General features: G+C 33.2%; 1 protein-coding gene and 1 pseudogene across 8 annotated transcripts; one reads left to right on the plus strand and one right to left on the minus strand.

Annotated features, from left to right (window-relative positions):
* Positions 1-257: 257 nt before the first annotated feature.
* Positions 258-64360, plus strand: LOC143223793 (popeye domain-containing protein 3-like). Of its 7 annotated transcripts, none has more exons than XM_076452222.1 (8): positions 266-948; positions 1526-7849; positions 43603-43784; positions 47635-47765; positions 50572-50680; positions 51828-51980; positions 61242-61425; positions 62391-64360. In XM_076452222.1, exons 2-8 carry the CDS (start codon positions 7660-7662, stop codon positions 62426-62428), a joined length of 987 nt encoding a protein of 328 aa, XP_076308337.1. In that variant the 5' UTR covers positions 266-948; positions 1526-7659; the 3' UTR covers positions 62429-64360. The 7 variants fall into 7 exon arrangements, with proteins under 7 accessions (XP_076308341.1, XP_076308342.1, XP_076308344.1 ...); XM_076452225.1 differs by having other exon boundaries at positions 61242-61397; XM_076452224.1 differs by having other exon boundaries at positions 267-948; positions 7680-7849.
* A 15624-nt stretch (positions 64361-79984) lies between these two features.
* LOC143223792 (glutamate receptor ionotropic, kainate 2-like) lies at positions 79985-240437 on the minus strand (annotated as a pseudogene). The gene is made up of 15 exons (XR_013013075.1): positions 239834-240437; positions 189101-189256; positions 148440-148691; positions 146656-146834; positions 144811-144864; positions 131099-131263; positions 129508-129660; positions 110466-110570; positions 105901-106017; positions 101347-101550; positions 100086-100447; positions 99152-99350; positions 91961-92185; positions 91073-91341; positions 79985-81889 (listed from the first exon to the last, which is right to left on the minus strand). The product of XR_013013075.1 is annotated as a glutamate receptor ionotropic, kainate 2-like (transcript).
* Positions 240438-288358: the final 47921 nt, after the last annotated feature.

Here is a 288358-nt window from a genome sequence, read left to right on the forward strand (position 1 = left end):
ACTAGTGGCGATGAATGTACTGATATTATACGTGATGTTGAACTATAATATCACTAATATTATAAATGGTTGCAGACAGTGGTCGTGTTGGTGGGGTTGGGGGCGCTGGTTTGCATTTCAAATCTTCGATCTCATTAATTAAGTACTTATTCTCAATCGATTACATTTCTTTTTATGGTGTTTTTCCATGTGCCATCTGGTGAACAACTGGAGAGAGTGTCGCTGGCTCTATATGGGTTCTACAGCCAAGACTTTACCCATTGTAGTTTTCTTCACTTGCTACAGTTTTATTTTTGTTAAATGTTTGTATTACTTGTACATTGATATGAACTCACGTATTATCTAAATATGTGGGAAAGAACGTGAATTTGAACGAACAGAAATCAATAGACATACTTTGTCAATATCAGATGTATGTTTCCATAGAGAAAAAAAGATTGCTAGTTACAGACGAGTCCATTTGATGAACCACAGGTAGGTAGGTGACTTTAGTTGCTCGATAGTGTAGCCGTGAAGTGAGATAACATTATCGATGAATTAACGATGTTGTTAGTGCTCGTACAGGTAAAACCAGACTTTGTGTTACTGGAACTTTCTTTGTGTAACTGTAACAAGCATTCTGTGCGTGTGTTTCCTGTGTGAAAGTCAAATCCGAACAAAACAGGAAAACTATTAAGTGAATATTTAATAAGCAAAAGTGATTGGACCTGAACTGGACTCGCCATCTAGTGGTATTCTGTGATTCAAAATTTCCGCTCGAACTCACTTCATTCCACTTTTCTTCTTCAATGGTGACTAATATTGTGCTGCAAACAATCCAATACATAACAGGTTAATTCTCATGCTTGTCTTGGACAATATGAGACACGTCCTGTGCGAGAAGTTACGAAGACTGAACTAAACAAAAAACGTGTATCTGGTAAAGTTGATGATGTTGTAAGGCGTCAGGTAAGCTGGTAAATTGTTAATACTTCGGATGATGAGAAATCCACTTGAAGTAAAAATGTCTTCTCAAGGTGACTGGTATGGCTATTAAAAATTGAATTAAAATAAGTACAGAACAATGTTTTGACCATCTGAAGCTGACCTAAGAAAGTCGAAACGTTGTTCTTTAATTTATTTTAATTAAAGTTTTTAATACCCATACCAGCCGTCTTTAGAATACAAATTGTTGATAAAAATTATTTATAATGAAACTAAAAAAACAATGCGCAATGATGCACGAGTACCTTTGTGTAGAAACTGATATTTGTATTTAAAACACAACATAACATTAATAATAGTAAAGTAAGATAAGACATAGGTAATGTTAACAGTAAAATAAGATAAGACATAGGTAGTGTTAATAACAGTAAAATAAGATAAGATATAGGTAATGTTCATAATAGTAAAATAAGATACGATATGGGTCCTAAATTCATTTGAATGAAAGCAAATTCAGTTACCCTGACAAACTATTAATTATAAAAGTGAACCCGTCGCTAGGTAGTGGCACACGAGGCTACAATCCCGTTCTATTTCACAGTGTTCCGAATCCCCAGCTGGTGTCTTGAAAAATCATGATAGAAAACTACGATGAGTATCACATGAAAGCACCGAACCCTGAATCTTTAAGTAACTATCGACGCCTCTGATGTAAATAAATGATTAAAACTATATAAGGAATCTGTAGTCCAAACTCATTAAATTCTATTACTTTACGGATTTGCACAGAATGTTTTATAACATATAAAATTTTATTGAAATATTTTATAAAACGATCGTACATTAATTGTATTCCACTTCATTAGATGTTAAATTGCCTAACAGAGGTTGACTTTGTCAACTAGCAATAAGAGATATTCTGTAAAAATGTATCAACAACACGTAATACAAGCTATATATGTATTGACCTGTAAAAATGTATTAGCAACACGAAATACAAACTGTGTACGTGGTAAATTATAAGATTGTGTGAACAAAAGGAAATACATGCTCTGTATGTTGTAACTTATAAAACTGTATCAGCAAAAGGAGACACAACCTTTATATGTGGTAACATATAAAACTGTGTAAACAACACGAAATACAAGCTGTGTATCTGTTAACTTATAAAAATGTATGAACAACACGAAACACAACCTATGTATGTGAGAACCTATAAAATACGAACTGCCAGAGTATTAACATTAACTTAACAACTTATATATCTATCGAAAATATAGCAAAAAATATAGAGAAATCATGAAAAGGTTTAACTAAATTGTTTAAATGAAAGCTACAAATCCTCAATGGATCAAGTTTCTGGACTTTCAATGCTAAAATCTGGGGTTCAATTCCTCGCGATGGAGGGACAATAGGTAGCTTATCGTAAATATTTATGATGAACAAATGAACTATTTCTATCTCTCAGTCCGATCGATGGTCAATTTATGAACTTACAGGGCTCAAGTCCGGGATTCTGTCCACAAAGGAGAATAGAACAAAACTACATGTTGTGTAGTTTTGTGCTAAAATAAACAAACAGGAGCTAGAAGCGATATGTGCCAAATAATGTTTATCGGTGATAATTACTTTAAGTGTATTACAATGATATAACCTATTGATCTTTAGTTAGTGTTTTTATTAGCATGTATTAGTCAATATCATGCTAAATGTACAAAACGAATTACGACGCAAGAAATAAATATCTAAGACTAACCGTATCAGTTATTGAAGCCTTTAATAGGAAACATCTAGCAGTAGGAATATTTCTTGACGTCAGACGGGCCTTTGATTCTGTCTGGCATACCGCGTTACTTTTCAAATTATACGAATCAAACTAGCCAAACAATATAATTCGCTGGATAGCTAGTTTCTTATCAAATACAATTCATTTCAAAAGTTAAAATAATCAATGAAATATCCGACTTTTTCTTACCATAAGCAGGTGTTCCTAGGGTTCGTTCATTAACCCTCTCTTGTGTATTATATTCATTCATTTCAAAAGTAAAAATAATAAATGAAATATCCGACTTTTTCATATGACATGCAGGTGTTCCTAGGGTTCGTTCATTAACCCTCTCTTGTATATTATATTCATAAACGATTTATCGGTCCCTTAGTTACCCACAACCAAACGTTCCAGTATGTTGATAACTTCTGTATCCCATCCACCTGACTGCAGCTCGTAAAGTTCAAATGACATAACATAAGATACAATAAGAGGTCTGTCATTGTAATTCTCAAAACCAACAAACCAACAAAAAACTACATAGACCATAATCTTTTCGAGGTGGATCAAAGATAGTGTTATCTTAAGAAGATCGGAGGGTGGGGTCACCCTAAAGAATGCAACCGAGAAACTATTGTACGTATATTTAAATCCTATATCAGACCCTCAGCTGAATATGGAGTGTGATCATGTTAGATACCGTAGTGAAGAAACTACAAACACAACAGAATAGCATACACTACAAATACATCTCAACATATTAATAAAATACCATCCAAAAAAGATAGAATATTCAAGTTGCTTAACGATTTTTATAACAAAGAAATAAACCGGAACCCATTAACTAAAGAATTTTCATATCTATCTATTACCCCAGAAACATAGTTCACCCAAACTTCTACCTCGAATCTAGTTAAAACGATGTAATATGTTGTGTTTACTAATCCACATACATTTTAACTCCACAAATTAGACACTATCCGGATATACTATTCGGCGTCTTGGGAGTGAGAGCTGGTATTCCCGATTTCCTTCCACCACAAAATTAAGGGTAGTTGGGTCTATTGATCCCAACCCATAGTTGTGCTTACTTCTTACAAATCCTGTTTAACCTAAAAGTGCCGTCTTGTGGTTTCGCTCATTTCTTTTCCAGTATTATTTCCATTGTCGAGCTGACATATGATTACTAAGTGACTTTCACTCTATTAAATACAATCAGTACCACTAGTTAACCACGTTATCACTAGATCTTAAGTGAGGTGAAGAAAAACGTAACTTTCTTGACACCTGATTACATTTGACTCTCGGCTTTTAAATTTAGGGTCAAATGGTTTAAAATAGAAATACATGCCAAGGTAAATTAATATTGATGGAGAAACATCAAGTGACAGATAAATTAAAAGCATGTAAACTACAGCTATACATAGAAGTGAAAATCATAATAAAGACTAGTGCATTTTTAGTCAAAATTAAAAAGGGAGTATTAACATTTAATGGTGAGAAACTGGCAAAAATAACTTCCAATAAAAAACGATGCTTTTATAACTTGTTTGTTTGTATTTATCGCTGTGCTACTGAGGGGCGCACTTGTAACCAACAGTATAAAAATAATCGATCATGACAAAGCTACATGTTTTTTTATTACCTAGTTACGACCTGTTTATAGACCTAGTTATCAGCCTAGATATAGATTTAGTTATAGGCCTAGTCATAAACGTAGCCATAGGCCTACATATAGACGTAACTATAGGCCTAGTTATAAACCTAGCCGTAGGTCTACATATAGACTTACCCTTAAGCCTAATTATAAACCTAGAAAATTCTCCTCTACAAAAAATACTTTACCACTCTCCGATTTATTTTTAAAATCTTAGTTATTTTCCATTTCTGGAGAAAATGAGCTTGCTCGCTCTTTTTTTTTTTCTGTCGGGACGGAAAAACAACCTTATCTCTTCACAATATCCTCTATTTCATTTTGACATAAGATTTGGTTAGAAAAACCTGGAAACCTGGCTGTAGTCTAACGTGTTTCTTGGTGGGGGAGTGAGTTGAAATCTAAATCGTCTTCTGTTAAATCTTCAATACTTTATTATACAACACCAGGTTAAAATATGATGTTGACATGATAACAAAAAGGCTTACAGGTTGTATGAAGTTTTTATGTCGATAGTCCATTTAAAATTTTATTTTAAACGACGATTTAATAAAATTTGTGAAAATATATTTTACCCCATCTCTGAGATAAGTAAAGGAAATGTGTGGAGTTGTAACATTATATATTATGTGATTCTTAAGTTCACGTGTAACATTTTTAGATTTTATAAATTAGTGTCAGTAAAAATAAAAAGTTACAAACTAATACATAACCAAGAAGAACTAATACATAATTTACTGAAGTTGTTTTCAAATATCAGTGACTAAGCTGTAACAAGCCAATCAGACACACCTCGTGTCTATTATTTATGCTTCTATCATTAGTCATTATTTCATAAAAAAAAATTTTCAAGACTGAAAGGAGTGCATTGGAAACCCCTAAGCCAGTTCTGTGGACCACCGAGCCTATGTAAGTATCAGTTTGTAGTATAATTCACATACAAACAAAACAATTTTTCGTGAAAAACTACAGGGGTGTACATAAATTTAAGGTTCTCTACTCATACTGTAGAATATAATGTTGTTTGTGAAAAAATATTAGTGACAATAATCGCGCTAGTTTTGTTTTATCACTTAGTGTTCTACGAATATCAAATTAGAATTGTATATAAAAATCTATTATATCTTGTCTGCGTTTAGTTATTGAAGACGAAACATTTGTTCAATTTTGTTTTCTTTTGGTCAAATCCAAAACTTCTCAGGTAGACAGTGAGTTGAGTTATGCAAAATATATATATCAAGTGCTATTGCTAAACAAAAAGAACGTTTTGCATTAATTATTAGGTTTGAAGCTAAATAATAACGCAAGACCTATTAAAACGATATAACTCCAGGACCATATTCAGGAAACAAACTCGAAATACCTCAGTTGATACAGATGAAGAATAGATAGTGAAAACGTATTAGTTTAATAGACACTATTATATATGTTTGTGGTCAACAATTCATTAGAAAAACAATGTACAATTGACCTAAATCTAAATGAAAGTATGTAGCCTGTCGAGGAACGAACGAGCTGTTTCTCGAGAAATATTCTATAAGAAGAAATTATTCAATAGGAAGACGTGGTTCATCCAGAAATAGAATTACAGGAGATTGCCGACGCTCAGATCAGTGTCACTTATTCATACTTTGCTCTGAAAAATATTACCATGAAGACCCCAATAGAACATCACCATATCAAACCAACTGATACTGCTCATGTGTAAAACCCAATAGAAGATCACCGTATCGATACATGTAATCGTCGAACTTCGTACTCATTGGGAAGGTCCTTCATGAGGACCTATGTCTACAGAACAATGAGAAAAGATAGTGTTGCTGTTATAAACATTGAATGAGCTTATGGTAATGGGACTTTGGAAAATTATAGGGACAATCTTATTGACATCTTCGTTAGAAGAAAGGACCAAGATACTTTTCCTGACTCTTTGTCATTGAATTTAATACTTGTATTTAGTAACACGTACGCTTTACTATTCCATTATTCCATCATTCTCACATATTGGGGCCTGGTATGGCCAGGTGGTTAAGGCACTTGACTCGCAACCTGAGGGTTGCGGGCTCGAATCCCCGTCGCACCAAACATGTCATAACATGGGGGCGTCATAATGTGACAATCAATCCCACTACTCGTTGGTAAAAGAGTATCTCAAGAGTTTGGGTGGGTGGTAGTGACTAGCTGCATTCTCTCTAGTCTTACATTGCTAAATTAGGGACGGCTAGCGCAGATAGCCCTCGTGTAGTTTTACGCGAAATTCAAAACAGCCCAAACCAAAAACAAACAAACATTTCAGGATTGCTTATTTACAGAAAAAACAACAACTATGGTTTTGTGATGTTTCCGTTATGACTGGAGATGGAACAACACAATCATGTCGAAAAACCTGAATTAAGTATTTAATACAGCAGTTTAAATTTTCTGAGGACATGTTACATATCTTAAAGATGACAGCGCCTCAGCTACTAATACACACAACAATTTTCACTCCTGAAGTGTGTTTCTATATGACCTGTACATTGTCAAAATGCTACAACAAGAATGTATTTTAACAATTTTCACTCCTGAAGTGTGTTTTGATATGGCCTGTACATTGTCAAAATGCAACAACATGAATGTATTTCTTTGTTAATTTCCACTTCACAGTTTCCAGTTGTTATTCGTGAAGTGACTGCTCTTGTTTGGCGAAGGAAACATAATTTTATTAAACTGAGAGACACTAAGGCGGCAGACAGACGATTTGTCACGCAAATAGGATATTTCATCGTACTAAACGAATTCGTCTGCTAACTGTGTAAAATTTCACCTCTCGTTTTATGTTTTACCCTAGTCTGGAATATTACTATTGTTTACCATGTTGAAAACAAAATATAAAAAAATACTGTTATGCGATTTGTATCGAAAGAACCCAGAAAACTGTGACGTATAGACTGAAGTATAAAAATATCGATCAATTGTAACTAGCTTCTTTTGTCTGTGTTTAAAGTAATTTTATAATTCAACGTATACACTGCAGGAGCCGCGACGTCTGGCAGGGAAGAGGCTAAGGGTAGATTTAGAAGTAAATATAAATAGAACAGATGGTATGTTTTGTTAGCTAAGGCTTTGTAAGATCGTAGTTGAATAGACTTATTTCTTAGCGAATAGTTGAACTGATACTTTAAATAGAAGTTTTTAAAGTAAAAATTAAAGTTAAACATAGCTTATATAAAACAAATTATACAAACATGAAACCTCATATAGAGGTGTTTAAAAGGAGTTTGACCTCAGAAATTTTCAATTCATTAACTGATTAAAAGACACAACTATATTAATGATTAAACTATACGAAAGGTCACAGGTAACTATGAGAAATGTCAAGGAAGACCAAACCTTAACGTGTAGCTCATGGCAACAGACACAGCACGTGATGTTTCAACTGGCCAACTTGTGTTTCTGTCTCTCGTACTTGGCTCCAAACACTCGCCGTGGGATACTGATAATGCACGTGCTACTGATATTTGGTAAGATATTCTATCATTACGGGCAAGTGTCAGTTGGTGGAAAACGTTTCTTTTTAAATATTTCTATTAAGTTAATAATGGCACTCTGTAACTGACAAAAGCTCTCAATTAGTTTGTGGTTTAAAACATACTAGCACAGTTGTATTTTTTTACGTGTGAGTGTCTAGCTACTTGATTCGGTATGGTTTGAAGGGTATGTCCTAATCTACATATCATAGCTCTCTACCAAAAGCCCATCTACACCTTGTAAAGGTCAAAGAGTATGTTTTCGTGATCGCTGTATTTTATGTTCTTAGCACTCTTGGGATGTAAGGGGAGCCATATCTAAAACTGTGTTCACATTCATCCTTTAAAAGTAGCGATACCAAACATGAGGCAGATTCCAGGCCTTGATGTCTTAATGGGGTATGTTTTCAGACATATACCTGTCTGAGTGTAGCTATAGATGTAATTGGGATAAAGGAGAACTCTGATCGATAAATTGTTTTTCATTTTGTTTTTGATTAAATTCATGTTGAATTTTCATATTTTCGGTAACTAGAAAAAACTCTAACAAAGAAACGTTTCTGCATCATAAAAACTCAAAACGGAATGTTCATTGAAGACAGCAGTAAAGACATGAAATACTTGAGTTCATTGAAGACATCAGTAAAGACATGAAACACTTGAGTTTATTGAAGACAGCAGAAAAGACATGACATACTTGACTTCATTGAAGACAGTAATAGAGACATGAAATACTCGAGTTTATTGAAGACAGCAGTAAAGACATGAAACACTTGAGTTCATTGAAGACAGCAGTAAAGACATGAAACACTAGAGTTCATTGAAGACAGCAGTAAAGACATGCAATACTAGAGTTCATTGAAGACAGCAGTAAAGACATGCAATACTTGAGTTCATTGAAAACAGCAGTAAAGACATGAAATACTTGAAATGGCTTAGATTTTTCGCAACACTTCTTCCAAAAGATATTTGTCAAAACTCAGCTTGTCGTCTTGTGGAAAGGTTACATTTGTCTTGCAGAAAGGTTACAGTTGTCTTGTAGAAAGGTCACATATTACTCGTAGGCTTAAACAATTTCTATTCCTCTTATTGCTTGAATTTTATTATGTAGTAATTAATAACTCAAAAACTGTGAAATGGTGAGCTTTGAAGACGTTCGTTAATTTTTTGCGTTTAGAAACGTGTAGTCCTTAAATTTCCAGTTACTTATCTAAGAAATCAAAATGAAATACAAAAGTTACGATTGTGTTAACAGATTTCTTTCCTTTAGAGTAGATAACACACTACTAGTACAATGTCAATTATGCAAGAATGACCCCTGTGACATACTGAAATTATTTGGACGTTTTTACACGCTTATGTATATTATTCATGTCACTAGCTTTTCTATTCTTACACTTCTAGCACAACAATCCGAACTGAAATTATGACATAACCACTTTTTATATCAAACATTACTTAACTGATTTTGCTTATGGATAAGCCGAAAGGCTCTAAGTCTTCATCATTTATAACAATGTTTTGTCTGAAAGTCAAGTGTAATGATGGCGTTAGACAAAATTTTAGACCGTGACATTATGGTGTTACTTTCGTTTGACCCAAATATGGTGACCTCTACTAAGTATCTGGTATGACATGCTAGTCGACGCTTTTCTGGCGAGGTTGACGAAGTTCATTCTCTTTAAGCCTCTCATCAATATGAACGTTAATGTTAAACATCTTCTCTTTACTCTTCCTTCTGATGGTTTACTGTTAATGTTGAACATCTTCTCTTTACTCTTCCTTCTGGTGGTTTACTGTTAATGTTGAACATTTTCTCTTTACTCTTCCTTCTGGTGGTTTACTGTTAATGTTGAACATCTTCTCTTTACTCTTCCTTCTGATGGTTTACTGTTAATGTTGAACATTTTCTCTTTACTCTTCCTTCTGGTGGTTTACTGTTAATGTTGAACATTTTCTCTTTACTCTTCCTTCTGGTGGTTTACTGTTAATGTTGAACATTTTCTCTTTACTCTTCCTTCTGGTGGTTTACTGTTAATGTTGAACATTTTCTCTTTACTCTTCCTTCTGGTGGTTTACCGTTAATGTTGAACATTTTCTCTTTACTCTTCCTTCTGGTGGTTTACTGTTAATGTTGAACATTTTCTCTTTACTCTTCCTTCTGGTGGTTTACTGTTAATGTTGAACATTTTCTCTTTACTCTTCCTTCTGGTGGTTTACTGTTAATGTTGAACATTTTCTCTTTACTCTTCCTTCTGGTGGTTTACCGTTAATGTTGAACATTTTCTCTTTACTCTTCCTTCTGGTGGTTTACCGTTAATGTTGAACATTTTCTCTTTACTCTTCCTTCTAGTAATTTACCGTTAATGTTGAACATTTTCTCTTTACTCTTCCTTCTGGTGGTTTACCGTTAATGTTGAACATTTTCTCTTTACTCTTCCTTCTAGTAATTTACCGTTAATGTTGAACATTTTCTCTTTAGCTTCCTTCTAGTAATTTACCGTTAATGTTGAACATTTTCTCTTTACTCTTCCTTCTAGTGGTTTACCGTTAATGTTGAACATTTTCTCTTTACTCTTCCTTCTGGTGGTTTACCGTTAATGTTGAACCGTTAATGTTGAACATTTTCTCTTTACTCTTCCTTCTGGTGGTTTACCGTTAATGTTGAACATTTTCTCTTTACTCTTCCTTCTGGTAATTTACCGTTAATGTTGAACATTTTCTCTTTACTCTTCCTTCTGGTTGAACATTTTCTCTTTACCTTCCTTCTGGTAATTTACCGTGTTACCGTTAATGTTGAACATTTTCTTTTACTCTTCCTTCTGGTAATTTACCGTTAATGTTGAACATTTTCTTCTTTAATGTTGAACATTTTCTTCTTTCTGGTAATTTACCGTTAATGTTGAACATTTTCTCTTTACTCTTCCTTCTGGTGGTTTACCGTTAATGTTGAACATTTTCTCTTTCCTTCTGGTGGTTTACCGTTACTCTTCCTTCTGGTGGTTTACCGTTAATGTTGAACATTTTCTCTTTACTCTTCCTTCTGGTGGTTTACCGTTAATGTTGAACATTTTCTCTTTACTCTTCCTTCTGGTGGTTTACCGTTAATGTTGAACATTTTCTCTTTAAGCTTCCTTCTGGTGGTTTACCGTTAATGTTGAACATTTTCTCTTTACTCTTCCTTCTGGTGGTTTACCGTTAATGTTGAACATTTTCTCTTTACTCTTCCTTCTTCTGTTGGTTTTTTCTCTTTACTTCCTTCTGGTAATTTACCGTTAATGTTGAACATTTTCTCTTTTCCTTCTGGTGGTTTACCGTTAATGTTGAACTTCCTTCTGGTGGTTTACCGTTAATGTTGAACATTTTCTCTTTACTCTTCCTTCTGGTGGTTTACCGTTAATGTTGAACATTTTCTCTTTACTCTTCCTTCTGGTGGTTTACCGTTAATGTTGAACATTTTCTCTTTACTCTTCCTTCTGGTGGTTTACCGTTAATGTTGAACATTTTCTCTTTACTCTTCCTTCTTCTGGTAATTTACCGTTAATGTTGAACATTTTCTCTTTACTCTTCCTTCTGGTAATTTACCGTTAATGTTGAACATTTTCTCTTTACTCTTCCTTCTGGTAATTTACCGTTAATGTTGAACATTTTCTCTTTACTCTTCCTTCTGGTAATTTACCGTTAATGTTGAACATTTTCTCTTTACTCTTCCTTCTGGTGGTTTACCGTTAATGTTGAACATTTTCTCTTTACTTTCCTTCTCCGTTAATGTTGAACATTTTCTCTTTACTCTTCCTTCTGGTGGTTTACCGTTAATGTTGAACATTTTCTCTTTACTCTTCCTTCTGGTGGTTTACCGTTAATGTTGAACATTTTCTCTTTACTCTTCCTTCTGGTAATTTACCGTTAATGTTGAACATTTTCTCTTTACTCTTCCTTCTGGTGGTTTACCGTTAATGTTGAACATTTTCTCTTTACTCTTCCTTCTGGTGGTTTACCGTTAATGTTGAACATTTTCTCTTTACTCTTCCTTCTGGTGGTTTACCGTTAATGTTGAACATTTTCTCTTTACTCTTCCTTCTGGTGGTTTACCGTTAATGTTGAACATTTTCTCTTTACTTTTCCTTCTTTGTTTACCGTTAATGTTGAACATTTTCTCTTTACTCTTCCTTCTGGTGGTTTACCGTTAATGTTGAACATTTTCTCTTTACTCTTCCTTCTGGTGGTTTACCGTTAATGTTGAACATTTTCTCTTTACTCTTCCTTCTGGTGGTTTACCGTTAATGTTGAACATTTTCTCTTTACTCTTCCTTCTGGTAATTTACCGTTAATGTTGAACATTTTCTCTTTACTCTTCCTTCTGGTAATTTACCGTTAATGTTGAACATTTTCTCTTTACTCTTCCTTCTGGTGGTTTACCGTTAATTGTTGAACATTTTCTCTTAATAACTCTTCCTTCTTCCTTCTGGTGGTTTACCGTTAATGTTGAACATTTTCTCTTTACTCTTCCTTCTTCTGGTAATTTACCGTTAATGTTGAACATTTTCTCTTTACTCTTCCTTCTGGTGGTTTACCGTTAATGTTGAACATTTTCTCTTTACTCTTCCTTCTGGTGGTTTACCGTTAATGTTGAACATTTTCTCTTTACTCTTCCTTCTGTTTTACCGTTAATGTTGAACATTTTCTCTTTACTCTTCCTTCTGGTGGTTTACCGTTAATGTTGAACATTTTCTCTTTACTCTTCCTTCTGGTGGTTTACCGTTAATGTTGAACATTTTCTCTTTACTCTTCCTTCTGGTGGTTTACCGTTAATGTTGAACATTTTCTCTTTACTCTTCCTTCTGGTGGTTTACCGTTAATGTTGAACATTTTCTCTTTACTCTTCCTTCTGGTAATTTACCGTTAATGTTGAACATTTTCTCTTTACTCTTCCTTCTGGTGGTTTACCGTTAATGTTGAACATTTTCTCTTTACTCTTCCTTCTGGTAATTTACCGTTAATGTTGAACATTTTCTCTTTACTCTTCCTTCTGGTGGTTTACCGTTAATGTTGAACATTTTCTCTTTACTCTTCCTTCTGGTGGTTTACCGTTAATGTTGAACATTTTCTCTTTACCGTCTTCCTTCTGGTGGTTTACCGTTAATGTTGAACATTTTCTCTTTACTCTTCCTTCTGGTGGTTTACCGTTAATGTAACATTTTCTCTTCTTCTTCTGGTGGTTTACCGTTAATGTTGAACATTTTCTCTTTACTCTTCCTTCTGGTGGTTTACCGTTAATGTTGAACATTTTCTCTTTACTCTTCCTTCTGGTAATTTACCGTTAATGTTGAACATTTTCTCTTTACTCTTCCTTCTGGTGGTTTACCGTTAATGTTGAACATTTTCTCTTTACTCTTCCTTCTGGTAATTTGAACATTTTCTCTTTACCGTTAATGTTGAACATTTTCTCTTTACTCTTCCTTCTGGTGGTTTACCGTTAATGTTGAACATTTTCTCTTTACTCTTCCTTCTGGTGGTTTACCGTTAATGTTGAACATTTTCTCTTTACTCTTCCTTCTGGTTATTTACCGTTAATGTTGAACATTTTTTCTTTACTCTTCTTTCTGGTGGTTTACCGTTAATGTTGAACATTTTCTCTTTACTCTTCCTTCTGGTTTTACTTTTTCTCCTTCTTCTGGTGGTTTACCGTTAATGTTGAACATTTTCTCTTTACTCTTCCTTCTGGTGGTTTACCGTTAATGTTGAACATTTTCTCTTTACTCTTCCTTCTGGTAATTTACCGTTAATGTTGAACATTTTCTCTTTACTCTTCCTTCTGGTGGTTTACCGTTAATGTTGAACATTTTCTCTTTACTTCTTCCTTCTGGTGGTTTACCGTTAATGTTGAACATTTTCTCTTTACTCTTCCTTCTGGTGGTTTACCGTTAATGTTGAACATTTTCTCTTTACTCTTCCTTCTGGTGGTTTACCGTTAATGTTGAACATTTTCTCTTTACTCTTCCTTCTGGTGGTTTACCGTTAATGTTGAACATTTTCTCTTTACTCTTCCTTCTGGTGGTTTACCGTTAATGTTGAACATTTTCTCTTTACTCTTCCTTCTGGTGGTTTACCGTTAATGTTGAACATTTTCTCTTTACTCTTCCTTCTGGTAATTTACCGTTAATGTTGAACATTTTCTCTTTACTCTTCCTTCTGGTGGTTTACCGTTAATGTTGAACATTTTCTCTTTACTCTTCCTTCTGGTGGTTTACCGTTAATGTTGAACATTTTCTCTTTACTCTTCCTTCTGGTGGTTTACCGTTAATGTTGAACATTTTCTCTTTACTCTTCCTTCTGGTGGTTTACCGTTAATGTTGAACATTTTCTCTTTACTCTTCCTTCTGGTGGTTTACCGTTAATGTTGAACATTTTCTCTTTACTCTTCCTTCTGGTGGTTTACCGTTAATGTTGAACATTTTCTCTTTACTCTTCCTTCTGGTGGTTTACCGTTAATGTTGAACATTTTCTCTTTACTCTTCCTTCTGGTGTTGAACATTTACCGTTAATGTTGAACATTTTCTCTTTACTCTTCCTTCTGGTAATTTACCGTTAATGTTGAACATTTTCTCTTTACTCTTCCTTCTGGTGGTTTACCGTTAATGTTGAACATTTTCTCTTTACTCTTCCTTCTGGTAATTTACCGTTAATGTTGAACATTTTCTCTTTACTTTCCTTCTGGTGGTTTACCGTTAATGTTGAACATTTTCTCTTTACTCTTCCTTCTGGTGGTTTACCGTTAATGTTGAACATTTTCTCTTTACTCTTCCTTCTGGTGGTTTACCGTTAATGTTGAACATTTTCTCTTTACTCTTCCTTCTGGTGGTTTACCGTTAATGTTGAACATTTTCTCTTTACTCTTCCTTCTGGTGGTTTACCGTTAATGTTGAACATTTTCTCTTTACTCTTCCTTCTGGTGGTTTACCGTTAATGTTGAACATTTTCTCTTTACTCTTCCTTCTGGTGGTTTACCGTTAATGTTGAACATTTTCTCTTTACTCTTCCTTCTGGTGGTTTACCGTTAATGTTGAACATTTTCTCTTTACTCTTCCTTCTGGTGGTTTACCGTTAATGTTGAACATTTTCTCTTTACTCTTCCTTCTGGTGGTTTACCGTTAATGTTGAACATTTTCTCTTTACTCTTCCTTCTGGTAATTTACCGTTAATGTTGAACATTTTCTCTTTACTCTTCCTTCTGGTGGTTTACCGTTAATGTTGAACATTTTCTTTACTCTTCCTTCTGGTGGTTTACCGTTAATGTTGAACTTTTCCTTTACTCTTCCTCTGGTGGTTTACCGTTAATGTTGAACATTTTCTCTTTACTCTTCCTTCTGGTGGTTTACCGTTAATGTTGAACATTTTCTCTTTACTCTTCCTTCTGGTGGTTTACCGTTAATGTTGAACATTTTCTCTTTACTCTTCCTTCTGGTGGTTTACCGTTAATGTTGAACATTTTCTCTTTACTCTTCCTTCTGGTGGTTTACCGTTAATGTTGAACATTTTCTCTTTACTCTTCCTTCTGGTAATTTACCGTTAATGTTGAACATTTTCTCTTTACTCTTCCTTCTGGTGGTTTACCGTTAATGTTGAACATTTTCTCTTTACTCTTCCTTCTGGTGGTTTACCGTTAATGTTGAACATTTTCTCTTTACTCTTCCTTCTGGTGGTTTACCGTTAATGTTGAACATTTTCTTTACTCTTTACTTAATGTTGAACTTCCTTCTGGTGGTTTACCGTTAATGTTGAACATTTTCTCTTTACTCTTCCTTCTGGTGGTTTACCGTTAATGTTGAACATTTTCTCTTTACTCTTCCTTCTGGTGGTTTACCGTTAATGTTGAACATTTTCTCTTTACTCTTCCTTCTGGTGGTTTACCGTTAATGTTGAACATTTTCTCTTTACTCTTCCTTCTGGTGGTTTACCGTTAATGTTGAACATTTTCTCTTTACTCTTCCTTCTGGTGGTTTACCGTTAATGTTGAACATTTTCTCTTTACTCTTCCTTCTGGTGGTTTACCGTTAATGTTGAACATTTTCTCTTTACTCTTCCTTCTGGTGGTTTACCGTTAATGTTGAACATTTTCTCTTTACTCTTCCTTTTCTGGTTTACCGTTAATGTTGAACATTTTCTCTTTACTCTTCCTTCTGGTGGTTTACCGTTAATGTTGAACATTTTCTCTTTACTCTTCCTTCTGGTGGTTTACCGTTAATGTTGAACATTTTCTCTTTACTCTTCCTTCTGGTGGTTTACCGTTAATGTTGAACATTTTCTCTTTACTCTTCCTTCTGGTAATTTACCGTTAATGTTGAACATTTTCTTTACTCTTTACTCTTCCTTCTGGTGGTTTACCGTTAATGTTGAACATTTTCTCTTTACTCTTCCTTCTGGTGGTTTACCGTTAATGTTGAACATTTTCTCTTTACTCTTCCTTCTGGTGGTTTACCGTTAATGTTGAACATTTTCTCTTTACTCTTCCTTCTGGTGGTTTACCGTTAATGTTGAACATTTTCTCTTTACTCTTCCTTCTGGTGGTTTACCGTTAATGTTGAACATTTTCTCTTTACTCTTCCTTCTGGTGGTTTACCGTTAATGTTGAACATTTTCTCTTTACTCTTCCTTCTGGTGGTTTACCGTTAATGTTGAACATTTTCTCTTTACTCTTCCTTCTGGTGGTTTACCGTTAATGTTGAACATTTTCTCTTTACTCTTCCTTCTGGTGGTTTACCGTTAATGTTGAACATTTTCTCTTTACTCTTCCTTCTGGTGGTTTACCGTTAATGTTGAACATTTTCTCTTTACTCTTCCTTCTGGTGGTTTACCGTTAATGTTGAACATTTTCTCTTTACTCTTCCTTCTGGTGGTTTACCGTTAATGTTGAACATTTTCTCTTTACTCTTCCTTCTGGTGGTTTACCGTTAATGTTGAACATTTTCTCTTTACTCTTCCTTCTGGTGGTTTACCGTTAATGTTGAACATTTTCTCTTTACTCTTCCTTCTGGTGGTTTACCGTTAATGTTGAACATTTTCTCTTTACTCTTCCTTCTGGTGGTTTACCTTAAATGTTAACATTTTCTCTTTACTCTTCCTTCTGGTAATTTACCGTTAATGTTGAACATTTTCTCTTTACTCTTCCTTCTGGTGGTTTACCGTTAATGTTGAACATTTTCTCTTTACTCTTCCTTCTGGTGGTTTACCGTTAATGTTGAACATTTTCTCTTTACTCTTCCTTCTGGTGGTTTACCTTCTCTTTTTTCTCTTTACTCATTTCCTTTACTTCCTTCTGGTGGTTTACCGTTAATGTTGAACATTTTCTCTTTACTCTTCCTTCTGGTGGTTTACCGTTAATGTTGAACATTTTCTCTTTACTCGTTAATGTTGAATTTTTCTCTTTACTCTTCCTTCTGGTGGTTTACCGTTAATGTTGAACATTTTCTCTTTACTCTTCCTTCTGGTGGTTTACCGTTAATGTTGAACATTTTCTCTTTACTCTTCCTTCTGGTGGTTTACCGTTAATGTTGAACATTTTCTCTTTACTCTTCCTTCTGGTTATTTACCGTTAATGTTGAACATTTTCTCTTTACTCTTCCTTCTGGTGGTTTACCGTTAATGTTGAACATTTTCTCTTTACTCTTCCTTCTGGTCCGTTAATGTTGAACATTTTCTCTTTACTCTTCCTTCTGGTTTTACCGTTAATGTTGAACATTTTCTCTTTACTCTTCCTTCTGGTGGTTTACCGTTAATGTTGAACATTTTCTCTTTTCTGGTGGTTTACTTTTTCTTTTACTGGTTCTGGTTTTACCGTTAATGTTGAACATTTTCTCTTTACCGTTTTACCGTTAATGTTGAACATTTTCTCTTTACTCTTCCTTCTAGTGGTTTACCGTTAATGTTGAACATTTTCTCTTTACTCTTCATTCTGGTGGTTTACCGTTAATGTTGAACATTTTCTCTTTACTTTCCTTCTGGTGGTTTACCGTTAATGTTGAACATTTTCTCTTTACTCTTCCTTCTGGTGGTTTACCGTTTACCGTTAATGTTGAACATTTTTGAACATCTTTACTTTTCCTTCCTTCTGGTGGTTTACCGTTAATGTTGAACATTTTCTCTTTACTCTTCCTTCTGGTGGTTTACCGTTAATGTTGAACATTTTCTCTTTACTCTTCCTTCTGGTGGTTTACCGTTAATGTTGAACATTTTCTCTTTACTCTTCCTTCTGGTGGTTTACCGTTAATGTTGAACATTTTCTCTTTACTCTTCCTTCTGGTGGTTTACCGTTAATGTTGAACATTTTCTCTTTACTCTTCCTTCTGGTGGTTTACCGTTAATGTTGAACATTTTCTCTTTACTCTTCCTTCTGGTGGTTTACCGTTAATGTTGAACATTTTCTCTTTACTCTTCCTTCTGGTAATTTACCGTTAATGTTGAACATTTTCTCTTTATTCTCTTTTTCTGGTGGTTTACCGTTAATGTTGAACATTTTCTCTTTACTCTTCCTTCTGGTGGTTTACCGTTAATGTTGAACATTTTCTCTTTACTCTTCCTTCTGGTGGTTTACCGTTAATGTTGAACATTTTCTCTTTACTCTTCCTTCTGGTGGTTTACCGTTAATGTTGAACATTTTCTCTTTACTCTTCCTTCTGGTGGTTTACCGTTAATGTTGAACATTTTCTCTTTACTCTTCCTTCTGGTGGTTTACCGTTAATGTTGAACATTTTCTCTTTACTCTTCCTTCTGGTGGTTTACCGTTAATGTTGAACATTTTCTCTTTACTCTTCCTTCTGGTGGTTTACCGTTAATGTTGAACATTTTCTCTTTACTCTTCCTTCTGGTGGTTTACCGTTAATGTTGAACATTTTCTCTTTACTCTTCCTTCTGGTGGTTTACCGTTAATGTTGAACATTTTCTCTTTACTCTTCCTTCTGGTGGTTTACCGTTAATGTTGAACATTTTCTCTTTACTCTTCCTTCTGGTGGTTTACCGTTAATGTTGAACATTTTCTCTTTACTCTTCCTTCTGGTGGTTTTACCGTTAATGTTGAACATTTTCTCTTTACTCTTCCTTCTGGTGGTTTACCGTTAATGTTGAACATTTTCTCTTTACTCTTCCTTCTGGTGGTTTACCGTTAATGTTGAACATTTTCTCTTTACTCTTCCTTCTGGTGGTTTACCGTTAATGTTGAACATTTTCTCTTTACTCTTCCTTCTGGTGGTTTACCGTTAATGTTGAACATTTTCTCTTTACTCTTCCTTCTGGTGGTTTACCGTTAATGTTGAACATTTTCTCTTTACTCTTCCTTCTGGTGGTTTACCGTTAATGTTGAACATTTTCTCTTTACTCTTCCTTCTGGTGGTTTACCGTTAATGTTGAACATTTTCTCTTTACTCTTCCTTCTGGTGGTTTACCGTTAATGTTGAACATTTTCTCTTTACTCTTCCTTCTGGTGGTTTACCGTTAATGTTGAACATTTTCTCTTTACTTTTCCTTCTGGTGGTTTACCGTTAATGTTGAACATTTTCTCTTTACTCTTCCTTCTGGTGGTTTACCGTTAATGTTGAACATTTTCTCTTTACTCTTCCTTCTGGTTTTACCGTTAATGTTGAACATTTTCTCTTTACTCTTCCTTCTGTAATTTTACCGTTAATGTTGAACATTTTCTCTTTACTCTTCCTTCTGGTGGTTTACCGTTAATGTTGAACATTTTCTCTTTACTCTTCCTTCTGGTGGTTTACCGTTAATGTTGAACATTTTCTCTTTACTCTTCCTTCTTCCCGTTAATGTTGAACATTTTCTCTTTACTCTTCCTTCTGGTAATTTACCGTTAATGTTGAACATTTTCTCTTTACTCTTCCTTCTGGTAATTTACCGTTAATGTTGAACATTTTCTCTTTACTCTTCCTTCTGGTGGTTTACCGTTAATGTTGAACATTTTCTCTTTACTCTTCCTTCTGGTGGTTTACCGTTAATGTTGAACATTTTCTCTTTACTCTTCCTTCTGGTGGTTTACCGTTAATGTTGAACATTTTCTCTTTACTCTTCCTTCTGGTGGTTTACCGTTAATGTTGAACATTTTCTCTTTACTCTTCCTTCTGGTGGTTTACCGTTAATGTTGAACATTTTCTCTTTACTCTTCCTTCTGGTGGTTTACCGTTAATGTTGAACATTTTCTCTTTACTCTTCCTTCTGGTGGTTTACCGTTAATGTTGAACATTTTCTCTTTACTCTTCCTTCTGGTGGTTTACCGTTAATGTTGAACATTTTCTCTTTACTCTTCCTTCTGGTGGTTTACCGTTAATGTTGAACATTTTCTCTTTCCTTCTGGTACTCTTCCTTCTGGTGGTTTTACCGTTAATGTTGAACATTTTCTCTTTACTCTTCCTTCTGGTGGTTTACCGTTAATGTTGAACATTTTCTCTTTACTCTTCCTTCTGGTGGTTTACCGTTAATGTTGAACATTTTCTCTTTACTCTTCCTTCTGGTGGTTTACCGTTAATGTTGAACATTTTCTCTTTACTCTTCCTTCTGGTGGTTTACCGTTAATGTTGAACATTTTCTCTTTACTCTTCCTTCTGGTGGTTTACCGTTAATGTTGAACATTTTCTCTTTACTCTTCCTTCTGGTGGTTTACCGTTAATGTTGAACATTTTCTCTTTACTCTTCCTTCTGGTGGTTTACCGTTAATGTTGAACATTTTCTCTTTACTCTTCCTTCTGGTGGTTTACCGTTAATGTTGAACATTTTCTCTTTACTCTTCCTTCTGGTGGTTTACCGTTAATGTTGAACATTTTCTCTTTACTCTTCCTTCTGGTGGTTTACCGTTAATGTTGAACATTTTCTCTTTACTCTTCCTTCTGGTGGTTTACCGTTAATGTTGAACATTTTCTCTTTACTCTTCCTTCTGGTGGTTTACCGTTAATGTTGAACATTTTCTCTTTACTCTTCCTTCTGGTTTTACCGTTAATGTTGAACATTTTCTCTTTACTCTTCCTTCTGGTGGTTTACCGTTAATGTTGAACATTTTCTCTTTACTCTTCCTTCTGGTGGTTTACCGTTAATGTTGAACATTTTCTCTTTACTCTTCCTTCTGGTGGTTTACCGTTAATGTTGAACATTTTCTCTTTACTCTTCCTTCTGGTGGTTTACCGTTAATGTTGAACATTTTCTCTTTACTCTTCCTTCTGGTGGTTTACCGTTAATGTTGAACATTTTCTCTTTACTCTTCCTTCTGGTGGTTTACCGTTAATGTTGAACATTTTCTCTTTACTCTTCCTTCTGGTGGTTTACCGTTAATGTTGAACATTTTCTCTTTACTCTTCCTTCTGGTGGTTTACCGTTAATGTTGAACATTTTCTCTTTACTCTTCCTTCTGGTGGTTTACCGTTAATGTTGAACATTTTCTCTTTACTCTTCCTTCTGGTAATTTACCGTTAATGTTGAACATTTTCTCTTTACTCTTCCTTCTGGTAATTTACCGTTAATGTTGAACATTTTCTCTTTACTCTTCCTTCTGGTGGTTTACCGTTAATGTTGAACATTTTCTCTTTCTGGTGGTTTACCGTCTTCCTTCTTCTGGTGGTTTACCGTTAATGTTGAACATTTTCTCTTTACTCTTCCTTCTGGTGGTTTACCGTTAATGTTGAACATTTTCTCTTTACTCTTCCTTCTGGTGGTTTACCGTTAATGTTGAACATTTTCTCTTTACTCTTCCTTCTGGTGGTTTACCGTTAATGTTGAACATTTTCTCTTTACTCTTCCTTCTGGTGGTTTACCGTTAATGTTGAACATTTTCTCTTTACTCTTCCTTCTGGTGGTTTTTACCCTTAATGTTGAATATTTTTTCTTTACTCTTCCTTCTGGTGGTTTTCCGTTATTGTTGAACATTTTCTCTTTAAGCTTCCTTCTAGTGGTTTACCGTTAATGTTGAATATTTTCTCTCTACCCTTCCTTCTGGTGGTTTACCGTTAATGTTGAACATTTTCTCTTCCTTTCCTTCTGGTGGTTTTACCGTTAATGTTGAACATTTTCTCTTTACTCTTCCTTCTGGTGGTTTACCGTTAATGTTGAACATTTTCTCTTTACTCTTCCTTCTGGTGGTTTACCGTTAATGTTGAACATTTTCTCTTTACTCTTCCTTCTGGTGGTTTACCGTTAATGTTGAACATTTTCTCTTTACTCTTCCTTCTGGTGGTTTACCGTTAATGTTGAACATTTTCTCTTTACTCTTCCTTCTGGTGGTTTACCGTTAATGTTGAACATTTTCTCTTTACTCTTTTCTGGTGGTTTTAATAACTTTTTCCTTTTACTCTTCCTTCTGGTAATTTACCGTTAATGTTGAACATTTTCTCTTTACTCTTCCTTCTGGTAATTTACCGTTAATGTTGAACATTTTCTCTTTAGTCTTCCTTCTGGTGGTTTAATGTTGAACATTTAATGTTGAACATTTTCTCTTTACTCTTCCTTCTTCTGGTGGTTTACCGTTAATGTTGAACATTTTCTCTTTACTCTTCCTTCTGGTGGTTTACCGTTAATGTTGAACATTTTCTCTTTACTCTTCCTTCTGGTGGTTTACCGTTAATGTTGAACATTTTCTCTTTACTCTTCCTTCTGGTGGTTTACCGTTAATGTTGAACATTTTCTCTTTACTCTTCCTTCTGGTGGTTTACCGTTAATGTTGAACATTTTCTCTTTACTCTTCCTTCTGGTGGTTTACCGTTAATGTTGAACATTTTCTCTTTACTCTTCCTTCTGGTGGTTTACCGTTAATGTTGAACATTTTCTCTTTACTCTTCCTTCTGGTGGTTTACCGTTAATGTTGAACATTTTCTCTTTACTCTTCCTTCTGGTGGTTTACCGTTAATGTTGAACATTTTCTCTTTACTCTTCCTTCTGGTGGTTTACCGTTAATGTTGAACATTTTCTCTTTACTCTTCCTTCTGGTGGTTTACCGTTAATGTTGAACATTTTCTCTTTACTCTTCCTTCTGGTGGTTTACCGTTAATGTTGAACATTTTCTCTTTACTCTTCCTTCTGGTAATTTACCGTTAATGTTGAACATTTTCTCTTTACTCTTCCTTCTGGTTGAACATTTACCGTTAATGTTGAACATTTTCTCTTTACTCTTCCTTCTGGTGGTTTACCGTTAATGTTGAACATTTTCTCTTTACTCTTCCTTCTGGTGGTTTACCGTTAATGTTGAACATTTTCTCTTTACTCTTCCTTCTGGTGGTTTACCGTTAATGTTGAACATTTTCTCTTTACTCTTCCTTCTGGTGGTTTACCGTTAATGTTGAACATTTTCTCTTTACTCTTCCTTCTGGTGGTTTACCGTTAATGTTGAACATTTTCTCTTTACTCTTCCTTCTGGTGGTTTACCGTTAATGTTGAACATTTTCTCTTTACTCTTCCTTCTGGTGGTTTACCGTTAATGTTGAACATTTTCTCTTTACTCTTCCTTCTGGTGGTTTACCGTTAATGTTGAACATTTTCTCTTTACTCTTCCTTCTGGTGGTTTACCGTTAATGTTGAACATTTTCTCTTTACTCTTCCTTCTGGTGGTTTACCGTTAATGTTGAACATTTTCTCTTTACTCTTCCTTCTGGTGGTTTACCGTTAATGTTGAACATTTTCTCTTTACTCTTCCTTCTGGTTTTACCGTTAATGTTGAACATTTTCTCTTTACCGTTAATGTTGAACATTTTCTCTTTACTCTTCCTTCTGGTGGTTTACCGTTAATGTTGAACATTTTCTCTTTACTCTTCCTTCTGGTGGTTTACCGTTAATGTTGAACATTTTCTCTTTACTCTTCCTTCTGGTGGTTTACCGTTAATGTTGAACATTTTCTCTTTACTCTTCCTTCTGGTGGTTTACTTAATGTTGAACTTCCTTCCTTCTGGTGGTTTACCGTTAATGTTGAACATTTTCTCTTTACTCTTCCTTCTGGTGGTTTACCGTTAATGTTGAACATTTTCTCTTTACTCTTCCTTCTGGTGGTTTACCGTTAATGTTGAACATTTTCTCTTTACTCTTCCTTCTGGTGGTTTACCGTTAATGTTGAACATTTTCTCTTTTCTGGTGGTTTACTCTTCTTTCTGGTGGTTTACCGTTAATGTTGAACATTTTCTCTTTACTCTTCCTTCTGGTGGTTTACCGTTAATGTTGAACATTTTCTCTTTACTCTTCCTTCTGGTGGTTTACCGTTAATGTTGAACATTTTCTCTTTACTCTTCCTTCTGGTGGTTTACCGTTAATGTTGAACATTTTCTCTTTACTCTTCCTTCTGGTGGTTTACCGTTAATGTTGAACATTTTCTCTTTACTCTTCCTTCTGGTGGTTTACCGTTAATGTTGAACATTTTCTCTTTACTCTTCCTTCTGGTAATTTACCGTTAATGTTGAACATTTTCTCTTTACTCTTCCTTCTGTTTTACCGTTAATGTTGAACATTTTCTCTTTACTCTTCCTTCTGGTGGTTTACCGTTAATGTTGAACATTTTCTCTTTACTCTTCCTTCTGGTGGTTTACCGTTAATGTTGAACATTTTCTCTTTACTCTTCCTTCTGGTGGTTTACCGTTAATGTTGAACATTTTCTCTTTACTCTTCCTTCTGGTGGTTTACCGTTAATGTTGAACATTTTCTCTTTACTCTTCCTTCTGGTGGTTTACCGTTAATGTTGAACATTTTCTCTTTACTCTTCCTTCTGGTGGTTTACCGTTAATGTTGAACATTTTCTCTTTACTCTTCCTTCTGGTGGTTTACCGTTAATGTTGAACATTTTCTCTTTACTCTTCCTTCTGGTGGTTTACCGTTAATGTTGAACATTTTCTCTTTACTCTTCCTTCTGGTGGTTTACCGTTAATGTTGAACATTTTCTCTTTACTCTTCCTTCTGGTGGTTTACCGTTAATGTTGAACATTTTCTTTTTACTCTTCCTTCTGGTAATTTACCGTTAATGTTGAACATTTTCTCTTTACTCTTCCTTCTGGTGGTTTACCGTTAATGTTGAACATTTTCTCTTTACTCTTCCTTCTGGTGGTTTACCGTTAATGTTGAACATTTTCTCTTTACTCTTCCTTCTGGTGGTTTACCGTTAATGTTGAACATTTTCTCTTTACTCTTCCTTCTGGTGGTTTACCGTTAATGTTGAACATTTTCTCTTTACTCTTCCTTCTGGTGGTTTACCGTTAATGTTGAACATTTTCTCTTTACTCTTCCTTCTGGTGGTTTACCGTTAATGTTGAACATTTTCTCTTTACTCTTCCTTCTGGTGGTTTACCGTTAATGTTGAACATTTTCTCTTTTTCTCTCTTCCTTCTGGTGGTTTACCGTTAATGTTGAACATTTTCTCTTTACTCTTCCTTCTGGTGGTTTACCGTTAATGTTGAACATTTTCTCTTTACTCTTCCTTCTGGTGGTTTACCGTTAATGTTGAACATTTTCTCTTTCCTCTTCCTTCTGGTAATTTACCGTTAATGTTGAACATTTTCTCTTTACTCTTCCTTCTGGTGGTTTACCGTTAATGTTGAACATTTTCTCTTTACTCTTCCTTCTGGTGGTTTTACCGTTAATGTTGAACATTTTCTCTTTACTCTTCCTTCTGGTGGTTTACCGTTAATGTTGAACATTTTCTCTTTACTCTTCCTTCTGGTGGTTTACCGTTAATGTTGAACATTTTCTCTTTACTCTTCCTTCTGGTGGTTTACCGTTAATGTTGAACATTTTCTCTTTACTCTTCCTTCTGGTGGTTTACCGTTAATGTTGAACATTTTCTCTTTACTCTTCCTTCTGGTGGTTTACCGTTAATGTTGAACATTTTCTCTTTACTCTTCCTTCTGGTGGTTTACCGTTAATGTTGAACATTTTCTCTTTACTCTTCCTTCTGGTGGTTTACCGTTAATGTTGAACATTTTCTCTTTACTCTTCCTTCTGGTGGTTTACCGTTAATGTTGAACATTTTCTCTTTACTCTTCCTTCTGGTGGTTTACCGTTAATGTTGAACATTTTCTCTTTACTCTTCCTTCTGGTGGTTTACCGTTAATGTTGAACATTTTCTCTTTACTCTTCCTTCTGGTAATTTACCGTTAATGTTGAACATTTTCTCTTTACTCTTCCTTCTGGTAATTTACCGTTAATGTTGAACATTTTCTCTTTACTCTTCCTTCTGGTGGTTTACCGTTAATGTTGAACATTTTCTCTTTACTCTTCCTTCTGGTGGTTTACCGTTAATGTTGAACATTTTCTCTTTACTCTTCCTTCTGGTGGTTTACCGTTAATGTTGAACATTTTCTCTTTACTCTTCCTTCTGTTGAACATTTTCTCTTTACTCTTCCTTCTGGTGGTTTACCGTTAATGTTGAACATTTTCTCTTTACTCTTCCTTCTGGTGGTTTACCGTTAATGTTGAACATTTTCTCTTTACTCTTCCTTCTGGTGGTTTACCGTTAATGTTGAACATTTTCTCTTTACTCTTCCTTCTGGTGGTTTACCGTTAATGTTGAACATTTTCTCTTTACTCTTCCTTCTGGTGGTTTACCGTTAATGTTGAACATTTTCTCTTTTCTCTTCCCGTTAATGTTGAACATTTTCTCTTTACTCTTCCTTCTGGTGGTTTACCGTTAATGTTGAACATTTTCTCTTTACTCTTCCTTCTGGTGGTTTACCGTTAATGTTGAACATTTTCTCTTTACTCTTCCTTCTGGTGGTTTACCGTTAATGTTGAACATTTTCTCTTTACTCTTCCTTCTGGTGGTTTACCGTTAATGTTGAACATTTTCTCTTTACTCTTCCTTCTGGTGGTTTACCGTTAATGTTGAACATTTTCTCTTTACTCTTCCTTCTGGTGGTTTACCGTTAATGTTGAACATTTTCTCTTTACTCTTCCTTCTGGTGGTTTACCGTTAATGTTGAACATTTTCTCTTTACTCTTCCTTCTGGTGGTTTACCGTTAATGTTGAACATTTTCTCTTTACTCTTCCTTCTGGTGGTTTACCGTTAATGTTGAACATTTTCTCTTTACTCTTCCTTCTGGTGGTTTACCGTTAATGTTGAACATTTTCTCTTTACTCTTCCTTCTGGTGGTTTACCGTTAATGTTGAACATTTTCTCTTTACTCTTCCTTCTGGTGGTTTACCGTTAATGTTGAACATTTTCTCTTTACTCTTCCTTCTGGTAATTTACCGTTAATGTTGAACATTTTCTCTTTACTCTTCCTTCTGGTGGTTTACCGTTAATGTTGAACATTTTCTCTTTCTGGTGGTTTACCGTTAATGTTGAACTCTTCCTTCCTTCTGGTGGTTTACCGTTAATGTTGAACATTTTCTCTTTACTCTTCCTTCTGGTGGTTTACCGTTAATGTTGAACATTTTCTCTTTACTCTTCCTTCTGGTGGTTTACCGTTAATGTTGAACATTTTCTCTTTACTCTTCCTTCTGGTGGTTTACCGTTAATGTTGAACATTTTCTCTTTACTCTTCCTTCTGGTGGTTTACCGTTAATGTTGAACATTTTCTCTTTACTCTTCCTTCTGGTGGTTTACCGTTAATGTTGAACATTTTCTCTTTACTCTTCCTTCTGGTGGTTTACCGTTAATGTTGAACATTTTCTCTTTACTCTTCCTTCTGGTGGTTTACCGTTAATGTTGAACATTTTCTCTTTACTCTTCCTTCTGGTGGTTTACCGTTAATGTTGAACATTTTCTCTTTACTCTTCCTTCTGGTGGTTTACCGTTAATGTTGAACATTTTCTCTTTACTCTTCCTTCTGGTGGTTTACCGTTAATGTTGAACATTTTTTTTTACACTTCCTTCTGGTGGTTTACCGTTAATGTTGAACATTTTCTCTTTACTCTTCCTTCTGGTGGTTTACCGTTAATGTTGAACATTTTCTCTTTACTCTTCCTTCTGGTGGTTTACCGTTAATGTTGAACATTTTCTCTTTACTCTTCCTTCTGGTTTTACCGTTAATGTTGAACATTTTCTCTTTACTCTTCCTTCTGGTGGTTTACCGTTAATGTTGAACATTTTCTCTTTACTCTTCCTTCTGGTGGTTTACCGTTAATGTTGAACATTTTCTCTTTACTCTTCCTTCTGGTGGTTTACCGTTAATGTTGAACATTTTCTCTTTACTCTTCCTTCTGGTGGTTTACCGTTAATGTTGAACATTTTCTCTTTACTCTTCCTTCTGGTGGTTTACCGTTAATGTTGAACATTTTCTCTTTACTCTTCCTTCTGGTGGTTTACCGTTAATGTTGAACATTTTCTCTTTACTCTTCCTTCTGGTGGTTTACCGTTAATGTTGAACATTTTCTCTTTACTCTTCCTTCTGGTGGTTTACCGTTAATGTTGAACATTTTCTCTTTACTCTTCCTTCTGGTGGTTTACCGTTAATGTTGAACATTTTCTCTTTACTCTTCCTTCTGGTGGTTTACCGTTAATGTTGAACATTTTCTCTTTACTCTTCCTTCTGGTGGTTTACCGTTAATGTTGAACATTTTCTCTTTACTCTTCCTTCTGGTGGTTTACCGTTAATGTTGAACATTTTCTCTTTACTCTTCCTTCTGGTGGTTTACCGTTAATGTTGAACATTTTCTCTTTACTCTTCCTTCTGGTTAATGTTGAACATTTACCGTTAATGTTGAACATTTTCTCTTTACTCTTCCTTCTGGTGGTTTACCGTTAATGTTGAACATTTTCTCTTTACTCTTCCTTCTGGTGGTTTACCGTTAATGTTGAACATTTTCTCTTTACTCTTCCTTCTGGTGGTTTACCGTTAATGTTGAACATTTTCTCTTTACTCTTCCTTCTGGTGGTTTACCGTTAATGTTGAACATTTTCTCTTTACTCTTCCTTCTGGTGGTTTACCGTTAATGTTGAACATTTTCTCTTTACTCTTCCTTCTGGTGGTTTACCGTTAATGTTGAACATTTTCTCTTTACTCTTCCTTCTGGTGGTTTACCGTTAATGTTGAACATTTTCTCTTTACTCTTCCTTCTGGTGGTTTACCGTTAATGTTGAACATTTTCTCTTTACTCTTCCTTCTGGTGGTTTACCGTTAATGTTGAACATTTTCTCTTTACTCTTCCTTCTGGTGGTTTACCGTTAATGTTGAACATTTTCTCTTTACTCTTCCTTCTGGTGGTTTACCGTTAATGTTGAACATTTTCTCTTTACTCTTCCTTCTGGTAATTTACCGTTAATGTTGAACATTTTCTCTTTACTCTTCCTTTTGTAGTTTACCGTTAATGTTGAACATTTTCTCTTTACTCTTCCTTCTGGTGGTTTACCGTTAATGTTGAACATTTTCTCTTTACTCTTCCTTCTGGTGGTTTACCGTTAATGTTGAACATTTTCTCTTTACTCTTCCTTCTGGTGGTTTACCGTTAATGTTGAACATTTTCTCTTTACTCTTCCTTCTGGTGGTTTACCGTTAATGTTGAACATTTTCTCTTTACTCTTCCTTCTGGTGGTTTACCGTTAATGTTGAACATTTTCTCTTTACTCTTCCTTCTGGTGGTTTACCGTTAATGTTGAACATTTTCTCTTTACTCTTCCTTCTGGTGGTTTACCGTTAATGTTGAACATTTTCTCTTTACTCTTCCTTCTGGTGGTTTACCGTTAATGTTGAACATTTTCTCTTTACTCTTCCTTCTGGTGGTTTACCGTTAATGTTGAACATTTTCTCTTTACTCTTTTCTGTTTTACCGTTAATGTTGAACATTTTCTTTTACTCTTCCTTCTGGTGGTTTACCGTTAATGTTGAACATTTTCTCTTTACTCTTCCTTCTGGTGGTTTACCGTTAATGTTGAACATTTTCTCTTTACTCTTCCTTCTGGTTTTACCGTTAATGTTGAACATTTTCTCTTTTTCTCTTCCTTCTTCTGTGGTTTACCGTTAATGTTGAACATTTTCTCTTTACTCTTCCTTCTGGTGGTTTACCGTTAATGTTGAACATTTTCTCTTTACTCTTCCTTCTGGTGGTTTACCGTTAATGTTGAACATTTTCTCTTTACTCTTCCTTCTGGTGGTTTACCGTTAATGTTGAACATTTTCTCTTTACTCTTCCTTCTGGTGGTTTACCGTTAATGTTGAACATTTTCTCTTTTTTCTTCCTTCTGGTGGTTTACCGTTAATGTTGAACATTTTCTCTTTACTCTTCCTTCTGGTGGTTTACCGTTAATGTTGAACATTTTCTCTTTACTCTTCCTTCTGGTGGTTTACCGTTAATGTTGAACATTTTCTCTTTACTCTTCCTTCTGGTGGTTTACCGTTAATGTTGAACATTTTCTCTTTACTCTTCCTTCTGGTGGTTTACCGTTAATGTTGAACATTTTCTCTTTACTCTTCCTTCTGGTAATTTACCGTTAATGTTGAACATTTTCTCTTTACTCTTCCTTCTGGTGGTTTACCGTTAATGTTGAACATTTTCTCTTTACTCTTCTTTCTTCTCTTCCTTCTGGTGGTTTACCGTTAATGTTGAACATTTTCTCTTTACTCTTCCTTCTGGTGGTTTACCGTTAATGTTGAACATTTTCTCTTTACTCTTCCTTCTGGTGGTTTACCGTTAATGTTGAACATTTTCTCTTTACTCTTCCTTCTGGTGGTTTACCGTTAATGTTGAACATTTTCTCTTTACTCTTCCTTCTGGTGGTTTACCGTTAATGTTGAACATTTTCTCTTTACTCTTCCTTCTGGTGGTTTACCGTTAATGTTGAACATTTTCTCTTTACTCTTCCTTCTGGTGGTTTACCGTTAATGTTGAACATTTTCTCTTTACTCTTCCTTCTGGTGGTTTACCGTTAATGTTGAACATTTTCTCTTTACTCTTCCTTCTGGTGGTTTACCGTTAATGTTGAACATTTTCTCTTTACTCTTCCTTCTGGTAATTTACCGTTAATGTTGAACATTTTCTCTTTACTTTCCTTCTGGTAATTTACCGTTAATGTTGAACATTTTCTCTTTACTCTTCTTTCTGGTGGTTTACCGTTAATGTTGAACATTTTCTCTTTACTCTTCCTTCTGGTGGTTTACCGTTAATGTTGAACATTTTCTCTTTACTCTTCCTTCTGGTGGTTTACCGTTAATGTTGAACATTTTCTCTTTACTCTTCCTTCTGTTGAACATTTACCGTTAATGTTGAACATTTTCTCTTTACTCTTCCTTCTGGTGGTTTACCGTTAATGTTGAACATTTTCTCTTTACTCTTCCTTCTGGTGGTTTACCGTTAATGTTGAACATTTTCTCTTTACTCTTCCTTCTGGTGGTTTACCGTTAATGTTGAACATTTTCTCTTTACTCTTCCTTCTGGTGGTTTACCGTTAATGTTGAACATTTTCTCTTTACTCTTCCTTCTGGTGGTTTTACCGTTAATGTTGAACATTTTCTCTTTACTCTTCCTTCTGGTGGTTTACCGTTAATGTTGAACATTTTCTCTTTTCACTTAATCTGTTGTTTACCGTTAATGTTGAACATTTTCTCTTTACTCTTCCTTCTGGTGGTTTACCGTTAATGTTGAACATTTTCTCTTTACTCTTCCTTCTGGTGGTTTACCGTTAATGTTGAACATTTTCTCTTTACTCTGGTTGAACATTTACCGTTAATGTTGAACATTTTCTCTTTACTCTTCCTTCTGGTGGTTTACCGTTAATGTTGAACATTTTCTCTTTACTCTTCCTTCTGGTGGTTTACCGTTAATGTTGAACATTTTCTCTTTTTACCGTTAATGTTGAACTTTTCTCTTCCTTCTGGTGGTTTACCGTTTATGTTGAACATTTTCTCTTTACTCTTCCTTCTGGTGGTTTACCGTTAATGTTGAACATTTTCTCTTTACTCTTCCTTCTGGTGGTTTTACCGTTAATGTTGAACATTTTCTCTTTACTCTTCCTTCTGGTGGTTTGTTGAACATTTTCTCTTTACTCTTCCTTCTGGTTTTACCGTTATGTTGAACATTTTCTCTTTACTCTTCCTTCTGGTGGTTTACCGTTAATGTTGAACATTTTCTCTTTACTCTTCCTTCTGGTGGTTTACCGTTAATGTTGAACATTTTCTCTTTACTCTTCCTTCTGGTGGTTTACCGTTAATGTTGAACATTTTCTCTTTACTCTTCCTTCTGGTGGTTTACCGTTAATGTTGAACATTTTCTCTTTACTCTTCCTTCTGGTGGTTTACCGTTAATGTTGAACATTTTCTCTTTACTCTTCCTTCTGGTGGTTTACCGTTAATGTTGAACATTTTCTCTTTACTCTTCCTTCTGGTGGTTTACCGTTAATGTTGAACATTTTCTCTTTACTCTTCTCTTTCTGGTGGTTTACCGTTAATGTTGAACATTTTCTCTTTACTTCCTTCTGGTGGTTTACTTCCTTCTGGTGGTTTACCGTTAATGTTGAACATTTTCTCTTTACTCTTCCTTCTGGTGGTTTACCGTTAATGTTGAACATTTTCTCTTTACTCTTCCTTCTGGTGGTTTACCGTTAATGTTGAACATTTTCTTTTTACTCTTCCTTCTGGTAATTTACCGTTAATGTTGAACATTTTCTCTTTACTCTTCCTTCTGGTGGTTTACCGTTAATGTTGAACATTTTCTTTACTTTACTCTTCCTTCTGGTGGTTTACCGTTAATGTTGAACATTTTCTCTTTACTCTTCCTTCTGGTGGTTTACCGTTAATGTTGAACATTTTCTCTTTACTCTTCCTTCTGGTGGTTTACCGTTAATGTTGAACATTTTCTCTTTACTCTTCCTTCTGGTGGTTTACCGTTAATGTTGAACATTTTCTCTTTACTCTTCCTTCTGGTGGTTTACCGTTAATGTTGAACATTTTCTCTTTACTCTTCCTTCTGGTGGTTTACCGTTAATGTTGAACATTTTCTCTTTACTCTTCCTTCTGGTGGTTTACCGTTAATGTTGAACATTTTCTCTTTACTCTTCCTTCTGGTGGTTTACCGTTAATGTTGAACATTTTCTCTTTACTCTTCCTTCTGGTGGTTTTACCGTTAATGTTGAACATTTTCTCTTTACTCTTCCTTCTGGTGGTTTACCGTTAATGTTGAACATTTTCTCTTTACTCTTCCTTCTGGTGGTTTACCGTTAATGTTGAACATTTTCTCTTTACTCTTCCTTCTGGTGGTTTACCGTTAATGTTGAACATTTTCTCTTTACTCTTCCTTCTGGTGGTTTACCGTTAATGTTGAACATTTTTTTTTACACTTCCTTCTGGTGGTTTATCGTTAATGTTGAACATTTTCTCTTTACTCTTCCTTCTGGTGGTTTACCGTTAATGTTGAACATTTTCTCTTTACTCTTCCTTCTGGTGGTTTACCGTTAATGTTGAACATTTTCTCTTTACTCTTCCTTCTGGTGGTTTACCGTTAATGTTGAACATTTTCTCTTTACTCTTCCTTCTGGTGGTTTACCGTTAATGTTGAACATTTTCTCTTTACTCTTCCTTCTGGTGGTTTACCGTTAATGTTGAACATTTTCTCTTTACTCTTCCTTCTGGTGGTTTACCGTTAATGTTGAACATTTTCTCTTTACTCTTCCTTCTGGTGGTTTACCGTTAATGTTGAACATTTTCTCTTTACTCTTCCTTCTGGTGGTTTACCGTTAATGTTGAACATTTTCTCTTTACTCTTCCTTCTGGTAATTTACCGTTAATGTTGAACATTTTCTCTTTACTCTTCCTTCTGGTAATTTACCGTTAATGTTGAACATTTTCTCTTTACTCTTCCTTCTGGTGGTTTACCGTTAATGTTGAACATTTTCTCTTTACTCTTCCTTCTGGTGGTTTACCGTTAATGTTGAACATTTTCTCTTTACTCTTCCTTCTGGTGTTTACCGTTAATGTTGAACATTTTCTCTTTACTTCGTTTTACCGTTAATGTTGAACATTTTCTCTTTACTCTTCCTTCTGGTGGTTTACCGTTAATGTTGAACATTTTCTCTTTACTCTTCCTTCTGGTGGTTTACCGTTAATGTTGAACATTTTCTCTTTACTCTTCCTTCTGGTGGTTTACCGTTAATGTTGAACATTTTCTCTTTACTCTTCCTTCTGGTGGTTTACCGTTAATGTTGAACATTTTCTCTTTACTCTTCCTTCTGGTGGTTTACCGTTAATGTTGAACATTTTCTCTTTACTCTTCCTTCTGGTGGTTTACCGTTAATGTTGAACATTTTCTCTTTACTCTTCCTTTCTGGTGGTTTACCGTTAATGTTGAACATTTTCTCTTTACTCTTCCTTCTGGTGGTTTACCGTTAATGTTGAACATTTTCTCTTTACTCTTCCTTCTGGTGGTTTACCGTTAATGTTGAACATTTTCTCTTTACTCTTCCTTCTGGTGGTTTACCGTTAATGTTGAACATTTTCTCTTTACTCTTCCTTCTGGTGGTTTTACCGTTAATGTTGAACATTTTCTCTTTACTCTTCCTTCTGGTGGTTTACCGTTAATGTTGAACATTTTCTCTTTACTCTTCCTTCTGGTGGTTTACCGTTAATGTTGAACATTTTCTCTTTACTCTTCCTTCTGTTGAACATTTACCGTTAATGTTGAACATTTTCTCTTTACTCTTCCTTCTGGTGGTTTACCGTTAATGTTGAACATTTTCTCTTTACTCTTCCTTCTGGTGGTTTACCGTTAATGTTGAACATTTTCTCTTTACTCTTCCTTCTGGTGGTTTACCGTTAATGTTGAACATTTTCTCTTTACTCTTCCTTCTGGTGGTTTACCGTTAATGTTGAACATTTTCTCTTTACTCTTCCTTCTGGTGGTTTACCGTTAATGTTGAACATTTTCTCTTTACTCTTCCTTCTGGTGGTTTACCGTTAATGTTGAACATTTTCTCTTTACTCTTCCTTCTGGTGGTTTACCGTTAATGTTGAACATTTTCTCTTTACTCTTCCTTCTGGTGGTTTACCGTTAATGTTGAACATTTTCTCTTTACTCTTCCTTCTGGTGGTTTACCGTTAATGTTGAACATTTTCTCTTTACTCTTCCTTCTGGTGGTTTACCGTTAATGTTGAACATTTTCTCTTTACTCTTCCTTCTGGTGGTTTACCGTTAATGTTGAACATTTTCTCTTTACTCTTCCTTCTGGTGGTTTACCGTTAATGTTGAACATTTTCTTCTTTTTACTCTTCTTTACTCTTCTTCTGGTGGTTTACCGTTAATGTTGAACATTTTCTCTTTACTCTTCCTTCTGGTGGTTTACCGTTAATGTTGAACATTTTCTCTTTACTCTTCCTTCTGGTGGTTTACCGTTAATGTTGAACATTTTCTCTTTACTCTTCCTTCTGGTTTTACCGTTAATGTTGAACATTTTCTCTTTACCGTTAATGTTGAACATTTTCTCTTTACTCTTCCTTCTGGTGGTTTACCGTTAATGTTGAACATTTTCTCTTTACTCTTCCTTCTGGTGGTTTACCGTTAATGTTGAACATTTTCTCTTTACTCTTCCTTCTGGTGGTTTACCGTTAATGTTGAACATTTTCTCTTTACTCTTCCTTCTGGTGGTTTACCGTTAATGTTGAACATTTTCTCTTTACTCTTCCTTCTGGTGGTTTACCGTTAATGTTGAACATTTTCTCTTTACTCTTCCTTCTGGTGGTTTACCGTTAATGTTGAACATTTTCTCTTTACTCTTCCTTCTGGTGGTTTACCGTTAATGTTGAACATTTTCTCTTTACTCTTCCTTCTGGTGGTTTACCGTTAATGTTGAACATTTTCTCTTTACTCTTCCTTCTGGTGGTTTACCGTTAATGTTGAACATTTTCTCTTTACTCTTCCTTTTTCTGGTAATTTACCGTTAATGTTGAACATTTTCTCTTTACTCTTCCTTCTGGTGGTTTACCGTTAATGTTGAACATTTTCTCTTTACTCTTCCTTCTGGTGGTTTACCGTTAATGTTGAACATTTTCTCTTTACTCTTCCTTCTGGTGGTTTACCGTTAATGTTGAACATTTTCTCTTTATTCTCTTTTTCTGGTGGTTTACCGTTAATGTTGAACATTTTCTCTTTACTCTTCCTTCTGGTGGTTTACCGTTAATGTTGAACATTTTCTCTTTACTCTTCCTTCTGGTGGTTTACCGTTAATGTTGAACATTTTCTCTTTACTCTTCCTTCTGGTGGTTTACCGTTAATGTTGAACATTTTCTCTTTACTCTTCCTTCTGGTGGTTTACCGTTAATGTTGAACATTTTCTCTTTACTCTTCCTTCTGGTGGTTTACCGTTAATGTTGAACATTTTCTCTTTACTCTTCCTTCTGGTAATTTACCGTTAATGTTGAACATTTTCTCTTTACTCTTCCTTCTGGTAATTTACCGTTAATGTTGAACATTTTCTCTTTACTCTTCCTTCTGGTGGTTTACCGTTAATGTTGAACATTTTCTCTTTACTCTTCCTTCTGGTGGTTTACCGTTAATGTTGAACATTTTCTCTTTATTCTTTCTTTCTGGTGGTTTACCGTTAATGTTGAACATTTTCTCTTTACTCTTCCTTCTGGTGGTTTACCGTTAATGTTGAACATTTTCTCTTTACTCTTCCTTCTGGTGGTTTACCGTTAATGTTGAACATTTTCTCTTTACTCTTCCTTCTGGTGGTTTACCGTTAATGTTGAACATTTTCTCTTTACTCTTCCTTCTGGTAATTTACCGTTAATGTTGAACATTTTCTCTTTAGCTTCCTTCTGGTGGTTTACCGTTAATGTTGAACATTTTCTCTTTATTCTCTTTTTCTGATGGTTTACCGTTAATGTTGAACATTTTCTCTTTACTCTTCCTTCTGGTAATTTACCGTTAATGTTGAACATTTTCTCTTTACTCTTCCTTCTGGTGGTTTACCGTTAATGTTGAACATTTTCTCTTTACTCTTCCTTCTGGTGGTTTACCGTTAATGTTGAACATTTTCTCTTTACTCTTCCTTCTGGTGGTTTACCGTTAATGTTGAACATTTTCTCTTTACTCTTCCTTCTGGTGGTTTACCGTTAATGTTGAACATTTTCTCTTTACTCTTCCTTCTGGTGGTTTACCGTTAATGTTGAACATTTTCTCTTTACTCTTCCTTCTGGTGGTTTACCGTTAATGTTGAACATTTTCTCTTTACTCTTCCTTCTGGTGGTTTACCGTTAATGTTGAACATTTTCTCTTTACTCTTCCTTCTGGTGGTTTACCGTTAATGTTGAACATTTTCTCTTTACTCTTCCTTCTGGTGGTTTACCGTTAATGTTGAACATTTTCTCTTTACTCTTCCTTTTACTGTTAATGTTGAACATTTTCTCTTTACTCTTCCTTCTGGTGGTTTACCGTTAATGTTGAACATTTCTTTTTATTTTTTTCAGTTAGATGATTGTTGAGGTCTTCGTTGATATGTCTTGTATTCTACTGTTGGATACTGTTGGATAAAGGCACATTTGAAAGCCGTCTTCCAGCGGATTCACCATCCTTAATGTTCACCGTATCCACTGCAGTCAGTAAAATCAGTTCTTCTGCGATGGTGTGAGGCTTTTTACATTTTGCGACTCTATATGTCACCTTGTAGGATGATAGCAGAGCATTGATTGGTATTTATGCTTGTTTCAAAAATGTACCTTTTTGTTCTTACAATTCTTTTAACTTTCTAGTAAAATAATCACAGGATTTACTAGCCATGCTAGGATGATCGGTTTCTAAGTGACATTTTAGTTTACTTGGAAGCATGCACTCTTGAGCCAAAACGTTTAGACATAGTACACACTGTGGACACTCTTCATGATTGACATCTACCAAAATTTAGATAACCATCATCATATTTCCAATATTTCCGTTTCTTCACAATGGTCTGTAGTTCGTCATCTTTTTCTTCACACCCACACTTTTTATTAATGTTCAAAAATCTTTCCATTTTTATGCACAAGGACTAAAAGTGAACAAAATAATTAACTGAACTTCACTAAACCTCGCAGATACTTGATAACAACACCCTTCAGTTATTTCACTTACTGACTGACCCAGAGAGCCGACAGGTATTTATACACAAAATCTAAGAAACGAGGATGTTCGAGAAGTTACTGGCGTAGCCGAAAGTACAAGTAAACAAAAACGTATCTCAAACATTTGAGAACGTCGTGGAAAAAATGTAGCGCGATCTAGTGTTAAAATTGTGAACTACCTCGAGCTAGTAGTTCGCTTTGTGTCTCACATATTCCGATATTGCTGTGTTTTCCTCGAAATTTTAAAATATTCCGAGGTACCCCAGGGTTTGGGAAACACTGGTTTAGCTTTTCATGAAACTAAGTATTTGTGGACAGAATATAAAAAAGAAACAAAGTACTGTATTATTTTACACTTTCAGAGTTTGTATGTTTACAATCTGTTTGTTTAGTCTTCTTCTGGAGATTTAAAAATGGTAACATTTTCCTTTATGCACTTCTAGAACAGGTTTGCTAAATTTTATTCAGCAGTTTTGGGTCCCCCGCTAGTACAGCGGTATGTCTCTGCAGTTACAACGCTAAAATTAGGGGTTTGATTCCCCTCGGTGGGCTGCGCAGATAGCTCGATGTGGCTTTGTTATAAGAAAAAACACAAACACCAGCTTTGGTTTCCTATGATTCTGGTATCACGTGAAGTTTTCCAGATATTTTATAGGTTACCTCATCTTTGTCCACCAAGAATACTTTTCGTCGGTAACATGATTGATTGATTGATTATTTGGAATCAAGCACAAAGCTACAGAATGCTCTATTTCTGCTCTGCCACACACGGGTGTTGAACACCGGTTTCCAGCGGTGTGAGTCCGCAGACATGCCACTGTGTCATATGAGCGAAAGGAAGAAAGTTCAGTGTGGAAAACGTGTTTTAAAGCATAATTGTATATAACCTTTATATCACCACTAAAATACCCCAAGAAATAGTGAACATTGAGTGAAGAACCCAACGCTGGTATGCACTAGGCAATGCGAGCACCTAGCGACAAGGTCCTTAGTTTAGCTATTTAGATTTTACAATATATGCTAATCCTGAAGAACTAAATTCTATGCTTAGCTGAGGTGTTTACTTGCTTGTTGTTATTTATTATTGAAAGCGTGTCACACCAATTAATAAAACATCCCTCTTCCTTTCAATCCGGTCATTTTCGTTTTCGGAGCTCATTTTGCATTCCACTGCATTTCCTCATCGAATGCCACAGGTGCATTTGGTTCTTTCTAATACGTTTTCTGTCATAATTTTAGGATACTTCTTAAGCTGTGTAAAATATCATCATTTGATAGTATTTCTCTCCAGGAATTGCTTACCAGGAAAGGTCTAGTTAACTAATAAAGATTACAGTGCAAGTGTCTAGAGTTAAAAGTTACGTGAAATCCACCCAAGAACGTTCACAAATGTTGATGTAACCTGGAAAAAAGCCTAAAGATAATGTATATTGTGCAGTAATTCCTGAACAATATGACCGATGTACAAGTTAAAATTATGAAGTTCAGACGATAATGAACTGCTTAAAGACAGACAGTATAATATAGATATTATTTTTGTTGTCATTCTGATACGAGTTAATCTATTGCAGGACAGTTGTTAACCAAAACGTTCAAATATCTATTTAAATATTAATATTCCAAGTATCAGGTCATCCCATAAGTAATGACATTAGTAACATTAAGATTTAAAAGGAAAAAATAACTCATATAACAACTTTAATAAATTACGTGTTTTTATCATTTTCAATAACAGTCTGCTTACGTTTGAAAAGATGTTCAATATCACGCTTATAAAAATCACGTAGTTTTGAGAAAAAGATACAAAAGCTATTTTAACTCATCCACAGAAGTAAACTGTTTTTCATTCAGATGATGTTGCAAGCTTTTGAAAAGATGGTAATCTCAAGGAGCAAGAACAGGAGACTAAGGAGGGGCGGATGGGGAAGTTTCTCCAAGCCAATCTCTTCACTTATTTTGGAAGTGATCCTAGCGGTGTGAGGACGTGAAAACAACTCATTTTCGATTCAACAAAGCAGGTCTCTTTTATCTGAGTGCAGTGTTCAGTCGATCCAGCTTCTGACAGCATCTCTCAGCACTGATTGTCGGCGGCGGTGCTTAACATTTTGATAGACTACCAGTTTCTCATCTCCAGTCACTAGATGGTTTGAACACGAAGCTTGAATTTCACGAAAGTGAAGAGATGTGCAGATGTCTACTCGTTCTCTCAGATTATCAGCTGACAACTCATGTGGTACACATTTTCTCAACTTTGAAACTCTACCAAGTTATTGCAAATGTCGATGGACAGTGGAAGAAGATGAAATAAGTTTCTGGGCTAATTCTTCAACAGTTACAACACAATCCTCCTCAAGTATTGGTGTAATCAGGTCATTATCAAAGTCAACAGGGCACTTGAGCCGCATCTATCAAACTGTACTCACTAGTTCTAAACTTAATGAATCATCTTTGACACTTCCTCACACTCAGAATGTTATTATCATACACCTATTGAATGCTTTCCGTAGATTCGGTAGCATTTTCCCTTTTTTGAACTTGTAAAACATTATATTTGTCTAATGTGCTCTTCTGACATCTTTATGATAATTGGAGCTTTTAATATAAATAAAACTAATAAAGAAACGAACTAGCTTACACTTAATGCAATCAAGTCATCCCAGATAACGTATATGGTTTTGAGAATAACAATCAAGTCATCCCAGATAACGTATATGGTTTTGAGAATAACAATCAAGTCATCCCAGATAACGTATATGGTTTTGAGAATAACAATCAAGTCATCCCAGATAACGTATATGGTTTTGAGAATAACAATCAAGTCATCCCAGATAACGTATATGGTTTTGAGAATAACAATCAAGTCATCCCAGACAACGTATATGGTTTTGAGAATAACAATCAAGTCATCCCAGATAACGTATATGGTTTTGAGAATAACAATCAAGTCATCCCAGATAACGTATATGGTTTTGAGAATAACAATCAAGTCATCCCAGACAACGTATATGGTTTTGAGAATAACAATCAAGTCATCCCAGATAACGTATATGGTTTTGAGAATAACAATCAAGTCATCCCAGATAACGTATATGGTTTTGAGAATAACAATCAAGTCATCCCAGATAACGTATATGGTTTTGAGAATAACAATCAAGTCATCCCAGATAACGTATATGGTTTTGAGAATAACAATCAAGTCATCCCAGATAACGTATATGGTTTTGAGAATAACAATCAAGTCATCCCAGATAACGTATATGGTTTTGAGAATAACAATCAAGTCATCCCAGATAACGTATATGGTTTTGAGAATAACAATCAAGTCATCCCAGATAACGTATATGGTTTTGAGAATAACAATCAAGTCATCCCAGATAACGTATCTGGTTTTGAGAATAACAATCAAGTCATCCCAGATAACGTATCTGGTTTTGAGAATAACAATCAAGTCATCCCAGATAACGTATCTGGTTTTGAGAATAACAATCAAGTCATCCCAGATAACGTATCTGGTTTTGAGAATAACAATCAAGTCATCCCAGATAACGTATCTGGTTTTGAGAATAACAATCAAGTCATCCCAGATAACGTATCTGGTTTTGAGAATAACAATCAAGTCATCCCAGATAACGTATCTGGTTTTGAGAATAACAATCAAGTCATCCCAGATAACGTATATGGTTTTGAGAATAACAATCAAGTCATCCCAGATAACGTATCTGGTTTTGAGAATAACAATCAAGTCATCCCAGATAACGTATCTGGTTTTGAGAATAACAATCAAGTCATCCCAGATAACGTATATGGTTTTGAGAATAACAATCAAGTCATCCCAGATAACGTATCTGGTTTTGAGAATAACAATCAAGTCATCCCAGATAACGTATCTGGTTTTGAGAATAACAATCAAGTCATCCCAGATAACGTATCTGGTTTTGAGAATAACAATCAAGTCATCCCAGATAACGTATCTGGTTTTGAGAATAACAATCAAGTCATCCCAGATAACGTATCTGGTTTTGAGAATAACAATCAAGTCATCCCAGATAACGTATCTGGTTTTGAGAATAACAATCAAGTCATCCCAGATAACGTATCTGGTTTTGAGAATAACTTCATTTAGCCAAGAAATATGCATTTAAACTGATCCTATCCCAAAAGAACAACATTTCTTATGGAATGACCTGATATTAATAAATTACAAGTGATTTTGGTTTAAAGTACTTCAGTAATTGTGGTATTGTTCAAAGTGCTTTAGTAACTGTGGTATTGTTTAAAGTGCTTCAGTAATTGTGGTATTGTTTAAAGTGCTTCAGTAATTGTGGTATTGTTTAAAGTGCTTCAGTAATTGTGGTATTGTTCAAAGTGCTTCAGTAATTGTGGTATTGTTCAAAGTGCTTCAGTAATTGTGGTATTGTTTAAAGTGCTCAGTAATTGTGGTATTGTTTAAAGTGCTTCAGTAATGTGGTATTATCCAAAGTGCTCCAGTAATTGTGGTATTGTTCAAAGTGCTCAGTAATTGTGGTATTGTTTAAAGTGCTTCAGTAATTGTGGTATTGTTTAAAGTGCTTCAGTAATGTGGTATTGTTTAAAGTGCTCAGTAATTGTGGTATTGTTTAAAGTGCTCCCAGTAATTGTGGCATTGTTCAAAGTGCTCAGTAACTGTGGTATTGTCCAAAGTGCTCCAGTAACTGTGGTATTGTTTAAAGTGCTCAGTAATCAGGCATTATCCAAAGTGCTCCAGTAACTGTGGTATTGTTCAAAGTGCTTCAGTAACTGTGGTATTGTTTAAAGTGCTTCAGCAATTGTGGTATTGTTTAAAGTGCTGTCAGCAATCAGGCATTATCCAAAGTGCTCAGTAATCTGTGGTATTATCCAAAGTGCTCAGTAACTGTGGTATTGTCCAAAGTGCTCCAGTAATTGTGGCATTGTCCAAAGTGCTCAGTAATCAGGGTATTGTTTAAAAGTGCTCCAGTAATGTGGTATTGTTTAAAGTGCTCCAGCAATTGTGGTATTGTTTAAAGTGCTTCAGTAATCAGGGTATTGTTCAAAGTGCTCAGTAATCTGTGGTATTGTCCAAAGTGCTTCAGCACCAGATATTGTTTAAAGTGCTCAGTAATTGTGGCATTGTTTAAAGTGCTCCAGTAATTGTGGTATTATCCAAAGCGCTTCAGTAATTGTGGTATTGTCCAAAGTGCTCCAGTAATTGTGGTATTGTTTAAAGTGCCCAGCACTGTGGCATTGTCCAAAGTGCTCAGTAATCTGTGGTATTGTCCAAAGTGCTTCAGTAATTGTGGTATTGTTCAAAGTGCTTCAGTAACTGTGGTATTGTTTAAAGTGCTCAGCAATTGTGGTATTGTTTAAAGTGCTTCAGTAATTGTGGTATTGTTTAAAGTGCTTCAGTAATTGTGGTATTGTTTAAAGTGCTTCAGTAATTGTGGTATTGTTCAAAGTGCTTCAGTAATTGTGGTATTGTTTAAAGTGCTTCAGTAATTGTGGTATTGTTCAAAGTGCTTCAGTAATTGTGGTATTGTTTAAAGTGCTTCAGTAATTGTGGTATTGTTCAAAGTGCTTCAGTAATTGTGGTATTGTTCAAAGTGCTTCAGTAATTGTGGTATTGTTTAAAGTGCTTCAGTAATTGTGGTATTGTTCAAAGTGCTTCAGTAATTGTGGTATTGTTCAAAGTGCTTCAGTAATTGTGGTATTGTTTAAAGTGCTTCAGTAATTGTGGTATTGTTAAGCAACACCTTTTTTTTCTGCTATTTTAGGATTTCTGATGTTTTCCACTTGGTCATGGAATACCTTATGTGCTCCAGATATATTCCTGTGGAATTTTATGTTCATGCTGCTAAATATGGGTCACGTTTTGTACATTCTGTACAAAATGCACCCTGTATTGTTTACCGAGGAACTTGAAGCAATATACAGAAACATGTTTCTACCCTTTAAGGTAAGGACCAGACCGCAAATAATATTGAAGGTTTTACAGAAACGTTTTTATCCGTTATGATTATGATTAAAAGAAACTTTAGATCAGCTCAAACTGTATTTCCCATTTTAACATTGATACATATTTCTTAAGAGCATTATTTATTTCTACGATTAGGCTATTGTTAATCTATTACTGTTTTAGCAGTGAAAAACTAAAGGTAAGACAACTAGTAATCACTTGGCCTACTCTTTTACCAACGAAGAATGGTATTTATCGTGACATTACCACCTACATGGTTGAAAGGGAGAGCGTGTTTAGCAGGACGGGGATTCGAACACGTGACCCTCAGATTGCTATTTAAGCATTCTAATAACCTGTCCATGACCTACCCCTACGTTTCAGTTCTAATCTGTTGATTTCTTCAGCTGCATTCCCAGAAAGATTACTTCTGTGGCCGGGGCTCGAACATGGAATCTTGTTAACAGAGAGGCTTATTAGTTATTTCAGATAAGAACTTGTGACTACGTGGATGTCTTTATGATGACTGGGTTCAGGTTTTGTTGACTTCTGGGTTAGGTTAACCAAGTGTATTATCAATTGGCTAGGTGTGAAAGCCCTCTATTAATTATGACAACGATCATTAATAGTGTGTTTAATACCTCATCCTGTAGGACCATTAATATGTGTTGCAACTTAAAACATACTAAGAAGTATTTATGTAAACAAAATTGAAGTCTAGCATAAAAAGACAAAGAATAATAAATAAGATGTGTTCCGTTGACTGGTTATAACTTTGGATAGTACTTTAGAAAAGTTTCTGTTTTATTGGTCGATAAAAGGACCGGCGACAACGAGAACGCAGTACATGCATTTTGCACGGAGCGGCAGGTTTTTGGGGACGTAACTTTTTATAATTTCTACAATGGGGGAAGAACAGGATTGGGGGAGAACAGCACAGCCAGCATTTACATGGGCAGCAAAACACATAGCGTCAGTCATTTCTGTAAGGATAGTTCATAAACAAAAAATGTAAAGCATCCATCTGTGAAATATTTTTATTAAGTCCAAGCGATAAGAATGAACTTAATTACTAACAATGAAAAAGGGGAAGGCTAGGGTTTCTGAATTGGTATAGACTGGTAGTTGAATCTGAGAGTCCCGTGCTCGAGTCCCATCACCGAACGTGTTCACCACCCTTTCAGGATTGGGTGTGTTGGAATGTTACGGTCAATCCTGTTTTTTTCATTGGTAAAGAGCAGCCCAAGAGCTAGTGATGGGTGACATCAACTATCTGCTTTCATTCTAACTATAGCTTCTATATTAGGGACCGCTTACGCAGATATCCCTCGAATAGCTTTGTGTTATGTTTAATAAACAAATTGACATGATAACCTAGAATATTCATAACATTTTTATAAGTAGGTTATGTCTTCTGTGATTCAAGCCAGAATCATAAAGACAAATCTGATGACGAGTCAAAGTTGTGGTGTCACCTGTAGGTTAAAATGGAAATTATTCTTCACAAGATAACTTAATAACATTCATTTGAAAAAGAAAATTTGAATTAATGGACTATTTTATCGTTAATTGAGTGTTTTATTGTTTTTATTTCCACAAAAATACACACAGTTAACCAGTGTCTTTTTCATACCGACGTGTCCCTTAGCGGGCAAGCAGTAAGTTGATGGATTTACATTGCTAAAATTCAGGATTCCATTCATTGTGATGGGCAGAATGCAGATAGCGTGTTATTTTCCTTCATGCTAAAATATACAAACAAACTAAGAGGCAAACCCTCATTAGACCAGTAGCTTTCAGTTATTTGCTCCAGTAACTCAAAGAAGATAGTGTCTTTTATGAAAAAGGTCAAGTGAACAAACATTTTGCAGTCTAGTAATGTTTCGTTCGCTTCATACATGTTGTAGCACGTCTTCACAACACTAGAGGTTTGCGGGTGGTCACTAAACTATGAAATGACTGTGGAACGTTCTCAAACTCACAGAGTATTGTGGTAGGTCCTCAGACTCACAGAAGATTGTGACGGTACCTAAAAACTACAAAAATTGATTGTGGTGGATCCTTAGAATCCAAAATTGAAAGTCCCTTAACATCCCAGAGAACTTTCAAAATTCCATAAGAATGTTAGAATACAGTGTCAGGACCTTGAAATCACAAAATATTTTGTCAGGGCCTCAGAATTTTAGCAGATTATCTAGTTGTTGGATAAAAATGTTATGATAATTATTATAATTTTAATTGAAATATTGAATTAATTTGTGGCTAGTATTTTAATTAATAAAATATATTAAAATACTGAGTTAAGTTAACTTGTGGCTGGTATTTAATTAATAAAATATATTAAAATATAAAGTTAAGTTAATGGCTGGTATAATAATTAATAAAATATATTAAAAGATTGAGTTTAGTTAACTTGTGGATGGTATTTTAATTAATAAAATATATTAAAAGACTGAGTTAAGTTAACTTGTGGCTAGTATTTAATTAATAAAATATATTAAAACGATGTATTAATAAATTGAGTTAACTTGTGGCTAATATTTTAATTAATAAAATATATTAAAATATTGAGTTAAGTTAACTTGTGGCTGGTATTTTAATTAATAAAATATATTAAAAGATTGAGTTAACTTGTGGCTAGTATTTTAAATAATAAAATTGAGAAAGTTCTTATGTCGTAATTCAGAAAGGATGTTTCATTCAGAAGATAAAGTTTCTTAGAAACGTGCCACCTACGTCACAGAACCTCTGTAAGTTTCATTTCAGAAACTTGTAGATGTTGTTGTATTAGATGGTTGATTCGGATTTTGCGTGTAATGAACATTAAAACAAGAACAATTAGAGAGAATACATATCCCAGTCCCTCTGCTTCTACAGATATTATGTGTTTATATTGGACAACTTCAAATTGCACCTTTGAAAACTCAAGTCATTCTTTAGATTCACAGTGATCAACAGAACAGCTATGATAATTTTTTGTAGCATGATCAGGATTCTCAACTTAACCTGACTATAAAAATTGGCACAAGTTCGACAAGACGGGTTGAAATTTGTTCCTCACGCATTACTTGCAACAAACACCAGCTGTTTCTCCATAAAATTGTCATGATGAAAAAATGGATTCTTAACGGCAATCAACGACGATCCGGACATTGATTGGACTATGGAGAAACACCGAATGTCAAAATCAGCTCTTCACCTAAAGAAACTTATGGTCAGTGTTTGGTGGTCGTCAACAGTTGTGGTCCATTATTCATTCTTAAACATAAAAGAAACAATAACAGCAGAGAAATATTGATGTGGACTTCAAATCATACATTAAAAGTTGTCATGAAAACATCTAGCAATGCTTAATCACAATGGACCTATAATGCTTCATGACAATGTTCGACCTCATGTCTCATGTCCAAAAACTAAACGGATTTTAGTATGAAACTTTACTTAATCCACCATATTCACCAAATCTTTCACCTATATATTACCACCTTTTTAAATATCTGGGCATTTTTAAAGAAAAAAAAACATTTGTAAACTAAAGGTCAATTGAAAGTGCCTTCGAAGACTTCGTTGCATCATAGAACTTCCAAGTTTTTAAAGATAACATTTCTAAACTTACAATTTATTGGCAGAAGTGTATTGAGACTAAATGAGTTTATTTTGATTAACTAAACTAAACAACAAAGAGATGTGTTGTTTCACACTTTCCTTTAAAATTCTGCAACAGACTGATACTGTAGCATAGTACTTAACGGTTATTTTAAGCCTGTCTTTGAATAACGCTATAAATTAACATTTAATAATTTTTACTTCAGAATATAAATAGTATACTGTTAATTTTCTTTTTTAACAGATTTCTCGTCAATTGTTTCGAAAATTAGTCGATACACAGTACGCCCAGGTAATCTCTTTACGTCCAGGCGACACTTACGCTACCCAGAATCTAACGAGGACAGATCGATTAGGCCTAGTCATTACTGGAAAGTTGGTATAATTTTACTCATGTAACATCAAGTAGTTGAATACAAATAGCTTTATTTTTGACATAAAAGGTGATATTACACTGAGTATTTGAATAGATATATTTATAAAAACACAACAAACGAAAAATGAAATATCACTAAACATAAAACTTACACTTTTTCGAGGCTGGTAAGGACAAGTCGGTAAGTTAAAATAGAAATTACTGGTGGTAAGACTTGTGATTTACTGTTTATAAAGTACTTTAACATGTAATAGATTGAATCTCTTTAAAGAAGACCCGGCATGGCCAGGTGGTTAAGGCACTCGACTCGTAATACGAGGGTTGAGGGTTCTAATCCCAGTCACACGAAACATGCTTGTCCTTTGAGCGGTGGGGGCATTATAATGTGACGGTCAATTTCACTGTTTGTTGGTAAAAGAGTAGCCCAAGAGTTGGCGGTGGGTGGTGATGACTAACTGCCTTCCTCCCAGTCTTACATTACTAATTTAGAGATGACTAGTGCAGATAGCTCTCGTGTAGCTTTGCGCGAAATTGAAAACAAACCAGACTTTTAAAGAAAATAAAACCAAATATCATAAAGACTTGAAATAAATATAATAAATAATAATAATAATTAAATCATTTCGAAATAAAACACACACACCCAACAATATATATGTATACCAATAATGTCTGAGTTTCGCTTCTTGTCTTCTGAATAAGAAAATAGAGATCTTTAAGACATAATACTCTGTAATCAGATTTTAAAAGCCACAAGTATATTATTTATAAAGAATAAGTAGCTCTACACTTACTGATTACTTTACGTTTAATCTTACATACTGTGAGTAAGGTTACATCTTGTTAAGGTGCGAACACCTCTTGAGTTCCAGCTAAATCATGGTTATAACAGTTATCATCTTGTTAAGGTGCGAACACCTCTTGAGTTCCAGCTGAATCATGGTTATAACAGTTATCATACGACATCAGTGTCAGGTCTATTATACTTTTAACAATGTGTTCTTTATTTAGTCAGGGATTTTTACAAACTGAGCAGTTTATAATAATAGTTTTTCAACGATACAATGTTAGCCATATCGCTGATATCCAGAACCACTAGGCCGTCTTGGACACAACATGTGTATCGTCGGCTGTAATTATACACTCTTCTGTTTCTTAAATATATGCAAGGGATTAGATAAAGATCGCTGTGTTAAAAATATACTAGGCCTACTGTTACTGTCATATATTGTTTAACATAACACATCTCCGTATGGTCTCAGAATTCAGTTTGCTTACTTTGTTTAATGTTAAATGACAGATCCAACAATTATTTGTGAGATACCAAGTATTCTGAATATTTATTTGAAATATTAATACTCCGTTACAGAGTATTAACTGATATTCTAGGAAAACATTTATAGGTTTTAAGGATAACGTTTTATCTACAGTTCAATGTTCGTTTATTTGTTGTTATAAGTACAAAGCTACACAGTAGTGTAACTATGCTCTAGCCTACTCGAGAATCGAAGCACGGTTTCTAGCGTTGTAACTTCCACAGACCTGCCACTGTGCCTCTGGAAGGCATAGTGTAATAGGATAATATTAATGTCATACGTGTCAGACTTTTATTGTGATAATTTAAAGAAGATAATAATAAAATATTACCAAATATAACAGCAATGTATTAAATACATTTTAAACCTCCCTAGTCTTTATTGTCCGAAATAAGTATGTTGCAGTGGTTTTATATATATGTACGTATAACATTCTTTGTTGTATTGAAATATAAATGTCTCGCTAATCTTTCAATACTTTTTTGGTATTGAAAGTTAGGCATGTCTTTGCTGTAGGAACGAGTACTCACACTTCAGACCAGTTTTAAGTTTATATGGAATGGTTATTTCCTTAAGAATGACTTGAACGACGGAAATATTTTGTTTTCCTCACAAAAGTATATTTGATTTTCTTTGCTTTTCCACATAATTACCTATGGATATATTATTTATATTATTTAATGTATTACCTATGGATATATTATTTATATTATTTAATGTATTACCTATGGATATATTATTTATATTATTTAATGTATTACCTATGGATATATTATTTATATTATTTAATGTATTACCTATGGATATATTATTTATATTATTTAATGTATTACCTATGGATATATTATTTAATGTATTACCTATGGATATATTATTTATATTATTTAATGTATTACCTATGGATATATTATTTATATTATTTAATGTATTACCTATGGATATATTATTTATATTATTTAATGTATTACCTATGGATATATTATTTATATTATTTAATGTATTACCTATGGATATATTATTTATATTATTTAATGTATTACCTATGGATATATTATTTATATTATTTAATGTATTACCTATGGATATATTATTTATATTATTTAATGTATTACCTGTGGATATATTATTTATATTATTTAATGTATTACCTATGGATATATTATTTATATTATTAAATGTATTACCTGTCGATATATTATTTAATGTATTACCTATGGATATATTATTTATATTATTTAATGTATTACCTATGGATATATTATTTATATTATTAAATGTATTACCTGTCGATATATTATTTAATGTATTACCTATGGATATATTATTTATATTATTTAATGCATTACCTATGGATATATTATTTAATGTATTAACTATGGATATATTATTTATATTATTTAATGTATTACCTATGGATATATTATTTATATTATTTAATGTATTACCTATGGATATATTATTTAATGTATTACCTATGGATATATTGCAGGATGTGTGTTATGAAGGACAAATACCTTCTTCATTATATATACCCTCAACACTTTATGGATTCTCCCGAGTTTGAGTCCAGCAAAGCTGGCAAAGACGACAAGTTTAAGGTAAGAAACATCGGCTATAAATCATAATTTATTTGTGAATAAACGAATAGTACACGTAGTAAATCGCTAGTAACGTTCCTGTCTATACATCTCTTTGTCTTCATACTTGTACATATTTGAAATCGTCTATAAATTTTAACTTATAACACAAACTTCACGGTTCCCCGATGAGACAGCAGTAAGTTTAAGGATTTACAACGTTAAAATCTGGGTTCAATTCTCTGCAGTGAACAAAGCAGATAACCCAGCGTGGCTCTGTACGAAAATACAACATGCATCAGTTCTGGTTAATTTATAGTTTGTAAACTCAATCAGATAGAAACAATGTGATTTGAGCTGAGATAACAGAGGCCTGCGAATTTAAACTTTTTAGAAGTTCTTTTGGTTTTATTAACGGACTTTCTATAATTCACCTGCATAGATCTCGAAAATAAGATTATTTTCTTTCTATCATGTTAGGATTTTTAACATTTCGTGAAGGAACTCTTACATAAATCAAATTACTATTTGGTTTGTTACAATGCACATTTATTATTATGTTTGTTAACAGAAATACAAAAGCACTGAAGGAACATTGATATTAAACGAGTAGGTATCATCATTCCTCCTGAGTTTTGTGTGAAGTCAACGTCTTTTAGTCTCAATACTACGTGTTGCGGTCATTCTTTTATGTATTACGACGTTTTGTGAAAAATACGTAGACGGTTTAGAAAAGTGGATGTAATTTTGGGATTCGGCGTGGAGGAACTACCGTAAAACATGTTAAAACGTCAAAAGAATAAAACCATTGCAGGCCTGTATTACAGACGAAACTAACCTTAAATGTTAAAGACTAGTTGTATGTGATTTTCTTCGTAACAAAATAAATTATAATACAAATAATTTCAGTTAGTCAGAGGATAGTGACTGTTAACCTAACATATGGTAAATACTCCTACACCCACGTGTAATCTTGGTGTGGTTGACTGTTAACCTAACATATGGTAAATACTCCTACACCCACGTGTAATCTTGGTGTGGTTGACTGTTAACCTAACATATGTTAAACACTCCTACACCCACGTGTAATCTTGGTGTGGTTGACTGTTAACCTAACATATGTTAAACACTCCTACACCCACGTGTAATCTTGGTCTGTTTCTCACAGGTTTCTGTTGTTGCGGTAGATCCAACTCGGTACATTGTGTGGCGCAGACAGGACTTAGACCTGTTGTTTGTCAAGGAGACTCACTTGAGCACTGTTTTCTCATTACTTCTTGCTAGAGATATAGCATACAAGTTGTACGCAATGAACGAAAGGGTAAGACTTGAAATTCAGTCTAAATGTCCCATAACTGTAGACTGTTTATTAACATCTGTGTTCTGATATTAGCTAGGGAATATAGACGCCAACATTTCTATTATGATGTTTCAAATATAAAAGTAATATGCGTTAAATGAAGTTAGACGAGATAAAATACATCCAAAACTGATAACCTATGGAAAGTCTTTCATATTAAACCTAGGTTGAAATTAGGTACAAATATATTCGTGAATTTGAAATTAATTCTGTATGTCTAACGTTTAAAACCTTGAACTTCCACTAAACAGCACGAGAAAGAATCTAGAACATTCAGAATTAAAATAAAATTTAAAGTTACCGTGAAAATCAGAACCACAATAAAAATATTTATATTTTATTAGGTGAATAAATACAAGATAAAATATCCATGAGACGACACGAAACTTATCCAAATATCTGAGACTGTCTTTTTTAAAAATTCTGCTTTCTGTAATTTTGTGGCTATAGTTTGATATAAATCGATACGGGTGATTATATAAATTTTCGTATGAAACACAGTACGTGACTGGTAAATGTAATATTACGTGATCAATAACGTATACATACTAGATTTTTTCATGATGTTCATGAAGTTAAAGAAATCAATTTAACACAAAAATACAATACGTGTCACCAGAGTGCTTTCGTTTTTCTTCAGGTCAAACTTGGAGTGGTGGTGAAGGGAAACTGTCCACCTGTCGAAAGCGCTCGGATTACATTGTACTGTGTTTTTGTGATAAATTGATTAATATTTATCAAATATACTTTATTAATGTATTTACTTCAGCTTCCCTTGAGATTATGGAAGCTGTTTTGAAAGTCCATTTAACATGAGTGATAAAACGATTGTACATTTATTGTTGTTGTAATGTTTTCTGTTGTTGAGTGGGTTCTTTTGGCTCATTTTACAAAAATAAAGCTGAGTCCAGTTCACACATAACGACATAGAAGTAATATATTTCTTCAATAACATTTGCTACAGGGTATATTTATTTCGACACAAGTTGTACTTCAATTGGTGTTTCATTCATACATGTAGTTCGTGTACTTCACTTAATGGTTTATCATAAATGAAGCTTATGTACCTCATTATATATGACCATTTATATATTATGTATTAATGACCAGTTTCGATGTAATATCTCTATTTACAGAAGTCCCAACCACTGAAGCCTGCAAGATAGCCTTAGAACTCTATATCCGAGACCCTATCCTATCAATAGACATTCACAGTAACCAATTAACAACCCTCATAGAAATCGCCATGATGAAGACAAACTTCATGTTTAACAACCACAACTATATACAAACAAATGGCCTAAGCATGGGCAATCCAGTATCGCCAGTTCTAGCCAATATTTTTATGACACAAGTTGATGACACAAGTTGAAACACAAGCAATTAAACACACTGAAAAGCCGAAGCATTACATCCACCACATACGGATTTACCGGTACAGATACGGTAACAATGTGGAGCGATTTCCGCAGATTATTTAAATATCCCTGAAGTCCAGACTGCCGCGTACGAGGCTCTGTTCGATTTCAAAAATGGCGCTCCACTGTGCGAGGTCTGCGGACAGACGTCAGAAAACAAAATGTACTTTATTTAGAAGTTACAGGTCTGGGACCCCTTCAAAGTACTCTCCTCCCCAACGCACACACTTATGCCAACGGTGTTTCCACTTGTTGAAACAGTCCTGGTACGCTTCTTTTGTAATGTCCTCCAGCTCCTTCGTCGCATTTGCTTTAATCTCGGGAATCGTCTCAAATCTTCTTCCTTTCAAGGGTCTTTTGAGTTTGGGGAACAAGGAAAAATCGCAAGGAGCAAGGTCAGGTGAGTAGCGGGGTGGGGAAGAACAGTGCTCGAGTGTTTGGCCAAAAACTCACGAGTTCTGAGGGCTGAATTTCGCAGCAACGCGGTGCATCTTCAATTTTTCGGTCAAAATCTCGTAACAAGATCCAACTGATATCCCACACTCTTCATCAAGCTCCCTGAGTGTCAGACGTCGATTTGCCCGCACCAGGGTGTTGATTTTGTCGACGTGTGGGTCGTCGGATGACGTGGAAGGACGTCCAGGACGCTCATCATCTTCAATGGACTGTCGACCGTCCTTAAAACGTTCATGCCACTTGAAACATGCCGTACGATTCATAGCAACATCACCGTAAGCCGTGTTAAGCATAGCAAAAGTTTCAGTCGCAGATGTTCCAAGTTTAACACAAAATTTCACAGCAAGTCGTTGCTCCTTCTGGTCATTCATTCTGAAATCCGCCAAACGAAAAAATCGCACTTCACTTAAAACCACGTAGCTAATACACAAATAAAGATATCTGCAATCGGGAAATGGCGTCGTAATCAGCTGATCTGTGCGAACCTAGCGACATCAAGCTGATTCTCCTGGAACCAACTGGAGCCGCGCAATTCAAACAGTCCGCGTATTTTTTGAACAGCCCTCGTATGTAGATTACACGATTGCGGGATTCAGATCTACAGAACACACAATTTTTTCAATCACATTAACTCTATACATTCCAACATTAACTTCACATGTGAACAGGAAGGAAGCAATCAAATATCATTTCTTAACCTCAAAATTACAAGAACCGACACACAATTCAAAACAAAAATCCACTGAAAAACACCAAACTGGACTATACATTCCTTGGGACTCAGCACATGAAACAAAACAAAAACTCAACATACTAAGAAACCAAATGAACACAGCTATAAAACTATGCTCACCTGATAAAATTAACGATAAATTTGACAAAATGAAACAATATTTCATCAACATCAATAAGTTTCCTCCACAAACCGTAGAAAACATTATACGTACACACATAGACAGAAAGCAAAATCAATCAACAAAAGTAAATATATCTCACGAATAAAAAAATCACGAAACCATATACTGCTGTATACCATATATTCCTGACATCAGCAGAAAAATAACCAACATTTGGCAAAAACTAGTAACAAAATATGACATTCCAGTTAATACCAAATTTATTCAAAAACCAGGCACAAAACTGAGGTCTATACTATGTAAAAACTACACTGACAAACACCACACCAACATTATTTATAAAATACAATGTGATAACTGCCACAACTTCTATATTGGAGAAACAAGTAGAAAAATGAAAACCAGATTCAAAGAACACAAAAAGTCACCTTCACACGTTTTCGAACACTACAAGTCAAATAAACACAACATAACCATAGAAAACACCCAAATAATAAATAAACAAACAAACATAAACAAACGCAAAATTAAAGAAGCCTTACTTATACAACAACTTAAGCCCAAAATAAACCAATAGAAAGGAACACCTTTATATCTATATTAATAAATATGTCCAACATCTAAGCACGCCCTCTACATTCCTACACTCAATTACACAACCGCCTTCAAACATGTGGTCAGCTATCGGTCAGTTACCTCTTTTTTTCTTTGTGAACCTGATGATGGCCGAAGAAGGTCGAAACGTTGTTCGATCCTCTACTAGTGCTTTCTCTACTAATACCAGCCGTTTTTAAATATATAATTTTCTTTACAAGTTGGTTTTCTCGTCTTCACGGATTATGTACTTCATGTTTTATTCATGTATATGTAGTTCATATACTTTACTTCATGTTTTATTCATGCATGTAGTTCATATACTTTACTTCATGTTTTATTCATGTAAGTAGTTCGTGCACTTCTCTTTATGTTTTATTTATGCGTGTGGTTCGTGTACTTCACTTGATTTATCACAGATGAAGCTCATGTACTTCATTTCAGTAGTGGATAACACATAAAACTATAGTTCTGTGTTCAGTAAGTTGGCCCTGGAATAATGCACATACCAATTTCATTTCAGAGTTGTTTGAGGTATCTCGAAGTTGAATGAGTACGTCATAAAAGCAACCCGTGTACACGTGATTTGCGTCGCTTTTCCAGAAAACGTTCTGGATTACGTTGATACAGCGGAAGTCACGCGGCCGTTATTTTCAACCGACTTTGTGACGCGGACCATTTTATTATAAGATCACGTGCGGCTGTGGTACAACTTCCATGATGACGAGAAACCCACTTAAAGTAAAAATATATCTCAGGAGGGCAGTTTGTTTGTTTGTTTGTTTGTTTGGAAATTTCGCACAAAGCTACTCGAGGGCTATCTGTGCTAGCCGTCCCTAATTTAGCAGTGTAAGACTAGAGGGAAGGCAGCTAGTCATCACCACCCACCGCCAACTCTTGGGCTACTCTTTACCAACGAATAGTGGGATTGACCGTCACATTATACACCCCCACGGCTGGGAGGGCGAGCATGTTTAGCGCGACGCGGGCGCAGGAGGGCAGATATAGATATTAACACTTTTGTTAATGAAACGTAGAATAACGTTTCGATCTTCTTAGGTTTATGCCGTTTCACAGACGATAGAGAATCGATAAAGGCTCAGTAAGTTATTGTCCAGGTTTCGGACTGTTTTTATTTCAAACCACATATTCGCCCTTTCAGTCATGGGGGCGTTATAATGTGACGTTTAATTCCACTATTTGTTGGTAAAAGAGTAACCCAAGAGTTGGTGATGGGTGGTGATGGCTAGCTGCCTTCCATCTAGTCTTATACACTGCTAAATTAGGGACGGCCAGCGCAATAGCCCTCGTGTAGATTTGAGCGAAATTAACAAAAACTATACACAATGTTCTTAACTGTTTACTCAAAAATATATTTTCTTAAAAGAAAAAAGTCTTAAGAAATGCCTTTTTTTTTCAGAGTACGAAATATATAGATTTGAGAAATGAAGATTTTGATTTACTATACGCTACTTTTATACATCCAAGTGTGTTTTATCCAAAAGTTCCAAAATTGGCGAATTGTCCACTGTTCACGACGTGGAATTCAATCCTGGATGTTAACGTTTAAACTTCGTAAATTAGCCACTGACCTACATACAACTAATAAAAGCATGTCGGAACTCGAGTTAAGGGCAGTCCCCATTGTAGTTAGACTGACTATGTTTTATCAGTAAGAAGCAATAATAAAATTATTTTTTTATATTTAATGCTAACTTCTGTCAGATATGTTTATCTCAAGATATAAACAATGAATAAGAACTACTGGTATAAGAGTTTTTACCTAAGGTTTTAAAGTGTAAGTTAAATACTAAAAATAATGAAGGTATGTACATTTTGATAAATATTTTAATATATAAATAACGTAACAAAATAGACTTACAGTCTATATGTTAGAATCAAGGCCCTTTCAGACTCTATATTAGATTGGAATTTACGTAGCGTAACCAAATCAAATTAAATCCCTTTCAGACTCTATATTAGTTTGGAACTTCTGTAGCGTAACCAGATCAAATTAAATCCCTTTCAGACTCTTTATTAGTTTGGAACTTATGTAGCGTAACCAAATCAAATTAAATCCCTTTCAGACTCTATATTAGTTTGGAACTTATGTAGCGTAACCAAATCAAATTAAATCCCTTTCAGACTCTATATTAGTTTGGAATTTATGTAGCGTAACCAGATCAAATTAAATCCCTTTCAGACTCTATATTAGTTTGGAACTTATGTAGCGTAATTAGATTAAATTAAATCCCTTTCAGACTCTATATTAGTTTGGAACTTATGTGGCGTAACCAGATCAAATTAAATCCCTTTCAGACTCTATATTAGTTTGGAACTTATGTAGCGTATCCAGATGAAATTAACTCCCTTGCAGACTCTATGATATAATTTAGGCCCATGTAGACTGTATAATAGAATCTAGACCCTTGCAGATGCTGTGTTATCCTGACATTTACGTAACGTAATCAGATAGATTTAATTCCCTTGCAGGTTTTATAATAGTTTCTAGGCTTTTGTATAGTTTATGTTAGAAGCTAGGTCCTTCATACTATTATAATAGAATGAAGGTTTGTACAGACTGTGTAACAGAACATTGGCGTTAGCAAATACATTCTTTGGTCCTTGTACATTCTATAATATAATCAAGGCTTTTGCAGAATTTATAATAAAATCTAGACACTAGTTGACTCTTTAATAGAGTCTAATTTGCAGTAAATATTCATTGAGTTATGTTTTTGTTTTTGTGTGAAATTTATGTTTTGTTGGTTTTGTTCTTTGTACACAGTGATATTGTGTGCAACTGATGCATGGTTCATTTTATGCACTAATAAAATATCTACTTATGTTTTGAATTTGAAAAAATCATATTTTATTTTTCCAATTACGAAAGGTTCAGTGAATGCAAGTACGAAACTTCCGGAGTTCAATACCTCCAACAAGGTTAAGAAACACTGGTTTAGATACAGCTATACTCAGTATAAATCTCTGTTGTTAACCACATAGCTACACAGCGGGCTGTCTGTGCTGTGCCCTTACTGCTGAGCCTAGAGAAGAAACACAAATCAATCCATTTATTGGTATATGTATAAATAAGTGTTATCCATGTAACCAGTTTCACATGTATATGTATAAATAAGTGTCATCCATGTAACCAGTTTCACATGTATAAGTTTTAACTCTTCTCATGCAGAATTTGGAGCAATGTTAATAAACTTATTTTAAAAAGCATTAAATATATTCAAAATAACTTGCCACTAAATAATTACTTTACAGGAGGCTGCATTCTTATAAAAGTAAATTAAGATACGTAAGTATTAAAATCATAATGACAAATAGAAGCTAAATTCATCCCATGGGAGCTGGTGCAGAAATCCATATTCCTACAGCAGGTTAGCTCCCAACTCATCATTAGTATCAATTTTCCAGCTGGGTGATGATGACTAGCTGCCTTCCCTCTAGTCTTACACTGCTAAATTAGGGACGGCTAGCGAAGATAGCCCTCGAGTAGCTTTGTGAGAAATTCAAAAACAAACAAACATAAACTTCTATCGCTTTAATTTAGTGTTTGCTTCCCATGGTGAAGAGGGTGCCGGTAAGGTATTTTGTAGCTTTGTATTAAGTAAGAATATAACACCATTAATGTTTTAAAATAACTTCACTCTCACAAGTCTCAAGCCTTCCCCTTATTTTAATTATTAATACCTCTTCCATATTGGTAATATAAATATAACTGTGTAATAAAATCGAATTAAGAAACAATAGCTACTACATGGCAGTCTCTTACAGGACAACAATCAGAGAACAAACTTATATATACACGTCATATTCACGTTTCATGTTTGTGTCTGTATCGAGAAACTACGGTACTTATACATTAGAATACATCTTTACTAAAATATAAAATATTATGATAATTGCTAGTACTATGAAAAATATGTTTTGCTCCACCAATAAATAAGGATGACATATTTATTTGAAAGAATATAGTATTATGTGTTCATATGAATCATGATGCAGGTGGGAAAAGCTCTCAAAGAAGTTGGCTTAGAAATCTCTCTTTGACTTAACACTTGTTGACTGACAAACCTCTCTTTGACTTTCCACCTATTGACTAATAAACCTCTCTTTGACTTAACACCTGTTGACTGACAAACTTCTCTTTGACCTAATACTTGTTGACTGACAAACCTCTCTTTGACTTAACACCTGTTGACTGACAAACTTCTCTTTGACCTAATACTTGTTGACAGACAAACCTCTCTTTGACTTTCCACCTATTGACTAATAAACCTCTCTTTGACTTAACACCTGTTGACTGACAAACCTCGCTTTGACCTAATACTTGTTGACAGACAAACCTCTCTTTGAATTTCCACCTATTGACTAATAAACCTCTCTTTGACTTGCCAGTTGTTGACTGACAAACCTCTCTTTGACTTACCAGCTGTTGACTGACAAACCTCTCTTTGACTTAACACCTGTTGACTGACAAACCTCTCTCTGACCTAATACTTGTTGACAGACAAACCTCTTTTGATTTACTTCCTGTTGGCTGACAAACCTGCCTTTAGAATTATTTACTCCATTGTAGACTGTGCTTCTGTTAACCATGATTATGAACATTTGTGTCCAACACCACAGGCGATGAAACATCACAAGAAAAGTAACTTCAGCCACCTTTCACGTGAAAACAGTTGTTGATTTTGGTATAGGGCCAGATAGAGCCTTCAAAGTAGTGTTTGTTATTTACTTAGCTTTGTCACAATGAGTTTCTGGAGTCGGGAGCTTTTCATTAATAGCATATCTGATGAAGGTATTGTTCCAGTTGGATTAGGGCGTCACTTCAGAGATTGTGGCTCTCTTGAAGGATATACTGAGTATAAAGTATTAGTTTTTGTAATACGTTGTTCACCTTAAAAGTGTAAACTACATTATGTAGATTATATGTTGCTTTTCTCACGTGATGATTACGTGTTGTATTGTCTAAGTTCTATGTTTCTGTTTCATTACTCACTTAACAGTCCTATTACGTAGTTTTATTTTGTTTAATACTTACATTATACAGTTAAGTTTCTTTGTTCATCTGGTAATTGTCAATTATGTTACTGTTATTTTTTATTTCGTTTACTTTTTTCACCATATGATGATTTTAATGGCATTATGTAAGTTTTATCTTCTCTCTTCCCTTGTTCTTTTGGTAATTAAAAGTTATATTATTTTTTTATGTTCTCTTCACTACCTGGTAATTATAATTACATAATGAAGTTTTATCTTCTCTCTTCCCTTGTTCTTTTGGAAATTAAAAGTTCTATTATTTTTTATGTTTTCTTCATCACTTGATAATTATAATTACATAATGAAGTTTTATCTACTCTCTTCCCTTGTTCTTTTAGTAATTAAAAGTTCTATTATTTTTTATGTTCTCTTTACCACTTGATAATTATAATTACATAACGAAGTTTTATCTTCCCTCTTCCCTGATTTACCTGGTAGTTACTTATGTGTTGTGTTATTTAATGCACATGATGTTTCATACAGGACTTTCCTTTTCTATATTATATGATATTTGTCAGTTGTTTTGTTGACCGAATCATTTGGTACAGATGTATAAATCATTCAGGAAAAAAACATGAGTTAGTTTTTATCCGTCCATCATTGTTCTACACGTATCTTACCGTAGTGGTTTGTCTTTACTGATATGTGTAATACTAGTGACAATAAATTTCAATCAGATAATTTAATAGATTCGAAGAGTGAAATCTCATAAACTGAAATATTGTTCAGTTTACAACTGTATAAACTACCGTTAACAACTAGGGTAGCCAACTTACAAAACCGTGTATTCTGATTTTATGAGTAAGAAAGGTGTAATGATGACTTGGTTTATTTCACAGCTCGTCACTCAGGAAGGTTCTAAAGTGGATATTCGATTTCCTACCTTCAACACTCCAGTTACCTCTCGCGCTGTTTCTAGAGCTTGTAACTCGCTGAGACGAAACCCGAATAATCACAAAAGTGTCTTTAATTGTCCTGAGCCACCAAACAGAAAGGTTAGAATAAAATATGCATCTCATAAAGGTAAGATACTTAGGGAATTTCTGTTTATTGTTAATATTTATTGTACGTTTAAACTTCTTAAGAATTTGTTTCACAAACTACATTTTTCTCAGTCAAAATCGATATATTTAGTTACACACAATAACAATGGTAATTAATAAAACTTATTACTTTTGATCTTATTGGTAAGTCTCCCTTGTCGTTTTCCACCAATCGTATTTAATTTACACTTATTACGTTGAATCTATCTTTCGATTCTGGGACTTGTTAGTGGTCCGACATCACATGAGAGAACGTCTGGAAAGAAGATTAACCTACAATCTGGAGACCTTAAAATTATCTGGCTTAAATAAACACTTTTTTTTCCTGTATATTTCTATTTTTCCATTTCTTGTTTAAATTTTAATTCCCACCGACTAATCCTTTCATGACTTGTAACTTTTATGCAGTAGATGTAATGTCACCTAGAATGTTCGTGCTGAACGTTCCATACAGTACGCACATAATTTCTTTGAATTCTGCACATGCACCTTTGTTATAAAATGTGCGATCTGACAAATTCGACACGTCATCCTTCTTTAAATAAATTAGCGATTGTTAGATATTTTTGTTATTTTTATCACTTGTGCAGTTTTAACTACATTTGCTTAGTTTTCTTGGTAGTAATTTTCAATCCTGTTGTCATCTTAAGCGTTATATAGATTTTTTTCTCTGATGTCTGTAACTTTGTTCCTTTATTAGATATAATAGTGATACATTGTGCTGGTTACTATCATGAAAAACTACCTAACTTAATCAAGATGAAGTAATTCTGTTTCAAAGATATTGTTCCTCATTCCAAGAGCATTTTTGTTAAGTTCAGTAGTTACGATAACTGACGGTTAATGAGAGTTAGTTAACACTTTTCACACGTATTTAGAGATGTGACTATAATGTATTTACAAATTTTTAAATATTTTAATATATTTTATTTCTTTTCATCATAGATAAAAGATCTCATGGACCCATGAAGACTGTGACATAACTGATCAGTCTCTTTCTTGTAGTCTGTGATGCACCTAATGCCTCGACACACACTATGCAAATTGGATGTACATCGAACTATAAGTTATGGGTTGCGTTACATCGAGTACTTTGTGTTTGGTTTATTTAAAGAAAACGCATTATTCACAAACAATAAGTTTTCAAATGATATGCACTAGAAGTACATAGAGAAGTTATCGCTTAATATTTACTACACCACACTTTTATGATTTACAATTTTATCTAAAATAAGAATAGTCTTCTACGAGGTTGAGTACGTTATATTAAATCTATTTTGGAGCCTCACTACGCCATCACAGTCCATTTCACTTCATCCTGTTATACTCTATTAGACGATTGCGCATCTTGACAATAGTTCTCCAATGTAGCTTCCATTGCACAAGGCTCATCAGTCATCCATAACTTTTCACTCTTTATAATTTATCTAGTGTAGAGTTTATTTTGTTTGTTGTTACGAATGGGTAATCTGTGCTCTGTCTACGAAGGCTATCTGTGAGCCGTCCCTAATTTAGCAATGAAAGACTAGAGGGAAGGCAGCTAGTCATAATCACCCACCGCCAACTCTTTTACCAACGAATAGTGAGAATTATATGCTCATTATTTGGTCTGACGGGGATACGAACCCGAGACACTCAGATTACGAGTCGAGCGCCCTAACCACCTGACCATGCTACGCCCTTATGCTTTCATTCACTGTGTGCTTGACGTGGCGATGTTGTACACATATGTAACGGAAACAACGTGTTTAGGTATTTAAACTGTTGGTCACGTGAATCTATACAGAGGTTAGAAGCCTTATATTAAGGCTGTTTTGGTGTCCCATCACGTTGTTACAATCCATGTCACCACGTCTGATCTTGCTACACCTGGTGACCGTATATCTTCGCTGTAACGCAAAGATGTATTTTGTAATACATAAAACACTGTTGTAATGACACAAAGATGTATTTTGTAATACATAAAAATTGTTGTAATAACACAAAGATGTATTTTGTAAAACAAAACACTGTTGTAAGGCTTTGCTGATAAAAGTATTCCCAACCTGCCTGCCTGCTTTCCATAATACATCGAGAGGACGAAGACTACGGTTTTTCAACACCCATTTCAATAGTTGATAACAGAAAACCATAGTTTTGTGTTGACCCTGGAATTGTACAACAAACAATTTCATTTCAGAGCTGTTTGAGGTATCTAGAGGTTGAATGAATACATCATGGAAGCAACCCGTGTACACGTGATTTGCGTCGCTTTTCCAGTCGGAGAACTTTATGGATTACGTAGCACAGCATAAGTCACGTGGCCGTCACTTTAAATCGACCTTGTGTTCGTGGATTATCATCTTAGAAGATTACTTGCGACTGTGGTATAAGGTCTATTTCTGGATGGTTCTAGTGTTTTAAGTTGATTTATATTGAGTTGTTTTCCAATGCTATTGATTACAAGACATGTGCTCCAATTGGTATGTATAAATCATTGACCAAAACACACCTTATTTACCTATGTGGATGATTTCTGTTGTAGAGAGCTGTTAATTACTAATTCCACAACCTACGAAACGTCACGCAATATTCAAATATCGTTTTCATACCTTCCGTTCCACCATGACTTTATATCGGCTGGGCTTATTACGTGACCTGCTAATCTGCATATTCAGAATAGTTTTGTAATAACGTAATCAACCCTCCTTACACCCTGTTTTACGATGAATCGTAATAATACGACTATAACTTTCTTAAAAGCGTTCTGTAGAATAATAATTTATAATTTTCAATAATTTCAATTAACATTTATTTGGAACAGTAAACTGTTTCTGCTTATGTAAGTGGTGTTGGTTGGCTGTTAGATAATAAATTATGAATTATTTCTATTTATTTATGGACATTTTTCACAACAATAAAAACGTTCAAATCTTATGATGCTATAAGTGCTTTATAATTCCAGTTATTTTTAATAATTGTAATAATCCTTAAAATGTAGTTTTATCTTACAGACAGAATGTAACAACTGCTACAAGAAAGGCCACAATTTCAAGATTTAAATAGATTTCAACAAATTCTACGTTTTATGACAGAAGTTTAACCGAGTGTAATCCAACATGCGGGATAGAGATCTTTTATTGTGTTAATTGTTGATGGAATCGTGTTTTTTTTTCCTGCTAATCTACAACACAACCCTTTAGTTGTCTTTAACATTTTACTATGTTTAATAGAACCCTCTAACAGGTGAAATCAAAACTTAAGTAAAAATAAGAAGATAATTGAAACCTCTCAGCTCTGCACTAGAAGAGTACTAATGTGACAAATAACTAATTGTTTTAGACTGAAAAAATATATTAATATCTAAGTAAGCCTGAAAGTCTGTTTGAGAAGGTGTACATGTTTTTGGTGCTGAGTTGTAAAAGTAGTAAAAATAATATTTCAAACAAAAACAGCTGTGTTTAATAAGTTGTTTGTGGTAGCCAATCCAAATAAGGAATTCGAATTGTTATAAACACCTTCTATTGTTTCTTGTTTCTTTTAAATTTTCGGGCAAAGGTACACAAGTGATATCTGTGCTAGCTGTCTCTAATTTGATATATTAACTAACGACGAATAGTGGGATTGAGCGTCACCTATATAACGCCCCCACGGCTGAAAGAAAGGGCATGTTTGGTGTGACGGGGGTTCAATCCCGCGATCTCTCTCCCCATCAGATAACACTGCACAACAATTTTTTTGAAAAGTTTTGCTTCCTGAATGTTTTTTGCTGATTGTGACAGGTACCTGGTGGGTATGCACAATTATAGTTTTGGTTTTGATTCATCACGTAAGAACTCTGAGAAATAGACAGTTAACTATTTACCGGCAATAACGTATTTAATTGCGTTTATGTTTCTAATACGCTATTAAGTTCAACATAATTAAAAGTGTTTTGCTCCTGATTTTTGTTTGTATTCAATGTCCGGTGCATAACGTTGCAGTGTCCAACAGTAGTCAGCAAGCATTGACGGATTCCAGTTGCCCTGATATCGTTTTTCCATTGTAGCAATGTCCTGGTGAAACCTTTCATCATGTTCGTCACCGACAGCACCGAGATTTGCGGGTAAGAAGTCCAATGTAATGTAGGGCTCTGTAATTGCCAAGAAAATTGTCAACAACGTCTGTGAAGACTTTCCAGGCAATCTTTTCCGGCCCAACTAACAGATCTTCGAACCGCTTGTCACTCATAACATGTCTGATCTGAGAGCCAACAAAATGCCCTCTTTAATCTTGGCCTTAGTTATTCTTTGGAACATCTGTCTTAAGTAACGAAAATCTTCGCCTTCTTTGTACATTGCTTTCACGACATTCTTCATAAGTCCCAATTTTATGAGAATAGAAGGCAAAAAATCTTTGCCGGGTTGACAAGCGGTTCATGCGCCACATTTTTCTGTATTGGAACTAACTTTTTTACGAATTGGCCAGCTCTGTCTAGAATAATGTGGCACGACTGTCCCATTCACAGATGAAACAACAGTACTTTGTATAGCCGAGCTGCAGTCCCAGCAACAGAGCAACGACTTTCAGATCTCCACAGATATTCCAGTTGTACTTGCTGTACTGGATGTGCTTTAGCAACATTTCTATGATCTCGTAAGTTTCTTTCATGTGTGCTGCATAGCCAACAGGTATTGAAGGATGAACATTGTCATTGTGTAACAGAACAGCTTTGAGACTTAACATTGATGAATCAATAAAGAGACGCTACTCTTGCAGGTCATGGTCACTACCCAAAGCAGAGAACAATCCTTCGATGTCAACACAGAAACAGACTGTCAACTTGTGCAAAGAATTTGGTTGTATCATCTTGGCAGCTTCGAAAAACAGAAATTGTTGTACCTGGTAACAGCAAGCACCATTCCTGCAGTCTCGAACCCAGCAATTCGGCTTTTGCTTTTGACAGATCCAAATCTCTGACCAGATCGTTTAATTCTGACTATGTTATGAGATGTGGATCACCTGAGGTGCACGGTTCAAAATCCGGATCAATGTCACTGCCAGTTCCCTGCATTGCAGTTTCTTCATCTGGTTCGTCTAAGGTCCATTCCTCTGGTGGTTTCGGAATTGGAAGACTGTCGTCATGTGGCACGGGTCTCATTGCTGAAGGCAGATTAGGGTATTCAGTTGACTTCTTAATTTTGACAGAGAAACCAGACACATTAGTCAAACAGAAGTATCAGTCCGTCACATGGTCTTTCTGTTCTCGCCATATCATAGGGACAGCAAACGGCATTGTCTTTCGAGTGCCTCTGAGCCAAGCTCTCAGACAGACAGCACATGTCGCACAACAAATGTGAGGCGCCCATTCCTGGTCTTGATCACCAATTTTACAGCCGAAGTACAGATGATATGCTTTCTTCACAAGAGCAGTCATTGAGCATCTCTGATGAACAAGCGTTTACTCGCCACAAATATAGCAGAATGTATCGCGACTGTTACGACATTGACGAGACATACTGATCGACACCAATCGTCTTGTTAAACGTTTATAACATATACACCCTTGTGCAAATTAATTGAAACAAATGGTCATTTCACAATATTTTCAGCATGGTGTCCTGTGTAGGCTCGCTGGACCCGCTAATTTCCTTTAATATTCATTTTTTCACACAGACGGCGTCATTAGCTGTGTTTTGCAGTACGGTCGATCTATTTTTGGGATATATGACGAAATTTTGAGGAATATTACGTCATTCAAACTTGCGTTAGAAAGGCAAGGAAACCAGTCAAAAAACAACTTCTAACCAACTCAATGAAGAAAAAACTGTATCAATGGGGTCTATAATACAAGAACTGGACACAAGAACAATGGAGGAAGGTGTTATTCAGTGACGAGACTCATTTCTTCGTACAGGGTCAAAGAAGTCTGCATGTTCGCAGATCTCCAGGTGAGAAACATCGAGAATCTCACATCAGTCAGTTCGTGAAACATCCCTTGAAGAAGATGTTTTGGGGCTTTTTCATCTACTATGGCATCGGAGGCTTACATATCGTAAAAAGTATGATGCGAGGGCCACAGTATATCGAACTTTTGCAGAGAAGAGCAGTTCCAGAATTGAAAAAGAGATTTCCAGTTGGATCTGGCATTTTTCAGCAAGATATGACTCCGTGCCACACATCGAAACTTGTGAAGAATTTTATGACTACAACGTGAATAAAGGTTCTGGACTGGCCTGGAAACTCTTCGGACTTAAATCCTATTGAAAATCTTTGGACGATTTGTAAAGAAAGACTTCTGGGAAAAGACTGTACTACGAAAGATAAACTAATTGAGGCCATAATTGAGGTGTGGTACCGCGATCCAAAAATTAGTAAAGATTGTAGTCAACTCGTGGACTCGATGCCAAAGCGGATTAATGATCTTCTGAAAAATAAAGGCGATCATATCATGTATTAATTTGTGAGTAATTTTTGGATTCTCAGAAATAAAACGCAAAAAGTTGAAAAAATCGTAATTTTTCGTCTTGTTTCAATTAATTTGCACAAGTGCTACTGAGGCAATGCTATATTCTGAAGCAGTGCGTACACACAATAAGGTCTATATTAATCCAATGAGTAGCATCTGTGTATGCAAGCCACTTTTATAGCCAGCTAAGACAGTGTCAAGCTGACTCCTACCTGCCCGGGCTGCATACTTTCACAGAACAGCTTCCAACCTGGCCTGATTTCATGCCTGGACATGCCCAGACTGCACAAAACATTGTTCATAGGTCTCTTACAGAAGCAAAATATTTTGGACACAAATATAAGAAAAACCTCAACAAGAAAAAAAGATGATGAAACGGTACGTGATGGGCAAATTTGGATGTGAATTTCGTGATCAGCAGCCAAAAATCTATAAGAAACACTCAACAGTGTTCAAGAAGCAAAAACTTTGTTATGCAGTGTAATTAGCGGCTACTCTGATGGCTTGTAACGCTGAAAATTGGGTCCCGATACCTGCGGTGGGCATAGCTCAGATAGCCGATAGTGATGCTTTGCACTTAACATAAAACACACAAGTATCAAATGTTGTTATTAACAACAAACATACACAAGTATCAAATATATGTTGTTATTAACAAGAAACACACACAAGTGTCAAATATATGTTGTTAATAACAACAAACACACACGAGTGTCAAATGTTGTTATTAACAAGAAACACACACGAGTGTCAAATATTATTAAGAACAAACACACACAAGTATCAAATATATGTTGTTAATAACAAACACACACAAGTATCAAATGTTGTTATTTACAACAAACACAAGTATCAGATGTTGTTATTAACAGCAAACACACAAATATCAGATGTTGTTATTAACAACAAACACACAAATATCAGATGTTGTTATTAACAACAAACACACACAAGTAACAAGTGTCTATTGCTGTTAACATTGTTTTTTTCTTTACTATTATAGATTTTATTTAATAAATAAATAGGCCCGGCATGACCAAGCGTGTTAAGGCCAACGACTCGTAATCTGAGGGTCGCGGGTTCGCAACCCCGTCGCGCCAAACATGCTCGCCCTTTCAGCCGTGGGGGCGTTATAACGTTACGGTCAATCCCACTATTCATTGGTAAAGGAGTAGCCCAAGAGTTGGCGGTGGGTGGTGATGACTAGCTGCCTTCCCTCTAGTCTTACACTGCTAAATTAGGGACGGCTAGCATAGAGAGCCCTCGAGTAGCTTTGTGCGAAACTCAAAAACAAACAAACAAATAATAAATAAATTGTACTTAAATACTATTATTAAAATCGTTATTTATATAATCATATTAATATATTTTGATTAAAATGCTACCGTAAGATAATACTTATAGTAAACATGAAAAACAATACACGCAATACAAACTGTTTACTCATATGCACCTTTAGCAACCAAACAGTCCCCCAGTGGTTCAGCGGTATGTCTGTAGACTTAGAACATTAAAAACCGGGCTTAGATACCCGTGGTGGGCAGAGCAAAGATAGCCCATCGTGTAGCTTTGTTCTTAATTAAAAAAAAACAAAAGAACGAAAGCAACCAAATAATAAATATTTTAAAATGTTTGAGAGATAATAAACAAACCACGTACAAAATTAGAAATCATAGAATTATCAGCAGATACAAAATATTCACAAAACCAGAAATTTCTCAATCTCACTGAGTGGCGTTGTTAAACAGACTTACCATAGTTCTAAGTGAACAAAATAGAACAGTAGCTCACGTACTAGTGTTAGTAATTAATTAAGTATTTATCAACTCTTGATATATATACACACAACCCCATCTTCACACTACATCACCCAAATAATGTTACATACTACATAGTATAGCACACAACGCATGCACACTCACAATGTGTACACACACACTATAATAATATGGTATACATCCACACAGGATATCAACACATATAAATTAAAGGTATAAGAATGAGTTCACGATAAACTGAGGAAACAAAATAAGGAAGGTCGTGTTGTAATAAATCCTCCTCACAAGAGGGCGTGTCACGTCTACTTAGGTTTTCTGTCATCATGGTATTATACAAAAGTTTGTTTGTTTGTTTTGGAATTTCGCACAAAGCTACTCAAGGGCTATCTGTGCTAGCCGTCCCTAATTTAGCAGTGTAAGACTAGAGGGAAGGCAGCTAGTCATCACCACCCACCGCCAACTCTTGGGCTACTCTTTTACCAACGAAAAGTGGGATTGACCGTCACATTATAACGCCCCCACGGCTGAGAGGGCGAGCATGTTTGGCGCGACTCGGGCGCGAACCCGCGACCCTCAGATTACGAAGCGCACGCCTTAACGCGTTAGACAATGCCAGGCCTATTTTACAAAAGTGTCTATGGTTCTTCTACTTTCGTTTAGACAGTGACGAACCATGACGTCAATACACAGAATCCTCTTAAGAGTTCTGTATCTTAATCCACCTGTTTAGCCTCCCACTGGCACAGCTGTATGTCCGCAGACTCACACCGCTAGAAGCCGGGTTTCGATACCCGTAGTCAGCAGAGCACAGATACCCCATTGTGCAACGTTGTGCTTAATTACAAACAAACAAAAATATATAATCTGTATAGCTAATATACGAAATCCTGTTGCCTTCTCGTACAATTGTAAAAGGAGAAACAAGTTATAAAGAAAACATACAAGTCATTTGTTTACACGAATATCTGATTCTTCTAATGTCAAACAAAGAAACTTTACACGTACTGCCTCCAAAAAATCGATTCACAGAAACATATAGTCTTTGTGCAAAATGTATAACATGATACGCTTAGTCTACCTGGCTTACTATATACACGATTGAAAAATAAACCGAGTAGGTAATGGACCAGATGTTGAACACGTCCCTGGTGAGGTTACACCTGGGAAGTTTTATTACAACAAGCACACTCCCACCTTGTTTCCCCACTTTTTGGTGCACTTATTCCTATATTATCATGTTACTGGGTGTAATCCAAAACATAGTAAAGTTTGTAGTTGAATATACATTAATACTTTCATTTGAGTACATTTAAAAAAAAAAATATTGTTTGAGTTCTTAGGGTGCTGCACTGTTGACCAAGGATCCTTGTTTCGTGTTCTATTGCTGTAAAAATAACAATATCCGGGCTTTGAGATCGTGAACGTTCTACACAGGTAAAGGTCAACAACAATCGAGTAGGCCAAGAATTGATGCTGGTGACGGTGACTGGTTGCCCATGTTCTAGACTATAACATTAGGCTTAACGTAGATAAATCTGAATAAACCAAAGATACCAAAAATAACTTTTTCAATAGCGTAGTTTCTTAAAGGGACTATATCTCCTGTTTTAATGAACACGGTTAACCATGTCTTTTTAAAGTCAACTTGAAATTTGCGTTACTTTACATATTGTTAAGTATCCTTTAGTCACGATTTATGAACGTTATAAGTACTTACTACTTTATATACTGCTGTTTATTGGGATTTGGAGGAAATATTCTATTTTTAATTTATATAATAATAATATTTAACATAAATATTTTAAGTTTATTATGCTGTAAATATTCATTTAGGTGATTAATCATTATGACTGGAATGACATCTTAAAAAGGAATATGTGTTTTAATTATCATTTTCAGTGGTTCTATAGTGGAAATATATCTAATTCTAGCGTACTATAAATGGATTTAGTCAGTGAATAACACTTTTAGATAAGAGACATTGTGGTCTCGCGTACCAATATTTTTTCATGGTTTACAGTGGGATTGGGTAATATTCAACCAACTACAGTTACGACAGAAAGTGTTTGTACCCTTGCGTCGTGTGTAGTCTTTTCATCATAACTTAAAAGTATCATGCTTAGGATAATGAAAGTATAGTATATTATAAATATTATACTAACACACATCTACATAACTTTTTATATAAATTGAATGACAAATAAACTGTTAATAAACAAATAACCAAACATAGGAGGGGCAGAAAGTGTTCGTGCGTCTACTTTAAAGGTCAGTTGTGTAGCCTTTTAGGTGAATTACTTGGCGCAATCTCTCCTCATAGCCCTCTATGATCTTTTGACAGTACTCGACTGGTATTTTCTTTCATTCTTCTTTACAGAAGGCCTCGAACTCTTGCAAGTTTATCGGATGACGCTGATGAACCCTGGTCTTCAACTCATGCCAAACATTTTCAATTGGGTTGATATCGAGTGACTGCGATGGCCACTCCAGAACACTTATATGGTTCCTCTGCAACCAGGATTGCGCATATTTCGCTGTGTGCTTAGGGTCATTGTTGTGCTGGAAGATCCAACGACACCCAAGCCGCAAGTTCCGAGCTATATTCTTGATATAAGTGCCTAATATATCAACGTACTCTTCTTTTTCATGGTTCCGTTGACGCGGTGAAGGCTGCCTACACCAGAAGAACTGAAGGAACCCCATAACATGATCGAGCCATCTACGTGTTCAACTGTAGGGACGGTGTGCTTTGGAAGATTTCGTTCCCCCTTCATACGGAATATATAGCGAACATCATTGTGGCCGAAAAGCTCGATTTTAGTCTCGTCTGATCAAAGAACACTCTTCCAATAGGTAAAGGGTTTATCTATATGCTTTTTTGCATACCTCAATCGTGCTTCTAAATGAACAGGCTTTAAATATGGAGTTCTACGAGGACGGCATGCTTTGAACCCAGAAGAGCGTAACACGTTCGTAACTGTAGGAGTGCTTACTTCAACCACAGTTTCTCTTACCAGATTCTGCATGTCATTACGTGTTAAACGATGGTTCCTACTAACTTCTCTGAGAACCTTCCTCTTGGTTCTCTCTGGAATTTTGGTGGGGCGTCCGGAAAAAGTGAGGTTAGCAGTTAATCCTGTAAGCTTAAACTTGGCAATTATGCTTTGAACAGTAGATTTCGGCACATTAAGTTGTGTAGCAATACCGGAAAGAGACACACGAGACTTGTATTTTACAATAACTCGGTTTTTTAAATCACTGGACAGTTGTTTCCTGTTCGCCATGATGACCAAGCAGATAATGACGAAGACGGTGCTTAATTGCTAGAAGTGAATGTTTTGCTGGCTAAATTCCAATAATTATGAACCCAGTATCTAGTTCTGGAATGGTATAATGTAGTTTGTTCGCCAAACTATACAAAATTTTACGGGAATATCAGTTTCTTCACACGTTTTGAACTGTACGAACACTTGCTCCTCCTATTTTTGGTTATTTGTTTATAAACAGTTTATTTGTCGTTTAATTTACATAAACATTTATGTAGATGTGTATTAGTATAATATTTATAAAATACCGTACGTCCATTAGCCTAATCGTGATACTTTTTAAGTTATGGGCAAAAAACTACTCGGGACGCAGGGGTATGAACCCTTCGTGTCGTAACTGTGGGTTACGAGAATAATGTCGAAAAATGTGAAAATAGCGATACAATTTTCAGCAGTAGAGTAGTGAATCTACTGATAATTTTCAGGCCAAAAGTGCCACTTGACAAATGTCTGAAAATTAAAAAACAAAACACTACTACATGATCCAGATGGATGTGGAATTCCATGTTTCTGTATCGTCAAGATATAAAGCCTAAACTGTTCAGAAATAATTCAGGGTATATTATTTACGTGAAAAATAATATTTTTAAAACATCTTGCTAATAACCTAGCTGCAACTATTGGTGTGAATATTAGTTGTTAAATAAAAATATACACATAAACAAGAAATGGTTTCAATGGATGAGTTACTGCTAAAAAGTCACTGAATGTAAGAGATTGCCAGCCAAAAGGCTGAAATCAGCATCATATTTATAAAACTGGAGTGAACAGAGCTGGAGAAGGTTGTTGCGTATCTTTTTAAAGTTGAATCTACATTCAAACTGTTTGTCACCGGTCCAGGATATTTTGTTTCATGACAGACGGAAGAAGATTTTCACACTCATCATACAACATGTACAGTTAAGTATACCAGAGAAGCACCTCAAGTTCAGGATAAATGTCAGACAATGGTGTAATTAAAACTGATGGCAGTTTTACTGCTGACAGGTCACTTACATTCTTATTTTTCATATTAGTTCATTAGGAACAAGGCCTATTAGATAGGAATTCATCATACAACAAGTAGGTTGGTCCCAAACATGGGCTAAATGTGGTAAATGATAATTGGAAGAGAAAGGGCGATAAAACAATCGCCAAAATTCGTCATGTACAAAATTCCGTTATGGATGATATTAAGACTGGATGGAATTCTGTTGAAACCAGCTGTGGTTAAGTTAGGATTTTGAAGAAGGCGGATGTCCATCCTGTGATCCATGTGATAGATACAACAGAGAACTCTGTGAATGGATCTTTTTTATTATTGTAATCAGGAATGCTATCAGCTTAAATCTTCTAGAGGTGAAACTTATCTGAGATAATTCTATGCCAATTTAACTCCAGGAACTGGAGAATATCAAATGGCAACCCAACAAGTTGGCTTAATTCTGAGAAGTAATTTCAAGATGAATAAAACAATATTTCATGATCATACACTGATGAACTTATTAAAGACAACGTATAGTGCTATGCGCCTTGTATAAGCTTTCCCTCTTCTTTTATATTTTCAGAACTAATTAATTTCCAAGGGCTGACTACTTGTGATTTCTAAACACGCATAGCTTGCTAATTTCCACGAATATTTCGCATACTGTGTATTCAGCTGTGAGGCTTGTAAATGAAAGATTACATGTTACGGATGATGTAACTCTATCACTGTCTGACTCACAATGACCCAGATACCTCTCTCACCGAGTTAAACTTGTATTTATACCTTACGATTGTCTATTTTTATTTGAAAAGTTGGTTTTAATTATCTTTCAAGGTAAAGCGATACTCTTTCTTGTAGAGAGTTTCATCACTACATGTCAAATATTAACCACTTGTTGGTAACTATTATTAGTAGTAGCTAAGCAACAAGAAATAAATTAAAGATTAAATTAGTATTGTTTATATTTGGTAACATGTGAGAATTTATTAATTTGTTTAAATTAGAATTGAGTTTGTGCAATTAGAATCATGTATAACTGTGGCACTGACTTTGGTTAATAGAAGCTTTGTTGGTACATTCATCTGAAGTTTGGCTCAAAGAGTGTAACATGACCTTAGATATAAATTAATCTTTATCAAATTATTGATAACTTGTGACAAGTAAATATTATTACTAAATAGATCTAAATACTTGTTATTGTCACTTATCATTTTAAAGACAAAATTAATTTTGTGAGAACTTTATCATTAAATAAACAGTGTTGTCAGTAGGCCCACTTGAAGTTTCTTTATCTGACATTTAGTAATTATTCTCATACTACAGTGGTTAATAGCAGGATAAATGTTAATCACTTAAAGTTTGTTAGGTGAGATTGGTGCAAGGAATTCAGGACTAACGCTTACATTTAAATAAGTTCTACAATTTATATGTAGGGTTTGTAGATTGGAGGCCATTTTGGAAGGGAACTTGAACTTCTGCACATGAAAGTTACATAGGATAGTGATAACTTGCGCTTTCCCATGTGAAGGTTACATAGGATGGTGATAATTTGAGCTTTCTTGTGTGAAAGTTACATGGAATAGTGATAACTTGAATTTTCCCATGTGAAGGTTACATAAGGTAGTGGAAGCTGTAATAATAGGCATAGCAGTGGTAGATGCAATTATGAAGAGCAGACTGTGGTATTTCAGCCTTTGTTTTGTGTGGATGATAAACTTGAGGTTCAAATAGAAGAATATTACTGTTAAAAATATTATTTAAAATGTGTTAATGTATGTGATAATCTATGGGATACATAGAGAAAAAAAAAAAGAATTCGATTATTCTATCATGAAGTGGGTTGAAGGATATACTTGACAGAGTTGTCAATTGTAAAGGGTGATATTAGTAGTGACAATAGTCTTTGTAATGCACCTAGGGGCTAATGGTACAGGGAAGGGCAGGACATAGGTGTTAACTGCTTAGTACGAGGCATTCAAAGAAATGTGTTTAATTAATTAATTCTGTCATGAATGATGCTAAGATTTAACTGTGGGATAAAATTATAAGTCTGTCACTAGGACTGAATACTAGGCTTAGATTAATACGTAAGAAAGTACAGGTTGACTGATTGGATGCATGGGGTCAGTTTAATGAAAAATGGGAACATAAAGGTATGGATAGTTTACATTCAAATAGGTGAGAGGCTCACTTGTATACAAGGATTATTAATAATAAACCAGGACTAGAGTATAGTTAGAGCCTAAGTAATAAAGAAAAAATGGGAGATAGAGAGAGAGAGGTGTAGAGTGGAGATAAGGTACGAAGGCAGTTCATATGATGAGTAAGCTAAAGTGTTCTTATTGTGGTACTACAAATGTGAGAGATAAATGGATGACGTTAAGGCAGTGGTTGGAATACAGTTTATGTAATGGGAATAACTAAAACCTAGCCAATTGTAAATAGTTTTGATGGCAGAAATTTAGAAATACACGATTATAATTTGAATAAAAGAAAGAGGTGGTAACTTTATCTGTCAAGTGTGTTATAGCTTGTTCAAGTTGTTGATGTCAAAGCTAATACCAATGATGTATCTATTTGGTTTCTGTTAGTAGTTATATAAATTTATAAGGATTTCACCTGGAATATGTTACTGAACACCCAATGGAACTAGTGAAATTTATGAGAAGAACTCATAATGAGATAATTCAACTGTTAATGAGTTTATAATTATAGGATATTTTAATTTTAGGCTGATAAATCGGGAAACGTCTAAAAAGGTTATAATTTCATTGTATAGGCCACTGGTTATTTACTGATTTAGAGTACTATGTTCAGTTTTGGACTCCTTACCTTAGGATTTCTTTGTTTTTTGGAATTTCGCACAAAGCTACTCGAGGGCTATCTGTGCTAGCCGTCCCTAATTTTGCAGTGTAAGACTAGAGAGAAGGCAGCTAGTCATCACCCCCACCGCCAATTCTTGGGCTACTCTTTTACCAACGAATAGTGAGATTTACCGTCACATTATAACGCCCCCACGGCTGAAATGGCGAGTATGTTTGGTGCAACCGGGATTCGAACCTGCGACCCTCGGATTACGACTCAAACGCTTTAACACGCTTGGCCATGCCGGGCCTTCTAACCTTAGGAATGACATTGAATTGTTTTAAGAGAATCCGAGGAGAGCTACTAAAATGATATCTGGGGTAGAAATGTTATCATACTGTGAGTAGGTTAGGACCTCTGAACTTGTTTTCTCTTTGGAAAAGAATGGTTGGATGGGTTAGTTAGTTCACTTGGCATTTTATGGCGCAAAGCAACTACGCTATTTGCGCCAACTATCCGATAAAAAGTTAAAAGTATAGTTAAATTATTAAAATTCGTAAAAAGTAATCAAGATAAAACAAAAGAAAGTTTAATTTTTCAATTGAAACTTAAATAGCATAAATTCCAATTTTTAAATCTACTTTACAGCGGTAAGAGAGAAACTAAAGTTTTAATGGACTTTCTATAGCATAAGTTTAATCATCATAACTCGCCAGGATGACTAACGGGTAAGTTCAAACAGCGACGTCAGTCACCTGAAGTTGGGCTTTCAATTCCTGGTTTAGAATTATTTAACGTTAAGGCCATTTTCTAATTTCATATTGAACTAAATGTAATTTAGTTTGTAAAAAGGATTTTTTAAAAGGTTTAATTTATGAATTTAAAGCTTAAATAACGTTTAAAAGGTCGATGACCTTTAAAACCTAAAAACATTTGTAAGGTGGACAGTGTCACCATCACCAATGACACTTTCTAACGTTATGGATAAACCTTGGGCGAAAATGTATTTAAAATGGTGCAGTCGTTGAGAGTCGTAACGACGGCAAGACTGTAAAATGTGGCTTATTGTGACCTGAGTGTCACGCAGACAACACATTGGTGCATCAGTCCCAGATAAAAGAAAACGATGACTTAAAAAAACTGACCGACGTGTTGTCTAGTTAGGACAACTTCTTCTTTCTGATATTTAAGAAAACATCTGCCCTAAGTATTTCTCGGATAAAGAATGCACAATTAGAAATCGACGTACAGAATCTGACTGTGTTGGTGATTGCACAACAGTTGGCCATGGGTAGTCGTTTGACGATTTTTATTATTTTTTAATTCTTATTTATTTTTTCATAAATGGGGATATTCGTAATAAAGAAACTACATTTCAGTGTCCATTGATCCCTACGAGGAGACACACTACAGTGTTAAACAAGGACACTGCAGCAATCCCAGGGTTTCGGGAGCACTATACCCAAACACCAGGATGAGATACAGTATCCACAACATCCGTTGAGAACATCCCAGGTGGACCCTGTCTACTGACCCTAGGGGCGCCACTCTAAGGCCGCCCGTCTACAGGAATTCAAGGCCAAAATGGTGTGTTAGGGTTGGACCCTCAACCACCAGGATCCTCACCTCCCCTTCACGATTCCCCACGCAGACAAACACCTGTGTGGATGTTTAGATCCTAGAGGAGGTAAACTGACAAAACAGAACCTTCTTTGGGAGGTCCCCTTATCATGTAGAGGAATCCAGACCGAGGGGGGTTGGATGGGTTCTGATTGAAGATTGTTAAAGGAAATAATAGTGCTGATACATCATCCTTTATTTTCATATTTAATATTAAGAAAGGTAAGACTACAATGAAACAAATATAAATTTTGACAGGGAAAGAGCTATTTTCAGCTAAGACAGCTTCCTTTTTTCTAATAGGGTGGTTGACTTCTGCAACAGGTTGTTTTCAGATGTGGTAGATATACTTAATGTAAGGAAGTTTAAGGAAAAGCTGAATATGTGTGTTTAATGATAAAAGTTGGCTTTGAATATTTTTTATCAAATGTTTACTTAAATTTGGTAGGTAGGACAATCTAGATGGAACAAAAGGTCCCATGTTGTTATTTAATGTCATGTTATTAAAGTACCCTAATTTACTTTCTATTGCATATATTAACTTCATATTCAATGCCTGACAAATGATTTTATATATATAATATAAAGTAAGTTATTTTTCTGTACCACACTGTTCAATGTAAGTTCATTACCATAAATGATCACTCTTATGAGCATCTGATGCTTAAAGGGTAATATTTCACCAAATATTGGACATTAATATATTCCTATTAAATGATGTAGAGGTGCTACGTTTGTGTAATAGATTAATTTGGAATAATTGTATTCGTCTTTTACTTTTACTAGAATAGAGCATAGCGAATGTTTTTGGCTACTGAATATTGAATGCTCTGCTAACCACACCTTCTAGCTGGTTTCTTATTCTTCACCGACTTTTGTCTGACTTGCCTTCTTAATCGTGAAAATACACAACTGTATTCATTATGACCACAGTATGTTTCGCTGCTCAGCTGTAGGTTGTTAAACTAGTAGAGACATCTGTTCTGTGTAAAAATTGATTCATAGGTATCACTAATATCAGTTAATACCCATAGCAACTTAATATAATACTGATTCTGTCTGTAGAGATACTGGCCAAGATTTATAAAAGTATTATCTTTGTATGGAGAGCCTGCCAGAGCCTAGTGTTCGACTTGCAAACTGTTCCATCACGAACATCCTCATCCTTTAACCAAAGTTCAGCTTGTTAATAACATAATAGTCCAGGAGATGGCGATGGGTGGTGTTGACTAGCTGCCCTCTCCCTAGTTTGTCATTGCTAAATAAGGAAAAGCTAGCTTAAATAATCCTGCTGTAGCGTTATGCAAAAGTCCAAATAAACCAAACTGTTTGTACAGAAACTGGAATTAGTTCTGACACGTTCTAAGAAATATCAGATACCACCAACCAATAATCATTAAGAAACAGTAATAACAATGATATGTTCTTAGAAATATCAGACAATCATTTTTCAATAGCAGTAATAACAATGGTATGTTCTTAGAAATATCAGACATCATTGTGAAATAGTTATAACACTGGCATATTCTAAGAAATAACAAAGATCATCTACCAAATAACGTTCAGAAACAGTAATAATATTGTCCTGTTCTTAGAAATAAGACACCCACAACAAATCATCCTTCAACACTGTTTATTTTCTCAAAACCGCTACAGTCATGAAATGAGTACTATAGATTCTTTAACAATAAAAGTATTAACGATATTAGTAATTTCCCTTGTTTATAAAATTAAACTTAATTTTAAACATTCATACACAGTAAGCCACTTATTTCGAGCTTATTACAAAAAACAAGTCAAAAGCTTGATTAAAAAAAAACTAATATTTTATTAAACCAAAAATTTATAATTTTACTAACCCTAACCACTGTAAAAGTATGGAATTCACGTGCATTGTTCAAAACAGAACGATTGAATAGAAATATATGGCGACTAATTCGTGTTTCCTCCGTTACACAGAACGATTGAATTAAAGCAAAATAGGTTTTATGTCAAACATAGCGAGGGAAATTCATAGCCAGATTATTCACTAATCTAGAAAAAATCAACCCTTGTTTATATTCTTTACTTTATGCCTTCTCCACAAAAGGTTTAAAACATATTTTTACTGAAACATTTCTCTACAGTCAAACGTTCGAATTCCTGTTACCGAACATGTTCGCCCTTTCAGCTGTGGGAGGGTTATAACATCAATCCCACTTATTGGCTAGAAAACAAGAGTAGTCCAAGAGTTGGCGATGGGTGGTGTTGAGCAGTTGCCTTTTCCTTAGTCTATTGCTGTTAAAATAGGAGCGGTTAGCGCAGATGGTCTTCTTGTAGCTTTGAGTGAAATTTATAACAAACCAAAACAGTCAATTTGTTGTCATTAAAATATTTATAATTTATCAAATTTATTGCGACTCAGTTGCATTACTTTCATGAACTTTAAGTGATTTTATTACCTTGTAATATTTTACTATTCTTTGATTAAGCCTTCCTTTAGAGAATCCATGTGTAAATTTCGATCGGCTTTGATGTATTAATTTTTACACAGGTGAGTCCTGTAATGGGTTGATCATTTATAAAGACTGTTTGTTGGGCGGGTTTGAAGGTCCATATTTAATCAATATTGCATCGGTACAACGAACGTAACATTATGACATCATTATAAAATTATATAATTGTGCGGTGCAGTAGCGCGGCTTTATTTGTCATCATTTTGATAAAATGTTTAGAAAATACTGCCTTTATATTTTTGTGTCTTCCTTGGGATTAGTACGTTGTGGTCATGAGGTTCTGTATTAAACAAAAGCGCTGATTGGATGTTCCATGGTCTTTGATTCTACTTTTCGCCAGACGTTTTCTGAGAAGAAAAGTTAAAGTAAATGAATTTTGTAACCAGTGACGTAAGAAGCGGGGGAGGGGCTTGCTGTCTCTCAATCTGTCCCGATAGAAATGCATCAAATTTAGGAAAACTACTCAGGAAAAGCGAGAGAATTCATACACGTTAATTAAAACCCAAAAAGCTTCTAGGGCGCTAAGGCAAGCTCTACATCCTGACTCTGTGAAATAAACCTAGTCCTTCCCACAACTGTAAATTGCCTCTTACACCCTTAGTAGTGGTTATTATTACACAGCAAGCAATAATAATTATTTTAGTCTATAAGCAAATAAATATGAAACTTTCTAATAAAATACAAAAATTTAAAAATAACGAGTTTAAGTTGTAACTCAGAAGTTTAGTGTTGGAAAGAAATTTTAGTCACAGTTGCGAAGTTCCAAGACAGGAGAAATTTCCTCAAACATTGTTTTCTTATCGTTTTCATTTCAAAAATAAAACGAAGCACACAATTCTTCAAATCAATAGCAGCTACGTTGAGATGTTAAGGCCTCGTAGTCACGGTATTGACCGTTCGTAACGAAGCGAGTGTAATTATGTCAGCTTGAGACCCTTCTTCGGGTGTTTTCGGAGCAGGTCGGGTGGATCCCCGACAATGGACTATTTGCTTTACCTCTTGTATCAGCTCAGTACACAGGGGTTCCTGGAAAACACATTATTCCAATAAGGAAGTTTTGGAATGAACAAATTATAAAATAATAAGAACTTTACAGATTTAATGCTAGAAAATCATAAGGATGAAAAGAAAACTATGACTTTGTCATGACGTAATGTGTTGTTTATTTACTAGTAGTATTCTTTCCGTGAAAACTTCGAATTCAAAATATTTAATCAAAAAACGACCCCATAAATTTGTTAAATAAGGACATTTTATAGAAGAATTTACAATTTTCAATAAAACTTTATTACGTAACGTACTCTTATTTGCATTTTTCTTTTTCTTTTTTTTCAAAGGCCTGGCATGGCCATGCGCGTAAGGCGTGCGACTCATAATCCGAGGGTCGCGGGTTCGCGCCCGCCAAACATGCTCACCCTTTCAGCCGTGGGGGCGTTATAATGTGACGGTCAATCCCACTATTCGTTGGTAAAAGAGTAACCCAAGAGTTGGCGGTGGGTGGCGATGACTAGCTGCCTTCCCTCTAGTCTTACACTGCTAAATTAGGGACGGCTAGCACAGATAGCCCTCGAGTAGCTTTGTGCGAAATTCCAAAACGAACAAACAAATTCTTTTTTCAAGACGTAGAAGTAAGGGTGTTAGAAATTCTAGGCAAGAGATGCACGGCCTTACAAAACAACGTTGACATTTCTCATACAATAAAGGCTTTAGTTAACACGTTTCTATAGCATCATTAAAAAATTAATAGTCTCTACTATTGTTTTACACTGAACTACGCTTAGCTATCACTAACCGTAATTTCGACAAGAAAAAAAAAAGAGAAAATATAAATGAGTGCTTCTAGTATTTAAAAACAGAAAAAACAAACAAAAAACATTTTAAACACGATTTTAGTTGGTCCAGAAACGCGTTAAGAAAGGAAAAGTAAGTTGCGCGAATAGGGAGATAAACATAGCTAAATCGTGTAATTTCTTTAAGCCTAACGAAAGGTAGGAAGCAATCAATAAATGTAAGTGGAAGGTCTCTTTCATTATAGCAGTATAACTGATGTCTTATTACCAGTATAATTATGATGTGATTAAATGTATATTAGAAGAACGTAGAAATATACAGCATCTGGTAAATATAAAAACTTTTACAAAAGTAAAACACTCAAATTTTAATTATTTTAGTTAAGATTTTTATGTGGTGCGCAGTATGTTGTGCAAGTTATATTTTCAGCTGGTTATTTTAGATGTTTTTCCTAGAGGGAGTTGCTAATCATAATAATGACGAAATACTTAAAATGTTCAGTCATTGAACACTTTATGAACTATCTAAAACAAGGGGCCGTTAAAAATACGAACAATGAATGAAATGTTAATGAGCAGTTTAATAATTCAATGCCAGAAAAATTGTTCACAGTGTGGTATTAAAAATGATATTTATTGTTCACAGTGTAGTATTAAAAGAGATTTATTGTTCACAGTGTGGTATTAAGAGATTTATTGTTCAGTGTAGTATTAAAAGAGATTTATTGTTCACAGTGTAGTATTAAAAGAGATTTATTGTTCACAGTGTAGTATTAAAAAAGATTTATTGTTCACAGTGTAGTATTAAAAAAGATTTATTGTTCACAGTGTAGTATTAAAAAAGATTTATTGTTCACAGTGTAGTATTAAAAGATTTATTGTTCACAGTGTAGTATTAAAAGAGATTTATTGTTCACAGTGTGGTATTAAAAGAGATTTATTGTTCACAGTGTGGTATTAAAAGATTTATTGTTCACAGTGTGGTATTAGGAGATTTATTGTTCACAGTGTGGTATTAGGAGATTTATTGTTCACAGTGTGGTATTAGGAGATTTATTGTTCAGTGTAGTATTAAAAGATTTATTGTTCACAGTGTAGTATTAAAAGATATTTATTGTTCAGTCTAGTATTGGTATTAAAAGAGATTTATTGTTCACATTGTGGTATTAAAAGAGATTTATTGCTTCTGTTAACAAAAACATTCTGTAAGTTTATGCGCGAGTTGGGCGCACTTAATATCGGAATTCGTTTTGAAATGCTCGTGAACTTAGGACAAGTAAAAATAATTTAAAACAAACCTGGCCAACAACCTTATAACACTTGTATCAGAAGTGGGATTATTTTGATGAAAATAACACACAACTTTGACTAAATATCAACATGCCAACCTTATTACAGAATGAGATCGAAGCTTTACCATCGATAAAAAATTAGAAGAGACAAAAATTATATAAAATCGAAATAAAGGGATAAGATATGGGAAATGAAGGAAAGAGTTGAAACAAAAATGATAAAAGTAAACGTTATTAAAGACATGATAAGTAAATTATTGGGGATTAAAGAGGGACACCAAGAAGATAGATTGCAACACTGAAGTTACAGAAACAATTTATCTACCAAGAAGTTACGGAATCACAAGATTAATTAGTACTGAAATACACTTTTCATGACTAGTCTAGAACTTAAAGGATTATTTAAAGAACTATATACGGTTACACAAAATAGAAAAAGTAAACCACAAGGAAACAGGTGTTTTATATGTAACTTGAGGAACATTAGATTTAAATTTGTTTGGAATCAAAATTCGTTCTATTGCATGTTTAAAAAAAGTGAACTGAAGTAATTGTGGGAAGCACAGCCGTTACAGGTGTCAGTTAAGGAATCAATATTCATAAATAAGTAAATTATTAAACAACCTAAGACCAAGTAGTTGAGTCCAACAAGATCAACAAATAGCTAATTAAACATTTGAAAAACAAGAATTAACTGGAGTTATAGGAGAAAACTCAGGTTGGAATGATACGTATGCTCCAAAGGAAACTCATTTGAAGAAAACCATACTAGGAGTCTAGGGTATATTCAATGTTTTAACAACGTTGATTCTACAGCTACAGTAGTTTGGTAATATAAGCTTGGAAATTGCCTTCAAACCTGAGAGAAGAAGAGGTCTGATGACAACAGCAGGAAGAAAGTTATCTGTGCGTAGCTTCTACATACTTCATGGCTAGTTGACATCTAGGAAAAGTGAATATTAGGAACTGACACCATGTGCATACATGGATGTAAGGTTAGAGTAGCTCCAAATAGGTTCATATCTACGACTATAAAGTGCCTCTGCACTACATGGTAACTCTTACACAAGTTGAACTTCCAGTACAAAAGAGAGGATGATTATTGAATCGTGAAGAAATAAAATAATTATACCAATGGTTATTAGGCATAAATTTACATTTAATAATTAGTATATATTGAAAAAATATTCTGGTATGATATAGGTTATAGAATTCAGAAAGATAGGCAGCCCAAGCCATAAGTTATCCAGTGTAACCATACGTAGTAAGAAAATTGTGAAGTGTTTGATCTAAAGAAGAATTTGTGAACGGAAAGTAAATTTAGAGTTCCTGTTAAGACTACTTATAGAGGATCACCATGGATAGAAGCTGCCAGTGGATTCACTCATCCCCCTACCTAGGAATAACTTTTACAGTACCAGAACAGCAAGTATGTCAAGCAACAAGAGGCCAGGCCATCTGTATACCACAACCCTTGGAAAAAATAACACACACTAAAACACTTTATGAATGAATGGTTTAGTATGCTGTTTAATTTTGTATTACAACTCTTTAAAAATAGATCATAATCCATAAAGGAATCAGGGTTGTAAGCTTTATTTTATCTGTTTGGCTTGGATGTTTCTTCGTTAGAGGGAGTTGCTAATCATAATTATACTGCTGCAATACCTTTAATGGTTTGTAAAATATAAAACAAGGATGCATTATATAAACAAGTAGTACGCAATTAATAAGAAGTTAATGAACAGTGAGTAAGTGTTCATTGAGTTTATGAATTGAACGTTGGAAAAGCTGTTCACAGTTCAATGTTAAAAGAGATTTGTCGTGCCTATTAGCAAGAAAATTATGCAAATAAGTTTATTTGTAGGCTAGAATAGTCACAAAGTTGCTGAAGAAACATTGTTTGAGTAAGTGTAATAAGTCTGTAGCAAACGATTAAGGAGAAATATTGATTGTTATTGTTATTTGGACGGGACTTTGCATTATTTTAAACAAGTAATTAAACATTTGCCCAAGGATAAAAACCTAACCAATGTACTTATTCGAAACTTTCGTGATGACGAGAGAAATACTTGAAGTAATAATGTATCTCCAGACGGCTGGTATGGGTATTTAAATAAGTAGAGAACAACGTTTCGACTTTCTTAGGTCATCTTCAGATTAGCATCTTTTTGTTAACCTGAAAATGACCTAAGAAGGTTGAAACGTTGTTCTCTATTTTAATAAAAGTTTTAATACCCATACCAGCCGTCTGGAGGCATATTATTCAAAACTTTGTTTCCTTCAAATAATATAATATGTAAGAACCAAAACTTATTTTAAAGGCATTTCTTTTAAAGTAATATTTATGTCTTGGGTTGTTTCTGTAAGTTAATAGCTTGTAGCATCAAACTTACCTTATAAATCGTCCTTATTAAGGATTTCTAGAATTCTTGAGCGTTTGGAAAAAACGTCAAAATAGTATTTACTAATCAGGTTATATGAACACTACACTACTCTGTTCTACATGAATCGACAGTTTGTTAAGTCTTTGTAGAAAAGCAGTGACTGTAATTTTGATGATCTTACTGATTTTGCAAATGTAAGATGATTAAGTAGAAGAAAAGCCTTGAAACAATTTACTTCCTTATTTACTCAAATAAAATAGTATCTTGTTGAAAATGGTAAGATTGAAAATTTCCTTGAAATTGAAACTTTGTCATGGCAATGTGATTTGTACTTTGTGTGACATGATGGTTCACTTGAATACAAAGCTTCAGAGAAGTGGTAAAATAATAAGCGAACAATCACAGTCTATTCATGAATTTCAATTAAAACTAAACCTTTTGCGGAACAATCATAAAAGAATGATTTGACACATTTTGCAAAGTTGAATAGTTTTCTAGAAAATAATGACTGATTTCTCTGATGATAAAGATGATCTTGATGTAAACTGGATCAAAACGCTATCTCAAAAATTTGAATTACGTTTTCCGGAACTTAAAAATTTGAAATTGATATTTGAATTTTTGCATGATCCATTTCAATTTGACTTAGGAAATTTCAGTAAGGAAATTAATCCTTTTGTCTTTGGACAAATGTGGATTTGAAGACGAGTGTAGAACACATAAAAGGTGAATAAAAATATTCTATCAGAGAGATGTGTCTCACTATTCTGACAAACGAGAGTTCCAAATTTAAGGATAGCAATTTCAAAATTATTTTCCATGTTTGGGTCGACATTGGTGTGTGAGTCAACATTTTCTACGCTAGATTTTCTGAAGTCTAGATACAGAGCTCGGCTTACTGACATAAATTTAGAGGAAGAGCTAAGATGTTTACTGAGCGTAGATATTAAGCCAAATCTCATGAAACTTTGTGATGAAAACCCCCATCAATTTTCAAAGTGAAGATTTGTTGAAATGCAATTATTTTGATTAAACTAACATTTTTCAATTTTTTATTTTGAACAGCAGCCAACTTTGTTTTCATTAGCCACAATTGTGGCCAATATGAAAAACAAGTTGCCCACCACTGCTATAGTATATCCTAACCTCACATATCATAGGTAACTGAAGTAAATAATTCTTGCGAAATCAGGCTTAACGAACAAATCCAGAGCTATAGAGTCGAATCAGTTAAACGTCGGTAAATTCCTTTGTCAATCAAACTTAAGATAATTCATGAAATGAATTCGTGGCGTATTCACCGAACAATCATTGATTGTTGTTTTGCAATAAGCACAAAGCAACACCACAGGTATCGAAACAATTTCTAGCAGTGTGAGTCCACCATTGGGAGGCATAATGGTTGGTAAACATCAGTCAAATTAAACTCTTCAAATATCAAGAAAAGCCAGAGCGTTTTAGTCACACTCCACTCCAACAATGGCCCAGCATGGCCAGGTGGGTTAAGGCGTTGGATTCGTAATCCGAGGGTCGCGGGTTTGAAACCCCATCACCCCAAACATGCTCGCCCCTTTCAGCCGTGGAGGCGTTATAATGTTACGATCAATCCTACTATTCATTGGTAAAAGAGTACCCAAGAGTTGGAGGTGGGTGATAATGACTAGCTGCTTTCCTTCTAGTCTTACACAGCAAAAATTAGGGACGGCTTGTGCAGTTATCCCTCGTGTAGCTTTGCGCGAAATTCAATAATAAACAAATACACTCCAACATAGGCTTTTATGTCATGTCGCTTCGCAACAAAAGTATAACCTAATCTTGTTGTTAAATTATGTAGTTAAAGTATGATAAGTTAAAAAATAGAAAACAGAACTAGAAAATAGTTGTTTATTTCTTATTTCTGAAACTTCCTTTATTAAAGACCTTTACTTCTTAAGAACGTTAATGATATAACAGAAAATAGATTAATTCAGAAACAACTTCAGTTTAAAATTAAACTGATAGTTTTAGTTTCATAATAAATTTTATGCACTTGGCTTTAGGTAAGGTGATCCTACATAACGTGCTTACTTGAGGAATATCATATCAACACTCATTGCTCATAAGATTTCTCTTAAACCCCCTATCAATAATATTGTAGTGGGCTGGCAGTTATCGATCTAATATACTTGGATAAATGCACTGTGGTTTTCACAACACCTCCTATTTCACGAAATCAAGCGAGAAATAACGCAAACACTGGCTTTTATATATGTTATATTAGTATATAGTCCGTTAAAAATGACAATGTTAAGGAAACGCAGTAAATATTACTATTTTATTAACATTTAAAATCACGTTTTAGTTTCTTGATATTTATACACAATATTGAAAATGTTTGTTATTTCTAATGTTAAAAGCGTCCTAAAAGTAATAGGAATGTTTCAAAATATTGCTACATAATACATTTGTATTGATGTTGTAACTTTAAGTTCTAACCAAGGATGTAAATATTAGACAAAAACATTAATTTATTTAATTCCATAATTTAAATTCTGTGTATTCACACTTATAAGTTATGCGTAAGTAACTACATATTATCTGAATATAATTTTCGTAATAGTACTTGGTAGGTGTATTGGCTTCGTTTGTTTTTTTTAATTTCGCACAAAGCTACTCGAGGGTTATCTGTGCTAGCCGTTCCTAATTTAACAGTGTAAGACTAGAGGGAAGGCAGCTAGTCATCACCACCCACCACCAACTCTTGGGCTATTCTTTTTACCAACGAATAGTGGGATTCACCGTCACATTATGACGCTCCCACAGCTGAAAGGGCGAGCATGTTTGTCGCGACGGGGATGCGAACACGCGACCCTCAGATTACGAGGTGTATTTGCCGTCTAATTTAACCCTCATACACACGGTGGGGGTCAAAAATGGGCCCACTTGTGTTTAAGTTGTTATAGAAATATCAAAGGTGTGACTTTCGGGCCTAAAAATGTATCTAATTTAATCTATACCAATAACATACTATACTAATACGTTTAACATGTATTTTATGCAAATGGGGTATTACACCCCTTGTCTAATGTCGAAATTCACGTTTTCCACATTGGGGGTCATTTTTGACCCCCGTTTAAAAAACTCAATTACATTTCTGATAAACAATCAAATAATATATTGATACGAAATTTTGTGTTCTAGAACATTCTAGAACACTCTATAAATGTTCTCGAGCATTCTAGAATATTCCTATCTACGTTGCATAGAGAGCCCTCATTCGATGATGAATCAGGAAAACCTGAAATAATATCATACTATAACTCCACAAAGGAGGAGTCGATACACTAAACCAAATAGTTAGATTCTTTTCCACAAAAAGAAAGACCAGAAGGTGGCCAATGGCACTATTTTATAACATTCTTGATGCTGCCGCATACAATGCTTACCTTCTCTATCGCCAGCGCCATCCAGAATTCGCATCAAAGTACCAGAAAAGAGCAAGACGTGAATTTCTGAAGTTGCTTACTGATGAATTTCTGCCTGAAGATACAAATGAGGTGATCCCTCCAAAACGACAAAGTTGCTGAAGAGAACGTTAGGAAATGGTGTCAAATATGCGCACGTGATTCAAGGAAAAAAACTTCTTCAAAGTGTATGAAATGTAGTAAAATGGCTTGCAATGAACATAAAGTTACCCAGAGTGTATGCATAAATTGTATAGAATAAATATTTTGTCCAAATTTATACATTGCTTATATGAAAATAAATTTTTTTAAATATTTTTGGTGAGGGTCAAAAATGACCCCCAGTGTGGGCAACGTAATATTTTTTTTTTTTGTGTGTACTCGGGTTAAGTATTAGGCCTAACACATAAACGTAACGTAAGGCGTAGCAGAAGCAAAACTTCATTGAAACGTTTGGTAACTTTTGTTACGCTTTTGTATAAAACTGAATGTTAAAAATACGTGTTCAATAAGTAAATAAGAACAATAAAAATAAAATATTATTAAACTTATCACGGTGCGATAATAAAGCCTGAAGTATTATTTGTGTTCTAATTAAGCCTAAATTAAAGACGTAGTGTGCAATACGTAGTCCCAAATCCATAATTCTCATGAAATAAAACAAATATCAATTACAAATGGAAATCATTTCTGTATCGAATTGATTTTGCTCTTATATCACTAAAATTATGAAATATAAAGAAACAAACCTTTCTAAAAATACTGAGCGTTCAACAATATGCATGTCATTTACTAACAAATTATCGCCCAACTTTCCTTAGAACAACTACGTTGTTTGTGTTGATAATATATATCAGATGTGGTTTCAATGGATGACTTATTGCCGTTGAAAGTAAACGTTTTATTATCACGACAGTCCTTTGCAGTCGGATCCATTTTTATAAATCTGCAAGCTTTTCTTGATATCAAAGTTGTGTATAGACTCACTGATTGTTTTGAAACAGTAAAACCCAATATTTTCTGATAAAATGGAAATTCTATCTACAAAGCTTTAAGGTAATATTATTAAGCCTAAGGTCAGGAATGTACTACACTTTCCCATTGTGATAAGGTTATATTAAGTAGCATTAAGTTCCGAGTTCTTTATTTTATATTAATTTAGTAATAATATCAGAAAAATGAGACGCTGGTTTTAAAAAAGAAGGTCAATAGGTTCTGGTAATGTGTACAATAAGCTAAAGTTTGTTAAAGAAATTAGTACAGTAGAAATTCTATTACAGTTAGAAACATGACTTACCCTTTCATCTCTTGCTACCTTCTGTGTCTTCCATACAAACTCCATGATAGCAATGGCACAGGCTACACCTAGACCCACGAGAAGAACTACGAAGACGCCCCCTACATTTGCCAATCCCATTTCATTTTCCGAATCTGCGGCTTTGCTCCCTTCTTCTGTACATTTTCCACCTCCTTTCTTTTTCCACCACTTTGATTTTAGTAGGTGCAATTTGCCCTCCTCCTGTAAGTTTAGAATGGCACTGGATAAAGCGTTCCTGAAGGGCGAACCTGAAAAAGAAAGGATACTCAGATTACACGCTATAAATCTATTAAAACTGAACTCAGTAACATGAACATCCAGTAAAATAAATTTAAATGTTAATAAAATTATGACAAAATAGTTCTAGAAACAAAATTACCAATTTCAGGTTCCAATAGGCCTAGTGTGGATTAAACTGAAATTGTTTTGAAAGAACAAAAATAAAAAAGATTAGACTTAATAATTTTCATTTCGAACGACACACACACATATCACCTCAAATTATCATTTTGCTTATTTAGTTATTTCCTGTCCGTATGGTGTCGGGTGTTTAAAAATCTCATACTGTTAAAAATTATAGTAGACGGCAGAAGATCATGTTTTGTTAACGACTACATTAATGTTTAATAAGATCTCTATTATGACTAGTTGAAAGCAAATGTTCCAAATAAAGTCAACTTCTAGCATTGAATGGAGAAGATTAATAAAGAAAATTCTTATTAAACAATTAATTATTATTAATTACTTAATTTATATACACGAACGTTTAAGAATATTGAACAGCTTAAAATTGATATCAATTATATAAAAACCAACAAGTAAAAATACATAAAAATAGTTAATTGTGAATATTTGAATATGCCTTACCAGGTGGCGTGGCTATGCCATATCCCTTTGATCTAATAATCCGCCAACCTGCATTAAGTTACAGTTTCTCTCTGTTCTGTATTCAATAGATGTGGATTCCATAAGATAAGCATAGTTTCCTTTAAGTACTCTCTCCACACCTTTCGCATTGGACTCTGCAAACACAGTAGGCCGTGATAATTCCATTGCTGCCCACATTCGTTTGTACGTCGGAATGTTGGACGACTGCAGAAAATACAAATTATTCACTAAAGGTGTAATCTAACGTAATTTAAGGAACTGATAGGAACAAAGACAGTTTTATATCACGTTGAAATTACATTTGAAAGAAGTAGCAGGAGCAAATCCAGTTTTTATGTCATGTTTTAGTCATAATTTAAAGAAATGATAGGAACAAAGCCAGTTTTATGTCATGTTTTAGTCATAATTTAAAGAAATGATAGGAGCAAATCCAGTTTTTATGTCACGTTTTAGTCATAATTTAAAGAAATGATAGAAACAAAGCCAGTTTTATGTCATGTTTTAGTCATAATTTAAAGAAATGACAGAAACAAAGCCAGTTTTATGTCATGTTTTAGTCATAATTTAAAGAAATGATAGGAGCAAATCCAGTTTTTATGTCACGTTTTAGTCATAATTTAAAGAAATGATAGGAACAAAGCCAGTTTTATGTCATGTTTTAGTCATAATTTAAAGAAATGATAGGAGCAAATCCAGTTTTTATGTCACGTTTTAGTCATAATTTAAAGAAATGATAGAAACAAAGCCAGTTTTATGTCATGTTTTAGTCATAATTTAAAGAAATGATAGGAGCAAATCCAGTTTTTATGTCACGTTTTAGTCATAATTTAAAGAAATGATAGGAACAAAGCCAGTTTTATGTCACGTTTTAGTCATAATTTAAAGAAATGATAGTAACAAAGCCAGTTTTTACGTCATGTTTTAGTCATAATTTAAAGAAATGATAGGGACAAAGCCGGTTTTATGTCACGTTTTAATCATAATTTAAAGAAATGATAGAAGCAAATCCAGTTTTTACGTCACGTTTTAGTCATAATTTAAAGAAATGATAGTAACAAAGCCAGTTTTTACGTCACGTTTTAGTCATAATTTAAAGAAATGATAGGAACAAATCCGGTTTTATGTCACGTTTTAATCATAATTAAAGAAATGACAGGAACAAAGCCAGTTTTACGCTTTAATCAAAATTTAAGAAACTGATAGGAACATAGCTGGATTTACGTCATGTTTTGATCATAATTTAAATAATTGATAGGAATAAAATCAGTTTTCATGTCGTGTTTTAATCACAATTCAAGGAACTAATAGGAGCAAAGCCAGTTTTAATGTTATACTTGGGTTTGCTTTGAATTTCGCACAAAGCTACTCGAGAGCTATCTGATCTAGCCGTCCCTAATTTAGCAGTGTATGACCCCCCATCGCCAACTCTTGGGTTACTCTTTTAACAACGAATAGTGGGATTGACCGTACCTTTATAACGCCCCCACGGCTGGAAGGGCGAGCATGTTTGGTGTGACAGGGATTTGAACCCGCGACCCTGGAATTACGGGTCGAGTGCCTTAATCACCTGGCTACGCAGGGCCATGTCATGTTTTAAAATTTATCGCATCGAAGCTGTGCTAGCGAAGCGATATCTGCATCTCACACAGACATTAAACCTAGGAGAGTGTTTTATATCTGCATCTCACACAGACATTGAACCTAGGAGAGTGTTTTATATTTGCATCTCACACAGACATTGAACCTAGGAGAGTGTTTTATATTTGCATCTCACACAGACATAGAACCTAGGAGAGTGTTTTATATCTGCATCTCACGCAGACATAGAACCTAGGAGAGTGTTTTATATCTGCATCTCACACAGACATTGAACCAAGGAGAGTGTTTTATATTTGCATCTCACACAGACATAGAACCTAGGAGAGTGTTTTATATCTGCATCTCATACAGACATAGAACCTAGGAGAGTGTTTTATATTTGCATCTCACACAGACATTGAACCTAGGAGAGTTTTTATATCTGCATCTCACACAGACATAGAACCTAGGAGAGTGTTTTATATCTGCATCTCATACAGACATAGAACCTAGGAGAGTGTTTTATATTTGCATCTCACACAGACATTGAACCTAGGAGAGTGTTTTATATCTGCATCTCACACAGACATAGAACCTAGGAGAGTGTTTTACAGCGGAATCGGCTGGGGGATGCGAACGAATCCCCCCTTTTGGACCCCTTATAAACATTAATTCCAGAGCTAACAGCGAAACTAATAACCGTAAATTGTTCAAAGGTACAAATTAACAGGTAAGTACCTTAGCGTTTTATACTACCATTACACAGCAAAAGATGTATCGTCAAATTACGTTCTTGTTGCTGCGATAAATCCTTCGTGGTGTCAGTTGACATTTCATAAGACTTTGGGTGTATTTTCCCAGAACATACCAGTAGACAGTTCTACAGATTGTTTAAACTGTATTTTCCCAGAACATACCAGTAGACAGTTCTACAGATTGTTTAAACTGTATTTTCCCAGAACATGCCAGTAGACAGTTCTACAGATTGTTTAAACTGTATTTTCCCAGAACATGCCAGTAGACAGTTCTACAGATTGTTTAAACTGTATTTTCCCAGAACATACCAGTAGACAGTTCTACAGATTGTTTAAACTGTATTTTCCCAGAACATACCAGTAGACAGTTCTACAGATTGTTTAAACTGTATTTTCCCAGAACATACCAGTAGACAGTTCTACAGATTGCTTAAACTGTATTTTCCCAGAACATACCAGTAGACAGTTCTACAGATTGTTTAAATTGTATTTTCCCAGAACATACCAGTAGACAGTTCTACAGATTGTTTAAACTGTATCTTCCCAGAACATACCAGTAGACAGTTCTACAGATTGTTTAAATTGTATTTTCCCAGAACATACCAGTAGACAGTTCTACAGATTGTTTAAACTGTATTTTCCCAAAACATACCAGTAAACAGTTCTACAGATTGTTTAAACTGTGTTTTCCCAGAACATACTAGTAGACAGTTCTTCAGATTGTTTAAACTGTATTTTCCAGAACATACCAGTAGACAGTTCTACAGATTGTTTAAATTGTATTTTCCCAGAACATACCAGTAGACAGTTCTACAGATTGTTTAAACTGTATTTTCCCAGAACATACCAGTAGACAGTTCTACAGATTGTTTAAACTGTATTTTCCCAGAACATACCAGTAGACAGTTCTACAGATTGTTTAAACTGTATTTTCCCAGAACATACCAGTAGACAGTTCTACAGATTGTTTAAACTGTATTTTCCCAGAACATACCAGTAGACAGTTCTACAGATTGTTTAAACTGTATTTTCCCAGAACATACCAGTAGACAGTTCTACAAATTGTTTAAACTGTATTTTCCCACCAACAAGGCCCGGCATGGGCAGGTGATTAAGACACTCGACTCGTAATGTGAGGATCACGGGTCACATGCTCGTCCTTTCAGCCGTGAGGGGATTATAATGTTACGGTAAATCCTACTATTTTTTGGTAAAAGAGTAGCTGAAGAGTTGGCGGTGGGTGGTGATGAATAGCTACCTTCCCTCTAGTCTTACACTGTTGAATTCGGGACGGCTAGCGCAGATAACCCTCGTGTAGCTTTGCGCGAAATTTAAAACAAACCAATCTAAACCCACCAGCATCAACTAGCCAATTCTATACGTTGTTTAAACTGTATTTTCCCACCGACATACCACTAGCCAGTTCTATAGGCTGTTTAAACTGAAGGTTTAAAATGACAGCCTTATATCATAACGTTAGAAACAGTTATTAAATTATTTACATATGTGCCCCCCGCTAGTACAGCGGTATGTCTCCGGATTCACAACGCTAAAATCATGGGTTCGATTCCCCTCGGTGGGCTGAGCAGATAGCCCGATGTGGATTTGCTATAAGAAAAACACACACATTTACATATGTAATACACATATTATCTTCAATTAAGTAAAATGTAGTTGGTATAACATTAATCTTTAAAACATGGACATTGATTCGTTTATTATCGAGTCCTCTTCAAAACACGTGCAGCTTAAAGCGTGTATACGTAAATAAAAAGATGAACCTTGAGAAACTTAGGCTATACTTTGTAGCTTTGGAGAGGGTAAACCATCTGCCCAGAGGATGTAAAAGATGTAATCCAGGACACAAGAGTTTTCAGGGTACGAAGGCGAATCCTGGACCTCAGGAGTAGTGGGCTCCCCCTTGTGGCACCCAAGTAAACCTTGGTCTATAAATTTTAATTCCCCCTCCACACTTCTGCCAAAAAATATCTGGTCGGTCGTTCATACATTTAACTCGTAGACTGACTTGAGAGAGGGTGATGAGCTTCCTTTTGTCTGACTGTGTCGTGAAATTTGACTGTTACTTTTATAGAGCATTATAAACCTCAAACACAGCGCTAACCACAAATCTTCTGATTTATAGTGTGGGCCCGATAGCCGCTGGACCAAGAGTTGGCGGTGGATTGCTTTAATTAGCTACTTTTACTGTTTTCAATTGCTAAATCAGAGACGGCTAACGTAGACAGCTATAAAATAGTTTTGCGCGTGATGCTAAGAAGCAAACAATGAAGTAATTAAACCGACAATTGTGAAACTGTGATGCGCATGCCACCGTAGGAAGGTGCAGTGCAGCTAATGTTTGAGATACATGAAAACATTAATATAAAAAAAAAATATTAACACTTCTAATGAACCCTATTTGAGCCTTCCGCAATTTACACACCACATTCTCTTTACCCCTAGACTCGGTTTATGCCCCTGTAGACATACCAGAGTTTCTTTTTCTGCAATGTGACAAAAGTCGAACCGTGAATTCTTCAGGTGCACTAGAAAAACTATTGCATTTTCCCGATAAAGAAGTGTTAAAAATATTAATTTCCGTACGTTTTCCTTTGCATATTTTTATTTAAGCCTAGATCTGAACCTAAAAAATAAATAAAAAATAAATACGCGAGCCTGAAAAGTTTAAAAGTAACTCAATTCAATATTATCTGGTAGAGTCCTTTACAACCTGGACAAACAATACCAAGGTCATCATGTGTAATGTTTGTGCCAAACTTGATACTTTTTACTTTGTTAAAGGTAAAGCTCTGATTTCAATTCCTGCAAATGTTATATGGAAGATATTAATTTCTTTTTATCGTAGGAGAAAACCCTAGCTATGACCGTGGTGAATTCTGTGACAGGTTATTTTTAATCTCATCATTTTGGAATTGCAGTGAAAAATATCCATCATAAATTAAATAAAAACAATATTTTAACAATCTTAGCTGCTTCTCAGTGTATGAAAGTTCACATTGTATTAACATAATAATTACGTCAATAAACATTACACAATAGCACTAATTTGACATATCACTAGAGATTTATTATCAGAAAATTACATATTTCTGAAGAATGTGGTTAATGTTCAGACTCATCAAAATATTACAAACAGTTAATGTTGATGTAAACTGGAATACATCCTCTTTCTGTGAAGTTTGATAACACTGTTTGGTGACAGGTTCTAGTTTAAAAGTAGGGATACATCATGTTCTAGTTTAAAAGTAGGGATACATCATGTTCTAGTTTGAAAGTAGGGATACATCATGTTCTAGTTTGAAAGTAGGGATACATCACGTTCTAGTTTAAAAGTAGGGATACATCATGTTCTAGTTTAAAAGTAGGAATACATCATGTTCCAGTCTAAAAGTAGGGATACATCATGTTCTAGTTTAAAAGTAGGGATACATCATGTTCTAGTTTGAAAGTAGGGATACATCACGTTCTAGTTTAAAAGTAGGGATACATCATGTTCTAGTTTAAAAGTAGGAATACATCATGTTCCAGTCTAAAAGTAGGGATACATCATGTTCTAGTTTAAAAGTAGGGATACATCATGTTCTAGTTTGAAAGTAGGGATACATCAGGTTCTAGTTTGAAAGTAGGGATACATCACGTTCTAGTTTGAAAGTAGGGATACATCACGTTCTAGTTTAAAAGTAGGGATACATCATGTTCTAGTTTAAAACTAGGGATACATCATGTTCTAGTTTAAAAGTAGGGATACATCATGTTCTAGTTTGAAAGTAGGGATACATCACGTTCTAGTTTAAAAGTAGGAATACATCGTGTTCTAGTTTAAAAGTAGAAATACATCATGCTCTAGTTTAAACGTAGGGATACATCATGCTCTAGTTTAAACGTAGGGATACATCATGTTCTAGTTTGAAAGTAGGGATACATCATGTTCTAGTTTGAAAGTAGGGATACATCACGTTCTAGTTTAAAAGTAGGGATACATCATGTTCTAGTTTAAAAGTAGGGATACATCATGTTCTAGTTTAAAAGTAGGGATACATCATGTTCTAGTTTGAAAGTAGGGATACATCACGTTCTAGTTTAAAAGTAGGAATACATCGTGTTCTAGTTTAAAAGTAGAAATACATCATGCTCTAGTTTAAACGTAGGGATACATCATGCTCTAGTTTAAACGTAGGGATACATCATGTTCTAGTTTGAAAGTAGGGATACATCATGTTCTAGTTTAAAAGTAGGGATACATCATGTTCTAGTTTAAAAGTAGAAATACATCATGTTCTAGTTTAAAAGTAGGGATACATCATGTTCTAGTTTAAAAGTAGGGATACATCATGTTCTAGTTTAAAAGTAGAAATACATCATGCTCTAGTTTAAACGTAGGGATACATCATGCTCTAGTTTAAACATAGGGATACATCATGTTCTAGTTTGAAAGTAGGGATACATCATGTTCTAGTTTAAAAGTAGGGATACATCATGTTCTAGTTTAAAAGTAGAAATACATCATGTTCTAGTTTAAAAGTAGAAATACATCATGTTCTAGTTTAAAAGTAGAAATACATCATGTTCTAGTTTAAAAGTAGGGATACATCATGTTCTAGTTTAAAAGTAGGGATACATCATGTTTTAATTTTATTCCTTTTTATCGCTGAAAATGTATTCAAATCTTTCGTCATCTATAGAAACTGAAAACGTCTTTTGGTACACCTTCTTACCACGAACTAAGTTACCGAATTAACAAACCTTCCACACATCTGTAATTTATAATAACTTTCCAGTTCAATCCTCTAAGTGATATGTTTGTTAAAAAGTCTACCTGGAAAAATGACTTGGTTGATCCTGACTTTAAACATCCGTACTGTATCTTTGTCTGCTTGGCGAGATCTTCAGCACTTCCAATGGGTGCTGTCATCCTCTCGGCCGTAAGGAAAGCTGCTAGGTTGGCGGTGTACGACGAAATCATAATCAAAGTGAAGAACCACCATATGCCCGCTAGGAGGCGAGTCGAGACAGCCCTGAAGATGAAAGACAACAATATGTTTCCCAACATTAATAAAACCCACACATTCAATGCGCTCCCTTATCACGTGACATACGTGTTTTGTTAGCTGCATTTAAAGTTTCGTGTTTTAAGTAAAGTTTTGGGTATGGATCCGATTTACAGTTGACAAAACACTAATCATTAAACAGACAAGGATAAAGACAACATGTTTTGTCTTTCCGAATTAACCATTCAGTTTATAAACTCACGTACCAAGTAAGTTACTATATACATATATTGAAATAAACCATTAGCTATGTGTGTATATATTAATATGAGCATCGCGTCTTGGAAAGAACTGATGTTAATTAATTTCCTGAAATGAATTACTAAAAGTAGTGTTTTTATTTTTATTATACATGACAACGAACTAAAAATTACACGGAAAATAGTTAATCGAATATGAGTTACTAAACACACTGTCAAGTAATAACAATTGCCAGTATTTGTTAGTGTGATTACATACTTAGGTGCTATATCTGTGGTTACATACTTAGGTACTATATCTATGGTTACATAATTAGGTGCTATATCTATGGTTACATACTTAGGTGCTATATCTATGGCTACATACTTAGGTACTATATCTATAGTTACATACTTAGGTGCTATATCTATGGTTACATACTTAGGTGCTATATCTATGGTTACATACTTAGGTACTGTATCTATGGTTACATACTTAGGTGCTATATCTATGGTTACATACTTAGGTGCTATATCTGATCCTTGCTGCATTAATGAGCCAATTGTGAACCAGAAACTGTTATTCAGGTTAAACTGGTTCTCTAATACGTCGTTGTCGGGGTCACACGGATGTGGATTGTCCCATTCGTACGGACTTAGCCTAGCAAGGATGAAGAGTGTTAGGCTTACTCCAAGGTAGGACGTTACCATGTAGATCCACACGTCCAGTGACAGCGGAGCGAGGAACTGGAATACTTTGGGAACTTTGACGCTTGGCTTTCTAAAAAGAATGCTTATTCCCAGGTTCATAAAAGGCATTGTAAAGTCAACTACTTCTTCTCTACTATAGGTCATGGTTAGGTCCGCAATCGCTACATCGGCATCCTACAGAAGTACAGAAAACAGAGAAAGAGACTAAGTGAACCAACATCAAACACATGTTAACTAGTCGCAGTCTGGAGCTCTACGTGTTAACTAGTTGTCGTTTGAAGTAATATGTGTTAACTAGTCGTAGTCTGGAGTTCCACGTGTTAACTAGTTGTCGTTTGAAGTAATATGTGTTAACTGGTCGCAGTCTGAAGCTCTACATGTTAATTAGTTGTCGTTTGAAGTAATATGTGTTAACTAGTCGTAGTCTGGAGTTCCACGTGTTAACTAGTTGTCGTTTGAAGTAATATGTGTTAACTAGTCGCAGTCTGGAGCTCTATGTCTTAACTAGTCGCAGTCTGGAGTTCTACGTCTTAACTAATCGCAGTCGAAAGCTCTACGTGTTACCTAGTTGCCGTTTGGAGTTCTACACTTGGTCTCATTTGAAGCGTTCTTTCAGCTATGGCAGTGAAATAAATAGGACATCAATCTACTGTTTCTAGTAGTACATCGCTAACATTAGAGTAAAACACTAAGTGCAAAACAAAACAAATATTTCTAAATATTGGACTGGTTATTTCATGTTGAATAAAATTTATGGAATTCACTTTTGTACCAATCTTCTTGTGAGTTACCCTTACAGTACAGACGTGTTATCCAATAAATCATTTCTGGGTGCATCAATCTTCTTGTGACTTACCCTTACAGTACAGACGTGTTATCCAATAAATCATTTCTGGGTGTACCAATCTTCTTGTGACTTACCCTTACAGTACAAACGTGTTATTCAACGAACCAGCTCTTGGTGTATCAATCTTCTTGTGACATACCCTAATTTTACAGACACATTATCTTATGAACCAGCTCTTGGTGTATCAATCTTGTTGTGACTTAACCTTATAATCCAATCAACTTACCCGATCAATAAGTTCTCGGATCATCCCATTCCACTCTCCTCTCTCATCCTGGGAACCGTGGGCTTTGTCCTTGACCAGTTGAATGGAGTACTTGAAGCCCAGAACCGTAGACAGTTCATGGATCAGGTCAATACAATAACCCTCAAACTTATCATTACCCTCTAGCATATCAGCGTTTTCTTTCATCATCGTGTATGGCGGATTCTGGTTATTGTGGTAATTTTTTTTAATTAATGTTTAAGAAACATTAGTCAAAAATTAAAAATACAAATTATTAAATAAAGATTTATAAATGAATACTTAAAGTATATTAAAATTACTTAATACATGTTAAAAACTCCACATTAAGATAGCAAAACAAATTAAACACTCTTGCTTTTTTTAAAAATGTAACAGACATCAATAACACTTATAAATATATCGTTTGTTTGTGTGTTTTGTCGTTAAGGGCAAAGGTACACAACGGGCCATCTGTGCTGTGTCCACCACAGATAAATCAAAGTAAGATTTTTAGTGTTATAATCCTTTAGACTGACCACTGAGACACTGAAAAGTATACGAATATATCAATAATAACTAATTGTTTGTCATAACTGTTGATATTACTTAGAAGAAAAGTGGTTAAAACGTTTAGGTGTGAAACAACCGAATCCTTAACACCCGAGGCACTTAAAATAATCTACGAGGTATTTATTTTCCTTTTCATTAGCCATTCTTTTGTGCCATTGCAATACCAAAAGTGGGGCGCGCGCATGCCCGATTCGATTTTATTACTCATGAAAATTTCTGCCTACCTTCAAATTGTAATTTTATTTTTTAAGGCAGAACTAGAGTAAAGCAACCTATGAGACCATGGGAATGGTCAAATATATGAAACGTGAGGGTTTGGTTTTCTCCAAAACTGTAATTAATCTCAAATCAGGCAAGGAATAAAGGAGTTATGAGCTTAGTGTTTGTACAACAAAAAACATTCAGAACCATCCTATGAACCATTATGTCGCGGCTAAAATGGAATTGTAACTCAGAGTACGAAATATTTGATAAAATAAAAGATCGGATCAATCAAACAAATGCTACTTTTTTGTATTTTCATATTTAGTTAAAATTTAATTATTTTTTCTAGGAGTTTTGAAGTAAGATTTATACTATTTAGCACGTCGTGTAAAGTTATATTTTGTTTTTCCCAGACAATCTTCGTTTGGAGCACGCTATAAACATTTTTTTACTAATATGTATTTTTTTACGTCTTTGGCTCGGTGTAGTGCGTGATCAGGGAAGTGAGGCTTTGTAATTCGCGTCTCAAACCGCCAGTAAGATATTATAAACATTAAATTAAGCTTCTACATTCTAATGTTGAATCTCAAGATTAGTGGCGGGTGGTGTTTTCTAATTGTTTTCCTTTTAGTCTGTCACGTCAAAATTAGATATATCTGGTACATATAGCTCTCGTTTAGATTTGCGGTGCGAAATTCAACAAGAAAACCCCTTTAATTTGTTTTTGATAACATAAGTTGGTCAATTCTCCACTCTTATTTAATTATCAATTTCTCATTTTCCTTGAACTCCAATCTGATTAACACTACTTCGTACCCTATATCTATACAAAATAACGCTTCTAAAGCACTCTGTCTAATATGAGAACTTTGTCGTTTGTAAATAAAAGATACTTAGAATGATTGTGGAAAAATACTAAACTTCTTTAAAAATCGGTCCGGTGAAAAATATATCACCATTTCATCTATGTTTATTAACAAAAACTAGTACACTATCCGTACATAGTAGAAAATAACCTAAGTAGCTTTGTCATGTATTCAAAGATAATCTCATTACAGTTGATGATATATAATACTGTAAAAACCAATCATAATATAATGACATGTCACTAGTCATTGTACTTTAATATAGAGTGAAAATTCACGGGTCGAAATGGAACAGCCTGTGCAATACGTTAATCTAGGGTTAGAGACTTTATGAGTACGTAGAATGGACTTCATCCACCAATAATACAAGGCTTTTATTTCCTCAAGTTCCAGTGTAGTCTTTTATAATTAAAATACATTATGATTGTCTTCAACAGATACTTATAGGTTGTGAATACACAACTTATTGGTTGATTACGAATATTAGGTATTATCTCTTGTTGGCTAGGGCGAAATATAAGGGTGTGGGTTCGAATCCCTTAAGCAAACATGTTCAACCATAGGAACATAATAATCTGACGATCAATCCAGCTTTCAGTTGGTATAAGAGTGGTCATGGCCCTAATCACCAGAGTTATATGACTGAAAAATAGTGAAAAGTGAACCAACGTTCAGAATATAACTTTGGAAAGAGTGCAAACATAACTAATTTTCCAAGACTGCTTTACTAACATGATATTTACGTTCAATGCTCAGTACTTGTGCAACGGATGTCGGCTCTTTGGTTTTAACAATGTTGGAACTTTAACAATTGGAAAAGCAACTGCACCAGACAAGCTTATTGTTGTTGTAATAAATGCGTTTTCTAAATAACGTTCAAACGACAGCTGTGTTTATTGTATCTCAGTTGGCCTAACAACACCTTGACTACTGTTATTATATAATGCACTTTTGTAATTCTTGAAACTTCCTGGGTGACTAGATAAAGAAAGTAGTGTTAGTCCACTTGAAATATAATTATGATACACTTTTATAATTCTTGAAACTTCCTGGGTGACTAGATAAAGAAAGTAGTGTTAGTCCACTTGAAATATAATTATGATGCACTTTTATAATTCTTGAAACTTCCTGGGTGACTAGATAAAGAAAGTAGTGTTAGTCCACTTGAAATATAATTATGATGCACTTTTATAATTCTTGAAATCCTTAAGTGATAAGTAAAACAATATAGTGTTGAAAGTATAATACGACTGGCACTAATGTCTCATGGCAAGCAAAGATAATTATAATTGGTTTTAGTTACTTTTCAAATTATAGTTCAATGTTCATTAAATGATATAAAGAATCTTCCTAGATTTTATAAAAATTAATTAACTCAGCTAGTTACACGACTTTGTCTGATGCTAAAGTTCAGTTATAAATTTTATAAAAATAATTAACTCAGCTAGTTACACGGTTTTATGTGATTGTAATTGTAGGTTTTATAAATATTAAGTATCTCGGCTACATACATGACTTTATATGATGTTAACATATCGTTGTAGGTTTTATAAAGATAAATTAACTCAGCTAGTTACGTGGTTTTATGTGATTATGTTAGGTATAATTCTAGGTTTTATAAATATTAAGTATCTCGGCTACATACACGACTTTATATGATGTTGACATATCGTTGTAGGTTTTATAAAGATAAATTAACTCAGCTAGTTACGTGACTTTATGTCATGTTTAATTATCAAGAATTCTTGATAGTTTACGATTTCGAAAGATTTGTTCTAATGAATATAGAAACCTAATATTTATTTTTTTAATTCGAAGGTTTATAATTCTATAGTAATTTGATCATAATAGTCAGTGTTCATCTGTAAAAAATACACAACTTTTTATTTATGATAACGTATTAAGAAATATTTTGAAAATTGGCATTATTTGCTACATCAGCATTTCAGGAGATCTCCTTGAATTAATCTAACTATTTGCTTTTATAAGCATTTCAGGAGATCTCCTTGAATTAATCTAAATGTAACTTTTACTTTATTCCTATTTTGCTAAACATTTTTAACATGATTTTAACAATTTTTCAGGTATTTAGAGAAGCAGAACATAAAAACTTATTTTAAAAAATATAAAAACCAGTTATTTCGGTAATAAAAAAATAACTACAATATATGGTACTTTCAACTCTACCTTCCACCAAAGAGGAGTAACTATATTTCAAGCTTATAAATTTATGCTATATCTTCGGTTATAAGTGAACCATGCGCTCTTTAAAGACTTTAAAATGTTTTTCAATCGAAAGAATGAAAATGTTTATAACACAGTCAAAAAGTCAGAAATTGTTTTTGGAAGGCTTCATATAACTTTGAAATTAAGTCGATATTTGATTTTACACACCATTATTATATTTACGTAAGTATTTTGGTCATCAGTGAACCATGCGCTCTTTAAAGACTTTAAAATGTTTTTCAATCGAAAGAATGAAAATGTTTATAACACAGTCAAAAAGTCAGAAATTGTTTTTGGAAGGCTTCATATAACTTTGAAATTAAGTCGATATTTGATTTTACACACCATTATTATATTTACGTAAGTATTTTGGTCATCATATTTAGTGTCCTTTACGATTACATAAGACACATTATTAATCATTTACTTTTCTGTTATGATCAGCCACTAACTATTTGTTATGTGTTTGTCAGATCCGTAAGGATTTTAATTAACGATTAGTTATCTAAAATATTCAATATTGTACAGAAATACTCAGTGTAAAAATTGTAAATTAATGTTTATAAACGTTCTGATATTATGTTTGTTGTAATCGTGATGCTTTTTCCACAGTTTCTATGTTATGACAACATTTTTTACGTATATTTTAAATTACGCGTAACAGAGGGCGGTGCAAGTATATACTCACGATGATGGTAGTTACTCGCAGGGTTTGGTTCTTTAGAGACTGTTTAATTTCTTGATTGTAGGTAGCTGTGTAGTTTCTGGCGAAGACTATACCATTTTCAGGGTTCCAAGAAGCCGCCTGAAAGAAGCGTAGCACATTACATGACAATAATCCATTCAATATGTCAGTAAACTGATATTTATTTTAGTTTAACTCTTCTAAACATACACAACAAATGATGATGGTAGTTGAGTAACCCATCTTCACTTCAATATCCCATTAAATCTTAGAAGGAATAAAACACTTAATGTTTGTGACAGGCTGCGAGACCTTGTCGTTATCAAGACAGTATGAGTACTTGAAGTGTACAGTATGAGTACTTGAAATGTACAGTATGAATACTTGAAGTGTACAGTATGAATACTTGAAGTGTACAGTATGAGTACTTGAAGTGTACGGTATGAGTATTTGAAGTGTATAGAATGAGTACTTGAAGTGTACGGTATGAGTATTTGAAGTGTATAGAATGAGTACTTGAAGTGTACAGTATGAGTACTCGAAGTGTACAGTATGAGTACTCGAAGTGTACAGTATGAGTACTTGAAGTGTACGGTATGAGTACTTGAAGTGTACAGTATGAGTACTTGAAGTGTATAGTATGAGTACTTGAAGTGTACGGTATGAGTACTCGAAGTGTACAGTATGAGTACTTGAGGTGTATAGTATGAGTACTTGAGGTGTATAGTATGAGTACTTGAAGTGTATAGTATGAGTACTTGAAGTGTATAGTATGAGTACTTGAAGTGTACGGTATGAGTACTCGAAGTGTACAGTATGAGTACTTGAGGTGTATAGTATGAGTACTTGAAGTGTACAGTATGGGTACTCGAAGTGTATAGTATGAGTACTTGAAGTGTACAGTATGGGTACTTGAGGTGTATAGTATGAGTACTTGAGGTGTATAGTATGAGTACTTGAAGTGTACGGTATGAGTACTCGAAGTGTACAGTATGAGTACTTGAGGTGTATAGTATGAGTACTTGAGGTGTATAGTATGAGTACTTGAAGTGTACAGTATGAGTACTTGAAGTGTATAGTATGAGTACTTGAAGGTGTACAGTATGAGTACTCAGAAGTGTACAGTATGAGTACTTGAGGTGTATAGTATGAGTACTTGAGGTGTATAGTATGAGTACTTGAGGTGTATAGTATGAGTACTTGAGGTGTATAGTATGAGTACTTGAAGTGTACGGTATGAGTACTTGAAGTGTACAGTATGAGTACTTGAAGTGTACAGTATGAGTACTTGAAGTGTATAGTATGAGTACTTGAAGTGTACAGTATGAGTACTTGAAGTGTACAGTATGAGTACTTGAAGTGTATAGTATGAGTACTTGAAGTGTACGGTATGAGTACTCAGAGTGTACAGTATGAGTACCTGAGGTGTATAGTATGAGTACCTGAAGTGTACGGTATGAGTACTTGAAGTGTACAGTATGAGTACCTTGAGTGTACAGTATGAGTACTTGAAGTGTATAGTATGAGTACTTGAAGTGTACGGTATGAGTACTCGAAGTGTACAGTATGAGTACTTGAGGTGTATAGTATGAGTACTTGAAGTGTACGGTATGAGTACTTGAAGTGTACAGTATGAGTACTTGAAGTGTACAGTATGAGTACTTGAAGTGTATAGTATGAGTACTTGAAGTGTACGGTATGAGTACTCGAAGTGTACAGTATGAGTACTTGAGGTGTATAGTATGAGTACTTGAAGTGTACGGTATGAGTACTTGAAGTGTACAGTATGGGTACTCGAAGTGTATAGTATGAGTACTTGAAGTGTACAGTATGAGTACCAAAGTGTATAGTATGAGTACTTGAAGTGTATAGTATGAGTACTCGAAGTGTACAGTATGAGTACTTGAAGTGTATAGTATGAGTACTTGAAGTGTATAGTATGAGTACTTGAAGTGTACGGTATGAGTACTCGAAGTGTACAGTATGAGTACTCGAAGTGTATAGTATGAGTACTTGAAGTGTACAGTATGGGTACTTGAGGTGTATAGTATGAGTACTTGAGGTGTATAGTATGAGTACTTGAAGTGTACAGTATGAGTACTTGAAGTGTATAGTATGAGTACTTGAAGTGTACAGTATGAGTACTTGAAGTGTATAGTATGAGTACTTGAGGTGTATAGTATGAGTACTTGAAGTGTACAGTATGGGTACTCGAAGTGTATAGTATGAGTACTTGAAGTGTACAGTATGAGTACTTGAAGTGTATAGTATGAGTACTTGAAGTGTATGGTATGAGTACTTGAAGTGTATAGTATGAGTACTTGAAGTGTATAGTATGAGTACTTGAAGTGTACGGTATGAGTACTCGAAGTGTACAGTATGAGTACTCGAAGTGTATAGTATGAGTACTTGAAGTGTACGGTATGAGTATTTGAAGTGTATAGAATGAGTACTTGAAGTGTACAGTATGAGTACTCGAAGTGTACAGTATGAGTACTCGAAGTGTACAGTATGAGTACTTGAAGTGTACGGTATGAGTACTTGAAGTGTACAGTATGAGTACTTGAAGTGTACGGTATGAGTACTCGAAGTGTACAGTATGAGTACTTGAGGTGTATAGTATGAGTACTTGAAGTGTACGGTATGAGTACTTGAAGTGTACAGTATGGGTACTCGAAGTGTATAGTATGAGTACTTGAAGTGTACAGTATGAGTACTTGAAGTGTATAGTATGAGTACTTGAAGTGTATAGTATGAGTACTCGAAGTGTACAGTATGAGTACTTGAAGTGTATAGTATGAGTACTTGAAGTGTATAGTATGAGTACTTGAAGTGTACGGTATGAGTACTCGAAGTGTACAGTATGAGTACTTGAAGTGTATAGTATGAGTACTTGAAGTGTACAGTATGAGTACTTGAAGTGTATAGTATGAGTACTTGAGGTGTATAGTATGAGTACTTGAAGTGTACAGTATGGGTACTCGAAGTGTATAGTATGAGTACTTGAAGTGTACAGTATGAGTACTTGAAGTGTATAGTATGAGTACTTGAAGTGTATAGTATGAGTACTTGAAGTGTATAGTATGAGTACTTGAAGTGTACGGTATGAGTACTCGAAGTGTACAGTATGAGTACTCGAAGTGTATAGTATGAGTACTTGAAGTGTACAGTATGGGTACTTGAGGTGTATAGTATGAGTACTTGAGGTGTATAGTATGAGTACTTGAAGTGTACGGTATGAGTACTTGAAGTGTACAGTATGAGTACTTGAAGTGTATAGTATGAGTACTTGAAGTGTACAGTATGAGTACTTGAAGTGTATAGTATGAGTACTTGAGGTGTATAGTATGAGTACTTGAAGTGTACAGTATGGGTACTCGAAGTGTATAGTATGAGTACTTGAAGTGTACAGTATGAGTACTTGAAGTGTATAGTATGAGTACTTGAAGTGTATAGTATGAGTACTTGAAATGTACAGTATGAGTACTTTCTGATCTTTCTACATCTCATCAAATTTAAAATAAAAGTTATTGTTGCAAGTTAATACTGGTACCAAGTACCTTCAGCAGCGACCACAAGTTGTAGTGACAGCTTACATCTTGAGGGAAGTTCCTATTGGATCAAAACTTTTGAGAATTTCCATTTAGAAGTGTTAAATATTCATTCGTCGTATTTTTCATAAAAGTAAACTTAGTGTATATTATATGGTAAAATATATAGCAGTATGACGTTAATAAAAGTATGGTTGTGTAACAGTACCACGCTCATCTTGTTGTATAAAAGTATGGTTGTGCAACAGTACCACGCTCATCTCGTTGTATAAAAGTATGGTTGTGTAACAGTACCACGCTCATCTCGTTGTATAAAAAGTATGGTTGTGTAACAGTACCACGCTAATCTCGTTGTATAAAAGTATGGTTGTGTAACAGTACCACGCTAATCTCGTTGTATAAAAGTATGGTTGTGTAACAGTACCTCGCTAATCTCGTTGTATAAAAGTATGGTTGTGTAACAGTACCTCGCTAATCTCGTTGTATAAAAGTATGGTTACGTAGAAATACGACGTTAATTTACGTGTCAGCTTGAGATATGTTTCTTAATTCGTTTGTTTGTTTTAGAACAAAATCACATTACGGTACAAGCCGTGTCTACCACAAAGTATCGAAATCCAGATTTTAGGGTTTTAAATCTGTCCATTTACCGCTGTTTCATCAAGAGACGGATTGCATCGTGTATAGAAATAGAAGTGGACAAGTGAAGTAGTTAGAGTGGATGCAACATAGGTGTGTAACAGTGTTTAATGTCGTTCATGTACGAAGAACGACATGAACCATGTTCAGAAAAAAACGTTTTTGTTGTGATAAAGCGATATAAAGAGCTTGTAATGACTGTTGCCAGGACGATAAAACTTTATATAATTTTATGTCAAAAGAGAAAAAAAAAATGCGTTCTATAAAACAAGCTATAGAACAGGAAAAGGTTTCAAGATGTGAAAATATTAATTATTCAAGTGTTGAGATTAATACAATACCCTGAAGCGAACGAATAGTTCAGAGGAAACATCTTACCTTTTTCAAACCGTCATATTTGAGTTCAATCAAATCCAGACTGAAGTTTGTTCTAACTCCGTTTTCATCAAGTTGAATGTTCCCGGTCAATCCTTTCATTCTGAGCTAAGAAAGAAGTACACGTTGTGTAACGACGTATCGTTTTTAAAGACCAAGGTGTTAAAAGAGATGTTATTACGGCCTTTGGATGTTGTGTACTTCACATGAGAGTAAGAAGGAACATAAGCATGTTGTGGGATTCTTATGGAAGTAATAGATAATAGTATTTTAATTATATATTGTCTGCCAGTAATTATCTACACATCTCATCACATAGTTACAATAAACAATATCTTACAATACAACAAGGTTGTAACCTTGCATACTTTATGTAAACGTTTATAATTTAATTTTATTTGTAGTTGTTGTGTTCATAATTTTCGTTATAATTTCACTTTTATTTTAGAGATTTGTAGAGAATAACTTATTGAATAGTTATATAACCATTAACCACATAGTTTAAACGAATACTTTATTTTAAATGACCTAAACTAGAAGTTTTGAATAGTTATATTACTACTAATCACGTAATTTAAAACAATAATTTATTTTAGACGACCTAAAGTAAGAGCTTTGAATAGTTGTATAATCACTAACCATGTACTTTAAAATAATAATTTATTGTAGACGAACTAAAGTAATAGCGTGGAATAGCTATACAACCACAAAAGGTAGAATACTTTTATAAATGTTGACACAATAGAATAACTCTAGTCATATTAGAATGATTTAATGTTCTTATATCCATGGTATTGATTGAAAATGTTTTGTCACAACTGTTCAAAATATTTAAGTATATCTGAGGAAGGCTGGTATAGGTATTAACATTTTTACTAATAAAGCAGAAAACAACATTTCGCCCATCTTAAAGTGTTATTTACCCACACCAGCCGTCCTTAGATACATTTTTACTTCAAGTGGGTTTTTCCGTCATCACGTTTCATATTTTATGTATGGAAGATACTTTATCGAATCTCTAATATAGGATTAAAGAATTTATGTTGATTTACTTACTGTTCACAGTGTTTGAAATCCCAGCTCAAATAGTTGTATAATTTTCTATGAATCTATTCGTTGAAATCTCACGTCTTTCAATAAACTTAAAGTGGTTAAAAAAGAAACAAACTTAAAAGGCTAAAGAAAACAAACAAAGTAACAAAGCTAAAAGTGAGTAAAGAAAAACAAACCAGCTTAAAGTGCCTGAAACTTGTGTAGAATGTTACAGGAGTGTTACAGGAATGTTACAGGAACGTTGTAGGAATGTTGTAGGAATGTTACAGAAGTGTTACAGGAGTGTTACAGGAGTGTTTTGTTTTAGTTTTCTCATTTTGATGGAGTTGATATTTAAAATATATCGAGACAACCTCATTGATTTGGTAGATCAGTACTAGAAGGCAATTGGTATAAAACTGTGGAATTATACTTCAAAGTTTTAACACTAAGATGTAATTTTAAGTTGGTTTTAGTTGTGACCTACTTTGATTATATCTTTTAATAATGAGATTAGATAAAAATAAACAATAAAAATATAGAAAATTAGCGAAATATCAACCACGTTTCTTTCAGTGATTTAATGATAACATAAAGCAACAGTTCTCGATAGATCCGGTTTGGCTTCATGCACTGTGTTAAAACATAAAATTCTTCACTGAGTCAGGTTGAAAACTTACATAAGTGTAGTCGACGAACAATATAAGAGTTAAGTTTTGATATGAGTGTGTGTGTTTTTCTTATAGCAAAGCCACATCGGGCTATCTGCTCAGCCCACCGAGGGTAATCGAACCCTTGATTTTAGCGTTGTAAATCCGGAGGCATACCGCTGTACTAACGGGTGGCCTTTTGATAAGAAACTATGATTAAAATGATCTGTGCTACACCCAGATAAAGATAACATTGTGAGCAGAACATTTTAAATTCCTGTATATATATATATATATATCTACTGAATGAACGTGTACGCTATTTTAAGATACGGCGAAGCTTATAAGTTCCATTATTAAATGAATTTAAATGTGTCCACCAGAGGGAGCGCATCTTTGTACACCAAAATGTTAAGCAGCTGTTTGTCTCCTTGTTTGGTAACGGAACTGCTGTCACTGATCGACACACACAACATGTGAAATGTTGTTCGTTCTGTAGTAACATAGTTTCGATCTCCGAGGTAGCGAGCATTAAGACCTTAAATTAGTCGTTCTATTCTTAGTAAAATGTAATATACTGTGGTATCTCAAGCATCTCAGCAAATTTCTTCTTATATTAAGGGAGAGCAGATTTCTATTTATATGATCCATATTGTAGTGTTAATAAACGAAAACTCTCCTTTCATAGCCCAAAACTACCTACAGCCCAAAACTACCTACTGTGATGAGCTCGTCTTCTGTTGACACGTTCGTTATTACTGTAAATTACCCGTATTTCACCTGAGTTTGACGTGCGAAACAAATAAACGTTTGCTGAATATATTAGATAAAGAGTGACATTTCATAACAGAATGGATGTGTCTTGTTGCTCCAATATCTTAATACCGAGAAACTATTTGTAATTAGAATTAAGAATGACTTGGTCACATAATAACACAGCGTTGGTTTAAATCTAACCGGCAGTGTATTGTGTTATGCGGAGCATGTGAACTTTGAGAACCAAACCATGAATTAAATGAATAATTCTTTATAAACATACAAGGAGATTTAACAGGGAAAACTTACATTTCCTAATGAGAGTAATTATTTTGAAGTGTAATTGAACTTTGTCATGAAACTTCTCAGGTATTTATAAGAGTAGGAAGTTATCAGGTCAAAAGAACGCTGTAACTTGAGTCTAAAATCTCAGAATTTAAAACAAACACTTTTAAAGTAAATCAAAGTTTTCTATATATGTTAAACATTTCTTTTCTGTTTATCTGGAAATAAAACTGAAGGAAGAATCTGTGAAGTAAATTCAATATACAATCAGTGACTACTTTATTAAATACATCTGCTCTTTAACACAAATAGCCAAATAGTGAATAATGTAGTTACAACTCAATACGCAAAGCATGCAGGCATGTCAAGAGGTTCAGTCGTTGTTCGACCACTCATTAGAATGAAGAAGATGCGATATTTAAGCGACTTTGACCATGGAATGATTGTTGGTGTCAGACTTGGTGGTTCAGCATCTCAGAAACTGCTGATCTCCTGGGATTTTCACACACTACATTCTCTAGAGTTTACAGAGAATGATGCGAAAAAACATTCAGTAAGCTACAGTTCTGTGGGAGAAAACACATTGTTAATGAGAGAGGTCAGAGTAGAATGGCTAGACTCGTTCAAGCTGACATGAAATAACCACTCTTTAGACAGTGCTGTACAGAAGGGATCTCTGAATGCAAAAGGTGTCGAACCATGAAGAGGATGGGCTACAGCAGCAGAAGACCATGCTGGATTCCACTCCTGTCAGCTAAGAACGGGAAGATGAGGCTACAGTGGGCATGGGATTACCAAAAAACTGGATGATTGAAGATTGGAAGAACTTCACCTGGTCTGATGAATCTTGATTTCTGCTGTGACATGCAACTGGTAGAGTCAGAATTTAGCGTAAACAGCATGAATCCAAAGACCCATTCTACCTTGTATCAATGGTACAGGCTGCTGCTGGTGGTGGTGTAATGGTGTGGGAATGTTTAATTGGCATACATTAAGTCTCTTAATACCATTTGAGAATCACTTGAATGCTACAACGTATTTGAGCATTGTTGCTGATCGCGTGTATCCTTTTACGGTCACAGTCTATCTGTTTTCCTATGGCTACTTATAGCAAGATAATGTTCCATGTTACAAACCACGCATAAACTCAAGCTGGTTCGACGAACATGACAGTGACTTCAGTGTACTCCAATGTACTGCACATTCCCCAGATCTCAATCCAATAGAGCACCTTTGGAATAAGGTGGAAGTGAGGCTCACAGCATGACATGAATGTGTGGCCGACAAATCTCCAGGAACTGCGTGATGATATAGTATTTCTAATGAATGTTTCCAGCACCTTCTTGAATCCATGCCGTGAAGAATTCAAGCTGTTCTAAAGGCAAAAGTGACTCCTATCTGGTACTAGGTAGGTGTACTTAATAAAGTGGCCACTGAGTATACATTCCTCTTCTGTGGACTGAAATTTCGCCTATTGAAGGTTCATAAGCACACCGTGGGTCAGCAAACCAGTAGTGAAGTAAAGTGAACTAGAATCCCCAAGAAATGACAGTTTTACCAAGTCTAAAACCCTTGGTTATTTCTAATCACTTTCAAGAAATTTAAGACAAATACAAAACTACTATGTTACTAACTTACAAAGTTTAACATGTCACAGAAGTTGTAAATATCCTTATTTTCTTCTGGATGAAAAGTTCATTGGTTGAAGAAAAAAGATACATTAGTTTATCTCTTGTGCTCACCGAGAGGAATAGAGCCCTAAAAATTAGAGGTGCACATTTTTAAATAAACGGAGTTCACGGAACTACAGTGATAAAATGCGGGGTTCGATTATACGTAGTGTACAGTACGCAAATAGACAATTGAATACCCTTGTGTTAAGACAACAATATCAATAGCCTCTATGGTATTAACGCTGATTTGGGAATAATTTAATGATACATGCTAAATAGATTACTTTGAATACAATATATTATACTGAATCAGGTTTATTTTTAGTAGAATATTTGTTTACGGGTGTAGTGTTTTATACGTAAGACCTAGATACATCTAAATAGGAACATCACTTCGAGCTCTGGTCTGACATTACTGCGTTAAGTGAAGAATGGAGCACAACAGCTTACTGATAGCTGTTCTGTCATTCAATAACGCTCGAGTGGAGATTAGAAAGAAACGATAGCATTTAGTTTTTAACACGTCTTTGGACCTTCTAATCGAGTATCAGAGCAAACATTTAACGGTTGAACACAGACTTTCGCTTCACGTTTGATATCCGTCCAGATCGTTCGAACAAACAGTTATAAGACTTTATTTTGTTTATTTTGGAATTTCGCACAAAGCTACTCGAGGGCTATCTGTGCTAGCCGTCCCTAATTTAGCAGTGTAAGACTAAAGGGAAGGCAGCTAGTCATCACCACCCACAGCCAACTCTTGGGCTACTCTTTTACCAACGAATAGTGGGATTGACCGAAACATTACAACACCCCCACGGCTGAAAGGGCGAGCATGTTTGGCGCGACCTGGATGCGAACTCGCGACCCTCAGATTACGAGTCGCACGCCTTAACACGCTTGGCCATGTTATATATTTCTGTCCTAAGATTCAATGTAATTGATTATTCATGAGTAGAAAGGTTTCATTGTTTGTTTTGAATTTCGCTCAAAGGTACACAAGGGCTATCTGCGCTAGCCGTCCTAATTTAGCAGTGAAAAATAAAAAAGGCAGCTAGTCATCACCACTCACCGCCAACTCTTGGGCTACTCTTTTATTACCAAAAAGTGGAATTAACCGTCACATAAAAACGCCCCCACAACTGAAAGGGCGAACATGTTTGGTGTGACGGGAATTTAAACCCACTACTCATTACGAGTCTTACGCCCTAACCACCTGACTCTAAAGCTTTATACATTTATAATATCATGTTTAAAAGTATTTAAATGATGTGAACAGTGAATTTAAATAACAATAATAAATTATCTAATAATGTTAAAAGTGGATTTATATAATAATAATGCTAAGAGTGGATTTTAAAAATAATAATAGGTATCTAATAATGTTAAGAGTGGATTTAAATAATAAAAATAAGTATGTAATAATGTTAAAATTGGATTTTAATAATAAAAACTATCTAATAATGTTAAAAGTGAATTTAAGTAATAATAATAAATAACTAATAATGTTAAAATTGGAGTTTAATAATAATTATTATATAATAAGGTTGAGAATGTTTTTAAGCGCTACTTATTTAAAAATCTCTACTTGGATTAGTTCTCTTAAAATTTTCTGCTTTGTTGGTTGTAACCAGCACGATATCCTAAAATAACGGTAACTAATGTTGATGAAATTTAAAAAAGTTGAAGCTTCTGGTCTATGGTGACGTCATGATATTTCCTGACAACACGGAAGTCGTGTCGTGACGTACTGTGTGCCAGGTGTGACAGTAATTTTTGTGCAGGAGGGGAGAACCAGGAATAGAAGAGGTATGTAAAACAAACATGATAGGAGAGAAAGATGTGCAGGATCAGAAGAGCATTTCTCATACAAATGTGAAGGTTCAGTTGATAAAAAAATAACTCATATCAAAACCGTCGAAATGAGATCCTATTACATAATAAACAATGTGAGAAATAATTATAAATGATAATTAGTGGAAGAAATGAAAAAGCAAAACTGCAAAAGTGAAATCCATTGTTAACTACTAATTAAACGAAATCCGGTAAAGGCGTAAACTACACTAAATAAATACATTATTATTAGAGATAGGAGGTAAGAATCTTTGGTAAGAGACAGCTTAAAACAGCATACTTGTAAGCTTCTTTAATTTCTTTATTTCTTCTCATTTGATATCCAGCCTCAATAATAAGAACATTGTTTTGTTGTTACGAAAGGAATTCTTTGTGGAGCTGTTAAAACTATGTGAATATTTTATTTTTACCCTTTATATAATATTCGTATATTACAGTTTTAGGTTGACTGTTTGGTGACTTTCATAAATTTTATTAAAACTGTTATTTTTTTCTCTCTATGAAAGTTTCAAAAACGTTATTAAAAATCTGTCGCTGTACGATATTAAAAAGACAGCACGTGATCTTTTACTACTCATTATAAGTTCGTTTGTTGAATGTTATATTCTCCACGAAAGATTGCAATTATTTCTTTATATTCCATTACTCCTATTGTATAGTAAGGACACTGAAAAATTAGAGACACCTAGTGCAGATAACTCTAGTGTAGGTTTGCGCAAAATTCTGAAACAAACACAACAGGGGTCTCACAAATCACTTTCTTTTTGATTTTTACAAATTTTGTTTTGGCAGATGATTCAATATAACTTTCAGTTTTAATGTTGTGTACGAGTATTTTAATTTAGTTTTAATGTTGTATAAGAGAATTTTAGTTCAGTTTTAATGTTGTTTGTTCATTTATGGGCCCATAAATGTCATTCCTAAGGTAAGGAGGCCCGGCATGGCCAAGCGTGTTAAGGCGTTCGACTCGTTCGAGGGTCTCGGGTTCGAATTCCCGTCGCACCAAACATGCTCGCCCTTTCAGCCGTGGGGGCATTATAAAGTTTCGGTCAATCCCACTATTCGTTGGTAAAAGGGTAGCCCAAGAATTGGCGGTGGGTGGTGATGACTAGCTGCCTTCCCTCCAGTCTTACACTACTAAATTAGGGACGGCTAGCGCAGATAGCCCTCAAGTAGCTTTGCGCGAAATTCAAGACAAACAAAATTGTTTATTTATTTCAGTCTTAATGTTGTTTGTGCGTATTTTGTTTCAGTTTTAAGGTGGTTTGGGTATTTTAAGTTTGTTTGTGCAACACATAATTGAGTAAAACATATTTGTTTCTAGATACTGATATTTTTTGTTCAAGCAAGGGCCCATCATGGCCAAGCGTGTTAAGGCGTGCGACTCGTAATGCGAAATTCCAAAACAAACAAACAAACAAACAAATGTTCAAGCAACAAACAGAAAACCACACATGAAAAAATCACTCCATACAGTGAAGACAAGCCCGCCTGCTACAGGAATCAGTTTAATGTACAAGATAAAAGGTAACCAGTAAAACAGACCATTTTTAGGACTACAAGACTATACAGTGGATGGTGATAGAACATACAGAAATTAAAAAAAAAAACCAACAACACCAACAGAATCAACAAAATTTGAATTATCAACCAGCTAGGGTTTTCAATATTTTATTCAACCAAATGTCTAATCTATAATAAATTTTGTATTATTAATCCACCCCAAACCTCTATTTTATAACAATTCACAATCTGAGCAAATTCAGTAAACAAGATCTACAGAATTATTTAGGGTTAGTTCAGTATTAAACCACTAAGTTATTCAGTAACAAAGATCTATAGAATTATTTAGGGTTAGTTCAGTACTAAACCACTAAATTATTCAGTAACTAAGATCTATAGAATTATTTAGGGTTAGTTCAGTATTAAACCACTAAATTATTCAGTAACAAAGATCTATAGAATTATTTAGGGTTAGTTCAGTATTAAACCACTAAATTATTCAGTAACAAAGATCTATAGAATTATTTAGGGTTAGTTCAGTATTAAACCACTAAATTATTCAGTAACAAAGATCTATAGAATTATTTAGGGTTAGTTCAGTATTAAACCACTAAATTATTCAGTAACAAAGATCTATAGAATTATTTAGGGTTAGTTTAGCATACAACAGACAGTACTATTATATATATACGGATTTAGCTTTACACCTTGACAGTAATGTTATCAGAGATCAAGTGTATCTCAGAGTTATAATTGAATAATCTGTTAATTTAAAGAAAAATCATTCTCTGGTTGAACCAGGAATAACAAAATATTTCATTTGCCTGTACTAATATCAGGTAAATATGTCAATTCATAAATATATATTTAATACTATAAACGAACGATTACATATACAAGAACAACTCTAAAGACAAGAACGAAACGACAGAGCAAAAAAAAAAAACTGAACACAGGAATGAATAAATAGAACAAATAAGTAACTAAAAGTGTTAAGCGAATAGACCTGTTAGTAACTGAAAGTGTTAAGTGAATAGACCTATTGGTAACTGAAAGTGTTAAGTGAATAGACCTATTGGTAACTGAAAGTGTTAAGCGAATAGACCTGTTAGTAACTGAAAGTGTTAAGTGAATAGACCTATTGGTAACTGAAAGTGTTAAGTGGATAGACCTATTGGTAACTGAAAGTGTTAAGCGAATAGACCTGTTAGTACTTGAAAGTGTTAAGTGAATAAACTTATTAGTAACTGAAAGTGTTAAGTGAATAAACTTATTAGTAACTGAAAGTGTTAAGTGAATAGACCTATTGGTAACTGAAAGTGTTAAGCGAATAGACCTGTTAGTACTTGAAAGTGTTAAGTGAATAAACTTATTAGTAACTGAAAGTGTTAAGTGAATAAACTTATTAGTAACTGAAAGTGTTAAGTGAATAGACCTATTAGTAACTGAAAGTGTTAAGTGGATAGACCTATTGGTAACTGAAAGTGTTAAGCGAATAGACCTATTAGTAACTGAAAGTGTTAAGCAAATAGACCTATTAGTAACTAAAAGTGTTAAGTGAATAGACCTATTGGTAACTGAAAGTGTTAAGTGAATAGACCTATAAGTAACTGAAAGTGTTAAGTGAATAGACCTATTAGTAACTGAATAATTTAATACGTTAACTGTATTAGTTCTATATGTAGTAGAAGAACTGAACACGTGCCCGAGATTAGTTCTATATGTAGTAGTAGAACTGAACACGTGCCCTAGATAAGTTCTATGTGTAGTAGTAGAACTGAACACGTGCCCTAGATTAGTTCTATATGTAGTAGTAGAACAGAACACGTACCCTAGATTAGTTCTATATGTAGTAGTAGAACTGAACACGTACCCGAGATTAGTTCTATATGTAGTAGTAGAACTGAACACGTGCCCTAGATTAGTTCTGTATGTAGTAGTGGAACTGAACACGTGCCCTAGATTAGTTTTATATATATTAAGCAGTACAACTAAACACGTGTCGTAGATTAGTTCTGTATGTAGTAGTGGAACTGAACACGTGCCCTAGATTAATCTTATAAGTAAGACTAGAACTGAATATGTGCACTGGATTACTCCTATAAGAAAGATCAGAACTGAATACATGCAGTGCATTAAAAACGCTGCCCTACGCCTATAACGTTTTTTTATATACATTAAAAGTGGTATCGTTTATGGTTAATAGTTTTTAAAAGAACTCCAGTTTCTCAGTATTACATTTAAAAATTGCATCAATAAAAATATTATCAAATCGTCACGTGCAGTTTTTGTTGTTAAGAACGTACTTTTATTTAAAATTGTGTTCTATTATAAAGTAATGGTTGTTACATTCGTTCACCCATATCATTCCAACACCTCTAACAGCTAACATTGTATGAACAACAAAAGCAGGATGAAATGTCTTATATGGTTTCTTCAATTTAATATACCATACTATACACTTCTGGTCAATGTCGTCTGTTATCCTCAATTTGGAACTTAAACGTCATTAAAACAGTTATCAGATATGAGCGTTTCTCGCGATGGTTTTAAGTTGCAATGTAAGAAGTTCTTTTATACTCCCAGTATTATGATCAGTCAACTAACTGAGGAACATTGTGGTTTGTGCTACACTTTTTGAACAGTTTCCTTCTAATTGTCTTTCCCCAGCAGCTAGCTATAAATGATTTGTTCCCTAGTTTATCGTTGTATAAGATATTTTGCTTTTCTGCTTGACGTTACACAAAGTTTATCGTATTTATTAATCAATATTAGATACAACTATAATTTTAATGATTCAGTTCTTTTAAATTCGGTGCCAAAGTTTCTATGATAAAATGTTAAACATCAGTGACGTAGTAACAAAGAATTTGTTGTCTTTCACCCTTTCATTGCCTTTGTTCCAGCATAGTTACGCGTTTAATTTTAGCCAGTCAGAAAAATATGAAAGTTCATGTTGCCTGAAATAGGCTAACTTTCTGACGAATTAATAAAAATACGAGACAGAGATGAAATTAAACTGTGTATTTTAAAGACTATTTTGTAATTATTCAAAACAATCCTGGCATAACGGAAGCTAAACGATAAACACCAGGAATACCAAAAATGCGATGATTGATTCCCCTGGTGGACGCAGTGCCGTCTAATGTGTATCTTTGCGATTAAAACGAAGAAACATTAAATCTTCCTGCTTTTAATGCCTTTTCGTAATATTTGATATGCACAGTAAGTGTGGCACCCGAACTGACATTAATCAGCTGATACTGTTCCAGTATCAAAATTCTCGGTAGCGAACAAAAAAAACACTAAAGATTTATACATCTTGATGTTATTTAAATAAACAAATAAAAGCAAGTAGATACAATACACTAACGTAGATTAAAACTGTGCGCAATATGCAATTACCTAATGTTATTTATATATAACTATGTTATACGAGTAAGGATACGAGTAGCCTTACAACATTGAACAAACGAATACGCTACTGTATTAAACTACAAACTGCAACAAATAAACACGCTATTTTATTAAATTATGAACTACAATAGATAAACATACTACTATATTAAACATACAAGATGCAACAGATAAACATGCTACTATATTAAATTACAAACTACAACAGATAAACATGCTACTATATTAAATTACAAACTACAACTGATAAACATGCTACTGTATTGATTTACGAACTACAACAAATAAATAATAATCAATGATATATATGCAAAAACGGCTCATTTTGGTTGAGAAAATATTTTACATAGAAGAGCGAACAACGTTTCGACCTTCTTCGGTCATCGTCAGGCTCACATTTAAAATAGATGCCATTTCTTCTATTGATAATTCTTTGGTTTAAATTTCTTAGTTTCTTAACGATCGTGTGAGCGTGTACTGTTAATAGTGGTGTACGGTATGCTAGTTCAGACATAATGGTAACAGGTAAGTACAAATACACTGAGAAAAACACAAAAACTTACACTTCTCGTACAATCGCCGTGATGAAATAATAATCAGTGAACCTGACGATGACCGAAGAAGGTCGAAACGTTGTTCGCTCCTCTACGTAAAATATTTTCTCAACCCAAACGAGCCGTTTTCACATATATACAACAGATAAACATGCTACTATATTAAACATACGAGATGCAACAGATAAACACGCTACTATCAAATCACAGAACAGTTAGATCTAACTAAATTTTATCACCGCTTATCTATAAGCATTCATCTGAGAGGTAATAAAAAGGTTATGAATAAGATAAATATAAGTTTGGAGTTCTTCAACAAAGAGACATTAATACAATAATATCAGTAAACGCTTTAATTCACGTTTTAATTTAGTGTTATTGCATGAAATAAACTTAATTAATAGTAAATAGTAAATATACATAGTAAAACATAGTAAATAAAAATTACACATGAAGAAAAACTACACTATTTTGAATATACACATCGAAAAATACATTTTAAAGAATAGCTCAGTTATAAAACCGACCTTCATACACACGTGAAGCTTCATTATAAAACTAACGTTCATACACACGTGAAGCTTCATTATAAAACTAACGTTCATACACACGTGGAGCTTCATTATAAAACTAACGTTCATACACACGTGGAGCTTCATTATAAAACTAACGTTCATACACACGTGGAGCTTCATTATAAAACTAACGTTCATACACACGTAAAGCTTCATTATAAAACTAACGTTCATACACACGTAAAGCTTCATTATAAAACTAACGTTCATACACACGTAAAGCTTCATTATAAAACTAACGTTCATACACACGTTTAGCTCCATTATAAAAGTAACGTTCATAATCAGATGTAGGTCAGGTATAAAACTAATATTTATACACGCATTAAATTTGTATTGTAACGTAAATTATCACTAAACAGAAAACGTGTAAAATAGTAGATATTCAACTTACTAGTGTTAGGTATCTAACCTACTAGTGTTTCGGTATCCAACAAAAATGTGCAGTTCGTACGGGTTATTAGCTGACCAACTACGCACTTTAAGGGACGACTTTGAAAGATTTGAAGCAGTTGCAAAGGAAATACTACCAGATGTTGATTACAATGCAGCTAAAACTCGCATATTCAATGATGGAGATGCACAAGAAGTAGATCTGAATGCTAGAGATAAATTTCGTATCATCACCTTCTACGTAATAGTTGACAAACTAGAAACCTAGAGGAGAGGTGTACAAAGAAATAACAAACATATTTTCTTTCAAAAGTGATGTGACAAATGATGTTACTTCATCTGCTGAAACTGAAAGGTACTCTCTGTGTTCCCAAAAGCTCTAAGTGATGCTCACCCAGAGGACTTGGACACTAATCTCTGTGTTGAGCTTCAGCAGTTTCACTCATAGGTACGCCATAAGTTCAGTGCAAGAAAAACTGTAAAAACCAGATTCAGTCATGCTGAACTTTATAAAATAATTTTAGAAGACAAAAATGAGTATGCGTTTCCAAACGTAGACATTGCATTGCGTATATTTTTAACATTAATGCCACAAATTGCACAGCTGAGCGTTCATTTTCTCAACTCAAGCAAATTAAAAATCCCAACAAAACAACTATGCGATAAGACGTGCTAGATGCCTTGTCTCTGCTAAGTATAGAAGCAGATTTGTTACACCAAGTTAGTTTGGAGAACTTGATCAAAGACTTGGCAATTAAAATATTTAGAAGAAAACGTTTTAAAATTTAAATAAATATTAAGGTTTACTTATTTACTTATTTACAAATAAGTAAATGATTTGTTTACAGAGTTTTAAGTTGAAAGTGAGAAATTGTTAACATCAAAAAGAAAATTTTTTGAATAAAAGGATTTTGAGCAAATTTTTCATTTTTGTTAACACCAAAGTGTGAATTTGTGAACATCAAAGTGAGAACTTTTAACTCAGAGTGAAAACAAATATACGGTAAAAATAATTATTTTTAATTATCATTAATCAAACAAGTGGTTTCCTTCATCATTTCTAAATAAAAGGCCTCAGTCATTGTTTGATTTTGAACCATGTCCAATCTGTTAAATAAATAAAATATATAATATAGTTGTTGGGTCTGGTCTGGAAGAAAACTGAAGAAGGGTTACACATTTTCAAACTTTTATTTTACTTTCAATACTTATTGAGTCTTAATGTCTTGTCAGTTAAGCAATGGAGGGGTCGAGGGAGGCACCATTGTTGGGCTATGTTTAGGACATCAGTTGCCCTTAATCTGGCCCTGACCTTGACATGCTATTCTAACCAAAACACGGACTTCTCGAGCAGTAGTCTTTCAGTGTCTACCATTAGACTTTTCTGGAACAACGTTTATTGCGATGACGTTTCAGGATTCTCTAAACAGTACATAGGGTGTACCCTACTGTTCTGGTAATGTCAGTTAGCTTCATACTACTTCTGAACAATCGATCACTTTGACGTCTTCTAATTTCTGCAAATGAGCCTTGACTTTACACTGTGTACAGATAAATTGTCTGAACAAAGCAATGATCTGTTTCGGAAAATAGATTATACCAAAAGCACGTCCTTTTATACAAAACAGGCATTTGTGTTGACAAACAATTGTTCAGACCGTAACACTATTTCGTACATATTTGACCTATTACACACTACCTTCTCTGTCACTGCCCAATAACCCTATTTCATATATGTAGACAATAACGTCGATATAGAACAGTATACAAACATTTTGACAAAGTTTGTATATCTATGACAGTAATTCATTTTACCCTGGTTAAGGTGGTCGACCTACAATCTATGTGTCGCGGGTTAAATCCTTTGTTACTGAACAAACCTTTTTCCATCCGTGGGGAAGTTATAGAGGGACAGTCTAAATGCCATTGTTCGTTGGTTACAGAGGTAGCCCAAGAGTTGACTAGCTGCCTTCCCCTAGCTGTAACTGTTAAACTAGGGAACTTAGTACTTTGTAGCTTTGAAATTGAAAACAAACATTTAAGTTGGTTGCTGATAAATAGTTGTCTTTTAATAAAGGTGTTTGATAATTATTTTATTGCATTTCAGCAATTTAGATTGGATGTTTTTTTAAGAATATATGTTTTAAAGGTCCTATATGTATGCAGGATGTGAACATTTTCGTTCATTTTAAGGGGAGGATCAGATGGTTAAATAAACCCATCACCCATTTAGGGTTAGTTGACTAAGTAACTAAGTCAGTTACTTAGCCTTGTTTTCCCACTGGCACACCGACATGTCTACAAACTTACAACGCTAAAAACCGAGTATTGATACCTGTGGTGGGCAGATCGCCTCTTGTGTAGTTTTGTGTTTAATTCAAAATAATAACGACCACTTAGCCTTTTTCAATAAATGTATATGAAATGTAGTACATAGATACTTATCCACAGACAACAGGCATGGGAATATAAAAGTGTTGGACTGGCTCATTATTAGTATCTATATGGAGTCAGGATATGAAAAAAGAACATTGTTTTAGGTTTTTTTCACGGATACTCCACCGTATTTCAGTCATTTTAAATGGAATTTCGTTCCAGGATATTTTTTTACAGGTCTCAAATTATTATCTTTTGTTCAATTTTTCAGCGATAAAAGCATAGTTTGTAGTTTTCATGAACTATTTACGTGTATGTCAATCAACGTACATGATATTTGGTACAACGATACTTCATTGTAATTTCTCATGAAATGACATATATATAAGTTTCCACATTTTTGTTTTTTACGATTTTTTTGGTGTCAAAATTGTCCATGTTAGGATTGTGTGAAGGATATGTTTCATTGGCCCGCGAATGTTGAATTTATTTTGTATTTTGTTTTTCATACTCAGGGTTTTGTTTTATAGAAAAGCGACATTGGACTATCTGATAAGTCCACTGCATACTTAGTGATCGACTCCAACATAGCAGAGTTTGTAGGATAATCACAGCGCCAGAAACTACACCTTGACAAACGATTTACAACCGAATCGTAGCCAAATATTTGCCGTTAATTCATATCTTAGGCCACCAGTGGTAAATAGAATTCAGTGTATATGACAGAGCAACATTTCTGTGTGATTATTTGTGGTTAATATTTCTTATTCAAATACATGACCTTCATCAAGGATACCAAATTGGATTCTACACTCTCACATGAGGGGAGGTAAGAAAGTGTTAGGGTGTCTTAGCAAACATGCAAAATATCCATTTCTGTTAAGGTATTCAGTACCTATACGGTAAGGGCCCTCACTCATGGAAATACATTTTCTGGCAACTCGTGTTGAAAATGTTTAAGTGCTTTACTGTATGGTAGATTCCGATTTCTCAAGCCATCAACTTCGACACTAAATGGCCCCCCCAGAGGCTCAGCGGTATGTCTGTGGACTTACAACGCTAAAAACTGGGTTTCGATACTCGTGATGGGCAGAGCACAGAAAGCCCGTTGTGTAGGTTTGTTTTTAATTCAAAACAACAACAATCGACACTAAATAAGATCTCACAATGTAGATACAGGCTGAATACAGTTATTTGAAGAGTTATAAAGTCCTGTATTTCAAGTGAATATATTCAAGGTTAATAAATATTTCTTTCTTGTTAAGGCATCAAAAATTTAAAATACTAATGTTATAATAAGAATGAAGTGTATTCTAAGGGACATTAAAACAAGGATGCCATGTTTTCCGACATCAGTTATGACAGAGACGTCAACGGCTCTTAAAGGACCAGCCATCGTCTGGTAGTTAAGGCACTTGGCTTCGAGGAATCGAAACTTTTCACCGAACATATCAGCCCATTAAGTCATGGTGGTTTTATAATTTGGCAATCAATTCTACTATTCGTTGGTAGAGAGTAACCCAACAAGTACCTTTCCTCACGTCTGTCACTTCAAAAAATTATGAATGACAAGCATAGTGATCGAGTAGATTTTAGTGAATAACAAAAAGTTTCCATTTTTTGTACCCCTATCTATTTTAGTCTACTGTACACCTTGTATCTAGACTAGTTTCTTTTACATCTTGTATCTACTCTAGTTTCTTTTACATCTTGCATCTTGTCTAGTTTCTTGTACATCTTGTATCTAGGTTCTGCAGACCTTGTATCTAGTCTAGTTTCTTGTAGATCTTATATCTATTTTTGTTTCTTTTATTCTTTTGCATCTTGTTTAGTTTCTTCTACACCTTGTATCAGATCTAATTTCTTGTACATATTGTATCTGATCTAGATTATTGTACACCTCGAATCTGGTCTAGCTTCTTGTACATATTATATCAGATCTAGTTTCTTGTACACCTTAATCAGTGATGACGAGAAACCCACTTGTTGAGAAATTTATATGCAAAAACGGCTCGTTTGGGTTGAGAAAATATTTTACATAGAAGAGCGAACAACGTTTCGACTTTCTTCGGTTATCGTCAGGTTCACAAAGAAAGAGGTAACTGACCGGTAGCTGACCACATGTTTGGAAGGGGTTGTGTAACTGAGTGTCGGCATGTAGAGGGCGGTATTAGATGTTTGAATATACAATTTTATTTATTTTATTATATTAATATAGGTATAAAGGCGTTCCTTTATATTGGTTTATTTTGGGTTTAAGTTCTTGTATAAGTAAAGCTTCTTTAATTTTGCGTTTGTTTATGTTTGTTTCAAGTCTAATCTAAATCAACTTAATCATAAAGCCTTAATGGCCAGTTTCGATGTTATATCCCTCTTTACAGAAGTTCCAACCACTGAAGCCTGCAAGATAGCCTTAGAACTCTATATCCGGGACCCTAACCCAACTATAAAAATTCCCAGTAACCAGTTAGCAACCCTCATAGAATTCACCACGATAAAGACAAACTTCATGTTCAACAACCAAAACTATATACAAACAAATGGCCTAAGCATGGGCAACCCAGTATCACCAGTTCTAGCCAATATTTTTATGACACAAGTTGAAACACAAGCAATTAACACAGCATTACATCCACCACTATACTGGTACAGATATGTAGATGACACAGTTGCGGGATTCAAATCTACAGAACACATACTTAATTTTTTCAATCACATTAACTCTATACATCCCAACATCAACTTCACATGTGAACAGGAAGAAAACAATCAAATATCATTTCTTAACCTCAAAATTACAAGAACTGATACACAATTTCAAACAGAAATCCACCGAAAAATCACCCATACTGGACTATACATTCCTTGGGACTCAGCACATGAAACAAAACAAAAACTCAACATACTAAGAAACCAAATAAACACAGTCATAAAACTATGCTCACCAGATAAAATTAACGATGAATTAGACAAAATAAAACAATACTTCACCAACATCAATAAGTTTCCTCTACAAACCGTAGAAAACATTATACGCACACACCTAGACAGAAAGCAAAATCAACCAACTAAAGTAAATACAGCTCACGAATCAAAAAACCACGAAACCATATACTGCTGTATACCATATATTCCTGACATCAGCAAACAAATAACCAACATGTGGAAAAAATTATTAACAAAATATAACATTCCAATTCATACCAAATTTATTCAAAAACCCGGCACAAAACTGAGGTCTATACTATGTAAAAACTACACTGACAAACACCACACCAACATTATTTATAAAATACAATGTGATAACTGCCACGACTTCTATATTGGAGAAACAAGTAGAAAAATGGAAACCAGATTCAAAGAACATAAAAAGTCACCTTCACACGTTTTCAAACACTGCAAGTCAAATAAACACAACATAACCATAGAAAACACTCAAATACTAAATAAAGAAACAAACATAAACAAACGCAAAATTAAAGAAGCCTTACTTATACAACAACTTAAACCCAAAATAAACCAATATAAAGAAACGCCTTTATACCTATATTAATAAAATAAAATTATATATTCAAACATCTAATACCGCCCTCTACATTTCGACACACAGTTACACAACCCCTTTCAAACATGTGGTCTGCTTCCGGTCAGTTACCTCTTTCTTTGTGAACCTGACGATGACCGAAGAAGGTCGAAACGTTGTTCGCTTTTCTATGTAAAAGTGTTTTCTCAGCCCAAACGAGCCGTTTTTGCATATAAATGTACTTCGTATTTGTCTTGATAACTACAACTGTACTTCGTAGTTATCTTACAGCTATAATCTGTACATGTTAGTTATCTGTACGTCCTTGGGAAAGCTTACTTATTAATAATAGATATATTTTTTATAGTTACTATTTTAAAGCTCACTGAAATATTAAAAACCTTTCCACCGCAAATCCGTTATGTAGTTTAGGATAAAACCAAGGTTAGATACTCACGACTTTCATGTAACTGACCACAGAGTTCCCTTGACTCCAGTATTCTCTATCTTCACACGACAGATTCTGGATGTTAAGAGAGTGAGAGAAGTCCAGGTCGTGAAGAGCTTGGGCAAACAAACTGACAGCGTCGTAGACGAGGGCAGTGTCTGTCTGTAGACATATCTCGATTAAATGATATTAACTGCATAAATTACCTATATTCTGTCAATACCTATTAAAATGTGTAAGGTATCATTACATTTAAGTTATCATGTGTATAGTATGAACAAGAAATCACCAAGCGGTTTGCCTAAATAAAACTAGTAATAACGAAATTGGAAGTTGTTACCGTATTAATACTAGAAATCAATTACCTTATAATGCAAAAATGGATTTCATTAGGTTTAACACACAGTTTTGCTTTACAGCTGCTTCAGAAGTTTTCTCTAAAATACAAGCAATAACTGACAAACCTTTGTTTTAAGGACTAGGTGCATAAACTTCATAAAGAATAAAAATTGTAAGGCCTAAGTGCGTTAACTTGGTAAAGAATAAAAATTGTAAGGTCTAGGTGTCTTAACGTGGTAAAGAAAAACATTGTAAGATCTAGATGTTTTAACTTGTTAAAAAAAGTGTAAGGTCTAGGTGAGTTTATCTGGAAAAAAATAAAAAATTGTAAGCCCTGGGTGATTTACTTGGTAAAGTATAAAAATTGTAAGATATAGGTGTCTTAACGTGGTAAAGAAAAACATTGTAAGGTCTAGATGTTTTAACTTGTTAAAAAAGTGTAAGGTCTAGGTAAGTTTATTTGGAAAAAAAATAAAAATTGTAAGCCCTGGGTGATTTACTTGGTAAAGTATAAAAATTGTAAAATCTATGTACGTTAACTTGGTAAAGAGTAAAAATTGTAAGGTGTACGTGAGTTTACTTTGCAAACATAAAATTTGTAATGTCTAGCTGCTTTAACTTGGGAAAAAATAAAAAAAAAATGTAACGTCTATGGGCATTAACTTGGTAAAGAGTAAAATTTTAAGGTCGGGGTGTGTTTTCTTGGTAAAGTACAAAAATTGTAAGGTCTGGTGGTTTTTCTTGATAAAGAACAAAAAATGTTAAGTTTAGGTGTGTTAGCTTTGTATTTAATAAAAATTGTAAGGTCTTGGTGTGTTTACTATGTAAAGAATAAAAAACGCAGTGTTTAGATCCGTTACTTTGGTAAACAATAGTAAAGTCTAGGTGTGTTAGCTTTGTATTTAATAAAAATTGTAAGGTCTTGGTGTGTTTACTATGTAAAGAATAAAAAACTCAGTGTGTAGATCCGTTACTTTGGTAAACAATAGTAAAGTCTAGGTGTGTTAGCTTTGTATTTAATAAAAATTGTAAGGTCTTGGTGTGTTTACTTTCTAAATAATAAAATTTGTCAGGTCTAAATGATTCTACTTGGTAAAGAAAATAAAATTGTATGGTCTCGGTGTGCTTACTTGGTAACGTGTAATATTGGTTAATTCTTGATACATTTAGTAATATTTGAAAGTTATATTTCAGTCACTTAAAATATCTTCAAACTCTGATACACAGGTGACATAAGTTTACTACACAACCAGTGCAATACATTTAACAAACGTCCAGGCTCGGGCTCTTGACCATATCGTAGCTTGTCAAAAATCCTGTCGTTAACAATTATCTTAACACTGCGCCGAGAAGGATCCACGAGCCGAAATCCAGATATGTTGGTAGATCCATGCTGAAATTCACCGAGCTTAATAGTGTGAAGATCCTGAAAAGGATTTGAAAAACTGCTTGAACCAGTGGATGTCAGAGGTTTTATTTAGTAAATTGGTATACCTATATACCTGTTCTATAGTCATATAGTGCATGTTGTGATACATGCGTGTAAACTCTGGTTTCGTATACAATATATTTTTATACATATAAATGGACTCTAGTTTTGTATCGTGCGTATTGATACACATATATACCTACTCTAGTTTTATATTGTATACCTTATTATACATATGTATACACTATAATTTTGTACTCTAGTTTTATATTGTATACCTTATTATACACATGTATACATTATAATTTTGTACTCTAGTTTAATATAGTATATATTGTTATACATATACATGTGTACTATAGTTTAATATCGAAAATAGTACCGTACATTTCAGCGCCTTGAACAATTTAAACTAAAAAAAGAAAATATTTGTCTCCGAGTTTAACAGGAATTTATCTCTTATATATGGAATATATTTAGTCAGTTTCAAATAAAACAGTTATCTACAAGTTTAATCAAGTCTTATGTTTTATATGTATAGAATTTAATTATTTTCAAAGAAAACATTGATGTACAAGGACTTATTTTTTATAGTTATAGAAGATATTTAATTATTTTCAAAGAAAACATTGATGTACAAGGACTTATTTTTTATAGTTATAGAAGATATTTAATTAGTTTCAAAGAAAACATTGATGTACAAGGACTTATTTTTTATAGTTATAGAAGATATTTAATTAGTTTCAAAGAAAACATTGATGTACAAGGACTTATTTTTTATAGTTATAGAAGATATTTAATTAGTTTCAAAGAAAACATTGATGTACAAGGATTTATTTTTTATAGTTATAGAAGATATTTAATTAGTTCTAAACAAAAACTTCATCTCGAAGTTTATCCACGACTTATCTGTTGCAGATATGTATATCGTAGACGTTTAAATATTTTCAAAGAAAGATAATGTAATCTGGAGAATACTCAGAGGAAACATTTTGTCTTATTATTATTTGGTAACTCTTACGGAAGTTGTGGGAAATTATTAACCTATTTATTATTTGGTCGTTCATCTGAAACTTCAGTTTACGTAAAATTGAGTTGGTATTCTAACAGCGAATCAACTAATAGGGCACTTGAACAGACAAAAAACTTTACAGATTAATGTAATTCTTAAACAGTTACATTTTCGAATACTTAGTTACTTATATTAAATTGCCACAACCATCTTCAAGACTAGATAATGAAAGGACTGAAAGAAAATGTTGCATCTTCTTCTGAATCAAATATTCTGTGAATGATGTTGTTTGCTCTTCGTGGATATGAATTTTAATGACTTTTGGAAAGTCACTAACTTTTAAATATAGTTTTAAAAATTTGAATCTGTTTCGAGAGAAATATTTTATTCTGTTAGGTATAAAATGTAAAAAATTAATATCCACGACTCCGCATTAATGACTTTATTCATTGCTTAATCAAAGGAGTATGTTATTAAAGATTCAAACAAATGGACGAATATTTCACTTCTCTGTCCTGACAGTATTATATTAGCATAGGTGTAACTAAGGTCACTTCACTGTCCTGACAGTATTATATTAGCATAGGTGTAACTAAGGTCACTTCTCTGTCCTGACAGTATTATATTAGCATAGGTGTAACTAAGGTCACTTCTCTGTCCTGACAGTATTATATTAGCATAGGTGTAACTAAGGTCACTTCTCTGTCCTGACAGTATTATATTAGCATAGGTGTAACTAAGGTCACTTCTCTGTCCTGACAGTATTATATTAGCATAGGTGTAACTAAGGTCAGCTTATTTTTCTATTCAGTATTTTAAACACATGTTCAAAAATTTGCAAAAGTTTTATAATGATATCAAAACACTAACAGGTCTATAATAAACTAGGTTGTATAAATGTTTTGTATGACTACTGTAATGAATGTATCAGACTGTATAATACATATATCGTAGAAGTGTTGGTATCAGTATTGAAGTTGTATAAATACTAGGTATCAAAATTATATAGGTTTCTAAGTATCAATACTGTATAGATTCTAAAATATTGGATGTTGTATAACTTTTGTGTGTCAGTATAGTAAATGATCTACGAGAATGTATATTGTATAAGTGCGAAATATCAATATCGTATAGGTTATGCAACACTTTATGTTGTAAACGTACTAGGTATCAATATTTTATGGGTTATAGAATAATGTATCATGTGTAAGTACTAGGTACCAATACTGTAGTTTCTACAATAGTGTATGAGGTATAACTGTTGTGTGTCAGTACTGTAAATTATTTACAATAAGATATGTTGTAGAAGAATAAGGCATGTATATTGTATTGGATATACAATAATATATGTTGTATAAATACTAGGTATCAATATTATATAGGTTCTATAATAATGTATGTTGTGTAACTGTTGTGTCAGTACTGTAAATGATCTACAATGATGTATGTTGTGTAACTGTTGTGTCAGTACTGTAAATGATCTACAATAATGTATCATTTATAACTGTTGTGTCAGTACTGTAAATGATCTACAATGATGTATGTTGTGTAACTGTTGTGTCAGTACTGTAAATGATCTACAATAATGTATCATTTATAACTGTTGTGTCAGTACTGTAAATGATCTACAATAATGTATGTTGTATAAGTACTAGGTATCAATAATGTAGAGGTTATATAATAATGTATGTTGTATAAGTACTAGGTATAAATAATGTAGAGGTTATATAATAATGTATGTTGTATAAGTACTAGGTATCAATAATGTAGAGGTTATATAATAATGTATGTTGTATAAGTACTAGGTATAAATAATGTAGAGGTTATATAATAATGTATGTTGTATAAGTACTAGGTATCAATAATGTAGAGGTTATATAATAATGTATGTTGTATAAGTACTAGGTATAAATAATGTAGAGGTTATATAATAATGTATGTTGTATAAGTACTAGGTATCAATAATGTAGAGGTTATATAATAATGTATGTTGTATAAGTACTAGGTATAAATAATGTAGAGGTTATATAATAATGTATGTTGTGTAAGTACTACGTATTAATATTGTATAGGGAATACAACTATTTACGCTTTATAAGTACTAGGTATCAATATTGTACATGTTGTACAATAATGTATGTTCCATAACTGTTGTGTGTCAGTACTGTAAATTATTTTCAATAATATATGTTGTTTAAGAATAAGGCATGAATATTGTATTGGATATACAATAATACTAGATATCAATATTATATAGGTTCTATAATAATTTATGTTGTATAACTGTTGTGTTTGTGTGTCAGTACTATAAATAATCTACAATAATGCATGTTCTATAGGTACTATATTTAAATATTGTATAGGTTATACAATGATATATGTTCAAGAAGTACCACGTATGGATACTGTATAGGTTCTAAAACAATATATGTTGTATAAGTACTAGATATCAATATTTTATTGGTTCTACAATAACGTATTTTCCATAACTGTGTGTGTCAGTACTGTAAATGAAATACAATAATGTATATTGTATAAGTAGTAGGTGTCAATATTGTATAGGTTCTACAATAATGTATGTTATATAAGCACTGTATATGAATGTTGTATATGTTTTACAGTAACGTATGCTGAAAAGTACTAGATATGAATATTGTGTAGGTTATACAATAATGTATGTTGTATACGCACAAGTTATCAATACTGAATAGGTTCTACAATAAAATATGTTGTATAAATACTAAGTATCAATAATGCAGATGTTACAGGATAATGTATGTTGTATAAGTACTGTAAAGGGTCTACACGTGATAAAAACATTGTGTAAATATAAGATGTGTAGATGCAAACCAGAATATATCGTTAATGCAGCTATACAGAGATCATTTTATATGACCTTCGATATTAAAATCTGATATTACATTGTAAGATACATACTTATTATTCTAAAGTTTTCATTTGTATGACAGTTTTAGTTTCTATAACATTACTATAACATTTAGCGTCCTGTTATAAATGAAACAATCTGTGAATTTAGTGTTATAAACTTTATAATTTTCTATTACATAGAATTTACAAAGGTAGGTGGCGTATTTATAAACACATAATTCTGTTGGGCTGCATACAGCTTTTAACTTGTCTCTTCTTTTGTTTACAGTTTTCATTTATAAATTTAATTGTATTACACGTGTTTCTATAGGCGGTTATGTGACTTACATGTTTAACTTATTACTGGAAAGGTTTAATATATATAATGTTTTATTTTATGAATACTGAACGATATAGCAGATTGTGATTTTAATATTTTGTACACATTTAATACATTATAGAATGGTTTTGATCCTATAACTAAAATGCATAACACAAGTCATGATAAGGACGCTTATTTAAATCCCTAAACACCATGCAGTAATTCAATGTATAAGTCTAGAATTCTCTTTCTTCACACATATAACTATGATACTTATTATGTATAACAGTTCTTGGAAAAATATTTATTTTCACACATATTACTTTATAGTTTTCAATTAAATGTTTCATAAAGACTGATAGTGTTTCGATGGTTAAATGATGTTCTTATTACAAGGTCTTGCAAAGGATAATGTTACTTTAGGTAGTAGCTGAGGGCAGTTTTTCTATATTTCCACGGAATGTTAACATAACAAAGTTTTGAGACAAAATGGGACCTACACTACACGGCCAAAAGTATGTGGACACCCCTTCCATTTAGTGGGTTCGGCTATTTCAGCCACACCCATTTCTAATAGGAGTATAACATCAACCATACAGCCACGCAATTTTCATAGACAAACATTTGCAGTAGAATGGGTCGTACTGAAGAGCTCAGTGACTTTCAACTTGGCACTGTCATGAGATGCCACCTTTCCAACAAGTCAATTCGTCAAATTTTTGTTCTACTAGAGCTGTCCCGGTCAACTGTAAGTGCTATTATTGTGAAGTTGAAACGTCTAGGAGCACCAACAGCTCAACTACGAAGCGGTAGACCACTCAATACTTACAGAACGGGACCGCCGAGTGCTGAAGCGCGTATAAATCGTCTATCCACAGTTGTAACACTCACTACCGAGTTCCAAACTGCCTCTGGAAGCAACAAGATGTTCGTTGGTAGCTTCATGAAATGGGTTTTCATGGCCGAGCAGCTGCATACAAACCTAAGATCACCATGCGCAATGCCAAGCGTCGGCTGGAGTGGTGTAAAGTACACCGCCATTGAACTTTGGAGCAGTGGAAACATGTTTTCTGGAGTGATGAATCACGCCTCTCTATCTGGCACTCTCACGGATGAATCTGGGTTTGGTGGATACCAGGAGAAAGCTACCTGCCTGTATGCATAGTGTCAACTGTAAAGTTTTATGGAAGATGAATCATGGTTTGGAGCTGTTTTTCATGGTTTGGGCTTGGCTCTTTTGTTCCACTGAAAGGAGATCTTAATGTTGTTGCATACAATAACATTCTAGAGAATTGAGTGCTTCCAACTTTTTGGCAACATTTGGGGAAAGTCTGTAAAGATATGGTTTGTGATGTTGTTGAGGAAGACCTTGACTAGTCTGCACAGATCCGTGACCTCGACCCCAACGAACTCCTTCGGGATAAATTGGAACGCCGACTGCGAGCCAGGCCTTCTTGCCCGACATCAGTGCTCGACCTCACTATTGCTCTTGTGGCTGAATAGAAGCGAATCCCCGTAGCCATGTTACAAAATCTAGTGAAAAGCTTTCCCAGAAGAGCGGATGCTGTTATAGCAGCAAACGGGGGACCAACTCCATATTAATACCCATGGTTTTGGAATGAGATGTTCGACAAGCATATATGGATGTGATGGTCGGGTGTCCACATACTTTTGGCCATGTAGTGTATTTGTCAGTCTTGGCTGTTCAACACTTTGAACTAACTTAACGACAAAAATGAAACGTTTAAAGACAGCTCTTATCATTCATATGCTAATCAAGCTTTTTTCTGAAATTAGTTTTAATTTACAGCCTATACAGCATCTGAAGGCAACCCGTTCAAAATGCGAACAACCCTGTTAGAAAATAGAACTTAGTTAAAGATGAGTCTGCCAAAATTTGTGTCTCGTTCCCTGTTGTTGTCACTGTTAAATATGAAAACAGATGGTGCATCAACACCTTCAGTTTCCATTAAACACCTCAATGAACGACGTTCTAGCTCTTCTTTTTTGAGAATAAAATAATATGAGATTTCTGCCTCTCTTCATATGAAAACTTGTCCATCCAAGACATCATGACCTTCTTTGAACCCTAACAGTTCGATGTATTCCCTAATGTTAAGAGCCCATGACTGAACACGATACTCCCAATGTGGCCTAACCAGTGGTCTATGCAATAAAATTATAACATTTTTAGACTTTTTTTCAATATTTCTCAAGCTACAACCTAAACTTATATTTGTCCTATAACTAGCAACTGCATACTGCTTGGATGGCTTTAAGAGACTGATCAAACATTACACCAAGATCCCTTTTTCATAACACTGTTGCACCCCCCCCGATAGTGCAGCGGTATGTCTCCGGATTTACAACGCTAAAATCAGGGGTTCGATTGAGTATCCTGTAATACCAGTCAATTTAAATTAAGTATCCTGTAATACCAGTCAATTTAAATTGAGTATCTTGTAATACCAGTCAATTTAAATTTCTTAAATTTATCATGTTTTTCTTTAATTTTGTTTATTACACCTTTTGTAAGAGAATATGGTTTTTACCTTTTCTTTCTATAAGGAATATATTTACCTTGAATGTTTAAAAATTTATCATCAAACATTCTCTGCATCTGATTAGTGTCTACAAATAACTTACTTGCCCCATTCACAACTGATACGTTTTATTGTATCACTTCTAAAAGTTGCTTTTTTGAAATCTGTAAGAAAAAGATCATTGTTCTTATCTCCATATGCAGCAAAGTGTTAAGCCTAACAAAGTAATGTTCACTTGCATCCATATGTTCCCATGTTTCTTTCTATCATCTTGATAATTTCTGTATTTGAAGTAATAATAAACCTAAAATATGATTGTTCTTGGGCCCGGCATGGCCAAGCGCGTAAGGCGTGCGACCCGTAATCCGAGGGTCGCGGGTTCGCCCCAGCGTCGCGCTAAACATGCTCGCCCTCCCGGCCGTGGGGGCGTATAATGTGACGGTCAATCCCACTATTCGTTGGTAAAAGAGTAACCCAAGAGTTGGCGGTGGGTGGTGATGACTAGCTGCCTTCCCTCTAGTCTTACACTGCTAAATTAGGGACGGCTAGCACAGATAGCCCTCGAATAGCTTTGTGCGAAATTCCAAAACAAACAAACATCATTGTTCTTATCTCCATATGCAGCAAAGTATTAAGCCTAATATAGTAATGTTCACCTGCATCCATATGTTCCCATGTTTCTTTTTATCATCTTGATAATTTCTGTATTTGAAGTATTAATAAACCTAAAATAGCAATCTTTCTAGCAGGTTTCTGGAATAATTGATGAAGAAAACCATCATGAACAGTTTGCGAAAACATTTTTCCTGCATGGTTTGACTCTAATATGTCTGAAATTAAAGCCATCCATAATTCTGACATCATTACAGCTGAAATCCTAATTTTTCTGTAACGTTTCTCACTAACATTATCAGTATCATTTGGTGTTTTGTAACAAATTCCAATTAAAAGCCTTTTCCTTTTATATGTACTAATAGAAACCCAAATGGATTCAACCTCCTTGCTATGATCCTTAATATCCTTAACTTTAACAGGATGTATCTCACATTTTATACATAATTCCAGTCCTCACCCTTACTCTTTAGTACTTCTATCTCTATTAAATAATCTGTAACTATGTATATCAAATAAACTTCTGTTATCAAAATCATCTATGTTTAACAATGTTTCGTTCTTTCCATTACATGAACATATTCTATCACTACCAGTGTTCTAAAGTTATCTGTTTTATTTATTGTACTGATAAAATTACAATAGTAACAAGTAAGCCTATCCTTATAGCTACTTCTATACTTATTTCTTATGCTAAACTTTTCTCTGCTTCTTATTGTTTCTGCATTTACTTTTCCTAGCTTTCACCACTGTCTAATCCGAATATAAATATTTCCTTACAGCTGAGTTAATAGCTTTAAACGTAAACCATCCATTCCAAGAAGTTCCATTCTCACAAGTCTAGATAGCGTATCTGATTATCCTTACGTACTAACCTAAGCCTAGCATTTATCCCAAGTGACCTAAGTATAACTTCCTCTACATAGTTATTTCTGGGAAGTACACTTGAAAAAAGTCAGTTTCTTCTTTAATGTCTTATTACTAATTTGCTTCTCTGACTTATCATTCTCTGCACATTAATCCCTGGATGCATCTCCACTGTCCCCTTTATTATATATCCTGCTCTGTTAGTTATGTCCTCAACTTGTGTCTGTGAGTAGCGTAAAATGTCTTTTTTTACCACACAGACTATCTTATCTGTTCGTCCTTTCATGAAATATCCAAAAACTATAACTTTCTCTGACACTCTTGTATTCCATCCTTCCAATAATTCCTCTGCAGAAGCCAAGGGCCAAAATTTCTCAACAAAATAGGCTCATAAATTATAAATATACTACTTTGTAATATTACTGTTTTTAACTTCCTATAGGTCATTGTTAACTGACACATTCCTCAAATCATACTGTACTTCCCACAGTCAACTTTTCTTCATCTTCATTACTGGCTTTCTTAAAAGTACATGCCAGTCCCGAGAAAGTTGTTATTCGTTTAGTGTAGATTAGACACGAGTTTTATGGCTCTGTATGCTATTCAAGGGAACCCGTGATCATTACAGTAGTAGTATACGTTTCATGTGTATTTGTTTTTTACATTAACAGTTTGAATTTTAACTTGGAGGCTGTCATCAAACAGTAATCATTGTTTGTTTTTATTTGCGCCAAGTAAAATGTACCCATTTTCGTAAATCTTATGACAGCTTTATTAATGTTTAAAATCTGAAACTAAAACTATTTTATTTGTTTGTTTTGGAATTTTGCACAAAGCTACTCGTCGCGCCAAACATGATCGTCCTTTCAGCCGTGGGGGCGTTATAATGAGACGGTGAATCCCACTAATCGTTGCTAAAAGAGTAGCTCAAGAGTTGGCGGTGGGTGGTGATGACTAGCTGCCTTCCCTCTAGTCTTACACTGCAAAATAAGGACAGCTAGCACAGATAGCCCTCGAGTAGCTTTGTGCGAAATTGAAAAACTAACAGAACAAGTACATATATTTCAAATATTGTTATATTAGACTGTGATTTTGTATTGTATAAACTAAGATGATTTTATAAATAGCATATTAGCATATCTTTAAATTCTATTAAAATGTTTAGATATGTGTAATACTTATAAATGTGTAATACAAAGTAGTTTTTCTGAACCTACTAGCTAAACTTTTACACGTTTAGTTTGCAATGAATCATTTATTTCTGTAGTGATATGTGTTTAGTATTTCTTATCTCTTGATACATTTAGTATTTACGTGTGATTATACAAAATAAAATAAAAAGTAATATAAACATAAACGTTGTTTTGAAGCTAATCCTGTATTATATATATATATATCATAATACATCCGTCTTAATCAAAGTTTGTGATTTTATTTACATACACTGATGACACTATATCTATATTGAGAATTATGTTAGATCATTCAACAGAGAAACACGAATATTTGGTTCATGGAATCTAATTGAATAAAAAGTATTCAAGATTTCTATGTAAGTGAAATATTGAAAAATAGAATATCGAATATATTTATTTAAGATAACTTTCTCCACCTGTTTAGTAACTAGCTTAACATCTATTTTTTTCATTAATGTTCAGGTTTTACCTTCGTTTTATTTTACCACTTAATACGATTTTTTACACAACATTCTCGCCGCCAGCTACATTTACCGGAACCAAAACATGTTTACAACACTACATGTAAAAAATATACTGAACATTTCTTGGAATGTCACGTGCTCTTCGTGACGTCATTGAATTTTTTTTATATATCACTGATTTGATTAAACGACCATTTCTACTTTGCTATTGAAAAAGTAAAGTTCACGTTTCAAAAGAGTTTGGGTTATATGGTTTTCATTATGTTGTATTAATACTTCGAAACTACGTATTTGTGACAGCATGTGTGAATACATATTTTGTGTTTGTATCACTATGTAAAGTGAAAAACAAACAGTAAATCCAGTGATATACCAAAGCTGACCATCACTAGTTAAGTTAAATAGTAAATTTTAAGCTTTTATTTTTATTTTGCGTAGAATAATATAAGATATTATATAGTTTAAACGATTTTCAGTATAAAGTTTAATGTTAACATATGTATGAAATTTATATGTGATTGATAAATGTACAATGAGAAATGGAGACATATAACATGTATAATGAGAAATGGAGACATATAACATGTGTAATGAGAAATGGAGACATATAACATGTATAATGAGAAATGGAGACATATAACATGTACAATGAGAAATGGAGACATATAACATGTATAATGAGAAATGGAGACATATAACATGTACAATGAGAAATGGAGACATATAACATGTATAATGAGAAATGGAGACATATAACATGTATAATGAGAAATGGAGACATATAACATGTACACTGAGAAATGGAGACATATAACATGTATAATGAGAAATGGAGACATGTAACATGTATAATGAGAAATGGAAACATATAACATGTGTAATGAGAAATGGAGACATATAACATGTATAATGAAAAATGGAGACATATAACATGTACACTGAGAAATGGAGACATATAACATGTATAATGAGAAATGGAGACATGTAACATGTATAATGAGAAATGGAAACATATAACATGTGTAATGAGAAATGGAGACATATAACATGTACAATGAGAAATGGAGACATATAACATGTATAATGAGAAATGGAGACATGTAACATGTATAATGAGAAATGGAAACATATAACATGTATAATGAGAAATGGAGACATATAACATGTACAATGAGAAATGGAGACATATAACATGTATAATGAGAAATGGAGACATATAACATGTATAATGAGAAATGGAGACATATAACATGTACACTGAGAAATGGAGACATATAACATGTATAACGAGAAATGGAGACATGTAACATGTATAATGAGAAATGGAAACATATAACATGTGTAATGAGAAATGGAGACATATAACATGTATAATGAGAAATGGAGACATATAACATGTGTAATGAGAAATGGAGACATATAACATGTGTAATGATTGACTTGTTCAACATTTGTTTTCATAAAATCTTTCCTGTATGATGAATATTTTTTAAAATTTTATCAGCCTCCTTTCTCAGAAAAAGACAGATATACCGCCAACTGTGAGCCAATGGGGTGAAGTGTCCACACCTGTTGGCAATGTATACATTGACCTTTATGTCGTTTGTTTTCAATGCTAATGATCTCCGATAGAAGTAAAAAGAATACCTGTACATACAGTAGCAGTTTACTTAACATTTAAAATGAAAATATGCACAGAAATGTAAGAATATAAACATTAAACTTCAATGATCAACTTGTAAAGCTAATCAGGAAATATTATTTAGAGATTTAAATAAATCACTTATTGATAAGAGTTTTACTTATCACGTGTAAAATGTATGTCACGAAAATCTCATATAGAAGTGAAAACTACAGTCAGTAGATTAAAAATATACTAAATCGATACTTTAAAAAACGCAATCGGTTGTAGAAACTGTCTTTCTTAATATTCATAAAAACGATACACTGGATATCAGAAACAAATTCCAGTAGAACACTAAGTGTGTTAGTAGTGAAATCTGTAATAAATTTAAACATATAAAAAAGAAACGTAAACATGAATTGAGACAAGTCGAAATCTGTGTGTTGTCCTTTGGGAGTGCACTAACACTCTCCGCCTATAGAAAATGTCTTACAAACTATAAATACAACATTGGGCAAGTTATATTAAATTATGAATTTTTCACCATTTGGTTTGGTGCTTGCATCTTCATGCCATCTCTTGGCGACAGAAACATTCTGCCAGTCAAGTGCAATGGTATTCTACTAAAGTCTATCTATCTATGCGTCTTATTGTAGCAAAAAATTTCTACCTGTCGCGGCGCCCTCTGATTTCACTTTGTGAAACTATGACGTCATTTTTCCATCCCTCCCCTCCCTTGTTGCCTAAGTTTGACATACATATTGCCCTACGGCGGCACCCTGTGCAACAAATGGAGTAATCACTAATGGATCTATAACAATATATGTTATATAAATGTTAGGTATCTGATAACTGGTCTATAATGATATAATTATTAATTTATTTATTTTGTGAGTATATATTCCTCGACTGTTTAGTTGTTTTCCCTTCATAACAAGAGATTAAGAGTAATTATTTTAAAGTAAATGTTATGACGAAGCCACCAGTGAAAATCGTATGTTTTTTTTTTATAATTCATTGGTGTTGAGACTATCGAACTCTGAGTGAAATTTATTGAAGTCGAGAATATATAGATTTCTAGAAGGTGAGAAGACCATTACGAAATAAATGTATAAATAGTGTAAGACGAGTAGAAATAGCATACATACAGAAGATACGAGAAAGTAAATTAATGGAAAGTAGAAGTTCGGACAAAATATCATTTATATATAAAGTTAACAGTCATAGGAGTGAGAGGTTTAACAGTTAATACAAACCTGACAATGTGTTAGAGTAAAACTAACAGTTTTGAAAAGGATAATAAGTATAGTTTATTCTGTTAAAGTGAGTTCTAAAGTAGTTGGACCAGTCTGAGTGTACTTTGAGAAAATAATAAAAGACGATATCTGAAGTACGAGAACAAAACGATTAATGATAGAGCAGTGTATAGCTATAGTAATTCATATTGTATTGTAAGTGAAATATATACAGAAAAGTAGTGAGATAGAAGTAATAAAACATAGTTCAGCTTGTCAACTGAAAGTCTAAGGTGATTGAATTGACTTAAGTGGACTTTTAAGAACAAGAAGAGAACTATATAGTGTTTATGATATGCCTATTACTCAGCTGTATAATACAAGGAATTTGTCGTGTATACACTTAACTAATTCGAATATATAAAACAATTTTAAAATAAGTGGAGTGCGTGCTGTTCGTTTATTTATGAATTTGTCGCTAACAACTTACTGACACCTACTATACAAGAATCCTTAGCCTGACACACATCTATACTTAATATATACTACTTGAAACATAAGTTTGATTGATGGTTATGTGGATACTTATAGTTTAGACTTGAACTTTTATTTGATATCTAAATATTAAGTGCAAAATATGTAACTGTCCAGAATATGATTTTAATTATCAAATTTTATAACCAAACAGTAGAAATTATAATTTCTTATTTCACTAATTAACGCGGAATAATCATTTACTAATCGGTACAACAAATACTTACTTATATGATTATTAAGATAAAATATTGTACTTTTACTTACTAAAGATGTTATGATGTAATTATGATATGCTGTCATCATGCCAACGTCTTGAGCCTATGAAAGAAACATAAACAAAATATGATCTTTTACAGAAGTTTTTTGAGATAAAGAAACATTCAGTTTGTAACATTATTAGTACGTTTTCTTTATTTATTTATCCTTCATAAAATATATTTTAATTAGATTTTACACAGCGAATTAAGACTAAAATGTCACTTTATAATGATGATTACTGTATCAATGATAGATGAAAACCTCACGTATGAAACCAACATGGGCTGTTGTTCACTTTTCCATAATCATCCTTCATAGAGTTTGTACAAAAACGATGAAAAATAGAAATCAAATGAGGAGATTCACTTACTGCTTTATTTACAACTGTTTCAATGAAATCTGTCACGATAAATTCATTCGTCTAAGATAAAACCTTGAATTGGAGTTACGATACTGAACAGTGCAGTATTACTTTAATATGTACATTATAACTATATTTGTTTTATGTATCTAAAGAAACAGTTGTGGTTCCAGCCTAGGAAATGCTGGTGTCACTAAATGTACAATACTGGCCATTAGGGCAAACTGCCACAGAATTTTCCAAACAATATTTTATATTGTGAACACATCTATGATAAGTGGACAAAAATTAACGAAAGTATTGAAACAGAATTTTAATGAAAATTATTCGTTTAAGCTGTGATTTGATAACTGTAGCGTAAACACACACACATGTTATTGGTCTAATGAAACACCTAGCATAAGGGAATAGCGTAGCGGGCTAAGATGCTGTACTTGTGACATGAAACTTGGGGTTTGAATCCCACTTTTAATGTGGAATTACTTTTACAATAACAACAAACTCAAAAGTAGCGATATTTCATCAACTCACTTTATATGCACAAAAAACAACCGCTTCGAGAAAGGGGGTCAGCCATATATTAGAGCAAATTTCAAAAGAAAATTTATTTTATATGAAGAAGCTAATCCTGCAAACATATAATGTTAAACAATAAATAATTTATGAAAACTTAGCCCCGTATTTATAATAACATTGAAGTAAAATATTAAACAATGTAAACCTGACCCACCTTTTTAAATGTTCCTTCTTCTTACAATTACAATAAACATTTCAAAACAGAGTCAAGTGTTAGAGAATTTTTCTTGCAAAATTGTACAGGTTTTTTTTCTTTCTATCATATTATATGACTGATCCCTATATTCTAACTGTTTGTCTGTAGACATACTGTGTCTTCAGTTAGATACAACTCTACTCTTAACGTGGTCAAAATTTTTCAGGATAAATTACTTTTAAATACGTCTTTGCATCATAAACAATGTTTGCTTCATTTAATGTTTTTTGTATTAATAGTTAATTGATACGTTTAGATTTCTCATGTTCTACTTTATTTTCTTTTTAACATGAATTCTACGAGAAAACAGTCAACGTTTCGGTCCATTTGAGACATTACGGTTAATAGAATAGACACCATGAAACATACAGTTTAACACAGCTTCCAGCAGTCCGTACGTAAGAACCTCATTTCAACTCAATCACCCAGATAGAAGGGTTCTTTGTTTACGCTTCACACGCTAATATCAAGTACGCTACATTAACGATACAGGCGGCGCGCAAAACGAATAATTTGTTGACAGGACGGATTTTAACAAAGTGTTAGTAATACAAAATTCGTGATTATTAATCGAAGAATATTGAAACAGCTGTCAAGGTTTTTGGCAACCATGCCAAAAATATTTACCAACCATATTTACAGAAAAAAATTAATTAAGGTTTTAAATTTTCGTTCAAGAAAGTGTAAGCTGCATATTTATGTAACTTGTGAGGTTCACCTCACGTAACACCAGGGGAACTTTTTCAGTTGGAACATCTACAATGATATTAGTCTCTCCTTGTTTCCCAATGTCTTTCAATAACTTCTTGTAACTCTGGCCAGGAGTAAACTGATGTAGGGTTACTCTGACGTCTTGGTAAGACGGTGCCTTAAGGAGATGTTGTAATCTAACCAAACCTGTAAATAAAACAAAATAAAAAAAATACTTCAGAAAATATAACATTTATCATGTGGAAGAAATAGAAAAGTTTATGAATAAATGTTTGGCTGGTTGTGCTTTAGCTCAAAGCTGCAAAATGAGTTATACATGTATGAACATATGAAAAGGTTGGCATCCCTGTCATTGTAAGTCGTGGAACCAAAATACGTCGTTGAATATGTTCGCTTGTTTAACCTTCAGCGGGAGAGGGGTGTTTTAATGTATCAGTTACTCCCACTGTTCGTTGGTAAAGAATAGCCTAAGAGCTGGAGATGCCTGGTGTTGATCAGCTGCCTTCTTTTTAATTAATTAATTTCAAAATTAAGAATGGTTAAAGAGTAGATTGTATGTAATTAAAAATATAAACAGCAACACAGAGTTAAGGGGCCTATATAAAACCAAAATATATTGTTTGTAGTTTCTGAATTTTGAGTAAAGCTACAAGAGGGCTAGACGCATTAGCTGTCTCTAATTTAGCAATGTAAGACCAGTATCACTACCAAACTCCTGTGCTTCTCCTTTAGAACGAATAACGGAAGTGAACATCATATGATAACCCCCCCCCCACGACTGAAAGGAAAAGCATGTTGGGTGTGACGGGGAATCCAACCCGCGACTCTCATATTGCGAGTCTAGTGCCCCTAACCAAAATGCCTTGCAGGGTCCGCCAAAATGTATATAAAACTACATAGAAATAGTTAAAGGACCAATATAAAACTAATACATATATAACCCTAGACAAAGGATGTTAACTGAAACTTTAGTAACCAACATATCTATAGATATACAGCTAGAGAGAAGTAGAGTTAATGAATCTATACAAAACCAACAACATATGTATAGATATACAGCTAGAGAGAACTAGAGTTAATGAACCTATACAAAACCAACAACATATCTATAGATATACAGCTAGAGAGAACTAGAGTTAATGAACCTGTACAAAACCAACAACATATCTATAGATATACAGCTAGAGAGAACTAGAGTTAATGAACCTGTACAAAACCAACAACATATCTATAGATATACAGCTAGAGAGAAGTAGAGTTAATGAACCTATACAAAACCAACAACATATCTATAGATATACAGCTAGAGAGAAGTAGAGTTAATGAACCTATACAAAACCAACAACATATCTATAGATATACAGCTAGAGAAAAAGAATTAAAGGACATATAAAGCAAACACACACACATACAGCTAAACAGAGAGAGTTAAAGAACCTATGTAAATCCTTATATAGATATATATACTTAACAGACCTATATAAAACGTTATTAATCAAGTAACAACTTCAACACTCTACAATAACTACGGTAGATTTAGCACTCATTGACCTTCAAGCCTCTAAGAATCAAAACATACACTACATTCACAAGTTGTGTTGTTAATATTAGGCATTTGTGAACATAACAGCTTGTAATGTTTAGGAAATATAGTTTGATAAATTAAATTTGTCAATGATAAATAGCCCTCATGATTCAGGAGTTGTAAAATTAAGATCATGCTTCGTTTTTTATGGATACCGAAGTTTTTTATGAACTTTACAAAAGATTACCAAAATTCAATAAACTAACCTTCGTTTTCCTCGTATATAATGGTGAATGTTTTCCATTTTTTTGTGAGTACTAAGTCAAGATAGGCTCTGCCCAGAGTTGGCGCGTGTGGGTAGACGTTTACTGTAAACGTATCTGGCAGAAATTTGTATTCCCAGTTAGTCTGTAAATGAGGAATTTCTTTAGCATGGCACGTGGACTGGACCAGAGAACTGCTGGACGGAGACTTTGGGCCCAAAATGGCTGTGACTCCATCTTGGATTAGTTTGCAAACTAAATGTTTTGGGTATAAAAGAACATGTATTCAAGTATAAAAATATAAAATATAAAGTATTATATTTTAAACCTTCATTAGAAACGGAATACTTAGTTTGTTTGATTACAGAACGAAAACAACATAAGTTCCATAAATAAAGTTTGGAACTGAAGGAATACAACTAGTCAACAGTTCAACTTTAACTTCAGGAATTTTCTGTCCTAAGTGAGTAACAGGATTTGTTGATCAATTCTCCAAATAATCCAAAACGTGTAACATCTCCAGAAACCACTTAAAAACAGTTTCATTTAATGAAAGGGTGTTAAGATTTTGTCTTTAGATATTTAAAAGGTTGACCAAGCGTAGCCTAAAGTTAATGTGCTCAGACTTTTAATCCGAGGACTAATGGCTCGAGATTCGTCACCTCGAAAACACACTTTGTATTTAAATGTTGGATGTGTACTATAAGGGTGACAGTCAAGTCTTTCATTATTTGATTTTCACCATCTGTTCATTTATTCAGAACTTGTTACAACTAATGTACAAGTGACCATTTTGTAGTTTGAGATGGAGTTATGATAAAGAAATTTAATATAACATTAAATATGCAACAGATAATCAGGTCTTTCAAGTAAGGAGCGACAACCCCCTCTATAATAACTGTTCTTTCTGATGTTTTATTCTGTCGTTTTAGTTATGTAAGTAGAAAACAATTTTAGACTTATTCTCAAATGAGGCTAATAAACTAGCGATAGCCACAAAGTACGAATCAATGTCGCCACGTGGTATTTTTATCGACACGTGGTAGTTATGTCGCCACGTGGTAGTTTTTCTGCAATGAATTAAGTGTTTAGATCGTAGAATGTAAGCAATGAAATATAATGGTTGAACTTGCCTTGGTTAGAATAGTAAGACAAAAATGTAAATGAAGTAAGTTATTTTTGACGTTTGTGAACATTTCTGTTTATGTTATTTTGCATTTTCAACGCTAAAGGTATACAAAGGTTAAGCGACCAAGTCAGAGATCATTTCCAATTTAAATCTGCGATCGGAGGAAAGCAACTTGCCAGCACCTACCCCACATGTCTATTTTTAACTGAATAGTTCGATTAATTAAAATGTACAGAGCATGTGCACAGGCTTATCATGCCTCGAACTCTGGACCTTATAATCCGTTTTCTTTTTTCTCATGAATTTCATTCAAAGAAGGAAAGTTGCGTTATCTCTTCCTCATTTTGAAGTGCTAGCCAACGCCACTCATTGTTAACTCTTAGACTATGGCGTTGCAGCAGTAATTCACGCAGTAGGTGGCTAGTTCAGAAACAAAAGGTATCTAGGTTTCCGGTTCCCTCTGATAAAGCGTTATCGTGCGAAACACTACAGGGTTAAGAACAAAGTATCAGGGTTAAAGTAACGTTTTAAGCGTAAATAATACGATTAGCAAGAGGCTGAAAATATAAATGACGTATATTAAAATGGAGTTTCAAGAACACTAGAAGAAAAGACGTATGCAGCTAAAGCAGACTTGGAAATTAGACTCAGGGTTGTTACTCGATGAACATTAATTCTTAAATATCTGTTAAACAATTATTTTTGCAAACTTAACAATTTTAACTCGATTTAAAAGCTGCTATAAGCTGTGGCTATGAGGAACCTGTTATTAGAAAACTGTTAGAAAAATACATTGGAAAATATATAACATAAGCAAATTTTGTGTCAATGTATGTCTAACAGTTATTAGGTTATGCAAAGAATTGATGGTGCTATCTGTTAACTAGCTGCTGTCTTCCCTTTAGTCTAACAACAGAAAATTGTTATTCACTAGCTGTCTTCCCTCTAGTCTAGCAACAGAAAATTGTTATTCACCAGCTGTCTTCCCTCTAGTATAGCAACAGAAAATTGTTATTCACTAGCTGTCTTCCCTCTAGTCTAGCAACAGAAAATTGTTATTCACTAGCTGTCTTCCCTCTAGTCTAACAACAGAAAATTGTTATTCACTAGCTGCCTTCCCTCTAGTCTAACAACAGAAAATTGTTATGCACTAGCTGTCTTCCCTCTAGTCTAGCAACAGAAAATTGTTATTCACTAGCTGGTTTCCCTCTAGTCTAACAACAGAAAATTGTTATTCACTAGCTGTCTTCCCTCTAGTCTAACAACAGAAAATTGTTATTCACTAGCTGTCTTCCCTCTAGTCTAGCAACAGAAAATTGTTATTCACTAGATGGTTTCCCTCTAGTCTAACAACAGAAAATTGTTAGTCACTAGCTGTCTTTCCTCTAGTCTAACAACAGAAAATTGTTATTCACTAGCTGTCTTCCCTCTAGTCTAACAACAGAAAATTGTTATTCACTAGCTGGTTTCCCTCTAGTCTAACAACAGAAAATTGTTAGTCACTAGCTGTCTTTCCTCTAGTCTAACAACAGAAAATTGTTATTCACTAGCTGTCTTCCCTCTAGTCTAACAACAGAAAATTGTTATGCACTAGCTGTCTTCCCTCTAGTCTAGCAGCAGAAAATTGTTATTCACTAGCTGGTTTCCCTCTAGTCTAACAACAGAAAATTGTTATTCACTAGCTGGTTTCCCTCTAGTCTAACAACAGAAAATTGTTATTCACTAGCTGTCTTTCCTCTAGTCTAACAACAGAAAATTGTTATTCACTACCTGGCGTCCCTCTAGTCTAGCAACAAAAAATTGTTATTCACTAGCTGTCTTTCCTCTAGTCTAACAACAGAAAATTGTTAGTCACTAGCTGTCTTTCCTTTAGTCTAACAACAGAAAATTGTTATTCACTACCTGGCGTCCCTGTAGTCTAGCAACAGAAAATTGTTATTCACTAGCTGGTTTCCCTGTAGTCTAGCATCAGAAAATTGTTATTCACCAACTGTCTTTCTTCCAGTTTACCACGACAAAATTATTGCGGCCCGGCATGGCCAGGTGGGTTAAGGTGTGCGACTCGTAATCTGAGGGTTGCGTGTTCGTATCCCCGTCGCGACAAACATGCTTGCCCTCCCAGCCGTGGGGGCGTATAATGTGACGGTCAATCCCACTATTCGTTGGTAAAAGAGTAGCCCAAAAGTTGGCGGTGGGTGGTGATGGCTAGCTGCCTACCCTCTAGTCTTACACTGCTAAATTAGGGACGGCTAGCGCAGATAGCCCTCGAGTAGCTTTGCGCGAAATTCAAAAACAAAACAAACAACCAAAGCGAAGATATAAAACGAGGGTTGGGAATATTATATACCACTTTGTGAGGGAGGTTATGACCTGTATTCTTAAGACGGCTGGTATGGATATTATAACTTTAATTAAACTAAAGATCAGGATGACCTAAGAAAGTTGAGACGTTGTTCTCTACTTTGTTTTAATTAAAGTTCTGATACCCATACCAGCTGTATTGAAAATACATTTTTACTTCAAGTAGGTTTCTCCTACATGTTAGTAGTGGGTTAATAAAATACAAACATTTTAAAGATATAACCACAGGGTTGATAACCTTCCTTAACAATATAAGAAGAAAATGTATGATGTCACATGAAGGGAATTAGAAACGTAAACACCCATATGTATATATCACATCTAGGAAATTAGAAACATAAACACCCATATGTATATATCACATCTAGGAAATTAGAAACATAAGCTCCCATATGTATATGTCACATCTAGGAAATTAGAAACATAAACACCCATATGTATATATCACATCTAGGAAATTAGAAACATAAGCACCCATATGTATATATCACATCTAGGAAATTAGAAACATAAGCACCCATATGTATATATCACATCTAGGAAATTAGAAACATAAACACCCATATGTATATATCACATCTAGGAAATTAGAAACATAAGCACCCATATGTATATATCACATCTAGGAAATTAGAAACATAAACACCCATATGTATATATCACATCCAGGAAATTAGAAACATAAACACCCATATGTATATATCACATCTAGGAAATTAGAAACATAAGCACCCATATGTATATATCACATCTAGGAAATTAGAAACATAAGCACCCATATGTATATATCACATCTAGGAAATTAGAAACATAAGCACCCATATGTATACATCAGTTTATTATAAGATAGGTTAGATTTCGTTGAGTAGAACTAGTATTATTTTTATTTAACAAAACATTTAACAGTGTATTCTTTTATATCAAAACACTTAATCGATTATTTTAAACAAACAAAACAGTGAACGAGTTGTCTATGTTTTGCTATTGACGGAAGAGAGAAGAAAAACGAGATTTTAAGAGATTTTGTTTCTTTAAATTCAGGAATACGGGGTAATATTACGCACCCCGCTAGTACAGCGGTATGTCTCCGATTTCCCTCGGTGGGCTGAGCAGATAGCCCTTTGTGGCTTTGCTATACGAAAAACACACACTCTTTAGATTCAGGAAAATTAAAAGTGAGTGTTTCAAGACATTTGTTGGTTTAGTGGTAGCTTGAGAGTTGCACAACTGGTTCTGACATTTCAAAACAAAGTAAGCTACAGAAAGTTATGTCGAAGGTTTTTGTATTAAACTGAAGGGAATATAATATTTTTGTATTAAAAAACTGAAGAGTAGATAATATTTTTGTATTAAAGTAAACTGAATAGTAGATTATATTTTTGTATTATTAGTGTAATTTTAAGTGATATAATTCATATTAACAGACATATAGCTTGTGTACTTAAGAAATCCTAGCCTGTTTTGTTCAGACCTATAGCTTGTGTACTTAAGAAATCCTAGCCTGTTTTGTTCAGACCTATAGCTTGTGTACTTAAGAAAGCCGAACCTGTTTTGTTCAGACCTATAGCTTGTGTACTTAAGAAAGTCTAGCCTGTCTTGTTCAGATCTGTAGCTTGTGTACTTAAGAAATCCTAGCCTGTCTTTTTCAGACCTATAGCTTGTGTACTTAAGAAATCCTAGCCTGTATTTTTCAGACCTATAGCTTGTGTACTTAAGAAATCCTAGCCTGTATTTTTCAGATCTGTAGCTTGTGTACTTAAGAAATCCTAGCCTGTCTTGTTCAGACCTATAGCTTGTGTACTTAAGAAATCCTAGCCTGTCTTTTTCAGATCTATAGCTTGTGTACTTAAGAAAGACTAGCCTGTCTTGTTCAGACCTATAGCTTGTGTACTTAAGAAATCCTAGCCTGTCTTTTTCCGACCTATAGCTTGTGTACTTATGAAGCCGAGCCTGTCTTGTTCAGACCTATAGCTTGTGTACTTAAGAAAGTCTAGCCAGTCTTGTTCAGACCTATAGCTTGTGTACTTAAGAAAGCCGAGCCTGTCTTGTTCAGACCTATAGCTTGTGTACTTAAGAAAGCTGAGCCTGTCTTGTTCAGACCTATAGCTTGTGTACTTAAGAAATCATAGCCTGTCTTGTTCAGACCTATAGCTTGTGTACTTAAGAAATCCTAGCTTGTCTTTTTCCGACCTATAGCTTGTGTACTTATGAAAGCCGAGCCTGTCTTTTTCAGACCTATAGCTTGTGTACTTATGAAAGCCGAGCCTGTGTTGTTCAGACTTATAGCTTGTGTACTTAAGAAAGCCAAGCCTGTCTTTTTCAGACCTATAGCTTGTGTACTTAAGAAATCCTAGCTTGTCTTTTTCAGACCTATAGCTTGTGTACTTATGAAAGCCGAGCCTGTCTTTTTCAGACCTATAGCTTGTGTACTTATGAAAGCCGAGCCTGTGTTGTTCAGACTTATAGCTTGTGTACTTAAGAAAGCCAAGCCTGTCTTTTTCAGACCTATAGCTTGTGTACTTATGAAAGCCTAGACTGTCTTGTTCAGATCTGTATTTTGTGTACTTAGGAAATCCTAGCCTGTCTTGTTCAGATCTGTAGCTTGTGTACTTAAGAAAGCCTAGTCTGCCTTGTTCAGACCTATAGCGTGTGTTCTATTGTTTTTAGAACAATAAAACCCAAAGGCTTTATTGTGGCCTAAGAATTGAAACATATCACCTCTTATCCGTTTTGTCTGGATGTTTTAAAAGTCTTAATACTTTCCTCTTAAGATATCTCTCCAATCTACTCAATCACTCTAGTGACCCCTTCTCAACTCTTTAGAGCGTAGATTTTAAGGGGATCGACTCGCATTATACAGGATTGAAATCCATCACTAGCAAGCTCTGTCTTTCAGCAATTGGTGTGTTTTAATTTGATATTACGTTCTACTAGATTTTTATTACAGAGTAGTCCCTAATGATAGGCTAAGTTCCATTTCTCAAGTATATGATTTCAAGTGTAGGGTCGGCTAATTTAGATAACCCTCAATCAGCTTCCCTCGACATTCAATAAACGAGCAGCGTACGAATATCCTTACGTAGATAAACATACTAACGTTATAACAGCTTTCAATTAAACTGGTGATCTATATACAGAGACAAATAACACTTATTTAAAATGATTATCAGTATCTCTAAATCTTAAAATTTTGTTAATGTTCTTTTGTGGCGAAAAAGACGTATTTATCGCAATGTAAGAATCGTACTGCTAACTATCTGTTCAATTTAACGATTCATTTGAATGTTTCTGTGGTACTTTAACACAGCTAGATTTATCTCATGTCTTCAGCAAAGATTTGTTAATAATCCCCGTATTAATAAAACTATGTGAACAAACAAACGAAGAAACTAAAACAATGATCATAGGGCGTAGCTGTAATAAAACTAATCAGGTTGGTTTTCTTTCAAACATTGTGGTAATACTTTTAAAATGGAAACGTAATAAACATTCTAGTTTAAGTAATGTAATACTTTTAAAATATGAAAGTGATAAATGTTCTAGTTCAACTAGTGTAGTGCTTTTAAAATAAAAACCTGATAATTGTTGTTTAAATGGTGTAATACTTTAAAAATACAAATTGAATAACTGTTTTAGTTTAATACAATTTATACAAATGTATAAAATATTCTAGTTTAAATAATACTACTCTTTTTAAAACACAAAAGTTATAAATAATATTGTTTTGAAATAAGCTTCATGACGGGCTATCTATAGGTATTACTATCTGTAGAGGTTTGTCAGTCAGTAGGTATCACTATCAATAAAGGTTTGTCAGCAAACAAGTGTTAACTGAGAGAGGTTTGTCAGTCAGCAGGTATCACTGTCAATAAAGGTTTGTCAGTCAACAAGTGTTAACTGAGAGAGGTTTGTCAGTCTATAGGTATTACTATCTACAAAGATTTGTCAGCCAACAAGTGTTAAGTGAGAGTGGTTTGTCAGTCAATAGGTATTACTCAAAAGAGGTTTGTCAGCCAACAAGTGTTAAGTGAGAGAGGTTTGTCAGTCAATAGGTGGTTTTTCAAAGAGAGGTTTGTCAGTAAACAGGAGATAAGTCAAAGATAAGTTTATCAATCAACAGGTAGTAAGACAAAGAGATGTTCGTCAGTTAACATGTGTTAAATCAAACGGAGGATTGATGGTTTAATGAAGGTTTAATGAAATAACTAGCCTAAGTTATTTTATCAGGGTGTTATTAGTGTACGTATAGGAAGATGTCTAGGGAATTAGTGTAACTAGCACTAAGTTATTTTATCAGGGTGTTATAATTGTACACATTAATTAAGGAAGAAGTTTAGGGTATAATATTTACTAGCATTAAGTTATTTTATTAGGGTCTCATTATTTTACATATTAATTAATGAAAATTATTATTGCATTACTTTAGTTATCAATAAGTTGTGAACATCATCTCAGGTAAGTATATATATAAATTATTGTATTTTATATCTGCTAAATGTATTTAGAGTTTTAATCAGTAATATTTTTCGTTTTATGTAGAATTCAACGTGTGTCACTTTTTACCCCTATTTTAAGCTAAAAACATAATAAATAAATTGAATATTATCTAAAGAAAATATGTTGGTGGTGAATTAAGGTTGTTCTGAAAAATTTCTGACTATGTGAACTAAAGAAATGATACCTAAATTGGAGGTCAAACTTTATTTTTGTTTTACATAATGTATGTAACCTATAAATTAGTAACCTGTGCCACCAACTATCGTGGGCCCTATATTTAAATATTAAATACAATTGTTTTACATAATCTATGTAACCTATAATATAGTAGGTTGTGTCACCGTGTATAGTGGGCTATATATTCTAACGTCAAATATGTTTGTTTTACATAATCTATGTAACCTATAATTTAGTAGGTTGTGTCACCGTGTATAGTGGGCTATATATTTAAACGTCAAATATGTTTGTTTTACATAATGTATGTAACCTATAATATAGTAGGTTGTGTCACCGTGTATAGTGGGCTATATATTTAAACGTCAAATATGTTTGTTTTACATAATGTATGTAACTTATAATATAGTAGGTTGTGTCACCGTGTATAGTGGGCTATATATTTAAACGTTAAATATGTTTGTTTTACATAATGTATGTAACCTATGATTTAGTAGGTTGTGTCACCAACAGTCGTGGACTATATATTTAAACATTAAATACGTTTTTTTTTTAAATAATGTATCTAACCTATAATTTAGTAGGCTCTCTCACCGACTATAGTAAGCTAGGTATTTGAGCGTTAAATGTGTTTGTTTTTTGTTTTACATAATGTAGATAACTTACAATATAGTAGGTTGTGCAACCGACTATCGTGGGTTATATTTTTAAGCGTTAAGTATGTTTGTTTTTTGTTTTACATAATGTATGTAACCCATAATTTAGTAGGTTGTGTCACCGACTATCGTATGCTATATATTTTAGCGTCAAATATGTTTCTTTGTTTTTACATTATATAAAGAACCTATAATTTAGTAGGTTGTGTCACCGATTATCGTGTGCTATATATATAAACGTTAAATATGTTTGTTTTACATAATGTATGTAACATATAGGTTAGTACGTTGTGTCACCAACTGTCGTGGGCTATATATATAAACGTTAAATATGTTTGTTTTACATAATGTACGTAACATATAGGTTAGTACGTTGTGTCACCAACTGTCGTGGGCTATATATATAAACGTTAAATATGTTTGTTTTACATGATGTAAGTAACATATAGGTTAGTACGTTGTGTCACCAACTGTCGTGGGCTATATATATAAACGTTAAATATGTTTGTTTTATATGATGTATGTGAGGAATTTAAGTTTTTTTTCATATGTTAGTTTACGTTAATAAGAGAAAAATTATTTTAGCATCAGTAATTTCCATCAGTTAATCCATACTGACACTCATAATGTTGTAGTAATAACTTGAAAATCTTATACATAACCTGGTCAATGTTTGTAGTTAGCAGGATAAATTGTTTATATTTTTATGTAGAATTAAACAGTAACTTGGTAATAATTTTAGTTTACATTTCACAAGTCATGAAGAGACAATGGTGGGCAGTCACAAACTATTGTTTTTATCAGACCCGCTACGTGTAGTTAAGAATAATTCACTTTGAGGATATAAAGATATTAAAACTATATAACAAGTAATATGCATACCAACAAAACTACATGACAGTTAAGACACACACCGACAAAACTACACGACAGGTATGAATGATACATATGAACTAAACTACATGACAGTTAAGACACATACCAACAAAACTACATGACAGTTAAGACACATACCGACAAAACTACATGACAGGTATGAATGATACATATGAACTAAACTGCATGACAGGTATCATACACACCGATAAAAGTACATGACAATTATAACACATGCCAACAAAAGGTATGGGAGAAAGCTAAGGAAGAGCCAGATCCCTGAAGTTATGGACGGCTAGTACAGAGATTTGTACACAGACGAAATGTTGTGGAAGTACACGTGAATGTACATGTGTGGGTTTGTTTTACGTTAAGCACGAAAAACACAATGGGCTATCTGTGTGCTGCCCATCACGGGTTCGAAACTCGAATTCTAACGTTATAAGTTTGCAGATATTCCCGTGTGCCACTGGAGGAGTCCAAGTAGTGCGAAACGCTTGCGAAGTATAATCGTTATCAAATCGATTGATATATTTAGTGGTTAGCTTATAGCAATTCTAATATTTTAAATAAATTAATGATATATTTTATAAAGACACAGACAATTATATACCAAGGATTTTTATAGCAAATAAATAAAAAGTAAACCATCCGTTACGTTCAATATTAAATGATCCACAAAACCGATATTTTAAATTTAATGTAAAAAGTTTACAGTTATTTAGTGGAGAAAGTTTACAGTGATTTTATCACTCTTGCTAGTCTTACTATCATTATTGTAATTGGTCTCAAACTATGAGGGATTAGTGTTTGTGCATACACACAACCCGGGACTCTCTTCCTTCACTGAGTTTTATTTAACAAACTTCCTGTCTCTTACAATAGAATATCAAAAATTGAGAAAATGAAAATAATTTTTAAGTACAGTGTTTTAAAATAAGTAGGAATAGTAGAAAGTTAACTTTAAAATATCAGCCTTACACGTAGATAGAATGGCATTCGGCTTTCATATATACTGAATTTAAATTTTTATAACAGTAACATCGTTGTAAAACGTAAAAATGAACCAAAATAAAACTAAAGAAAATTCAAAATGCCGGTGAAACTTAAATAGAATTGAAAAGGCCAATTACCTTAAAAATTAAAAACTCAAGTAAGGTGGACAGTGTCACCATCTCCAATCACAACATCCAGCGTCAGGGATAAATCTATGGAAAAAAAACAAAACTTGTCTGAAATGGTGCTGTCGTTCATAGTCGTAACGACGGTAATTTGTTTGTTTGTCTTTGAATTTCGCACAAAACTACTCTAGGGCTATCTGTGCTAGCCGACCCTATTTCAGCAGTGTAAGACGAGAGGGAAGGCAGTTAGTCATCACCACTCACCGCCAACTCTTGAGTTACTCTTTTACCAACGAATAGTGGGATTGACAGTAAAATTATAACGCCCCCATGGCTGAAAAGGCGAGTATGTTTGGCGCGACCGGGATTCGAACCTTAACTCACCTGGCCATGCCGGGTCGCTACGACAGTACAACGTGAGATATTGGACTTTATTGTCACAAGAAGCACACATTGATGTATCAGTCACAGAAAACATAAAATAAGATAATGTCTTCATCACAAAGTCATTCATGTAACCCGACTCATCTCGACAGCACGAGTTATTCACTAACATAATTACATCCGTCAAGTTGAAGTATACCAGTTTATTTATTTCATGAAGTTGTTTTAATCAAGTCGCTCCATGGTTAGTAGAATAAATCATAAATCAGTCCATATTTCACACGTACTAGAGCGTGTTTTCTAATGACGCCATACAACCTGAAAATACGGTTAAAACACGAAACAAAATGAAACACTTTAAACCAAAGACCTAAGTTTTCGAATAAAATTTTTATCACAAAGTTTAAATCTGAGAACTAATTTAAAATAACATCACTAGTTAATTTAAAATACCACCATTAGTTAATTTAAAACACCACCATTAGTTAATTTAAAATACCACCATTAGTTAATTTAAAACACCACCATTAGTTAATTTAAAATACCACCATTAGTTAATTTACAACACCACTATTAGTTAATTTAAAATACCACCATTAGTTAATTTAAAATACCACCATTAGTTAATTTAAAACACCACCATTAGTTAATTTAAAACACCACCATTAGTTAATTTAAAACACCATCATTAGTTAATTTAAAATACCATCATTAGTTAATTTAAAATACCATCATTAGTTAATTTACAACAACACCACTAGTTAATTTAAAATACCACCATTAGTTAATTTAAAACACCACCATTAGTTAATTTAAAATACTGTCATTAGTTAATTTAAAATACTGTCATTAGTTAATTTAAAATACTGTCATTAGTTAATTTACAACACCACCACTAGTTAATTTACAACACCACCACTAGTTAGTTTACAACACCACCATTAGTTAATTTACAACACCATCATTAGTTAATTTAAAATATCACCATTAGTTAATTTAAAACACCATCATTAATTAATTTAAAATACCACCAGTAGTTCAATTTAAAATACCACCATTAGTTAATTTAAAACACCACCATTAGTTAATTTAAAATACCACCATTAGTTAATTTAAAACACCACCATTAGTTAATTTAAAATACCACCATTAATTAATTTACAAAACCACCATTAGTTAATTTAAAATACCACCATTAGTTAATTTAAAACACCATCATTAATTAATTTAAAATACCACCATTAGTTAATTTAAAACACCACCATTAGTTAATTTAAAATACCATTATTAGTTAATTTACAACACCACCACTAGTTAATTTAAAATACCACCATTAGTTAATTTACAACACCACTACTAGTTAATTTAATATACCATCATTAGTTAATATAAAATAACATCATTAGTTAAGACAAATGATAAAACGTTTGGAAGAAACAAATATTAAATGTTTTACACAAAATGTATTAACGAAAATTAAAACTTCACAAAAAAGCGTAATATAAAGATGCAGATTATGTTCACTATTCTCTAAATTAGGTGTTTTTTTAAATCCAACCAAGAACACACCAATAAATGTTTACATCAAGCTAAGTATACGAATAAAGTAAGGCTTAAAACGATTTTAAAGTATGAAATTCAAGCTAGGCCTCGTTAACGTTCGAATATTACATAAACACTCCGATAAAATATCAGGTCATAGTTTTGCGCTAAGCGACAGACGAACAAGGGTGTTACAAAAAGACATCTCTCTTATGAATATGTTAGATGATTAAAATTACCATATTTACGTTTGTATAATTAGCAGTGTGCCTTGATTATTGCCTGTGTCATTACTTCGAATGTTTTCTGTTATTTCCCTTACATTATGTAACACAAATTTTGTTCCTGGATAGTTCGTGTTATTTATTCATTGCTTATGTTGTAAAAGTACAGAAAATGACCATTATTCCTTTCAAACTTTTCTTTTATGACCTGGATAATGAAATTTAGAAACTAACATGTTTTCTATATAAAAACGGGCAAATTTGCCCATTTTTATTTACATGAGGCCTCAATAAAACAACATATGAATGAAGATTTACGTATATCTATACTAAAGTTATACAAATATGAACAAAAATGTTTAGAAGTGAGTAGGTTTTCGAGATTTGCAACTTTAATGTAAATCACTTTCACATATCATCCCTCAAACATCGTCTTCCATCATGTTTTCGTTATACGCTCCTTGGTAGCGGCGTTAAATTGATAAATTGGCCACATACATGGCTGAATGCGTCTAGAGAATGCTTGTAGCTTCTTGATGCCATCTCTGATAAAATCAGATAAATCTATGTGTTCACTTAAGCAGCTAGAGCTAAACTGAAGTAGTGAGTAGTGAGTCCCTGTATATATATTACTATGGAAAGTTCTAGAAAATTCTAAAAGGTTCTAGAAAATTCTCGTACGTTCTACAACATTCCAGAAAATTCTTGTAAGTTATGCAACACTGTAGAAAGTTCTTGAAAATTCTCTATCGGTTACTCTGTACCACATCTACCTGGAATGTCTAGAAAATAGGTAAATTTGAAAATTTCATTACCCATCTCACAAAACCAAGGTTTAAAGATAAAAATAAACGCTTTCTGCCCAGGAACAAGAAGAAGTAAAAATTTTGTAACATGGTGTTGTTGTTGTCTGTACGTTATCACTTTGGCCAATTTTTGGTTTTTTTTTATAATTTTTACAAGTATTGTTATTATACTTCTGATTACAGATGTCTGAATTACCAGAGTTGTATGATATATGAGTTTTGTTTTTGAATATCAAGATTGTTACGTGTTCTAATGTTATCTACCGTGTCCTATTATTGTTTTGACTTGGCATTTTAAGGCCAAATACTGCAATTATTCGATTGTTTGTACCACAAATTTATCATTTTAACGCTGGTAAAATTATTACTACTTTACTGTATTTTCCTTTTTTCCAATAGTAGGATAATTACCATTGGCGTCCTTATTACATGTGATGCAATTTTTACTGTTTATCATTATTTCCTATTATCATAATGAGATTTTAGTTGAATGATTTTTATCAGTTTTTATTCTAATCTTAATAACGTTTTCTTCATGTTAGTATCCACTTTCGAAATATAATTAAAACTCATTTTAAAATATTCAAATTTCGCTTGACTAAAAAGTAAATAAAAATGTTTTTTATTGAAGGCGTTAAGGTTCAATAACTATAATATAGACTCTGGAAATGTATGCATGAAATTAACACGTTTATCTTCTTCTGTCAAATAGATTTTAGATCCAGACTCATCTTTTATAGAGTTTCTTAGATTCCTTTGCATGTTTGCTTCAATATCAAGTTAAAAATAAACGTGAAGTAGCCATGAAAAAGCATACGAGATAACAAACATTCATATCACTTCTTATGTATATTTATCCAGATAGCTGTTCTTTGATTCATAAGATGGATATTTTCGTTCGCTACAAATCCAGATAAGTCCTTTAATGAGAAAAATAAATACGACTTAGATGGCTTATATCATAAATCTTCTTCGATTTATAGCAGGAAAGAGAAAGTTCGTCTGTTTGTGATGTAAGTATAGTTACAAAAATACAATTTGATTTAGAAGATGTGCATATTGGTCTATAGTCCAGAGATGTTGTAACATACTATAACGATACATCAGGTTGTGAAATTATTTCCCATGAGAGAAATAAAGACAAATATTATGAAAGCAAGATTTTTGTTGTTTGCTTTCTTCGGGATTGAATGTGTTGTAATAACCCTCGAAAAAATGGATTACAAACACATCTTGTAGGATAAATTCAGATAATTTTACTGCGACAATGAAGGTGTCTAAAATAACTGTTTTCTTGCTGTATGTAACGCTTCAGGGACACAACGCACTATAAATACAATAATACTTGGAAGTAAACTAGACACTCGAATATATCTTGAATTATGTATTATGTATTGTGAATTATGTATTATGTATTATGAATTATGTATTATGTATCTTTTTTTATTTCAGAGCAAGAAACTTTAATATCTAATATTTAATATATAAGTTCTAAGATACGACATGAAAGTTACGTTTGAAGAATCATAAAATAACGTATACTGATGAAACTTTCTTGTTTGAGGAAACAAAGACAACAACACTAAACCATCGTTTAAGAACACATAAATGAGTGATGCCATATGAAAATTGTGACATGATACTGCCGAATAGAATAGCTTAACACAGGATAGCCTACATCTATCAGCTGGTATCAGTTTTGTAGTCGGCTAGAATGAGGAAAAGTACAGTTAACGTCACGACGAGTAAAGTAAAGTAAAGTACAGGATAACCTCACGAAAAATAGAAACAATCCAATACGTTGAATGACAAACATAGGTATTGTTTCAATAAACAAGTACAAATGATATTGTATATCTAAGACACACTGGTATTGTTCGCGTACATATCGACAAATAACACTGTATATCTAAGACATTCTGGTTTTGTTTGAACACATAACAACAAACCATATTGTATATCTAAGACATACTGTTGTTGTTTGACTACACAGCTACCAATGGCATTGTATATCTAAGACCTACTGGTATTGTTCAAGTACACAATGACAAACCATGTTGTATGTGTAAGACACACAGGAATTGGTCTAGTATATAACAACAAACCATATTGTATGTAGAAGATATACCGTTGTTTCTTGAGTGTATAACGAATAACCATATTATATATCCAAGACACACTGCCATTTTTCGAGTACGTAATGACAAACCACAGTATATATGTAAGACATTGGTTTTCTTCGAGTACATAACCAGAAACCATACTGGATATATAAGACATACTGGTATTGTTCCAGTACTAAACGACAAACCATATCGTATATCTAAGACATATTAGTGTGGTTTCAGTACATAACGATAAACTATATTGTTTATCTAACATATACTGTTGTTGTTCCTTATATAACTACAAACCATATTGTATATCAAAGAAACACTCGTATTGTTGAGTACATAACGACAAACCATATTGTATATCAAAGGAACACTCGTATTGTTGAGTACATAACGACAAACCATATTGTATATCTAACATATATTGTTACAGTACATAACGACAACCCACATCGTATATCTAACATATATTGTTACAGTACATAACGACAACCCACATCGTATATCTAACATATATTGTTACAATACATAACGACAACCCACATCGTATATCTAACATATATTGTTACAGTACATAACGACAAACCATATTGTATATCTAACATATAATGTTACAGTACATAACGACAAACCATATTGTATATCTCAGATCCACTGTTATTGTTCTAGTAAATATAAACAAAGTTATAATATATCTATGAAGAACTGGTATTGTTTGAGTACATAACGACAAACCACACTTTATATCTAAGACATATCGGTGTTGTTTGCGTACATAACGAAACATCATATTGTATGTCTTACCAACACTGGTATTGTTATAGTACACAACGACAAACTATATTGTATGTCTAATACACACTGGTTTTTTTGAGTACACAACGACAAACTATATTGTATATCTAGGATATACTGGTTTTGTTCGAGTACATAACGACAAACCATATTGAATATCAAAGAAACACAGGTATTCTTCGAGTACATAACGATAAACCGCATTGTATATCTGATATGTAATGTTACTGTTCCAGTACGCAACGACAAACCACATTGAATATCTAAGATTCACTAATATTAATCTATTAAGACAAAGCCATATTGTATATCTAAGAAACACTAGTATCATTCGACTACATAATACAAACACATTGTATATAAAAAAAAACACTGGTACAGCTCTATTACATACTAACAAACCATGTTTTATATGGTAGATGTGATGTTATTGTTTGAGTACATAACGACAATCAACATTGTCTATCTAAGATTCACGGGCATTGTTTGAGTACACAACTACAAACTATATTGTATACCTAAGAAACACTGATATAGTTCTAGTACATAACGACAAACTATATTGTATATCTAAGACATATTGGTTTTGTTTGAGTACATTAGAACAAACGATATTGTTTTTCAAGAAACAATGACATTCTTTCATTACATAACGAAAAAAATACTTTATATATGCAAGATGCACAGTAATTGGTCCAATAAATAACGACAAACTGCTTTATATATCTAAGATGCACCGTTATTGTTCCAATAAATAACGACAAACTGCTTTATATATCTAAGATGCACTGTTATTGTTCCAATAAATAACGACAAACTGCTTTATATATCTACGATGCACTGTTATTGTTCCAGAAAATAACGTGAAACTTCTTTATATATCTAAGATGCACTTTTATAGTTTCAGTAAATAACAACAAACTTCTTCATATATCCAAGATGGTCTGTTGTTGTTCAAGTAAATGACGACAAAGTACTTTATATATCTAAGATGCACTGTTATTGTTCCGCAAAACAATGACGAACTACTTTACATATATAAGATGCACTGTTGTTGTTCCACTAAATAACGACTAACCGCTTTATGTATCTAAGATGCACTGTTATTTATCCAGTAAATAATGACGAACTGTTTTTATATCTAAGTTGCACCGTTATTTTTTAGGTAAATAGTGACAAACTGCTTTACATATCTAAGATGCACTGTTATTGTTCAATAAATAACGACGAACTACCTTATATATCCAAGATGCACAGTTAATGTTCCAATAAAAAACGACAAACTGCTTTTTTATCTGAGATGCACTGTTATTGTACCAATAAGTAATGATAAACTGCTTTACATATCTAAGATGCACTCTTAATGTTTCAGTAAAAAACGACAAAACACTATATATATTTAAGATGCACTGTTATTGTTCCAGAGAATAACGACAAAGCACTTTTGGTGTTTAAGATACACTGTTATTGTTCAAAAAAACAACAACTGCACTATATGTCTAAGTTGCACTGTTACTGTTCCAGTAAATAACGACAAACTGCTTTATATATCTAAGATGCACTGTTATGGTTCCAGTAAATTAGGAAGAACTGCTTTACATATCTAAGATGCACTGTTATGGTTCCAGTAAATTAGGAAGAACTGCTTTACATATCTAAGATGCACTGTCATTGTTCCAATTAAAAAACGACAAGGTACTTTATATATCTAAGATACACAGTTATTGCTCCAGAAAAAACAAAAAACTGCTTTACATTACCTAAGGTGCACTGTTATTTTTCCTGTAAATAACAACAAACTGCTTTATATATCTAAGATGCACTCACTCTCATTGTTCCAGAAAAAAAATACAAACTTTTTTATATATATTAGATGCACTGTTATTTTTCCAGTAAATAACGACAAAGTGCTTTATATTTCTTACATGCACTGTTATTGTTCAATAAATTACGACAAACTACTTTATATATCTAAGATGCAATAAGATGCACTGTTATTGTTCCAGTAAATAACGACAAACTGCTTTATATATCTGATATGCACTTTTATTGTTCCAGTAAATAACGACAAACTGTTTTATATATCTGATATGCACTTTTATTGTTCCAGTAAATAACGACAAACTACCTTACATACCTAAGATTCACCTCTATTTTACAATACGTTTCGACAAACTACTTTATATATCTAAGATGCGCTGTTATTGTTCCAGTAAATAACGACAAATTTATTCAGATATCTATGATGCACTGTTATTGTTCCAGAAAATAACAACAAACTTCTTTATATGTATTCGATGCAAGTTATTGTTCCAGAAAATAACGAAAAACTTCTTTATATATTTAAGATGCACTTTTATAGTTTCAGTAAATAACAACAAACTTCTTCAAATATCCAAGATGGTCTGTTGTTGTTCAAGTAAATGACGACAAAGTACTTTATATATATAAGATGCACTGTTATTGTTCCACAAAACAACGACGAACTACTTTATATATATAAGATGCACTGTTATTGTTCCACAAAACAACGACGAACTACTTTATATATATAAGATGCACTGTTATTGTTCTAGAAAACAACGACGAACTACTTTATATATATAAGATGCACTGTTATTGTTCTAGAAAACAACGACGAACTACTTTATATATATAAGATGCACTGTTATTGTTCCAGAAAACAACGACGAACTACTTTATATATATAAGATGCACTGTTATTGTTCCAGAAAACAACGACGAACTACTTTATATATATATAAGATGCACTGTTATTGTTCCAGAAAACAACGACGAACTACTTTATATATATAAGATGCACTGTTATTGTTCTAGAAAACAACGACGAACTACTTTATATATATAAGATGCACTGTTATTGTTCCACAAAACAACGACGAACTACTTTATATATATAAGATGCACTGTTATTGTTCTAGAAAACAACGACGAACTACTTTATATATATAAGATGCACTGTTATTGTTCTAGAAAACAACGACGAACTACTTTATATATATAAGATGCACTGTTATTGTTCCAGAAAACAACGACGAACTACTTTATATATATAAGATGCACTGTTATTGTTCCAGAAAACAACGACGAACTACTTTATATATATATAAGATGCACTGTTATTGTTCCAGAAAACAACGACGAACTACTTTATATATATAAGATGCACTGTTATTGTTCTAGAAAACAACGACGAACTACTTTATATATCTAAGATGCACTTTTATTGTTACTGTAAATGACTACAAACTACCTCATATATCTAAAATGCACAGTTATTGTTCCAGTAAAAAACGACAAACTGCTTTATATATATTTAAGTAAATAACGTTAAACTACTTTATATATTTAGGATGCACTGTTGTTGTTGCAGTAAATAACCACAAACTAATTTATATATCTAAGATGCACTGTTATTGTTCTAGAAAACAACGATGAACTACTTTATATATATAAGATGCACTGTTATTGTTCTAGAAAACAACGACGAACTACATTATATATCTAAGATGCACTTTTATTGTTACTGTAAATGACTACAAACTACCTCATATATCTAAAATGCACAGTTATTGCTCCAGTAAAAAACGACAAACTGCTTTATATATATCTAAGTAAATAACGTTAAACTACTTTATATATTTAGGATGCACTGTTGTTGTTGCAGTAAATAACCACAAACTAATTTATATATCTAAGATGCACTGTTATTGTTGCAGTAAATAACGAAAAACTACTTTAAATATATTAGATGCAGTGTTGTTGTTTCAGTAAATATCCGGAAACTACTTTATATATCATAGATGCTTTGTTATTGTTCAAGTAAATAACATAATGCGTACAAGATATATTGATATTTTTGAAGCACTTAACGACAAACGATATTGTACGTGTAATATGTACTCGAATTGTTCTACTACAAAACGACAAACCATATTATATGTCTATGTTATATGGGTATTGTTCTAGCATATTACGGCAAACTATATTATATATCTATGAAACACTGGTATTGTTCGAGTACATAACGTTGAACCACACTGTGTATCTAAGACATTCTGATGTTGTTTTAGTACATAACGACAAACCGCATTGTATATCTCAGAAACTCTGGTGCTGTCTGAGCACGTAACGATAAATCACTTTGTATATCTAACACCACTGGTATTGTTCGAGAACATAATGACAAACATTTTGGACATCTAAACCGCAATGGCGTTGTGTGGGCATATAACGACAAACGATATTGTATATCTCAGAAACACTGGTATTCTTCCAATACATAACGTCAAACCTCATTGTATATCTAAGACACACTGGTATTGTTCGAGTACATGACGATAAACCATATTGTATGTCTAAAGAACTAACATCTACATCCTTACTTAAAATGTAAAGAATGGAAAGGGTAAACAATATGAACAACGACAAAAACTGTTTGACAAACAGAAAAACAAATTCCTGTTAACATTTATCCCCATTTTGTAAAGAGGATTGTTACTATACTCTTAAAAAAAAATAAACGCAAAAGGCAAAATTTGAGACATGTTGTTAACAAGTTTATTCCGGGTAGTTCTGTATGACATGTGTGAAACTTTGCACATTCACTGCTGAACATACAAAGTCTGCAAAGGCGAAGTCCACGCACACGAGTTGAAGTTTAACGCCACTCAACGTCAATAACGAGTATGCCTACCGTGAGCATCAATAACTGTTTGGCATCTCCTGCCCATGGAAGCGATGAGATGACGAATCACATCCTGTGGAATGGCTGTCCACTCAGCCTGCAAAGCTGCTGCAAGCTGAGGTAGAGTCTGCGGTTGAGGTTGTCGCTGTCGCAGACGTCGGTTCAACTCGTCCCAAAGATGTTCGATGGGGTTTAAATCTGATGATATGGAGGGCCAGGGAAGAACGTTGATGTTGTGGTGTCTCAAGAATACAGTGGTGAGTCGGGCTGTGTGAGAACGGGCGATGTCATATTGAAAAACGTTGTTGACGTTCACCATGATGGGTTGCACATGAGGCCTAAGAATCTCGTCGACGGTTGCGTACGGTCTGATCGGAAATCCTACGCAGCCCTGGTATGGTTGAGACAGTAGACGTCGCAGTGGTGGTCCTATCCCGAAGGTGACGTAACCGGATGTAGCGATCTTGTGCGGGCGTGATCACACGAGGTCTGCCAGATCGTGGACGGTCATAAGTTGATCCATGTTGTTGGTGACAATTCCATAGCCTTGTGATGGTGCTTGGGTGGACATTCACAGCTCTGGCAACATATGATCGAGATTCGCCTGCTTCCAAGCGACCAATGGCGTTGTTGCGTTGTGCTTCAGTCAGTCTTGGCGTAACTGTATTGGTGTCGGTGGCTTAACACTGAGCTATGGAAACCGAGAACCCATCACTTTTATAGGGCTTTTGCACATGTTGCACTTGCAAAACATGCAGATATCTCAAACAAATTTATTGGACACGAATGCGTTTTGGCGAATAATCCGATGTTTTCCTCCGTTTTCAAAGTGCACTACTTTTATTGTCATTTTGATTTGATAATCAGTGCCTTAACACGTGTAACATCACATACTTTGAGCTTGAAACATTATTACATATATTTCTCTTTAAAATAACAAAAATATCCCTTTTGCGTTTTTTTTTTTTTGAAGAGTCTACATTTAATACTCATAATAACACTCTGTTGGAGAAAACATATTAAAAACAGTAGGGTAAAAAGGAAGTTTAGCAGACTGTTTCAGTTCGATACCAAGAACAGCGCGAGATAAAAATATGAAATTAAATGCGATAATAAAAGTTTCTAAAGTGACTTTAAGATCCTTATCCAAGTTGAATGGTCCTTATGTTCTGCACGACTAAGTGATATAACAACCAACAAGAACGTTCCTTCTAATTCTGGTAGACGTTTTCTATGGTCAGATAGCTAGCTATCTGTGTAGTAAATTAAGAGCCTAAAATTCGTTGTTTTTTAGAAAGAGTATATAAATTTAGTGCTCATACGCACGAGCGTTTGAACTTATAAGTGAAATAAATTATTTTAAAACGTTTGATGTGTGATGTAAACACAGTCTGTTATTAAACCTTATTAATTACTTTGATTAATGTAGTCTTTCCATGTCTTGTTGTGTCTTTAAATGATTTAAATATGTTAGTTCAAACGTTTTTAATATCCTTAAACGTATGTGGTTGTGATTCATTTATGTATTATAATGCTTTTATATCTTGTTAAATTATTTGGTTTTGTTTATACTTTTGTGAACCAAGTTTCATTATATTAACGTCTTTTAAAGGTTTAATTACTGTAAGCTGATTTTGAAATGGCTTTTAATTCGATTTTAACGTCTTTGATGATTTCATCTCTTCTGTAATTTCTTTATATTTTATAATTTATTTATGCTTTTTATTGAACAACGTCTTCTGAAAGTTAAGATATTGAAGTCCTGAATTAAGTTCACTGTAAATTAATCTCCAATTAGACATTTAAATTCAGTTTACGATGCTTGTAAGAACGGATAGACTTTTATCCTTAGCGTGCTCGAACTGTGGATTCGAGGATTCATGGTTTGCGTTTTGTTGCTAGAAAAATTCACGTCTCACTTAAGGAAAGTTAGAGCACTACAATGGAGGTGATCAAAACCAATTATTGGGTCAGCAAAGAATATCCGAAATGCTGGCTAGGTGATCTATTGACTGATAGTTCTGTTATGTTTGGTATCACTTCAAAATTTGGAATCGGCTATGTGTAGCTAACCTTATGGAGTAAAAATTGTAAAAAAAAAAAAGACAAATTGCCAAATGTGTGTGTATTAAGTAAATGAATACCTTTAGGTGTATGAACAAGATTGGAAATACCAGAGAGTAGATGTCTTGAGGTACAACATTACGTAGTTGAAAGAGACCACAACTCAAACCTTTAAACCACACATTCGTTGTTGTCGTGTCAGAGTAGAGATATTAGTTGTGAAGCGTTGCCAATATCGTGAAGGAGAAATAGTTGATTGATACAATATTGTTAATATTGTCCACCTACAGATACCAACTTCACTGAGAAAATGTGCTGAATAAATCGAAAATTGTTAGAAGATCTAAAATGGAAAACCAATTTGGTCCGAAACGAATTAACCTTTAGTCCACATGAAGTCTGAAACGTGTGGCAAAAGTGAAATCCCACATCTTGATTCGAATCCATACAGTAAATGTATATTAGTAATAGTTTAGAAATGTCAAACGTTTATGAACATTGTCACGATTTGGGATTTTATTTTGGAACCACGTAGATCGAGATTAATGCAATGATTAACTTATATTTCTCGACAACTGTCTGACCCTAACATTTTTAGTTATCAGACTGAAACGGTGCACAACTCTCGTTAAACATAAAGTGTTATAAAAATAAACATTAACATTCGGTTGAAACACTGCAGATTATGTTTAATGTTTTCACTTCACAAACTACAGATATTCTGTCAAGTGTCAGTTATAAATTTTCACAAATTTTGAAACATTTCCGATTTAAGTTAAAAATCTCTGAGTTACACAGGTATAATAGTTTACATTTAGAATGGTTTTGGATTTGTATAAATATCAATATTCTGTTATAACATATCTAAATATCACAAGCTACAACAATATCGATTCCGACTGAACTAATATGCTAAGTTAAATACCACATGAAAATGTCACTGATTTCTATGTTTTTACAGATATTATCGGATCAGTTTCAACCTGCTAGTTTTATTGATTTTTATATAAGTTTACATTAAACCGAAATTCCGATAAAAATCCATTTCAGTCATATTTATCTGACGAACGATTTGATACTAAATGTACGTTGAATGGTTTGATACTAAATGTACGTTGAATGGTTTGATACTAAATGTACGTTCAATGGTGTGATACTAAATATACGTTCAATGGTGTGATACTAAATATACGTTCAATGGTTTGATACTAAATGTACGTTCAATGGTTTGATACTAAATGTACGTTCAATGGTTTGATACTAAATGTACGTTCAATGGTTTGATACTAAATGTACGTTGAATGATTTGATACTAAATGTGCGTTGTATGGTTTGATACTAAATGTACGTTCAAGGGTTTGATACTAAATGTGCCTTCAATGGTTTGATACTAAATGTACGTTGAATGGTTTGATACTGAATGTACGTTGAGCGGTCTGATACCAAATGTACGTTGAACGGCCTGATACTAAATGTACGTTGATTTGTTTCTTTCCATCCTTTATTCATCCCACTCGCATAGCGATGTATCTGAGAACTCACACAGCTAGAATCCTGGTCTCGATACCCTTGGTGAGCAGAGCACAGATATTCCATTGTGTAGATTTGTGCTTTACTAGAAAAAACAAGAAAAAACACTTAACTGAATATATATGCCTTTTCAGTCCAAGATTTTATTTGTATGCTATTAAGCTCGTAGCTATACAATGGGGCCTATGATCTCTACCATCAGATATATAGAAAACAGTTTCCAGTGTTATAAGCCTTCAGACTAACAGCTGAGAAAATGGTGGACAAAGTGAAAGGAGTTAATAAAATATTTTGGTTGGTTTTATAATACAAGAAGCCCCTTACGTTTGATTTAATGACATTTGTCTTTTTTCAGTAGATTGTTGATGTTATTTTAGTGAAAATACAAAATAGACAATTTATTCTTCTCAGTGAACCCAATCCAGGACTTCAGCGTTTTAATCCGCAAACTTATCACTCATCTAGCAAGAAACCAATAAGGTTGAGAAAGGTTGTTAATTCTATAGATGATATAACATAGTAAGAAACCTTTGGTGGTTAAAACTGTTTCATATCGTAAAGACTGATACACAATTAAAACCTTCACTTTAATCATACCAGAAGATTAAACAAAATCTTATAAACGATAATTATTATGTATTGATATAGTTACATGGTTAAATTGTATATTAGATAAGGCAAACACAACCAAGAGTGTAAAACCAAAAAGTTTACTGAAGTATATATACATGTGAAACCATTACATTGCGAAGCTAGTGTTTGAAGGACCCGATCTGTAATGTATCCCATTGTGTGTATATGTATAGACACGTATTTACACTGGTTTTAATGTAACTGTGTGAGAAACAATTTCGTCAACGTTAGATTCAATTTTTATTGCTCTCACGAAGTAATGCTTTTAAAACAACAAAGGTATTTTTATTTAAACGACAAGCTCAAACCTTTTAGTAACTTACAGTGTTCCGGATGTTTCCAGAAGTAAACTGAACGTAAGATCTCAACACCGTTTAATTAATAGAAACGTCATCCAAATACGACGTTATAGCAGAGGGTGTAACAACACATCTGAACTGTCTCTTTTTACTAGTAACATGTTTCCTAGGGCATCTTGCCAACTTGCAGATTTACGTTATCTCAGAATTATGTGGTTACTAAACTGATTCAAAACTGTGTTAATATTCAATGTGCATCTTGCTTATAGCGCCATCTGAAGTTCTTTATTGTTTAGAAAATAAAAGCATAAAATTAACAAGAGCTGAAGAGTCGTGTTTTTACAAATATTTTGTTTGATTTTTAAGTTTACGTGAAGCTTTTCAAGGGTTGCACGCCTTAGCCATAAATACTTTATATCACAGGGACGGCAGCTAATAAAGAATACAAACCGCTAACTCTCGAGCTACTCTTAATCAAAGAAAAGTGGGATTGACTGTCACATTATAACATGCCCACTTATGAAAGGGTGAACATATTCGAACTCACGCCACTCGTACTGTAAGTGGAAAGGTTTAAACAAACTGTGGTATTAATTAACTTGTTCCTGCTAATCGTTTTATGTGATTCGAAACCTCTGGTATAAGACATGTAATAGGAATTACATTGGAATTATCGGTGAAAGTTACTATACATTTATATTTGTCCATTTGTAAACTTATTTCGACCATTTTCTGGTTTGCCGATTGGATTGTGAATCTCAGGATTCGTGTTTACATCCCGTTGCTCCAAAAACACAATTCGTATACTTTGGGTGACAGACAATTACTGCTATTCAAATAAAATAGCACAGGACTTCACGGTAGGTTCTGTTGGCTAACAGTCTTCCCTGATGTCTAACAATTCATCACAAACTAACGTATATGGCTCTTGTATTGGTTAGTGCAACTACCGAGATAAAGAAACAAACACATCTATCAATCAGTAAGTTCGAAATATTTTTTGAAGTCAAAACCTAATTTATGTTTATGACTACTGAAGAAGTGAGAATACAAAAGTATTTAGTTGCTATATCTTTCATATGTTTAGTTATTATATCTTTCTTATGGTTACTTACGATATCTTCCTTATGGTTACTTACGATATCTTCCTTATCGTTAGTTACTATATCTTCCTTATGGTTAGTTACTATATCTTCCTTATGTTATGTTTGGTTACTATATCTTATAATGACTATATCTTCCTTATGGTTAGTTACTATACCTTCCTTATGTTTAGTTACTATATCTTCCGTATGTTTAGTTACTATATCTTCCTTATGTTTAGTCACTATATAATACATATGTTTAGTTACTATATCTTCCTTATGGTTAGTATATCTTCCATATGCTTGGTTACTATATCTTCCTTATGGTAAGTTACTATACCTTCCTTATGTTTAGTTACTATATCTTCCGTATGTTTAGTTACTATATCTTCCTTATGGTTAGTATATCTTCCATATGCTTGGTTACTATATCTTCCTTATGGTAAGTTACTATATCTTTCTCATGTTTAGCTACTATATTTTTCTTATGGTTAGTATATCTTCCTTATGTTAGTTACTATATCTTCCTTATGTTTAGTTACTATGCCTTCCTTATGTTTAGTTACTATATCTTCCTTATGTTTAGTTACTATATCTTCCTCATGTTTAGTTACTATATCTTCCTTATGTTTAGTTACTATATCTTCCTTATGTTTAGTTACTATATCTTCCTCATGTTTAGTTACTATATCTTCCTTATGTTTAGTTACTATATTTTTTTTATGGTTGGTATATCTTCCTTATGGTTAGTTAGTATATCTTCCTTATGGTTAGTATATCTTTCTTATGGTTAGTTTATCTTCCTTATGGTTAGTTACTATATCTTCCTTATGGTTAGTTAGTATATCTTCCTTATAGTTAGTATATCTTTCTTATGGTTAGTTTATCTTCCTTATGGTTAGTTACTATATCTTCCTTATGGTTAGTTAGTATATCTTTCTTATGGTAAGTTACTATATCTTTCTTATGTTTAGTTACTATATTTTTCTTATGGTTAGTGTATCTTCCTTATGCTAGTTACTATATCTTCCTTATGTTTAGTTACTATACCTTCCTTATGTTTAGTTACTATATCTTCCTTATGTTTAGTTACTATATCTTCCTCATGTTCAGTTACTATATCTTCCTTATGTTCAGTTACTATATTTTTCTTATGGTTGGTATATCTTCCTTATGGTTAGTTACTATATCTTCCTTATGGTTAGTTAGTATATTTTCCTTATAGTTAGTTACTATATCTTCCTTATGGTTAGTTAGTATATCTTCCTTATGGTTAGTATATCTTTCTTATGGTTAGTTTATCTTCCTTATGGTTAGTTACTATATCTTCCATATGGTTAGTTAGTATATCTTCCTTATGGTTAGTATATCTTTCTTATGGTTAGTTTATCTTCCTTATGGTTAGTTACTATATCTTCCTTATGGTTAGTTAGTATATCTTCCTTATGGTTAGTTACTATATCTTCCTTATAGTTAGTTACTATATCTTCCTTATGGTTAGTTACTATATCTTCCTTATAGTTAGTTACTATATCTTCCTTATGGCTAGTATATCTTCCTTATGGTTAGTTACTATATCTTCCTTATGGTTAGTTACTATATTTTTCTTATGGTTAGTATATCTTCCTTATGCTAGTTACTATATCTTCCTTATGTTTAGTTACTATACCTTCCTTATGTTTAGTTACTATATCTTCCTTATGTTTAGTTACTATATCTTCCTCATGTTTAGTTACTATATCTTCCTTATGTTTAGTTACTATATTTTTCTTATGGTTGGTATATCTTCCTTATGGTTAGTTACTATATCTTCCTTATGGTTAGTTAGTATATCTTCCTTATGGTTAGTTACTATATCTTCCTTATGGTTAGTTAGTATATCTTCCTTATGGTTAGTATATCTTTCTTATGGTTAGTTTATCTTCCTTATGGTTAGTTACTATATCTTCCTTATGGTTAGTTAGTATATCTTTCTTATGGTTAGTTTATCTTCCTTATGGTTAGTTACTATATCTTCCTTATGGTTAGTTAGTATATCTTCCTTATGGTTAGTTACTATATCTTCCTTATAGTTAGTTACTATATCTTCCTTATAGTTAGTTACTATATCTTCCTTATGGTTAGTATATCTTCCTTATGGTTAGTTACTATATCTTCCTTATGGTTAGTATATCTTCCTTATGTTTAATCACTGTTCTTCCATATATTGAGTTAAATAATTTCGTTTTACCACTAAGATGAGCAAGGAAATAAACAATTGTATTTTATTGTAAACAATATTCTATAAATGATTTAATTTGTGTTCGTATTAATTTTATGTAACAGAGTAACTATTTTTCATCTCTTGTAAGTAAAATCTGTACAACAGCTGTCGGGATAAAAATAGTATGTTCAGAGACGAGTGCTTAGAAGTGTGTGGTTGGAATGTAGTGTTTTTTTATGATTTATGTGGGCGCGGTATTAAAACTGAGAGTTATGAAACAGTGATGTAACACACGGATCACTTACGAATTGTTTACTAATTTGGTACGTTTGATCAACCTGAAAAGGAGATACTTACATACATGTGTATTACGGGAACAAGAAACACACTTAGGGTAAAGATAGTAAGTTAAACATGATTACAGTGAACAGTAAGTTAAACATGATTACAGTAAGCTAAACATGATTACAGTCAACAGTAAGCTAAACATGATTACAGTCAACAGTAAGTTAAACATCAATACAGTCAACAGTAAGCTAAACATGATTACAGTCAACAGTAAGCTAAACATGATTACAGTCAACAGTAAGTTAAACATCATTACAGTCAACAGTAAGCTAAACATGATTACAGTCAACAGTAAGCTAAACATGATTACAGTCAACAGTAAGTTAAACATCATTACAGTCAACAGTAAGCTAAACATCATTACAGTCAACAGTAAGTTAAACATCATTACAGTCAACAGTAAGTTAAACATCATTACATTCAACAGTAAGCTAAACATGATTGAAGTCAAAAAAATAGTATTTAAAAAAAGTAAGAAGTAAAACACAACAAACACAGACTTACACACTAGTAACATACACGCATAAATGGACAGCTAATCACCATAATAGGTAGCATACATAGCAGTATAATTGTTATTAACTGCGTGAAGATGCTAATCACCATAATAGATAGCATACATAGTAGTATAATTGTTATTAACTGCGTGAAGATGCTAATCACCATAATAGATAACATACATAGCAGTATAATTGTTATTAACTACGTGAAGATGCTAATCACAATAATAGATAGCATACATAGTGGTATAATTGTTATTAACTGCGTGAAGATACTAATCACCATAATAGATAGCATACATAGTGGTATAATTGTTATTAACTGCGTGAAGATGCTAATCACCATAATAGATAGCATACATAGCATTATAATTGTTATTAACTACGTGAAGATGCTAATCACAATAATAGATAGCATACATAGTGGTATAATTGGTATTAACTGCGTGAAGATGCTAATCACCATAATAGATAGCATACATAGTGGTATAATTGTTATTAACTGCGTGAAGATGCTAATCACCATAATAGATAGCATACATAGCAGTATAATTGTTATTAACTGCGTGAAGATGCTAATCACCATAATAGATAGCATACATTGTAGTATAATTGTTATTAACTGCGTGAAGATGCTAATCACAATAATAAATAGCATACATAGCAGTATAATTGTTATTAACTGCGTGAAGATGCTAATCACCATAATAGATAGCATACATAGCAGTATAATTGTTATTAACTGCGTGAAGATGCTAATCACCATAATAGATAACATACATAGCAGTATAATTGTTATTAACTGCGTGAAGATGCTAATCACCATAATAGATAACATACATAGCAGTATAATTGTTATTAACTGCGTGAAGATGCTAATCACCATAAAAGATAGCATACATAGCAGTATAATTGTTATTAACTACGTGAAGATGCTAATCACTATGATAGATAGCATACATTGTAGTATAATTGTTATTAACTGCGTGAAGATGCTAATCACCATAATAGATAGCATACATAGTAGTATAATTGTTATTAACTGCGTGAAGATGCTAATCACCATAATGGATAGCATACATAGTGGTATAACTGTTATTAACTGCGTGAAGATGCTAATCACCATAATAGATAGCATATATAGTGGTATAATTGTTATTAACTGCGTGAAGATGCTAATCACCATAATAGATAGCATACATAGCAGTATAATTGTTATTAACTGCGTGAAGATGCTAATCACCATGATAGATAGCATACATTGTAGTATAATTGTTATTAACTGCGTGAAGATGCTAATCACCATAATAGATAGCATATATAGTGGTATAATTGTTATTAACTGCGTGAAGATGCTAATCACCATAATAGATAACATACATAGCTGTATAATTGTTATTAACTGCGTGAAGATGCTAATCACCATAATAGATAGCATATATAGTGGTATAATTGTTATTAACTGCGTGAAGATGTCCATGAAAACTGTTTCAAGTTCTCAGTGTTGAAAGAAATCATCTTAGTTTTGAGGTTTGTGTGTAGGGATACATGAGTAAACCTTGAGGTATATGCAAAAGAAAGAGAGAATACAGGGGTAAACTCTAGGGTACTGACGAAGAGTAAATATGATATGCTGGTAACTTCTAGGGCAATGATTGATGTAAAGATACATTTTGAATTATTGGTAAAGAGAAAATGGGATGTATGTTTAAAATCTGGGATGTTGGAGAAGGAAAAATGTAAAAAGTATAATCTAAAAGTTGTTATAAAGTACTTTCAACAAGTATAGGGATTGTGCGGAGGGGATACAATCAAACTAAACCTGAGATATAAACCATGTAATGGAGGTAATACAGTCAAACTAAACCTGAGATATAAACCATGTAATGGAGGTAATATAGTCAAACTAAACCTGAGATATAAGCCATGTAATGGAGGTAATATAGTCAAACTAAACATGAAATATAAACCATGTAATGGAGGTAATACAGTCAAACTAAACCTGAGATATAAGCCATGTAATGGAAGTAATATAGTCAAACTAAACCTGAGATATAAGCCATGTAATGGAGGTAATATAGTCAAACTAAACCTGAGATATAAGCCATGTAATGGAGGTAATATAGTGAAACTAATCCTGAGATATAAACCATGTAATTGAGGTAATATAGTCAAACGAAACCTGCGATATAAACCATGTAATGGAGGTAATATAGTCAATCTAAACCTGAGATATAAACCATGTAATGGAGGTAATATAGTCAAACTAAATCTGAGATATAAGCCATGTAATGGAGGTAATACAGTCAAACTAAATCTGAGATATATACCATGTAATGGAGGTAATATAGTCAAACGAAACCTGAGATATAAGCCATGTAATGGAGATAACATAGTCAAACTAAACCTGTTAGATATAAACCATGTAATGGAGGTAATACAGTCAAAGTAAACCTGAGATATAAGCCATGTAATGGAGGTAATACAGTCAAACTAAACCTGAGATATAAACCATGTAATGGAGGTAATATAGTCAAACTAAACCTGAGATATAAACCATGTAATGGAGGTAATATAGTCAAACTAAACCTGAGATATAAACCATGTAATGGAGGTAATACAGTCAAACTAAACCTGAGATATAAGCCATGTAATGGAGGTAATATAGTCAAACTAAACCTGAGATATAAGCCATGTAATGGAGGTAATATAGTCAAACTAAACCTGAGATATAAGCCATGTAATGGAGGTAATATAGTGAAACTAATCCTGAGACATAAACCATGTAATTGAGGTAATATAGTCAAACGAAACCTGCGATATAAACCATGTAATGGAGGTAATATAGTCAATCTAAACCTGAGATATAAACCATGTAATGGAGGTAATATAGTCAAACTAAATCTGAGATATAAGCCATGTAATGGAGGTAATACAGTCAAACTAAATCTGAGATATATACCATGTAATGGAGGTAATATAGTCAAACGAAACCTGAGATATAAGCCATGTAATGGAGATAATATAGTCAAACTAAACCTGTTAGATATAAACCATGTAATGGAGGTAATACAGTCAAACTAAACCTGAGATATAAGCCATGTAATGGAGGTAATACAGTCAAACTAAACCTGAGATATAAACCATGTAATGGAGGTAATATAGTCAAACTAAACCTGAGAAATAAACCATGTAATGGAGGTAATATAGTCAAACTAAACCTGAGATATAAACCATGTAATGGAGGTAATACAGTCAAACTAAACCTGAGATATAAGCCATGTAATGGAGGTAATATAGTCAAACTAAACCTGAGATATAAGCCATGTAATGGAGGTAATATAGTCAAACTAAACCTGAGATATAAGCCATGTAATGGAGGTAATATAGTGAAACTAATCCTGAGATATAAACCATGTAATTGAGGTAATATAGTCAAACGAAACCTGCGATATAAACCATGTAATGGAGGTAATATAGTCAATCTAAACCTGAGATATAAGCCATGTAATGGAGGTAATATAGTGAAACTAAACCTGAGATATAAACCATGTACTGGAGGTAATATAGTCAAACTAAACCTGAGATATAAGTCATGTAATGGAGGTAATATAGTGAAACTAATCCTGAGATATAAACCATGTAATTGAGGTAATATAGTGAAACTAAACCTGAGATATATACCATGTAATGGAGGTGATATAGTCAAACTAAACCTGAGATATAAACCATGTAATGGATGTAATATAGTCATACTAAACCTGAGATATAAATCATGTGACGGAAGTTATATAACAACGAGTAACAAGAAATAAATAATACTCTTTGATGTAACCATTATTAACAAGAAATATTATGTCATTGTAAGAACCATTATCATGATATGTAAATAGCACTAATAAGTGTATGACATAATATGTTTTAAAAAAGTTAAATCTACATCTATTGATGCTATACCCAGAAATGATAATTTTAAACGTTTGTTCATTATGTAGTTAATGGTTACATACATTATTAAACTAGACAGTATTTGTCGTTCGATATATTTTACAACCAAGTGAGTACAGTTTGTTTTTAAATCACTGACAAATAATTTTGTATCTCGATAAAATAAACGTTGTTTATTCACCTATTTTTTCCATAATCTGTAACATACTCTGTGTACAACCACCAGTTAAAGATATCCTTTTTAAATAATCCTCATTTATAGATACCCTCAATATAAATATTATAGTACCCTTTGTTGTATTTCCGTGTAACTTCGGTATCGGTATGGAGTTCATTAGGTCCATGCGAGGGTGCATTCAAAGTTTCAGTTTTTTGATTTTCATGTGAATTGTTTATCTATTCTTCGGCCCCTCATAAGTGGATCTTCACTGAACTTGAAATGAATATTCATTTGGGAAGATAAATGTAAATTTGTTGTTTTAAATTTTGTTTCCCAATTTTTATTAACGTTTTTGCTTTTCTAACAATTAAATGAAAGGCAAGCAACTTCTCATATCCAAAAATAGCCTTTCGTTAATTATTAATTTACATAAATAGCGTAAGTAATACGTAAATAAACCATTTGTTGGTTACATTAGTAAGTGTTCATCATTAGTTCATACTTTCAATAGTTTTACACTCATCTAATTTTTTTAGAAAACAGCTTTAAGTGTTCACATGGATAATATTTTTATTAACTTAGATTGTGTTGCCAATGTTATATGTTAAATCTTGAAAGCAGTCAAGGGTGATTTTATTATTAGGTTGTGTTTTGAAATAATGTAGTCGGTTTTAAATAAATTTGAACATTCGATAAAATTCCAAACCTATAGTAAACTCTAAAACCACATAACTAGCAGATGTGTGTTTTAGAATACTTTCTACTGAAAAACAATTTTTTTATGAAAAAACGTATGAGTTATTTTTTGTTTAGATTCACTCATTTTCTCCTTTCAGAATCATAACTAATAACCATTATGATGATGAGAAACCCTCTTGAAGTAAAATGCATTCTAAAGACAGCTGGTGTGGATATTAAAATTTTAATTAAAGTACAGTATCGAACAACTTTTCTTCGGCCATCTTCAGGTCAACAAAGACAATTAACAAATATCTTACATCGGAATGTCACTACACCAAACTATCTTACATCTTACTACTACCTCACCATACTATCTTACATCTTATCACACTTCGCTAGACTATCTTACATGTTACTACTACCTCACCATACTATCTTACATCTTATCACCACTTGCCTAAACTATCTTACATCTTACAACGACTTCACTACATTATTTTACATTTGACCATGACTTCATAAGACTATCTTACATCTCGTCACCACTTCATTAAACTATTTTACATCTTATCACAACTTCACCGGACTATCTTACATCTTATCACACTTTGCCAGACTATCTTACATCTTTTCACACTTTGCCAGACTATCTTACATCTTATCACACTTTGCTAGACTATCTTACATCTTATCTCTACTTCAAAATACTATCTCACATCTTTTCACCACTCAATAGACTATTTTACATGTTTTCACCACTTCAAAAGGTTATCTTACATTTTATCACACTTTGCTAGACTATTTTACATCTTATCATCACACTATCTTATCACCACTTAATTATATATATTACATCTAATCACTACATCTACAGCGATCAATTTGGGTTTACACACACCATTATACCGGTAAAAATTGTTGACGATACACATCTATGGAACAGATATTTAATTTTACCAACCCTGTTAAATCGATACACCCTAACATTAAGTTCATATGTGAACACAAAAAAGTTATCCAAATAACATTTCTCAGTTCGAGATTACAAGAACGGACACACAATTCAAAACAAAAATCCACCGAAAAATCACCAATACTGGATTACATATTTTCTGAGACTCAGCATATGAAACAAAACAAAAACTCAAAATACTAAGAAACCAAATAAACACAGTCACAAAACTATGTTCACCAGATAAAATTAACGATGAAATCAACAAAATAAAACGAAACTTCATCAACATCAACAAATTTCCTTCAAGAACTCTTGAGAAATGCACACACCTAAACTAACAACAAACAAACAATAATAATACAACTGACAATAAAACAGCTAACTGTTTAACCTTACGCTGTTGCAAGCCAAATATTCCAGATTTTAGCGATAACATAACTTACATTAAAAAAAAAAAACTTACAACACACAAAACATTCAAATACAATAAATTCATTCAAAAACCGTGTCAAAAATAAAATCCTTACTATGTTTTAAAACTACACTGACATAACATAACACAAACATTATTTATAAAATTCATTGCAAAACTGCTACGACTTCTATATCGGTGAAAGAAACCGAAATATAAAAAAAACAGATTCATTAAGCATGAAAAACTCATACGTTTTAAAACAAATAAACACAACATAACCATGAAAAACACAAACATATGAAGCAGGGAAACAAGTATGAACAAACACAAAATCAATGAAGCTTTCCTTGTACAATAGCTCATACCAAACTCGAGCCAATATAAAGGAACACCTTCACACCCATTTGATTAATCAATTAACCTCTGTAATCTCGTGTCCGTTCACACTCTCTTCTCCAAATGTGTTTGTGACTGATTAAACAATGTGTTAATACAGGGTGGTTTTAGCTTTACTATCACTGGACTCTTCCTTCAAACTAACGAAAGGTGTCCACATGCTCAGCAGTTACTACTTAAAGTGTTTATGTGTCCACATGCTCAGCAGTTACTACCTAAAGTGTTTATGTGTCCACATGCTCAGCAGTTACTACCTAAAGTGTTTATGTGTCCACATGCTCAGCAGTTACTACCTAAAGTGTTTATGTGTCCACATGCTCAGCAGTTACTACCTGAAGTGTTTATGTGTCCACATGCTCAGCAGTTACTACCTAAAGTGTTTATGTGTGCTATTAGTTTGAGAATAATATTAATTTTTCGCATTACTTTTCTAAATCTGTTGTATGTACAGTAATAAAATACTAATGGTTAGAGAATAGGTTGGATACATTACAGTATTTCTAATTCGATAATTTGTTACAGTGTGTCTAATTTGATAATGTGTTACAGTATGTCTAATTCGATAATTTATACTGTATGCCTAAATTAAGAAAGTTTTATATTTTTATGAGAAGTGTTTATTGTAGGTAAAATCGTCTACAGATTGTTTGTTCTGATTTTAGTAAGAAGTGTACTACGTTGGTAAAAATCTTCTACTGATTGTGGATTGTGTCCACAGTAAAACCAAAATATATAATATTTTTTAATTTTAGTTTAAACTGTTTTGATCTGTAACAATGTTACATTTCGTTCGTTTGTCATTGTGTTGTTCTATAGAGAAGAAACCAGATACAAAACTTGATTATAGACGACTTGTAAAATAAAAGTGTAACTCAACAGAGGTAAATTTTATTTTAAAATACCACAGTTTGTTCATGTAACGACATTCTGACACAGAAGTAGTCCCAAGATCTAGTTATCTTCTATGAATAAGTAAGAAACGTAGTTTGAAATGCCAAGTTTCAAACTTAACTAAACAACTGCTCTAATGATTGATGTTCTAGAGATCTCATTTAATTAAATGTTCAGTTTGTATTTGGTCGTTCGAACAGACTTATTTAGTTGAAATTACTTTGAACTTGAGTCAGTAAACGTCACTTTACGGTTAAGTATTATTGTAGAAATATGGAAATCTTTTAACCTCTAAAAACTTAAATCACTAAATTATACTAATGAAAACGAAAATTAGCATCCTTGTTAAATATTTACTTCGTATAATACCAGATAGGCTTAGCTAATAAATGAGGACATACAGTTATGTTATAAAATATTTACTGTTTATTATAGTAGATGGGCTTAGCTAATAAATGAAGTTATTTATTATTAAGAAACCAAGGATGGAAAAGAGTGGTAAGACAGTATCCATGATATCCGAAACTAATTGGATTTTGAATTATATAGGAGTGTGTTCTATTACCTAAGAAAAGGAATTTGTTTTACCGTAAATAAAGGGAAAAGACACATGAATATTGTAATGTATACATACACGAACAATTCTCTAATTTGTATGAAACTTTGAAGTAATAAACAATTGCTTACTTCTCTGTAATATTCAGAAGATAAATTAGAACTAGTTAATAAGTATATATTAAAACACGTCAGGTACAAAACGAGACAATGGGCTGTCTGTGCGCTACCTTGCAACGGGTATTAAAATCCAGTGTTTGGCGGTGTAAGTCAAGATATGAGCCACTTAGAGAACAACTCAGTATCGTTACTTACGATAAAATTATTCAACATTATCCAACATTAGTGAGGGTTCCAACGCATTTGTTTGTGAGTCAAGGGTAAGAGATAACTTATAATTGGATACAATTTTTTTGTAGGGGAACCCACTTTTAAGGAAACCAAGTTTCGTGATAATTTGAGTTGGAAGTGATAAGAACTTTATTAAAAATGTACAACCTTGTGTCTTTATAAGTTGTTTACTTGTTTTTATCAAGGCTTTTTGTCCTTTTTGTTACTATGAACCTAAAAACCAAAACAAATTAACTTTTATTGCGTAAGTTACAAAAAAACGAAATACTATTTTACAGCCTGGATTTTCGAGCCATCCTCAAACGTGATATCAAAAACATTAGAGACATTACATTTAAAAACACTGTCAAACTTCTTTATTATTAAAGAAAATAATCTCATTTATTAAAAAGAAAACTCAGCAGAGAGAGTTTGTTATTATCGTCTCAGTAAAACATTTATCTTCAAATACAGAAAAACAACCGAGAAATCATACTTGTTTTTATTAGTTAACGATCTAGAACTACGCATAGAAGTCGGTCATAGCGATCTGAGAAGTTTGGTCATATTCCTACTAAATAAATAACGCACGTGTTGATGTTGTGAATTTATTAGAATTAGTTTGCAGTGTAGTTTTCTATTTATTTATACATCAGAAATTAATACTTTGAAGATTATTAGATGTAAAAAAAAACAATAGAAGTTATTTAAACATAACCTATTTAACGTCAAGCGTTTTAAAGTACCCAGTTTTACAACTTTTATGTGGTCAAGGTTGTGTTGTGGTCCAGTAATTTAGATTTTATATTGCAAAGACTGGATATATAGTCTATGTTTAACTCATTTAATTCTCTGGGTGAGATACTGGTATTATATTATTTAATACAGGATATCAAGGGTAACTAATGACTGTTTTAACTCATTTAATTCTCTGGGTGAGATACTGGTATTATATTATTTAATACAGGATATTAAGGGTAACTAATGACTGTTTTAACTCATTTAATTCTCTGGGTGAGATACTGGTATTGTATTATTTAATACAAGATATCAAGGGTAACTAATGACTGTTTTAACTCATTTAATTCTCTGGGTGAGATACTGGTATGATATTATTTAATACAGGATATTAAGGGTAACTAATGACTGTTTTAACTCATTTAATTCTCTGGGTGAGATACTGGTATTGTATTATTTAGTACAGGATATTAAGGGTAACTAATGACTGTTTTAACTCATTTAATTCTCTGGGTGAGATACTGGTATTATATTATTTAATACAAGATATTAAGGGTAACTAATGACTGTCTTAACTCATTTAATTCTCTGGGTGAGATACTGGTATTGTATTATTTAGTACAGGATACTAAGGGTAACTAATGACTGTTTTAACTCATTTAATTCTCTGGGTGAGATACTGGTATTATATTATTTAATACAAGATATTTAGGGTAACTAATGACTGTTTTAAGTGTCTCTGAAAAGACGTACGATACATAGACTAATTGACTATGTTATTAACATGAGTCTTTACGTACAAGTTTTGTACAGAAGAGTTGAAGAAAGAAGATAAGGTATTTATATGAGAAATGTGCTGATTTAATTACTGAAGTGGTAGATTTCTCATGCAATAGTTGAAGTGATAGAGTTATAATGTAACACTTGAGGTTTAAGAGTACCAATGTAACACTCGGGATTTAAAAGTAGTAATGTAACAGTTGAGGTTTAAGAGTAGTAATATAACACTTGGTGTTTAAAAGTAGTAATGTAACACTTGGTGTTCAAAAGTAGTAATGCAACACTTAGTGTTTAAAAGTACTTATGCAACACTTGGAGCTTAAGAGTACTAATATAACACTTGGGGATTAAGAATACTTATGTAACACTTGGTGATTAAAAGTACTTACGTAACACTAGAGATTTAAAAGAAGTAATGTAACACTTGGGGTTTAAGAATACTTATGTAACACTGGAGTTTTTAAAAATACATACGTAACACTTAATGTAGAATAATACTCATAAAACATGTGAACTAGAAGTGTAATTATGTAATGTTTGAAGGGATATTTATGTATAAAAGTAATTATTTATTATAATAAAAAAACTACCACGTCAGTTAGTGAACATTTGTCTTCATGTATAATACCGTTTTAATTCTGGTATTTTTTTGAAAATATAACCACAGAAAAACAGAGACATTACAGTTATTGTTGTTACTGATCCTGATTAGAAATAAAGTATTTGAGACACTGGACTAATTCTTACTTCAGTGCTAGTGACTCACTTGTTTTAGAAGCCTGGAAGCTATCATCTCTTGCCAACCGAACAATCTGTGTGGAAAGTTTCGACTTGGGAAGAATGCTCAGGTCCATGTTAATTCTCTCGACAGCATAATGGAAAGCTTCAGACAGGTCGCTGTCTTCATTCTCGAATAATCCCACTGAAAAGAAGTTTTATTTATCAGTCTTTAAGAAATCAACTGGATACGACTTTAGAAACAGGGCGAATTAAACTAATATTTAAGGCACGTCTAAGGAGAAAGTATGAATTAAATTAATGTTGGAGACACATCTAAGGAGACAGTAGAGATTAAACTAATACTCAAAATACGCTTAAGAATACAATACAAGTTAGACTAATGTTTAAGACATATCTAAGAAGACAGTACAAACTAGACTACTGTTTAAGACACACCTAAAGAGATAGTATAAATACAAGTAATGTTGAAGACAAGTCTAAGTAGACAGTACAAATTAGGCTGATGTTCAAAACACGTCTAAGTAGACAGTACAAATTAGACTAATGTGTAAGACTCGTCTATAGAGATAGTACAAACTAGACTACTGTTTAAGGCATGTCTATAGAGACAGTATAAATTAGACTTATGTTTAAGACACGTCTAATGATGCAGTACGAATTAAATTAATGTTCAAAATACGATTGAGGAGACAGTACAAATTAGACTAACGTTTAAGACATATCTAAGACGACAATACAAATTAAATTATTATTAAAGATACATCTAGGGAGACAGTAAATTGCACTGATGTTTAAGACATGACTTCAAAAACATTTGAAATTAAATATGACTTTTTCAGGAAACATTACACAGAGTTGTGCACTTTTTCCTCGGTATATATGTATATTTATATTTTTGGTTGCAACATCTAAGGTTTATTTACTTTAACAATACTGAAACAATAGGAATTCAATTATAACACTCCAACAAAACAGTAAGTCTGCAGCTTTGAAGAGATGTTCAAGAACTGCTGTTGTAACCAATAGCTTATATAAATATTGTTCCGTCAATTGTTGTGCTTTGTCTATCACAGTCGGACTAATGAGGCGTCTCCTTGACAATAGATATATAACGAAAAATTATTAGGTTGGAATACTTGCATTATGAAATTTTATAATTCTTGAAAATGCATAAAGAACTAGATAAATAACAGAATGTTAATAGACCTAACACTAATGAATTATACTAACAGTAAAATTAATTGTTATCATATTTCGCAAGCTTATAAAAGGCTCTCAATCAATACCTAAACCACAATGTTAAACAGCAGATAGCTGTGTTCTCCTTAAAACTAAACTGTAAGTTTCTCACATTTCAAAAGCATTGTCATCGTTATGATTACTCTTTATGTACGAAGGGTACAACACACGGATATTATCAAATGTCAGTAAACATAAATAAGTTATATGTGAATTCAATTTGGTGTTGCTGAAGTCGGATATAAAGATTTTTTTTTTATAAATGTAATTTTGCGATTTGTTTTCTTTATATCGAAATGATTGAGAACATATAGCTGTGACTTGGAATTTTTTGAAATAGCCGTATGATGAGTGTTCGATTGTATGAAATATAATATACAAAGTACAACATTATAAAGGAAACGGAAACCCAGAGTTAACCATTCTAGGAGAAAACTACTTGATATAGTAGAAGCTATGGTGTACGTGTATTTGTTGAGTAATACATATTGGATAACCATGATAGCAGAGTGTTACATAAGAGGTATTAAACTAGGTAGTAACAACGGCTTATACTTGTTTGTTCTAAAATAGACTTTGGACAAATATAGTAACGTTAAAAATGTAAGCTATTCTGATATAATATAACAATTCTTAGAAATTTATGTTACGTTTGAGTAATAAATATGGTAAATATAACTCGGTACAGGTAATAATAATAACAGTGTCATATTCACGATGTGATATTCTGGTATCCAGATCCGTAACAAAACTCATGGTCGTTATTATACTGTGAACTAACTGTTATTACACTATCAATGTAACTACCAGACTTCTGTAGTTCATTACACTATCAATGTAACTACCAGACTTCTGTAGTTCATTACACTATCAATGTAACTACCAGACTTCTGTAGTTCATTACACTATCAATGTAACTACCAGACTCCTGTAGTTCATTACACTATCAATGTAACTGTCAGACTCCTGTAGTTCATCACACTATCAATGTAACTGTCAGAATCCTGTAGGTCATTACACAGTCGCAGTAACTGTCAGACTTCTGTAGTTTATTACACTAGTAAAAGCAGCCGTCAGACTCCTGTAGGTCATTACACTGTTACAGTAACTGTCAGACTTCTGTAGTTTATTACACTAGTAAAAGCAGCCGTCAGACTCCTGTAGGTCATTACACTGTTATAGTAACTGTCAGACCTTTGTAGTTCATTACACTAGTAAAGTAGCCGTCAGACTCCTGTAGGTCATTACACTGTTACAGTAACTGTCAGACCTTTGTAGTTCATTACACTAGTAAAGTAACCGTCAGACTCCTGTAGGTCATTACACTGTTACAGTAACTGTCAGACTTCTGTAGTTTATTACACTAGTAAAAGCAGCCTTCAGACTCCTGTAGGTCATTACACCGTTACAGTAACTGTCAGACTTCTGTAGATTATTATACTAGTAAAAGCAGCCGTCAGACTCCTGTAGGTCATTACACTGTTACAGTAACTGTCAGACTCCTGTAGTTCATTACACTAGTAAAGCAGCTGTCCCCCACTCATGTCTCATTCATCTAGACAACTTCTACTCAATCATGTACTATTGGTTTTTGTGTCTTATTTTCACGGGCTATTTTGACCTTTTCTTATTATTTATAGTAGACCACTGAAAGATGGTTTTATTGTTCCATTAATGTTTCTATCAATACTTTCAACTTTAATACAATTTACTTTTCTTTTTAATTTATAACTAAAATCTTTACATTGTTTTATTCTTCATCTCCTATATGTACATTGTAATATGTACCATATAAGGCATTACACAGGTGAACTTAACAAGAATCGTTTTACTTTGACAATAAACTCAAAGTTTAACAACCAACCAAGTCCTAATACTTATTTCTGTGCTGTTACTGTTTTGACATGGGTAGAAATACAAAATGTACTATTTAGCAAAAGTCTCTGTTTTATGACCATTGTTGTCTATCATATATAAATATAGAGTAAATACTTATGAGTTAGAAAAGGTTATAAACTGGTCAAAATAATAAAAAGATTATAACTTTATTAAGTTATATTTTATTGTATCTAGAGCTGTTTAGAAAGGCGGACAAACTCGAAACGATGGTGTAACCGTACGATGTAAAATGACACTATGAAGGTCACCTGGGTTTCTAGAAACTGTTTTTATACAGTTTGCAAGCTGCTGTAGTATGCAGCAGGTAGGAAATGTCATGTAAAAAGTTCTTAGAGGTGGTTAGCTGTAAAAATGGCCAAAAGAAACTGCACTAAAGTGTTGTTAAAAAGTAATATAAACACTTTCCGCTCACAACAAACATTCAGTGGTTGTTGACACTACACACGGCAATGAGACAATAAATAAAAACTGAAAAGGACCAATTGTGTACTTATTTAAAAACAGAGAAACTTTTTATTTTCCTTCACAAATACATCAATAGGTTAAGTTCATAAACTAGACTGAAGGTAGTTTATCACCCACAACACAGAAGCGAATAAATGGATCAAAGTAGTTAGTAATACATTGCTTACATCTCCTATGAAGTACTATCTGATTAGCAAAGAAAGAATAGTAATAACATTGAGATTACAAGAAGAACTGGGTAGGGAATAGTAATAACACTGAGATTACAAGAAGAACTGGGTGATGAATAGTAATAACACAGAGATTAAAAACAGAACTGGGTAAGGAATAGTAACAACACTGAGATGAAAAAAAGAACTGGGCAACGAATAGTAATAACACTGAGATTAAAAAAAGAACTGGGTAAGGAATAGTAATAACACTGAGATTAAAAGAAGAACTAGGTAAGGAATAATAATAACACTGAGATTACAAGAAGAATTAGATAAGGAACAGTAATAACACTGAGAATATAAAAAAACTGGATAAAGAATACTAAAAACACTGTTATTATACGAAGAACTATATAAGGAATAATAACAAAAATGATATTACAAGAAGAACTAAATTATGAATAGAAATAACACTGATAGTAGAACAAAAACTGGATAAGGAATAATAACAACAGTGATATTATCAGAAAAACTAAATAAGGAATACAAATAACTCTGACAGTAGAAAAAGAACTGAATAAGGAATAATAACAACAGTGATATTATAAGAAGAACTAAATAAGGAAAAGAAATTACTCTGACGGTAGAACAAGAACTGGATAAGGAATAATAACAACGGTGATCTTAAAAGAAGAAATAATTAAGGTATAGAAATAACACTGATAGTAAAACAAGAACTGAATAAGGAATAATAACAACGGTGATATTACAAAAAGAACTCATTAAGATATAGAAATAATACTCATTGTAAAACAAGAACAGGATAAGAAATAATAAAAACAGTGATATTACAAGAAAAACTAAATTAAAAATAGAAATAACACTGACAGTAGAACAAGAACTGGATAATAAATAATAACAACGGTGATATAAGAAGAAGAACTAATAACGGAATAGAAATAACACTGATAGCAGAATAAGAAATGGATAAGGAATAATAACAACAATGATACACAAAGAACAAATAAATAATAAATAGAAATAACTCTGATAGTAAAACAAAAACTGGGTAAGGAATAATAACAACAGTGATATTAACAGAAAAACTAAAAAAAGAAATAGAACTAACTCTGACAGTGGAACAAGAACTGGATAAAGAATAATAACAACAGTGATATTACAAGAAAAACTAAATAAGGAACAGAAATAACACTGATAGTAGAAAAAGATCTGGATAAGGAATAATAACAACGGAGATGTTATGAGAAGAACTAAGTAAGAAATAGAAATAACACTGATAGTAGAACAAGAACTGGATAAGAAATAATAACAACAGTGATATTACGAGACGAACTATTTAAGAAATAGAAATAACTCTGACTGTAGAACAAGATATTGATAAAGAATAATAACAACAATGATATTACAAGAAGAATTAAATAAAGAATAGAAATTACTCTGACAGTAGAACAAGAACTGTATAAGGAAGAATAACAAAAATGATATTACAAGAAGAACTAAATTATGAATAGAAATAACACTGATAGTAGAACAAGAACTGGATAAGATATCATAACAACAGTGATATTACAAGAAGAACTAATTAAGGAATAGAAATTACACTGATAGAAGAAGAAGAACTGCATAAAAAATAATAACAACGGTGATGTTATAAGAAGAACTAAATAAAAAATAGAAATGACATTGATGGTAGACAAGAAATGGATAAGGAATAATAACAACAGTGATATTACAAGAAGAACTCATTAAGGTATAGAAATTACTATGATAGTAAAACAAGAACTGGGTAAGGAATAATAACAAAGGTGATCTTACAAGAAGAACTAACTAAGGTACAGAAATAACACTGATAGAAGAACAAGAACTGGATAAGGAATAAAAACAACGGTGATATTACAAGAAGAACTAAATAAGCAATAAAAAACTCTGATAGTAAAACAAGAACTGGGTAAAAAATAATAACAACGGTGATATAAGAAGAAGAACTAATAACGGAATAGAAATAACACTGATAGCAGAATAAGAAATGGATAAGGAATAATAACAACAATGATACACAAAGAACAAATAAATAATAAATAGAAATAACTCTGATAGTAAAACAAAAACTGGGTAAGGAATAATAACAACAGTGATATTAACAGAAAAACTAAAAAAAGAAATAGAACTAACTCTGACAGTGGAACAAGAACTGGATAAAGAATAATAACAACAGTGATATTACAAGAAAAACTAAATAAGGAACAGAAATAACACTGATAGTAGAAAAAGATCTGGATAAGGAATAATAACAACGGAGATGTTATAAGAAGAACTAAGTAAGAAATAGAAATAACACTGATAGTAGAACAAGAACTGGATAAGAAATAATAACAACAGTGATATTACGAGACGAACTATTTAAGAAATAGAAATAACTCTGACTGTAGAACAAGATATTGATAAAGAATAATAACAACAATGATATTACAAGAAGAATTAAATAAAGAATAGAAATTACTCTGACAGTAGAACAAGAACTGTATAACGAAGAATAACAAAAATGATATTACAAGAAGAACTAAATTATGAATAGAAATAACACTGATAGTAGAACAAGAACTGGATAAGATATCATAACAACAGTGATATTACAAGAAGAACTAATTAAGGAATAGAAATTACACTGATAGAAGAAGAAGAACTGCATAAAAAATAATAACAACGGTGATGTTATAAGAAGAACTAAATAAAAAATAGAAATGACATTGATGGTAGACAAGAAATGGATAAGGAATAATAACAACAGTGATATTACAAGAAGAACTCATTAAGGTATAGAAATTACTATGATAGTAAAACAAGAACTGGGTAAGGAATAATAACAACGGTGATCTTACAAGAAGAACTAACTAAGGTACAGAAATAACACTGATAGAAGAACAAGAACTGGATAAGGAATAAAAACAACGGTGATATTACAAGAAGAACTAAATAAGCAATAAAAAACTCTGATAGTAAAACAAGAACTGGGTAAAAAATAATAACAACGGTGATGTTACAAGAAGAACTAATTAAGGTATATAAATAACACTGATAGAAGAACAAGAACTGGATAAGGAATAAAAACAACGGTGATATTACAAAAAGAACTAATTAAGATATAGAAATAACACTCATTGTAAAACAAGAACAGGATAAGAAATAATAACAACAGTGATATTACAAGAAGAACTAAATTAAAAATAGAAATAACACTGACAGTAGAACAAGAACTGCATAAGGAATAATAACAACGGTGATATTAAAAGAAGACTTAATTAAGGAACAGAAATAACACAGACAGTTGAACAAGAATCGGATAAGAAATAATAACAACAGTGATATTAGAAGAAGAACTAATAACGGAATAGAAATAACACTGATAGCAGAATAAGAAATGGATAAGGAATAATAACAACAATGATATGCAAGAACAAATAAATAAGGAATAGAAATAATTCTGATAGTAAAACAAAACTGGGTGAGGAATAATAACAACAGTGATATTAACAGAAAAAACTAAAAAAAAGAAATAGAACTAACTCTGACAGTGGAACAAGAACTGGATAAAGAATAATAACAACAGTGATATTACAAGAAAAACTAAATAAGGAACAGAAATAACACTTATAGTAGAAAAAGATCTGGATAAGAAATAATAACAACGGAGATGTTATAAGAAGAACTAAATAAGAAATAGAAATAACACTGATAGTAGAACAAGAACTGGATAAGGAATAATAACAATAGTGATATTACGACACGAACTATTTAAGAAAAAGAAATAACTCTGACAGTAGAACAAGATCTTGATAAAGAATAATAACAACAATGATATTACAAGAAGAACTATATAAGGAATAGAAATTACTCTGACAGTAGAACAAGATCTGTATAAGGAAGAATAACAAAGGTGATATTACAAGAAGAACTAATTAAGGAATAGAAATTACACTGATAGAAGAAGAATAACTGGATAAGGAATAATAACAACGGTGATCTTACAAAAAGAACTAATTAAGAAATAGAAATTACACTGATAGAAGAAGAAGAACTGGATAAGGAATAATAACAACGGTGATGTTATAAGAAGAACTAAATAAGGAATAGAAATGACATTGATGGTAGACAAGAAATGGATAAGGAATAATAACAACAGTGCTAATATAAGACGAACTAAATAAGAAATAGAAATCACTCTGACAGTAGAACAAGAACTGGATAAGAAATAATAACAACAGGGATATTGTAAGAATAACCAAATAAAGAATAGAAATTACTCTCACAGTTGAACAAGAACTGGTAAAGAATAATAACAACAGTGATATTAAAAGAAGAACTAAATAGGGAATAGAAACAACGACGAGAGTAAAACAAGAACTGGATAAGGAATAATAAAAACGGTGATATTATAAGAAGAACTAAATAAGGAACAGAAATCATATTGATAGTAAAACAAAAACTGTATAAGGAATAATAACAACGGTGATGTTACAAGAAGAACTAATTAAGGTATAGAAATAACACTGTAATTAAAACAAGAACAGGATAAGAAATAATAACAACAGTGATATTACAAGAAGAACTAAATAAGAAATAAAAAACTCTCATAGTAAAACAAGAACAGGATAAGAAATAATAACAACAGTGATATTACAAGAAGAACTAAATTAAAAATAGAAATAACACTGACAGTAGAACAAGAACTGGATAAGAAAAAATAACAACGGTGATATTAAAAGAAGACTTAATTAAGTTACAGAAATAACACTGACAGTTGAACAAGAACTGGATAAGATATCATAACAACAGTGATATTACAAGAAGAACTAATTAAGGAATAGAAATTACACTGATAGAAGAAGAAGAACTGCATAAAAAATAATAACAACGGTGATGTTATAAGAAGAACTAAATAAAAAATAGAAATGACATTGATGGTAGACAAGAAATGGATAAGGAATAATAACAACAGTGATATTACAAGAAGAACTCATTAAGGTATAGAAATTACTATGATAGTAAAACAAGAACTGGGTAAGGAATAATAACAACGGTGATCTTACAAGAAGAACTAACTAAGGTACAGAAATAACACTGATAGAAGAACAAGAACTGGATAAGGAATAAAAACAACGGTGATATTACAAGAAGAACTAAATAAGCAATAAAAAACTCTGATAGTAAAACAACAACTGGGTAAAAAATAATAACAACGGTGATGTTACAAGAAGAACTAATTAAGGTATATAAATAACACTGATAGAAGAACAAGAACTGGATAAGGAATAAAACAACGGTGATATTACAAAAAGAACTAATTAAGATATAGAAATAACACTCATTGTAAAACAAGAACAGGATAAGAAATAATAACAACAGTGATATTACAAGAAGAACTAAATTAAAAATAGAAATAACACTGACAGTAGAACAAGAACTGCATAAGGAATAATAACAACGGTGATATTAAAAGAAGACTTAATTAAGGAACAGAAATAACACTGACAGTTGAACAAGAATCGGATAAGAAATAATAACAACAGTGATATTAGAAGAAGAACTAATAACGGAATAGAAATAACACTGATAGCAGAATAAGAAATGGATAAGGAATAATAACAACAATGATATGCAAAGAACAAATAAATAAGGAATAGAAATAATTCTGATAGTAAAACAAAAACTGGGTGAGGAATAATAACAACAGTGATATTAACAGAAAAACTAAAAAAAGAAATAGAACTAACTCTGACAGTGGAACAAGAACTGGATAAAGAATAATAACAACAGTGATATTACAAGAAAAACTAAATAAGGAACAGAAATAACACTTATAGTAGAAAAAGATCAGGATAAGAAATAATAACAACGGAGATGTTATAAGAAGAACTAAATAAGAAATAGAAATAACACTGATAGTAGAACAAGAACTGGATAAGGAATAATAACAATAGTGATATTACGACACGAACTATTTAAGAAAAAGAAATAACTCTGACAGTAGAACAAGATTTTGATAAAGAATAATAACAACAATGATATTACAAGAAGAACTATATAAGGAATAGAAATTACTCTGACAGTAGAACAAGATCTGTATAAGGAAGAATAACAAAGGTGATATTACAAGAAGAACTAATTAAGGAATAGAAACTACACTGATAGAAGAAGAAGAACTGGATAAGGAATAATAACAACGGTGATCTTACAAAAAGAACTAATTAAGAAATAGAAATTACACTGATAGAAGAAGAAGAACTGGATAAGGAATAATAACAACGGTGATGTTATAAGAAGAACTAAATAAGGAATAGAAATGACATTGATGGTAGACAAGAAATGGATAAGGAATAATAACAACAGTGCTAATATAAGACGAACTAAATAAGAAATAGAAATCACTCTGACAGTAGAACAAGAACTGGATAAGAAATAATAACAACAGGGATATTGTAAGAATAACCAAATAAAGAATAGAAATTACTCTCACAGTTGAACAAGAACTGGTAAAGAATAATAACAACAGTGATATTAAAAGAAGAACTAAATAGGGAATAGAAACAACGACGAGAGTAAAACAAGAACTGGATAAGGAATAATAAAAACGGTGATATTATAAGAAGAACTAAATAAGGAACAGAAATCATATTGATAGTAAAACAAAAACTGTATAAGGAATAATAACAACGGTGATGTTACAAGAAGAACTAATTAAGGTATAGAAATAACACTGTAATTAAAACAAGAACAGGATAAGAAATAATAACAACAGTGATATTACAAGAAGAACTAAATAAGAAATAAAAAACTCTCATAGTAAAACAAGAACAGGATAAGAAATAATAACAACAGTGATATTACAAGAAGAACTAAATTAAAAATAGAAATAACACTGACAGTAGAACAAGAACTGGATAAGAAAAAATAACAACGGTGATATTAAAAGAAGACTTAATTAAGTTACAGAAATAACACTGACAGTTGAACAAGAATCGGGTAAGGAATAATAACAACAGTGATATAAGAAGAAGAACTAATAACGGAATAGAAATAACACTGATAGCAGAATAAGAAATGGATAAGGAATAATAACAACAATGATACTCAAAGAACAAATAAATAATGAATAGAAATAACTCTGATAGTAAAACAAGAACTGGATAAAGAATAAAAACAACAGTGATATTACAAGAAGAACTAAATAAGGAATAGAAATAACTCTGAGAGAAGAACAAGAACTGGAAAACGAATAATAGCAACAGTGATATTATAAAAGGAATTAAAGTAGTATTAGAAATAACTATGAGAGTAGAAGAAGAACTGGATAAGAAATAATAACAACAGTGATATTATAAGAAAAATTAATTAGGAACAGAAATTAAAATGACAGTGACACAAGAACTGGATACAGAATTATAACAATAGTGATATTCCAAGAGGAACTAAATAAGGAATAGAAATAACTCTGATAGCAAAACAAGAACTTGATAAGGAATAATAACATCGGTGATCTTACAAGAAGAATTAATTATAATATAGAAATAACACTGACAGTAGAACAAGAACTGGATTTGGAATAATAACAACGGTGATATTACAAGAATAACTAATTAAGATATAGAAATGACACTGATAGTAAAGCAAGAACTGGGTAATAAATAATAACAACACTGATATCAGAAAAACTGAATTAGGAATAGAAATAAAGATGACATTAGAACAAGAACTGATAACAGAATAATAACAACGGTGATATATTAGAAGTACTAAATAAAAAATAGAAATAACTCTAATAGTAGAACAAGAACTAGATAAGGAATAATGACAAAAGTGATATTAGAAGAAGAATTCATAACGGAATAGAAATAACTCTGACAGGAGAACAAGAACTGGATAAAGAACAATAACAACGGTGATATTAGAAAAAGAATTAAATTAGTATTAGAAATAACTCTCACAGTTGAACCAGAACTGGTGAGAAATAATAACAACAGTGATATTACAAGAAAAACTAATTTAGGAATAGAAATAAAAATGACAGTAGAATAAGAACTGGATACGAAACAATAACCACGGTGATATCATAAGAAGAAGTAAAAAAGGAATAGAACTAACTCTGACACTGACACAAGATCTAGATAAAGAATAAAACAATAGTGATATTAGAAGGGGAAATAAATAAGGAATAGAAATAACTCTGGTTGCAAAACAAGAACTAGATAAGGAATAATAACAACGGTGACATTAAAAGAAGAACTAATTAAGATATAGAAAGGACACTGATAGTAAAGCAAGAACTGGATAAGAAATAATAACAACAGTGATATTATAAGAAAAACCAAATAAGGAATAGAAATAACTCTGAAAGTAGAACAAGAAATATATAAGAAATAATTACAACAGTGATATTACAAAAAGAACTAATTCAGATATAGAAATAACACTCATTGTAAAACAAGAAAAGGATAACAACTAATAAAAACAGTGATATTACAAGAAGAACTAAATTAAAAATAGAAATAACAGTGACAGTAGAACAAAACTGGATAAAAATAATAACATCGGTGATATTACAAGAAAAACTAATTAAGTTATAGAAATTACACTGATAGAAGAACAAGAACTGGGTAAGGAATAATATCAACGGTGATGTTATAAGAAGAACTAACTAAGAAATAGAAATAACTCTGACAATAGAACAAGAATTAGATAAGGAATAATAACAAAAATGATATTACAAGAAGAACTAAATTATGAATAGAAATAACACTGATAGTAGAACAAGAACTGGATAAGATATCATAACAACAGTGATATTATAAGAAGATCCAAATAAGGAATATAAATTACTCTGACAGTAGAACAAGAACTGTATAAGGAATAATAACAAAGGAGATATTACAAGAAGAACTAATTAAGGAATAGAAATTACACTGATAGAAGAAGAAGAACTGGATAAGGAATAATAACAACGGTGATGTTATAAGAAGAACTAAATAAAAAATAGAAATGACATTGATGGTAGACAAGAAATGGATAAGGAATAATAACGACAGTGCTAATATAAGACGAACTAAATAAAAAATAGAAATCACTCTGACAGTAGAACAAGAACTCGATAAGGAATAATAACAACAGTGATATTATAAGAAGACCTAAAAAAGAAAACAAATAACTCTTGAAAGTAGAACAAGAACTTTATATGAAATAATAACAAAGGTGATATTACAAGAAGTCCTCATTAAGGTATAGAAATAACACTGATAGTAAAACAAGAACTGGATAAGAAATAATAACAACAGTGATATTACAAGAAGAACTAAATAAGTTAAGAAATAACTATGACAGTAGAACAAAAACTGGATAAAAAATAATAACAACGGTGATGTTATAAGAAGAACTAAATAAGAAATAGAAATAAAATGATAGTAGAAGAAGAACTGGATAAGGAATAATAACAACAGTGATATTATAAGAAGAACTAAATAAGGAATAGAAATAACGTTAATAGTAAAACAAAAACTGTATAAAAAATAAAAACAACGGTGATATTACAAGAAGAACTCATTAAGGTATAGAAATTACTATGATAGTAAAACAAGAACTGGGTAAGGAATAATAACAACGGTGATCTTACAAGATGAACTAACTAAGGTATAGAAATTACAATAATAGAAGAAAAAGAACTGGATGAGGAATAATAATAAAAGTGATATTACAAGAAGAACTAATTAAGTTATAGAAATAACACTGTAAGTAAAACAAGAACAGGATAAGAAATAATAACAACAGTGATATTACAAGAAGAACTAAATAAAAAATAAACAACTCTGATAGTAAAACAAGAACTGGGTAAAAAATAATAACAAAGGTGATATTACAAAAAGAACTAATTAAGATATAGAAATAACACTCATTGTAAAACAAGAACAGGATCAGTAATAATAACAACAATGATATTAGAAGAAGAACTAAATTAAAAATAGAAATAACACTGACAGTAGAACAAGAACTGGGTAAGGAATAATAAAAAGAGTGATATTACAAAAATAACTAATAACACAATAGAAATAAGTCTGACAGTATAACAAGAACTGGATAAGAAATAATAACATCAGTGATATTATAAGAATAACCAAATAAAGAATGAAATTACTCTCACAGTTCAACAAGAACAGGTAAAAAATAATAACAACAGTGATATTATAAGAAGAACTAAATAAGGAACAGAAATCATATTGATAGTAAAACAAAAACTATATAAGGAATAATAACAATGGTGATGTTACAAGAAGAACTAATTAAGGTATAGAAATAACACTGTAAGTAAAACAAGAACAGGATAAGAAATAATAACAACAGTGATATTACAAGAAGAACTAAATAAGAAATAAAAAACTCTGATAGTAAAACAAGAACTGGGTAAAAAATAATAACAACGGTGATGTTACAAGAAGAACTAATTAAGGTATAGAAATAACACTGATAGAAGAACAAGAACTGGATAAGGAACAAAAACAAAGGTGATATTACAAAAAGAACTAATTAAGATATAGAAATAACACTCATTGTAAAACAAGAACAGGATAAGAAATAATAACAACAGTGATATTACAAGAAGAACTAAATTAAAAATAGAAATAACACTGACAGTAGAACAAGAACTGGATAAGGAATAATAACAACGATGATATAAGAAGAAGAACTAATAACGGAATAGAAATAACACTGATAGCAGAATAAGAAATGGATAAGGAATAATAACAACTATGATACACAAAGAACAAATAAATAATGAATAGAAATAACTCTGATAGTAAAACAAAAACTGGGTAAGGAATAATAACAACAGTGATATTAACAGAAAAACTAAAAAAAGAAATAGAACTTACTCTGACAGTGGAACAAGAACTGGATAAAGAATAATAACAACAGTGATATTACAAGAAAAACTAAATAAGGAACAGAAATAACACTGATAGTAGAAAAAGATCTGGATAAGGAATAATAACAACGGAGATGTTATAAGAAGAACTAAATAAGAAATAGAAATAACACTGATAGTAGAACAAGAACTGGATAAGAAATAATAACAACAGTGATATTACGAGACGAACTATTTAAGAAATAGAAATAACTCTGACTGTAGAACAAGATCTTGATAAAGAATAATAACAACAATGATATTACAAGAAGAATTAAATAACGAATAGAAATTACTCTGACAGTAGAACAAGAACTGTATAAGGAAGAATAACAAAGGTGATATTACAAGAAGAACTAATTAAGGAATAGAAATTACACTGATAGAAGAAGAAGAACTGGATAAGGAATAATAACAACGGTGATCTTACAAGAAGAACTAATTAAGAAATAGAAATTACACTGATAGAAAAAGAAGAACTGGATAAGGAATAATAACAACGGTGATGTTATAAGAAGAACTAAATAAGGAATAGAAATGACATTGATGGTAGACAAGAAATTTATAAGGAATAATAACAACAGTGCTAATATAAGACGAATTAAATAAGAAATAGAAATCACTCTGACAGTAGAACAAGAACTCGATAAGGAATAATAACAACAGTGATATTATAAGAAGAACTAAATAAGAAAGAGAAATAACTGTGTCAGTAGAACAAGAAATGGATAATGAATAAGAACAACTATGATAATATAAGGAGAAATAAAAAATAAATAGAAATAACATTGACAGTTGAACAAGAACAGGTAAGGAATAATAAAAACAGTGATATTATAAGAAAAACTAAATTAGGAACAGAAATAACTGTGTCAGTAGAACAAGAAATGGATAATGAATAAGAACAACTATGATAATATAAGGAGAAATAAAAAATAAATAGAAATAACATTGACAGTTGAACAAGAACAGGTAAGGAATAATAAAAACAGTGATATTATAAGAAAAACTAAATTAGGAACAGAAATAACACTGATAGTAGAACAAGAACTGGATAAGGAATACTAACAACGGGGATAAGTAAGAAGAAATAAATAAGAAATGAAATAACTCTGATAGTATAAAAAATATTGGTTAAGGAGTAATAACAACAGTGATATTACAAGAAGAACTAATTAAGGAATAGAAATAAGTCTCACAGTTGAAGAAGAACTGGATAAAGAATAATAACAACAGTGATATTATAAGAAGAACTAAATAAGGAATAGAAATAAACTGACAGTAGAACAAGAACTGGATCAGGAATAATAACAACAATTATATTACAAAAAGAACTAAATAAGGAATAGAAATAACTCTGAGAGAAGAACAATAACTGGAAAATCAATAATAACAACAGTGATATTATATAAAGAATTAAAGTAGTATTAGAAATAACTATGAGAGTAGAAGAAGAACTGGATAAGAAATAATAACAACAGTGATATTATAAGAAAAATTAATTAGGAATAGAAATTAAAATGACAGTGACACAAGAACTGGATACAGAATAATAACAATAGTGATATAACAAGAGGAACTAAATAAGGAATAGAAATAACTCTGATAGCAAAACAAGAACTTGATAAGTAATAATAACATCGGTGATCTTACAAGAAGAATTAATTATAATATAGAAATAACACTGATAGTAGAACAAGTACTGGATTTGGAATAATAACAACGGTGATATTACAAAAAGAACTAATTAAGATATAGAAATAACACTGACAGTAAAATAAGAACTCGATAAGAAATAATAACAACATTGATATTATATGAAGAACTAAATTAGGAATAGAAATAACAGAGACAGTAGCACAAGAACTGGAAAAGGAATAACACCAACGGTGATATTAGAACTAGAACTGATTATGGTAGAAAAAAAACAGTGAGAGTAGAGCAACAACTGGATAAGGAATAATAACAACTGTGATATTACAAGAATAACTAATTAAGATATAGAAATAACACTGATAGTAAAGCAAGAACTGGGTAATAAATAATAACAACACTGATATCAGAAAAACTGAATTAGGAATAGAAATAAAGATGACAGTAGAACAAGAACTGATAAAAGAATAATAACAACGGTGATATATTAGAAGTAGTAAATAAAAAATAGAAATAACTCTGATAGTAGAACAAGAACTGGATAAGGAATAATAACAAAAGTGATATTAGAAGAAGAATTCATAACGGAATAGAAATAACTCTGACAAGATAACAAGAACTGGATAAAGAACAATAACAACGGTGATATTAGAAAAAGATTTAAATTAGTATTAGAAATAACATTCAAAGTAGAACCAGAACTGGTAAGAAATAATAACAACAGTGATATTACAAGAAAAACTAATTTAGGAATAGAAATAAAAATGACAGTAGAACAAGAACTGGATACGGAATAATAACTACGGTGGTATCATAAAAAGAAGTAAAAATGGAATAGAACTAGCTCTGACAGTGACACAAGATCTAGATAATGAATAAAACAATAGTGATATTAGAAGAGGAACTAAATAAGGAATAGAAATAACTCTGGTAGCAAAACAAGAACTGGATAAGGAATAATAACAACGGTGACATTAAAAGAAGAACAAATTAAGATATAGAAAGGACACTGATAGTAAAGCAAGAACAGGATAAGAAATAATAACAACAGTGATATTATAAAAAGAACTAAATAAGAAAGAGAAATAACTGTGTCAGTAGAACAAGAACTGGATAAGGAATAAGAACAACTGTGATAATATAAGGAGAACTAAAAAATAAATAGAAATAACATTGACAGCTGAACAAGAACAGGTAAGGAATAATAAAAACAGTGATATTATAAGAAAAACTAAATTAGGAACAGAAATAACACTGATAGTAGAACAAGAACTGGATAAAGAATACTAACAACGGGATTAAGTAAGAAGAACTAAATAAGAAATGAAATAACTCTGATAGTATAAAAAATATTGGTTAAGGAGTAATAACAACAGTGATATTACAAGAAGAACTAATTAAGGAATAGAAATAAGTCTCACAGTTGAAGAAGAACTGGATAAAGAATAATAACAACAGTGATATTATAAGAAGTACTAAATTAGAAATAAAAATAAAACTGACAATAGAACAAGAACTGGATCAGGAATAATAACAACAATGCTATTACAAGAAGAGCTAAATAAGGAATAGAAATAACTCTGAGAGAAGAACAAGAACTAGAAAATGAATAATAACAACAGTGATATTACAAAAAGAACTAATTAAAATATAGAAATAACACTGATAGTAAAACAAGAACTCGATAAGATATAATAACAACAGTGATATAATATAAGGAACTAAATTAGGAATAGAAATAACTCTGACAGTAGCACAAGAACTGGATAAGGAATAACAACAACGGTGATATTATAAAAATAACTGATTATGGTATAAAAATAACACTGAGAGTAGAGCAACAACTGGATAAGGAACAATAACAACAGTGATATTATAAGAAGAACCAAATAAGGAATAGAAATTACTCTAAGAGTTGAACATGAACTGGAAAACGAATTACAACAACAATGATATTACAAGAAAAATTAAACTAAAAATAGAAATAACACTGATAGTAAAGCAAGAACTGGGTAAGAAATAATAACAACTGTGATATCACAAGAATACCTAAATAAAAAAAAGAAATAACTCTGATAGTAAAACAAGACCTGGATAAGGAATAATAGCAACAGTGATACTACAAGAAGAACTAAATAAAAAACAGAAATAACACTCACAGAAGAACAAGAACTGGAAAAGGAATAATAACAACAGTGATATTATAAAAAGAATTAAAGTAGTATTAGAAATAACTATGAGAGTAGAACCAGAACTGGTAAGAAATAATAACAACAGTGATATTACAAGAAAAACTAATTTAGGAATAGAAATAAAAATGACAGTAGAACAAGAACTGGATACGGAATAATAACCACGGTGATATCATAAGAAGAAGTAAAAAAGGAATAGAACTAACACTGACAGTGACACAAGATCTAGATAAAGAATAAAACAATAGTGATATTAGAAGAGGAACTAAATAAGGAATAGAAATAACTCTGGTAGCAAAACAAGAACTGGATAAGGAATAATAACAACGGTGACATTAAAAGAAGAACTAATTAAGATATAGAAAGGACACTTATAGTAAAGCAAGAACAGGATAAAAAAAATAACAACAGTGATATTATAAAAAGAATTAAATTAGTATTAGAAATAACCCTGACAGTAGAACAAGAAATATATAAGAAATAATTACAACAGTGATTTTATATGAAAAACTAAATAAGGAATTGAAGTAAAAGAGACAATAGAACAATAACTGGATACGGAATAATAACAACGGTGATATTATAAGAAGAACTAAATAAGAAATAGAAATAACTCTGATAGTAGAACAAGAACTGGATATGAAATAATAACAGCAGTGATATTACAAGAACTAAATGAGGAATAGAAATTACTCTGACAGTTGAACAAGAACTGGATAAGGAATAATAACAACTGTGATATTATAAGAAGAACTAAAAAATAAATAGAAATAACACTGACAGTAGAAGAAGAAATGGATAAGGAAAATTAATATCGGGGATAAATAAGAAGAACTAAATAAGAAATGAAATAACTCTGATAGTATAAAAAATACTGGTTAAGGAATAATAACAACAGTGATATTACAAGAAGAACTAATTAAGGAATAGAAATAACTCTTACAGTTGAAGAAGAACTGGATAAAGAATAATAACAACAGTGATATTATAAGAAGAACTAAATAAGGAATAGAAATAACTCTGATAGTGAAACAACAACTGGATAAGGAATAATAACAACAATGATATTAAGAGAAGAACTAAATAAGGAATAGAAATAACTCTGACAGAAGAACAAGAACTGGGTAAGAAATAATAACAACAGTGATGATATTACAAAAATAACAAATTAAGATATAGAAATGACACTGATAGTAAAGCAAGAACTGGGAAAGAAATAATAACAACAGTGATATGATAAAAAGAACCAAATAAAGATTAGAAATAATTCTGACAGAAGAACAAGAACTGGAAAAGATATATTAACAACAGTTGTATTATAAAAAGAATTAAATTAGTGTTAGAAATAACTCTGACAGTAGAAAAAGAACTGGATAAGAAATAATAACAACATTGATATTATATGAAGAAGTAAATCAGGAATAGAAATTACGCTGACAGTTTAAGAAGAACTGGATAAGGAATAAGAACAACAGTGATATTATTAGAAGAACTAAATAAGGAATAGAAATAACTCTGATAGCAAAACAAGAACTGGATAAGGAATAATATCAACGGTGATCTTACAGGAAGAACATATTAAAATATAGAAATAACACTGACAGTAGCACAAGAACTGGGAAAGAAATAATAACAACAGTGATATGATAAGAAGAACCAAATAAGGATTAGAAATAGCTCTGACAGAAGAACAAGAACTGGAAAATATATATTAACAACAGTGATATTATAAAAAGAATTAAATTAGTATTAGAAATAACTCTGACAGTAGAAAAAAAACTGGATAAGGAATAATAACAACAGTGATATTATTAGACGAACTAAATAAGGAATAGAAATAACATTGATATTAAAACAAGAATTGGATGACGAATAATAATAACGGTGAGATTACAAGAAGAACTAAATAAGAAACATAAATAACACTGATAGTAGAAGAAGAACTGGATAAGGAATAACAACAACTGGGATATTATAAGAAGAACTGATTATGGTATAAAAATAACACTGAGAGTAAACCAAGAACTGGATAAGGAATAATAACAACGGCGATATTACAAGAATAACTAATTAAGATATAGAAATGACACTGATAGTAAAGATAGAACTGGGTTAGAAAAAATAACAACACTGTTATTATAAGAAGAAATAAATGAGGAATAGAAAGTACTCTGAGAGTTGAACAAGAACTGGATAAGGAATAATAAGAACAGTGATATTATTATAAGAACTAAATAAGGAATAGAAATAACATTGATATTAAAACAAGAACTGGATGACGAATAATAATAACGGTGATATTACAAGAAGAATTAAATAAGAAACATAAATAACACTGATAGTAGAAGAAGAAATAGATAAGGAATAATAACAACGGTGATATTACAAAAAGAACTAATTAAAATATAGAAATAACACTGATAGTAAAACAAGAACTCGATAAGATATAATAACAACAGTGATATTATATAAGGAACTAAATTAGGAATAGAAATAACTCTGACAGTAGCACAAGAACTGGATAAGGAATAACAACAACGGTGATATTATAAAAATAACTGATTATGGTATAAAAATAACACTGAGAGTAGACCAACAACTGGATAAGGAACAATAACAACAGTGATATTATAAGAAGAACCAAATAAGGAATAGAAATTACTCTCAGAGTTGAACATGAACTGGAAAACGAATTACAACAACAATGATATTACAAGAAAAATTAAATTAAAAATAGAAATAACACTGATAGTAAAGCAAGAACTGGGTAAGAAAAAATAACAACTGTGATATCACAAGAATAACTAAATAAAAAAAAGAAATAACTCTGATAGTAAAACAAGACCTGGATAAGGAATGATAGCAACAGTGATACTACAAGAAGAACTAAATAAAAAACAGAAATAACACTCACAGAAGAAAAAGAACTGGAAAAGGAATAATAACAACAGTGATATTATAAAAAGAATTAAATTAGTATTTGAAATAACTCTGACAGTAGAACCAGATTTGGTAAGAAATAATAACAAGAGTGATATTACAAGAAAAACTAATTTAGGAATAGAAATAAAAATGACAGTAGAACAAGAACTGGATACGGAATAATAACCACGGTGATATCATAAGAAGAAGTAAAAAAGGAATAGAACTAACACTGACAGTGACACAAGATCTAGATAAAGAATAAAACAATAGTGATATTAGAAGAGGAACTAAATAAGGAATAGAAATAACTCTGGTAGCAAAACAAGAACTGGATAAGGAATAATACAACGGTGACATTAAAAGAAGAACTAATTAAGATATAGAAAGGACACTTCTAGTAAAGCAAGAACAGGATAAGAAATAATAACAACAGTGATATTATAAAAAGAATTAAATTAGTATTAGAAATAACTCTGACAGTAGAACAAGAAATATATAAGAAATAATTACAACAGTGATATTATAAAAAGAATTAAATTAGTATTAGAAATAACTCTGACAGTAGAACAAGAAATATATAAGAAATAATTACAACAGTGATATTATATGAAAAACTAAATTAGGAATTGAAGTAAAAGAGACAATAGAACAATAACTGGATACGGAATAATAACAACGGTGATATTATAAGAAGAACTAAATAAGAAATAGAAATAACTCTGATAGTAGAACAAGAACTGGATATGAAATAATAACAGCAGTGATATTACAAGAACTAAATGAGGAATAGAAATTACTCTGACAGTTGAACAAAAACTGGATAAGGAATAATAACAACTGTGATATTATAAGAAGAACTAAAAAATAAATAGAAATAACACTGACAGAAGAAGAAGAAATGGATAAGGAAAATTAATATCGGGGATAAATAAGAAGAACTAACTAAGAAATGAAATAACTCTGATAGTATAAAAAATACTGGTTCAAGAATAATAACAACAGTGATATTACAAGAAGAACTAATTAAGGAATAGAAATAACTCTTACAGTTGAAGAAGAACTGAATAAAGAATAATAACAACAGTGATATTATAAGAAGAACTAAATAAGCAATAGAAATAACTCTGATAGTGAAACAACAACTGGATAAGGAATAATAACAACAATGATATTAAGAGAAGAACTAAATAAGAAATAGAAATAACTCTGACAGAAGAACAAGAACTTGATAAGAAATAATAACAACAGTGATGATATTACAAAAATATCAAATTAAGATATAGAAATGACACTGATAGTAAAGCAAGAACTGGGAAAGAAATAATAACAACAGTGATATGATAAAAAGAACCAAATAAAGATTAGAAATAATTCCGACAGAAGAACAAGAACTGGAAAAGATATATTAACAACAGTGGTATTATAAAAAGAATTAAATTAGTATTAGAAACAACTCTGACAGTAGAACCAGAACTGGATAAGAAATAATAACAACATTGATATTATATGAAGAAGTAAATCAGGAATAGAAATTACGCTGACAGTTTAAGAAGAACTGGATAAGGAATAAGAACAACAGTGATATTATTAGAAGAAATAAATAAGGAATAGAAATAACTCTGATAGCAAAACAAGAACTGGATAAGGAATAATATCTTCCTGTGATCTTACAGGAAGAACATATTAAAATATAGAAATAACACTGACAGAAGAACAAGAACTGGAAAATATATATTAACAACAGTGATATTATAAAAAGAATTAAATTAGTATTTGAAATAACTCTGACAGTAGAACCAGAACTGGTAAGAAATAATAACAACAGTGATATTACAAGAAAAACTAATTTAGGAATAGAAATAAAAATGACAGTAGAACAAGAACTGGATACGGAATAATAACCACGGTGATATCATAAGAAGAAGTAAAAAAGGAATAGAACTAACACTGACAGTGACACAAGATCTAGATAAAGAATAAAACAATAGTGATATTAGAAGAGGAACTAAATAAGGAATAGAAATAACTCTGGTAGCAAAACAAGAACTAGATAAGGAATAATAACAACGGTGACATTAAAAGAAGAACTAATTAAGATATAGAAAGGACACTTATAGTAAAGCAAGAACAGGATAAGAAATAATAACAACAGTGATATTATAAAAAGAATTAAATTAGTATTAGAAATAACCCTGACAGTAGAACAAGAAATATATAAGAAATAATTACAACAGTGATATTATATGAAAAACTAAATAAGGAATTGAAGTAAAAGAGACAATAGAACAATAACTGGATACGGAATAATAACAACGGTGATATTATAAGAAGAACTAAATAAGAAATAGAAATAACTCTGATAGTAGAACAAGAACTGGATATGAAATAATAACAGCAGTGATATTACAAGAACTAAATGAGGAATAGAAATTACTCTGACAGTTGAACAAGAACTGGATAAGGAATAATAACAACTGTGATATTATAAGAAGAACTAAAAAATAAATAGAAATAACACTGACAGTAGAAGAAGAAATGGATAAGGAAAATTAATATCGGGGATAAATAAGAAGAACTAAATAAGAAATGAAATAACTCTGATAGTATAAAAAATACTGGTTAAGGAATAATAACAACAGTGATATTACAAGAAGAACTAATTAAGGAATAGAAATAACTCTTACAGTTGAAGAAGAACTGGATAAAGAATAATAACAACAGTGATATTATAAGAAGAACTAAATAAGGAATAGAAATAACTCTGATAGTGAAACAACAACTGGATAAGGAATAATAACAACAATGATATTAAGAGAAGAACTAAATAAGGAATAGAAATAACTCTGACAGAAGAACAAGAACTGGGTAAGAAATAATAACAACAGTGATGATATTACAAAAATAACAAATTAAGATATAGAAATGACACTGATAGTAAAGCAAGAACTGGGAAAGAAATAATAACAACAGTGATATGATAAAAAGAACCAAATAAAGATTAGAAATAATTCTGACAGAAGAACAAGAACTGGAAAAGATATATTAACAACAGTGGTATTATAAAAAGAATTAAATTAGTGTTAGAAATAACTCTGACAGTAGAAAAAGAACTGGATAAGAAATAATAACAACATTGATATTATATGAAGAAGTAAATCAGGAATAGAAATTACGCTGACAGTTTAAGAAGAACTGGATAAGGAATAAGAACAACAGTGATATTATTAGAAGAACTAAATAAGGAATAGAAATAACTCTGATAGCAAAACAAGAACTGGATAAGGAATAATATCAACGGTGATCTTACAGGAAGAACATATTAAAATATAGAAATAACACTGACAGTAGCACAAGAACTGGGAAAGAAATAATAACAACAGTGATATGAAAAGAAGAACCAAATAAGGATTAGAAATAGCTCTGACAGAAGAACAAGAACTGGAAAATATATATTAACAACAGTGATATTATAAAAAGAATTAAATTAGTATTAGAAATAACTCTGACAGTAGAAAAAAAACTGGATAAGGAATAATAACAACAGTGATATTATTAGACGAACTAAATAAGGAATAGAAATAACATTGATATTAAAACAAGAATTGGATGACGAATAATAATAACGGTGAGATTACAAGAAGAACTAAATAAGAAACATAAATAACACTGATAGTAGAAGAAGAACTGGATAAGGAATAACAACAACTGGGATATTATAAGAAGAACTGATTATGGTATAAAAATAACACTGAGAGTAAACCAAGAACTGGATAAGGAATAATAACAACGGCGATATTACAAGAATAACTAATTAAGATATAGAAATGACACTGATAGTAAAGATAGAACTGGGTTAGAAAAATAACAACACTGTTATTATAAGAAGAAATAAATGAGGAATAGAAAGTACTCTGAGAGTTGAACAAGAACTGGATAAGGAATAATAAGAACAGTGATATTATTATAAGAACTAAATAAGGAATAGAAATAACTCTGACAGAAGAACAAGAACTTGATAAGAAATAATAACAACAGTGATGATATTACAAAAATAACAAATTAAGATATAGAAATGACACTGATAGTAAAGCAAGAACTGGGAAAGAAATAATAACAACAGTGATATGATAAAAAGAACCAAATAAAGATTAGAAATAATTCTGACAGAAGAACAAGAACTGGAAAAGATATATTAACAACAGTGGTATTATAAAAAGAATTAAATTAGTGTTAGAAACAACTCTGACAGTAGAAAAAGAACTGGATAAGAAATAATAACAACATTGATATTATATGAAGAAGTAAATCAGGAATAGAAATTACGCTGACAGTTTAAGAAGAACTGGATAAGGAATAAGAACAACAGTGATATTATTAGAAGAACTAAATAAGGAATAGAAATACCTCTGATAGCAAAACAAGAACTGGATAAGGAATAATATCTTCCTGTGATCTTACAGGAAGAACATATTAAAATATAGAAATAACACTGACAGAAGAACAAGAACTGGAAAATATATATTAACAACACTGATATTATAAAAAGATTTAAATTAGTATTAGAAATAACTCTGACAGTAGAAAAAGAACTGGATAAGGAATAACAACAACTGGGATATTATAAGAAGAACTGATTATGGTATAAAAATAACACTGAGAGTAAACCAAGAACTGGATAAGGAATAATAACAACGGCGATATTACAAGAATAACTAATTAAAATATAGAAATGACACTGATAGTAAAGATAGAACTGGGTAAGAAAAAATAACAACACTGTTATTATAAGAAGAAATAAATAAGGAATAGAAAGTACTCTGAGAGTTGAACAAGAACTGGATAAGGAATAATAAGAACAGTGATATTATTATATTAGAAGAACTAAATAAGCAATAGAAATAACATTGATATTAAAACAAGAACTGGATGACGAATAATAATAACGGTGATATTACAAGAAGAATTAAATAAGAAACATAAATAACACTGATAGTAGAAGAAGAAATGGATAAGGAATAATAACAACGGTGATATTACAAAAAGAACTAATTAAAATATAGAAATAACACTGACAGAAGAACAAGAACTGGAAAATATATATTAACAACAGTGATATTATAAAAAGAATTAAATTAGTATTAGAAATAACTCTGACAGTAGAAAAAGAACTGGATAAGGAATAACAACAATTGGGATATTATAAGAAGAACTGATTATGGTATAAAAATAACACTGAGAGTAAACCAAGAACTGGATAAGGAATAATAACAACGGCGATATTACAAGAATAACTAATTAAGATATAGAAATGACACTGATAGTAAAGATAGAACTGGGTAAGAGAAAATAACAACACTGTTATTATAAGAAGAAATAAATGAGGAATAGAAAGTACTCTGAGAGTTGAACAAGAACTGGATAAGGAATAATAAGAACAGTGATATTATTATATTAGAAGAACTAAATAAGGAATAGAAATAACATTGATATTAAAAAAAGAACTGGATGACGAATAATAATAACGGTGATATTACAAGAAGAATTAAATAAGAAACATAAATAACACTGATAGTAGAAGAAGAAATGGATAAGGAATAATAACAACGGTGATATTACAAAAAGAACTAATTAAAATATAAAAATACAATGATAGTAAAACAAGAACTCGATAGGATATCATAACAACAGTGATATTATATAAGGAACTAAATTAGGAATAGAAATAACTCTGACAGTAGCACAAGAACTGGATAAGGAATAACAACAACGGTGATATTATAAAAAGAACTGATTATGGTATAAAAATAACACTGAGAGTAGACCAACAACTGGATAAGGAACAATAACGACAGTGATATTATAAGAAGAACCAAATAAGGAATAGAAATTACTCTCAGAGTTGAACATGAACTGGAAAACGAATTACAACAACAATGATATTACAAGAAAAATTAAATTAAAAATAGAAATAACACTGATAGTAAAGCAAGAACTGGGTAAGAAATAATAACAACTGTGATATCACAAGAATAACTAAATAAAAAAAAGAAATAACTCTGATAGTAAAACAAGACCTGGATAAGGAATAATAGCAACAGTGATACTACAAGAAGAACTAAATAAAAAACAGAAATAACACTCACAGAAGAACAAGAACTGGAAAAGGAATAATAACAACAGTGATATTATAAAAAGAATTAAATTAGTATTTGAAATAACTCTGACAGTAGAACAAGAACTGGATAAGGAATAATAACAACAGTGACATTATTAGAAGAACTAAATAAGGAATAGAAATAACATTGATATTAAAACAAAGAACTGCATGAGGAATAATAACAACGGTGATATTACAAGAAGAACTAAATAAGAAACATAAATAACAGTGATTGCAGACGAAGAACTGTATAAATAATAATAAATACAGTGATATTACGAGACGAACTATTTAAGGAATATAAATAACTTTGACGGTAGACAAGAACTGGATAAGGAACAATAACAACGGTGATATTACAAGAAAAATTAAATAAGAAATAGAAATAACTCTGATAGTATAACAAGAACCGCAAAAGGAATAATAACAACAATGATATTAAAAGAAGAACCAACTTGGGAATAGAAATAACACTGACAGTAGAACAAGAACTGGATAAGTAATAATAACAACAGTAATATTACGAGACGATCTTTTTAAGGAATAGAAATAACAATGACAGTAGAGCAAGAACTAGATAAGGAATAACAACAACGGTGATATTATAAGAAGAATTAAATAAGAAATAGAAATAACACTGACAGTTGAACAAGAACTGTGTATAAATAATAACAACAGTGATATTAGAAGAAGAACTAATGACGGACTAGAAATTACTCCGACAACAGAACAAGAAAAATAACAACAACAATGATATTAAAAGAAGAACTAAATAAGGAATAGAATTAACTGAGACAGTAGAACAAGTACTGGATAAAAATATTAACAACAGTCATATTATAAGAAGAACCAACTTGGGAATAGAAATAATTGAAACACTAGAACAAGAACTGGATAAGGAATAATAACAACAGTGATATTACAAGAAGAAGTAATTAAGTTATATAAATAACTTTGATGGTAGACAAGAACTGGATAAATAATAACAATAACAGTGCTATTATAACAAGAACTAAATAAGAAAAAGAAACAAATTTCTCAATAGAACAAGAACTGGATAAGGAATCATAACAAGAGTGATATTACAAGAAAACTTAAATAAGAAATAGAAATAATTCTGATAGTAAAACAAGAACTGGATAAGGAATAATAACAACAGTGACATTACAAGAAGAACTAATAACGGAATAGAAATAACTCTGACAATAGAAAAAGAACTGGATAAGAAATAATAACAACAGTGATATTATAAGAAGAACCAAATAAGGAATAGAAATTACTCTCACAGTTGAACATGAAGTGGATAAAGAATAATAATAACAATGATATTACAAGAAGAACTAATTAAGAGATAGAAATAACACTAATTGTAAAACAAGAACTGCATAAGTAATAATAACAATAGCGATGTTATAGGAAAAGAAATAACACTGATAGTAGAACAAGAATTGGATAAGAAATAATAACAACCGTGACATTACAAGAAAAACCAAATAAGGAATATAAATAACACTGACAGTTGAACAAGAACTGGGTAGGAAATAATTTTAACAGTGATATTAGAAAAAGAACTAATAACGGAATAGAAATAACTCTGACAGAAGAACAAGAACTGGATAAGGAATAATAACCACAGTGATATTACTAGACAAACTAAATAAGGCATAAAAATAACTCTGACAGTAGAACAAGAAATGGATAAGGAACAATAAGAACAGTGATATTATAAGTAGAGCTAAATAATGAATAGAAATAACTCTGACAGTAGAACAAGAACTGGATAAAAAATTATAACAACGGTGATATCACAAGAAGAACTAAATAAGAAAAAGAAATAACTCCTATAGTAAAACAAGAACTGGATAAGGAATAATAGCAACAGTGATATTATAAAAACAATTAAATTAGTATTAGAAATAACTCTGACAGTAGAACAAGAACTAAGGAATAATAACAACAGTGATATTATTAGAAGAACTAAATAAGGAATAGAAATAACATTGATATTAAAACAAGAACTGGATGAGGAATAATAACAACGGTGATATTACAAGAAGAACTAAATAAGAAACATAAATAACACTGATTGTAGACGAAGAACTGGATACGGAATAATAAATACAGTGATATTACGAGACGAACTATTTAAAGAATAGAAATAACTTTGATGGTAGAAAAGAACTGGATAAGGAATAATAACAACAGTGCTATTATAACAAGAACTAAATAAGAAAAAGAAATAAACCTGTCAGTAGCACAAGAACTGGATAAAGAATAATTACAACAGTGATGTTACGAGAAAAACTAAACAAGGCATAAAAATAACTCTGATAGTAGAACAAGTACTGGATAAGAAATGATAACAACAGTGATATTATTAGAAGAAGTAAATAAGGAATAGAAATAACATTGATATTAAAACAAGAACTGGATGAGGAATAATAACAATGGTGATAATACAAGAAGAACTAAATAAGAAACATAAATAACACTGATAGTAGAAGAAAAACTGGATAAGGAATAATAAATACAGTGATATTACGAGAAGAACTATTTAAGGAATAGAAATAACTTTCATGGTAGACAAGAACTGGATAAGGAATAACAATATCAGTGCTATTACAACAAGAACTAAATAAGAAAAGAAACAAATCTGTCAGTAGAACAAGAACTGGATAAGGAATCATCACAACAGCGATTTAACGAGACAAACTAAATAAGGCGTAAAATAACTCAGACAGTAGAACAAGAACAGGATAAGGGACAATAACAACGGTGATATTACAAGAAAAATTAAATAAGAAATAGAAATAACTCTGATAGTAAAACAAGAACTGCAAAAGGAATAATAACAACAATAATATTAAAAGAAGAACTAACTTGGGAATAGAAATAACCCTGACAGTAGAACAAGAACTGGATAAGTAATAATAACAACAGTGATATTACGAGACGATCTATTTAAGGAATAGAAATAACTTTGACGGTAGACAAGAAGTGGATCAGGAATAATAACAGCAGTGATAATATAAAAAGAATTAAATTAGTATTAGAAATAACTCTGACAGTAGAAGAACAACTGAATAAGCAATGAAAACAACACTGATATTACGAGACTAACTAAATAAGGAATAGAAATAACTCTGACAGTAGAACAGAAACTGTATATGGAATAATAACAACAGTGACATTACAAGAAGAACTAATTAGGGATTAGAAATAACTCTGACAATAGAACAAAAACTGGATGAAAAATAATAACAACAGTGATATTATATGAAGAACTAAATAAGAAATAGAAATAACACTGACAGTAGAACAAAAACTGTATAGTGAATAATAACAACAGTGATATTACAAGAAAAACTAATTATGGAAAAGAAATAACATTGACAGTTGAACAAGAACAGTGTAGAAATAATAACAACAGTGATATTAGAATAAAAACTAATAACGGAATAGAAATAACTCTGACAATAGAAAAAGAACTGGATAAGAAAGAATAACAACAGTGATATTATGAGAAGAACCAAATAAGGAATAGAAATTACTCTCACAGTTGAACATGAAGTGGATAAAGAATAATAACAATGATATTACGAGAAGAACTAATTAAGATATAGAAATAACTTAGATGGTAGACAAGAACTGGATAAGTAATAACAATAACAGTGCATTTATAACAAGAACTAAATAAGAAAAAGGAACAAATCTGTCAATAGAACAAGAACTGGATAAGGAATCATAACAAGAGTGATATTACGAGACAAACTAAATAAGGCATAAAAATATCTCTGATAGTAGAACAAGAACTGGATAAGGAACAATAACAACTGTGATATTACAAGAAAAATTAAATAAGAAATAGAAATAATTCTGATAGTAAAACAAGAACTGGATAAGGAATAATAGCAACAGTGATATTATAAAAACAATTAAATTAGTATTAGAAATAACTCTGACAGTAGAACAAGAACTAAGGAATAATAACAACAGTGATATTATTAGAAGAACTAAATAAGGAATAGAAATAACATTGATATTAAAACAAGAACTGGATGAGGAATAATAACAACGGTGATATTACAAGAAGAACTAAATAAGAAACATAAATAACACTGATTGTAGACGAAGAACTGGATACGGAATAATAAATACAGTGATATTACGAGACGAACTATTTAAAGAATAGAAATAACTTTGATGGTAGAAAAGAACTGGATAAGGAATAATAACAACAGTGCTATTATAACAAGAACTAAATAAGAAAAAGAAATAAACCTGTCAGTAGCACAAGAACTGGATAAAGAATAATTACAACAGTGATGTTACGAGAAAAACTAAACAAGGCATAAAAATAACTCTGATAGTAGAACAAGTACTGGATAAGAAATGATAACAACAGTGATATTATTAGAAGAAGTAAATAAGGAATAGAAATAACATTGATATTAAAACAAGAACTGGATGAGGAATAATAACAATGGTGATAATACAAGAAGAACTAAATAAGAAACATAAATAACACTGATAGTAGAAGAAAAACTGGATAAGGAATAATAAATACAGTGATATTACGAGAAGAACTATTTAAGGAATAGAAATAACTTTCATGGTAGACAAGAACTGGATAAGGAATAACAATATCAGTGCTATTACAACAAGAACTAAATAAGAAAAAGAAACAAATCTGTCAGTAGAACAAGAACTGGATAAGGAATCATCACAACAGCGATTTAACGAGACAAACTAAATAAGGCGTAAAAATAACTCAGACAGTAGAACAAGAACAGGATAAGGGACAATAACAACGGTGATATTACAAGAAAAATTAAATAAGAAATAGAAATAACTCTGATAGTAAAACAAGAACTGCAAAAGGAATAATAACAACAATAATATTAAAAGAAGAACTAACTTGGGAATAGAAATAACCCTGACAGTAGAACAAGAACTGGATAAGTAATAATAACAACAGTGATATTACGAGACGATCTATTTAAGGAATAGAAATAACTTTGACGGTAGACAAGAAGTGGATCAGGAATAATAACAGCAGTGATAATATAAAAAGAATTAAATTAGTATTAGAAATAACTCTGACAGTAGAAGAACAACTGAATAAGCAATGAAAACAACACTGATATTACGAGACTAACTAAATAAGGAATAGAAATAACTCTGACAGTAGAACAGAAACTGTATATGGAATAATAACAACAGTGACATTACAAGAAGAACTAATTAGGGATTAGAAATAACTCTGACAATAGAACAAAAACTGGATGAAAAATAATAACAACAGTGATATTATATGAAGAACTAAATAAGAAATAGAAATAACACTGACAGTAGAACAAAAACTGTATAGTGAATAATAACAACAGTGATATTACAAGAAAAACTAATTATGGAAAAGAAATAACATTGACAGTTGAACAAGAACAGTGTAGAAATAATAACAACAGTGATATTAGAATAAAACTAATAACGGAATAGAAATAACTCTGACAATAGAAAAGAACTGGATAAGAAAGAATAACAACAGTGATATTATGAGAAGAACCAAATAAGGAATAGAAATTACTCTCACAGTTGAACATGAAGTGGATAAAGAATAATAACAATGATATTACGAGAAGAACTAATTAAGATATAGAAATAACTTAGATGGTAGACAAGAACTGGATAAGTAATAACAATAACAGTGCATTTATAACAAGAACTAAATAAGAAAAAGGAACAAATCTGTCAATAGAACAAGAACTGGATAAGGAATCATAACAAGAGTGATATTACGAGACAAACTAAATAAGGCATAAAAATATCTCTGATAGTAGAACAAGAACTGGATAAGGAACAATAACAACTGTGATATTACAAGAAAAATTAAATAAGAAATAGAAATAATTCTGATAGTAAAACAAGAACTGGATAAGGAATAATAACAACAATCATATTAAAAGAAGAACCAACTTGGGAACAGAAATAACACTGACAGTAGAACAAGAACTGGATAAGTAATAATAACAACAGTGATATTACGAGACGATCTATTTAAGGAATAGAAATAACTTTCACGGTAGACAAGAAGTGGATGAAGAATAATAACAACAGTGCTATTATAAGAAGAGCTAAATAAGAAATAGAAATAACTCTGACAGTAGAACAAGAACAGGATAAGGAATAACAACAACGGTGATATTATAAGAAGAACTAAATAAGAAATAGAAATAGCACTGACAGTAGAACAAAAACTGTATACAGAATAATAACAACAGTGACATTACAAGAAGAACTAATAACGGAATAGAAATAACTCTGAGAATAGAAAAGGAACTGGATAAGAAATAATAACAACAGTGACATTATGAGAAGAACCAAATAAGGAATAGAAATTACTCACACAGTTGAACATAAAGTGGATACAGAATAATAATAACAATGATTTTACAAGAAGAACTAATTAAGATATAGAAATAACACTAATAGTAAAACAAGAACTGGATAAGAAATGATAACAATAGCGATTTTATAAGAAAAACTAAAATAGGAATAGAAATTACACTGATAGTAGAACAAGAATTGGATAAGGAATAATAACAACAGTGACACTACAAGAAAAACCAAATAAGGAATATAAATAACACTGACAGTAGAACAAGAACTGGATAAAAAATAATAACAACAGTGATATTATAAGAAGAACCAAATAAGGAAAATAAATAACTCTGACAGAAGAACAAGAACTGGATAAGGAATAATAACAACAGTGACATTACAAAAAGAACTACTTTTGGAATAGAAATAACACTGACAGTTGAACAAGAACAGTGTAGAAATAATAACAACAGTGATATTAGAAGTAGAACTAATAAAGGAATAGAAATAACTCTGACAGGAGAACAAGAACTGGATAAAAAATAATAACAACAGTGATATTATAAGAAGTACTAAATAAGAAATAGAAATAACTCTGATAGTAAAACAAAACTGGATAAGGAATAATAACAACAGTAATATTACAAGAAGAACTAAATAAGAAATAGAAATAACACTGACAGTAGAACAAAAACTGTATAAGGAATAATAACAAAAGTGACATTACAAGAAAACTAATTATGGAATAGAAATAACACTCACAGTTGAACAAGAACAGTGTAGAAATATTAACAACAGTGATACTAGAAGAAGAACTAATAAAGAAATAGAAATAACTCTGACAGCAGAACAAGAACTGGATAAAAATAATAACAACAGTGATATTATAAGAAGAACTAATAAGAAATAGAAATAACACTAACAGTAGAACAAGAACTGGATAAGGAATAATAACAACGGTGTTATCACAAGAAGAACTAAATAAGAAATAGAAATAACTCTGATAGTAAAACAAGGTCTGGATAAGGAATAATAACAACAATGATATTACATAAAGAATTAACTAAGAAATAGAAACAACTCTGACAGTAGAACAAGAACTGGAAAATGAATAATAACAACGGTTATATTATAAGAATAAGCAAATAAGGAAGAGAAATTGATTTGACAGTTTAACAAGAGCTGCATAGAAATAATAATAACAATAATAATGCAAAAAGAACAAAATAAGGAAAAGAAACAACACTGATAGCAGAACAAGAACTGTATAATGAATAATAACAACAGTGATATTACAAGAAGAACTAAATAAGGAATAGAACTTACTCTGACAGTAAAACAAAAACTGGATAAGGAATAATAACAACGGTGATCTTACAAGAAGTATTAATAAAGGTATACAAATAACACTGATAATAGAACAAGAACAGGATAAGAAATTATTACAAAAGTGATATTATAAAAAATCTGAATAAGAAATAGAAATAACTCTGATTGTAGAACAAGAAGTGGATAAAGAATAATAACAACAGTGATATTAGAAGAAGAATGAATAATGGAACAGAAATTTCTCTGTCAGTAGGACAAGAACTGGGTTAAAAATAATAACAACAGTGATATTATAACAAGACCCAATTAAGGAAGAGAAATTACTCCTACAGTTAAACAAGAACTGGATAAAGTATAATAAGAATAATGGTATTACAAAAAGAACTATATAAGAAAAGTAATAACACTGACAGTAGAGCAAGAACTGGATAAGGAATAGTGACAAATGTGATGTTATAAGAAGAACCAAATAAGAAATAGAAATACCGCTGATAATAAAAGATATACTGGTTAAGAAATAATAACAACAGTGATATTACGAGACGAACTATTTAACAAATAGCAGTAAATCTGACAGCTGAACAAGAACTTGGTAAGAAATAATAACAACAGTGATATTTGAAGAAGAACTAAATAAGGAATAGAAATAACTCTAACAGTAGAAAAAGTAATGGATAAAAAAAATAATAACCTCAGTAATATTAGAAGAAGAACTAATAACGGAGCAGAAGTAACTCTGTCATAAGAACAAAAACAGGTTAAAGAATAACAACAACAGTGATATGATAAGAAAAATGAAATAAGGAAGATAAATAACACTGATAGTAGAATAAGAACTGGATAAGGAATAATAACAACAACGATATTACAAGATTAACTATAAGAGGAATAGGAATAACACTGATAGTAGAACAAGAACTGGATAAGGAATAAAAACAATAGTGATATTAGAAGAAGAACTAATAACGGAATAGAAATAACTCTGAAAGTACAAAAAGAACTGGTTAAGGAATAATAACAACAGTCATGTAATAAGAATAACTAAATAAGGAATAGAATTTACTCTGACAGTTGAACAAGAAATGGATAAAGAATAATAATAACAACAGTAATATTACATGAAAAACTAAATAAGGTATAGAGATAACACTGATAGTAGAACAAGAAGTGGATAAGGAATAATAACAGCATTGATATTACAAAAAGAACTTAATAAGGAATAAAAATTAATCTGATAGTGAAACAATAACTGGATAAGGAATAATATTAACGGTGATGTTATAAGAAGAACTAAATAAGAAATAAAAAAACACTGATAGTAGAACAAAAATTGGATAAGGAATAATATCAACAGTTATATTACGAGACGATCTAATTAAGATATAGAAATAACACTGATAGTAGAAGTGGATAAGGAATAATAAGAAGAGTGATATTAGAAGAACAATTAATAACGGAATAGAAATAACTCTGTCAATAGAACAAGATCTCGATAAGGAATAATAACAACAGTTTTATTATTAGAAGAACCAAATAAGGAATAGAAATTACTCTGACAGTTTAACTAGATCTGGATAAAGAATAATAACAACAGTTACATTACAAAAGGAACTAAATAAGGAATAGAAATTACTCTTATAGTAAAATAAGAACAGGATAAGAAGTAATAACAACAGTGATATTACAAGAAGAACTAAATAAGGAAAAAATAACTCTGACAGTAGAACAAGAACTGGATAAAGAATAATAACAACGGTAATGTTTTAGAGGAACTAAATAAGAAATATAAATAACACTTATAGAAGAACAAGAACTGGATAAGAAATAATAACAACAGTGATAATACAAGAAGAACTAAATAAGGAAAGAAATAACTCTGACACTAGAACAAGAACTGGATAAGGAATAATGACAACGGTGATGTTATAAGAAGAACTAAATAAGAAATAGAAATAACACTGATAGTAGAACAAGAACTGGATAAGGAATAATAACAACAGTGATATTACGAGACGAAGTATTTAAGGAATGTAAATAACTTTGATGGTGGACAATAACTGGATAAGGAATAATAAAAACAGTGCTATTATAAGAAGTGCTAAAAAAGAAATAGAAATAACTCTGACAGCTGAACAAGAACTGGATAAGAGATAATAACAACTGTGATATTACAAGAAGAACTAAAAAAGAAATAGAACTAACTCTGACAGTGACACAAGAACTGGATTACACTTCCATGTAAAGTGTTTTCTCAGCCCAAACGAGCCGTTTTTGCATATAAATTTCTCAACAAGTGGGTTTCTCGTCATCACTGATCACTGGATTAAGAATCATAACAACAGTTATATTTGAAGAAGAACTAAATAAGGAATAGAAATAACACTGATAGTAGAACAAGAACTGGATAAGGAATAATAACAAACAGTGATATTGTAAGAAGAACCAAATAAGGAATACAAATTACTCTGACAGTTGAACAAGAACTGGATAAGGAATAATAACAAGGATGATCTTACAAGAAGAACTAACTAAGTTTTACAAATAACACTGATAGCAGAACAAGATTTAAATAAGAAATAATAACAACTGTGATACTAGAAGATGAACTAATTGAGATATAAAAATAACACTGATACTAAAACAAGAACAGAATAAGAAATAATAACAAAAGTTATATTATAAAAAGATCAGAATAAGAAATAGAAATAACTCTGATAGTAGAACAAGAACTGGATAAGGAATAATAACAACAGTGATATTATAAGAAGAAACATATAAGGAATAAAAATTACTGTGATAGTAAAACAAGAACTGGATAAGGAATAGTAACAATAATGATCTTACAAGAAGAACTAATTAAGGTATAGAATTTACACTGATATTAGAACAAGACCTGGATAAGGAATAATAACAACGATGATATAACAAGAAGTTAAGATATAGAAATAAAACTGATAGAAAACAAGAACTGGGTAAGAAATACTAACAACAGTGATATTACAACAAGAACTAAATAAGGAATCGAAATAACTCTTATACTTAAACAATAACTGTGTAAGGAATAATAACAAAGGTGATCATACAAGAAGAACTAATTAAGGTATGGACATTACACTGATAAAAGAACAAGAACTGTATAAAGAATAATAACAACGGTGATGTTATAAGAAGAACTAAATAAGAAATAGAAAAACACTGATAGTAGAACCAGAATTGGATAAGTTATAATATCAATATTGATACTACAAGAAGAACCAATTAAGATATAGAAATAACACTGATAGTAAAACAAGAACAGGATAAGGAATAATAAGAACAGTGATATTATAAGAAGATTTAAATTAGAAATAGAAATAACGCTGACAGTATGACAAAAACTGTATAAGGTATAATAAGAATAGTGACATTACAAGAAGAACTAATTAAGGAATAGAAATAACACTGTCAGTTGAACAAGAACAGGATGAGGAATAATAACAATAGTGATATTACAAGAAGAACTAAATAAGAAATAGAAATAACTCTGATAGTAAAACAAGAACTGGATAAGGAATAATAGCAACGGTGATCTTACAAGAAGAACTAATTAAGGTATAGAAATAACACTGATAGTAGAACAAGAACTGGATAAGGAATAATAACAAACAGTGATATTGTAAGAAGAACCAAATAAGGAATACAAATTACTCTGACAGTTGAACAAGAACTGGATAAAGAATAATATTAACAGTGATATTATAAGAAGAACTAAATAAGGAATAGAAATAACACTGATAGTAGAACAAGAACAGGATGAGGAATAATAACAACAGTGATATTATAAGAAGAACTAAATAAGAAATAGAAATAGCTCTGATAGTAAAACAAGAACTGGATAAGGAATAATAACAACGGTGATCTTACAAGAAGAACTAATTAAGGTATAGAAATAACACTGATAGTAGAACAAGAACTGGATAAGGAATAATAAGAACGGTGATATTATAATGAGAACTAAATTAGAAATAGAAATAACGCTGACAGTAGAACAAAAACTGTATAAGGTATAATTAGAATAGTGACATTACAAGAAGAACTAATTAAGGATTAGAAATAACTGTAACAGAAGAACAAGAACTGTATAAGGAATAATAAGAACAGTGATATTATAATGAGAACTAAATTAGAAATAGAAATAACGCTGACAGTAGAACAAAAACTGTATAAGGTATAATAAGAATAGTGACCTTACAAGAAGAACTAATTAAGGATTAGAAATAACACTGTCAGTTGAACAAGAACTGGGTAAGGAATAATAACAACAGTGATATTACAAGAAGAACTAAATAAGGAACAGAAATAACACTGATAGTAGAACAAGAACAGGATGAGGAATAATAACAACAGTGATATTACAAGAAGAACTAAATAAGAAATAGAAATAACTCTGATAGAAAAACAAGAACTGGATAAGGAGTAATAACAACGGTGATCTTACAAGAAGAACTAATTAAGGTATAGAAATAACACTGATAGTAGAACAAGAACTGGATAAGGAATAATAAGAAGAGTGATTTTAGAAGAACTAATAACGGAATAGAAATAACTCTGAGAGTAGAACAAGAACTGGATATGGAATAATAACAAACAGTGATATTATAAGAAGAATTAGATAAGGGATAGAAATAATACTGATAGTAGAATAATAACTGGATAAGGAATAATAACAACAGTGATATTACAAGATGATATAACTAATAACGGAATAGAAATAACACTGACAGTTGAACAAGAAGTGGATAAAGAATAATAACAACAATGATATTACGAGAAGAACTTGTTAGGGAACAGTAATAACACTAATATTATAAGAAGAACTGGATAAGGATTAGTTTGTACAGTAAGATTACAAGAAAAACTAAATACGAAATAGTAATAACAATGAGATTAGAAGAAGAAATTGTAATAACACTGATATTGTGAGAGATTAACAAGTAAGATAACAGAATACCATGCATATCGTTGAAAAGATACAAAACTTTCCCGTTTCTTTGTAAAAAAATATTACAATATTTCTATGTTGCAAATGTATATTTACACAATCACAGAACCTAATACTTTCTGGTTTTTAGTGATAACAGAATACTTACAAGATGTAAATCACTTCATATTTTTAAACAGTATTAATATCATTTCAACTTTATATTGTCCTTGTTTATTATATTTCATTTAAGCTCATTAGTTAAACTCTATTTGAAAAAGTGTATTTCTATGTAGTACTGATACGTTAAGTTGTGGAGCTGCTGTGTCGAAAAACAGAAACGCCTTTGAAGCTTAGGGAAGAAAATACGACGTTTGTGTCATTAAGTATTTAATTATATAATTAAGAACGCAACAATGTTAAATAATAGTTAACCCTAAAATTTATTTTTCGTCTTTTATCACGTTTTATTGTCAATGTTTTAAAGTGTACGTTCTTCCAACGCTAGTTTGGGGTGAAGCGCTGGAATTGTACAAAACTGATTTCTGTAGAGTAGGTTGAGTTTGCTGTAAGTCAAAAATATAATTTGAAATACTTGATAATGTTGGAATTCGAAAACTAAACATGTTCTTGATTTAGAAATTAAAAGTTTAACTTTGCTGAAGATTCGAAAGACAAAATTTACTTTTCAGTAGTGACCAGCGAATCGATGATTTATAGAATAAAACTTGCTTCTCAGTTCGGACTGAATTTATGATGCTAACTATTTGCCGGATAAATTTGGGAAGTAACCTTGCCTGAGAACACAGTTTGTATCTCAGGTTAAAGAAAAATATTGAATACACTTTCAGGATGGACTGAAAAATACATTCTCTTTATATGAGCCTCACTGTATGTATAGTAGGTCGTAACAAATAGCTTACGAGCATAAAATTTTGTATAATGTACAATAAAGTTATACATTTATCTTTTTGACTTGAAATAATAATGACAACAGAACAGAAAGATAACTGTTATTATACCATGCGGACAATTTCTGACAAAAAGTAAATTGATTCAAATAAGATAACATTTTTACATTATTTCAAAAGGTGTTTCGTATTAATTATCTAAAACAGTTTTATACTGTGAAATAGTATAGTATATTGTGTTATACTGTGAAATAGTATAGTATATTGTGTTATACTGTGAAATAGTATAGTATGCAGTGTTATGCTGTGAAATAGTATAGTATATTGTGTTATACTGTGAAATAGTATAGTATACCGTGTTATACTGTGAAATAGTATAGTATATTGTGTTATACTGTGAAATAGTATAGTATGCAGTGTTATACTGTGAAATAGTATAGTATATTGTGTTATACTGTGAAATAGTATAGTATGCAGTGTTATGCTGTGAAATAGTATAGTATATTGTGTTATACTGTGAAATAGTATAGTATATTGTGTTATACTGTGAAATAGTATAGTTTGCAGTGTTATACTGTGAAATAGTATAGTATATTGTGTTATACTGTGAAATAGTATAGTATGCAGTGTTATACTGTGAAATAGTATAGTATACTGTGTTATACTGTGAAATAGTATAGTATATTGTGTTATACTATGAAATAGTATAGTATACTGTGTTATACTGTGAAATAGTATAGTATATTGTGTTATACTGTGAAATAGTATAGTATATTGTGTTATACTATGAAATAGTATAGTATATTGTGTTATACTGTGAAATAGTACAGTATATTGTGTTATACTGTGAAATAGTACAGTATATTGTGTTATACTGTGAAATAGTATAGTATACTGTGTTATACTGTGAAATAGTATAGTATATTGTGTTATACTGTGAAATAGTATAGTATACTGTGTTATTCTGTGAAATAGTACAGTATATTGTGTTATACTGTGAAATAGTATAGTATATTGTGTTATACTGTGAAATAGTATAGTATATTGTGTTATACTGTGAAATAGTATAGTATACTGTGTTATACTGTGAAATAGTAATAAAAATACTTAACATAAACAAGTTATTTTCACACACATTCTTACACATAATGTTCAAGGCTATTTTTATTATTTTTAATAATAAATATTTACTGTTTTAAACCAAATGAAGCTAATTAACAAACTCGTTTCTTGAAGACTAGAACGTTCTTGAATGTGTATGAAATCGTCTCAGTAAATGATGTGTACAAATTATTCTAAGATGAGACTAATTTGTTCATCTATAGACTGATAACACTGCATAACAATGTTTTCTAATTTGTTCATCTATAGTTTGTTTGTTTGTTTTTTGGAATTTCGCACAAAGCTACTCGAGGGCTATCTGTGCTAGCCGTCCCTAATTTAGCAGTGTAAGACTAGATGGAAGGCAGCTAGTCATCACCACCCACCGCCAACTCTTGGGCTACTCTTTTACCAACGAATAGTGGGATTGACCGTCACATTATACACCCCCACGGCTGGGAGGGTGAGCATGTTTAGCGCGATGCGGGCGCGAACCCGCGACCCTCGGATTACGAGTCGCACGTCTTACGCGCTTGGCCATGCCAGGCCTGTTCATCTATAGACTGATAACACTGCATAACAATGTTTTCTAATTTGTTCATCTATAGACTGATAACACTGCATAACAATGTTTTTGAAAAGTTTTTGCTGATTGTGACAGGTACCTGGTGGGTATGCGCAAATAAAGTTTGGTTTTGATTCATCACGTGAGAACTCTGATATATAAACAGTTAACTGTTTACCGGCAATAACGTATTTAATTGCGTTTATGTTTCTAATGCGCAATTAAGTTCAACGTAATTAAGTGTTTTGCTCCTGATTTCCGTTTGTATTCAATATCCGGTGCATCACGTTGCAGTGTCCAACGGTAGGCAGCAAGCATTGACGGATTCCAGTTGCCCCGATATCGTTTTCCCATTGTAGCAAAACTGAAGATTTCGATGAAACAGTACGTGATGGACAAATTTGGATGTGATTTTCGTGATCAACAGCAAAAAATCTATAAGGAACACTCAATAGTATTCAAGAAGCAAAAACTTTGTTGTGCAGTGTAACTGAATTAGTTAGATCAGTAACGTAAATCTTATGTTTGTTGTCAATGAATTAAAGACATACGTAAGTGGAATATTTATAAATACGCCAGTTAATTGTGTTTCTTGGTTTTGAACATAACACAACAATGCTACACATTGGACTATTTGTGCTCTGCCAACCACAGGTATCTAAGCTCGGTTTCGAGCGTTGTAAGTTCGTAGACACATCACTGTGCCACTGGGGGCATTTATTTGTGAAATAAGATTTATCAATAGCTACAATGAAGTTATACAAGACGTAATATTTGTAACCAAACAAATGAAATACTTTCGTTATAATTAACTAGACTGACCTTCCATATCAACTGTATTACCGAATAACTCAAGAGAACCAATGTCGGAAAGCATTAAAATATTGGTATCAAAAGTTGGATTCTTTTAATAGAAATAAAATAGAATCAATATCATACTTGAATATCATGGTACTTATTGAAAATATAAAACTACATCGACAATTTATGATCCAATAATTTTTCTTGACATTAATTTATCTTGTGATTTCATTATTTATCTTTTGACACTACTTTGTTTTGTGATTTCGTTATTTATCTTTTGACACTCCTTTATCTTGTGATTTCATTATTTATCTTCTAACACTACTTTATCTTGTGATTTCGTTATTTATCTTTTGATACTACTTTATCTTGTGATTTCATTATTTTTCTTTTGACACTACTTTATCTTGTGATTTTATTATTTAACTTTCGACACTACTTTGTCTTGTGATTTCGTTATTTATCTTTTGACACTACTTTATCTTGTGATTTCATTATTTATCTTTTGACACTACTTTATCTTGTGATTTCATTATTTATCTTCTAACACTACTTTATCTTGTGATTTCATTATTTATCTTCTAACACTACTTTATCTTATGATTTCATTATTTATCTTCTAACACTACTTTATCTTGTGATTTCGTTATTTATCTTTTGATACTACTTTATCTTGTGATTTCATTATTTTTCTTTTGACACTACTTTATCTTGTGATTTTATTATTTAACTTTCGACACTACTTTGTCTTGTGATTTCGTTATTTATCTTTTGACACTACTTTATCTTGTGATTTCATTATTTATCTTTTGACACTACTTTATCTTGTGATTTCATTATTTATCTTCTAACACTACTTTATCTTGTGATTTCATTATTTATCTTCTAACACTACTTTATCTTATGATTTCATTATTTATCTTCTAACACTACTTTATCTTGTGATTTCGTTATTTATCTTTTGATACTACTTTATCTTATGATTTCATTATTTATCTTCTAACACTACTTTATCTTGTGATTTCGTTATTTATCTTTTGATACTACTTTATCTTGTGATTTCGTTATTTATCTTTTGACACTACTTTATCTTGTGATTTTATTATTTATCTTTTGACACAACTTTATCTTGTGATTTCATTATTTATCTTTCGACACTACTTTGTCTTGTGATTTCGTTATTTATCTTTTGACACTACTTTATCTTGTGATTTCATTATTTATCTTCTAACACTACTTTATCTTGTGATTTCATTATTTATCTTCTAACACTACTTTATCTTGTGATTTCGTTATTTATCTTTTGATACTACTTTATCTTGTGATTTCATTATTTATCTTTTGACACTACTTTATCTTGTGATTTTATTATTTATCTTTCGACACTACTTTGTCTTGTGATTTCTTTATTTATCTTTTGACACTACTTTATCTTGTGATTTCATTATTTATCTTTTGACACTACTTTATCTTGTGATTTCATTATTTATCTTTTGACACTACTTTATCTTGTGATTTCATTATTTATCTTCTAACACTACTTTATCTTATGATTTCATTATTTATCTTCTAACACTACTTTATCTTGTGATTTCGTTATTTATCTTTTGATACTACTTTATCTTGTGATTTCATTATTTATCTTTTGACACTACTTTATCTTGTGATTTCATTATTTATCTTCTAACACTACTTTATCTTATGATTTCATTATTTATCTTCTAACACTACTTTATCTTGTGATTTCGTTATTTATCTTCTAACACTACTTTATCTTATGATTTCATTATTTATCTTCTAACACTACTTTATCTTATGATTTCATTATTTATCTTCTAACACTACTTTATCTTGTGATTTCGTTATTTATCTTTTGATACTACTTTATCTTGTGATTTCGTTATTTATCTTTTGACACTACTTTATCTTGTGATTTTATTATTTATCTTTTGACACTACTTTATCTTGTGATTTCATTATTTATCTTTCGACACTACTTTGTCTTGTGATTTCGTTATTTATCTTTTGACACTACTTTATCTTGTGATTTCATTATTTATCTTCTAACACTACTTTATCTTGTGATTTCATTATTTATCTTCTAACACTACTTTATCTTGTGATTTCGTTATTTATCTTTTGATACTACTTTATCTTTTGATTTCATTATTTATCTTTTGACACTACTTTATCTTGTGATTTTATTATTTATCTTTCGACACTACTTTGTCTTGTGATTTCTTTATTTATCTTTTGACACTACTTTATCTTGTGATTTCATTATTTATCTTCTAACACTACTTTATCTTATGATTTCATTATTTATCTTCTAACACTACTTTATCTTATGATTTCATTATTTATCTTCTAACACTACTTTATCTTGTGATTTCGTTATTTATGTTTTGATACTACTTTATCTTGTGATTTCATTATTTATCTTTTGACACTACTTTATCTTGTGATTTCATTATTTATCTTTCGACACTACTTTGTCTTGTGATTTCGTTATTTATCTTTTGACACTACTTTATCTTGTGATTTCATTATTTATCTTTTGACACTACTTTATCTTGTGATTTCATTATTTATCTTTTGACACTACTTTATCTTGTGATTTCATTATTTATCTTTTCACACTACTTTAATACCTCCAGTAGACTCTAATAACTTACTAATATTGCTCATATTCATATCTTTAAGTTCAATCACATAATCTAAGAGATTACAGTAGTGACGTGGATTCAGTTACTCCGATAATAATAACCTTTTACTTTCTTACATTCAGTCACCCGGTACTTCAATTAACTATTTTTCCGGTAACCTACTCTTATGTTTATCTACGTTATTTTTTATGAAGAGCCTAAACAGATTTTTATTGAAAATATGAATACATCAAATACACTTGAGCCACATAACATCCTTTTAAAAATCATGATGTAATACATATAAGTCAAGGTTTTAAATACGTCAAGTACACATCAGCCACGTAACATCCTTTGAAAATCATGACATAATACACAGAAGTCAAGTTTTCATAATACGACAGGCACTCATCAGCCACATAACATCCTTTGAAAATCATGACATAATACACAGGAATCAAGTTTTCATAAAACGACAGGTACACATCAGCAATATAACAGTTTTGAAAAATGAACATTTAATACTTATAAGGCAAGATTTTGTTTTGGCGAATTCATGTTTTGTTTTTTCACGATTTTTTATTTCTTTTAATGATTCAGTAAAGCTTCTGTTACCAAACTCAAGAAATCTTCACACAAGCCAATCTGGTTATAATTTTCAGGACATATCTTATGACCCTCTTTTAAAGCATGGGTAGCAGTATCACAATCTACATTTCATAGATATGCTTGTCTTTTTACGTACTTAACAATCCACATTTTATAGATATGGTTGTCTTTTTACGTAGTTAACAATCTACATTTTATAGATATGCTTGTCTTTTTACGTACTTAACAATCCACATTTTATAGATATGCTTGTCTTTTTACGTACTTAACAATCCACATTTCATAGATATGCTTATCTTTTTACGTACTTAACAATCCACATTTCATAGATATGCTTATCTTTTTACGTACTTAACAATCCACATTTCATAGATATGCTTATCTTTTACGTACTTAACAATCCACATTTCATAGATATGCTTATCTTTTTACGTACTTAACAATCCACATTTCATAGATATGCTTATCTTTTTACGTACTTAACAATCCACATTTCATAGATATGCTTATCTTTTTACGTACTTAACAATCCACATTTCATAGATATGCTTATCTTTTTACGTACTTAACAATCTACATTTTATAGATATGCTTATCTTTTTACGTACTTAACAATCCACATTTCATAGATATGCTTATCTTTTTACGTACTTAACAATCCACATTTCATAGATTTGCTTGTCTTTTTTACGTACTTAACAATCCACATTTCATAGATTTGCTTGTCTTTTTTACGTACTTAACAATCTACATTTTATAGATATGCTTGCCTTTTTACGTACTTAACAATCTACATTTTATAGATATGCTTGCCTTTTTACGTACTTAACAATCTATATTTTATAGATATGCTTGTCCTTTTATGTATTTAACAATCCAAATTTTATAGATATGCTGGTCTTTTTACGTACTTAACAATCTACATTTTATAGATATGCTGGTCTTTTTACGTACTTAACAATCTATATTTTATAGATATGCTGGTCTTTTTACGTACTTAACAATCCACATTTTATAGATATGCTTGAGTTTATACGAATTTATTCTGCAAAGACGTTGTTATTAAATATGTTTCTCGTGTTTTTTATATCTTTAATTTTTGTAGATCTTTGATGTTCTTTAGGATGTTATTTATATTCTTATTTTAATTGTTGTGTGCTTTTATCAGTTTTCATCTTTTATAATTCTTCTAAATTATTTGATTAAACTAGTTTTTGTTCGTAATTCTAACAATTATTTCCTGTATTTCTCCTCCTATCTTTCTCTTGCTTTTCTTCCTTCACCCTTATTTCATCAGTTGTTTAACTGGTATATCTATAGGCACGACAGTGATAACTTAACTAAACTGGTATATCTATAGTCACTACACTGATAGCTTAATTAAACTGGTATACCTATAGTCACGACACTGATAGCTTAACTAAACTGGTATATCTATAGTCACGACACTGATAGCTTAACTAAACTGGTATATCTATAGTCACGACACTGATAGCTTAACTAAACTGGTATATCTATAGTCACGACACTGATAGCTTAACTAAACTGGTATATCTATAGTCACGACACTGATAGCTTAGCTAAACTGGTATATATATATACACGACACTGATAGCTTAACTAAACTGGTATATCTATAATCACTGACAGTGATAACTTAACTAAACTGGTATATCTATAGTCACGACACTGATAGCTTAACTAAACTGGTATATCTATAATCACGACACTGATAGCTTAACTAAACTGGTATATCTATAGTCACGACACTGATAGCTTAACTAAATTGGTATATCTATAGTCACGACTCTGATAACTTAACTAAACTGGTATATCTATAGTCACGACACTAGTAGCTTAACTAAATTGGTATATCTATAGTCACGACTCTGATAACTTAACTAAACTGGTATATCTATAGTCACGACACTAATAGCTTAACTAAACTGGTATATATATATAGTCACGACTCTGATAGCTTAACTAAACTGGTATATCTATAGTCTCGACACTGATAGCTTAACTAAACTGGTATATCTATTCTCACGACACTGATAGCTTAACTAAACTGGTATATCTATAGTCACGACTCTGATAACTTAACTAAACTGGTATATCTATAGTCACGACACTAATAGCTTAACTAAATTGGTATATCTATAGTCACGACTCTGATAACCTAACTAAACTGGTATATCTATAGTCACGACACTAATAGCTTAACTAAACTGGTATATATATATAGTCACGACTCTGATAGCTTAACTAAACTGGTATATCTATAGTCTCGACACTGATAGCTTAACTAAACTGGTATATCTATTCTCACGACACTGATAGCTTAACTAAACTGGTATATCTATAGTCACGACTCTGATAACTTAACTAAACTGGTATATCTATTCTCACGACACTGATAGCTTAACTAAACTGGTATATCTATAGTCACGACACTGATAGCTTAACTAAACTGGTATATCTATAGTCACGACACTGATAGCCCTACTAAACTGGTATATCTTTAGTTACGACACTGATAGCCCTACTAAACTGGTATATGTATTGTCACGACCCCGATAGCTCAACTAAACTGGTATATCTATAGTCACGACACTGATAGCTTAACTAAACTGGTATATCTATTCTCACGACACTGATAGCTTAACTAAACTGGTATATCTATAGTCACGACACTGATAGCTTAACTAAACTGGTATATCTATAGTCACGACACTGATAGCTTAACTAAACTGGTATATATATAGTCACGACACTGATAGCTTAACTAAACTGGTATATCTATAATCACGACACTGGTAACTTAAATAAACTGGTATATCTATAGTCACGACACTGATAGCTTAACTAAACTGGTATATCTATAGTCACGACACTGATAGCTTAACTAAACTGGTATATATATAGTCACGACACTGATAGCTTAACTAAACTGGTATATCTATAGTCACGACACTGATAGCTTAACTAAACTGGTCTATCTATAGTCACGACTCTGATAACTTAACTAAACTGGTATATCTATAGTCACGACATTGATAGCTTAACTAAACTGGTATATCTATTCTCACGACACTGATAGCTTAACTAAACTGGTATATATATAGTCACGACTCTGATAGCTTAACTAAACTGGTATATCTATAGTCACATCACTGATAGCTTAACTAAACTGGTATATCTATAGTCACATCACTGATAGCTTAACTAAACTGGTATATCTATAGTCACGACACTGATAGCTTAACTAAACTGGTATATCTATAGTCACGACACTGATAGCTTAACTAAACTGGTATATATATAGTCACGACACTGATAGCTTAACTAAACTGGTATATCTATAATCACGACACTGGTAACTTAAATAAACTGGTATATCTATAGGCAAGACAGTGATAACTTAACTAAACTGGTATATCTATAGTCACGACACTGATAGCTTAACTAAACTGGTATATCTATAGCCACGACACTGATAGCTTAACTAAACTGGTATATCTATAGTCACGACACTGATAGCTTAACTAAACTGGTATATCTATAGTCACGACACTGATAGCCCTACTAAACTGGTATATGTATTTTTACGACCCCGATAGCTTAACTAAACTGGTATATTTATAGTCACAACACTGATAGCCTTACTGTTATATCCATCATTTTGTCTTTATAAAATATTATTTTCTCTTTCAGTTTCAGTTTTACGTAACAGTAATTTTGTCTTTAAATTTAAATTAAAGCCTTTACTAAAACTAAGAAAGGTAATATTTCTTATTCTTACCGATTTTTATAACCTTTGGCAGCCCACAGACTACGGTGAAACAACAAAATACGGTAGACCACAACACACACAGCCGTCGTTTACGTTTCATGGTAACTTTCACAAAGTTTCACTTTTTTGTGTGGTTATTTTCAACGCCACAAGACCTGTAGCGAATGTGTTGACATAGATATTGACCTTTTATGACTAAAAACCAATAGAACCACCTTCTACTTCGAACCGCAGCAGACGCGTGTCTGGATCTATGTTCTTACAGTATCGCTTACTGTCGTCCCTTTCTGCATGCATTATTTTCCTTTAGCACGCTGCAGTTGGTTCTCCTAAGTTTTACCACCATCCACAGGCGCCTCTCTGTCAAATTACGCATGACTCCCGGGTGTTAGCTGTTGCGCATGACACCTCACGAGTCTCTAACTGACACACAGAAAATACCGCTGCTGTTCGTTTCTACACCAGTGTTAGAATATCGCTGCTGTTCCTTCCTACATCAGTGTTAGAATACCGCTGCTGTTCCTTCCTACACCAGTGTTAGAATATCGCTGCTGTTCCTTACTACACCAGTGTTAGAATACCGCTGCTGTTCCTTCCTACAGCAGTGTTAGAATATCGCTGCTGTTCCTTACTACACCAATGTTAGAATACCGCTGCTATTCCTTCCTACAGAAGCGTTAGAATATCGCTGCTGTTCCTTACTACACCCGTGTTAGAATACCGCTGCTGTTCCTTACAACATCAGTGTTAGAATACTGCTACTGTTTCTCACTTCACCAGTGTTTAGTTAACCTCTAACTACTGTTATTTTTCGAGTTTTTTTTTCCGTCTGGATTGTTAATAGGATATTGAACGTATCGTTTGTTTTCTGGATGATAATTTTCAGTAGCTTGGCCAGATCTGATTGTAATTTGTCTTTGGATTTCATTGTCTTCACTCACATTCTTTTAGTGTAAATGTAATGTATATATATATATATTGAAAGAAATACTTACTATTCAACTGTTCTAAAATACTTACTATTCAACTGTTCTGAAATACTTACTATTCAACTGTTCTTAAATACTTACTATTCAACTGTTCTTAAATACTTACTATTCAACTGTTCTTAAATACTTACTATTCAACTGTTCTGAAATACTTACTATTCAACTGTTCTAAAATACTTACTATTCAACTGTTCTGAAATACTTACTATTCAACTGTTCTTAAATACTCACTATCACCCTGTTCTGAAATACTTACTATTCAACTGTTCTGAAGTACTTACTATTCAACTGTTCTGAAATACTTACTATCCAACTGTTCTGAAATACTTACAATTCAAATGTTCTGGAATAATTACTATTCAAGTGTTCTGAAATACTTACTATTCAACTGTTCTGAAATACTTCCTATTCAACTGTTCTGAAATACTTACTATTCAACTGTTCTGAAATACTTACTATCCAACTGTTCTGAAATACTTACAATTCAAATGTTCTGGAATACTTACTATTCAAGTGTTCTGAAATACTTATTATTCAACTGTTCTGAAATACTTACAATTCAAATGTTCTGGAATACTTACTATTCAATTGTTCTGAAATACTTACTATTCAACTGTTCTGAAATACTTACTATCCAAATGTTCTGAAATACTTACTATTCAACTGTTCTGAAATACTTATTATCCAACTGTTCTGAAATACTTACAATTCAAATGTTCTGGAATACTTAATATTCAATTGTTCTGAAATACTTACTATTCAATTGTTCTGAAATACGTACTATTCAACTGTTGTGAAATACTTACTATTCAACTGTTCCTAAATACTTACTATCCAACTGTTCTGAAATACATACAATTCAAATGTTCTGGAATACTTACTATTCAATTGTTCTGAAATACTTACTATTCAATTGTTCTGAAATACTTGCTATTCAATTGTTCTGAAATACTTACTGTTCAACTGTTCTGAAATACTTACTATTCAACTGTTCTGAAATACTTACTATTCAACTGTTCTGAAATACTTACTATCCAAATGTTCTGAAATACTTACTATTCAACTGTTCTGAAATACTTATTATCCAACTGTTCTGAAATACTTACAATTCCAATGTTCTGGAATACTTAATATTCAATTGTTCTGAAATACTTACTATTCAATTGTTCTGAAATACGTACTATTCAACTGTTGTGAAATACTTACTATTCAACTGTTCCTAAATACTTACTATCCAACTGTTCTGAAATACATACAATTCAAATGTTCTGAAATACTTACTATTCAATTGTTCTGAAATACTTACTATTCAATTGTTCTGAAATACTTGCTATTCAATTGTTCTGAAATACTTACTGTTCAACTGTTCTGAAATACTTACTATTCAACTGTTCTGAAATACTTACAATTCAAATGTTCTGGAATACTTACTATTCAATTGTTCTGAAATACTTATTATTCAACTGTTCTGAAATACTTACTATTCAACTGTTCTGAAATACTTACAATTCAAATGTTCTGGAATACTTACTATTCAATTGTTCTGAAATACTTACTATTCAACTGTTCTGAATTACTTACTATCCAAATGTTCTGAAATACTTACTATTCAACTGTTCTGAAATACTTACAATTCAAATGTTCTGGAATACTTACTATTCAACTGTTCTGAAATACTTACTATCCAAATGTTCTGAAATACTTACTATCCAACTGTTCTGAAATACTTACAATTCAAATGTTCTGGAATACTTAATATTCAATTGTTCTGAAATACTTACTATTCAACTGTTGTGAAATACTTACTATTCAACTGTTCCTAAATACTTACTATCCAACTGTTCTGAAACACATACAATTCAAATGTTCTGGAATACTTACTATTCAATTGTTCTGAAATGCTTGCTATTCAACTGTTCTGAAATACTTACTGTTCAACTGTTCTGAAATACTTACTATTCAACTGTTCTGAAATACTTACTATTCAACTGTTCTGAAATACTTACTCTCCAACTGTTCTGAAATACTTACTATTCAAATGTTCTGAAATACTTACTATCCAACTGTTCTGAAATACTTACTATTCAACTGTTCTGAAATACTTACTATTCAACTATTCTGAAATACTTACTATCCAACTGTTCTGAAATACTTACTATTCAACTATTCTGAAATACTTACTATCCAACTGTTCTGAAATACTTACTATTCAACTGTTCTGAAATACTTACTATCCAACTGTTCTGAAATACTTACTATTCAACTGTTCTGAAATACTTATTATTCAACTATTCTTCTTAGCCGAGAATAAAATTGATTCAGTGTGTTTAGAATTTCACCCAGTATTATTTTCACACAAAGTATTATTTTCACACACAGTATTATTTTCACACAAAGTGTTATCTGTCTTTTAATAGTTTAATAATGATAGACCACAAAGAAAACAACCATCTGCAATCCCCAACTTTTGAGACACTGTTTAAAGAACTAATAATGGGATTGATAGTATCATCACAACTCCTCCTTTGGTGAAACAGTGCGCATATGCAGTGAACAATTTTTTTTAATAAAACAAATAGAAGTCAAAAATCACTTGTAACCTTTAAATATTTTCCTTTTAACTTCCAACTGTGAGATTTCTTATAAAGTGAGAGACAAAGTAAAGAGCAGTATTTGTTTGTATTTAATCAATAAAATAAATATGTTTAAACCAGCAGTTTTGTTGTGCAGTTCACCTATACATATTCAAGTAGATAACTACAAACAAAATAATATTTAATATAAAATTAAATTTCATAGTTGATAAATAAATATATTTTCTAGGATATTCTTTACTATTTAGGTTCGTTGGTAACCAGACATATCTGTTTGATAATAAAATGATTAATATAAAAAACAATTGTGCACTTCAGGAAAAAACAAACTCTGAACTGTTTATTAGTTATTAAACAAGTGATTGAGAAACATTTTGTCGTAGTTAAATATGTAGTGTAATATTATTAACTTACTGTTCAACATTTATCTGTCTAATAATAGAACGTTAAAAACAAATGGAGATCGGATAAGAAATTTCAGAATGCAATGAGCTATAAGATCGCCATCTATTATTAGTTTTGCCAAATGTCGAAAATAAAATAATATTTCTTTACTGTTGCAGAATACCTTGCTAAAGATACTGCGACAACTGAAAAATAATTTCTTAGTGTTTACTCCAAAAGTTATAGGTTAAGCACCGAAAGTAGACAAGGCATTAGAAACCAACAGGCCGAAAAACTCCGTAAAAATAAAGTTAGCTAAGGTATGCTGAAGATTGATTTAAAGTGTTATATTTTCACATTACCTAATTTATTATATAATGAATAAATAAAATTAATGTCAAAGAAAAAAATCCATAGTTAACTTCACATCAGTTTTGTAGAAACATTTGGTACGGAATAAAAAGCTTTCATCAATGGTTACGAATTACAGTGTTAAATAAGACCGAATCTTCAATAGCCGCGACACTTGAAATTCTTTCCTGGAATTTGATTTCAAATTGGTAAAGAGACGACAGAACTGCGTGCTTGTACTTGGAAATTTAGACTCGTTATATGAACTGTTATTTGAGTTGTTATATGAACAGTTATATGAATGTTTAAAGATTCGTTATTATTTATTTTATAATGAAAGTTGTTATAAATGAAAGATAAGACCTTTAATGGACTAGTTATACTGAAACTTTAAATAAGTAGAAATAAATATGGCTGGAATTAAAATATTTGTTGCTAAACTATACAGTGGAATGTCTGAGAACTTCTTACTGCAGGTGACGAAATCCGGTTGTTAAATAATAAATCTGCAGATGGGGTTGCTTGTTTGTTTTCAATTTAACGCAAAGCTAGTCGAGGGCTATCTGCGCGAGCTGTCCCTAATTTAGCAATATAAGAGTAGAGAGAAGACAGATAGTCATCACCACTCCACCCCCAACTCTTGGACTACTCTTTTATTATTACGACGCCCCCACGGCTGAAATGGCGGGGACGTTTGTCACGATGGTGATGCGAACCCGCGCCCCGAATTTTACGAGTCGCACGCCTTAACACGCTTGGCTAGGTCGGGCGAATTGTGTCTGTAGAAACTGGTTAATATGAAAAGTTACGTCAACTTTTTAAATCGGTATAAAGTGCTATGATATTGAAATTGTGTATCGCAAGTGATACAGTAAATACAATGTCGTTAGAATTCTTTACAGTACACCTACTGCTTATGAATTATAATAAAGGCAATTTTTTATGGTTATAATACTAACTAAACTACCATATAAAACTGAGTGTAAAATACTCATGAGACTTTGAAAATTAAATTATTTTACGAATAATTACCAATAATAATGAAAGCAGTCAGAGCATACAATTTTTAGTTGAGAGGAAACAAATTTAATTATTTGTGTATAAATAACAAAACATGATTTTTTTAAACAGAAACTTCAGATATTTAGTGTTAATGTTATTAGTCTGCGTTTGTGAAGGTATGCTCTGAACTGTTGTAATACTGCTCTTTGTAGTTTGAATATAAAAGCCTAACTGCAGAAGAAAGTTGTGAGACTGTCTGACACCCAAATTTTCAGACATTAGGTATTGTATGTGTGATTCGATGTCTTTTGATTTCTGAGTAATTTTGGTACTGCTCTGTTTTCTCGAGTATTTTTAACAGGTTTTCTTGTGCGTATGAAAAGTGAATTAAGTGCAAACCTCAGAATAGATTATAATCAGATGGGACAGGGTATGGAGAATAAGGATGATGTTGAAGTTTTCCCCAGTCTAACTCTTCAATATTTACAGATGATAATAGATGATAATCAGATGGGACAAGGTCTGGATAATAAGGAAGATGTGGAAGTTTTCCCCAGTCTAGCTCTTCAATATTTACAGATGATAATAGATGATAATCAGATGGGACAAGGCTTGGAGAATAAGGAGGATGTGGAAGTTTTCCCTAGTTTAGCTCTTCAATCTTTAGAGATGATAATAGATGATAATCAGATGGGACAAGGTTTGGAGAATAAGGAGGATGTGGAAGTTTTCCCCAGTTTAGCTCTTCAATCTTTACATATGATAATAGATGATAATCAGATGGGACAAGGCTTGGAGAATAAGGAGGATGTGGAAGTTTTCCCCAGTTTAGCTCTTCAATCTTTAGAGATGATAATAGATGATAATCAGATGGGACAAGGCTTGGAGAATAAGGAGGATCTGGAAGTTTTCCCCAGTTTAGCTCTTCAATCTTTAGAGATGATAATAGATGATAATCAGATGGGACAAGGTTTGGAGAATAAGGAGGATGTGGAAGTTTTCCCCAGTCTAGCTCTTCAATATTTACAGATGATAATAGATGATAATCAGATGGGACAAGGCTTAAAGAATAAGGAGGATGTGGAAGTTTTCCCCAGTTTAGCTCTTCAATCTTTAGAGATGATAATAGATGATAATCAGATGGGACAAGGTTTGAGAATAAGGAGGATGTGGAAGTTTTCCCAGTTTAGCTCTTCAATCTTTACAGATTATAATCAGATGGAACAAGGTATGGAGAATAAGGATGATGTGGAAGTTTTCCCCAGTCTAACTCTTCAATCTTTACAGATTATAATCAGATGGGACAAGGTCTGGAGAATAAGGATGATGTGGAAGTTTTCCCCAGTTAACTCTTCAATCTTTATAGATGATAATAGATGATAATCAGATGGGACAAGGCTTGGAGAATAAGGAGGATATGGAAGTTTTCCCCAGTCTAACTCTTCGATTTTTACAGATGATAATCAGATGGGACAAGGTTTGGAAAATTAGGATGATGTGGAAGTTTTCCCCAGTCTAACTCTTCAATCTTTACAGATCATAATCAGATGGGACAAGGTCTGGAGAATAAAAATGATGTGGAAGTTTTCTCCAGTCTAACTCTTCAATATTTACAGATGATAATAAATGATAATCAGATGGGACAAGGCTTGGAGAATAAGGAGGATATGGAAGTTTTCCCCAGTCTAACTCTTCGATTTTTACAGATGATAATCAGATGGGACAAGGTTTGGAAAATTAGGATGATGTGGAAGTTTTCCCCAGTCTAACTCTTCAATCTTTACAGATTATAATCAGATGGGACAAGGTCTGGAGAATAAGGATGATGTGGAAGTTTTCCCCAGTTAACTCTTCAATCTTTATAGATGATAATCAGATGGGACAAGGTTTGGAGAATAAGGATGATGTGGAAGTATTCCGCAGTCTAACTCTTCAATTTTTACAGATTATAATCAGATGGGACAAGGTCTGGAGAATAAAAATGATGTGGAAGTTTTCTCCAGTCTAACTCTTCAATATTTACAGATGATAATAAATGATAATCAGATGGGACAAGGCTTGGAGAATAAGGAGGATATGGAAGTTTTCCCCAGTCTAACTCTTCGATTTTTACAGATGATAATCAGATGGGACAAGGTTTGGAGAATAAGGAGGATGTGGAAGTTTTCCCCAGTTTAGCTCTTCAATCTTTAGAGATGATAATAGATGATAATCAGATGGGACAAGGTTTGGAGAATAAGGATGATGTGGAAGTTTTCCCCAGTCTAACTCTTCAATCTTAACAGATTATAATCAGATGGGACAAGGTCTGGAGAATAAGGATGATGTGGAAGTTTTCCCCAGTTAACTCTTCAATCTTTATAGATGATAATAGATGATAATCAGATGGGACAAGGTTTGGAGAATAAGGATGATGTGGAAGTTTTCCGCAGTCTAACTCTTCAATTTTTACAGATTATAATCAGATGGGACAAGGTCTGGAGAATAAAAATGATGTGGAAGTTTTCTCCAGTCTAACTCTTCAATATTTACAGATGATAATAAATGATAATCAGATGGGACAAGGCGTGGAGAATAAGGAGGATATGGAAGTTTTCCCCAGTCTAACTCTTCGATTTTTACAGATGATAATCAGATGGGACAAGGTTTGGAAAATTAGGAGGATGTGGAAGTTTTCCCCAGTCTAACTCTTCGATCTTTACAGATGATAATCAGATGGGACAAGGTTTGGAGAATAAGGAGGATGTGGAAGTTTTCCCCAGTTTAGCTCTTCAATCTTTAGAGATGATAACAGATGATAATCAGATGGGACAAGGTTTGGAGAATAAGGATGATGTGGAAGTTTTCCCCAGTCTAACTCTTCAATCTTTACTGATGATAATCAGATGGGACAAGGCTTGGAGAATAAGGATGATGTGGAAGTTTTCCCCAGGCTAACTCTTCAATCTTTACTGATGATAATCAGATGGGACAAGGCTTGGAGAATAAGGATGATGTGGAAGTTTTCCCCAGTCTAACTCTTCAATCTTTACAGATGATAATCAGATGGGACAAGATTTGGAGAATAAGAAGGATGTGGAAGTTTTCCCCAGTCTATTTCTTCGATCTTTACAGATGATAATCAGATGGGACAAAGTTTGGAGAATAAGAAGGATGTGGAAGTTTTCCCCAGTCTAACTCTTCAATATTTACAGATGATAATCAGATGGGACAAGGCTTGGAGAATAAGGATGATGTGGAAGATTTCCCCAGTCTAACTCTTCGATCTTTACAGATGATAATCAGATGGGACAAGGCTTGGAGAATGAGAAGGATATGGAAGTTTTCCACAGTCTAACTCTTCAATCTTTAGAGATGATAATAGATGATAATCAAATGGGACAAGGTTTGGAGAATTAGGAGGATGTGGAAGTTTTCCCCAGTCTAACTCTTCGATCTTTACAGATGATAATCAGATGGGACAAGATTTGGAGAATAAGGAGGATGTGGAAGTTTTCCCCAGTTTAGCTCTTCAATCTTTAGAGATGATAATAGATGATAATCAGATGGGACAAGGTTTGGAGAATAAGGATGATGTGGAAGTTTTCCCCAGGCTAACTCTTCAATCTTTACTGATGATAATCAGATGGGACAAGGCTTGGAGAATAAGGATGATGTGGAAGTTTTCCCCAGTCTAACTCTTCAATCTTTACAGATGATAATCAGATGGGACAAGATTTGGAGAATAAGAAGGATGTGGAAGTTTTCCCCAGTCTATCTCTTCGATCTTTACAGATGATAATCAGATGGGACAAAGTTTGGAGAATAAGAAGGATGTGGAAGTTTTCCCCAGTCTAACTCTTCAATATTTGCAGATGATAATAGATGATAATCAGATGGGACAAGGCTTGGAGAATAAGGAGGATGTGGAAGATTTCCCAGTCTAACTCTTCGATCTTTACAGATGATAATCAGATGGGACAAGGCTTGGAGAATGAGAAGGATATGGAAGTTTTCCCAGTCTAACTCTTCAATCTTTAGAGATGATAATAGATGATATTCAGATGGGACAAGGTTTGGAGAATAAGGAGGATGTGGAAGTTTTCCCAGTTTAGCTCTTCAATCTTTAGAGATGATAATAGATGATAATCAGATGGGACAAGGTTTGGAGAATAAGGAGGATGTGGAAGTTTTCCCAGTTTAGCTCTTCAATCTTTACAGATTATAATCAGATGGAACAAGGTATGGAGAATAAGGATGATGTGGAAGTTTTCCCAGTCTAACTCTTCAATCTTTACAGATTATAATCAGATGGGACAAGGTCTGGAGAATAAGGATGATGTGGAAGTTTTCCCAGTTAACTCTTCAATCTTTATAGATGATAATAGATGATAATCAGATGGGACAAGGTTTGGAGAATAAGGATGATGTGGAAGTTTTCCGCAGTCTAACTCTTCAATTTTTACAGATTATAATCAGATGGGACAAGGTCTGGAGAATAAAAATGATGTGGAAGTTTTCTCCAGTCTAACTCTTCAATATTTACAGATGATAATAAATGATAATCAGATGGGACAAGGCTTGGAGAATAAGGAGGATATGGAAGTTTTCCCCAGTCTAACTCTTCGATTTTACAGATGATAATCAGATGGGACAAGGTTTGGAAAATTAGGAGGATGTGGAAGTTTTCCCAGTCTAACTCTTCGATCTTTACAGGTGATAATCAGATGTGACAAGGTTTGGAGAATAAGGAGGATGTGGAAGTTTTCCCCAGTTTAGCTCTTCAATCTTTAGAGATGATAACAGATGATAATCAGATGGGACAAGGTTTGGAGAATAAGGATGATGTGGAAGTTTTCCCAGTCTAACTCTTCAATCTTTACTGATGATAATCAGATGGGACAAGGCTTGGAGAATAAGGATGATGTGGAAGTTTTCCCAGGCTAACTCTTCAATCTTTACTGATGATAATCAGATGGGACAAGGCTTGGAGAATAAGGATGATGTGGAAGTTTTCCCCAGTCTAACTCTTCAATCTTTACAGATGATAATCAGATGGGACAAGATTTGGAGAATAAGAAGGATGTGGAAGTTTTCCCCAGTCTATCTCTTCGATCTTTACAGATGATAATCAGATGGGACAAAGTTTGGAGAATAAGAAGGATGTGGAAGTTTTCCCCAGTCTAACTCTTCAATATTTACAGATGATAATAGATGATAATCAGATGGGACAAGGCTTGGAGAATAAGGAGGATGTGGAAGATTTCCCCAGTCTAACTCTTCGATCTTTACAGATGATAATCAGATGGGACAAGGCTTGGAGAATGAGAAGGATATGGAAGTTTTCCACAGTCTAACTCTTCAATCTTTAGAGATGATAATAGATGATAATCAAATGGGACAAGGTTTGGAGAATTAGGAGGATGTGGAAGTTTTCCCCAGTCTAACTCTTCGATCTTTACATATGATAATCAGATGGGACAAGATTTGGAGAATAAGGAGGATGTGGAAGTTTCCCCAGTTTAGCTCTTCAATCTTTAGAGATGATAATGGATGATAATCAGATGGGACAAGGTTTGGAGAATAAGGATGATGTGGAAGTTTTCCCCAGGCTAACTCTTCAATCTTTACTGATGATAATCAGATGGGACAAGGCTTGGAGAATAAGGATGATGTGGAAGTTTTCCCCAGTCTAACTCTTCAATCTTTACAGATGATAATCAGATGGGACAAGATTTGGAGAATAAGAAAGATGTGGAAGTTTTCCCCAGTCTATCTCTTCGATCTTTACAGATGATAATCAGATGGGACAAAGTTTGGAGAATAAGAAGGATGTGGAAGTTTTCCCCAGTCTAACTCTTCAATATTTGCAGATGATAATAGATGATAATCAGATGGGACAAGGCTTGGAGAATAAGGAGGATGTGGAAGATTTCCCCAGTCTAACTCTTCGATCTTTACAGATGATAATCAGATGGGACAAGGCTTGGAGAATGAGAAGGATATGGAAGTTTTCCCCAGTCTAACTCTTCAATCTTTAGAGATGATAATAGATGATAATCAGATGAGACAAGGCTTGGAGAATAAGGATGATGTGGAAGTTTTCCCCAGTCTAACTCTTCAATCTTTACAGATGATAATCAGATGGGACAAGATTTGGAGAATAAGAAGGATGTGGAAGTTTTCCCCAGTCTATCTCTTCTATCTTTACAGATGATAATCAGATGGGACAAAGTTTGGAGAATAAGAAGGATGTGGAAGTTTTCCCCAGTCTAACTCTTCAATATTTGCAGATGATAATAGATGATAATCAGATGGGACAAGGCTTGGAGAATAAGGAGGATGTGGAAGATTTTCCCAGTCTAACTCTTCGATCTTTACAGATGATAATCAGATGGGACAAGGCTTGGAGAATGAGAAGGATATGGAAGTTTTCCCCAGTCTAACTCTTCAATCTTTAGAGATGATAATAGATGATAATCAGATGGGACAAGGTTTGGAGAATAAGGAGGATGTGGAAGTTTTCCCAAGTTTAGCTCTTCAATCTTTAGAGATGATAACAGATGATAATCAGATGGGACAAGGTTTGGAGAATAAGGAGGATGTGGAAGTTTTCCCCAGTTTAGCTCTTCAATCTTTACAGATTATAATCAGATGGAACAAGGTATGGAGAATAAGGATGATGTGGAAGTTTTCCCCAGTCTAACTCTTCAATCTTTACAGATTATAATCAGATGGGACAAGGTCTGGAGAATAAGGATGATGTGGAAGTTTTCCCCAGTTAACTCTTCAATCTTTATAGATGATAATAGATGATAATCAGATGGGACAAGGTTTGGAGAATAAGGATGATGTGGAAGTTTTCCCAGTCTAACTCTTCAATTTTTACAGATTATAATCAGATGGGACAAGGTCTGGAGAATAAAAATGATGTGGAAGTTTCCTCCAGTCTAACTCCTCAATATTTACAGATGATAATAAATGATAATCAGATGGGACAAGGCTTGGAGAATAAGGATGATGTGGAAGTTTTCCCCAGTCTAACTCTTCAATCTTTACAGATGATAATCAGATGGGACAAGATTTGGAGAATAAGAAGGATGTGGAAGTTTTCCCCAGTCTATCTCTTCGATCTTTACAGATGATAATCAGATGGGACAAAGTTTGGAGAATAAGAAGGATGTGGAAGTTTTCCCCAGTCTAACTCTTCAATATTTGCAGATGATAATAGATGATAATCAGATGGGACAAGGCTTGGGGAATAAGGAGGATGTGGAAGATTTCCCCAGTCTAACTCTTCGATCTTTACAGATGATAATCAGATGGGACAAGGCTTGGAGAATGAGAAGGATATGGAAGTTTTCCCCAGTCTAACTCTTCAATCTTTAGAGATGATAATAGATGATATTCAGATGGGACAAGGTTTGGAGAATAAGGAGGATGTGGAAGTTTTCCCCAGTTTAGCTCTTCAATCTTTAGAGATGATAATAGATGATAATCAGATGGGACAAGGTTTGGAGAATAAGGAGGATGTGGAAGTTTTCCCCAGTTTAGCTCTTCAATCTTTACAGATTATAATCAGATGGAACAAGGTATGGAGAATAAGGATGATGTGGAAGTTTTCCCCAGTCTAACTCTTCAATCTTTACAGATTATAATCAGATGGGACAAGGTCTGGAGAATAAGGATGATGTGGAAGTTTTCCCCAGTTAACTCTTCAATCTTTATAGATGATAATAGATGATAATCAGATGGGACAAGGTTTGGAGAATAAGGATGATGTGGAAGTTTTCCGCAGTCTAACTCTTCAATTTTTACAGATTATAATCAGATGGGACAAGGTCTGGAGAATAAAAATGATGTGGAAGTTTTCTCCAGTCTAACTCTTCAATATTTACAGATGATAATAAATGATAATCAGATGGGACAAGGCTTGGAGAATAAGGAGGATATGGAAGTTTTCCCCAGTCTAACTCTTCGATTTTTACAGATGATAATCAGATGGGACAAGGTTTGGAAAATTAGGAGGATGTGGAAGTTTTCCCCAGTCTAACTCTTCGATCTTTACAGGTGATAATCAGATGTGACAAGGTTTGGAGAATAAGGAGGATGTGGAAGTTTTCCCAGTTTAGCTCTTCAATCTTTAGAGATGATAACAGATGATAATCAGATGGGACAAGGTTTGGAGAATAAGGATGATGTGGAAGTTTTCCCCAGTCTAACTCTTCAATCTTTACTGATGATAATCAGATGGGACAAGGCTTGGAGAATAAGGATGATGTGGAAGTTTTCCCCAGGCTAACTCTTCAATCTTTACTGATGATAATCAGATGGGACAAGGCTTGGAGAATAAGGATGATGTGGAAGTTTTCCCCAGTCTAACTCTTCAATCTTTACAGATGATAATCAGATGGGACAAGATTTGGAGAATAAGAAGGATGTGGAAGTTTTCCCCAGTCTATCTCTTCGATCTTTACAGATGATAATCAGATGGGACAAAGTTTGGAGAATAAGAAGGATGTGGAAGTTTTCCCCAGTCTAACTCTTCAATATTTACAGATGATAATAGATGATAATCAGATGGGACAAGGCTTGGAGAATAAGGAGGATGTGGAAGATTTCCCCAGTCTAACTCTTCGATCTTTACAGATGATAATCAGATGGGACAAGGCTTGGAGAATGAGAAGGATATGGAAGTTTTCCACAGTCTAACTCTTCAATCTTTAGAGATGATAATAGATGATAATCAAATGGGACAAGGTTTGGAGAATTAGGAGGATGTGGAAGTTTTCCCCAGTCTAACTCTTCGATCTTTACAGATGATAATCAGATGGGACAAGATTTGGAGAATAAGGAGGATGTGGAAGTTTCCCCAGTTTAGCTCTTCAATCTTTAGAGATGATAATGGATGATAATCAGATGGGACAAGGTTTGGAGAATAAGGATGATGTGGAAGTTTTCCCCAGGCTAACTCTTCAATCTTTACTGATGATAATCAGATGGGACAAGGCTTGGAGAATAAGGATGATGTGGAAGTTTTCCCAGTCTAACTCTTCAATCTTTACAGATGATAATCAGATGGGACAAGATTTGGAGAATAAGAAAGATGTGGAAGTTTTCCCCAGTCTATCTCTTCGATCTTTACAGATGATAATCAGATGGGACAAAGTTTGGAGAATAAGAAGGATGTGGAAGTTTTCCCCAGTCTAACTCTTCAATATTTGCAGATGATAATAGATGATAATCAGATGGGACAAGGCTTGGAGAATAAGGAGGATGTGGAAGATTTCCCCAGTCTAACTCTTCGATCTTTACAGATGATAATCAGATGGGACAAGGCTTGGAGAATGAGAAGGATATGGAAGTTTTCCCAGTCTAACTCTTCAATCTTTAGAGATGATAATAGATGATAATCAGATGGGACAAGGCTTGGAGAATAAGGATGATGTGGAAGTTTTCCCCAGTCTAACTCTTCAATCTTTACAGATGATAATCAGATGGGACAAGATTTGGAGAATAAGAAGGATGTGGAAGTTTTCCCCAGTCTATCTCTTCTATCTTTACAGATGATAATCAGATGGGACAAAGTTTGGAGAATAAGAAGGATGTGGAAGTTTTCCCAGTCTAACTCTTCAATATTTGCAGATGATAATAGATGATAATCAGATGGGACAAGGCTTGGAGAATAAGGAGGATGTGGAAGATTTTCCCAGTCTAACTCTTCGATCTTTACAGATGATAATCAGATGGGACAAGGCTTGGAGAATGAGAAGGATATGGAAGTTTTCCCCAGTCTAACTCTTCAATCTTTAGAGATGATAATAGATGATAATCAGATGGGACAAGGTTTGGAGAATAAGGAGGATGTGGAAGTTTTCCCCAGTTTAGCTCTTCAATCTTTAGAGATGATAACAGATGATAATCAGATGGGACAAGGTTTGGAGAATAAGGAGGATGTGGAAGTTTTCCCCAGTTTAGCTCTTCAATCTTTACAGATTATAATCAGATGGAACAAGGTATGGAGAATAAGGATGATGTGGAAGTTTTCCCAGTCTAACTCTTCAATCTTTACAGATTATAATCAGATGGGACAAGGTCTGGAGAATAAGGATGATGTGGAAGTTTTCCCCAGTTAACTCTTCAATCTTTATAGATGATAATAGATGATAATCAGATGGGACAAGGTTTGGAGAATAAGGATGATGTGGAAGTTTTCCGCAGTCTAACTCTTCAATTTTTACAGATTATAATCAGATGGGACAAGGTCTGGAGAATAAAAATGATGTGGAAGTTTCCTCCAGTCTAACTCCTCAATATTTACAGATGATAATAAATGATAATCAGATGGGACAAGGCTTGGAGAATAAGGATGATGTGGAAGTTTTCCCCAGTCTAACTCTTCAATCTTTACAGATGATAATCAGATGGGACAAGATTTGGAGAATAAGAAGGATGTGGAAGTTTTCCCCAGTCTATCTCTTCGATCTTTACAGATGATAATCAGATGGGACAAAGTTTGGAGAATAAGAAGGATGTGGAAGTTTTCCCCAGTCTAACTCTTCAATATTTGCAGATGATAATAGATGATAATCAGATGGGACAAGGCTTGGAGAATAAGGAGGATGTGGAAGATTTCCCCAGTCTAACTCTTCGATCTTTACAGATGATAATCAGATGGGACAAGGCTTGGAGAATGAGAAGGATATGGAAGTTTTCCCCAGTCTAACTCTTCAATCTTTAGAGATGATAATAGATGATAATCAGATGGGACAAGGTTTGGAGAATAAGGAGGATGTGGAAGTTTTCCCCAGTTTAGCTCTTCAATCTTTAGAGATGATAATAGATGATAATCAGATGGGACAAGGTTTGGAGAATAAGGAGGATGTGGAAGTTTTCCCCAGTTTAGCTCTTCAATCTTTACAGATTATAATCAGATGGAACAAGGTATGGAGAATAAGGATGATGTGGAAGTTTTCCCCAGTCTAACTCTTCAATCTTTACAGATTATAATCAGATGGGACAAGGTCTGGAGAATAAGGATGATGTGGAAGTTTTCCCCAGTTAACTCTTCAATCTTTATAGATGATAATAGATGATAATCAGATGGGACAAGGTTTGGAGAATAAGGATGATGTGGAAGTTTTCCGCAGTCTAACTCTTCAATTTTTACAGATTATAATCAGATGGGACAAGGTCTGGAGAATAAAAATGATGTGGAAGTTTTCTCCAGTCTAACTCTTCAATATTTACAGATGATAATAAATGATAATCAGATGGGACAAGGCTTGGAGAATAAGGAGGATATGGAAGTTTTCCCCAGTCTAACTCTTCGATTTTTACAGATGATAATCAGATGGGACAAGGTTTGGAAAATTAGGAGGATGTGGAAGTTTTCCCCAGTCTAACTCTTCGATCTTTACAGGTGATAATCAGATGGGACAAGGTTTGGAGAATAAGGAGGATGTGGAAGTTTTCCCCAGTTTAGCTCTTCAATCTTTAGAGATGATAACAGATGATAATCAGATGGGACAAGGTTTGGAGAATAAGGATGATGTGGAAGTTTTCCCCAGTCTAACTCTTCAATCTTTACTGATGATAATCAGATGGGACAAGGCTTGGAGAATAAGGATGATGTGGAAGTTTTCCCCAGGCTAACTCTTCAATCTTTACTGATGATAATCAGATGGGACAAGGCTTGGAGAATAAGGATGATGTGGAAGTTTTCCCCAGTCTAACTCTTCAATCTTTACAGATGATAATCAGATGGGACAAGATTTGGAGAATAAGAAGGATGTGGAAGTTTTCCCCAGTCTATCTCTTCGATCTTTACAGATGATAATCAGATGGGACAAAGTTTGGAGAATAAGAAGGATGTGGAAGTTTTCCCCAGTCTAACTCTTCAATATTTGCAGATGATAATAGATGATAATCAGATGGGACAAGGCTTGGAGAATAAGGAGGATGTGGAAGATTTTCCCAGTCTAACTCTTCGATCTTTACAGATGATAATCAGATGGGACAAGGCTTGGAGAATGAGAAGGATATGGAAGTTTTCCCCAGTCTAACTCTTCAATCTTTAGAGATGATAATAGATGATAATCAGATGGGACAAGGTTTGGAGAATAAGGAGGATGTGGAAGTTTTCCCAGTTTAGCTCTTCAATCTTTAGAGATGATAACAGATGATAATCAGATGGGACAAGGTTTGGAGAATAAGGAGGATGTGGAAGTTTTCCCCAGTTTAGCTCTTCAATCTTTACAGATTATAATCAGATGGAACAAGGTATGGAGAATAAGGAGGATGTGGAAGTTTTCCCCAGTTTAGCTCTTCAATCTTTACAGATTATAATCAGATGGAACAAGGTCTGGAGAATAAGGATGATGTGGAAGTTTTCCCCAGTTAACTCTTCAATCTTTATAGATGATAATAGATGATAATCAGATGGGACAAGGTTTGGAGAATAGGGATGATGTGGAAGTTTTCCGCAGTCTAACTCTTCAATTTTTACAGATTATAATCAGATGGGACAAGGTCTGGAGAATAAAAATGATGTGGAAGTTTTCTCCAGTCTAACTCTTCAATATTTACAGATGATAATAAATGATAATCAGATGGGACAAGGCTTGGAGAATAAGGAGGATATGGAAGTTTTCCCCAGTCTAACTCTTCGATTTTTACAGATGATAATCAGATGGGACAAGGTTTGGAAAATTAGGAGGATGAGGAAGTTTTCCCCAGTCTAACTCTTCGATCTTTACAGATGATAATCAGATGGGACAAGGTTTGGAGAATAAGGAGGATGTGGAAGTTTTCCCCAGTTTAGCTCTTCAATCTTTAGAGATGATAACAGATGATAATCAGATGGGACAAGGTTTGGAGAATAAGGATGATGTGGAAGTTTTCCCCAGTCTAACTCTTCAATCTTTACAGATGATAATCAGATGGGACAAGGCTTGGAGAATAAGGATGATGTGGAAGTTTTCCCAGGCTAACTCTTCAATCTTTACTGATGATAATCAGATGGGACAAGGCTTGGAGAATAAGGATGATGTGGAAGTTTTCCCCAGTCTAACTCTTCAATCTTTACAGATGATAATCAGATGGGACAAGATTTGGAGAATAAGAAGGATGTGGAAGTTTTCCCCAGTCTATCTCTTCGATCTTTACAGATGATAATCAGATGGGACAAAGTTTGGAGAATAAGAAGGATGTGGAAGTTTTCCCCAGTCTAACTCTTCAATATTTACAGATGATAATAGATGATAATCAGATGGGACAAGGCTTGGAGAATAAGGAGGATGTGGAAGATTTCCCCAGTCTAACTCTTCGATCTTTACAGATGATAATCAGATGGGACAAGGCTTGGAGAATGAGAAGGATATGGAAGTTTTCCACAGTCTAACTCTTCAATCTTTAGAGATGATAATAGATGATAATCAAATGGGACAAGGTTTGGAGAATAGGAGGATGTGGAAGTTTTCCCAGTCTAACTCTTCGATCTTTACAGATGATAATCAGATGGGACAAGATTTGGAGAATAAGGAGGATGTGGAAGTTTTCCCCAGTTTAGCTCTTCAATCTTTAGAGATGATAATAGATGATAATCAGATGGGACAAGGTTTGGAGAATAAGGATGATGTGGAAGTTTTCCCCAGTCTAACTCTTCAATCTTTACTGATGATAATCAGATGGGACAAGGCTTGGAGAATAAGGATGATGTGGAAGTTTTCCCCAGTCTAACTCTTCAATCTTTACAGATGATAATCAGATGGGACAAGATTTGGAGAATAAGAAGGATGTGGAAGTTTTCCCCAGTCTATCTCTTCGATCTTTACAGATGATAATCAGATGGGACAAAGTTTGGAGAATAAGAAGGATGTGGAAGTTTTCCCCAGTCTAACTCTTCAATATTTGCAGATGATAATAGATGATAATCAGATGGGACAAGGCTTGGAGAATAAGGAGGATGTGGAAGATTTCCCCAGTCTAACTCTTCGATCTTTACAGATGATAATCAGATGGGACAAGGCTTGGAGAATGAGAAGGATATGGAAGTTTTCCCCAGTCTAACTCTTCAATCTTTAGAGATGATAATAGATGATAATCAGATGGGACAAGGTTTGGAGAATAAGGAGGATGTGGAAGTTTTCCCCAGTTTAGCTCTTCAATCTTTACAGATTATAATCAGATGGAACAAGGTATGGAGAATAAGGATGATGTGGAAGTTTTCCCCAGTCTAACTCTTCAATCTTTACAGATTATAATCAGATGGGACAAGGTCTGGAGAATAAGGATGATGTGGAAGTTTTCCCCAGTTAACTCTTCAATCTTTATAGATGATAATAGATGATAATCAGATGGGACAAGGTTTGGAGAATAAGGATGATGTGGAAGTTTTCCGCAGTCTAACTCTTCAATTTTTAAAGATTATAATCAGATGGGACAAGGTCTGGAGAATAAAAATGATGTGGAAGTTTTCTCCAGTCTAACTCTTCAATATTTACAGATGATAATAAATGATAATCAGATGGGACAAGGCTTGGAGAATAAGGAGGATATGGAAGTTTTCCCCAGTCTAACTCTTCGATTTTTACAGATGATAATCAGATGGGACAAGGTTTGGAAAATTAGGAGGATGTGGAAGTTTTCCCCAGTCTTACTCTTCGATCTATACAGATGATAATCAGATGGGACAAGATTTGGAGAATAAGAAGGATGTGGAAGTTTTCCCCAGTCAATCTCTTCGATCTTTACAGATGATAATCAGATGGGACAAAGTTTGGAGAATAAGAAGGATGTGGAAGTTTTCCCCAGTCTAACTCTTCAATATTTGCAGATGATAATAGATGATAATCAGATGGGACAAGGCTTGGAGAATAAGGAGGATGTGGAAGTTTTCCCCAGTCTAACTCTTCGATCTTTACAGATGATAATCAGATGGGACAAGGCTTGGAGAATGAGAAGGATATGGAAGTTTTCCCCAGTCTAACTCTTCAATCTTTAGAGATGATAATAGATGATAATCAGATGGGACAAGGTTTGGAGAATAAGGAGGATGTGGAAGTTTTCCCCAGTTTAGCTTTTCAATCTTTAGAGATGATAACAGATGATAATCAGATGGGACAAGGTTTGGAGAATAAGGAGGATGTGGAAGTTTTCCCCAGTTTAGCTCTTCAATCTTTACAGATTATAATCAGATGGAACAAGGTATGGAGAATAAGGATGATGTGGAAGTTTTCCCAGTCTAACTCTTCAATCTTTACAGATTATAATCAGATGGGACAAGGTCTGGAGAATAAGGATGATGTGGAAGTTTTCCCCAGTTAACTCTTCAATCTTTAGAGATGATAATAGATGATAATCAGATGGGACAAGGTTTGGAGAATAAGGAGGATGTGGAAGTTTTCCCAGTTTAACTCTTCAATCTTTAGAGATGATAACAGATGATAATCAGATGGGACAAGGTTTGGAGAATAAGGAGGATATGGAAGTTTTCCCCAGTCTAACTCTTCGATTTTTACAGATGATAATCAGATGGGACAAGGTTTGGAAAATTAGGAGGATGAGGAAGTTTTCCCCAGTCTAACTCTTCGATCTTTACAGATGATAATCAGATGGGACAAGGTTTGGAGAATAAGGAGGATGTGGAAGTTTTCCCCAGTTTAGCTCTTCAATCTTTAGAGATGATAACAGATGATAATCAGATGGGACAAGGTTTGGAGAATAAGGATGATGTGGAAGTTTTCCCAGTCTAACTCTTCAATCTTTACTGATATAATCAGATGGGACAAGGCTTGGAGAATAAGGATGATGTGGAAGTTTTCCCCAGGCTAACTCTTCAATCTTTACTGATGATAATCAGATGGGACAAGGCTTGGAGAATAAGGATGATGTGGAAGTTTTCCCCAGTCTAACTCTTCAATCTTTACAGATGATAATCAGATGGGACAAGATTTGGAGAATAAGAAGGATGTGGAAGTTTTCCCCAGTCTATCTCTTCGATCTTTACAGATGATAATCAGATGGGACAAAGTTTGGAGAATAAGAAGGATGTGGAAGTTTTCCCCAGTCTAACTCTTCAATATTTACAGATGATAATAGATGATAATCAGATGGGACAAGGCTTGGAGAATAAGGAGGATGTGGAAGATTTCCCAGTCTAACTCTTCGATCTTTACAGATGATAATCAGATGGGACAAGGCTTGGAGAATGAGAAGGATATGGAAGTTTTCCCAGTCTAACTCTTCAATCTTTAGAGATGATAATAGATGATAATCAAATGGGACAAGGTTTGGAGAATTAGGAGGATGTGGAAGTTTTCCCCAGTCTAACTCTTCGATCTTTACAGATGATAATCAGATGGGACAAGATTTGGAGAATAAGGAGGATGTGGAAGTTTTCCCCAGTTTAGCTCTTCAATCTTTAGAGATGATAATAGATGATAATCAGATGGGACAAGGTTTGGAGAATAAGGATGATGTGGAAGTTTTCCCCAGGCTAACTCTTCAATCTTTACTGATGATAATCAGATGGGACAAGGCTTGGAGAATAAGGATGATGTGGAAGTTTTCCCAGTCTAACTCTTCAATCTTTACAGATGATAATCAGATGGGACAAGATTTGGAGAATAAGAAGGATGTGGAAGTTTTCCCCAGTCTATCTCTTCGATCTTTACAGATGATAATCAGATGGGACAAAGTTTGGAGAATAAGAAGGATGTGGAAGTTTTCCCCAGTCTAACTCTTCAATATTTGCAGATGATAATAGATGATAATCAGATGGGACAAGGCTTGGAGAATAAGGAGGATGTGGAAGATTTCCCCAGTCTAACTCTTCGATCTTTACAGATGATAATCAGATGGGACAAGGCTTGGAGAATGAGAAGGATATGGAAGTTTTCCCAGTCTAACTCTTCAATCTTTAGAGATGATAATAGATGATAATCAGATGGGACAAGGTTTGGAGAATAAGGAGGATGTGGAAGTTTTCCCAGTTTAGCTCTTCAATCTTTACAGATTATAATCAGATGGAACAAGGTATGGAGAATAAGGATGATGTGGAAGTTTTCCCCAGTCTAACTCTTCAATCTTTACAGATTATAATCAGATGGGACAAGGTCTGGAGAATAAGGATGATGTGGAAGTTTTCCCCAGTTAACTCTTCAATCTTTATAGATGATAATAGATGATAATCAGATGGGACAAGGTTTGGAGAATAAGGATGATGTGGAAGTTTTCCGCAGTCTAACTCTTCAATTTTTACAGATTATAATCAGATGGGACAAGGTCTGGAGAATAAAAATGATGTGGAAGTTTTCTCCAGTCTAACTCTTCAATATTTACAGATGATAATAAATGATAATCAGATGGGACAAGGCTTGGAGAATAAGGAGGATATGGAAGTTTTCCCCAGTCTAACTCTTCGATTTTTACAGATGATAATCAGATGGGACAAGGTTTGGAAAATTAGGAGGATGTGGAAGTTTTCCCCAGTCTAACTCTTCGATCTATACAGATGATAATCAGATGGGACAAGGTTTGGAGAATAAGGAGGATGTGGAAGTTTTCCCAGTTTAGCTCTTCAATCTTTAGAGATGATAATAGATGATAATCAGATGGGACAAGGTTTGGAGAATAAGGAGGATGTGGAAGTTTTCCCAGTTTAGCTCTTCAATCTTTACAGATTATAATCAGATGGAACAAGGTATGGAGAATAAGGATGATGTGGAAGTTTTCCCAGTCTAACTCTTCAATCTTTACAGATTATAATCAGATGGGACAAGGTCTGGAGAATAAGGATGATGTGGAAGTTTTCCCCAGTTAACTCTTCAATCTTTATAGATGATAATAGATGATAATCAGATGGGACAAGGTTTGGAGAATAAGGATGATGTGGAAGTTTTCCCAGTCTAACTCTTCAATTTTACAGATTATAATCAGATGGGACAAGGTCTGGAGAATAAAAATGATGTGGAAGTTTTCTCCAGTCTAACTCTTCAATATTTACAGATGATAATAAATGATAATCAGATGGGACAAGGCTTGGAGAATAAGGAGGATATGGAAGTTTCCCCAGTCTAACTCTTCGATTTTACAGATGATAATCAGATGGGACAAGGTTTGGAAAATTAGGAGGATGTGGAAGTTTTCCCAGTCTAACTCTTCGATCTTTACAGATGATAATCAGATGGGACAAGGTTTGGAGAATAAGGAGGATGTGGAAGTTTTCCCCAGTTTAGCTCTTCAATCTTTAGAGATGATAATCAGATGGGACAAGGTTTGGAGAATAAGGATGATGTGGAAGTTTTCCCCAGTCTAACTCTTCAATCTTTACTGATGATAATCAGATGGGACAAGGCTTGGAGAATAAGGATGATGTGGAAGTTTTCCCAGGCTAACTCTTCAATCTTTACTGATGATAATCAGATGGGACAAGGCTTGGAGAATAAGGATGATGTGGAAGTTTTCCCAGTCTAACTCTTCAATCTTTACAGATGATAATCAGATGGGACAAGATTTGGAGAATAAGAAGGATGTGGAAGTTTTCCCAGTCTATCTCTTCGATCTTTACAGATGATAATCAGATGGGACAAAGTTTGGAGAATAAGAAGGAAGTGGAAGTTTTCCCCAGTCTAACTCTTCAATATTTACAGATGATAATAGATGATAATCAGATGGGACAAGGCTTGGAGAATAAGGAGGATGTGGAAGATTTCCCAGTCTAACTCTTCGATCTTTACAGATGATAATCAGATGGGACAAGGCTTGGAGAATGAGAAGGATATGGAAGTTTTCCCAGTCTAACTCTTCAATCTTTAGAGATGATAATAGATGATAATCAAATGGGACAAGGTTTGGAGAATTAGGAGGATGTGGAAGTTTTCCCCAGTCTAACTCTTCGATCTTTACAGATGATAATCAGATGGGACAAGATTTGGAGAATAAGGAGGATGTGGAAGTTTTCCCCAGTTTAGCTCTTCAATCTTTAGAGATGATAATAGATGATAATCAGATGGGACAAGGTGTGGAGAATAAGGATGATGTGGAAGTTTTCCCCAGGCTAACTCTTCAATCTTTACTGATGATAATCAGATGGGACAAGGCTTGGAGAATAAGGATGATGTGGAAGTTTTCCCCATTCTAACTCTTCAATCTTTACAGATGATAATCAGATGGGACAAGGTTTGGAAAATTAGGAGGATGTGGAAGTTTTCCCCAGTCTAACTCTTCGATCTTTACAGATGATAATCAGATGGGACAAGGTTTGGAGAATAAGGAGGATGTGGAAGTTTTCCCCAGTCTATCTCTTCGATCTTTACAGATGATAATCAGATGGGACAAAGTTTGGAGAATAAGAAGGATGTTTAAGTTTTCCCCAGTCTAACTCTTCAATATTTACAGATGATAATAGATGATAATCAGATGGGACAAGGCTTGGAGAATAAGGAGGATGTGGAAGATTTCCTCAGTCTAACTCTTCGATCTTTACAGATGATAATCAGATGGGACAAGGCATGGAGAATGAGAAGGATATGGAAGTTTTCCCCAGTTAACTCTTCAATCTTTATAGATGATAATAGATGATAATCAGATGGGACAAAGTTTGGAGAATAAGGATGATGTGGAAGTTTTCTGCTGTCTAACTCTTCAATTTTTACAGATTATAATCAGATGGGACAAGGTCTGGAGAATAAAAATGATGTGGAAGTTTTCTCCAGTCTAACTCTTCAATATTTACAGATGATAATAAATGATAATCAGATGGGACAAGGCTTGGAGAATAAAGAGGATATGGAAGTTTTCCCCAGTCTAACTCTTCGATTTTTACAGATGATAATCAGATGGGACAAGGTTTGGAAAATTAGGAGGATGTGGAAGTTTTCCCAGTCTAACTCTTCGATCTTTACAGATGATAATCAGATGGGACAAGGTTTGGAGAATAAGGAGGATGTGGAAGTTTTCCCCAGTTTAGCTCTTCAATCTTTAGAGATGATAATAGATGATAATCAGATGGGACAAGGTTTGGAGAATAAGGATGATGTGGAAGTTTTCCCCAGTCTAACTCTTCAATCTTTACTGATGATAATCAGATGGGACAAGGCTTGGAGAATAAGGATGATATGGAAGTTTTCCCCAGTCTAACTCTTCGATCTTTACAGATGATAATCAGATGGGACAAGGTTTGGAAAATTAGGAAAATGTGGAAGTTTTCCCCAGTCTAACTCTTCGATCTTTACAGATGATAATCAGATGGGACAAGATTTGGAGAATAAGGAGGATGTGGAAGTTTTCCCAGTTTAGCTCTTCAGTCTTTAGAGATGATAATAGATGATAATCAGATGGGACAAGGTTTGGAGAATAAGGATGATGTGGAAGTTTTCCCCAGGCTATCTCTTCAATCTTTACTGATGATAATCAGATGGGACAAGTCTTGGAGAATAAGGATGATGTGGAAGTTTTCCCAGTCTAACTCTTCAATATTTACAGATGATAATAGATGATAATCAGATGGGACAAGGCTTGGAGAATAAGGAGGATGTGGAAGATTTCCCCAGTCTAACTCTTCGATCTTTACAGATGATAATCAGATGGGACAAGGCTTGGAGAATGAGAAGGATATGGAAGTTTTTTCCAGTTTAGCTCTTCAATCTTTAGAGATGATAATAGATGATAATCAGATGGGACAAGGTTTGGAGAATAAGAAGGATTTGGAAGTTTTCCCCAGTTGAGCTCTTCAATCTTTACAGATGATAATCAGATGGGACAAGGTTTGGAGAATAAGGATGATGTGGAAGTTTTCTCCAGTCTAACTCTTCAATATTTACAGATGATAATAGATGATAATCAGATGGGACAAGGCTTGGAGAATAAGGATGATGTGGAAGTTTTCTCCAGTCTAACTCTTCAATATTTACAGATGATAATAGATGATAATCAGATGGGACAAGGCTTGGAGAATAAGGAGGATGTGGAAGATTTCCCCAGTCTAACTCTTCGATCTTTACAGATGATAATCAGATGGGACAAGGTTTGGAGAATAAGGAGGATGTGGAAGTTTTCCCCAGTTTAGCTCTTCAATCTTTAGAGATGATAATAGATGATAATCAGATGGGACAAGGTTTGGAGAATAAGAAGGATGTGGAAGTTTTCCCAGTCTAGCTCTTCAATATTTACAGATGATAATAGATGATAATCAGATGGGACAAGGCTTGGAGAATAAGGAGGATGTGGAAGTTTTCCCCAATTTAGCTCTTCAATCTTTAGAGATGATAATAGATGATAATCAGATGGGACAAGGCTTGCAGAATAAGGAGGATGTGGAAGTTTTCCCCAGTTTAGCTCTTCAATCTTTAGAGATGATAATAGATGATAATCAGATGGGACAAGGCTTGGAGAATAAGGAGGATGTGGAAGTTTTCCCCAGTTTAGCTCTTCAATCTTTAGAGATGATAATAGATGATAATCAGATGGGACAAGGTTTGGAGAATAAGGAGGATGTGGAAGTTTTCCCCAGTCTAGCTCTTCAATATTTACAGATGATAATAGATGATAATCAGATGGGACAAGGCTTGGAGAATAAGGAGGATGTGGAAGTTTTCCCAGTTTAGCACTTCAATCTTTAGAGATGATAATAGATGATAATCAGATGGGACAAGGTTTGGAAAAATAGGAGGATGTGGAAGTTTTCCCAGTCTAACTCTTCGATCTTTACAGATGATAATCAGATGGGACAAGGTGTGGAGAATAAGGAGGATGTGGAAGTTTTCCCCAGTTTAGCTCTTCAATCTTTAGAGATGATAATAGATGATAATCAGATGGGACAAGGTTTGGAGAATAAGGATGATATGGAAGTTTTCCCCAGTCTAACTCTTCGATCTTTACAGATGATAATCAGATGGGACAAGGTTTGGAAAATTAGGAAAATGTGGAAGTTTTCCCAGTCTAACTCTTCGATCTTTACAGATGATAATCAGATGGGACAAGATTTGGAGAATAAGGAGGATGTGGAAGTTTTCCCCAGTTTAGCTCTTCAATCTTTAGAGATGATATTAGATGATAATCAGATGGGACAAGGTTTGGAGAATAAGGATGATGTGGAAGTTTTCCCAGGCTAACTCTTCAATCTTTACTGATGATAATCAGATGGGACAAAACTTGGAGAATAAGGATGATGTGGAAGTTTTCCCAGTCTAACTCTTCAATCTTTACAGATGATAATCAGATGGGACAAGATTTGGAGAAGAAGAAGGATGTGGAAGTTTTCCCAGTCTATCTCTTCGATCTTTACAGATGATAATCAGATGGGACAAAGTTTGGAGAATAAGAAGGATGTGGAAGTTTTCCCAGTCTAACTCTTCAATATTTACAGATGATAATAGATGATAATCAGATGGGACAAGGCTTGGAGAATAAGGAGGATGTGGAAGATTTCCCAGTTTAACTCTTCGATCTTTACAGATGATAATCAGATGGGACAAGGCTTGGAGAATGAGAAGAATATGGAAGTTTTCCCCAGTCTAACTCTTCAATCTTTAGAGATGATAATAGATGATAATCAGATGGGACAAGGTTTGGAGAATTAGGAGGATGTGGAAGTTTTCCCCAGTCTAACTCTTCGATCTTTACAGATGATAATCAGATGGGACAAGATTTGGAGAATAAGGAGGATGTGGAAGTTTTTCCCAGTTTAGCTCTTCAATTTTAGAGATGATAATAGATGATAATCAGATGGGACAAGGTTTGGAGAATAAGGATGATGTGGAAGTTTTCCCAGTCTAACTCTTCAATCTTTACTGATGATAATCAGATGGGACAAGGCTTGGAGAATAAGGATGATGTGGAAGTTTTCCCCAGTCTAACTCTTCAATCTTTACAGATGATAATCAAATGGGACAAGATTTGGAGAATAAGAAGGATGTGGAAGTTTTTCCCAGTCTATCTCTTCGATCTTTACAGATGATAATCAAATGGGACAAAATTTGGAGAATAAGAAGGATGTGGAAGTTTTCCCCAGTCTAACTCTTCAATCTTTACAGATTATAATCAGATGGGACAAGTTCTGGAGAATAAGGATGATGTGGAAGTTTTCCCAGTTAACTCTTCAATCTTTATAGATGATAATAGATGATAATCAGATGGGACAAGGTTTGGAGAATAAGGATGATGTGGAAGTTTTCCCAGTCTATCTCTTCAATTTTTACAGATTATAATCAGATGGGACAAGGTCTGGAGAATAAAAATGATGTGGAAGTTTTCTCCAGTCTAACTCTTCAATATTTACAGATGATAATAAATGATAATCAAATGGGACAAGGCTTGGAGAATAAGGATGATGTGGAAGTTTTCCCCAGTCTAACTCTTCGATCTTTACAGATGATAATCAGATGGGACAAGGTTTGGAAAATTAGGAGGATGTAGAAGTTTTCCCCAGTCTAACTCTTCGATCTTTACAGATGATAATCAGATGGGACAAGATTTGGAGAATAAGGAGGATGTGGAAGTTTTCCCCAGTTTAGCTCTTCAATCTTTAGAGATGATAATAGATGATAATCAGATGGGACAAAGTTTGGAGAATAAGGATGATGTGGAAGTTTTCCCCAGGCTAACTCTTCAATCTTTACTGATGATAATCAGATGGGACAAGGCTTGGAGAATAAGGATGATGTGGAAGTTTTCCCCAGTCTAACTCTTCAATCTTTACAGATGATAATCAAATGGGACAAGATTTGGAGAATAAGAAGGATGTGGAAGTTTTCCCCAGTCTATCTCTTCGATCTTTACAGATGATAATCAAATGGGACAAAGTTTGGAGAATAAGAAGGATGTGGAAGTTTTCCCCAGTCTAACTCTTCAATATTTACAGATGATAATAGATGATAATCAGATGGGACAAGGCTTGGAGAATAAGGAGGATGTGGAAGATTTCCCCAGTCTAACTCTTCGATCTTTACAGATGATAATCAGATGGGACAAGGCTTGGAGAATGAGAAGGATATGGAAGTTTTCCCCAGTCTAACTCTTCAATCTTTAGAGATGATAATAGATGATAATCAGATGGGACAAGGTTTGGAGAATAAGGAGGATGTGGAAGTTTTCCCTGGTTTAGCTCTTCAATCTTTACAGATTATAATCAGATGGAACAAGGTATGGAGAATAAGGATGATGTGGAAGTTTTCCCAGTCTAACTCTTCAATCTTTACAGATTATAATCAGATGGGACAAGGTCTGGAGAATAAGGATGATGTGGAAGTTTTCCCCAGTTAACTCTTCAATCTTTATAGATGATAATAGATGATAATCAGATGGGACAAGGTTTGGAGAATAAGGATGATGTGGAAGTTTTCCCAGTCTAACTCTTCAATTTTACAGATGATAATCAGATGGGACAAGGTTTGAAAAATTAGGAGGATGTGGAAGTTTTCCCCAGTCTAACTCTTCGATCTTTACAGATGATAATCAGATGGGACAAGGTTTGGAGTATAAGGAGGATGTGGAAGTTTTCCCAGTTTAGCTCTTCTATCTTTAGAGATGATAATAGATGATAATCAGATGGGACAAGGTTTGGAGAATAAGGAGGATGTGGAAGTTTTCCCAGTTTAGCTCTTCAATCTTTACAGATTATAATCAGATGGGACAAGGTCTGAAGAATAAGGATGATGTGGAAGTTTTCCCAGTTAACTCTTCAATCTTTATAGATGATAATAGATTATAATCAGATGGGACAAGGTTTGGAGAATAAGGATGATGTGGAAGTTTTCCGCAGTCTAACTCTTCAATTTTTACAGATTATAATCAGATGGGACAAGGTCTGGAGAATAAAAATGATGTGGAAGTTTTCTCCAGTCTAACTCTTCAATATTTACAGATGATAATAAATGATAATCAGATGGGACAAGGCTTGGAGAATAAGGAGGATGGGAAGTTTTCCCAGTCTAACTCTTCGATTTTACAGATGATAATCAGATGGGACAAGGTTTGGAAAATTAGGAGGATGTGGAAGTTTTCCCCAGTCTAACTCTTTGATCTTTACAGATGATAATCAGATGGGACAAGGCTTGGAGAATAAGGAGGATGTGGAAGATTTCCCCAGTCTAACTCTTCGATCTTTAGAGATGATAATAGATGATAATCAGATGGGACAAGGTTTGGAGAATAAGGATGATGTGGAAGTTTTCCCCAGTCTAACTCTTCAATCTTTAGAGATGATAATAGATGATAATCAAATGGGACAAGGTTTGGAGAATAAGGAGGATGTGGAAGTTTTCCCCAGTTTAGCTCTTCAATCTTTCGAGATGATAATAGATGATAATCAGATGGGACAAGGTTTGGAGAATAAGGATGATGTGGAAGTTTTCCCCAGGCTAACTCTTCAATCTTTACTGATGATAATATGATGGGACAAGGCTTGGAGAATAAAGAGGATGTGGAAGATTTCCCCAGTCTAACTCTTCGATCTTTACAGATGATAATCAGATGGGACAAGGTTTGAAAAATTAGGAGGATGTGGAAGTTTTCCCCAGTCTAACTCTTCGATCTTTACAGATGATAATCAGATGGGACAAGGTTTGGAGAATAAGGAGGATGTGGAAGTTTTCCCCAGTTTAGCTCTTCTATCTTTAGAGATGATAATAGATGATAATCAGATGGGACAAGGCTTGGAGAATAAGGATGATGTGGAAGTTTTCCCCAGTCTAACTCTTCAATCTTTAGAGATGATAATAGATGATAATCAAATGGGACAAGGTTTGGAGAATTAGGAGGATGTGGAAGTTTTCCCCAGTCTAACTCTTCGATCTTTACAGATGATAATCAGATGGGACAAGATTTGGAGAATAAGGAGGATGTGGAAGTTTTCCCCAATTTAGCTCTTCAATCTTTAGAGATGATAATAGATGATAATCAGATGGGACAAGGTGTGGAGAATAAGGATGATGTGGAAGTTTTCCCCAAGCTAACTCTTCAATCTTTACTGATGATAATCAGATGGGACAAGGCTTGGAGAATAAGGATGATGTGGAAGTTTTCCCCATTCTAACTCTTCAATCTTTACAGATGATAATCAGATGGGACAAGGTTTGGAGAATAAGAAGGATGTGGAAGTTTTCCCCAGTCTATCTCTTCGATCTTTACAGATGATAATCAGATGGGACAAAGTTTGGAGAATAAGAAGGATGTGGAAGTTTTCCCCAGTCTAACTCTTCAATATTTACAGATGATAATAGATGATAATCAGATGGGACAAGGCTTGGAGAATAAGGAGGATGTGGAAGATTTCCTCAGTCTAACTCTTCGATCTTTACAGATGATAATCAGATGGGACAAGGCATGGAGAATGAGAAGGATATGGAAGTTTTCCCCAGTTAACTCTTCAATCTTTATAGATGATAATAGATGATAATCAGATGGGACAAAGTTTGGAGAATAAGGATGATGTGGAAGTTTTCCCAGTCTAACTCTTCAATTTTTACAGATGATAATCAGATGGGACAAGGTCTGGAGAATAAAAATGATGTGGAAGTTTTCCCAGTCTAACTCTTCAATATTTACAGATGATAATAAATGATAATCAGATGGGACAAGGCTTGGAGAATAAAGAGGATATGGAAGTTTTCCCAGTCAAACTCTTCGATTTTTACAGATGATAATCAGATGGGACAAGGTTTGGAAAATTAGGAGGATGTGGAAGTTTTCCCCAGTCTAACTCTTCGATCTTTACAGATGATAATCAGATGGGACAAGGTTTGGAGAATAAGGAGGATGTGGAAGTTTTCCCCAGTTTAGCTCTTCAATCTTTAGAGATGATAATAGATGATAATCAGATGGGACAAGGTTTGGAGAATAAGGATGATGTGGAAGTTTTCCCCAGTCTAACTCTTCAATCTTTACTGATGATAATCAGATGGGACAAGGCTTGGAGAATAAGGATGATATGGAAGTTTTCCCCAGTCTAACTCTTCGATCTTTACAGATGATAATCAGATGGGACAAGGTTTGGAAAATTAGGAAAATGTGGAAGTTTTCCCCAGTCTAACTCTTCGATCTTTACAGATGATAATCAGATGGGACAAGATTTGGAGAATAAAAAGGATGTGGAAGTTTTCCCCAGTTTAGCTCTTCAGTCTTTAGAGATGATAATAGATGATAATCAGATGGGACAAGGTTTGGAGAATAAGGATGATGTGGAAGTTTTCCCCAGGCTAACTCTTCAATCTTTACTGATGATAATCAGATGGGACAAGTCTTGGAGAATAAGGATGATGTGGAAGTTTTCCCAGTCTAACTCTTCAATATTTACAGATGATAATAGATGATAATCAGATGGGACAAGGCTTGGAGAATAAGGAGGATGTGGAAGATTTCCCCAGTCTAACTCTTCGATCTTTACAGATGATAATCAGATGGGACAAGGCTTGGAGAATGAGAAGGATATGGAAGTTTTTTCCAGTTTAGCTCTTCAATCTTTAGAGATGATAATAGATGATAATCAGATGGGACAAGGTTTGGAGAATAAGAAGGATTTGGAAGTTTTCCCCAGTTGAGCTCTTCAATCTTTACAGATGATAATCAGATGGGACAAGGTTTGGAGAATAAGGATGATGTGGAAGTTTTCCCAGTCCAACTCTTCAATATTTACAGATGATAATAGATGATAATCATATGGGACAAGGCTTGGAGAATAAGGATGATGTGGAAGTTTTCTCCAGTCTAACTCTTCAATATTTACAGATGATAATAGATGATAATCAGATGGGACAAGGCTTGGAGAATAAGGAGGATGTGGAAGATTTCCCCAGTCTAACTCTTCGATCTTTACAGATGATAATCAGATGGGACAAGGTTTGGAGAATAAGGAGGATGTGGAAGTTTTCCCCAGTTTAGCTCTTCAATCTTTAGAGATGATAATAGATGATAATCAGATGGGACAAGGTTTGGAGAATAAGAAGGATGTGGAAGTTTTCCCCAGTCTAGCTCTTCAATATTTACAGATGATAATAGATGATAATCAGATGGGACAAGGCTTGGAGAATAAGGAGGATGTGGAAGTTTTCCCCAATTTAGCTCTTCAATCTTTAGAGATGATAATAGATGATAATCAGATGGGACAAGGCTTGCAGAATAAGGAGGATGTGGAAGTTTTCCCCAGTTTAGCTCTTCAATCTTTAGAGATGATAATAGATGATAATCAGATGGGACAAGGCTTGGAGAATAAGGAGGATGTGGAAGTTTTCCCCAGTTTAGCTCTTCAATCTTTAGAGATGATAATAGATGATAATCAGATGGGACAAGGTTTGGAGAATAAGGAGGATGTGGAAGTTTTCCCCAGTCTAGCTCTTCAATATTTACAGATGATAATAGATGATAATCAGATGGGACAAGGCTTGGAGAATAAGGAGGATGTGGAAGTTTTCCCCAGTTTAGCACTTCAATCTTTAGAGATGATAATAGATGATAATCAGATGGGACAAGGTTTGGAAAATTAGGAGGATGTGGAAGTTTTCCCCAGTCTAACTCTTCGATCTTTACAGATGATAATCAGATGGGACAAGGTTTGGAGAATAAGGAGGATGTGGAAGTTTTCCCCAGTTTAGCTCTTCAATCTTTAGAGATGATAATAGATGATAATCAGATGGGACAAGGTTTGGAGAATAAGGATGATATGGAAGTTTTCCCCAGTCTAACTCTTCGATCTTTACAGATGATAATCAGATGGGACAAGTTTGGAAAATTAGGAAAATGTGGAAGTTTTCCCAGTCTAACTCTTCGATCTTTACAGATGATAATCAGATGGGACAAGATTTGGAGAATAAGGAGGATGTGGAAGTTTTCCCCAGTTTAGCTCTTCAATCTTTAGAGATGATATTAGATGATAATCAGATGGGACAAGGTTTGGAGAATAAGAAGGATGTGGAAGTTTTCCCCAGTCTAGCTCTTCAATATTTACAGATGATAATAGATGATAATCAGATGGGACAAGGCTTGGAGAATAAGGAGGATGTGGAAGTTTTCCCCAATTTAGCTCTTCAATCTTTAGAGATGATAATAGATGATAATCAGATGGGACAAGGCTTGCAGAATAAGGAGGATGTGGAAGTTTTCCCCAGTTTAGATCTTCAATCTTTAGAGATGATAATAGATGATAATCAGATGGGACAAGGCTTGGAGAATAAGGAGGATGTGGAAGTTTTCCCAGTTTAGCTCTTCAATCTTTAGAGATGATAATAGATGATAATCAGATGGGACAAGGTTTGGAGAATAAGGAGGATGTGGAAGTTTTCCCCAGTCTAGCTCTTCAATATTTACAGATGATAATAGATGATAATCAGATGGGACAAGGCTTGGAGAATAAGGAGGATGTGGAAGTTTTCCCCAGTTTAGCACTTCAATCTTTAGAGATGATAATAGATGATAATCAGATGGGACAAGGTTTGGAAAATTAGGAGGATGTGGAAGTTTTCCCAGTCTAACTCTTCGATCTTTACAGATGATAATCAGATGGGACAAGGTTTGGAGAATAAGGAGGATGTGGAAGTTTTCCCCAGTTTAGCTCTTCAATCTTTAGAGATGATAATAGATGATAATCAGATGGGACAAGGTTTGGAGAATAAGGATGATATGGAAGTTTTCCCCAGTCTAACTCTTCGATCTTTACAGATGATAATCAGATGGGACAAGTTTGGAAAATTAGGAAAATGTGGAAGTTTTCCCCAGTCTAACTCTTCGATCTTTACAGATGATAATCAGATGGGACAAGATTTGGAGAATAAGGAGGATGTGGAAGTTTTCCCAGTTTAGCTCTTCAATCTTTAGAGATGATATTAGATGATAATCAGATGGGACAAGGTTTGGAGAATAAGGATGATGTGGAAGTTTTCACCAGTCTAACTCTTCAATCTTTACTGATGATAATCAGATGGGACAAAACTTGGAGAATAAGGATGATGTGGAAGTTTTCCCAGTCTAACTCTTCAATCTTTACAGATGATAATCAGATGGGACAAGATTTGGAGAAGAAGAAGGATGTGGAAGTTTTCCCAGTCTATCTCTTCGATCTTTACAGATGATAATCAGATGGGACAAAGTTTGGAGAATAAGAAGGATGTGGAAGTTTTCCCAGTCTAACTCTTCAATATTTACAGATGATAATAGATGATAATCAGATGGGACAAGGCTTGGAGAATAAGGAGGATGTGGAAGATTTCCCCAGTCTAACTCTTCGATCTTTACAGATGATAATCAGATGGGACAAGGCTTGGAGAATGAGAAGGATATGGAAGTTTTCCCCAGTCTAACTCTTCAATCTTTAGAGATGATAATAGATGATAATCAGATGGGACAAGGTTTGGAGAATTAGGAGGATGTGGAAGTTTTCCCCAGTCTAACTCTTCGATCTTTACAGATGATAATCAGATGGGACAAGGTTTGGAGTATAAGGAGGATGTGGAAGTTTTCCCCAGTTTAGCTCTTCTATCTTTAGAGATGATAATAGATGATAATCAGATGGGACAAGGTTTGGAGAATAAGGAGGATGTGGAAGTTTTCCCCAGTTTAGCTCTTCAATCTTTACAGATTATAATCAGATGGAACAAGGTCTGGAGAATAAGGATGATGTGGAAGTTTTCCCCAGTTAACTCTTCAATCTTTATAGATGATAATAGATTATAATCAGATGGGACAAGGTTTGGAGAATAAGGATGATGTGGAAGTTTTCCGCAGTCTAACTCTTCAATTTTTACAGATTATAATCAGATGGGACAAGGTCTGGAGAATAAAAATGATGTGGAAGTTTTCTCCAGTCTAACTCTTCAATATTTACAGATGATAATAAATGATAATCAGATGGGACAAGGCTTGGAGAATAAGGAGGATATGGAAGTTTTCCCCAGTTTAGCTCTTCAATCTTTCGAGATGATAATAGATGATAATCAGATGGGACAAGATTTGGAGAATAAGGAGGATGTGGAAGTTTTCCCCAGTTTAGCTCTTCAATCTTTCGAGATGATAATAGATGATAATCAGATGGGACAAGGTTTGGAGAATAAGGATGATGTGGAAGTTTTCCCCAGGCTAACTCTTCAATCTTTACTGATGATAATATGATGGGACAAGGCTTGGAGAATAAGGAGGATGTGGAAGATTTCCCCAGTCTAACTCTTCGATCTTTACAGATGATAATCAGATGGGACAAGGTTTGAAAAATTAGGAGGATGTGGAAGTTTTCCCCAGTCTAACTCTTCGATCTTTACAGATGATAATCAGATGGGACAAGGTTTGGAGAATAAGGAGGATGTGGAAGTTTTCCCCAGTTTAGCTCTTCTATCTTTAGAGATGATAATAGATGATAATCAGATGGGACAAGGCTTGGAGAATAAGGATGATGTGGAAGTTTTCCCCAGTCTAACTCTTCAATCTTTAGAGATGATAATAGATGATAATCAAATGGGACAAGGTTTGGAGAATAAGGAGGATGTGGAAGTTTTCCCCAGTCTAACTCTTCGATCTTTACAGATGATAATCAGATGGGACAAGATTTGGAGAATAAGGAGGATGTGGAAGTTTTCCCCAATTTAGCTCTTCAATCTTTACAGATGATAATCAGATGGGACAAGATTTGGAGAATAAGAAGGATGTGGAAGTTTTCCCCAGTCTATCTCTTCGATCTTTACAGATGATAATCAGATGGGACAAAGTTTGGAGAATAAGAAGGATGTGGAAGTTTTCCCCAGTCTAACTCTTCAATATTTACAGATGATAATAGATGATAATCAGATGGGACAAGGCTTGGAGAATAAGGAGGATGTGGAAGATTTCCTCAGTCTAACTCTTCGATCTTTACAGATGATAATCAGATGGGACAAGGCATGGAGAATGAGAAGGATATGGAAGTTTTCCCCAGTTAACTCTTCAATCTTTATAGATGATAATAGATGATAATCAGATGGGACAAAGTTTGGAGAATAAGGATGATGTGGAAGTTTTCTGCTGTCTAACTCTTCAATTTTTACAGATTATAATCAGATGGGACAAGGTCTGGAGAATAAAAATGATGTGGAAGTTTTCTCCAGTTGAGCTCTTCAATCTTTACAGATGATAATCAGATGGGACAAGGTTTGGAGAATAAGGATGATGTGGAAGTTTTCTCCAGTCCAACTCTTCAATATTTACAGATGATAATAGATGATAATCATATGGGACAAGGCTTGGAGAATAAGGATGATGTGGAAGTTTTCTCCAGTCTAACTCTTCAATATTTACAGATGATAATAGATGATAATCAGATGGGACAAGGCTTGGAGAATAAGGAGGATGTGGAAGATTTCCCCAGTCTAACTCTTCGATCTTTACAGATGATAATCAGATGGGACAAGGTTTGGAGAATAAGGAGGATGTGGAAGTTTTCCCCAGTTTAGCTCTTCAATCTTTAGAGATGATAATAGATGATAATCAGATGGGACAAGGTTTGGAGAATAAGAAGGATGTGGAAGTTTTCCCCAGTCTAGCTCTTCAATATTTACAGATGATAATAGATGATAATCAGATGGGACAAGGCTTGGAGAATAAGGAGGATGTGGAAGTTTTCCCCAGTTTAGCTCTTCAATCTTTAGAGATGATAATAGATGATAATCAGATGGGACAAGGCTTGCAGAATAAGGAGGATGTGGAAGTTTTCCCCAGTTTAGCTCTTCAATCTTTAGAGATGATAATAGATGATAATCAGATGGGACAAGGCTTGGAGAATAAGGAGGATGTGGAAGTTTTCCCCACTTTAGCTCTTCAATCTTTAGAGATGATAATAGATGATAATCAGATGGGACAAGGTTTGGAGAATAAGGAGGATGTGGAAGTTTTCCCCAGTCTAGCTCTTCAATATTTACAGATGATAATAGATGATAATCAGATGGGACAAGGCTTGGAGAATAAGGAGGATGTGGAAGTTTTCCCCAGTTTAGCACTTCAATCTTTAGAGATGATAATAGATGATAATCAGATGGGACAAGGTTTGGAAAATTAGGAGGATGTGGAAGTTTTCCCAGTCTAACTCTTCGATCTTTACAGATGATAATCAGATGGGACAAGGTTTGGAGAATAAGGAGGATGTGGAAGTTTTCCCCAGTTTAGCTCTTCAATCTTTAGAGATGATAATAGATGATAATCAGATGGGACAAGGTTTGGAGAATAAGGATGATATGGAAGTTTTCCCCAGTCTAACTCTTCGATCTTTACAGATGATAATCAGATGGGACAAGTTTGGAAAATTAGGAAAATGTGGAAGTTTTCCCCAGTCTAACTCTTCGATCTTTACAGATGATAATCAGATGGGACAAGATTTGGAGAATAAGGAGGATGTGGAAGTTTTCCCCAGTTTAGCTCTTCAATCTTTAGAGATGATATTAGATGATAATCAGATGGGACAAGGTTTGGAGAATAAGAAGGATGTGGAAGTTTTCCCCAGTCTAGCTCTTCAATATTTACAGATGATAATAGATGATAATCAGATGGGACAAGGCTTGGAGAATAAGGAGGATGTGGAAGTTTTCCCCAATTTAGCTCTTCAATCTTTAGAGATGATAATAGATGATAATCAGATGGGACAAGGCTTGCAGAATAAGGAGGATGTGGAAGTTTTCCCCAGTTTAGCTCTTCAATCTTTAGAGATGATAATAGATGATAATCAGATGGGACAAGGCTTGGAGAATAAGGAGGATGTGGAAGTTTTCCCCACTTTAGCTCTTCAATCTTTAGAGATGATAATAGATGATAATCAGATGGGACAAGGTTTGGAGAATAAGGAGGATGTGGAAGTTTTCCCCAGTCTAGCTCTTCAATATTTACAGATGATAATAGATGATAATCAGATGGGACAAGGCTTGGAGAATAAGGAGGATGTGGAAGTTTTCCCAGTTTAGCTCTTCAATCTTTAGAGATGATAATAGATGATAATCAGATGGGACAAGGTTTGGAAAATTAGGAGGATGTGGAAGTTTTCCCAGTCTAACTCTTCGATCTTTACAGATGATAATCAGATGGGACAAGGTTTGGAGAATAAGGAGGATGTGGAAGTTTTCCCCAGTTTAGCTCTTCAATCTTTAGAGATGATAATAGATGATAATCAGATGGGACAAGGTTTGGAGAATAAGGATGATATGGAAGTTTTCCCCAGTCTAACTCTTCGATCTTTACAGATGATAATCAGATGGGACAAGTTTGGAAAATTAGGAAAATGTGGAAGTTTTCCCCAGTCTAACTCTTCGATCTTTACAGATGATAATCAGATGGGACAAGATTTGGAGAATAAGGAGGATGTGGAAGTTTTCCCCAGTTTAGCTCTTCAATCTTTAGAGATGATATTAGATGATAATCAGATGGGACAAGGTTTGGAGAATAAGGATGATGTGGAAGTTTTCACCAGGCTAACTCTTCAATCTTTACTGATGATAATCAGATGGGACAAAACTTGGAGAATAAGGATGATGTGGAAGTTTTCCCCAGTCTAACTCTTCAATCTTTACAGATGATAATCAGATGGGACAAGATTTGGAGAAGAAGAAGGATGTGGAAGTTTTTCCCAGTCTATCTCTTCGATCTTTACAGATGATAATCAGATGGGACAAAGTTTGGAGAATAAGAAGGATGTGGAAGTTTTCCCCAGTCTAACTCTTCAATATTTACAGATGATAATAGATGATAATCAGATGGGACAAGGCTTGGAGAATAAGGAGGATGTGGAAGATTTCCCCAGTCTAACTCTTCGATCTTTACAGATGATAATCAGATGGGACAAGGCTTGGAGAATGAGAAGGATATGGAAGTTTTCCCCAGTCTAACTCTTGAATCTTTAGAGATGATAATAGATGATAATCAGATGGGACAAGGTTTGGAGAATTAGGAGGATGTGGAAGTTTTCCCCAGTCTAACTCTTCGATCTTTACAGATGATAATCAGATGGGACAAGATTTGGAGAATAAGGAGGATGTGGAAGTTTTCCCCAGTTTAGCTCTTCAATTTTTAGAAATGATAATAGATGATAATCAGATGGGACAAGGTTTGGAGAATAAGGATGATGTGGAAGTTTTCCCCAGGCTAACTCTTCAATCTTTACTGATGATAATCAGATGGGACAAGGCTTGGATAATAAGGATGATGTGGAAGTTTTCCCCAGTCTAACTCTTCAATCTTTACAGATGATAATCAAATGGGACAAGATTTGGAGAATAAGAAGGATGTGGAAGTTTTCCCCAGTCTATCTCTTCGATCTTTACAGATGATAATCAAATGGGACAAAGTTTGGAGAATAAGAAGGATGTGGAAGTTTTCCCCAGTCTAACTCTTCAATATTTACAGATGATAATCAGATGGGACAAGGCTTGGAGAATAAGGAGGATGTGGAAGATTTCCCCAGTTTAACTCTTCGATCTTTACAGATGATAATCAGATGGGACAAGGCTTGGAGAATGAGAAGAATATGGAAGTTTTCCCCAGTCTAACTCTTCAATCTTTAGAGATGATAATAGGTGATAATCAGATGGGACAAGGTTTGGAGAATTAGGAGGATGTGGAAGTTTTCCCCAGTCTAACTCTTCGATCTTTACAGATGATAATCAGATGGGACAAGATTTGGAGAATAAGGAGGATGTGGAAGTTTTCCCCAGTTTAGCTCTTCAATTTTTAGAGATGATAATAGATGATAATCAGATGGGACAAGGTTTGGAGAATAAGGATGATGTGGAAGTTTTCCCCAGGCTAACTCTTCAATCTTTACTGATGATAATCAGATGGGACAAGGCTTGGAGAATAAGGATGATGTGGAAGTTTTCCCCAGTCTAACTCTTCAATCTTTACAGATGATAATCAAATGGGACAAGATTTGGAGAATAAGAAGGATGTGGAAGTTTTTCCCAGTCTATCTCTTCGATCTTTACAGATGATAATCAAATGGGACAAAATTTGGAGAATAAGAAGGATGTGGAAGTTTTCCCCAGTCTAACTCTTCAATCTTTACAGATTATAATCAGATGGGACAAGTTCTGGAGAATAAGGATGATGTGGAAGTTTTCCCCAGTTAACTCTTCAATCTTTATAGATGATAATAGATGATAATCAGATGGGACAAGGTTTGGAGAATAAGGATGATGTGAAAGTTTTCCGCAGTCTATCTCTTCAATTTTTACAGATTATAATCAGATGGGACAAGGTCTGGAGAATAAAAATGATGTGGAAGTTTTCTCCAGTCTAACTCTTCAATATTTACAGATGATAATAAATGATAATCAAATGGGACAAGGCTTGGAGAATAAGGATGATGTGGAAGTTTTCCCCAGTCTAACTCTTCGATCTTTACAGATGATAATCAGATGGGACAAGGTTTGGAAAATTAGGAGGATGTAGAAGTTTTCCCCAGTCTAACTCTTCGATCTTTACAGATGATAATCAGATGGGACAAGATTTGGAGAATAAGGAGGATGTGGAAGTTTTCCCCAGTTTAGCTCTTCAATCTTTAGAGATGATAATAGATGATAATCAGATGGGACAAAGTTTGGAGAATAAGGATGATGTGGAAGTTTTCCCCAGGCTAACTCTTCAATCTTTACAGATGATAATCAAATGGGACAAGATTTGGAGAATAAGAAGGATGTGGAAGTTTTCCCTAGTCTATCTCTTCGATCTTTACAGATGATAATCAAATGGGACAAAGTTTGGAGAATAAGAAGGATGTGGAAGTTTTCCCCAGTCTAACTCTTCAATATTTACAGATGATAATAGATGATAATCAGATGGGACAAGGCTTGGAGAATAAGGAGGATGTGGAAGATTTCCCCAGTCTAACTCTTCGATCTTTACAGATGATAATCAGATGGGACAAGGCTTGGAGAATGAGAAGGATATGGAAATTTTCCCCAGTCTAACTCTTCAATCTTTAGAGATGATAATAGATGATAATCAGATGGGACAAGGTTTGGAGAATAAGGAGGATGTGGAAGTTTTCCCTAGTTTAGCTCTTCAATCTTTACAGATTATAATCAGATGGAACAAGGTATGGAGAATAAGGATGATGTGGAAGTTTTCCCCAGTCTAACTCTTCAATCTTTACAGATTATAATCAGATGGGACAAGGTCTGGAGAATAAGGATGATGTGGAAGTTTTCCCCAGTTAACTCTTCAATCTTTATAGATGATAATAGATGATAATCAGATGGGACAAGGTTTGGAGAATAAGGATGATGTGGAAGTTTTCCGCAGTCTAACTCTTCAATTTTTACAGATGATAATCAGATGGGACAAGGTTTGAAAAATTAGGAGGATGTGGAAGTTTTCCCCAGTCTAACTCTTCGATCTTTACAGATGATAATCAGATGGGACAAGGTTTGGAGTATAAGGAGGATGTGGAAGTTTTCCCCAGTTTAGCTCTTCTATCTTTAGAGATGATAATAGATGATAATCAGATGGGACAAGGTTTGGAGAATAAGGAGGATGTGGAAGTTTTCCCCAGTTTAGCTCTTCAATCTTTACAGATTATAATCAGATGGAACAAGGTCTGGAGAATAAGGATGATGTGGAAGTTTTCCCCAGTTGACTCTTCAATCTTTATAGATGATAATAGATTATAATCAGATGGGACAAGGTTTGGAGAATAAGGATGATGTGGAAGTTTTCCGCAGTCTATCTCTTCAATTTTTACAGATTATAATCAGATGGGACAAGGTCTGGAGAATAAAAATGATGTGGAAGTTTTCTCCAGTCTAACTCTTCAATATTTACAGATGATAATAAATGATAATCAGATGGGACAAGGCTTGGAGAATAAAGAGGATATGGAAGTTTTCCCCAGTCTAACTCTTCGATTTTTACAGATGATAATCAGATGGGACAAGGTTTGGAAAATTAGGAGGATGTGGAAGTTTTCCCCAGTCTAACTCTTTGATCTTTACAGATGATAATCAGATGGGACAAGATTTGGAGAATAAGGAGGATGTGGAAGTTTTCCCCAGTTTAGCTCTTCAATCTTTCGAGATGATAATAGATGATAATCAGATGGGACAAGGTTTGGAGAATAAGGATGATGTGGAAGTTTTCCCCAGGCTAACTCTTCAATCTTTACTGATGATAATCAGATGGGACAAGGCTTGGAGAATAAGGAGGATGTGGAAGATTTTCCCAGTCTAACTCTTCGATCTTTACAGATGATAATCAGATGGGACAAGGTTTGAAAAATTAGGAGGATGTGGAAGTTTTCCCCAGTCTAACTCTTCGATCTTTACAGATGATAATCAGATGGGACAAGGTTTTGAGTATAAGGAGGATGTGGAAGTTTTCCCCAGTTTAGCTCTTCTATCTTTAGAGATGATAATAGATGATAATCAGATGGGACAAGGTTTGGAGAATAAGGAGGATGTGGAAGTTTTCCCCAGTTTAGCTCTTCAATCTTTACAGATTATAATCAGATGGAACAAGGTCTGGAGAATAAGGATGATGTGGAAGTTTTCCCCAGTTAACTCTTCAATCTTTATAGATGATAATAGATTATAATCAGATGGGACAAGGTTTGGAGAATAAGGATGATATGGAAGTTTTCCGCAGTCTAACTCTTCAATTTTTACAGATTATAATCAGATGGGACAAGGTCTGGAGAATAAAAATGATGTGGAAGTTTTCTCCAGTCTAACTCTTCAATATTTACAGATGATAATAAATGATAATCAGATGGGACAAGGCTTGGAGAATAAGGAGGATATGGAAGTTTTCCCCAGTCTAACTCTTCGATTTTTACAGATGATAATCAGATGGGACAAGGTTTGGAAAATTAGGAGGATGTGGAAGTTTTCCCCAGTCTAACTCTTTGATCTTTACAGATGATAATCAGATGGGACAAGATTTGGAGAATAAGGAGGATGTGGAAGTTTTCCCCAGTTTAGCTCTTCAATCTTTCGAGATGATAATAGATGATAATCAGATGGGACAAGGTTTGGAGAATAAGGATGATGTGGAAGTTTTCCCCAGGCTAACTCTTCAATCTTTACTGATGATAATCAGATGGGACAAGGCTTGGAGAATGAGATGGATATGGAAGTTTTCCCCAGTTAACTCTTCAATCTTTATAGATGATAATAGATGATAATCAGATGGGACAAAGTTTGGAGAATAAGGATGATGTGGAAGTTTTCTGCTGTCTAACTCTTCAATTTTTACAGATTATAATCAGATGGGACAAGGTCTGGAGAATAAAAATGATGTGGAAGTTTTCTCCAGTCTAACTCTTCAATATTTACAGATGATAATAAATGATAATCAGATGGGACAAGGCTTGGAGAATAAAGAGGATATGGAAGTTTTCCCCAGTCTAACTCTTCGATTTTTACAGATGATAATCAGATGGGACAAGGTTTGGAAAATTAGGAGGATGTGGAAGTTTTCCCCAGTCTAACTCTTCGATCTTTACAGATGATAATCAGATGGGACAAGGTTTGGAGAATAAGGAGGATGTGGAAGTTTTCCCCAGTTTAGCTCTTCAGTCTTTAGAGATGATAATAGATGATTATCAGATGGGACAAGGTTTGGAGAATAAGGATGATGTAGAAGTTTTCCCCAGTCTAACTCTTCAATCTTTACTGATGATAATCAGATGGGACAAGTCTTGGAGAATAAGGATGATGTGGAAGTTTTCCCCAGTCTAACTCTTCAATATTTACAGATGATAATAGATGATAATCAGATGGGGCAAGGCTTGGAGAATAAGGAGGATGTGGAAGATTTCCCCAGTCTAACTCTTCGATCTTTACAGATGATAATCAGATGGGACAAGGCTTGGAGAATGAGAAGGATATGGAAGTTTTTTCCAGTTTAGCTCTTCAATCTTTAGAGATGATAATAGATGATAATCAGATGGGACAAGGTTTGGAGAATAAGAAGGATTTGGAAGTTTTCCCCAGTTGAGCTCTTCAATCTTTACAGATGATAATCAGATGGGACAAGGTTTGGAGAATAAGGATGATGTGGAAGTTTTCTCCAGTCTAACTCTTCAATATTTACAGATGATAATAGATGATAATCATATGGGACAAGGCTTGGAGAATAAGGATGATGTGGAAGTTTTCTCCAGTCTAACTCTTCAATATTTACAGATGATAATCAGATGGGACAAGGCTTGGAGAATAAGGAGGATGTGGAAGATTTCCCCAGTCTAACTCTTCGATCTTTACAGATGATAATCAGATGGGACAAGGTTTGGAGAATAAGGAGGATGTGGAAGTTTTCCCCAGTTTAGCTCTTCAATCTTTAGAGATGATAATAGATGATAATCAGATGGGACAAGGTTTGGAGAATAAGAAGGATGTGGAAGTTTTCCCCAGTCTAGCTCTTCAATATTTACAGATGATAATAGATGATAATCAGATGGGACAAGGCTTGGAGAATAAGGAGGATGTGGAAGTTTTCCCCAATTTAGCTCTTCAATCTTTAGAGATGATAATAGATGATAATCAGATGGGACAAGGCTTGCAGAATAAGGAGGATGTGGAAGTTTTCCCCAGTTTAGCTCTTCAATCTTTAGAGATGATAATAGATGATAATCAGATGGGACAAGGCTTGGAGAATAAGGAGGATGTGGAAGTTTTCCCCAGTTTAGCTCTTCAATCTTTAGAGATGATAATAGATGATAATCAGATGGGACAAGGTTTGGAGAATAAGGAGGATGTGGAAGTTTTCCCCAGTCTAGCTCTTCAATATTTACAGATGATAATAGATGATAATCAGATGGGACAAGGCTTGGAGAATAAGGAGGATGTGGAAGTTTTCCCCAGTTTAGCTCTTCAATCTTTAGAGATGATAATAGATGATAATCAGATGGGACAAGGTTTGGAAAATTAGGAGGATGTGGAAGTTTTCCCCAGTCTAACTCTTCGATCTTTACAGATGATAATCAGATGGGACAAGGTTTGGAGAATAAGGAGGATGTGGAAGTTTTCCCCAGTTTAGCTCTTCAATCTTTAGAGATGATAATAGATGATAATCAGATGGGACAAGGTTTGGAGAATAAGGATGATATGGAAGTTTTCCCCAGTCTAACTCTTCGATCTTTACAGATGATAATCAGATGGGACAAGGTTTGGAAAATTAGGAAAATGTGGAAGTTTTCCCCAGTCTAACTCTTCGATCTTTACAGATGATAATCAGATGGGACAAGATTTGGAGAATAAGGAGGATGTGGAAGTTTTCTCCAGTTTAGCTCTTCAATCTTTAGAGATGATATTAGATGATAATCAGATGGGACAAGTTTGGAGAATAAGGATGATGTGGAAGTTTTCACCAGGCTAACTCTTCAATCTTTACTGATGATAATCAGATGGGACAAGGCTTGGAGAATAAGGATGATGTGGAAGTTTTCCCCAGTCTAACTCTTCAATCTTTACAGATGATAATCAGATGGGACAAGATTTGGAGAAGAAGAAGGATGTGGAAGTTTTTCCCAGTCTATCTCTTCGATCTTTACAGATGATAATCAGATGGGACAAAGTTTGGAGAATAAGAAGGATGTGGAAGTTTTCCCCAGTCTAACTCTTCAATATTTACAGATGATAATAGATGATAATCAGATGGGACAAGGCTTGGAGAATAAGGAGGATGTGGAAGATTTCCCCAGTCTAACTCTTCGATCTTTACAGATGATAATCAGATGGGACAAGGCTTGGAGAATGAGAAGGATATGGAAGTTTTCCCCAGTCTAACTCTTCAATCTTTAGAGATGATAATAGATGATAATCAAATGGGACAAGGTTTGGAGAATTAGGAGGATGTGGAAGTTTTCCCCAGTCTAACTCTTCGATCTTTACAGATGATAATCAGATGGGACAAGATTTGGAGAATAAGGAGGATGTGGAAGTTTTCCCCAGTTTAGCTCTTCAATTTTTAGAGATGATAATAGATGATAATCAGATGGGACAAGGTTTGGAGAATAAGGATGATGTGGAAGTTTTCCCCAGGCTAACTCTTCAATCTTTACTGATGATAATCAGATGGGACAAGGCTTGGATAATAAGGATGATGTGGAAGTTTTCCCCAGTCTAACTCTTCAATCTTTACAGATGATAATCAAATGGGACAAGATTTGGAGAATAAGAAGGATGTGGAAGTTTTCCCCAGTTTATCTCTTCGATCTTTACAGATGATAATCAAATGGGACAAAGTTTGGAGAATAAGAAGGATGTGGAAGTTTTCCCCAGTCTAACTCTTCAATATTTACAGATGATAATAGATGATAATCAGATGGGACAAGGCTTGGAGAATAAGGAGGATGTGGAAGATTTCCCCAGTTTAACTCTTCGATCTTTACAGATGATAATCAGATGGGACAAGGCTTGGAGAATGAGAAGAATATGGAAGTTTTCCCCAGTCTAACTCTTCAATCTTTAGAGATGATAATAGATGATAATCAGATGGGACAAGGTTTGGAGAATTAGGAGGATGTGGAAGTTTTCCCCAGTCTAACTCTTCGATCTTTACAGATGATAATCAGATGGGACAAGATTTGGAGAATAAGGAGGATGTGGAAGTTTTCCCCAGTTTAGCTCTTCAATTTTTAGAGATGATAATAGATGATAATCAGATGGGACAAGGTTTGGAGAATAAGGATGATGTGGAAGTTTTCCCCAGGCTAACTCTTCAATCTTTACTGATGATAATCAGATGGGACAAGGCTTGGAGAATAAGGATGATGTGGAAGTTTTCCCAGTCTAACTCTTCAATCTTTACAGATGATAATCAAATGGGACAAGATTTGGAGAATAAGAAGGATGTGGAAGTTTTTCCCAGTCTATCTCTTCGATCTTTACAGATGATAATCAAATGGGACAAAATTTGGAGAATAAGAAGGATGTGGAAGTTTTCCCCAGTCTAACTCTTCAATCTTTACAGATTATAATCAGATGGGACAAGTTCTGGAGAATAAGGATGATGTGGAAGTTTTCCCCAGTTAACTCTTCAATCTTTATAGATGATAATAGATGATAATCAGATGGGACAAGGTTTGGAGAATAAGGATGATGTGGAAGTTTTCCGCAGTCTATCTCTTCAATTTTTACAGATTATAATCAGATGGGACAAGGTCTGGAGAATAAAAATGATGTGGAAGTTTTCTCCAGTCTAACTCTTCAATATTTACAGATGATAATAAATGATAATCAAATGGGACAAGGCTTGGAGAATAAGGATGATGTGGAAGTTTTCCCCAGTCTAACTCTTCGATC

Source organism: Tachypleus tridentatus, chromosome 8 (assembly GCF_004210375.1).
Source record: "Tachypleus tridentatus isolate NWPU-2018 chromosome 8, ASM421037v1, whole genome shotgun sequence".
NCBI classification, from domain to species: domain Eukaryota; kingdom Metazoa; phylum Arthropoda; class Merostomata; order Xiphosura; family Limulidae; genus Tachypleus; species Tachypleus tridentatus.

Bases quoted from the DNA above. Each gene is read 5' to 3' on its own strand.
- LOC143223793 (XM_076452222.1), top strand. From the start codon at position 7,660: ATGATTAAACTATACGAAAGGTCACAGGTAACTATGAGAAATGTCAAG. The intron at 47,766-50,571 runs GTTGGTATAATT...GATATATTGCAG, and splicing joins GGCCTAGTCATTACTGGAAA to GATGTGTGTTATGAAGGACA. The intron at 61,426-62,390 runs GTAAGATACTTA...TTTTCATCATAG, and splicing joins AAAATATGCATCTCATAAAG to ATAAAAGATCTCATGGACCC.